General features: G+C 41.2%; 4 protein-coding genes across 7 annotated transcripts; 1 reads left to right on the top strand and 3 right to left on the bottom strand.

The window, feature by feature from the left end:
* Positions 1–25,149: 25,149 nt before the first annotated feature.
* LOC134594507 (lysozyme G-like) lies at positions 25,150–43,924 on the bottom strand. 3 transcript variants are annotated; one of them, XM_063444647.1, is made up of 5 exons: positions 43,885–43,924; positions 37,292–37,390; positions 34,233–34,429; positions 30,000–30,138; positions 25,150–25,494 (listed from the first exon to the last, which is right to left on the bottom strand). In XM_063444647.1, exons 2-5 carry the CDS (start codon positions 37,383–37,385, stop codon positions 25,361–25,363), a joined length of 564 nt encoding a protein of 187 aa, XP_063300717.1. In that variant the 5' UTR covers positions 37,386–37,390; positions 43,885–43,924; the 3' UTR covers positions 25,150–25,360. The 3 variants fall into 3 exon arrangements, with proteins under 3 accessions (XP_063300717.1, XP_063300715.1, XP_063300716.1); XM_063444645.1 differs by lacking the exon at positions 43,885–43,924 and adding an exon at positions 39,467–39,594; XM_063444646.1 differs by lacking the exon at positions 43,885–43,924 and adding an exon at positions 37,487–37,508.
* A 5,750-nt stretch (positions 43,925–49,674) lies between these two features.
* TXNDC9 (thioredoxin domain containing 9) lies at positions 49,675–75,719 on the bottom strand. The gene is made up of 5 exons (XM_063444644.1): positions 75,617–75,719; positions 64,615–64,804; positions 63,669–63,787; positions 52,669–52,923; positions 49,675–50,678 (listed from the first exon to the last, which is right to left on the bottom strand). The coding sequence occupies exons 2-5, from the start codon at positions 64,801–64,803 to the stop codon at positions 50,564–50,566; spliced, it is 678 nt and encodes a 225-aa protein (XP_063300714.1). The 5' UTR covers position 64,804; positions 75,617–75,719; the 3' UTR covers positions 49,675–50,563.
* Positions 75,720–76,367: 648 nt separating this feature from the next.
* On the top strand, positions 76,368–113,457 carry EIF5B (eukaryotic translation initiation factor 5B). 2 transcript variants are annotated; one of them, XM_063458821.1, is made up of 25 exons: positions 76,368–76,532; positions 84,389–84,505; positions 84,592–84,673; positions 86,326–86,983; positions 90,894–91,102; positions 94,088–94,238; positions 95,165–95,263; positions 95,743–95,832; positions 96,858–96,893; positions 97,741–97,800; positions 97,981–98,279; positions 100,392–100,496; positions 100,866–100,976; positions 101,067–101,134; positions 102,340–102,481; positions 102,647–102,778; positions 105,520–105,702; positions 108,182–108,343; positions 108,684–108,815; positions 110,127–110,258; positions 110,362–110,438; positions 110,532–110,696; positions 111,111–111,249; positions 111,742–111,903; positions 112,659–113,457. In XM_063458821.1, exons 1-25 carry the CDS (start codon positions 76,498–76,500, stop codon positions 112,764–112,766), a joined length of 3,654 nt encoding a protein of 1,217 aa, XP_063314891.1. In that variant the 5' UTR covers positions 76,368–76,497; the 3' UTR covers positions 112,767–113,457. The 2 variants fall into 2 exon arrangements, with proteins under 2 accessions (XP_063314891.1, XP_063314902.1); XM_063458832.1 differs by lacking the exon at positions 96,858–96,893.
* A 3,188-nt stretch (positions 113,458–116,645) lies between these two features.
* REV1 (REV1 DNA directed polymerase) lies at positions 116,646–242,715 on the bottom strand. The gene is made up of 23 exons (XM_063458810.1): positions 242,427–242,715; positions 229,367–229,433; positions 220,172–220,304; positions 209,584–209,752; positions 208,913–209,065; positions 205,801–206,483; positions 199,502–199,609; positions 194,318–194,434; positions 191,834–191,957; positions 190,562–190,690; positions 176,398–176,552; positions 165,088–165,207; positions 162,229–162,449; positions 154,416–154,588; positions 151,560–151,662; positions 149,640–149,802; positions 137,316–137,506; positions 134,881–135,117; positions 134,449–134,563; positions 134,097–134,293; positions 128,347–128,494; positions 118,771–118,873; positions 116,646–117,019 (listed from the first exon to the last, which is right to left on the bottom strand). Exons 2-23 carry the CDS (start codon positions 229,421–229,423, stop codon positions 116,911–116,913), a joined length of 3,708 nt encoding a protein of 1,235 aa, XP_063314880.1. The 5' UTR covers positions 229,424–229,433; positions 242,427–242,715; the 3' UTR covers positions 116,646–116,910.
* Between the last annotated feature and the right edge of the window lie 318 nt (positions 242,716–243,033).

The following is a 243,033-nucleotide window of genomic DNA, read 5'->3' as shown; positions in this document are numbered from 1 at the left end:
TCTTTGTCAGTGGGCAAACATTCAAAATCAGCAGGGCATCAAATTATTTTTTTCTCCTCCTGTAAACTGAGGGTGCATGGGATACTGGCCTTGGGGTAGCAAGGAGGGTAAATCTAGCCCGATTCAAATATAACATAGAACTATAAATTACAAGTATCTTTTGCACATACCAGTGGGAATCTGTTAATTGTACATGCCTCTATTTAATGTGGCGGGAACTGTTATGAAGTTGCTTAATACATTTTTAAAAACTGTCTTTATAAAGCCAAAACATGCAAGACCATCAGACTGTATCGGCTAGAAAGCAGATTGGTTAAGGGTTCACCACGTTTTATGAACTTCTCGTTCGGGCTCCTTATTCACAAGTTTGAGTTGCACAATAGCACAGAGTAATTTTTATGTTAAACAGGTTTGTGGTTTAAGAGCAGACAATCAATGTTGTATGTACTTGGTTTGGTGGCAGCAGTTTGTTGTGCCAAATATGTCTCCCAGTATGCTTCTTTTATGTAATACTACAGCTCATTAACTTTCAAATTCTTTGTTTTTGAGATATTTCATTGTGTAATTCTTTTTTTGTGGTATGTATTTTAAGCATGTAATTTAGATGTACTTACCAAATGTTCACGCAAGTCTTTAAGTTCTACCAGAGGTTTAAGCATCCTATTTGAACCATTGCAGAAGGCATGCCACCGCAGAGAACATTATAATAGACCATGGGTGTGAAATCATTTCTCAGAACCTTTGTCAGCCAAAAACACTGGAGTTGGCTGGCTATCTGGCTTCAAATGTATGTATAAATCTACAAAATCAGCAAGTAATCTGGAAATAGAGGGCAGTGTCATGCTGATACATGTTAATCTGCAAACACAAGAGACATTTAATGAAAGTGGATATGCGATATCAAAGCTCCAGTGTCCTTTATTTTTTTTTCACAGAAATCATGCTAAACCATATTCCCTTACGATTAATATTATTTTCACCACTTGGCCATTGGCATTTTTCATGGCGTTCTCACTAATCCAATTAGTTCAGCCCTGTACCAGAGTATGCATAGCTTAGGGGGGCATCTAGGTTCTCTTGCCATATGTAATGCGGACATTGGGGGCAGGGGGGTCTGGTAAGTAACAGTTCTTACTCTAGGAGTTCTCCAGGGCACTTCTGGCACCATAACCATTACAGTGAACTGTAGAGGCTCTGGTGCTTGAATTTTTTTTTAACCTTTCATCTTACACATTTTTGTATGTCACTAACTGCGTCTTTTTTATAAAGTAAATATAATCAGTTATATCACTTATGTCTAAGTAGCTTCATACAAGTTCCGGTGTTATTAGGCACATTTGAGCATTGTTTGGTGATTAAAGAATTGTGCCATCTCAAATAAATGTTGTAATTTGTTTCTAGTGGCAATGCTGATATTGCAAAATTCTGAATGCTGCCTCATATCCCTCTGTGTAAGTTCTGTATTTAACGGAATACCCGAAGCACCATAACCACTAGAGTGCTTTTAAATATTTATATCATATTGCTACTAAGCCGGCTTTGCAAAGTTACATTTTGAAATGTTTGTTCTATTTGTTATTTCTTGCTAATTTGCACCCTGACTGCACACTCCCCAATGATGTTAAGGTGGAAGAACAAGAGGGTAAAGTCTGAATGTAATTATTTTTATTAAAGCGTCACCAGCAGTAATTTTTTATTTTTTTATTTTGAGCCATATGTCCAGGCTCCATTCAGGGATATGCCAAGGTATGCAAAGTGCTTTTGTATATGAAATATAGCTTTACATACATTTATACTATGTATAGGTGCCATTGAAGCTAGATTTTTTTAGTTAAAATAAAAATAATTTCTAGCAGACTAACTTATTTTCAAATAAAAACAAAAAGTTAAATTTGTAAAGGCTTTTTTTATTTTCAAGTGTTGATGAGTGTTTCATTGCTGATATTTGCTAACAAAGGCACTTTAACCCCTTAAGGGCACATGACATGTGTGACATGTCATGATTCCCTTTTATTCCAGAAGTTTGGTCCTTAAGGGGTTAAAACAGCATACTTTTTATAGTTTGTTGATTTGTGTAAAGTTCTCTTAGATGGCAAAGATACATCCCTATTGCTAAGCAGTTAACATGATTTGTGTTTTGCTTTATATAGGTATTGCTTTTGGTATCTAATATGATAAAGTATTTTTATAGATGTATGCTCCTTATAATTCTTTATGCATCATATATGCTTTTGAATAAATGTTAATGTTTTCAATTATTTACATTGTTGATTTTACATTAATCTGTTGTCAAAATACATGACAAGCACAACAAATACGTGTTAAAGCCTTAAAAGATTACTTTAAGCACCATCTTAGGTTAAATAGTTTGACAGTCACCTGGGTCATCCGGACATCTCTCCTCAGATTGATCTACTGTGGAAGAAGAACTTCCACTTTATATCAAGTTTGTCTCTATTTGCATGGAACTCATTGGCAAAGAATGTTAGCTGAAACACTCGGCTAATAAATTCCTTTTTAAGATGGGAAAATTTCACAACTAAAAATTTCTACTTTAGTAATATCTGTAGTGGGTGTGTGAGCCATGGGACCATAGGCGTGCGCACGGGGTGTGCCGGGTGTGCCTAGGCACACCCTAATCCCCGCGGCACGCCTGTGAGTCCTGCAGGCACTCTGCCACCCCCAAATGCCCTCCGAGTTCCCCCTGTCATGGGGCGGAGGGCAAGAGGTAATGGACCTCCCCCCCGCCGGTCTCCATCTCAGCCGCGGCGAGAGAGCTGTGTGCTGTCTGCTTCCTCTTGCCGCGCGCCGTTTGCTGATGCCGGAGCCGGAATATGACGTCATATTCCGGCTCCCAGCTACAGCAGACAGCCCGCGCGGTGAGAGGGAGCAGAGAGCACACAGCTCCCTCGCCGCGGCTGAGATGGAGACCGGCACCCGACCCACTGGACCCCAGGGACAAGTCCACGCCAGCACTCCAGGTAGGGAGGCTGGGTGGACAATTTTTAATTAAAAAAATAATAATTTGTGAGTGTCTCTGTGTGTGTGTGTGTGTGTCTAAGTAAGTCTGTCTGTGTGTGTGTGTGTGTGTGTGTGTATCTAAGTATGTCTGTGTGTGTGTGTGTGTCTAAGTATGTCTGTGTGTGTATCTAAGTAAGTCTGTGTGTGTGTGTGTGTGTGTGTCTAAGTAAGTCTGTGTGTGTATCTAAGTATGTCTGTGTGTGTGTGTGTGTGTCTAAGTATGTCTGTGTGTGTGTGTGTGTCTAAGTATGTCTGTGTGTGTGTCTAAGTATGTCTGTGTGTGTGTCTAAGTATGTCTGTGTGTGTGTCTAAGTATGTCTCTGTGTGTGTGTCTAAGTATGTCTCTGTGTGTGTGTCTAAGTATGTCTGTGTGTGTGTGTGTGTGTCTAAGTATGTCTGTGTGTGTATCTAAGTATGTCTGTGTGTGTATGTCTGTGTGTGTATCTAAGTATGTCTGTGAGTGTTTGTGTGTCTAAGTATGTGTGTGTCTGAGTGTGTGTGTGTGTGTGTCTGTGAGTGTGTGTGTGTGTGTACGCGTATATATATGTGTGTGTGTGTGCACGTATATATACACAAGTGTATATTATTTTTTTGGGGGGGGTGGGAATCTTGGGAGAGTTCTTACACTTTATTCCCCAGGACTTGACCCCTGCCGGCAGTAGAGATCTCCGGATCTCCCCTGTAGGCTCATGCAGAGCCGGCACTATTTGAGTGCCGGCTCTGCTCTAAGCCTCCATGGGCTGGCGGGGAGATCAAAGATCTACCTCACCGGCCCACAGCAGCATAGAGGGAGGCAGGAGAGGACCCGGGGAGCTCTAGACAGAAGCTTCGCCAGGTTCCTCTTGCGAGATCTGAGCATTGCCGTGGCAACGCTCAGATCTCGCGAGAGTGAACTCTAGCCCCGCAGGCTAGAGTATACTCCACACTGGACTACCAGGGGTGGCACATGGCAGCAAGGATCTCCCCTCCCTATCATAAGGTAAGAAGGGAGGTGGGATATTTACTACATCACACACACAGCACACATACAGCACCGTCACACACACAACACTCTCACACACAGTACACTAACAGCACCCTCACACACACAGCACCCTCACACAAACAGCACACTCACAAATACACGACACAAACAGCACCCTCACACACACACAGCACCCACCCATACACACACACACACACATATCACACATCAGACAAACAGCACCCTCACACAGCACACTAACAGGACCCTAACACACCCTCACACACAGCACACTACCAGCACCCTCACACACAACACACTAACAACACCCTCACCCACATAGCACACTACCAGCACCCTCACACAGCGCACTAACAGCACACACACACACACACACAAACAGCAGTGTGTGTGTGTGTATGTATGTGTGTGTGTATATATATATATATATATATATATATATATATATATATATATACATACATGCGGTGTGTGTTTGTGCTTTAGGGTGCACACCCTAATGCAATAGGCTGCACACGCCTATGCATGGGACCCAGCTAAGTGTTACCATACAAAAACTGTTATAACACCTAGTGTAGAACAACGCCAGAGGAATTCTGACACCATATGCAATGCTTAGAGTCCTTCTTTAAAGGAACACTTCAGGGTTAGGAATATAAAGATGTGTTCCTAACATTAGTGTGTGTGTGTCCCTTTTCTTTTACTTGCCTGTTTCCAGCGCTGATGTCCCTGAGTGCTGGCCCGTACTCCTCCTCCTGCCAATGAGAGGGGCCTCCTGTCAGCCAATGAGAGGGGCCTAACCCGCATGCGCAGTGAGCACCGCATGCGCACTAGGCCTTCCCAATAGGAAAGCCTTGCCTCAATGCTTTCCTCTGGGGTTTTGAAGACATTGGATGCCCTCGTGCAAACCGTGGGGACGTCCACCATTGTTTCACAGAGTCCCACTGGTGAAACTGCAGGAAGTGCCTCTAGTGATTGTCTGGTACACAGCTATTAGTTTGAGCACTGCAATGTAAAATTTGCAGTTTCTTTAAACCTATGTTTTACATTACAGAACTAAAGGCGACAGGGAAACTGCACCCAGGCAACTTAATGAGATGAAGTGGTCTCATTTCAGGGCCTATTTAACATTGTACATAAGAGAGAGTTTAGAGAAGGGCTACTAAACTGGTTCATGGATTGCAGGAAAAAACTTACAAGGAAAGGTTAAAGGATCTTAACATGTATAGCTTGGAAAAAAACGAGACGGGGGGATATGATAGAAACATTTAAATACATAAAGGGAATTAACACCATAAAGGAGGACACTATATGTAAAAGAAGAAAAACTACCACAACAAGAGGACATAGTCTTAAATTAGAGGGACAAAGGTTTAAAAATAATATCAGGGGGGTGGGGCCGGACCGCCGAGCTGGATGGTCGACAGCGCGACCAGCTCCTGCAGCCTAGGTCTGAAAAGGCTTAAAATAACTTGATTCCGGGCTCAAAACCATCCGGCAACGGGGGCCCTCAGCGGGCAGAAAGCCCTGAATCTAGGGTGAGGCTGGCCGACCGGGCTCCAGTCCCCTAGAGGAGGATCCCTCACTGACACCACCGAGGCCTACTCCGGCAGGGTGCGGGGCGGACGGCCGCTGCCCTGCCACCTGCCGCTCAGCGCTCAAAGTCAGGCCCGCGGGGAACCGGCCCCATACCCCCCCCCCTATGGACCGGGGGGGGTGATCCCGGTCCTCACCCTCAAGACCCGCAAATCCAGCAAGGCAAAACAGCAAGGCCGCCAAGAGCCGCACTACAGTCACTGACGCCAAGATGGCGGAGGCCATGTGGGAAGATGCTGAGACCAGGGCCTGCACAGACTTCTTACCCGCAGCGGAAGTCCATCGAGCGGACCGCAAACACCTGCAGCACAAATTCCTTACTGCAGCCATCCATCCGCAGGTACCCTCGAACCCCAACAAGTCACCCACCTTCGCTAAAGCCACCCTCAGAAGCCTCCAGCGGGGTCCCGGTATTTCCTCCCTCCTCAGGGCAGGCAAACGAAACCTCACAAACAAGCTTCAGCAGCACGCAACCACCACTGCACTGGGGAGCTTACCTGCGCAGGGAGAAGCAAACAAGCCATCGCCCGAACCCCTCTTGGATCCTCACAGGCAGCGGGAACATAGCAGAGAACCTGCCCTGCACCCAGCATGAGAATAATACCAGCCGCACCGACTACCTCAGCCCCAACAAGGCATCGGCTGACCCCCAGGAGGAACAGGAATCAAAGCCAGGCATGGTACCCTATGTCACACAGCCATCTGTGCCCCATTTGAACTCTCACATATGTATGCTGGACTATTTAAATCTGCCTAAATTGTGGGAAAAATTTGCTTTTAAATTTCTCTAAGCAGCCTACACTAGCTAATGTTGTGTACGCGAGACTAAACGTTTGTCTAGCTTTTTCACCTATATCTCGATACAGAACGGAAATTTGCAAGACCCAAGTTTATTCTGTCTACCAGATAGAAAAGCATGTTTAGCTATATAGACCAGCAAATAATGTTTTTTCACTTATTCTTTAAGCCATGCTATATACTATGTTTATGCATGCCATATACATCAATAATCATAAGTTACTGGCTGGTTGTCAATCGACAGTATGTGCAACTTCTTAGCTTGATCAAACTAGCGATTGTATTAAAAAAAAAAATTGTGCGATTATGCATGCCACAGTCAAACTCTTATATACGCTGTTTTACGTTGATACACGCTGTTGTGGCATTTGAAATAACTCTGTACCCACCCGCACTACAAAAATAAAGAATTTAAAAAAAAAAATAATAATAATATCAGGAAGTATTACTTTACTGAGAGGGTAGTGGATGCATGGAATAGCCTTCCAGCTGAAGTGGTAGAGGTTAACACAGTGAAGGAATTTAAGCATGTGTGGGATAGGCATAAGGCTATCCTGTACAACCAAAAAAGGTAAAAGCGCACACACACACCAAGGGGAGTTGTTACCTGAAATATGACAAATAATAGGTATCTCCTCCTTATACACAATGAGTAGATTCACTTATAGAAATCCCTATACAAAAAATATAAACACAGAGAAGGACATAGTGCAACCTGTATATTATATACAATAAAAAGGGAAATTCTGAGATGGAATCACTCACACTTTGATGAGCCGTTTAAAAGTAGGCTCAGGACTTATGCAGCTTATGCAGCTTTTATGTCTTTAAATCTTCAGGCAGGTTCCCCTTGAATCTCAATAGTCTTCAAGTTTGGAGTCAGGAGCCAGGAGCCAGGAGTATCAGGATAAGTGATTTATTAAAAATAATAAATAATAAGCAATAAAAAGCAATATTGCACAACGCGTTTCAACCAACTGTTAGTGGTCTTCCTCAGGTGCTCTTCTAGGTTACAATGAAAATACCACAACTTATATAGGGGGTAGTATTGCAGGCTTAATTACTCAGTTTACAACACCTGCATAAGTAATTACCTTATATGGTCCGGACCGGATGTGGTCTGCCACCTCCAATATGGCTCCACATCCGGTTCGGAAACACACATATATGGGCGGAATTATACAAAAATAACCGAAAACATAATAATACAATAATAATAATTAATGTCCTCCCTCCATCATAGTCAACATACATGATATAGTTAGAGATGAAAAAGTCTTTATAGGTACAATGTGGTCTCTCTAACACTGTGGCATGTCCCCTTTCTTCTACACTCACTACATACACCTTCTCTCTGTCTCAGACTATATACCAGGAACTTCTGCCTGCTAGTAAGAAGGTAAGGAGGCAAGTGGACCAGCGAGTGCTAGGGGACAGTCCTTAGAAAGCATGAGTGAGCACATCATTAGACACATTTATGTCAAGCTCAGGGTGCTGCCTGCATAGTATGCCCTTAGTTGGACAGCCTGCAGGTTGGCAGGCAGCCTGACATGCATTCATGCCAGGCTGACCTTCCAATTCTTTGGACAAACATGCCCCCTTTTTGGGCATGTTCACCCCTTTTGTCAGGTCTAGTCACGTGATTCGTCAGTGGCACACCCTTTCACCCCGCCCATTGACTTCCTGCTTCACTGGACACTGCTGTTAGGGGTTATGGATTTACTTGAAAGATGAAAGCATAAATTAGAGAGAGATTAGCATAGAGTATGTGTTTTCTTATAGCTGCATCCTATGAGTTTCCCTCCAGCACCATCTCCATCAGATACATGACGCTTGGGAGGTATGACTGTTTTAATGTTTTTGGTTGATAAGATTCTGTAATTAGGCCCATCATAATTGTCAGCACCAGGCCCAGTGTGCTCTTAATCCGGCCCTGGTAAGAGACCAAACAAACCTTATATCCACAAGGTGATAAGGCATATAAACTTTTTTCAAGACACCTTAAAAAGCATGAGGCCAAGTATAATATACCCTGTATAGCTCTTTCAGATGGGGGTCGGGTCAGGTCGGGGTGGGGTGGGGGAATCTTTAATCCCACACCTATTCGGTGCATTTGCAACATAAATTATATAATTTAGGGAAAAGAGAGTTTGGTTCATCAGCCAATGGAAAATGAAATTTATTTATTTTTTTAAAGGTGAAATTTGTCCCAAATTAATTAATTAATTAAAAACTGCATCATTAGTCTCTCAAATATAAGAAAAAAATACTCATAGCAATAAAATAACTCCCAGCAAATAAAGCCCCAGGCCCTGATGGACAAATCTTTATTACATGTGTACATTTTAATTTTATTACATGACAGGAGGCTTCCTATTTTGCATAAACTTTCTTTACTTTATGCCTCCAGCAGCACAAGTCAATCAATCAAATGAAAAAAGTTTTAACCAATCAGAGTCCAGCACATACAGTATATAAGTCCCTGACAGGCTCTCCATTTCCTCTTTCTTTGCTGCTCCAGCCAAGGCACAGGTCAGAGTATTGATTCTTCTATTATTACTTTTCAACTGTTATTATTTATAAATTTTATGAAGCATAGCTTTTGTTTTTGTATTTCAATTGCTAAATTCAATGTTATTCCCTTAAACGTTCGTTTATTTTAATTTCAAACTGTTTTTCCTCTCTGCCTCTGCTCCCCCTGTCTTCCCTCTTCTCCTGCTGGACTTTCCCTGCACGACGACGGGTAGCTACCGCGATCGCGCTAGTCACTAGTGCAGAGGTTACCTCTGGGGGGGGGGGGAAGCTGTGTGGGGAGGTGGGAGCCGGGAGGACCGGAATTTTTTCTGTAGTTTCTGTAGCTGGCGGCCGCGATCGCGGCTAACACCGCAACCGCGGACCGCTCAGCATTTTGGCGCGGACGGCAGCCATCTTGGATCCCGCGGAAGACAGCGAGATCCAAGTCGGCCATCTTGGATTCTGGCAAACCGTTATTCAAACGGTCGGCCATCTACTCCCAATATACCTATCCAACCAGTTAAACTCATACTCACCTAAAGTGTTGGATTTAAAGGAACAGTCAACTCTGCTACATGTTCCATGAATCTGTGGAAATAAAATATTAACATATAATTAAATATACAATTTAAAGAGACACTCTCTGATTTTGGATTTAAAGGAACAGTCAACTCTGCTACATATTCAAACAAATCTGTGGGAATAAAATATTAAAATATAATTAAATATACAATTTAAAGAGACACTCTCTGATTTTCTCAGCATAAGTGTACTCTCCAGAGGTGACCCTCTGAGTGGGGTGACCCCCCACAAGCACACTGCTTATTGTTATTAAAGGGGTGACCCCCAGGCGTGTGCTGACACTGCACCAAGCTGTACAATTATTGGGGTGACCCCCCTATACGTAAGCTGCAAATATTAACACCGGCACCCTCCACATTACGACTCGGGTGACCTGTAGGAATCCTCCAGACAACGGAGGCAAAATCGACGATAATATATTTCCATTGGGCTATCATTATTGGGACACATCCTACAAACTTATTATTGGACGACACAGGCTGAATGAATTTCACCTGTTAATTTATGACCGCTTATACCGGTCTCACAGAGGGTGACCCCCTCACCAGCCCATGATTGCAGCCAGCGGTGCAACACATACAGGACCGGTCTACGAACCGTTTGGGTCCATTCTTATACACTGGGGAACCCCAATCGTAAGTGGAAGACCACAATATTCATTACCGCTTACTTTTCAGTATTTCGGTAACTGACTCTGTCCTATCTCCCACAGACAGACCGTGGCATTATGAGTGAATCCTCTCAACCTACACAACCCGACATTCAGTCAATGATTAACTCCGCGGTAGCGGCCTCCATGGAAAAGGCTATAGCCAAATTATGGTCCCATAATTCAGGCGAGGATCCTGAAACTAAAGACCTGGATTGGTCTGCAGGGGACCTGGTTCCTTCCAAGAGACATTGGAAAGGTAATGGCCCAGCCCCACGAAAAACGAAGGGCAAGGCTCCACTAAAAAGGAGTCGCCAGGCGGAACGCCAAGACCCTTCTACCCTTCCACTATCATCTTCTGATGAGGAAGAACATAACCCACCTCCGGCACTAGACGTTATGGATGAATGGAAGGTGGAGGATTCACCGTCCGAGGAGGAAGACTGGCTGGCACGCCAAGATGACTCTGGGTCGGACCCAGATGAAGACAGAGACACCCGTCACAGACAGAGGAAACCCCGTATCCAGACAGACGGATCGGAAGAGGGTGCGTTCCTGGATCCCCAGGGCACACCGATGTTTGACCTGCGCACAATACGCCACCCAGGGTCATCGGAGTGGGGCCTCCCAGACCTCCTGGCCCAATTCATTCATTTTTGGCTACGGTAGCCAATGGAAAGAGAAGTACGCGCAAGACTAAAGGCCGAATGTCCGAGACCCATACTTCCGGACAAGATTGCTCATACCCCAGAATTTGACGCTACAGTAGTATTGTTCATGTCACCAGTGGCGGATCCAGAGCCTGATCTCGGGAGGGGCACTTGTAGATTATTTAAAAAAAATAATCCTGGCACAATAACCACTACAGCTCAGTGTAGTAGTTATGGTGCCAGTAGTGCCAGGATCCCACCCCAGAGTAAGTAGTCATACCGTTTAAGAACAGTTTGACAACTTACCTGGGGTCTGCTGGGATATAGGGCATAGAAGAAGTGGTGTGTGTTAGGGGTGAAGTGTGTGTGAAAGGTGCAGTGTGTGTGTGAGCGGTGAAGTGAGTGTGAGTGTGTAAGGGTGACAGTGTGTGTATGGGGGTACTGTATGTATGTGTGGGGCAGTGTGTGTATGGGGGGCACTGTGTGTATGGGGGGGTCGTGTGTGTGTTTGGGGCAATGTGTGTATGGGGGCAGCAGTGTGTGTAGGGCACTGTGTGTGTATGGGTGTGCAGTGTGCGGGGCAGTATGTGTATGGGGCAGTGTTTGTGGGGCAGTGTGTGTATGGGGACAGTGTTTGTGGGACAGTGTTGTATGGGGACAGTGTTTGTGGGGCAGTGTGTGTATGGGGGCAGTGTGTGTATGGGGGCAGTGTTTGTGGGGCAGTGTTTGTATGTGGGGGCAGTGTGTGTATGGGTCAGTGTGTGTATGGGGTCAGTGTGTGTGTAGTGTGTGTATAGTGTGTGTATGGGGCAGTGTGTATGGGGGGAGGAGGGCTTTTTTAATAAAAAAAACACAAAATGTATTTAATAAAATATATGTATGCCCCCCCTCATGGGGGGGGGGGGGCGGCGGAGGGAAGGGAGGCTTTTTAATAAAAAAAAAAAACACAAAATGTATTTAATAAAATATATGTATGCCCCCCCTCATGGGGGGGGGGGGGGGCGGAGGAGGGAAGGGAGGCTTTTTAATAAAAAAAAAACAAAAAACACAAAATGTATTTAATAAAATATATGTATGCCCCCCCCTCCCTTCTTACCTTTATTGAGGAGGAGGGGGGACATTTCTGGATCCCTGGTGGTCCCAGTGGGGAATCCCTGGTGGTCCAGTGGTTCCAGTGAACTCTAGCCCGCGCTCCAGGGCTAGAGTTCACTCTCGCGAGATTTGGAGCGTTGCCGTGGTAACCGCGGCAATGCTCCAAATCTCGCGAGAGGAGGACCCGGAGGAGCTGCTGGTAACAGCTCCCGGGTCCTCTCTCCCTCCCCTGCCGGCTGTCAGCACAGTGCCTGCGGACCGGGGAGGGAGATCACTGATCACTCTCCCCGATCCGCAGGCACATTGCAGGGCTGGCGCTTGGGCAATGCCAGCCCTGCACTAGCCGGCAGGGGGGAATCTCGGGGGGGGCAATTGCCCCGTTGCCCCCCCCCTGGATCCGCCAATGCATGTCACGAGCGGGCCGTGATCCACGCAAAGGCATCGAGAAGGGCCTCCAAGCGTCACAGGATAAGCTTTTAGACATGCTAGGACCACTAGCAAAGATGTTGTATCTGGCCAATGACGCCCTCACTGGGGGTAGTACTCTAGACGCCCATGCAATCAGGGAATGGGTGTCAGGATCGGGACAGGGATCCAACACGCAGAGTACAGACAGTAGAAAGGTACGTATACCGGACCTTAGAATGGCCGGACTAACGTACGGAGAAAGATAGAATGGTCAAAGGCAAGCCGAGGTCGAGGGAACGAGAAGACAGGTAAGCGAGGAACAAGCCGAGTCAAAGGGTAACAGAGATAAGCAGAGTAATATAAACAAGCCGGGTCGGAACCAAAAGGAATAACTGGAATACAAGAGCGCTGGGTGACTAGACAGGCTAGAACCACGACAGGGCAATGAGCAAATGGAAGAAGCACTGTTAAATACCCTGGCTCAGGAGAGTAGAAACGCCTCCGACGAGTCCTGATTAGTTACCAGACAATTGAGTGACAGGTCGGTCCGGGTTGGCATCATGACGTTGACTGCTGGGCGTCGTGTTACAAAAGGAAGTGGATCCCTCGCGGCCGGCGTGTAAATGACCGGAAGGACCGCGAGGGACGGAGGAAACAGCCCTTTTGGGCGGATGAACTTCTAAGTCTCTACCTCCCTCAGAGGTAGAGACTTCAGGTACCCTGACAGTACCCCCCCCATCTCAGATACGCCCACCGGGCAGAAGGAACCGGGACTAGATGGGAAACGGGAGTGAAACGCCCTGCGGAGGCGAGGAGCATGAACATCCTCTTGAGGTACCCAACTCCTCTCCTCAGGACCATATCCTTTCCAGTCGACCAGATATTGTACTCTCCCCCGGGAGATTCGAGAATCGATGATAGAGTTGACCTCATACTCCTCCTGACCCTCCACCTGAACAGAGCGAGGAGAGGATACCGTGGAGGAAAATCTGTTGCAGACTAGCGGTTTCAGCAATGAAACATGAAAGGAGTTAGGGATGCGTAAGGCAGATGGAAGAGCTAGACGATACGCAACTGGGTTAATTCGAGTCAGAACCCTATAAGGTCCAATATAACGAGGAGCGAACTTCATGGAAGGCACTTTTAAACGAATGTTTCTAGTACTCAACCATACTCTATCGCCTGGAACAAAAACCGGAGCCGACCTTCTACGTTTATCAGCGTGTTTCTTAACCAGCATAGAATTGTGCAGAAGAATTTGTCGAGTCTGATCCCACAACTTCCTCAAATTGGCAACATGAACATCAACCGACGGTACCCCTTGGGAAGGCGAAACCGAGGGAAGAATGGATGAAAGCCATAATTCATGAAGAAGGGGCTTGAATGAGTAGAATCACAAACGAGATTGTTGTGCACGAACTCCGCCCAAGGAATCAAACCGACCCAATCGTCCTGGTGTTCGGAAACAAAACAACGTAAATATTGTTCAATCTTTTCGTTGGTGCGTTCAGAAGCTCCGTTAGACTGAGGATGATAGGCGGAAGAGAAATTCAATTTGATACCCAGTTGAGAGCAGAAGGATCTCCAAAAACGAGAAACAAATTGGGAACCTCTGTCAGATACAATTTGGGAGGGTATCCCATGTAAACGAAAAATCTCCCTTGCGAATATCTCTGCCAACTCGGGAGAAGACGGAAGTTTAGGCAGAGGAACGAAGTGAGCCATCTTGGTGAATCTGTCAACCACGGTGAGGATAACAGTCTGTTTTTTAGATATAGGTAAATCGACAATAAAGTCCATAGCCAAACAGGACCACGGCTTTTCTGGAACCTCTAAGGGATGCAGAAATCCACATGGAAGCGTATGAGGTTGCTTGGTCTTAGTACAAACCTCACACGCACCGATGAAATCTTTGATATCCCTACGTAAAGCAGGCCACCAGAAGTCTTTAGAGATCAAAGCGCACGTCTTGCGAATGCCAGGATGTCCAGCCACCTTGCTGTTGTGGAAACATTGTAGCAGTTCCAGTTGAAGAGCAGGAGGAACGAAATGTCGACCCCCGGGAGTCTGTTTAGGGGCTAGATGTTGCAGCTTTAAGATCTCGGCAAGTAACGGAGAGTGAATCCTGAGATTCGTGTTAGCGATAATATTACATTTCGGCACTATAGAGGAAAGAACAGGTTCAGATATAGTAGAAGGTTCATATTGGCGAGACAAAGCATCGGCTTTAGAGTTCTTAGAACCAGGTCTATAAGTAAGCACATAATTGAAGTGGGTCAGGAATAAGGACCAACGAGCTTGTCTGGCGGACAGTCGCTTAGCCTCCCCAATATAGGACAAGTTCTTGTGATCCGTTAAAATGGTAACAGGATGTAAGGTCCCCTCCAATAAATGTCTCCACTCCTTTAAAGCCATAATGACCGCTAATAATTCCCTGTCACCGATGTCATATCTGCTCTCAGGGCCAGACAGTTTCTTGGAAAAAAAACCACAAGGGTGTAGTGGTTTGTCCACCCCTAACCTTTGTGACAGTATAGCACCTACGCCTGTCTCAGAGGCATCGACCTCGAGTAGGAACGGCAGAGTCGTATCAGGGTGGACTAAAATTGGAGCAGAGGCAAAACGTTCCTTGAGAGTCTTGAAAGCAACGAGAGCTTCAGTAGACCAAGTCTTAGTGTCCGCCCCCTGTCTGGTCATATTGGTAATAGGCGCAATAATAGAAGAGTATCCCTTAATGAAGCGCCTATAATAATTGGAGAAACCAATAAACCTCTGAATAGCCTTGAGTCCCTTAGGCAAAGGCCAATCTAAAATAGACTGGAGTTTGTCGGGATCCATCTTAAAGCCTTCCCCAGAAATCACGTAACCAAGAAAGTCTATCTGAGACTGGTCAAAACTACATTTCTCCAATTTGCAGTATAACCCATGTTGAAGAAGTTTGTGTAATACCTTTCTGACCTGTCTGTGGTGGGTCTCAATCTCCCTAGAGTGTATAAGTATGTCGTCCAGGTACACAATAACACAATCATGTTGAAATTCCCTGAGAACTTCATTAATCAAATCCTGAAATACTGCCGGTGCGTTACAAAGACCAAAAGGCATGACCGTGTATTCATAATGCCCATAACGGGTATTGAACGCTGTCATCCACTCGTGTCCTTGCTGGATTCTCACCAAGTTATATGCCCCTCTGAGATCTAACTTGGTGAAAATTTTAGAGCCCTTTAGGTGATCAAACAGCTCGGTAATCAAAGGGATCGGATAGGCATTTCTGATGGTTATTTTATTCAACCCTCGGTAATCAATGCAAGGTCTTAGGGAACCATCCTTCTTTTTTTTTTTTTTTTTTTTTTTTTTAGTCAATCTGATTTTTATTAAGGCATATAATATGGGGTACAAAAGAGAAGACGGAGGTAACGTTAAAGCGAGTTACATTATAGGGTTGGTACAACAATACACAATGTTAACGTACATATCCAGATTATCAATGCCTAATTTTTAATTTTTGTAACGTAATAATAGTAAGGTTGCGTCAGACGGTTAAACAGTTGCAAATTTTTAAAACACATGCTAGGACTATGTTAAATTAACAGAGTTAAGTTAAGGCAAGATACACAGGCTGGCCCGTGACACAGTACAACGTCTTTTATGCAGGGCCGTCTCATGAGGTACTATGTGAGCAAACTAGATGATTATTAACAAGATCAGCTTATTTGTAGTAGTTTCAGCGGCTTTTCTGCCTAGCCCAGTTAGGGCGGCTGAGAAGTGAAGGCTATTCTGCGGTCGAATATGGCGTGTAAATGCGAGCGTAATAAGACAATAAAATAACGTACCCGTATATACCCCGCTTATATCTGTGGTGCAAGGCCTATCCAACATTATAACAGCAAACGTAAGTTAGCAGAAACAGGCGAGGGATCGCTACACAGAGTAAGGGACAATATAGGAGCAAGGGGCAGCAGAGTGGTTTACATTGCGTTAACAACTAAGGTATCACAACAAGCACTTGTTAATCAGAAACAATAGTAGGTTAAAGTGATTAGCAACCTCAGTGTGAGGTTAAGCTAACGTGAGATGCTACTGAGCAGCCTTGAAATGTGCCCCCTTGGAGGGGATATGATATGCGTCGCTTACGGCTGGTGCAGTGTACCCTGGAGAAAGTCTCATGCAAAAGTCCAAAGTTCTGTTGGTCAATCTATGTTCGCTGTGCTGCGGGTTGAAGTGATGGCTGTGGGCCGTAGTCCGCTGAATACTGGGTTGCCTCACCCGATGCCCATTCTGGCGGCCTTGTGTGCAGGGCTGTGTAGACGTGATCTGGGGGAGAAGCTCAGTCCAGGACTGCTGCTGATGAGGGGCAGTGGTCGTCGAGTGTGGGGGAGGTGTGAGGGCGGTCGGGTCTCCCCACGGCCCCAGGCTTTTAGTGGGGTCTGCATCCTGGTTCCACGAACTCGGGTGCTGCAAGAGGCCCAGTTCTTCCCTGTGAGGGCGCTTCGGAGAACCCTGGTGTTACGGCGCCGCCAGCGGCGGTTAGGCCTCCGGCGATGTGGCTGATGCTGTGGAGTTATCCTCCTGGTGACCCCCGGCCCGGGTGGGCAGTCGGCGCTCAGCTTTGGCGTTAAAGGGTGTGTAGTGCCCGTGGAGGGCCCTTTCCGCCCCTGTTTCCCCGGCCCACATGCTGTACCTCCGTGTTGTACGCGGGGTGTTGCAAAGAGTCTGTCCAGCTTGTCCATGAATTGTTGGAAGATTAGATCCAGGCTTGTGGCTTGTACGGGTACCAGTTCTGTACGGCAAGGGGCTTCTGCAGTAGTGCTAGGCCCGGAGCCCGAACCAGTGTGGGCTGATGCCGTCCGTGTAGCCATGGGTGTCGCTTCAGTGGGGACCGGGATAACCCCCGCCGGTCCGTAGGGGGGGGAACGGGGTTTCCAGCTTTGCCTTGCCGTGTTCGTCTGCAGCGGGAGAGCGGCCGCCTCTCCCACCGCCACCATGCTTGTAGGCCGCAAACCTGCGTGGGTCGGGCCCGGAACATAGGGCCACTCGCTTGGTGTCAACATGACGGGCTCGGTGTCCTCTATCACTTGGGAGCACCGGGTCATCGGTTTGCTGCCTCTACCATCCTTCTTTTTAACAAAAAAAAAAACAGCCCCGGCAGGAGAAGAAGATCTCCTAATGAATCCTTTGTCTAGATTCTCCCGAATATATTCCTCTAGAACTGAATTCTCTTTGGTGGATAGAGGATATACATTGCCCCTCTGAGGCATGGTACCAGGTAGTAGGTTAATTTTACAATCAAAAGTCCTGTGTGGAGGTAGAGTATCAGCATTCCTTTTGTCGAATACTGCTTTTAAATCCAGGTACCGAGGCGGTATCTGTAAATCTGTAGACTGGGTAGAACTACCTGGTGTGTTGATTACACCCAATGGGGAAACCCTCCGTAAACACCTCTCCTGGCAACCCTGGCCCCATGAGAGTATCTCCCCTAACTCCCAATCAATAATAGGGTTATGTCTCTTTAGCCATGGGTAACCCAGGACTATGGGAACAGAAGGGGACGAAATAAGCATAAGCGATAAGTTTTCCTCGTGTAAGATACCAACAGTTAAGTTAACGGGTATGGTTTCACGAAAGATAACAGGCTCAAGTAAAGGTCTACCATCTATGGCCTCAACGGCCAAGGGTGTATCCCTTAACTGGGATGGGATAGTGTGTAAAATTCTCAGCAGCTCCGGAATCTATCAAAGCCATGGTCTTTAGTACTCCCTTCTCCCAAGTTAAAGAAACTGGTAGCAGAAGTCTGTGATCTTTATAGTTATGAGTAGAGGACAAAATAGAAACACCCAAGGCCTGTCCTCTAGAGAAACTTAGGTGCGGGCGTTTCCCGAGCGATTAGGACAATTCAGGCGTAAGTGACCTCTGACTCCACAATACATACACAATCCCTCCCTTCTCCTGTACTGTCTCTCCTCTTCTGAGAGGCGAGTATTGCCTATCTGCATAGGTTCAGGAAACAGTGAGGTAGTGGAATCAGGACTTTGAAATGCGGGAGCTAATTTAAAGGAAGGTCTAAAGTTCCTCTCTCGAGTGTTCTGTCTCTCTCTTAAACGCTCATCAATACGAGAAATGAACGAAATTAAATCCTCCAAATTTTCAGGAAGCTCTCTAGTAGCAACCTCGTCAAGGATTACATCTGATAGCCCGTTCAAAAATACATCAATATAAGCCTGCTCATTCCACTTAACTTCTGCCGCCAAAGACCTGAACTCTAGTGCATAATCCACAAGTGTTCGGTTATCTTGTCTCAGGCGCAAAAGTAATCTAGCTGCATTGACCTTTCTACCAGGAGGGTCAAAAGTTCTTCTAAAGGCAGCTACAAAGGCATTATAATTATATACTAACGGGTTATCATTCTCCCATAATGGGTTGGCCCATCTCAGAGCTCTCTCAATGAGTAAGGTGATAATAAATCCAACCTTCGCCCTATCTGTAGGATAGGAGCGAGGTTGTAATTCAAAGTGGATACTGATCTGGTTTAAAAAACCACGACACTTCTCAGGTGAACCACCATAACGTACTGGTGGGGTAATACGGGAAGAGGCACCTACAGTGGCTACCTCTAGGCCTGAACTCACAGGGGAAATAGAAGTAGTACGCGTCTCCTCTGGTGGGTTATTAGCACGAGATAATAACGCCTGTAGTGCTAGGGCCATCTGATCCATTCTGTGTTCCATGGCTTCAAACCTAGGATCGGAAGGACCAAGCTGACTGTTTGTACCTGCAGGATCCATTGGCCCTGTCGTAATGTCAGGATCGGGACAGGGATCCAACACGCAGAGTACAGACAGTAGAAAGGTACGTATACCGGACCTTAGAATGGCCGGACTAACGTACGGAGAAAGATAGAATGGTCAAAGGCAAGCCGAGGTCGAGGGAACGAGAAGACAGGTAAGCGAGGAACAAGCCGAGTCAAAGGGTAACAGAGATAAGCAGAGTAATATAAACAAGCCGGGTCAGAACCAAAAGGAATAACTGGAATACAAGAGCGCTGCGTGACTAGACAGGCTAGAACCACGACAGGGCAATGAGCAAATGGAAGAAGCACTGTTAAATACCCTGGCTCAGGAGAGTAGACACGCCTCCGACGAGTCTTGATTAGTTACCAGACAATTGAGTGACAGGTCGGTCCGGGTTGGCGTCATGACGTCGACTGCTGGGCGTCGTGTTACAAAAGGAAGTGGATCCATCGCGGCTGGCGTGTAAATGACCGGAAGGAGATACGACGTTTTCTGCGAAGAGACACGGTCCCTCTGAGGCTCCTGGCCAGAATAGTAGGTCTGCTGTCATCCTCCATACAAGCGATCTTGCCGGGACCTCTTCACTACCGGGCCATGCAGAGGTTGAAAGCTCTCCATCTCAGACGGGGACACTCGTACTATCAGGAAATCGAATTGACTGCGGAGGTACGGACGGAACTCCGTTGGTGGCTCCTCCACATGGAAGCTTGGAACGGCAGGCCCATCTTTGGTCCGAACCCGGATTTTGTTGTGGAATCGGACGCCAGCCTATGGAGTTGGGGAGCCCACTGCGCGCACGCATCCACAGGGGGACCATGGTCGGAAGAAGAAAAACAACTTCACATCAACTGCCTGGAACTGATAACCGGTTCCTTTGCTATCCGCAGCCTAGCCAAGAACATGTCCGATTTTTGCATACTTCTACGTATGGACAACATATCGGCGGTTCAGTACGTGAATCACCTGGGGGTGAGCCAGGTCACGGGCCTTGACAGAGGCCACCAAGGACATATATCGTTTTTGCCTTCCACGCAATTTAAGCTCAGAGCGGAGTACTTACCGGGTCTCAACAATCTCACAGCGGACTGGTTTTCACGTCACTGGCGGGACAACAGCGATTGGCAGCTGAATACAACGATCTTCGACATGGTGAGAACACTCAGGGGACCGCTCCACATAGACCTTTTCGCATCACGCACGAATGCACAACTGTCAAGGTATTACAGCTGGCTACCGGATCCGCAGAGCGAGGCGGTAGACGCGTTCCTACAACGCTGGCCATCGGTAGGAGCATACGCATTCCCACCTTTTTCGATGATAGCAAGGGTACTACACAAAATACGGATGTCCAGAACATCGTTGATACTAGTAACACCACTGTGGAGAAGCCAAGCGTGGTTCCCGGACCTACTGGCATTATCACAGGACCATCCACTAGTATTACCAACTTTTCCAACGATTCTCACGAACCCGGGTGCGGAACTTCACCCATTAATAATACAGGACCGTCTAGAATTAGCAGTCTGGACTCTTTCAGGGGATCCTGGGCAGTCCCAGATCTATCGCAAACGACTAAAGACCTCCTATGGGATTCATGGGCACCGGGTACAAGACGGAGCTACATGGCAGCATGGAATGTTTGGGACCGCTGATGTTTGGGACGGTGTCTCGATCCCTTTACAGCACCTGTCTCAGCCATATTAAATTTTCTTTCACACCTTTTCTCCGACGGAAAATCATACAGATCTATTAATGTTACTCGCTCCGCTATCTCAGCAGCGCACATCCCTATCAGTGGGACAAGACGCTTTAGTGTGCAGACTGTTAAGGGGCATAAAATTAGCCAGGCCACCAGCTCCGAAATATCAACGTCTATGGGATGTAGACGTGGTTATTCGTTTCATTAAGGACTGGCCTGATAACACGGCCCTGTCACTCAGACAATTGACAGCCAAGCTCACTTTGTTGTTATGTTTAGTATAATTTTGTTGGGTTTCGGATGTTCGGGCATTCGACATAGACGGGTTCTCTATAACCCCCGTCGGTGTTACGTTTTTTATTTCACATAGGACAAAGACGGACTCCAAATCCGTGTCCTACCCCTTTTTTCCGACGGTTCCTCGTCTTTGTGTCGTCGATACACTGCTCAGGTATGTTGAGGTCACGGCGCCCCTACGGGCTTCGAGATCCGGACAATTATTAATCTCATACACCAAACCTCACAAACCGGTTACTACAACTACATTAGCCAGGTGGATAAGATGGTTACTATCGTTAGCGGGAATTGACACTAGTTTTGGGGCCCACTCAGTAAGGGGGGCAGCGGCATCTAGAGCCCTTTTGATGGGAGCCTCTTTGACTGATATTTTACATACTGCGGATTGGACACGAGAAAATACCTTCAGGGTATTTTATTTTCGCCAATCATCGCACGCGTCCTTTGCGTTTTTACCACAGCGTTAAAAATGCAAAATAGGAAGCCTCCTGTCATGTAATAAAATTGTAGATTATGCTAACGTAGTGTACAGATAATCTTAATTTTAATAATGACAGGAGGCGAGTATTTTCCCTCCACTTTCTCTCCCGCCCTATACTCTTGGGGGGATGCCAGGGTGTCCACTGGTAAGTATTACTCGAGGGACACATACTGTAGAAGACGGTAAAAACGAAACCAAAGGACATTTGGCATGACGATAACTTATTGACACAACACTCTCAGATTATAATTGTATCATACGAGAGACTCAGATTTACATTATTCAACAATAAAACGTTTTACAGTAAATTGGACAGCTTAAAGAAGATGTGGTGTATGGCCAACAGTTGTTTTCCACAACCTTTCACTTGTTTCTATGTTTTTCAGCTTGACATCACATGGTTAACATCGCACGGTAAAGCGGACACCGAGTCCAAGTGTTCACAGTTTATACCGCAAGTTATCAAGTTCTACAACACAGCTTCGGAAGTTTTTTCTCCAGACATGGATACATCAAAGAAAGGGGAAATGGAGAGCCTGTCAGGGACTTATATACTGTATGTGCTGGACTCTGATTGGTTAAAACTTTTTTCATTTGATTGATTGACTTGTGCTGCTTGAGGCATAAAGTAAAGAAAGTTTATGCAAAATACTTGCCTCCTGTCATTATTAAAATTAAGATTATCTGTACACTACGTTAGCATAATCTACAATTATAAGTTGACACTCACCCAGCTGACCCTAAAGGCACACTTGATATGAACAGAATATTTTATTATGCCTCTGTATGGTTGTTACATTTATGTAATTCTACACTTTAAAGCTTTGCTAAACTATTACCTAGGATGTACATAGCATTATTAATAATCACTATATTCCAATTGGCACTTTAATCATGACACTTTTATTAGTTTTTATTTAAAAGTATAGACCTATTTTTTCCAATAAGAAAAGAGTCATTTCACAGGTCTCACAAGAATTTCACTATTGCCCGTTATGTGGTTTATGTTTTACTATGCATAACAATATGTATTCAGTTTATTCATTACAGACTAGATAGATTAAACGTCACTTTTATATTATCACACAGGTTGACAAACATTTAAATAATTCATGCCACTCTACACGGACTTTTCATATACAAATGATACAGTATTATACTTATTACACATAACATAACATAGATGTATGTCCTACTTAGAACAGTCCTTAAGGTTCTCTATGCATAGGACAGTGTAAGCTCCTTATGCATATGGTTGTGAATGATTATGTTTATATAGTTTAATATTCAGTAACTGAACCGGGAAGGCACGATTGAGCACTTGATGCAGCGGCTTAGTTAGATCTTGTACGGTTTCTGGGCAAAGTTAGAAGCTCGTCTTGTGGCAAAGCTGGCTTTGAGCCTGAAAGCCAGCAGAGAGGAGAAAGGCATGGAGGCTCCCCTCCAGGCACTACCTCCAAAAAGGCAACTGTGGCCTACCTAGGCTGAGAGCCTCAGGGGATGTACCCACATTGCATCAACCACTGAATCCGAAGAACCCACACTGCAGGTGGCTACATATCAGGAGCTTCCCCCAATCCCGAAAAGGGAAGAACTTTGACTCAGACCAGAGTATCTGAGCCTGTGGTTCCATGATGCTGGCCCTCAAAATGGCCTGCAGCTGGAGTTAGACCAAGCCTCGCAGCACTTAAGCTGCCTCTGCTGGTTCCCAAACCAGGGCGGTGGCCGACTCCACACTCATCTACTGGGGCTAAGCACAGATGTTATCTTGCATTCATAAGCCCATGTTTCTGTAATTTGGGTTTACCTTTCCATTACACCTCAAGCAGGGCAGTTTTAAACCAGTGAGCTTACCTATAGTTTAATTTTGTGAAGCACCATAGCATGTCTGCAAGTGGCGTGGTAGTGATTTTCTTAGTATGTCTCTCTTGAAATGCAGCACCACTTCTATGCATGTTTACCTACTCTTATTGATACCACCCTGTTACTCAATGTATAGCATAACTTGAAGTCTAACTCATCTAGTAGCCTATCCCATCTAAACATCTGTACTTTACCTGCTTTTCCTTACAAACTGTTCATATAATGAGATTTCTGAATAAGAAACTGTTTGCATTGTTACTATATTCTAATCCTGTTTTCACTATGTAGTTGGCCAATATCAAAGGAAAAATAAAATAATCCCCTTTCTATGGTCTTCAAAGAAGGCATTTCCTGACCATATATTTCAAGTTTCATGTTTTAGTTTGATTCAGTAAGCACACTATCTTCCTCTACCATCTCTCCTTTCTTTCACGTTGTCTAGGATTGATTCTTACCCTGAATAGTAAAGTTAGTGGGTGGGGGGTGTGTTACAATGGGAACCTAATGACTCACTTTGAGACTTGGGTGTTGAGTGCTATTGGTTATACTCCAAAGCCTTAAAAAAAATTAAAAAAAAAAAAAAAAAAAAAAAACACAAAGATTTTTCTTGCCATCAGAGCTCATTCTTTGGCAAGTATGATTAATTTGGTTTGGAGCCAATAAGAAAGGAGACGTCTGATAAACAATCCACCACTAGCAAGCGCAGGCCAGCTACCACATAATTAACCCTCACACTGATTATTTTTTTTTAATACTTTATATTTGGCTGCTAGCGATGTCAAAGCGTTCAGATCTCTTAATACAGGCATGGATTTATATTGAGATACACAAAATCCAGACAGATAAATTCCATCAGTGTTGGGATTTTGTCCTATTCAGTACGAACCATTTCAACTTTAGTGAATAATTCTGTTTGTAACTGAAAAATGTAAATTGTTTTAGTACTAGCTTAGTCCATTCCCCTCCCCCAGACACCAAATAAATATAAAAAAAAAAAAAAAAAAAAAAAAAAAAAAACATTCACTCACAAAAATAAATGGACATGGCCTCAATTGGATCATTTGTATTTCAACAGGTAATTCAATGAATACATGGATAAAACAAAAATACAAGAACAAACAAAATGAGTCAGGTATGAATTCAAAGAAGTTCAGGCAAATATGGTGGCTGGGAGTAAATTTAGAGTTGTCTTAGTTTTTCATTTGTAGCTCATTAAACAAATCAAAGAAGTGTGCCAGTGATCAAAGCATAATCCCAGTTTATGCAAATCTGACAAAAAAAAAAAACAAAACAACACAACCAATTCAGCAGGTGACCTGGAAAAAGGCTATAATTGTAGCAGGCGAGATTCTGGTTATCAAGAGTTTCCTGGTACACACCAGTTCATTCAGCACCTCAGAACAAGCTCACTAAAGTTAATGGATTGGGAAAAAGAAAAAAAAAAAAAAGAAAAAATCCTGAAATGCCACCCTCCGAACACAATATTAATGCAGAATAGAAACTTAGGTTATGCATATTTCCACTTTCTAAAACTGACCAGTTATGTTTATATGGATTAAATTCAAGTTTGTAACAGACCCTAGAACCAAGTATATTTCCGACAATGGGGGCAGGGGTGGGAAAGAAGGGGAGTACATCCATTTTTCCAGACCAACTTTTGACATGACCTAATTTAATATGGTTTGATACACTTTCCAAATACATATTTAACATTATGAAAAAAAAGTTTAATTTTCTCTTTAATATGAAAATATCACAAATTTAGGTTTTTCATAATTTTAAGAGTGTACCCAACAATATTAAATCAGACACTATGAGAATAGGCTTTGTGGATTGTGTTCTTTCCAGTAAATCATAAAATGGTGCCATGTTTTAGTGTAAATTTATTATAAGATATTTTTGTAATAACTTCTGGGGCTCTGGATAATTTTTGGGCATTAATATCCATTCCTCTTGAAATATTGTGCACGTGCCACAACATCATTAGCATAATCTTGTCCTGTGGTGAGTCGATCCACTTCTTCAAAGCTCTTGACGCTTTGATCACCCATATTGTATGCTGCTAGAGCACCTAAAAAACAAAAAACACAAAACAAACTCCATTAATGGAACCCATAACCAAATCTACACATTCAAGTCTCTCCTCCTAAAATATAACTGATAGTTAAAAATTATCCTATAGGGCAGGTGTAGGCAACCTTTGGCACTCCACATGTGGACTACATCTCTCAGTGCTTGCAAAGCATCATGGGAGGTGTAGTCCAAAACATCTGCAGTGCAGAAGGTTGCCTATCCCTGCTACAGGGGTTCTATACAAAAATGTATGTTTACTATACATAGGCGTGAGTCCACTACTAATTTGAGAGTAAAAACAAACAAGCCAGTTGCCTATGGCAACCAGCCTATGAGTGTGTCTGGGGAATCCTGGAAAAGGGGGTAACCCTTACATACGTATTAAGGAGAAAAAGGAAAAAGAGGAAGATAAAGAAAGAGATAGGAAAACTCCTAATCTCTATTCTAGATCGACCATGTAGGAAACCCCTTCCTAGTAGTAATGATAAAACTTAACCTTTAATGGGAATGCAATAAGACAATGTGAACATAAATAATGATAGTGGTAACAAACGGATAACCAAAAAATAAATAAAAAATGAAAAAATAGAATAAGTAGTGGTTCCTAAATAACTGTGGTAATGGACAATAGCAATTATAGAAAAATAGATACGTCGTCCTTAAAAACCACCTATAGGAGGAGAATCAAAGTCCAAACTGGTACAAGCCAATGTAAAAGGGGTGGTGGAGGGAGGGAGTCAGAGTAAGGCTGAAAATGCCCTCTATAGCTCTTAGAGTGGGAAGGATCACCAATATAGAAAGGCTTTAGCACACTAGCTAATAAGTAGGCTCAATGCCAAAGTTACACTAAAGGGTACACAATGTTGCAAAAACCCTATAACCATAGGAGCTCCCCTACTGCGTATTATCAGGAGACCACCTACGTGGAACATATGAAATGAGTGTAACTTCGGTTAAACAAATTGCCAGTAAAGCTCTGAACTTGCATATACGTGGAGCATATGAAATGAGTGTAAAACCGGCTAAATAAATTGCCGGTTGAAAGCTCTAAACTTGCATATAGTGTGCATAAAGGAAATCACCCTCCTAGAGCAGAGGGAATATTAACTCTGCTAGCCGAGCAGCCAACAGGAACACCTAACCCCGATCACCCCTTGTGAACAACCTCCAATCACCCGAAAAAGAGCGACCAGTCTAGCTAGACTAAAGACTCAAACTGGAAACACTACCGACTCAACTACCTAACGCGCGTTTCAGCGCTTCTAAATGCGCCTTCGTCAGAGGTAAAAGTGACGTTCTGTCCTCCTGCCGGTTCTTTTATACCCGACGAACCGGCAACATGAGGAGGGAGTGGCTGACCTGTTCGCGCCGAAAAACGGCGTTCAAATCAGTGCCGCACATTTGATTACGTCATGGGCTGATTGACAGAATATGCAAATGCATTTAAGCACCTAAACGGTGCTTACTACGAAAAAACCCCCCTAAACTATATGCCACTAGAAAATCAATACGGGAGGAATAAACAACTCCCTATAAATACACAAGGATGCAGTGAATATATGATAAAGTCTTATTCACTTAAGACTGCATCCAAAATAATAGTAATAATGATACAATAAAACATATAGAAATGGGACTATTAATGGTCATTAGAGTGACAGCATCAGAGCCTCTTCTGTCTTAAAGGTGACAGCCACCAAGACTCCCAACTCTTAAAGGGACAGACCTATGTGATCCAAGTTACATAAAGTATAACAAAAGTATTTACAAAGTATATACAGTATAGGGCAAATACATTACTGGTGGTAAAAAGTAATGCACAGTGTAATTCATTTTTCAATGAAGGGAGTAAATGTAAACCCCTCATTTAGACCGTTAGGGGTCAGTGTATTGAAGCTGTAAATCCAGAAGGATTCTCTTCTGAGGAGAGTGCGATCCAGGTCACCCCCTCTACGACCCAGTAGGACTTTCTCAATCCCTGCAAATTTCACCCCTCTCGTGTCGCCCTGATGGTAATTCCTAATATGTCTTGCGACAGGGGTATCTTTGAGGTTTCTGACTGAGTGTATGTGTTCCATCACACGCCTCTTAAAGGGGCGTATGGTTTTCCCCACATACCTAAGTCCACATACACAGGTCAATAGGTATATAATGCCTTTCGTGTTGCAGTTAAAGAAATGTTTCACTTGACATACAGAATTATCAGATTTGGGAGTATTTTAGAATTTTTCATCATAAATGGGCAGGCTACACATTTACCGCATTGGTAGGTACCCTGCACTGACAGCCAGTTAGTGGTGGCGCATCTTGAGGATAGATGGCTGGAGACCAGAACATCTTTTAAATTTTTCCCTCTACGTGCAGCAAGAGAAACAAACTGAGTCACAACTCCCTTAAGTTGGGGGTCTTGAGAGATCAAGGGCCAAAACCTACCCAGTATTCGTTTAGACTGATCCCATCCAGCGTCAAACGTTGCTATGCAACGAATGGGTTCCTGTTTGGATGGTGCTGCCTTGTCTTTTAAGAGGTCATCCCTATTGCTCAATAAAGCCCTTTGATACGCCCTCTTAAGGCAGCGATTGGGGCCCCTCTCATTGAATCTCATTTTGAGGAGTTTGGCTTGGTTAATGAATTCCTCCTCAGCTGAGCAATTTCTCCTTAAACTGAGGTACTGTCCGACTGGAATCCCGTTTTTGAGGGGGGGTCGGGTGGTAGCTATCCCACCTCAACATGGTATTTGTTGAGGTGGGCTTCCTATAGAGGGTAGTATCAATAGCCAAGTCTTTAGAGATACTGAAGGTGCAGTCTAGAAAATTCAGTGTAGTTCCTCCAATCTCAAACGTGAATCTCAGATTGAGATCATTCAAGTTCAGATTTTCCACAAAGGACCTGAAAGAGTCCTCCGTGCCTATCCAGACGAGGACATCGATAAATCTCTTCCACAAAAAGACATTTTGTGAAATCAGCATTGGTGTCAGAGAACACCACATTTTCTTCCCACCATCCCAGGTGCAGGTTGGCATATGATGGGGCACAAGACGTGCCCATAGCAGTCCCCTGCACCTGGTGGTAGAACTGGCCATCAAAGAGGAAAAAATTGTGGGTCAAAATAAATCTCAACAAATTTACCACAAATTGCGTGTGGCCATCATGTCTCGGACCACGTGTGGCAAGATAGCATTCAGTAATTTGAGAGTAAGAGTAAGAGACAAAAAAAAAAAAAAAAAAAAAAAAAAAAAAAGGGAGAGGAGAGGTTTAATAAGAAATACATAAATTGTCTAAAAAGTGTTTGATATTTCAAAAATCACTAGAGTTTACTGTTCAAACTTTTAACATAGTAACACATTCCTTGATATATTTGTGCTGTAGCCCTAGTTTTATGAGTAAAAAGCTGATATCCAGCTTTTAATACAAGCATAAATATGGGGTAGCAGGAAATGTGCATATGTTGGTTGGTCCCTCTGCTAATCTAAGTTAAAGGGAAACAAACTAATTTTCCTGGCACTGTAGCTTCCCCTTCTGTCAAGTACCCCTCACACGGTGGTGAAGGGGTTAATAACCCAGTCACTTACTTGGGTCCAGCTCTGATGTCCCTCTGCACTGGCTCAGCCCATGCTCCTCCCCTGCCACAGACCTAATGCGCATGTGCGGCAATGACCACGCTCGCATTAGGATCTTCCCATAGGAAAGCATTATTCAATACTTTTCTGTGGGGATTCCGGCAACGCTGGAGGTCCTCATTCATAGCGAGAGTTTGTTTAGATGACCAAAAGTCTGGTAGACAGCCACTAGAGGACTTAACCCTGCAAGGTAATTATTGCAGTTTATAAAATAAAAAAAATAAACTCCAATAGTTACATGCTCTGGGTTAAGGGTGTTTGAGTTGGCACCCAGACCACTTTAATGGGCTGAGTGCCTAAAGTGTCCCTTTAAGGAACAACTAGTCCCCACATATTTGACAGCCGGCACATGGCACAGACCCAGTGACCACCAGGGAAAGGAGAATTTATTTTAAAAGTTGCCCGATGCCCAGATTTCTGCAGACCTTAGGACGCCCACTCGCAAGTTCACTAGTAAGAACTCCTGAAGCAAGGGAGCTGGATGTATCAAAGGTAAAGTCAGAGGTGAAGTCCAGGGATGCAAAGTATGCAGCTGGTGTGTGTATCACCCAGCGGCCATTGCCGTGATAATCAGAAGTGGTGGATTCAAAATACTGAATTGTTATCCTCAAACTAGCAAAGCTACTTTAGACAGTTTACTTATTTTGTATCAAACCTGTCTCTTGCTTCTTTCAGTGCCCAAACGCCCCCTAGGAGAAACTAGCCCATATTAATGAGATTAGATAAAATTGAAAACTTCTGTTATCAGATTGTAAAAGTTTGTATTTAAAGATATTTAATAACATAATTCTTTTTTGGGGGGAGGGGGAGGGGGTTTGTTGTGGGTTGCCTACCCTTGGATGGACGGACGGATGGACACACACAGTTTGTCTGTAATCTTTACCTTTTAGAATTTGATCTTTAGACCACGTTGGAAATTTCCTCTTCATGGAATTAAACTTTTCAATTATGAGATTTGTTGCTTGAGCAATATGCTCTTCACTGTCACACTCTCCTCGAGGAGTATTCCATCTTTTATCAACCTAGAAATAAAACAAGACTTCTTATATAAACAGTAGACACCGTATCAAGTTAAATCTACTTTTGTGTCAGAATGTTCTGCTGCAGCACTGTGGAATTGTTAGATTAAAGGGACTCTATAGTCACCATATAAAAGCAAGAAAGACAGGTCCCCCAGCCTTCCTTCTTGCTTTTATATGAACTTTCATTCATTAAAAAAAAAAAAATCGGTGGTTTTATATTAAAAACTTACCTCCGTTCCAGCGCCGAGCTCCCCGCTAGGCCGCGCCCCCTTTTTCGTCAAAATGACGAAATCGCGGGGCCCAATGGGACGGCTTCGCGCTGGACCAATCGCGTTCTTCATAGAGCGGCATTGAATGCCGCCCTATGAAGAACCTGAGCGCTTTACCGCGCATGTGCGCGGAATGCGCGTTCGCGAGCTGAGCTGTCTGACTGACAGCTCAGCTCGCTTTCTAAAATTATCAATAATAATTTAGGGCCCCCACCCGCCCTGTGCGGCGGGTGGGGGCCCTAAAATTATCAATGAGGGGGGGGGGACCTACTGTCCCCCCCCCGGCCCCCACCCCTGTGCGGCGGGTGGGGGCCCTAAAATTATCAATGAGGGGGGGACCTACTGTCCCCCCCCGGCCCCCACCCCTGTGCGGCGGGTGGGGGCCCTAAAATTATCAATGAGGGGGGGGACCTACTGTCCCCCCCCCGGCCCCCACCCCTGTGCGGCGGGTGGGGGCCCTAAAATGATCAGTAAGGGGGGGGGACCTACTGTCCCCCCCCCCCGGCCCCCACCCCTGAGCGGCGGGTGGGGGCCCTAAAATTATCAATGAGGGGGGGGACCTACTGTCCCCCCCCCCGGCCCCCACCCCTGAGCGGCGGGTGGGGGCCCTACAATTATCAATAAGGGGGGGGACCTACTGTCCCCCCCCGGCCCCCACCCCTGTGCGGCGGGTGGGGGCCCTAAAATTATCAATGAGGGGGGGGACCTACTGCCCCCCCCGGCCCCCACCCCTGAGCGGCGGGTGGGGGCCCTAAAATGATCAGTAAGGGGGGGGGACCTACTGTCCCCCCCCGGCCCCCACCCCTGTGCGGCGGGTGGGGGCCCTAAAATGATCAATAAGGGGGGGGACCTACTGTCCCCCCCCCGGCCCCCACCCCTGAGCGGCGGGTGGGGGCCCTAAAATTATCAATAAGGGGGGGGACCTATTGTCCCCCCCCGCCCCCACCCCTGAGCGGTGGGTGGGGGCCCTAAATACAAAGGGGGGGGGACCCTAGTTAACCCTCCCCCCCCCAAAAAAAAATATCTCCCTACCTACCCCCCTCACCCTAAAAATAATGAGGGGGGACCATTAACTAAAAACCTGTAAAAAAATGAGATAAAATCAACTTACCATTCGATGTTTTCTTTCTTCTAAAATCTTCTTTCTTCAGCCCCAAAAAAGGCCAAATAAAAATCCATAATAACCGACGCAATTAAAAAAAAAAAAAAAAAAACCGAGCGCAAAAAAAAATAATCCATCTTCACCCATGGAGGGCTCCGCGCAGACTGAGCTCCGCAGGGCGGGGGAAGGCTTATAAAGCCTTGCCCCGCCCTGCAATTAGGCTAAGAACACTCTGATTGGTGGGTTTAAGCCAATCCGAGTGCTCTTTGTCATTTTACAAGCGTGGGAAAGTTCTTTGGAATTTTCCCACGCTTGTAAAATGACACAGAGCACTGTGATTGGATGGATTTCAAGCCATCCAATCACAGTGCTCTGTGTCATTTTACAAGCGTGGGAAAGTTCTTTGGAATTTTCCCACGCTTGTAAAATGACAAAGAGCACTGTGATTGGATGGATTTCAAGCCATCCAATCACAGTGCTCTTTGTCATTTTACAAGCGTGGGAAAGTTCTTTGGAATTTTCCCACGCTTGTAAAATGACACAGAGCAATGTGATTGGATGGCTTGAAATCCATCCAATCACAGTGCTCTGTGTCATTTTACAAGCGTGGGAAAATTCCAAAGAACTTTCCCACGCTTGTAAAATGACAAAGAGCACTGTGATTGGATGGATTTCAAGCCATCCAATCACATTGCTCTGTGTCATTTTACAAGCGTGGGAAAATTCCAAAGAACTTTCCCACGCTTGTAAAATGACAAAGAGCACTCTGATTGGCTTAAACCCACCAATCAGAGTGTTCTTAGCCTAATTGCAGGGCGGGGCAAGGCTTTATAAGCCTTCCCCCGCCCTGCGGAGCTCAGTCTGCGCGGAGCCCTCCATGGGTGAAGATGGATTATTTTTTTTGCGCTCGGGTTTTTTTTTTTTTTTTTTTTATTGCGTCGGTTATTATGGATTTTTATTTGGCCTTTTTTGGGGCTGAAGAAAGAAGATTTTAGAAGAAAGAAAACATCGAATGGTAAGTTGTTTTTATCTTATTTTTTTTTTCTTTACAGGTTTTTAGTTAAAGGGTCCCCCCTCATTATTTTTAGGGTGAGGGGGGTAGGTAGGGAGATAAGTTTTTTTTTTTTTTGGGGGGGGGGGGAGAGGGTTAACTAGGGTCCCCACCCCCTTTGTATTTAGGGCCCCCACCCACCGCTCAGGGGTGGGGGCCGGGGGGGGACAATAGGTCCCCCCCTATTGATAATTTTAGGGCCCCCACCCACCGCTCAGGGGTAGGGGCCGGGGGGGGGCAGTAGGTCCCCCCCCTTATTGTGAATTTTAGGGCCCCCACCCGCCGCACAGGGGTGGGGGCCGGGGGGGGACAGTAGGTCCCCCCCCTATTGTGAATTATAGGGCCCCCACCCACCGCTCAGGGGTGGGGGCCGGGGGGGGCAGTAGGTCCCCCCCCTTATTGTGAATTTTAGGGCCCCCACCCGCCGCACAGGGGTGGGGGCCGGGGGGGGGACAGTAGGTCCCCCCCCCTATTGTGAATTTTAGGGCCCCCACCCACCGCTCAGGGGTGGGGGCCGGGGGGGGGGGCAGTAGGTCCCCCCCCCTTATTGTGAATTTTAGGGCCCCCACCCACCGCTCAGGGGTGGGGGCCGGGGGGGGGGCAGTAGGCCCCCCCCCTTATTGTGAATTTTAGGGCCCCCACCCGCCGCACAGGGGTGGGGGCCGGGGGGGACAGTAGGTCCCCCCCCTATTGTGAATTTTAGGGCCCCCACCCACCGCTCAGGGGTGGGGGCCGGGGGGGGCAGTAGGCCCCCCCCCCCTTATTGTGAATTTTAGGGCCCCCACCCGCCGCACAGGGGTGGGGGCCGGGGGGGGGCAGTATGTCCCCCCCTTATTTTTTATTTTAAGGCCCCCACCCACCGCACAGGGGTGGGGGCCGGGGGGGGACAATAGGTCCCCCCTTATTGATAATTTTAGTGCCCCCACCCGCCGCACAGGGGTGGGGGCCGGGGGGGCAGTATGTGCCACCCTTATTTTTAGGGCCCCCACTCACCGCTCAGGGGTGGGGGCCGGGGGGGGGGGGGGGGGGGGGAGGAGAGTAGGTCCGTCCCCCCCCCCCCCCGTTCAACCACTATTGTGGCCGGACAGCATCCCTGTGGGTTCGGGCTTCAGCTATCAGCTGAAGCCACGCCCACAGCAGTGCTGACAGGCTGTCAGCACACAAAGCGCGTTCACAGTGCTTTGTGTGCTGATAGCCCGTCTGATGCATTCACCCAGAATGCATCGGACGAGAGGCCTTTTTAGGGCCTCTGAACTCGGAAGTCCCTCTGGTGGCCGTCTGATTGACTGCAACAAGAGGTGTTCCAAGCTTCCAATGTAAACACTGCATTTTCTCAGAAAATACAGTGCTTACAAGAAAAAGGCTCCGGGTAGCTGTAGCACTCACCTAAACAACCTCATTAAGCTGAAGTTGTTCAGGTGACTATAGTGTCCCTTTAAGCACTAAAATAATCATGTTGCTGTCAAGTAGTTGCAGACATCCCTATCCAGCACAGTCTAGATTTACTGAGGGATCCAGTGTTTTCCCCGATGACTTGTAATTGTGTAATTTTCATAGAGAAAATCTAGCATCATCTAGTTTCTTGCTTCAATTTTTACCTTTTGGTTACCTTTTTGTATTATCGATGTTCAAATAGAACCTCTTAGCTCGACCCAGACAATTCATAACTTACCTGCATCACCCCCCAAGCAGTGCCATTGTTACCCCATCCATTCTCCAGAGTTCTTCCACCCCGAGTTTCACGTGATATTACTGCGGCAATGACAGCTGCATCCATTTCTTTTTTGTTAGCCACAGAGTCAATTTTAGTTTTTAATGTGTTAATAGTTTCTAAGTCTGCATGAGCCAAATACTCAGATGCTGTAACACCTATATAGTAAAAGAAAATAAAATTAAAATAATTTCAACCTTATGTGGGATATTTTAAACAAGAGTTTTTTTTTTTTTATTCTTTATTTTTTCGTGCAGAGAAAATACAATACGGTTCGAAGTGCCACGACAGCAGAGCCAACCAAGATATACATGCAGTTGTACAGTGTCATGTCACATAAATTAAATGCACATTTTTAAACTCACTTTCACATTGTAGTTACGTAGGCAGACTATCGATATTCCCTCTACCTAGTGCTTAATTGCCTCAGTTTAAAAATTATAACTTTAGACATGATGTTCATTTGAATTGAACACATTTAGTAGTCCTTATATAGTATCAAATGGACTAGTTCAACTCATGAGCACTTTTTCCTGTCATTACTTGGGAATTGTTCTTGTTTAACGGATGGGAGCTGGGACAGACTATTGAATAGATTACCGATCTTCTAGTCACCATATCGATACTTTCTGCCCAAGACTATATAGACTTAATCATAGTCTATACTATAAACTGACAATAGCAGTTTCCACATAGGGCTCCATGGACCACTTTTATCTAGGTGTATATTTTTGTTCTCATAATATCTAGACTATTTGATTACAGGTCCGTGTTCACACCTATTCTTAGATCACTTTTGGGTGAATGCACTTGGCACTATTTTGGGTTTTTCTGTATTATTATTATTATTAAGTGTTTAATAAAGTTTTATTATTTTCTATTTTTTTTCGTAGATTTACCTTGTTGGATAGTCTCTTATGTATATCTAGACACCCCATTGGTGCATATATTTTACATCATCTTCTAGATACACTGTCTCTTCACTTTATATTTGGGGTTGTTATCCCCCATCCTTTCAGTGTATCTGATCTGGCTCTATTTGTTCTCTCCTTTACTCAATTACATAACTACCCTGCACAATGCTAGTGATCAGCTTATTTACAAGAGAAACTTGAAGCAGGGGCAATGATTGGTTATTCAGGCTAATGTTTCAAGACGTTTCATTATAGGTTTGCTTAAGACCTAGGTTTCATTAGGCAAGTGAGTAAATTGCAGTTATACAGGCTTATGCTTATATGGAACAATAGCTTATCTTAAGGGGAGTATTCAAATAGGGAAATATTATACCACCAGGCAGGTTGTGGCTTGCTAGGTTGTTGTCTACACTAGGGCATCAAGACCATCTCTAGCTGCAGCCTCAGTTATAGTACCAGTGGTGGACATGTCCATTTGTTTGTACCCACAGCCAGGGTATAAATCTATCTCTCTATCACACTCCCAGGGGATTCCAGGCTGGTTTTGATGGTTTTTTTTCCCCCCCCATTATTAGTCGAGTTCCCTTGGAGCTATTGTGACTAGCAGCCTGCTGGCATGGCCGCCCCTTGTTTTTTTTAATAGAAGGAGGTGGGTTGGGAGGGGTAGGTGTATGTGTAGTTTCAGTGCACCATAAAGGGACACTGTAGACACCCAAACCACTTCAGCTCATTGAAGTGGTCTGGGTGCAAACTTCCATCAGCCTTAACCCCAAGCATGTAATTACTGCAGTTTTTATAAGCTGCAATAATTACATGCTAGGGTTAACTCCTCAAGTTGGTTTTACTGGCACTATAGTTTCCCTTTAATGGTTAAAGGACCACTATAGGCACCCAGACCACTATAGCTTAATTAAGTGGTCTGGGTGCCTGGTCCAGCTAGCCGCTAGAGGCGCTTGCGTGCTAAGACGCAATGAGACTGGCTGAATGCGCGCGCGGCTCCTGCCGCGCATGCGCATTCAGCCAATGATGTCGCTAGGATGGAGGAGAGGAGGAAAGCTCCCCACCCGGCGCTGGAGAAAGGTAAGATTTTAACCCCTTCCTCTTTTCAGAGCCCGGCAGGAGGGGGACCCTGAGGGTGGGAGCACCCTCAGGGCACTATAGTGGTCCTTTAAGATTTCCCGTCAGAACTTTATCACGTGCTCGGAACAGTTTTTCACGGCAGATTACTCAGACCCAAACCAAGTCCATGGGCCAAATGAGGGACCAATATTGCAATATTGGAATCTTAGGTTCTCTTTAGTCATCTAGGCATAAGCAAATTAAAGATTGGTGTCTTGTTTCACAGCCTGCGTGGACAGGAGAGGGGAATTACAGCCATGTTTCTACAAGTTAAAGGGGCTAGGGTTTTGGTTCAGTTTACCGAATTGCTTTATGGGTGAGGTATCATCCTATTTTAGATCCAGTTTAAAAAGGGGGTTTTCTATGAGAATTTTGCACTTATGAACCAACTCCCTGGCTGTCAGACAGTTTGTGAACACCTTGAGTTTATGGAAGTAGAAGGTGCTCTACTTTAGCACGACTGATCTCTCCCTCTCCGACCAGCATTTTGTCTGAACACTGTTGCAGTTTGTGACTTTAACAATGTGAGACATGTGCACACAGAGGGACAGATTCAGAAGTTTCTCAATGAAGAGTCTGATTGGTTATTTCACTGTGACGAGGCCGAATGTCTACCAGTATATGGGGGGGCTTGCAAAGGCTTCAATCATCAGAACTGAATAGATATTTTTATCTATACATGGTGACATCATGCAGCATTACCCTCCCATTTCTAATCAGAGCTCCTTTAAGGAGTAAATCAAACATTCCAGCATCCTACGTACAGAAAATGAAAGAATCGAGAAATCTAGCATGAAATGCACAACTGAAAAGTTCCCCTACCTCCCTGAGCAGCACTTATTATAGTGAGAGACCAGATTAAAAGAGCTGGCCCCACAATGTCACAATGTCTTATGAGCATTTAATGCAAGCTTCCAATTTCAATGGTGGGGGAGGGAAGAGGGAGGCTAAAAACAATAAAAAAACACAAAAAAAAAAAACACTCACCAACAAAAGTCAGCTTGTCTTGTTGGGCAGTGACCATAGAGGCTCCTGTAGTTGGAATACGACAGACATCCCCATAACGTGGATCTGAACTCATAATGCCTGGGAATGAAAACATACACGGGTAGAGTAGAGAAAAATAAATAAAGTTGCTGCCAGGGAAGGTCATAGACAGAGAAAAAGGTGAAATCACTCAACTGGTGTTAGGGCAGGGGATGAAGGGAGAGAAGGAGGACACCAAAGAGGAGACAAGTGTGATCAGAAAGTACCCCTGGTAAGGTCTCTCTTCAATGTTTGATCAGGTTGCATGGTCTGCAGTTATCCATGCAGGATTCTGCAAAATATCCCCATGCCATTAGCTACATGTGATCAAGAAGTGGCGAGAGGAAGAAAAAAAGTACAATATAGAATATCAAAAAAAAGTTACAGTTTGTAACTTCAGTATGCAGCCCTTTACTGTGCACGCTGGGGAAGCTGTCAATACCAGAAGCAGACAGAGCCGAGGGATTCCATATGCTAATGGCAGAGGTCTAGATAGGAACCACATAGGGCAAGAGTGTGCAGCACTGACGTGAAGGGTCTCCACCCTTTGCATGGAGACACTGAGGTTTCAGAGATGCTGGATTCAATGCAGCTCTATGATGAGATTATTAGCTAGGGCTGTGTTTTTCTCCACCCCCACTGCCTTAACTGAAGTCAGAATTTACAGTCTCGGCCAGCCAATCCAATGCTTTCCTATGGGAAAGCATTGTGATTGGCTGAGATAATTCTGATAATGTCAGCCAAGCACATGGATTAGGGGCAGGGCCAGACGCAAGTGCCCCATGCAGATCTGGAAATCTCCTTTATAACCTGAGGTAAGGGGGGGTCAACCACCTAAACAGTGGTTTAAAAAACTATATAGTGTAAGGCAGGGGTAGGCAACCTTTGGCACTCCAGATGTTGTGGACTACATCCCCCATAGTGCTTTTACACCTATAATGCTGACAAAGCATCATGGGAGGTGAAGTCCAAAACATCTGGAGTGCCGAAGGTTGCCTATGCCTGGTGTAAGGAATCAGTGGCGTACATACCAGGGTCGCAGCTGTGACCGGGCCCGGCCCACCAGGGGGCCCGGCCGCCCTGCAACCCAGGTATGTACCCACTGGGCCAGCCTCTTCTCCTGGGGGACTCCAAGAGCCAGCCACCTCAGGGCCCCCCGAGGCTGGCCCTGCTGTCACCAGGCTGGCGCGCGGGAGCACTGTCCCCTGGGTGCTCCCTCGCGCACCACACCGATACCGGAGCCAGAAGATGACGTCATCTTCCGGCTCCGGTATCAGTACGCGGCGCGTGAGGGAGCTGAAGAGGAAGCACTCAGGGGAGAGTGCTCCCTCGCGCGCCCGCAGGACCAGCCAGCCGGGTGACACCACTGGACCCCAGGGAATCCCCTCAGCTCTCCCACAGGTAAGGAGGCTGGGGGGGGGGGGGGGAATTAAATTAAAAAAAAAAAAAAAAAACACACGTGTTAGAGAGTGTGTTTGTATGTATGTCTGTAAGTCTGTCAGTCAGTCAATGTGTGCGTGTGTGTGTCATAAGCACTTACCTTTCTCCAGCGCCGGACTCTTGGCGATGAGGGATCTCTCCGCCCCGATCCGCCTCTCAGCTCCGAATGCGCGGCAAGAGCCACGCGCGCATTCAAACCGCCCATAGGAAAGCATTACTCAATGCTTTCCTATGGACGTTCAGCATCTTCTCACTGATTTTTAATGAGACAGCCACTAGAGGCTGGATTAACCCTCAGTGAAACATAGCAGGTTCTCTGAAACTGCTATGTTTTCAGCTGCAGGGTTAAAACGAGAGACCTGGCACCCAGACCACTTCATTGAGCTGATGTGATCTGGGTGTCTGTAGTGGTCCTTTAAGTGTATGTGTTTATGCATGCACTGGCGTACATACCGCAGTCGCAGGGGTCGCAGCCCTGGGACCAGGTGCCCGCCGTGTGTGCGGCCCCAACCCGCGCAGAGTAAGCGTGCTCGCGGGGGGGGCCACGGATCAGTTTTTGCACCGGGGCCCCATGGGTTGTGTGTACACCACTGTAAGGAATACACATGTGTTCATGACACTTCTGTAGGAAACACTGGCCAAGTTTCACTAAATGCCCTTTTCTCTAAATAGTATAAAAATGAGCTTGAGAAGTACCTGTTTTAATCTTTACTATGATCAGATTCTCTGTCCCTCCTCTGACTTCATATCACATCTCCCTGCTTCCTGGATTTCTGCCAGACTGTCCAATGGCCATGATCCAGTGATTCTCTATGAGAATCAGTAATGACACACCTTACTGGGTGTGCACAAGTTTTCACTCAGCTCAACACATGCCCACAATGCCTGCCCACGCCTCCTCAGCATTCAGACACGATTAGAACTTACAAGCATCGCACACTTCCTCACCACGTTCGGTATAGTGTCATGTGTTGGTCTGTATTTATAAAAGACATACCTATAGAGCTGTGTGGTGTGGTCTGTCAGGAAGCTGATTAACAGGGGCTAGCAGGGTAGGGGGTCAACACTACGTGGGTAGGGAGGTTGGCTTGCAAGGGGTTAACCCTGGTGGGTAGGGAGGTTGGCTGACAGGAACTGGAGGAGACTGTATTACAGGGAGGGAGGGGAGCACATGTGGGCTCTAGCTGCAGTGCAATCTGTGCAGTGAGCATTCCTCACACTAGATAAAACACATGCCTATTTGCAATTAGGAACAGGTTCAAATGTGAGACGGGGTGGCTAACGAGGTTGAGTTACACTGCTGAAAACTACACAGAATTGAAAGAGAAACAAACCACAGGTATTTTGAGCGTATTAGCTTTAATTTAAGCTTAACTTGTTTAGCTGCCTGGAGAGTCCCTTTAAATTTTAGGGGTGTTCGTGTGTCAGCTGTTTGGAGATATTTTAGGTGGCTTACTAATAATTTATGCAATTAAAATGTAATTTACAAAAGGAACAGTATCTTTTTCCCACAGACTGATGTCTTATCACAATTATTGTAGTTTAGACATTACTGTGAATATTATTTCTCAAGAGCTCTGTTATACACCAACAATAGTTCCTAGAAAATAGAATATAGTGGTAGGAAAAAAGTGTGAGAGGAATTGGCCAAAATAGGGATTATGTATACACTGCCACCCTTTAAGAACTTGTAGCGTATGTGAACTCAAAGTGAAGGCTGCATGCCTGTAGAATGCCCACAGGCTGAACACAACACTGAAGATACAACACAAGACATATTTAGTAAGGAGGATAGCTTGCCACACCGGAGGAGGCAAACATACAGCAGTACATGCCCAGTTCCATAGTTGCCTACATTTAACATTTCTGGAGACACTGAGGGAGATTTATCAAAGTGTCGCTGACACTTGTTGCATTTTCAGGGCAATAATTACAGCAATTAATATGTTTTCCCCATAACAGGTAACCAATATCTCCACATGTGCAAGTTCCCCAGTTTGCTCTAACAGCTGTCAATCTAAGGACAGCAGGCATTCTATGCCATCCTTATTGGGGCGGTCCTAGACACTGCAGGGCACCCTAGAACGTCCCCACTGTCAATACTTACAAGGTCCCCGCCAATCCCTCACTGGCGGTTGTGATCCTGGGGACTGCCTGAGAGCTCCAGCAGTCCCACTTCTTCGGATGCATTTTTCACACAAATCTGAACCCCCCCCCCCCCCCCCCCCACACCGCTGGGCTGAAGAGGTTCAAACCCCTTCAGACACTTACCTTAATCCAGCACCGGTGACCTCTCCTCCCCCTCCGACATCAGCTCCCGAGTGGATTCAAACCGCCCATAGGAGAGCATTACTCAATGTGATTTTCGCATTTAGTGCTGCAGAAGCACCTCTAGCCGCTGTCAAAGAGACAGCCACTAGAGGCTGGATTTACCCTGCAATGTAAAAGTTTCTTTGCAGGGTTAAAACCTGGGTGACTATAGTGGACAATACCCCATCTGTAGTACCTTGGGTTGTCTAATTTTGCAAATGGTATGCCATCATAGGGCAATTCTCATTCCTGGGCTACCATATGGTATCAAAGGCAACAAAGCCAGTTTGGAAAATTTCAATTTGTATAAACTGAAAATGCAACGTGCTATATTTGTGTACTTTATTGCAGTGTCAGCTAACAGTATTATGCCATTCAGTGTTTATTTGGAAACAGATTATCAGTCTCTCAAACTTTCCACCAGAACATCCCTCCAGACAGCCACATTATACTGTGTATAGTGTACAAGAGACAGGGTCAGGTCTTAAAGGGACACTCCAGGCCACTTCTGCCCACTGGAGTGGTCTGGGTGCCAACTCCCACTACTCTTAACCCTGCAAGTTTTTTTTTTTTTCACACACACACACACACACACACACACACACACACTTCCTTGTCCACAGCACAGAAAACCTGTGCTAGAGCGTTGCTGGACATCCTCACGCTGTGTGAGGACCTCCAGTGTCGCTCATTTCCCTATAGGAAAGCATTGAAATGCTTTTTCAATGCTTTCCTATGGGGAGCGCTAATGCACATATACGGCATTGCCGCACATTAGGTCTCCCCGGCCGGTGGGCGGGATCAGTCTCGCCCACCGGCCGACGCAATCAGAGGAAGGAGCGGAGGAAGAAGCAGCGACGTGGGACATAGTCGCTGCCTCTGGTAAGTTACTGAAGGGGTTTTTACCCCTTCAGCAACCAGGGATTGGGTGGTGGGAGAGGGGACCTGCAGTGCCAGGAAAAGAATCAGTTTTCCTGGCACTGCAGGTCCCCTCTCCCTCCCACCACCCAATCCCTGGTGGTGTTTCCCTTTAACTGCAACAAGTACTAGAAGAATTTCTATTTAGTGGTAGAACTAATGGAGAGGGCTTTGGTGTAAGCCATATTTGTGGCTCCCACTAAAAAGTGGTAATAGACAAAAAAAAAAAAAAAAAAAAAGAAAGAAAAAACTCAATGGCTGTACCAACACTGCAGTCCAAGCTGGTATGAAATGCCATTTCTAAAGAAAACCATTCTGCAGAAGACTAGGTGATTTAAGTCCTAGGAATTTTTTATTTTTTTTATATATATTTAGTTTTTTTTTTAATGAAACCGCTTTCAAGTGGTTTGACTAAAAACTGGAGCTGGGCTCACAGAGTCTTAGCAGAATAAGCACTCCAGTGAGCGCTAGTGGTTATAGTGCCCCTTTAACAAGCACACTCTGCATATACTTTACAGCCTAGGTTTATTGTTAAACCATTTGAGAAGAAGATTGACATATTAAACCGTTTTGTGTCTTGTATACAATCTGAAAACCTGACAAAATGTGCATGTTTCTGGGAGACTGAGAAACATTGGGGTTTATTCACTAAACAGCAAGTTGTGGTTAACTGAAAACCAGTGCAAATTCCAGACCAAAATATCCAAGTGGTGACTAGTCCCAAGCTGGGGGAAATTGTCCAAGTCAGCATTTTTTTTTGCTGACATTCAAATTTCAGAATTTAGTGACAAAAACCCCATACATTCACACAAGGTCCCCTGAGGTTTCATCAGTAGGACACAAAATAAGAAAAGTAATGTCTTTAACCCCTTAAGGACACATGACATGTGTGACATGTCATGATTCCCTTTTATTCCAGAAGTTTGGTCCTTAAGGGGTTAAAGGGACAGTGTGCAGCCAACAACGCAGATTAGGCAGGGTTATGCACTAGAGTGTGAAATGCTGCAAGTAAAGATAAGTAAAAATAACCATATTGGAAACCTTCTGCAGGTCTGTTATTTCAGAAATATCTTCTGGCCATACAACTGTTTGAAATTTCATAAGACAAGGTTTCCATAAAAATCACAATTTAGGCATAAGGTGTGTTTTTGTAGACCTGCTACAGGTTAAAATATCAAACTTTAAAGACTAAAAAAAAAGCCCAGCAATGGAGGATTCCTGGACAGTGCTGTCCTACAGTAATTAAAACACTAGGCTGTAGGAATGAAGTCAATTAGTTAAGGAAGATGGAACTCCAAACCACACAACTTTGATTAATAAAGTGATGACATTGAGACACTAGTAACGTTATAGGGCTGTGGGATTACCAAACTAGTAAGAGCCAGGCCTATTGAGTAAAGTGTAAGGAGTTAGGGATTCATAGTGTATGTCAAGTTTAATAGTTCATTATGAATGTCTGACTAGCCACACTTGATTGAATAACCATGTGAGAACACACTAATCTCAAGCAAAGTTCAAATTGCAAGACTGAGACTCAAATAGCCAGTCTGACTATTGGTGGGTTGAAATTTTTTTGTGAATTCACCAATTCAGCCTAAAATTTTGCCATTTGTATTTTGACTCGCTACAGTTACAGGTTTTGTAAAAAAAATTTTTTTTATTTTTTTTTTAAAAACCCCCTATAGGCAGATCAGCAAACACATAACCGCTCCATGAAATAACACATTGCACTGGGGGAGATGAATATATACAAAACCATGTTTAGCACCCTGAAATCTACATCTCTACAATCTACACTTGTTATTTACCTTGTGGCATTTTTAACCAGTGTATCTGTTAACAAACAGGAACAAAGAACCACTTACGTAGACGTATTCCACACTCACCTAGGAAGATGTTCACTTAGAACACAGAGTGGAGTTGTAGTATTTGAGAGCAACTAGAAGTCAGTGTGAGCAGATCAACAACTGAATGCTGCACTGAAATTTCAAGCAGTCCTAACTCCTCCCCCCTGACAGGTAGCCTATCATTGTGAAACAGCAGAGGATATTTAAAGGGACAATCTAGGCACCATAATTACTCAATCTCATTATGGTTCTATAGAGTCTACTTGCACTGTCCCACCATTTTTTTTTAAAAGTTTCCCCATTTAATAAGGACCCCAAAAGCCTACATCCTGGCCTCTCTCTGCTGTTTTTGCTAATTCTTATGCTTGATCTAGATAGCCGATAAGTGAAAAACATAGGCTGAGAGTGTCAGCTGAGCAAAGTCAGTCTAACACTGACACTCTTCCCTACTATAGTTGGTAGGGCTAATGTGGAGTTATGCTACAGCTTTGCATACCTATCGCGGGGGACCTATGGGCACCCAGGGGCCCTAATTAAGTTGTAAGCCATTCAAAAACTATTTAAACCTGAATATTGGGGGGTGGGGGGGTGGTTACATGTAGGTATCATAACCAATTCCGTGAGCTGAAGTATCTATGGTGTTTACACTGTCCCTTTAAACTCAGTAACATAGAGGAAACTTACTGCATATATAGCATTAGGCACTCTAGGCCTAGAAAACTAACATATTTTTCAGAACACATATAATGCCTAGTATTATTTAAAATGCATTTGTTGTCAGAGATGAATGAATTAAATTAAAGTGTATTTCACATTTAGACCAAAACAGACGCTCTTAAAACATGGGGAATTCTTCTTGTTTGAGAATTTTGTCCTAAACTTGTAATTCTCAACAGTTCACTATGATTAACCCTTTTGGCATCTGGAGGCACCAGAAAAAAAAGTTACGGAAACCCACAGTACAAGTATGTCATTCAATGTCCTTGCCTTGCTGGAAACAAATGCAGAACAATTCTACCCATTGTGTGGGTACTACACTGGGACAAGAATGAAGAAAGTCGGGGCAATATTTTTAAAATCATATTACTATAAGTGGTTAATTGTTTCATTTAATATATTTGCATATACTGGGCTTGGTGATTTGGAATATTGGCAACTCTGCCGTCTCAAATTCACAAAGTATGGAGTGGAGACTCCTCAGCCTTACTTACTGGGTTACTTAACCACTGTCATAGGCCGGACAGACACATGCCACTGGGTGACTGTAACAGACCCTAAGCCCCACATTTGAGGGTTTATTTCCCTTAAAAGTGCACTATGGTAAATGGAAAACCGAGTTGCAAAATTCATCTAGCGATTGATGTAGTCAAGCTTGAGTATTTTTCCAAATCATCTATTATGCCCTAATTTTTCAAATTTGATTTTCAATTCACTACGGTTTCACTATTCACTTGAATGTTAAATTTAGGATATGCTGATAATAGGCCTATATACACACATAATCTCCTCTGGTCTTTACAGGGCTTCTGTGGACTCCCAACAGTTTGTTTTCTAGTTTAGCTTCCTTTTTTTAGGGGGTGAGGGGTGTGGTGGTAGGTGATCTCTGGATTCTTGCTTTCAGTACCATTAAAGGACCACTATAGGCACCCAGACCACTTCAGCTTAAAGGACCACTCTAGTGCCAGGAAAGCATACTCGTTTTCCTGGCACTAGAGTGCCCTGAGGGTGCCCCCACCCTCAGGGACCCCCTCCTGCCCGGCTGTGGAAAGGGGAAAAGGGTTAAAACTTACCTTTTTTCCAGCGCTGGGCGGGGAGCTCTCCTCCTCCTCTCCGCCTCCGTTCCTCCCCGTCGGCTGAATGCGCACGCGCGGCAACAGCTGCGCGCACATTCAGCCGGTCACATAGGAAAGCATTCATAATGCTTTCCTATGGACGCTTGCGTGCTCTCACTGTGATTTTCACAGTGAGAATCACGCAAGCGCCTCTAGTGGCTGTCAGTGAGACAGCCACTAGAGGATTAGGGGGAAGGCTTAACTAATTGATAAACATAGCAGTTTCTCTGAAACTGCTATGTTTATAAAACAATTAGTTAACCCTAGCTGGACCTGGCACCCAGACCACTTCATTAAGCTGAAGTGGTCTGGGTGCCTAGAGTGGTCCCTTAATGAAGTGGTCTGGGTGCCAGGTCCATCTAGGATTAACCCTTTCTGCTGTAAATTTACCTATGGGTTAATCCAGCCTCTAGCGACTGTCTCATTGACAGCCGCTAGAGGTGCTTCTCACTGTGATTTTCACAGTGAGAAGATGCCAGCGTCCATAGGATAGCATTGAGAATGCTTTCCTATGGACTGGCTGAATGCGCGCGCGGCTCTTGCTGCGCATGCGCATTCAGCCGATGACAGGGAAAGGAGGCGGAGAGTCCCCACCGCTGAGGGAGCCCGGCGGTGGAGAAAAGGTGAGTGTTTAACCCCTTCCTCACCCTAGAGCCCGGCGGGAGGGGGACCTAGAGACCCTATAGTGCCAGGAAAACGAGTATGTTTTTCTGGCACTATAGTGGTCCTTTAATAATTAAGCAGCTGATAACTGCTAACCATTTAGCATGGCAGGTGAGAACATATAAGGGAAGAAATTGACCCTGTATGCTTTTCTTTTTTTCTAATTTTCTAAATACTCTCATCAGTCTCTGGCCTTATCTTATAGCTAGGATAGCTGGATCAGGCTCTGCCCACGCGCCTCCCACGCCGACGGGGGGAGACCTAATGCGCATGCGCAGCAATGGCCGCGCGCGCATTAGACCTCCCCATAGGAAAGCATTATTCTGTGCTTTCCTATGGGGATTCCGGCGACGCTGGACATCCTCATGGATAGCGTGAGGACATCCAGCGTCGTTTCAAACACTTTTCGTGTTTTAAGAAACTGGAAGACCCTCTAGTGGCTGTCTGATAGACAGCCACTAGAGAAGGACTTAACCCTGCAAGGTAATTATTGCAGTTTATAAAAACTGCAATAATTACCTTGCAGGGTTAAAGGTGATGGTAGTTGTCACCCAGACCACTCCAATGGGCTTTAGTGGTCTGGGTGCCTGGAGTGTCTTAAACTCCTTCACTATGTTAACCTATTCTCTTGTGCAATGTCACATTAAAGGGTAAAGACTGCCTCTAGTGAGTAATTAATCTTCCGTCCTCTATGGTGCTCTTAAATCGAGTGGGGATGTTCCTAAGTGTGTCTGATGTCCATGGGTGTCCACGCCCCAACATCACCTGAATGGACTATTCAAGTACTTATAGGCAGCGGTGAAAACTGAGCTGAGACCCGCGGCGCCGAGAGCCAAATCAAGCAGGATACCTGGGGGCCTGTGAGGCAAGGCTGTGTGGAAGAAGAAACACAGCAAGCAGCAGCAGATTTCAGGGTCGCTCTCTCTCTGTCACTGAGCCTTAGAGCTGCATCTGAAGTTATCTCCCATTGAGCAACAGGCTTGTTTATACCCATCTGCATGTGGTACATAGTTCTTGCCTAAATGGTAAAATATAGCTACGTTAATACTCTATTTGTCTCTTAGTATCTCCTCTCATTTCAGTGCATATGCATCTATTTGTCTCATGTCAACAACTCCAGCACTGTACTGAATTGCTTTTATCTTCAATTTACAAAAAAAAAATATATTTTTTAATTTGCGGTTCCCTCTACGACTACTAATATTTTACTCACTTTTCTTTTCCTCAAAATATGCTCATGGACATAAACACTTATTTTGTCTTGTAATTTCTTCTTTTGCAATCTTTAAAGTGTATAATATGCTACCTTTATTATTCTCAAGCATAAAAATTAATACCTTTAAAAAAAGACCACCTCTAGTGGCTGTCTACCAGTCAGCCACTAGAGGTGTTTCCTGGAGTTTCACAGTTTAACTCCATGAAACCATGCTCAGCACCCTCACACTTTGCAAGAGGACGACCGGCATGTTAAAAATACCAAAAGGAAAGCATTGAAGCCACCCATGCACATTAGGTCCCCCCCATCAGCTGATGTCCCAGCAACAGATAGGACTTTTACATTAAAGGACCACTCTAGGCACCCAGACCACTTCAGCTTAATGAAGTGGTCTGGGTGCCAGGTCCAGCTAGGGTTAACCCATTTTTTTTTATAAACATAGCAGTTTCAGAGAAACTGCTATGTTTATAAATGGGTTAATCCAGCCCTCAAAGCCTCTAGTGGCTGTCACATTGACAACCGCTAGAGGCGCTTGTGTGATTCTCACTGTGAAAATCACAGTGAGAGCACGCAAGCGTCCATAGGAAAGCATTGATAATGCTTTCCTATGAGACCGGCTGAATGCGCGCCACGCGTGCGCATTCAGCCGAATGGGAGGAGAGGAGGAGGATCGGCGGAGAAGAGCTCCCCGCCCAGCGCTGAAGAAAGGTAAGTTTTAACCCCTTTCCTCTCCCCAGAGCCCGGCGGGAGGGGGTCCCTGAGGGTGGGGGCACCCTCAGGGCACTATAGTGCCAGGAAAACTAGTATGTTTTCCTGGCACTATAGTGGTCCTTTAACCCCTTAAGGACCAAACCTCTGGAATAAAAGGGAATCATGACATGTCCTGTGTCCTTAAGGGGTTAAGCTACATATTTAGTAACATATGCAACATATTCATCATCTTGAAAATAAGGTTCTAGATAAAAACAGCAGAATTTTTTTTATTTAATCTGAAAGGCTTATACACTACATAATGTTTTTCCATAAACCACAAACTCGTTCATTGGCACATGCTTTTCACTGTAGCTATTGCCCAGTTGAACATATGCATACCCATAACCCAACTCTACCAGAATAGAGAATATTTTTTTTATTTTCATAGATTTTGCAGAATTAAATTTAGTTCACTCACTCATATTCATTCATTATAATTACCGACCTGTAGAGGAACACATTTCTCTGCTATAAGTCACTAATCATTGATATAAATTTCTGAAAAAGTGCGCTCATCCCGTATCCAAACAGTAAAGGAAATTTCAATGGGTCATATCATTCCTACGGTCAGGGGAGAGGTAGGAGTGGATTGACGAACATTTTATGTTTAGCATTACAATTGCAGTACAGAGATTGATAAAGACTGCTATATTAGTTATAAATACCTGTATTTTAGAAACATTTAAACTTTTTTCATACTGAATCTGGACATTATGTTCCTTCAGGGGCCTTACTAATATCTATAATCAAGGTATCTGACCATTTTTCTTTATTTTTGTCACACCTGCTGTATTTGAGAAACACTGCAATTTTGCTTCTATACTATAATTTCTGACCGTGTGTAAAATATTGCAAGACAAAGGACACTGCTTAAAATTTTATATTTCCCAAATTCTTTATATAGGCTGAATAAAAAAAAAAGAAAGAAAAAAAGAATAAAAATTGCATAACTTAACATCATTTTAATTTTTACACCTGTTTGCAAAGCAATCTATGCACAAAATTTCTGTTATATGTTTATATGAAGCTATGCATCCCTTGCTTAAAATACATATCATGCAAATATGTTGTCAATGAAAGTGTTTTGTTAGTGAATGAAAGTGGCACACCATCAACAGTCTAACCCCACATTGGTACATTTGGCATGTATACATAGTTCCACTTTTTATTAATATAGAATTGAATGTTATTATTACATGACAATTTACACTGGCATTTTATAAAAAAATCAAGATAATGCCTTCTAATAACTCGCCTCTCCCTAAAATAACTACACAACCCTCCCCAAACAAAAATAAATAAAAACACAAAAAACCCAACAACTTAATTTGTAAGGAAATACCAAAAATTAAAAAAGTGCACACAGGTTTCAGAGAGAATTTATTATAAGTAATTTAACCTTAAACATTAAATTTTTGTGCACACTGTAAATCCTGATTCATATACTGTAACTTCTAATTTCAAACTATTTGATCAGGATGGTGGGATAGGGCCTCATTACATGACCGTGGGACAAGAACATCAGTTCGTCCACTAGCACACGTGTCTTCTATTGCCCCTACAACAATGAAAGCACTGGAATATACCCTATAAACTTGAGGACTTTATTTAATCACAGTACAGATCATGATGGAACATTAGTAAATACATCTGTGGAAGTACAGATGTGGATTCGGTTCTTCTTGTTACGCTACTGAAGTAGCAGAGCTACCAGGTTACATTGGACTGAGGGTCAAAAGCTGCACAGCTGCACCCCAGGCCACAAAGAAGATGCAGTTTTTATGTGCAACCAAAACACACATCAACAACTCTTTGAAAAGAGGATTTGGAAAAATGTTAAAAGTTGTTCTACCTATGACCATGTTATCATTTTATCCTAGTCTATCTCCATTTGGAGTATGAGAAAAGTAATACAAAGTCTAGAAAATCCTTCCAAATAAGTAGGATATCAAGTTTACTTCTTTATTGCTTGAAATTAGCCAAGTGTTAGTAAGAGGCAACATGTCAAGCTCTACGCTGGCTTGTCTTCTTGGAAAATGGACCAAGGGATTTGTAAAGCACTAGAGAATATAATTACTCGACTTTGGTCTCCAATAACAAATCACACACTTGATTCATTTTATGAGTTACAAAAATGCTTTATAAAAAAGAAAAGAAAAACCAAAATAAGTATTATGCTTTATAAAAAGAAAAGGTAAAGAAAAACCAAAATAAGTATTATTAAGCAAACATATTTAAAGAGCTAGCTGGAGATTTAATCATCAGAATCTGAATCACAAGTCTTTCCCCGTATAGTCTTCTTATCCACCTTCGTAAAATGTGTGCCATGCTTCTTCTGATTTTGGAAAGGTGGCTCCATCAAGTTTCCACTAAACAAAACAAAAAACAATGAGGCAAAATGCAATTGATAAGTATATTTTTTCAAATACATGTATTTAAAAGGGACATAAATCGGCTAACAATATAACCTTATGTGTTAATGTAAGTTCTTGGAATAAACAATTCTTACACATTCCATTTTATTTTAGCCCCAGAAAGAAATATTCTTTAAGTTTAAAGGAGCACTATAGGGTCAGGAACACAAACATGTATTCCTGATCCTATAGGGTTAAAACCACCATCTAGGCCCCCTGGCACCCTCATGCCTCCCTAAAAATAGTAAAACTTACTTGTATTCAAGTCTGCAGCTGCACATTTTGTCCTGGTTTCCTTAAGACCTGCCCAATGCCTGCTGACATCAGCAGAAGTGGTAGCCTGATCCAATCACAATGCTTCCCCATAGGATTGGCTGAGACTGACAAAGAGGCAGATCAGGGGCAGAGCCAGCACATTTCAAACCCACCCTGGCCAATCAGCATCTCCTCATAGAGATGAATTGAATCAATGAATCTCTATGCGGAAAGTTCAGTGTCTGCATGCAGAGGGGGGGAGATATTGAATGTTTGGATGCATTTTAGGCAGCCATGACCCAGGAAGGATCTCTAACAGCCATCTAAGGAGTGGCCAGTGAAGTTATCACTAGTCTGTAAAGACTGTGTTTACAGCAAAAAGCCTGAAGGTAACGATTCTACTCACCAGAACAAATTCAATAAGCTGTAGTTGTTCTGGTGACTATAGTGTCCCTTTAAGGTAGTTAAATGGGTTAGAAAGAGTAATTTTACCAGAGGCGGCTCTAGGCCATGGCGAAACATCAGGCCCCACGAACAAAAGTGAAAAAATAGAGTTGCAATACATGCACACATATACACATTGATGCACTGTCTACCTGTGTATGTGCCTGAGAGTGTGTGTCTGACAGAGTATCCTTGTGTGTGCGAATGTATGTTTGCATTTTGTCTGGGACCGTATGTGCATGGGGTAGCTGCTTGAAGTGTGTTGTGTGTATGGGCATCTGCCTGTGGCCTTTGTGCATTGTGTTTATGGCAAAGCTATGTTTCCTGACTGTGTGTGTATGATGAATGTCTTTAGCTGGTGACTGTGACAAGGTGAGTAAAGGTGTACCAGTGGCAGAGAGCGTGACCGGGTGAAGAGGATAAATGGGACAGGGTGGGGGGGGGGGTTGTGAGAGAGAATGAGGAAGAGGGAGTATGATATGGTTTGATGAGTGAGTGTGACAGGGCGAGTGGAGGTAAGTGTCAGGGCAATTCTGACATGGTAGGAGGGACGAGTGTGACAGGATTAAGGGGGTTTAATGTGACAGGGTGAGTGTGGCAGAGTTGACAGGATTAGAGGCATTAATGTGACAGGATAGGTGAGGCAGGGTTGGGGTGGGAGAGTGTGACAGAGTGAGAGAAGGTGAGTGTGACAGAATTATGGGTGTTAATTTGACAGGGTGAGTGTGGCAGAGTGAGGGCAGGTGAGTTCGGAGGTGGTGTGATTAACAGGATTAGGAGTGGGTAATGTGAGTATGGATGCATGAAGAAGGTGACAGTATGGAGGGAGGTGACAGCCTAGGGGGGGGAGGTGACAGCTTAGGGGGGACGACGACAGTGCGAGGAGGGTGATGGTGAGAGGGAGGGGGTAATGTGTGGGAGAGGGTAATAATGTGTGGGAGGTGGGTGATGGTGTAAGGGAGGGGCGACTAAATACCTTTTGTTATTCCCTGGTGATAACCGGTCTGCACCTCCGCAATGTGCAGAGCTGCAGACCATGTATCTCGAGAAACCCGGTCAGAGCATTGCCGTGGTAACCTGCGGCAACACTCTTATTGGCCAGATCTCGCGAGACACATGGTCTGCAACTCTGCACTTTGCGGAACTGCAGACCAGCGGCAACAAGCGGGAAAAGGGTCATCCAATATATTTGGCTATAAAACCGTACAATAATTTAAAATAAATAAAATGTACTTGTTAAACTTACTTGTATTTAATAATTTCAGAGCAGCCTAATCTCCATTCCAAAGTCTCTGTGGTAAATTCATCTGTATTCCCAAGATCACTAAAACCAACAATATAATCTTTTGTTTTCCCATCTTTCACCAAGGCCAGTGTTGGGATTACTTTTATACGCAGTCTTTCACATAAGAAAGGGGCTTTCTCAACATTTAACATCAGAAACTTGGTTTCAATATGCTTCTTGGCAAGAATTGCCAGGTGTTTGTCCAATATTTTGCATCTGTATAATAAAAAGAAAGGGGGGAGGGGGGGGGGGGGGGGAATCATCATCACTTCAAGAAGCTTAAAGCATTGCAATAACCACCTTGGCTTATTGACAAAGGCTCCCAGTCACTGTAACTGCTTCATCTCGTTGAAGAGGTTATAGTGAATGAAGTCCCCTGACACTGTCGTTTCATTCTGCATTAAATATTTTTTTTAAAATAGGGAAAGGAGGTTGGCACAGAGGGAAACATACTGGATCCACGAATTGGGAACACTATCCCCAAGAGGTTTAAATACAGATGTGGATCTAGTGTGTTATCTAGGATAACCTAACATTCTGACAACTTGTTTGAATATATTTATACTTCCCCTTTTCCAAATAGCTGTCATGAGTTTTTATAATAATCTGCTATATAGAGCCATCAATATTGGAATTCATATGATTGACATACACAAAATGAATAATAAAGTATTTCAGTATTAGATTAGATTATGGACGATATGAACAAAACAGAAAGGGAGGTTATTTCAATTAAAAAGAAGAAGTATCAGAGAGATAAACAAGACTATATGGAAAACAAAGTACCGTATATACTCGAGTATAAGACGAGTTTTTCAGCACATTTTTTGTGCTGAAAAACACTCACTCGTCTTATACTCGAGTCAGTTGTCTGTATTATGGCAATTTTCATTGCCATAATACAGACAAGGACCGGGGGCTGTCAGGAAGCTGTAACTTACCTTCACCACAGCTCCTGTCAGCTCCCTTCTCTCTCCTCCGTCTGTGCAGCTCCCAGGTCAGCTCCCTCTGCAACTCTCGCGAGAGCCGCGGGGTCAGAGCGTTGCCACGGGTTACCGTGGCAACGCTCTGCGCGGCCGCGAGACTTGCAGAGGGAGCTGACCTGGGAGCTGCATGGACGGAGGAGAGAGAAGGGAGCTGACAGGAGCTGCGGTGAAGGTAAGTTACAGCTTCCTGACAGCCCCCCTCCTACAGCCCATCCACTGGACCACCAGGGAGTGAGAGCCCCCCTCCCTGGCCAGCTAACAAGCAGGGAGGGGGGACGAAAAAAAAAAAATAATAATAAAATAAAATAAAAAAAATAATAACAACATTAAAAAAATATATATTATAATAATAATTAATAAAATGCCCACCCCCACCAATGCTCTGCACACACACACACACACACACACACACACATACACACACTGCACTGCACTCATACATTATATACACACTGCACTCATACACACACTGCACTCATACACACTGCACTCATACACACACTGCACTCCATTCATTATATACACACTGCATTCATACACTGCATTCATTATATACACACTGCACTCATTATATACACACTGCATACACACTGCACTCATACACACACTGCATACACACTGCACTCATACACACACTGCACTCCATTCATTATATACACACTGCATTCATACACTGCATTCATTATATACACACTGCACTCATTATATACACACTGCATACACACTGCACTCATACACACACTGCATACACACTGCACTCATACACACACTGCACTCATTATACACACACTACACTCATATACACACACTACACTCCATTCATTATATACACACTGCATACACACACGGCATTCATATACACACTGCATTCATACACACACACACACTGCATTCATTATATACACACACTGTAAATAAATATTCAGTTAATATAACTTTTTTAGGATCTAATTTTAATTTCGAAATTTACCAGTAGCTGCTGCATTTTCCACCCTAGTCTTATACTCGAGTCAATAAGTTTTCCCAGTTTTTTGGGGTAAAATTAGGGGCCTCGGCTTATATTCGGGTCGGCTTATACTCGAGTATATACGATACATGCTTTCCATAGGGGGAATTTTGAAAATAGAAGGGGAAAGTTAGAACCCCAGAACCACATATCTAGGACAGAACACCCTGTGATAAAATATGATGATCTCAGAAAACAGCATAAACAGGGGTACAGACAATACAATGGGGATAGGTATCAATACAGAAGGAGAAGGAGGTCTTTCAGTGATAATAGACAACATCAAATATAATTCTAACCAACAGTGGAGGACAAATATTCAGGGTGATGATAGTCCGATTAGGAAACATGAGAGACAGACTATGAACAGACCTGCCAGAGACACAACTCAAAAAGGGGAAACTAAAGGGGATAAAGACCAAAAACCTAGGTCAGAATCCAATGTATGGAAACCGGTTTCCCCTGGATTAAACCGTAAGCCAATAGACTCTTTGGAGCCTAATGGATACGAGAATAGATATGCAACTCAGGGACGAGAAGGACACCCGAAAGATTTTTTTAGAATGGGAACACAAATGAAAAGAAAGAATCAAATTAAATCTTCCAAGTTCTCCACTAAAAAGAAGAATAGAAAGAGAGGAACAAGAGGTGGAAGTAAGATACAGAGAAGGAAAAAGGGGAAGGATATAGATATTAAGGGAATATACAACCTCTCTAAATCTACATTAAATACGATGCAAAATAGAGTATTGGCTAGAAGAATAAAATTCTGTCCAACAGCTAATGTGGATCATTTTTCAATCTATATAGATCTTAAAAAATTCATTAGAAAATTGTGTTTGAAACGCTTTTTTCTGGAGAAGGTAGATACCACTGATGAATTGAGAGGAGATATACAACAGAAGGAAGGGCATAACCTTACCTCACTTAAAAAGAAATCCACCTTCTTTCCAAAAAGTTGCAAGACCAACTCAATGGATGCTTTTGAGGAATTAGTGATGTGAGAGGTGGAACGAATTAAAAGAATAAATAGAAATAGGATGAATCTAAATAAGGAAGAACAACAAGTTTTGGCTGAGTTACGAGATAACACAGAGATCATTATTAACCCCTTAAGGACACATGACATGTGTGACATGTCATGATTCCCTTTTATTCCAGAAGTTTGGTCCTTAAGGGGTTAAACCAGCCGACAAGGGGGGTGGCATCGTTCTTACGGATAGGGAATATTATATAGAGGAGTCATTGAGACAACTAAATGATGGCATTACATATAAAAAACTGAAAGGTGATCCCACCAACGAGAAAAAAGATATGTTTATTGACTTTTTGGGTAGAGGTCTGTCGATGGAGGTTATCTCCAAAATAGAATATGATTACTTGGTTGTTGTATATCCCAGGATACCTGTATATTACTTTTTACCAAAGATTCAGGCCCATCATTTCTGGAATAGGTTCGGTGTCAGCCCCCTTGTCGGAATATATTGAGCTGTGTTTGCAACCTTTAGTTAAAGAAACCAAAGCATACTTAAGAGATACTAGTCAAATTCTCCAAATACTAGAGGAGGTTGAGTGGAAGGATGGGGACATCCTCGTAACTGCGGATGTGTCATCACTTTATTCAATCATTCCACATCAAAAGGGTATAGAGGCTATGCGAATCTGTTTATGTCCTATTGGGAGGAGTCCTTTATATATGGGAACCATGGCTGGGTGCAGAGCCTGGTCACCTATCGCCGCTATATTGATGATCTGTTTTTGATCTGGAGAGGTTCTGTGGAGGAGCTGGTTGCATTTTTGACGTATTTGAATTCCAACTCATGGGGAATCCAGCTTACCATGGACCATAGTGTCAACCAGGTCAATTTTTTGGATTTACGTATTTTTATTTCTAGCCATCAAATACATACAGAGACCTTCTTTAAGAAGGTAGATGTTAATAGTTTCATCTTTTATGATAGCTGTCACTACGGCCCCTGGTTGGATAATATCCCCAAAGGACAGATGCTAAGGCTTAAAAGAAACTGCACAAGTAAAGAAACTTGTGAGATCCAAATAAACAAGTTAATGGATCAATTTACAGTTAAGCATTATCCCTATCCCTATTGGATAAGGCCTATAAGGAGATAGGAAAAATCGATAGGAAGGAGCTATTTGATAAATACAACAGAAAGATGAGAAACAAAAGAAACGAGAAGAATAATGAAGTCTCTTTGATTTTTAATTATTCAGGGAAAAATAAAGAAATACAAAATATAATCAATACATATTGGTTTATTTTAAAGGAAGATCCTCTGTTGGAACAAATAGTTCCAAAGAAACCTAAGATCATCTATAGGGGGATACCGAGTATTAAGAATCACTTGGTAAAAAGTAGCCTTAAACAAGAAAATTCAAGTAAGAATTTTCTTAATCAAGATGTAGGTTTTTTCCAATGTGGATACTGCTTGGCCTGCAGAACCACAGGAGCCTCCAAGTGTGTTAAAAAGGAATTGTTAGGTGGAAATACACAACAAGTATACTGTGTCAAACAATTGATAACTTGTTATACTACCAACTGTATTTACGTTCTCACATGTCCATGCAATATGCACTATGTAGGTAAAACCACCAGACAAGTGCATATTCGCATTGAAGAACATGTACGAAACATAAAAAGGGGTTTTAAGGAACACCCCCTTTCCTCCCATTTTATTCATAAACATCAGGGAGACGTCACTAAATTACAAATTTATTGGGATAGAAAGAGTTAGTAGGAATTGGAGGACAATAAATTGGCAAAACAAGAAATGAGGTGGGTGTTTAAATTGAAATCGTTGTTCCCTAGAGGTTTAAATGGAGAATTTGAAGTCTGCCATGTTTTATGAATAATTTTCCCTATGTTTTTCTCTTTTTAATTTGCTCTGCAATCTTTTCTTCTTTTTAGCAGGTATTTTAAATGTTTATAAAAGAATAAGAAATCTATGCTGCTTGTTGAAGAATCTAGATATTATTGTAAAAGTAAATGGAGAGAAAAATATTATATGTATAGCTCGATGGTTTTTGGAGTACAAATATATGATATAATCAAATAATAAGGGATGTCCCTTTAAGAGTCCTTTTAAAATTACCATATTGGATATGTTTTATATGTATATTTGAAGTGAGAGTCTTATTAAGTCACCCATATTACTGTTTTTTTTAAAAACATGTGGAATTCAACAATTAATATTCAGGTTCATCTTATAGATTCTGTTTTTACTGTGTGTTTAAATACAATCAACCTTTTTAGGTTGATATAAGGAGTTCAGCTCATCTTAATGAATGTAAGTCTACATATGTACAATTGACTTGCTTATTGAATAAGATCGTACTAAATCACGCCCCCCAACCAATGGAGTGAGAAGGGGGGGGGGGGCACTACAGACTTAAAAGGATGGCTGGGACTCCATGACGTCGTCGGAAGAAGCCTGTGGAGGCGGGTGAAATGCGTCACACGGACGTCATTGGAGGGGCGGACCCGGAAGCGATCACGTGACTGGACTGCGATCAGGAAGTGTTTTACAGTGTACAATATCTGTTCGTGCTTTTATGTGGGTGACTCTGTTAGTCTATACCCACCGAATCCCAAGTAAGGGTTTTAATATTTTCTATATAATAAAACTGATCTGTGATATTATTCAATTGGAGGTCCTGCCCTTCTTTTTATACACAGCATAACAGAATCATCAGTGGACATATCTTCTGCAATATCTCTCGTTGTGGGGATATCCCCTCTCCAAAGGAACCTTGCAAACCCAGAGCCAGGGGTGATGGGGCTCTGGGATATGTGAGTTTTTTTCCCTCAGATTTTTCTTTATTCTATATTATTATATACTCAGATTGTCTGCACTATCATTTGTTTTTTTTATATATTTACAGATTAATTTAGCACGCTTTTTTTGGTAACTATTGTCTTTCTTTACACATTTTTTGTGCATTGTAATTCTGAGCGCTGCCATACCATCTGTATTAGATTCTATAGCGCTCACACATTGGTTTTTGTGAATAATAAAGTATTTCAGTATGAGATTAGACAAATGTAGACTATATATATTATTGAATGCATAATTAATGTATCAAGAAAAGCACAATATGGATTTGTAGTATGGTATTCACTGTACACCGTTTTTGGATAAATTAAGTTTATTTATTGTTTAATGCTTTTTTTGCATTAACTGTGAAATATATCTGATAATAAGCGTTTTAATGGAAAAAAGAAAGAATAGTGTTAACAATACAATTTTGATTATTACACATTTGGCACTTTGTCACAGTTTCACAGTAAAATTGATTGAATTAAATATTTTTCGATTATTTGATTATGTTTGTTTTTTGGATTTGCAAGAGGGATGCTGAGATAGGGAGCCCCATCTTTTTTTTATTTTTTATTTTGTATTCATACAGACCTGTGGTACCCCAACGGCAGTCCACAGGTTCGACAGTTTGCAAACAATTGAGGTACATGAGTTTATAAGCACAATTTTATAATTTTAGGTTAGCTAGACATGCGAATGAACTTGCTCACTTTAAGGTTGGCGGTATAGCATCATAGTTAACTAGGCGTTGCTTAAGCATATAAGTGGTGTGCTGAGCTCTGACATTCGAGAGGTTTGCGTTGCGCTGTTTAGTAAGTGCAAATTCAAATAATAAATCTTAGCAACTATGAGAATCTAGGCATTATATTTAAGCATTTAAGGTCGCATTAGTGAACGACAGTGTAACATGAACGTATATGGCATGCGATTAATATTTAAGCAAATTTGCATAGTAAAACCTAGCATATCATAAACATCATTAATCAGTCTCAGGGAGGTCAGGCTTGGAAATATTGCGGGACATTGTCCTCTATGACTGCATAGCTTAGGTGGCGTGACAACGGCCCAGGCCACCGTGTTGCATTGAGAGTTCGTATAGGTCAGCCTACCCCTTCAGTCGGCTCTGGCAAGGCACATACTGAAAAGTCCCATGGGGCCTTGGCATCGCGGAACATGGATGCTGCAGAGACTTCTCCAGTGCCGCTGTTGCGTGTTCGGCGTCCTTTGAGTGTCGGGCGCTTGCTGGGTTTGGGCCTCACGCCTAGGGTTTGTTTCAGCTGGGTAGAGTTTCGCCATCTTGGGGATGGGAATCCTCCCTTGCCCCGGCGCCGTGAGAGGGTTGGTGCTCGTAGGCCTCGAGCCCGGGATCTTGAGCGGCCCAGGGTCGCCCCTTTCGGGGTGGTGTGTGGAGCTTTAGTCGGTCGCTTGCGATATTTGTGAGCTGCTCTCCACCAGTGTGGCCGGCGCCTCTGGGGAATGCCCCCATTTGCTCTTTGTCCGGGAGGGCTCTGGACTTGACACTTCGGGGCTTGGAGTTGCGGGTATCCCCAGACCTCCGTCTGCTTCAGTCTCTGACCCCGGCGGGGATTCTTGGACATGGTGCATCAAACAGCACGAGAGCCTCTAGTTTGGCCCAGAAGCTGTCGAAGATGATTGCAATGGAGTCTTTGGAGCGGACATCGGCTTCTATCATGATATGGTGCGTGTGTTGCTTGTCCGGCACTCTCGTGTCGAGTTGATCCGCCATCTTGGCAGCCCCCTTCTCCGCTTTGTGTTGGGAGGTCATCGTGCCTGAAGCTTGTCGCAGGGTTCGGAGTGCTTCGTCTGGCGGGGACCGAGATGTCCCCCATCGGTCCAAAGGGGGGGGGGGGGGGGTGTGAGTGTGTTTCCTTCGCTTGCTGCGGTCGGCATCTGGCGGGAAGGCGGCCGTCCGTCCAAAGTGCCGCCGCTAGGCCTCAAGTTGCTGCCGCGGTTCCCTTTCGAGTTAGGTGCCATGGGTGGCATCAGTATATTCACAATTGCTTTCTCCCTTCAACGAGACTGGCAGTGGGTAGCTACCTGCCTCCAGATTCGCGTTAGGCTGTGTTTTTAGGCCCTCGCTGCGGGAGCTCGTGCAACGTGCGACTAGTCTCTTAGCCAGTTCGGCTCCGCCCCAATCGCCCCATCTTGTTTTATAATGATTTAGATCTTTTTGTATATATTGATTGAAAGGACGTTTTTATGTAAGTGTATCGATACTGCGTACTAATAGGTTTCTTATCTAGATGTATTGGCGATAATTTCCCTTGGCGACCAGAGGGGGAGACTGTAAGCTCTTATATACCTTTGCCGTTTGGAACGCACGGCCATATTAGATGGAACGCAAGTGGACCGGAGCGCTCATCAAGCCGGTTAACGCTCTACACATGAGAGAGAACCCATGAGCAAATAACTAAGATCCGAAGAGGAGACGCCCATCATTTTCACCAATGGACTACAAGGGACTAGCCCTATTTAAAGCAGTTTGTTAAAGTGAGATGTTAGATTGTTTTTTGATTGTTGCATTTTTATTAATTGGTCCCTGAGGAAGTTCGTATATAGAACGAAACACGTAGGACCTGTGGACTTTTATGTTTTATTTAATTATATGTTTTTAATGCATTTTTGTAATCCTCCATATCAATTAAACCGTTTTTTGGGAGCTGCTTGGTGTGGCTGGATCATTGGATCATCCTAGTAACCGGGGCACCCTGCGGTCATCATTGAAGGAGGATTCCTATTTACCCCCCATCTACATCGTGGGGAGGCACCTCTAACACGCTTTCAACATTTGGAATTTGTGAGTGTAATGGAATATCTTGTTTTATAACTGGTTCCAGACAATATTGCACTACATTTTTTGTCCTTTATTTTAGGCACATCAGTGAAATCCCTAAAACCCCTATCTTGTATATATCTGGAGTACTCTGGCATTGTCCCTTCATTCAGTTTTAAACCATTTTTAAGGAGTTAACTCTAAATAAGGATTGCTAGTCACCCACAGCTCATTTATACTGGAGATATAGCTAATGAAGAGATTACACCCTTCCATCTTGCCGTGCCAGTTCATACCAGCAATGGGTGCTGTGATAAGCCGAATGCAGTCAGCTGTCACTCTCAGCCAATCACAGCCACCCGTTGTTGCTCAGGCTTGTTTGTCTTCATTGGGCTGCTTGAGACTCATTTTGCAATAAACTATTAAAAATAATTTAATGCTGCCTTACTCTTTTTCCATATTTTATTACTTTGCTTTCCTCTCTCATTTCTATGTTTATAACGAACAGCAATTGATTGGTCACAATACGAGTAATACCTTAGAGAACACATGTAGACCAACAAGAGGTTGATCTCTTACACACTTTCATATGGTAAAATTATATGTTTATGAACTGACACTGTATTTGCAAATGCTCAACTGTAATGTTCACTACTCTAGACGCAGGCTTATGACGGGGCATGTCCATCATAGTGCTACACTTTGTGTCAAGTGTAAAGGTCCCTCCTTGGTTAGTCTTGTCTGGGAGCAGAAGATGCACTTTGATAGAGATGCAGAAACATGGCTAGAGTGTCAAATCCACTGCATCTCTGTCTGAACTGAACTAGTGTGCTGCTTCTAGCCAAGTTTCAACATGAAAATCTGAAGGGAGAGCAGCACAGAGGGGGAAAAAAAAAAAAATCACACAGATTTGCACCCCCCCCCCCCCCAACCCCACTAAAAGATCTAGGGCTACACCCCTCCGGTGATGCATCTGGTCAGAATATATTGCAAAACATGGGAAAATAATGAGATTGAAAATACTCTGTGGAAAAAAAACAACCCATATACACTCGTGCGCAGTATTTTGTATCTCTGCATTATTAAAACACACTATATGCTTCTGAGGAACTCTATAATACACGTAGATGAACACTACTATAGTGTCAGGAATACAAATACACTATAATATATAAATATATATTTTAGGTGACTGGCCCCCTGTTAGAATAGTAAAAGTTATTTTACTTACCTTTATTCCAGCGCCACAGGGTCTTGCCATGGCTGACTCTGCCCCCGTTCCGCCTCCTTGGCTGAGATCATCAACATTTACGATCCCGGCTAATCCAATACTTACCCATAGGAAAGCATTGGGCAGCTTTTGCGCATTCACTGCAAAAGGCAGCACCGAGTCAATCAGCATCTCCTCATACACATGCATTGAATCAATACATCTCTATGAGGAATGTTCAAAATCTCCATGCAGAGTGTAGAGACTCTGAACGTCAGTGCTGCACAATGTAAAGCACTGACACAGGAAGCACCTTTAGAGGCCATCTGAGTGACTGCCACTAGAGGTGTTCCTGGGCAATAATGTAAACACTGCCTTTGTTCTGTAAAGTCAGAATTTAAATTGAAAAGCCTGCAGGGACAGTATGTAGACACCAGAAGTACATTAAGTTGTAATTGTTCTGTTGACTATAGTGTCCCTTTAATCAAACTGCACAATGTTAAACACCACATACACCATGCCTTTAACCATATTTTTTCCTATACCAGTTCTCCACACTCCTCCACAATTAAGACTTCATACCTCTAATTATAAACTACATTTCCCTGCAAACTATCATCTTCTTTTCTAAAACAGATCCGCAAATTAATTCCAAGCCATTTTCAACTGTGCATCACAACTCTGCAAATACAAACCGAAATTAAAAATTGGACCTCTGTTAGCAAGTCACATGAGGCCATGGGTGGCACAGTAAAGCATCTGCTGGCATGAGTGAGCACAGTTGCATTAAATATGTGTGCTATACAGCACTGATAAGCTGTAGCTTGAGATTTCTGACATCACTTGACACAGCACAAGCCACATGCAACTAAACGGATTACTGTAGCACTCACACCCCATGCTTTTCTGCTTGGAGAGCAGACATACACTCTATACAAATATGCACACATTCAGACACCCTGCATTCACACACATAAATACAGACATTCCATACAAAAATGCCCCTGTATACATATACACCAGAAAAAAAAAAAAATCACAACATTTTGTGCCTGAGGTAACAAGTACGATTTCAATCATGGCTAGTATATCAATACATTTAAAGAATATATGTAAGTTTATAAAATACCTCATGGTTGAATCTTTGTAAAAATGGCAGACAACATTTTTACTTTCTTTCACTTCTTGAAAAAAGTCTCTCTCGCTGGAGATTTCTCGATATTCACCATGCCCTTTTGATAACCATTCCTGAATACAAATAAAATGATTTAAAAAAAATAAAATAATAATATAGCATTAGTTATGCTACAAAAATATGTTAAATGCTTACAATACTAATAAGACACCTGTTACGAGACTAACCTAATTCAGCGGGGAAAAATTATCATTGCCTCGCTGTGGCTCTTTCCTAGCAGACACTACCAGACCAAGCGCCCTGAAATCTGACCACCAAGTAACAAGCTGTAGTTGTTCTGGTGACTATAGTGTCCCTTTAAGGCACCCTGGTGCCTGGAAGTTAATTATTATCATCGCCATTTATATAGCGCCAACAGATTCCGTAGCGCTTTACAATATTATGAGAGGGGGGGAGGGAGGGGGTGGGGTGTAACTATAAAAAGGACAAGTACAAGAAAACTTACAGGAATGAGTGGAAGAGGACCCTGCTCAAATGAGCTTACAGTCCATAGGAGATGGGGTATAAAACAAATTAGGACAGGAAATAGCAATCAAATAAGGTGGGAGTGAAGCAGAGCTGGAGGAGAGAGTAAAGTGCTGCCCTTTAGGAGAGAGCAAGAGACAGGTATGTGAGGTAGAGGTTAGTCTATAATTAGATTATATATCATTATCTCCTAGATACAGATGTACATTATTAATTAATGACTCCCTACCGGGGGTCTGTGTATAAATGATTGCGCTGTGACCAAATACAGCATTTCTATTTTTACCCTTCATCAAATTTCAACTGATGTTTGGTTGGGCGGCTAAATCACTGAAAACTCTGTGAGAAAAAGGACCAAGACTTTGGCGGAGATACTCTGGTCAAGTATTGGAGCTCTGCCACAACACCTATTTACTTGTTTTTGTTGCTGGGCCTTCTTCAGGGCTTGTCGTCTTCTTTCTTTCAGGACTTCCAACTCGTCCTCATCAGGCTTATCCATCTTCTCCATTTCTGCATCCAGCTGCTCCTCCATAATTTTGGCAGTCTGGAGTAACTGAGTCTCCAGGACTTTTGAAATCGTTTCCATAGAAGTATTAGCAGCCATTCTAAGTGCACATAAATTAAGAAATGATTAATGGGACATGCATCACTTGACAATTAATTTTTCTTTTTAATCCATCAAACACTTTTAAACAAATAAACATGCTATAAACTTGGTAAGATTGCATTGTTAAACACGCCACTCAGGTGCGGGAATTTCTTCAGCGCCCTGCAAGCCCTTACCCACGATAGAAATAGGACATTGTTGTGCAGCAGGAGAGAGAAACCTGACACGGTGTTCTATCAAATTCCCCTACCTCGTGAAAATCCCCTACCCTTGTCACTTCCGGTGAGGGGAATCAGCTGGATCCTGTGCTGCACATGCGTGCTAGCACTCCTACTACTCCTCCACAGCAAGGTCCTGGAAGGTAAGTAAAACTAGTTTTACACTAGTGCATTCACTAAGCTTAGGACATGGGACATTTAGGGTTTAGTGAGGGTTCAAATGAGGGTTAGGTAAGTGATTCTAACCTCTCTCACACTCTATTCTTACCCTAACCCTTGGGGTAAGGGTTAAAATAAAGTGTGAGAAATCACTATTTAGTGATATTCCCCTATTGTGAAATATCACTAAATATGAACAAGTCTCTAATCCTAACCCTAATTTGAACCCTAACATTAACCCTAAATGTCCCGTGTGCCTAAGCTTAGTGAATGCACTAACTATAATGAAAGTGTAAAACTAGTTTTACTTACCTTCCAGGACCTTGCTGTGGAGGAGCAGCAGGAGTGCTAGCACGCATGTGCAGCACAGGATCCAGCTGATTCCGGAAGTGACGAGGGTAGGGGATTTTCACGGGTAGGGAAATTTGATAGAACAACGGCAACCTGCTCTGCATGAATCACACTGACTTCCTCCTTCCCCTGTCAGTATGTACCAATGTGGAGATATCTTCAAACTGCACATATGAAAATTTGTCAGGCATGCCCAATGCACTTTTCCAGTATTGCTAGGGATAGTGCATTGATTAGTGTCTCCCATGGAGAGGGTGTGAAAGAAAGAAGCAGGTAAGTAAGGGAAAAATAAATATTTGCCTGCTTTTTTCAACTTGCAGATTGAGGCAAATGTCTCATTCAAAATTCAAGCTTTTGCATCAGGAGACTGTCTCAAATGGATGCGTCTCCTATCTGAATTAACAAATGTAACGTTTACACCTATGTTGTGTTTTCAGCTGCCTTCTTCATTGACAATTAACACAACAATAAAATATAGCATGATGACCAGTAAGTTGAACTAATGAGCTCAGTTGTGTTGACGACATGTCAGAAAATGCCAATGCCTTTAGCATAAATTAGTCTATGTCATTAAAGTGAATGATTTACGAAATATCTTTTGACTACTAGTTCCATTAGAAGAGAATATCAACACTGTAGATTAAAAAGAAATGTCAATGAAGAGAGTGCAAGCAGTAATAATACAACTTAAAGGAACACTATAGTCACCTAAATTACTTTAGCTAAATAAAGCAGTTTTAGTGTATAGATCATTCCCCTGCAATTTCACTGCTCAATTCACTGTCATTTAGGAGTTAAATCACTTTGTTTCTGTTTATGCAGCCCTAGCCACACCTCCCCTGGCTATGATTGACAGAGCCTGCATGAAAAAGAAAAACCTGGTTTCACTTTCAAACAGATGTAATTTACCTTAAATAATTGTATCTCAATCTCTAAATTGAACTTTAATCACATACAGGAGGCTCTTGCAGGGTCTAGCAAGCTATTAACATAGCAGGGGATAAGAAAATCTTAATTAAACAGAACTTGCAATAAAGAAAGCCTAAATAGGGCTCTCTTTACAGGAAGTGTTTATGGAAGGCTGTGCAAGTCACATGCAGGGAGGTGTGACTAGGGTTCATAAACAAAGGGATTTAACTCCTAAATGGCAGAGGATTGAGCAGTGAGGCTGCAGGGGCATGTTCTATACACCAAAACTGCTTCATTAAGCTAAAGTAGTTGTTCAGGTGACTATAGTGTCCCTTTAAAGGCTATTAGCAGAAGTCTAACTAATAATTTAATGGACTGGCTTATGAGAACTAGGCTCTAAGTACATATCTCTACTCCCAATACTCCTGGAGATCCCATAGAGGTAATTATTTTATAATGTGATTTCAATGAAGGATCCGCCATCAAATTAAAAAGGAATTCACATTATCTTTCCTTTCATGCATAATACAGCGAGGGTTTTAATCTACCAGATGTGCCATTACAGTATAGTAACTATATACATTTTCTTCTGTTCTCTTTTCTAAGAGCAGGTCAAAGATAGATCATTTGCAGTCTAATAGGCAGTGGTGTATTTTGAATTTGTGCTGTCCTAGGCATGGGTAACTCTTGCAACGCCCTAATCTAAATTTGGCTCACTCATTCCCATCAAGGACGCACCTCTTCCTGTTTAAGACCAACACTCACTTTGACGGACATACACACAGATGCATGCACTGACATTCACTCACTGACAGATACACAGTCATTCGAACACATACTGTGTAACCATTGCACACTTTCTCTGAAGACACACCCACACGGACATGACTGACTCACAAGCAGACAATGACACACACACATTCATTAACATAAAGAAACTCACTCACAGACACACACACATCCTCACTGATTTGACACACACATTAACTCACTGATGCACACACTCTGACAGACACACTAACAGACACACACACTTGATATTGACACACACACACAAATGCTGACACAGGTTTATTTAAATTTTTTTAAATTTAAATCCACCAAGCCTCCCTATTTTTAGGAGAGCTGGAGTGTATTCTTCCCATAGGGTCAAAAGTGGCTGTTGGCCAGAGGGTGGGGGGAATGGGCGCTCAGTGGATGCAGTGGGGAAGGTGCTTGCTCACTGTTGCATCTCATGCGCGCCACTTAGTGATGCCTGTGTCAGAGTGACGTCAATACTAAACAACGCGAGAAGAGCATAGAGATCATCCAGTCTGCAATAAGCACAGCCAAATGCCTGTGAGGGGAAGAGCGGGAGGCTAAGGTCTGTAAAGGTAATTTCCCATTCACGTCAGCCAGCGGGAGAGACCGATTACGCATTAGACCTCCCCATAGGAAAGCATTAAAAATGCTTTCCTATGGGGATTTTTAGCAACGCTGGAGGTCCTCACAAAACCTGTGCTATAGACCAGGAAGTGCCCTCTAGTGGCTGTCTAGTAGACAGCCACTAGAGGAGGAGTTTACCCTGCAATGTAATTATTGCAGTTTATGAAAACTGCAATATTTACAGTTGCAGGATTGAGGGTAGTGGGAGTTGGCACCCTGACCACTCCAATGGGCAGAAGTGCTTGGAGTGTCCCTTTAATTCACAATGTTTTGGTAGCAAATTATCCAGAACAGTGGTCCCCAGTTCAGTCCTCATGGACACCAACAGTCCAGGATTTATGTATTTCCCTTTTTATTCAAGTGGAGATACTGACAAAACCTGGACTGCTGGTGGTCCATAACGACTGGGTTCGGGACCACTGAGCTAGAACATTAATTCCCTTGAAATCTAATTTATTGTGGTCCAATAAACCTACACTTAAAGGGGCAGGTGATCTTTGTACAATATATATGATTAGCAAGGTAGATTTTGTGCTTTTTAATTTTATTATACATTACGGAGTTATTATCTTACTATTGCAGGTCACCTACACTTTATGCCCCACAATAGGCTACCAGTGATAGGCTGAGAGCACCATCAATGAAATAGATAGCGCCAGAGGAATGAACAGAGGAAGTAGAGCTGCCGGGCCCTGAGAGACCAACTTTGTGGTAAAATGAATGGAAAACAGCAGTCACATATGTTAGCAGACTTGACAAGAAGAAGAATAGCACAGAACTCAATATGCAGATAGGTATTTTAATGATCAAAAAAAAAAAGTTCACACAAGGTCCTGTAGTAATGATGTTTAGCCACAAGATGGTGTGGTAACAACTAAAATAACAGCTCAGCATAAAGTCCTGCAATTATACTGTTTGGTCAACAGATGGTGTGCAGAAAACCATACAGGTGGCAACAGTGAAGAATCAGCAATTCCTAATTGAAGACAATATGGAAAGAACTTAAAGGGACTCTCCAGTGTCAAGAAAACATACCAGTTTTCCTGGCACTACAGAATCCTGGAGTGCCCCCCTCCCATGTCGCTGAAGGGGTTAAAACCCCTTCAGCAACTTACCTGAATCCAGCACTGATGTCCCTGGGTGCTGGGTCAGGCTCCTCTGACATCAGCAGGGGGGGACCTAATGGAATGCGTGGCAATGGCCGCGCGTGCGCACATCAGACCTCCCTCTCCCATAGGAAAGCATTATTCAATGATTTCCTATGGGGAAAATCTGATGCTGCAGGTCCTACGAGGATGTCCAGCGTCAGATAACCGACCAAATTCGTTTGGATTCCAGAAGCCCTCTAGTGGCTGTCTGACAGCCACACAGGGCAGACTTAGAGCTGCAATGTAAACATTGCAGTTCTCTGGAACTACAATGTTTTACATTGCAGCACTAAGTGCAATAGGGACACAGCACCCAGACCACTTCAGCTAATTAGTTAGCTGAAGTGGTCTGGGTGCCTGGAGTGTCCCTTTAAAGACCACTTCAGGAGTCACTGGCACTATAGTATCCTTTTAATAGCATGTACAGTATGAATTAAGGGAAATAGTAATATGTCTTACTATCTTCTGATGCAGTCCTTGTGAGAACAGCAGGATTTCAGAAACAGGATCACTAAAGTATGACAGTACACCAATTAATCTGCTGAGATCTGGAATCAAGCAGCTGAACAGCAATTGGAAACTGGAGGAGCAGGTAAGATAGATAAAAACTGTAGGCTTGCTCCAGGAACTATAATTTTAATAACAAGTAGCCACAGTTGCTTCTGAACAGGTGAGGAGGAGAACTCCATTGCTTGACTGGGGTCTCTGAGGACCTCTTCCACCATACCAGGCTGCAGCTCATTCCTTCCAGGCAGGTATTATCCCCTCTGCTTTTGACTCTTCAGTTCATCTCCCAGGCAGATATTGACACATCTGCCTACCCTGTATCCAACTGCTGCCTTTACAAAGGTACTTGTGGCTCTCAGGCCTAACGTTTCTTAACTCATCTAGGATTAGGAACCAGTGTAGCCAGCCAACAAGTCCAAAAACTCTGTAACTAGAATCCCTGAACAAAGCAGACAGGACACACAGTTCCCAATGAAACTAACACACAATACTTTTTTTTTTTTTTTTATTCAGGACTAGCTCCTATCCGCATAACATTTAACTTATAAGGACACACTCAATCCAACACATATAAACAAATCATATGGGGAATCATACAGACACTCATAATAACAATTTTATTTTTTAAAGTGTGGGGAAGACAATGACTAACAAGAAATGGGTACTCTGCCTGCACAAACCATAATATGCAAATCTACCAGAATATGCAAATTGACGAGTTTTGCTATTCAGGTAGTGCACATGACAATTGCAACCAACCGGTGGCACTCTACATTACTGTTCCCAGTATATATGGTAGGGATCGACCGATTATCGGTTTTACCGATATAATCGGCCGATATTCGGTATCTTCGGCAATATCGGTATCGGCCAGTAGAGACACCGATATTGCCGATAATACCTCCTAGGACCGCCGGGCTCATTACAAGCCCCCCCCAAAAAATAACAATTTAAATATATAAAAAAATAATTAACATAAAAAAATCCCCCCCCCCCCCATTTTACACAAATTACATCACTACACAAACACACACACACTGCATTACATACATCACTACACAAACACACACACACTGCATTACATACATCACTACACAAACACACACACTGCATTACATACATACACACTACACAAACACACACACTGCATTATACATAAATACACTACACAAATACTCACTGCATTACATACATACACACACTACACAAATACTCACTGCATTACATACATACACACACTACACAAACACACACACTGCATTACATACACACACTACACAAACACACACTGCATTACATACACACACTACACAAACACACACACTGCATTACATACACACACTACACAAACACACACACTGCATTACATACACACACTACACAAACACACACACTGCATTACATACACACACTACACAAACACACTGCATTATATACACACACACACTGCATTATATACACACACTACACAAACACACACACACTACACAAACACACACACTCTGCATTCACTTTACCCACACTACACAAACACACACACTCTGCATTCACTATACACACTACACAAACACTCACTGCATTCACTATACACACTACACAAACACTCACTGCATTCACTATACACACTACACAAACACTCACTTCATTCACTATACACACTACACAAACACTCACTGCATTCACTATACACACTACACAAACACTCACTGCATTCACTATACACACTACACAAACACTCACTGCATTCACTATACACACTACACAAACACTCACTGCATTCACTATACACACTACACAAATACACACAGCTCCCCTGTCTAAATACACTTCACCCACTACATGTGGCATGTATATTTTGTGCATTTACCGTTAGAAATAGTTTATTTTTTCAAAATGGTAAATGTACAAAATATCGTCAAGTTATCGGCCTGAAAGTTCACAGATTATCGGTATCGTATCGGCTCTAAAAAATCAATATCGGTCGATCCCTAATATATGGCTGCATAGCCAAATCCGTATAGTTGTTAGAGAGGACGGGAGAGCACATTAAACATTTAACAATAATGCACACCTTGCACCTATGATGGGCACAGGGTGACTTATACATAAGCGTAATTGCGGGACCTACATGAAGTGTCCGTCTTATGCTCACAGTGATGGTGACTACCATCACATACTGTATTCTATGTGTCAACTACTAGGTTATGAAAGTAAAATGTTGTCCATGCACTCCTGCTTCATAACAACTTCATCGAAAGAAGCTGTTATGCGAGTTCGAGTCTTCCTTATAAATTGCTTAGATGGACACGAGTCAGTAAAAAGTTAAAATACTACTGATTATTCTGTAATTAGTTGTCTGATCTTGACTTATGACATGTCTCAAAAATTATTCACGTGCAGAGAAACACTCAGGGGTGCACTTATTCAAGTATGAGTGGCCCAATACCAATTAAGGGGGAAAACTATTTGGTGTCTTACAGAGCCATTTGACCTGCAAAATATGGAGATTGTGCACAGCATTTATTATCGCCATTTATATAGCGCCAACAGATTCCATAGTGCTTTACAATATGAGAGGGAGGATTTAACTATAAATAAGACAATTACAAGAAAACGATAGGTTGAAGAGGACCCTGCTCAAACAAGCTTACAGTTTATAGGAGGTGGGGTGTAAAACACAATAGGACAGGAAATAGCAATCAAATAAAGGTGGGAGTAAAGCAGAGCTGGAGGAGAGAGTAGAATGCTGCCCTTTAGGAGAGAGCAAGTATGTAAGGTAGAGGTTACTCTGGGAGGCCATAAACTTTTCTAAAGAGATGGGTTTTAAGGCACTTCATAAATGATTGAAGTGTAGGGGAGAGTCTGATGGCAGTAAGCAGGCTATTAGGAAGGGAGCCGCCCGCAAGAAGTCCTGCAAGCGTGAGTTGGCCGTACGGGTGTGAACAATGGACAGGAGGAGAAGGTCACGGGCAGAGCGGAGAGACTGAGAAGGGGCATAACTATGGATCTGTGAAGAGATATAAGAGGGGCTAGAATTGTTCAGTGCTTTATAGGTGTGAATTAGTACCTTGAATTGATACAGTTAGCCAATTTAAGGACTGACAGAGGGGTGAGAGAACCAACTAGAGAAGAAAAATCAGTCTGGCAGCAGCGTTCATTACAGACTGTAGAGGTGCAATACGGCGTTTGGGAAGGCCATTCAGGAGAGGGTTGCACTAATCCATGCGAGAAATTACTAGCGCATGAACAAGCTCCTTGGTGGCATCTTACGTAAGAAAGGGGTGGATGCAGCTATATTTTTAAGATGGAATCTACAGGATTTGGCAACATACTGGATGATGGCGAAAGAGGAGGATCAGTATTAGGAGGAGGAAAGACAAGTAGATTCAATTTAGAGAGATTGAGTTTAAGAAAGCAGGAGGACATCCAGTCAGAGATGGAAGAAAGGCAAGCAGTGACACATTGCAGGATGGCAGGAGAGAGGTCCGGGGAGGAGAGCTACGGTATATCTGGGTGTCATCAGTGTACAGGTGGTAGTAGAATCCAAGACAGATAATAAATTTGCCAAGAGAGGCAGTATAAAGAGAAAATAGAAGGGGACCAAGGACAGAGCCTTGGGGGACTCCAACTGAGACATGACGAGGGGACTAAATGAGCGATGGGAGAGATAAGAGGAAAACCACGAAAGGACAGAGTCACAGTACAGTTTAACAGAGCGAATCTAGTTCATATTTCAGCTTGACTGAAAGCTGCCAAAGACGCACGTTAATTTGACCACGCCAGCCCCACCCATAAGTAACTGGTAAGTACCTCAATACATTCTGATTAACAAATATTTCCAGGCAAATGAAAGGTGAGCCTTGCCTGTGCATATATTGTAGCTCCCCATCTGATGGCCATAGGTGTAGTCAGAAAAGGACTTTTGCATTTTTATAAAGCCCCCAACTGCTAGGGATGGTAGTTGGTTTGAGCAAGTGCCTTCCCCTCAAGTAATTGATTGGCCCCTACCCATGAGATACCGTAAGTCCTTTCTTAGAGACTTGTCAGCAATAGTTTTTAGTTACAGTAATTAGTAGATATGTCTCCACCCACAGCCTAACAAGTAGGGGAACAAGGAAGGTTTGAAACCAATATTAATAATATTGGGGTCATGTTGACCTTTACATTTTTTTTAATGCTCTTTAAATGTGGCAAGTAGCTAGCACACACAGGTAAACCAAGCAATTTTGAGCCATTTTCTCACGGTCAGTGCCAGTAAATAATTATATGCTTGAAAAAAGCAAGTGAATGATAATTTGTAAATGTGCCTCCTACCAGATGTATTATGAATGTAATATTAGTTATGCTCAGAGTGCCTGCACCTAGTCATACCTCTCTCCAATATGCCTACATCCCTCCATACAATGCCCTCCCACATATACGGATATTCTGAGCATGAAAGTTAAAGGATGGAGTTAAAGGCACATTTCAATTACCATAACCACAACACAAAGTAGTGGTTATGGTGCCTGGAGTGTCCTGCTTACCCCAAGTAGTTTATGCAAAGCGGTGCAGGGCTTAGCTCGTTTGCTGAGAGTGATCAGCAGAAGGTAATGTCTCTCAATGAGCTGTAACAGACCCACACAAGAAGTCAAACTATTCTAAAACCGTTTTATTCCTTCCAATGGGGCAGTGTCATGGTATTCCAGACACCATAACGACTACATATCTCTGTAGTGGTTATAGTACCAGGGGCGTAGCTTTAAATTCAAGGTAGAGATTGGGAGGCCAATGGCTGTATATGAGGTGTCACTATTCTGAATTGGGGTTGGAAATCACCTGGGTACAAGCTGATGCTGAACATTGAGAGAAATTATGGGATTCATTTTGGGATGGGTAAGAATGGGCGAAAGGGATAGTAAATGGGTGTTTAAATTCAATTTGGTTAATTTGGGGATTGTGAAGCATGGAGCATACAGGGTGGCTGTTCGCACTGAATGAGATTAAACTAGACTACAAAATAGGATATTATCACCCCTTTTGTAGAAGGAAACGAGTCAATAAATGGAATGCGGTGACCGTGAGGGGGTAGATTGAGGAAGAGGGGCGAATATTGGCACTGTAGTTAGACTAATATTGGCATTGCAGGGACTAGTAGGAAAGGGGAATAATAGCAAAGGTCTAATTTAGCATGTAAAGAAGGTCCATTAAAGCAACATGCAGAGGCGTGCGCACGGTGTGTGTCTGGGCACACCCTAATCCCCGCAGCACGCCTATGGATTAAGACTGGCTCTGCTCTAAGCCGCCATGGCCTGGTGGGGAGATCAAAGATCTACCTCACCGGCCCACCGCAGCCGCTTGGAGGGAGGCAGGAGTGGACACGGGGAGCTCTAGCCAGCAGCTCTGCCGGGTTCCTCTTGCAAGGTTGGAGCGTTGCCGCGGCAACGCTCAGATCTCAAGAGAGTGAACTCTAGCCCCGCATTCTAGAGTTCACTCTCCACTGGACCACCAGGGATGGCACATGGCAGCAAGGATCCCCCCTCCCTACATACAGCACACACATCACACTAACAGCACCCTCACACAGCGAACTAACAGCACAAACACACAAACAGCAGCGTATGTATGTATGTATGTATGTATGTGTGTATATATACATACATGCGGCGTGTTTGTGCTTTAGGGTGCACACCCTAATGCAATAGGCTGCGCACGCCTATGATGTTGTGGATTTAAAAACATTTCATAGAAATGATTAACAAAGGCAGGAAGACAATAGTGAATGAGAGATCCCCCACACCGTGAGTGCTGTCCCCCTCACTGACATGTGACGGAGAGCTGGGACAGGCCAGCAGGGCGGTAGCCATCCCTGACAATGTGAGTAGTGCTATAACGGGGGCTTCTTCACCCAGCATTACAGAGCGTGTGACACACACTATATACACTGAGTAAGATTATAATAATAATAACAATGCAGGCAGCGCTCCCGGCTATTGTCCCGGTATAGAGGCCGCCTGCTGCTGCTCGGTATTGGGGTCTGTCATGGCGGCTTACACCGTGCTGTCTGCTCCCACACTGGGGTTAGCGGTAACTCACACACACCAACCGACCTACCTGCCTGTCTGTGTATGAGCCTCGCTCCGCCAACTGTCACTCAGCGTCTCCACCACCAGCGTCAGCAACGTCAGGCGACGGCAGGGGGAGACAGTGAGCGCTAATCACCAGAGACACAGACACTGCTCGCTCATTGTCGCCTGGTTACCAGGGTTACCATAGGCATAGAGTGTGAGCCAGCGGGGAGGCTGGTGATATTTAGAGTAGATTGCCGGGCAGCCCTGGTGTAGGTGTGCGCAGGGCTGTGTGTGGATCGGGATTATACTGAGAGCAGTGATGTGAGCAGCGTTTCTCACAGCCATGTCTCTGGTGTTTAACACTCTGTAGTCACATGGCCCTGGTGATATTACTTCAATATAATGCTCTAAACTCCCAGCCCGGCCGGCCCAGTGACTGTGTCCGGCACACTGTAGGACATAGCCCGGGCGGGGTGCAAGCAGTGCGCGGTGTCAGTGTTACTATAGGACACATGGCAGGGGAGGCTTTATTGGAAGCTAGACTAGGATCGGACTGTAACTCCCATCACTTATAATAAATGGGCACGCCGTGATGGGAGTCATAGTCCGTGATGGAGGCTGTGCCGCCCGTACGGTCCGCACCGAGTGTCAAAACAGTGTTTGGTCCGCTCCGCAGAGCACAGTGGGAAACACTTTACGCACAGTCTGACGTCACCGCGTTAGCTGGAAAGCGTACTGCGCTTCTGTTGGCTGGAACACAGGACGGAGGCGGTGACGCAGTGAGGTCAGGGGGTCACGCGCGTGCGTGTTGTGTAGTGGGCGGAGCCGCAGTAGCAGCAGCAGCAGCCTGTGCTCACCATATGCAGCGAGGTGTAATAGCCGGTACAGTCACAGTATACCCGCGGTGGGTGACCGACTCTCAGCATGGGCAAGAAACAGAAAAACAAGGGAGAGGACAGGTAACCACACTGTCAGCATTCCCTGCGCTCAGAGCCCGGGGGGAGGAGGGAGGGCAGCCAGGCATTCATACTGCTCGGCCTAGGCCCCCGGGCCGGACATCCACAGCGAGGCAGGCGGCTATCACCGGGACACTGGGGGAGGAGGGAGCTACACCGGGTATAGAGAGAGGGGGAGAGAGATTTTGGGTGAGGAAGGCTGCCAGGCCCGGATGGAGAGCTGTGCTCACAGAGTATGGTGTAATGATGTAGGTCAGGCATAGGTAAGCTTCGGCACTCCAGATGTTTTGGACTACACCTCCCACGATGCTTTGCCAGCATTATGGGTGTAAGAACATTATGGGGGATGTAGTCCACAACATCTGGAGTGCCGAAGGTTGCCTATCCCTGTAAATGTATTAAACAGGTCGCACGGGATGCGCTGTGTGTGGAGGGCGGTGTGCTGGGGTTCGTAGTCTTTCTAGGTCTATGATTTGCCTCGTTGTGTAAATGGAGGCCTCCAGGTTGTAATAATTAGCGATGTGTAGGTAGATATCTGCGATGCACACAGACTGCTTACACAAATCTCATAGCAATTTACAAAGCTTGTCTGTACCGAGTAAAACAAATCCTAGTGATTGGCATTTTGACTGGAAACATGCTGTAAACCAACACTTATTACCTGTATTCTTGCTGTTATGTAAGGGCCTAGTAGGGCTAAATACATCCATGCCTGCCTGAGGAATCTAGAGCCTAGCGCTGCGTCCGGAGGAGCCTAGCGCTGCGTCCGGAGGAGCCTAGCGCTGCGTCCGGAGGAGCCTAGCGCTGCGTCCGGAGGAGCCTAGCGCTGCGTCCGGAGGAGCCTAGCGCTGCGTCCGGAGGAGCCTAGCGCTGCGTCCGGAGGAGCCTAGCGCTGCGTCCGGAGGAGCCTAGCGCTGCGTCCGGAGGAGCCTAGCGCTGCGTCCGGAGGAGCCTAGCGCTCGCCCAGTGAAATGCATGGGGATCTGATTTAGCAGAGAAACCAGCACAGGGCACTGCTGAGGGCCTGGCATGACTTCTGCTTAGGCAGCGGAGTAGAATGATCACAACAAGGCACTATTGTTATTTTTATTTATAAATTGCCAACAAATTCTGCAGCGATCTACAGTGGGTGGACTAACAGACGTATACTAGCATGGGATGCTGTGTAGTGTAGACAGTGAATGGCATGGGGTGCTTTGTAGGCAAAGGCACTGAGTGTCCACCATGAGACGCTGCATTGTCAATGGCATTACATAAGAATAATTTGCGATTTTAAAAAATTGTAGTGCTTTTCTCCTGGTGAGACTCGAAGCACTTTACAAATATACAAACACAAAGACATAAAAGTTAGGAGTTTCTGATGGCCAGATGAGTGGACTGAATGCCTGATGGAAGAGGTGAGTCAAGTCTGTAAGGATGGTGGGGTAGCGTGGCTGAATGCCCTGGAACCTGAGTTTAGCTTTATTCTGGGCACTGACAGGAGGGTTTTGATGACTGACCAAAGTGAACAAGATGGAATATAGGCTGTGAGGAGCTCTTTCAAGTACTGAGGGCCGTGATTGTTTAAGGCTGTGAAGGTTAGAAGGCCAATTTTAAAATATGTTCACCATTTAATTAGAAGCCAATGCAGGAAATGGAGAACAGTTGTTATGTGACAGGAGCGAGTTTGATTGGTCAGTAATCTGGCTGCTGCATTTTGTACAGTCTGAAGGCGATGGAGTTATTTTCCTGGGAGGCTCAAGTAAAGTACATTGCAGTAATCTAGCCAAGAGGATACAAATGCATGGATTAATGTTGGCATATCATCCGGTGGAATTAAGTGTTGCATCCTGGCTATGTTTTTCAGATGAAAGTATGCAGATTTTATTATGGAGGAAATCTGCCATTTAAATGATAGTCCAGAGTTAATCAGCACTCAGGTTTCGTACCTCTGATGAACTAATGAGTACAGAGCATCCAAGCTCCAGTCCAGTTGGGTGATAATGGGATATTTTTGTTGCCTGGGGTCCCCTCACACAAGAGTAACTTCTGTTTTGTCCGGGTTCACTTTTAGCCAGCTAGCATTCATCCATTCTATGAGGTCTGCTAAACAACTGTTGATGCGGCATGGTGGGTCTGTAGTAAAGTAGAAGTAGAGTAGTGTGTCATCAGCATAGCAGTGATATCTTAGGTCATGTCGCCTGATCATGTCCCCTAGTGGTAGCAAGATAAACTGCGAATAGCATGGGAGACTAGATGGATCCTTGTGGAACTCAGCAGGCCAATTCTGTTGGTGCCGATAGGCTTGATCCTGATGTTACTTTCTGTGATCTACCAGTTAAGGACTGTGCCTCCTAGACCACAGATGTGTTGCAAGCGCTCTATTAAAATTCTATGGTCAATGGTGTCAGATGCAGCTGAGAGATCCAGAAGGATTAGGATTGAGTAGTCACCTTTGTCTCTTGCCCTAAGGAGATTATTTAGCAATCCAAATAGCACTGTTTCTGTGCTATGGCGGCGTCTGAAACCTGACTTGAAAAGATCAAGATCCCCCAGAAATGGAATAGTCTCTTTTCTCATTCTATATAGTGTGGGGAAATGTTGCATATAAATAGTACTGGTTTCTTTTGGCTCTGTTTTATTTGTATCTAATGCTGACTTATAGCTCATGCAAGTTTCACATTTGTGAATCCTCTTATCTGTGTAAGCTTGGTGGCTATGGCTATGTTTCCAAAACATATCATTTAATTTCCAGTTTCATTCAGTAAATAATGTCCACGGTTTGTATGCTAGTGCAGAGGTATGAAATTCCACTTTAGCAGAGCTGTGTCTGACAGAGCCAGGTCAAGATCAAACTGTTTTACAGTTATCCTGGGGTCGAAAAAAAACCTACAGCACTCTGTGTTCATGGTGTGCTCCTTCAAGAATAGCAGTTGCAAATGGTGCTTGCTGCTTAGGATTGTAACTACATGCAGAATCTGTCATGTACATTATAGCTTGTCTATCTCCCATTGTACAGCGCTACGTAATCTGATTGCACTATATAAATAATAAAATAATAATCTCGGTGCTAAAAAGCTTCCACATTGCCCACTATCCACTGACAAGTGAGAATCAAGATGATGCACGGTTGGCACGGTCCAGTGGTGTCTATGAAGTTGTTTTGTCTGAAAGAAGCCCCCACCTACCAAGCAGTCATATTGACAGTGCATGTTTTAAAATAATTTTCAACTGCACCTTTTGAGTGCATGGGGGTTTCCTCACTTGCAGGTACAGCCACAGTTTAACAGAGATGAGCAACAGCAGTTCATACATAGACAGAGAATATATTAAGCTGACAGTAAGCCACCATCCCTCACCGTGATCCTGGCACTGCAATGTGTAAGCAGTACTTTAAAGTCTGCAGTCAACAACAACCTGCATACCTCTTGGACAGGCAAACAGATTTGTGGATGAGCAAGATCTAGAGTAAGTTCCTCTCTACATCTACAGTTGCAAGAAAAAGTATGTGAACCCTTTGGAATGATATGGATTTCTGCACAAATTGGTCATAAAATGTGATCTGATCATCATCTAAGTCACAACAATAGACAATCACTGCTTAAACTAATAACACACAAAGAATTAAATGTTGCCATGTTTTTATTGAACACACCATGTAAACATTCAAAGTGCAGGTGGAAAAAGTATGTGAACCCTTGGATTTAATAACTGGTTGAACCTCCTTTGGCAGCAATAACTTCAACCAAACGTTTCCTGTAGTTGCAGATCAGACGTGCACAATGGTCAGGAGTAATTCTTGACCATTCATCTTTACAGAACTGTTTCAGTTCAGCAATATTCTTGGGATGTCTGGTGTGAATCGCTTTCTTGAGGTCATGCCACAGCATCTCAATTGGGTTGAGGTCAGGACTCTGACTGGGCCACTTCAGAAGGTGTATTTTCTTCTGTTTAAGCCATTGTGTTGTTGATTTACTTCTATGCTTTGGGCCATTGTCCTGTTGCAACACCCATCTTCTGTTGAGCTTCAGCTGGTAGACAGATGGCCTTAAGTTCTCCTGCATGTCTTGATAAACTTGGAAATTCATTTTTCCTTCGATGATAGCAATCCGTCCAGGCCCTGACGCAGCAAAGCAGCCCCAAACCATGATGCCCCCACCACCCTACTTCACAGTTGGGATGAGGTTTTGATCTTGGTGTGCTGTGCCTCTTTTTCACCACACATAGTGTTGTGTGTTTCTTCCAAACAACTCTACTTTGGTTTCATCTGTCCACAGAATATTTTGCCAGTACTGCTGTAGAACATCGAGGTGCTCTTGTGCAAACTGTAAACGTGCAGCAATGTTTTGTTTGGACAGCAGTGGCTTCCTCTGTGGTATGCTCCCATGAAATCCATTCTTGTTTAGCGTTTTACGTATTGTAGATTCGCTAACAGGGATGTTAGCATTTGCCAGTGACTTTTGTAAGTCTTTAGCTGACACTCTAGGATTCTTCTTCACCTCAATGAGCAGTCTGCGCTGTGCTCTTGCAGTCCTCTTTACAGGACGGCCACTCCTAGGGAGAGTAGCTGCAGTGCTGAACTTTCTCCATTTATAGACAATTTGTCTTACCGTGGACTGATGAACAAACAAGGCTTTTGGAGATACTTTTATAACCCTTTCCAGCTTTATGCAAGTCAACAATTCTTAATCGTAGGTCTTTTGAGAGCTCTTTTGTGCGAAGCATCATTCACATCAGGCAATGCTACTTGTGAAAAGCAAACCCAGAACTGTGTAACCAACACCTCCAATCTCATCTCATTGATTGGACTCCAGTTGGCTGACATCTCACTCCAATTAGCTCTTGGAGATGCCATCCCAGTCTAGGGGTTCACATACCTTTTCCACCTGCACTGTGAATATTTACACTGTGTGTTCAATAAAAACATGGCAACATTTCATTATTTGTGTGTTATTAGTTTAAGCAGACTGTGATTGTCTATTGTTGTGACTTAGATGATGATCAGATCACATTTTATGATCAATCTGTGCAGAAATCAATATCATTTCAAAGGCTTCACATACTTTTTCTTGCAACTGTAAGTGTTCCAGGAACAAAAGTGGTAATCCTTATGAAACTAATGTATTGGAGCATTAAGTTTACTGTGATCAACATTTAGATGATGATGTATGTGACTACACTTTGTTTTTCAAATAGTGGTAGCCAAATGGTGAACAATACAGCATAAAGTGCCACCTGTTAATATGAGGCTACAAGTCAGTGTTTTTTTTGTTAAAATATTGTATAGCTCTGAATTTTTTTTTTTTTTTTTATACTTTCTTGGCTGTTAATGACATGTCATTGACATAACCCTAAAGTCTATGAAATCCATGGGCACACACATTCTAGAAGTTGTTGGATACGGTGTAAATTGTTAGAGACACAGGGTGGTTGCACGTGCTGTTTCCTATCCCTTTTTTTTTAAGATTCTAAATATTTATTATGGTAGGATTGTGTAATATACCCCTCCTCCCAAAAGGAAAAAAGAACATAAGAGAAGAAAATATTGAATATTTTGTCTCAATTTAAAGGAAAACTATAGTCACCTAAATTACTTTAGCTAAATAAAGCAGTTTTAGTGTATAGATCATTTCCCTTCAATTTCACTGCTCAATTCACTGTCATTTAGGAGTTAAATCACTTTGTTTCTGTTTATGCAGCCCTAGCCACACCTCCCCTGGCTATGATTGACAGAGCCTGCATGAAAAAAAAAACTGGTTTCACTCTTAAACAGATGTAATTTACCTTAATTGTATCTCAATCTCTAAATTGAACTTTAATCACATACAGGAGGCTCTTGCAGGGTCTAGCAAGCTATTAACATAGCAGGGGATAAGAAAATCTTAATTAAACAGAACTTGCAATAAAGAAAGCCTAAATAGGGCTCTCTTTACAGGAAGTGTTTATGGAAGGCTGTGCAAGTCACATGCAGGGAGGTGTGACTAGGGTTCATAAACAAAGGGATTTAGCTCCTAAATGGCAGAGGATTGAGCAGTGAGGCCGCAGGGGCATGTTCTATACACCAAAACTGCTTCATTAAGCTAAAGTTGTTCAGGTGACTATAGTGTCCCTTTAAAGTAGAGACAGATCTATGGCAATTGCTGAATAAGCAGTATGCAGCCTTCTGGAATGGCATTTAAAACAGATAAGCAAAGTGCCTGACCTAGAATTGTTAAATTTTGCAGTCACAGGTTTTTTATGTCAGTTTAGAATATTTTCAACTCGTAACAAAGAAAATTTGTATTTTACACCTAAGTTTTCTGTTTAACCCCCTAAGGACACATGACATGTGTGACATGTCATGATTCCCTTTTATTCCAGAAGTTTGGTCCTTAAGGGGTTATGACTAAAGTAGATTTGTATATTTTGCGGTATCTGTCCGGTTATAACATTACTGCAGATGCTAAATGTAAGGTTATTTTAAAGCCGGATCAGATGAGTGTTATACCAAATTTTGGTATTAAATGTGATTTTGTAGCTTAGATTTCAAAGCTAAAAGTGGAACAATCATCATGGAAGACATTGGAGCACACAGTCACATTTCATTGGTAACTCTTTCTGTTTTAAATCTGTGCACAACTTTGATAACCAACCCCAGTGTTTTTTATTTAGTTAACTAAAATTAGTATTTTTAAATATTTGTTTGACTAAAACTTAACAATAAGTTATACTTGTGTTAAGTGAAAGCCAATCTGTCACTTCTCTGATGGTGAATTTCTCATTTCCTCACCCCATGAAATTACAGTAAAAACAAAAATGTTGCCAATAAAGCCCCCACATACATCCCCCTTTCCTTCTTTGCCTTTTTTTAACCCTACAATGAAACCCATTTCCATACCAGGACCAAATTATGTCCCCCAGCATTTTAGTGTGGTACGTTTATGGAGACTCTCACCATCTGGCGTCTTTGCATGTGTAATAGCACAACACTGAAGTCTATGCAGGATCCCGTGAGATTGTGGGATCCTGCATAGATAAAGTATTTTTCCTTTCAGCCGTCAGTAGTGATGACTGAAGGAAAGGACAAAATTTGACGGTGGTAGCTCCTCCTTTTGTCAAGTGTAGGACATATACTAAGTAGTAGCCTTGTCTCTGTATATCTCTTGACTGCTTTGGAATTTCAATGGAATACTAACACAATCAATGTATTTCAAATGCCATTTTGATGAAATATTTATTTTGGATGGGGAGAGGAGCTGACAGAGCCATTTTAATGACAGCCCCCCTTTCTTTTCTAGCACACTAGTCTACAACTTTTGCACAACAATATTTTTGGAGTGAAAAGGTAAACACTTTGGTCTGGGATGAGCAGAAAGGGTGCCAAACAATCTTGCATAAGTAATGTTCAGTTATTATCTGTAATCTAACATTCATGTTAAAACCACCGTATGGATGCCTTGAATACCCTTTTAAAGGAGAACACTTTCTAAAGAAAAAGTCTGAAAAACCAAAACATAACATAATGCAGGGGATTAAAACTCCTGCTTTTATAAAATAAAAAATGCTGAGTTTATAAATCAGGTCAGCAAACCGGCTTAGTGACCAGCACTGGTTCTCTGAAATCTCTGATAATAGTAAATGCCTTTTGTGCTTGCAGGAATAACAGGGTAGCTAGATAGTTTTGTTTTTTTTCTGGCTAACACGTGCATTTTAATGTTTATTTAATTATCTCTCAAGATCTGTATTCTTGCTAGCAGCAATAATAGCATAATATGTATGGTATTTTTTTTTTTTTGTTAATCTGCACTGTCAGGTATGTTTTCTGTGTTTGACTGATCTTTTTTAACTTTTAACCTGTGCCCATTGCGCTGTCTAATTCATCTCACTTTATTTAATTGAAGCACCAAGGATGATGTTGACCTTGATGCTCTTGCAGCAGAGATTGAGGGAGCAGGAGCCTCCAAGGACCAAAAAGCAAAAGGGAAAAAGAAAACGGCAAAGAAAAAGCAAGATTTTGAGTAAGTTTCCATATTGTTAAGGGTTTCCATTGTATTAAGTTAACATTTGTGATTTTTATATGGTAACCCTTTATGTTTATTTGCAGCGAAGATGATATCCTGAAGGAGCTGGAAGAATTATCCTTGGAAACTCATGGAGGGAAAGGAGAAACTAATCTTGTAGAAAAGGTAGGCATGACTCAAGCCTTTCACAAGAAAACAAAATTGTGACAGGTCATATAAATACAACATTGTACAAATATTTGTAGATTTTAGTTGCTAGTCAGATGTGTTTAGTAGTCACTCTTTCTTTTCTTTGGAGTCAGATAAGAGTTAGAGCCAAAATATTTACAGCCATTTAGGAGACCTATTTCTTGGAGTATGTTAAACATAATTGCAGTTTATTCCCATTAAGTTTTGCAAATGGGAATGGCCTACGTCCTCATTCACATGCTCATTAGAACTATTTGAAAGCTTACATGCAGAGAACTGCAGAACCACCAATCATGTGCAGTTGCATTCTCTTACATGATTGTGGAAGTGTAGTGTAGATGTTGCTTATTGTAGGTGTCCTAGTGTAGCATTAACGGCAGGGCTTGTGACTCAAGCACAACACTGTTGGAACCTGGAACATTTGAGAAGTATGCCAGTATCGACAGTGTAACCTGCCCACACAGCATTGATGTAATTCTCTAAAATCTCAGAACCCAGATATCTCTCATGTAAAGAAATGATCACACACAGACATATTGAGTATAAAAATATTTAAAGATAAAACAGACAAGTATCTATTAAAGGACCACTCTAGGCACCCAGACCACTTCAGCTTAATGAAGTGGTCTGGGTGCCAGGTCCAGCTAGGTTTAACCCTTTTTTTATATAAACATAGCAGTTTCAGAGAGGGTTAAGCCAGCCTCTAAATCCTCTAGTGGCTGTCTCATTGACAGCCGCTAGAGGCGCTTGCGTGATTCTCACTGTGAAAATCACAGTGAGAGCACGCAAGCGTCCATAGGAAAGCATTGATAATGCTTTCCTATGCGACCGGCTGAATGTGCGCGCAGCTCTTGCCGCGCATGCGCATTCAGCCGAAAGGGAGGATCGGAGGCGGAGAGGAGGAGGAGAGCTCCCCGCCCGGCGCTGGAAAAAAGTAAGTTTTAACCCTTTCCTCTCCCCAGAGCCGGGCAGGAGGGGTCCCTGAGGGTGGGGGCACCCTCAGGGCACTAGTGCCAGGAAAACAAGTATGTTTTCCTGGCACTATAGTAGTCCTTTAAGCAGAGGTTATGATCAGAGTAAGAAGACTGGCTTTGTTTAAAACAAAAAAAAAAAGGTCTACTTTAACCCCTTAAGGACCAAACTTCTGGAATAAAAGGGAATCTTGACATGTCACACACGTCATGTGTCCTTAAGGGGTTAAATAATATGTAAACATTAGTACTACTAATGCTTGTGGTATAGATGTTCCAACCAGCTATGTGTCTGAATTATATGCAGTGTGATTGCGGAGAGATGTCAACTGCACAATTAATACAGAGAATAAAAGGGCAGATCTGTTTGGATAACTCCTAACTTTACTGTCAGCCAGTCATCGCTGTTAAATAAAAATGCTGTTGATAATGCAAAATTAACACTTTTGCATTATCTGTACCACTTAGGTGGGCATAATCCCAAGTTTAAATTTAGCCATGAGACGACAACAGGGCACTCTAGGCAACATAACCACTACTCTAACTGTGCCCTTTTTTTTTATATGTTATATCATGTTACAATTTTTGCTCGCCGACGGTGTATACTTAGGAGTCCTTGTAAAACAATGATTTACACATCTTTAATGTTTATTGTAGACCCAGGAGCCACACGATGCGGAACCATTCTTTTCAAAGAATGATAAGAAAAAGAAAAAAAAAGTCCAAAGAACTGACGTGGATGAAGATGAAGATAGCAATGAGATAGAGAGCAAACCTGCTAAACCCAAAAAAGGAGAGAAGCCGAAAGGTGGTGATTTGTCATATAGTGAGGAGGATGGTGATGATGATGATGATTCAAATTTTAATAAGGGTTTGAAGAAAACGAAGAATAAAAATCAGGCTATTAAAAAGCCTCCGGTTACTGAGGTAGCAAAGGAACCAGCTAAAGGAAAGGAAAAAGCTGAATTTTCAGGAGACAGTGATGGTGACTCTGACGACATGAGCCAAAGTAAGAAAGGGCAGAAGAAGAATCAGAAGACAAAGCCCACTGCTCAAGTGGAAAGTGGAGATGAACATGGAGAGTTCAAAATAAAAACCGCTGCTCAAAAGAAGGCCGAAAAGAAAGAGCGAGAAAAGAAAAAACGTGAAGAAGAGAAGGCCAAACTTAAGAAGCAGAAAGAAAAAGATGAGGAAGAAGGGGATAAAAAAGAACCATCTAAATCTACAGACACTGTCAAGAAGGCAAATGAAGGGGTTGCCGCCAAGGATGAGCCAAAAACAGCAGCTGAACCAGAAGCCGATGTGGATGCAGATGGTACGTGTACTAATAGGAATTAAATTCTTTTAATTCAATTTTTGCCCTTAAATCAGTAATATACGTTCTTTCTCTAGTTTAGCATGTAGAATAAGGAACATTGTTTTATACTTACCTTAATTTTTTGTTCCCCTTATCATTATATATGGCAGCATTTACTTATGGAGTAGCTCCTTTCCTCAGAGCAGAAATTACAGAAAATAGAACTGACATTTCTTTAAATGGAGTCTCCCCATTCCCATTAGAGAGTCTTTATAACTACCTTCACAACTCTCAAAGGAGATGGGTGGGAATGTAATGCTGCCATGTATAATGATGAGGAAAATAAAATTACTGTAAGTATGAAACCATTATAGCATATGGCTTGCTATAGAGAATAATGCACACCCACTGCCATTAGAAATACAAACGGTGGTCGCGCATACAATGTGCCATACTATAGCATCTGAAAATCATTTCAATTCTTAAAAAAAACTCTTTATGGCTAACATTTTTTTTTTTTAATTCTTTATTTTTGCTGTGCATGAATAACAACCGTTTGTCAACAATGCCATAACAGCATATTCCAACGTAGTGAACATACAGATTGGTCAACTGTTGTATAGCATTTAGATGGAACATACACATTTTTATGTTAATAAGTCAGGCTAGGTACACGTAAGTCATTCGCATTAGTTATAGTAAGTTACATCGCCGCTTGGTAACAGTAGTTTAAGGTGAACGTTTCTATTGCGTATCCTCGCTTATAAGTAGTTTGTATGTTAATGTATGCTTTGCTATGCTTTAGTCTGATGTGTCAGGGAAGATTACAAATGCAGGTGTACATACAGATTGGCCTACTGACATATAATAGAATAGTAAATTAACAAGCTTAACTGAATCAAGTATTTAAAGTATTACAATGCCAAATGTGCTTTCGCTTATAAGCAACCAGTGATTACACTGCCAATCGCGTCTAAGCCAATTGCTAGATTCGTGTGCTGTCCCCTTTCATTGCAAAACGTTACACTAAGAGGAGAATTAGGCGGGTGAACATAGTACAAATGGCTAAACAGATGCTTATAGAAAACAACAACTTATGTTAAGATGAGTACTCAAGTGAGTATGGCTAACATTTTAAAGTGGCCCTGTCACTCCCCCTCCCTGCAAATTGAGTATTTAATAAAGATAACAACTTTATGAAATACTCCTATTGACTGTGTTGGAATTTCACAAGATTTACTGAGACAAAGTAGTGACTAATTCAGGACTTGACAAATTTGCATTTAATTTAGGAGCCAGCTGAAAAGGCTAGGATTTCTAGTTACAATGCTTTATTTTCAACGACAAAAATAAAATTCTTAAAGGGACACTACACTGCGTGCAGAATTATTAGGCAAATGAGTATTTTGACCACATCATCCTCTTTATGCATGTTGTCTTACTCCAAGCTGTATAGGCTTGAAAGCCTACTACCAATTAAGCATATTAGGTGATGTGCATCTCTGTAATGAGAAGGGGTGTGGTCTAATGACATCAACACCCTATATCAGGTGTGCATAATTATTAGGCAACCTCCTTTCCTTTGGCAAAATGGGTCAAAAGAAGGACTTGACAGGCTCAGAAAAGTTAAAAATAGTGAGATATCTTGCAGAGGGATGCAGCACTCTTAAAATTGCAAAGCTTCTGAAGCGTGATCATCGAACAATCAAGCGTTTCATTCAAAATAGTCAACCGGGTCGCAAGAAGCGTGTGGAGAAACCAAGGCGCAAAATAACTGCCCATGAACTGAGAAAAGTCAAGCGTGCAGCTGCCAAGATGCCACTTGCCACCAGTCTGGCCATATTTCAGAGATGCAACATCACTGGAGTGCCCGAAAGCACAAGGTGTGCAATACTCAGAGACATGGCCAAGGTAAGAAAGGCTGAAAGACGACCACCACTGAACAAGACACACAAGCTGAAACGTCAAGACTGGGCCAAGAAATATCTCAAGACTGATTTTTCTAAGGTTTTATGGACTGATGAAATGAGAGTGAGTCTTGATGGGCCAGATGGATGGATTGGTAAAGGGCAGAGAGCTCCAGTCTGACTCAGACGCCAGCAAGGTGGAGGTGGAGTACTGGTTTGGGCTGGTATCATCAAAGATGAGCTTGTGGGGCCTTTTCGGGTTGAGGATGGAGTCAAGCTCAACTCCCAGTTTCTGGAAGACACCTTCTTCAAGCAGTGGTACAGGAAGAAGTCTGCATCCTTCAAGAAAAACATGATTTTCATGCAGGACAATGCTCCATCACACGCGTCCAAGTACTCCACAGCGTGGCTGGCAAGAAAGGGTATAAAAGAAGAAAATCTAATGACATGGCCTCCTTGTTCACCTGATCTGAACCCCATTGAGAACCTGTGGTCCATCATCAAATGTGAGATTTACAAGGAGGGAAAACAGTACACCTCTCTGAACAGTGTCTGGGAGGCTGTGGTTGCTGCGGCACGCAATGTTGATGGTGAACAGATCAAAACACTGACAGAATCCATGGATGGCAGGCTTTTGAGTGTCCTTGCAAAGAAAGGTGGCTATATTGGTCACTGATTTGTTTTTGTTATGTTTTTGAATGTCAGAAGTGTATATTTGTGAATGTTGAGATGTTATATTGGTTTCACTGGTAAAAATAAATAATTGAAATGGGTATATATTTGTTTTTTGTTAAGTTGCCTAATAATTATGCACAGTAATAGTCACCTGCACACACAGATATCCCCCTAAAATAGCTAAAACAAAAAACAAACTAAAAACTACTTCCAAAAATATTCAGCTTTGATATTAATGAGTTTTTTGGGTTCATTGAGAACATGGTTGTTGTTCAATAATAAAATTAATCCTCAAAAATACAACTTGCCTAATAATTCTGCACTCCCTGTATAGTCAACAGGACCACTGCAGCTTAATGTAGTGTATCTGGTGTCTGTAGCCTGTTCCTGCAGGCCTTTTTAATGTAAACACTGCCTTTTCACAGAAATGCAGTGTTTACATTGCTGTTTAATGACGCCTCTAGTAGCAGTCACTCAGATGGCCACTTCCTATCTCAGTGCTGCACAGTGTGCAGTACCTGCATTCAGCGTCTCCACACTCTGCATGGAGGAGCAGAACGTTGTCCATATAAATGCATTGATCCAGCACCTGATTGGTGCAACATTTTGCAGCGCATGAGCAATAGCTTCACAATACTTTCCTATGGTAAAGCATTGGATTAGCTGACATCATCAAGCTTGATTATCTCAGACATAGAGGTGGGGCCAGCTTCTGGAAGATTGGTATAGCGTCACACACTGACACACACGTTCACAGACTGACTGATACACGTCCGCGCACACCCCACAATGACTGACACGCGCGCACACCCTACTCTCTCTAATGCGCAAGAGAACAGCTGTGATGTCGGCTCCTGGAGCTAAAGCACTAGCGGCACAAGAGAAAAGTCCAGAAGATGATGGTGAAGCCTGCGAGGATCAGGTTCAGGAATTTTAAACTTCCCTTTTCCTGGCTCGTAGCAGGGATGTCACCATCTAGGGTCTTTGCAAAGTCTGCAGATGGTGACAGTTCTGTTTTAAGATATATTTTATGGCATATTTATTTTTGTAAAGGTTTTAGCTTTTATTGATAATGTGCAGTTGCTGTCTTAAGTAGAATTATATAGTATTTTGTTTTTAAAATATTGTGTGATTTACATTAGCTTTTGACTTGATAAAAAAAATATTGATTAGACAAATATAATAGTAAATTAAAAAAATGATTCAGTCTATTTTGGTATATTTAAAGACAATTTCAGATGACCCCCCCATGTTAATTACATTGGGTTTCATATATTTGAGTAAGGTCTTGCTAGAATGTGTTTTTCACCAGACATTTGTGTTCCTTTAAAATATCATGTTTACAGATGATGATGGGGATAAGAAGAAAAAAGATAAAAAGAAGAAAAAAGTGGAAAAAGAAGACAAAGACAAGAAAAAGGGTCCTAGTAAAGCAACTGTAAAAGCTATGCAGGAAGCTTTGGCCAAAATGAAGGAGGAGGAGGAAAGGCTCAAAAGAGAAGAGGAAGAGCGCCTGAAACGACTGGAGGAAATGGAAGCTAAGCGTCTTGAAGAGGTAACCAGGGGCCTACTGGATTTTTATTTTATTTTAATGCATTTGATTTGATTCAATTAACCCCTTAAGACCGGAGGGCGTACAATTACGTCCTTTTTAAAGCGGCTCTAAACGCTGCAGGACGTAATTGTACGCCCTCCGGTTTTTTGTTACTTACCCGGTCGCCGGCGATCGCGGTTGCGGGGCTCCCGCGGCACCTCCATCCTCTTCAGCCCCCCCCCCGGGCCATGTGAGAGTGAGGTCCTCACAATCACATGGCCGGGATAGCTAATGACGGTTAGTCCCCCTGCTGGCTGAAATCAAATAAAAAAAGTTAAAATAAGTGTGTGTATATATGTGTATATATATATATATAAAAACAGCGATCTGGAACTGCACTCACGGTCCTTTGAAGTTTGAAAAAAATTCCTTTATTGCATCAAGTATAAAAATCAACGTTTCGGTCCACACAGGGACCTTCCTCAGGATAGACAGGGTCAGTCTATCCTGAGGAAGGTCCCTGTGTGGACCGAAACGTCGATTTTTATACTTGATGCAATAAAGGAATTTTTTTCAAACTTCAAAGGACCGTGAGTGCAGTTCCAGATCGCTGTTTATATGTTCCGCCCCTGTAAACGAGCACCCGGCAAGTAACAGTCTTTTATGGACTTTAAACTACATTTGAGCTAGAGTGCAAGGAACTTTTGTATTTTTATTTATATATATATATATATATATATATATATATATATATATATATATATATATATATATATATACACACATACATACACTGTCTAGGTGTATTTTAATATTAATATATATATAATTATATATATATATTTATATATAATCTAAAAAAAATATGTAAATACGTAAAAAAATAAAATAAAATAAAAATATTAATAAAATATTAAAAAATATATAGATGTGTTTTATTTCGTTCTAACTGTATTGTGATATTAATATATATATATATATTTATATCAAAATACACGTAGAACGAAATAATATATATATCTATATACATAAATATATACGTATATATCACTATATGTGTGTGTATATATATATATATATATATATATATATATACCTATATATAAATAAAAATATAAAAAAAAATTATATATATATCTATTTCATATATTCTACACATATATTTATGTAATAATTTTACATAATTAGGTATCCTAATTGATTACAATTAGCGGGACCTGCCTGACAACCCATGCCGAAAGTATAGGGAATTTAATTTGCTTGCACTATATTTAACCCTATAACTTTCCAAGACACCATAAAACCTGTACATGGGGGGTACTGTTTTACTCGGGAGACTTCGCTGAACACAAATATTAGTGTTTCAAAACAGTAAAAGGTATTACAACAATGATATCGCCAGTAAAAGTGACGTTTTTTGCATTTTTCACGGACAATATTATTGCTGCAATACTTTTTACTATTTTGAAACACAAATATTTGTGTTCAGCGAAGTCTCCCGAGTACAACAGTACCCCTCATGTACAGGTTTTATGGTGCTTTCAAAAATTACAGCGTCAAATATAAGGCTTGTGTTTCATTTTCTTCACATTAAAATTCGCCAGATTGCTTACGTTGCCTTTATGACCCTATGGTAGCCCAAGAATGAAAATTACCCCTATGATGGCATACTATTTGCAATAGTAGACAACCCAAGGTATTGCAAATGGGGTCCAGTCTTTTTTAGTAGCCACTTAGTCACAAACACTGGCCAAAATTGGCGTTTTTTGCATTTTTCACACACAAACAAATACTAACGCTAACTTTGGCCAGTGTTTGTGACCAAATGGCTACTAAAAAAGACTGGACATACCCCATTTGCAATACCTTGGGTCGTCTACTAGTGCAAATGGTATGCCATTATGGATGTAAATTTATTTCCTGGGCTACTATACAGTCTCAAAGGCAACGTAACCAATCTGGCGAATTTCAATTTCAAATGTAACTTCCCAAAACACCATAATACCTGTACATAGGGGGTACTGTTTTACACGTGAGACATTGCTGAATACAAATATGTGTATTTTATTGCAGTAAAAGCAAACAGTATTATGACATTGACAGTTAAAATGTCATGTAGAACTAAAAAAATAAAAATAAATCTTATTTTCTCCCATTTTTTTCATATTAAATTATGTTTCATAGCTAAATATTTGATATTAAATGAAAGCCCTGTTTCCCCTGAATAAAATGATATATAATAAGGAGGGGGTGCATTTAATATGAAAGAGGTGAATTACGGTTGGACAGACATATAGCGCAAATGCCAGGTTTTGTTTACATTTTGTTTCGTTCACAACTTGTACATTTGGCTCCGTCCTTAAGGGGTTAATTAGGTTACTGATGTTTTAGGGAAGGACGGATTGGGTTTATTTATTTATTTATTTTTAACCCAATACTTTGCATGCAATTTCAACTTTTATAATTATTATTGTTAACTCCTTTATCTGATGCAGACATCCATATTAATACATATTTGTCTTATTACACAGCTCCTCCTAAAGGTGTATACAGGTTTTAGTTTCTTTTGACCCATTCGTAGTCACTGCTGTTACAATTGTATTTATAGTTCCCCTTTTATGTATGTTATGCTGACCCAGTAGACATTGAAGCATTAAAGCCCAATTGGTGGTGATCTTTAAGGGTTCCCTTTTTTATATTTCCATTTTAGATGACTACTAGTGTGCACCTTGTTAGACTGGATACTTGTTTTACACTGTTACATTATATATCATTGCTACTATTGAAACAATTCACCTATTATTTTATCTTAGGAGAGATTAGTTCTTATAAATAGGTAGGATTGTGCCATTCATTTTACTGGGATACGTACACAACAATTTCTGTTTTGTAACTGTTAGAAATGGGCAGCATCTACATATTAAAACAAGAGGGACTTTTGATGACTTTTTGATGGATCATTTTATGCATCTAGACAATTCCTATATTCGTGTTAACCTATTTTAGGAGCGACTGGAGCAAGAACGAAAAGAGAAGAAGAAACAGAAGGAAAAAGAAAGAAAGGAGCGCTTAAAAAAAGAGGGGAAGCTTCTGACCAAAGCACAGAGAGAGGCCAGAGCACGGGCAGAGGCAACACTGAAGGTCCTTCAGGCCCAGGGTATGTAGAGCTCACCATAGGATACTAATGCTTTTGTAGCAACTTGTGCTGTTAGACCGTGTACAAACAGGCATTTGTAGACCTTTTGTAAATGATTAAAAATCTTAAGAGAACAGTACTTGCCTTGTTTTAGCTAGAATTAGGAGTTGGTATTGTCATTGGACTTGTGCATTAAACTGTGCAAGAGAAGTCTAAAAGGGTGTGTGTTTTGATTAGATATTGCTAAATGAAAGCTAAAGTCTTCCAGAGAAGCCCCGCACCATCAATAATTTAGTTGACATGTTTTTGTTATTTCATTAAACTCAAGTGAATAAAAATCACTTTATTAATCTAAGGTCTCTAATGTAAATTTGCACACACACAACCACTAAATCTCCAAATAGAAGAATTTAGCACCTATGATAATGCATTTTGATTTTGTGAATGCAATTTGTGCAAGTAAATATACATTTTCTGTGGCTTCCATTAACTAGCATACATGTTTTTCTTGAGGTTTTTTGTATACAGGGGTGCAAATATCCTCTGGTTTTGGTTGTACTGCTCACCCACAACTGGCATACATTTAAGACAATAGACTTGTATGAGTGGGACTGCTTACCAACTTTGTGTCACAAGGCTCTAAAATTCTCCCATGTTTCTGCTGAGTGTGCAGGGTCGAGGGGGAGCCAGCCAATATGTTTTTCCAATGGCCTATGGCACTTAAAGAAACATTCCGGCACCATAACAACTTGATCTGAATAAAGTTATGGTGTCGGTCAGCTCTCCCTCAAAATGTCCAACTTATCAACATCTCCACATTCACAGTACAGAGAGAAACAGCTTGCATATTTGCTAATCAGATTTTTGAGAATATGCCCAGTGTTTGTTTATTTTTTTTCCCCTCGATTTCATCTTTTAAGTTATGACTTGTATTCTTCTTTCTCCAGGAGTTGAGGTGCCCTCAAAAGATTCTGTGCCAAAGAAAAAGCCAATTTATATAGACAAGAAGAAAAAGAAGCCATCACAGCAGCTGGCAAATAAGGAAGGTAAACTCTCTTACCATTTTTTTCAAAACGGAGTACCGTATATGATAACACTAATAATAGACAAATACTTTGTAACTTGTTATTTCTTTAATCATACTCCGCTCACACATGTAAGCTCACTTCTGCCTGTGTCATTTGCATATAGATTGATACCACAAAAGCGGTCCAGAAACAAAATAATTGCAGCTCATCTTTTACATTTTTTTTTCCCTTTCACAAACATCTTCTGATATTGTATTACGAGTGTACCAGGGAAATCTCCAAGTGTGAAAGGCTTGGAAGATGAGCGTTCCATTTCAGTCTGCCCACTTTCTGACATTGGACCTTTTTTGCAAATAGCCTCTCTGTGTAGATGAGATGGCACCCACTACTTCTAGATCAATAGTGGCTATGCTGGGGTTCCCAGATATAATTCTTGAGGGTTATTGTATCACCATTGTAAACCTTAAAGCTGTATATTTTCTCTCTGATCGTTTTAGAGCCAATGGAAGTCACGTCTCCTGTGGAAGAAGTTGTAAAATCTCCAATACCAGAAAAGGAGGACACAACCATGTTAGTGGAGGCACCAGGTTTGTTTTACAGACATTTTTTGCAAATTCTCTATGCATTTATACTATATCCATTAAGCTTTTCAAATGGCACATATATAAAACACAAACTATTGACTTTAAAATCTTCTTTACCTCAACGATTTCTTCTCAAAGTGTACACATCTATTGATCTAGTGTTCTACATTTTGCCACACTTTCATAATTCAGTGTGTGAGTATCTACCCAGATGTTCCTATTTATGTTTCAATGTCCATTGTATTCACAGCAAGAAATGATTTAAAGAAGCTTCAGAGCTTTTTTTGTTTCTACCCAAATGTATAGTTATTGAGAGTTATACTGGTATAAAGCACTGCAGTTAAGTTGACAATATTGTTTGTAAAAATGGTGGTAGATTAAGGAGGGAGTGGGGCAGCAAGGGTCATAGTAAATGGCCAGGAGAAGCTAGAAATTAGCTTGAGGATGTTCAGGAGGTTGAGGCCGACAGGTTTATAGATGTCGTCCCATGCGGACCAAGATTTTTGCGAATTTCAGAAGTAAATTCAGATTGCTCTGAGACATTTCTTCGTGTAGCAAATTAAAGGGTCACTCCATTGCCCAAATACATATCACTATTTAGCAGATATACTCCCATGAAAAATGTGTATGCATTTAATAATGCATTTTTTCCCCCACTGGAGGTTATATCTAAAACCGTTTGCAAAAGCTGCAGTTCTCTCAAGTCACTGTTTTTATACACCCCTTCCCATTAAATGCATGGAACAGTTTTTATACACCTCTTTCCATTAAATGCATGGTACCAAATTGAACTGGTTTTATACACCCCATCCCATTAAATGCATGGTACCAAATGGAACTGGTTTTATACACCTCTTTCCATTAAATGCATGGTACCAAATTGAACTGGTTTTACACACCCCTTCCCATTAAATGCATGGTACCAAATTGAACTGGTTTTACACACCCCTTCCCATTAAATGCATGGTACCAAATGGAAGCCTTTTTTGTTCTTTCTTTCTTGCGATTTAACAAAAATTATTTTGCAGGAGAACTTATTTGTGATAGTGAGACAGACCAAGAAGGTAACGTTTAGTGTGATGTGACAAATTGGATGGATTTGCTGTGAGCTTTATTCACGTGAAGCAGACATAACTAGTCTTCCTCCTGTTAATTTACTAAAAATACTATAGACTTTGTATACCTTAAAAAAAAAAAACCCCAAAAAAACAATATACTGCATGGTGTTTAACAAACCTACTTCTAGACATCATTCCCTTGCTGTGGAGAAGAGTTTAAGATTTCAAATCTATTTGCACCCCTGATGTGCTAGTAAGTTTTCTCTTTTTCCTTCTCCAGGGTATAGTGCTTAGCATGGGGTTGGTGTGTCTGTTCTCTTACCAGTTTTCATTTTAAATGAAACTCTTAACCAACATTACTACTACAGATTTCTTGTAGTGGCTATGGTGCGATGAGTCTTTAGATTTCTTATTTTTTTGGCAAATCAAATTCAAGTGTTCAAATTCTATTCAAGTGTTTGAACAGCAGGAGCCTTGGTACTGCCTAAAGGATCAATGCCAATACCCCCATACTTACAGCCTCTTATTCCATAAACACTGATAGATGAAGTGAATCTTCATGATGTCGCAAGAAGCTGGGAATTCTTCCTCGTTTTCTCAAACTGTTTGGAAACAGTGCAGCAAAACCCAGTGGAACTACACTCATAGCCTCCTTCCACTGGAAACTGTTGTGCTATAAGTGTCCCTTCTAAGCTTCCTGCTTAACCTGTTTTTTCTTTTTCTTTCTCTCTCTTATTTTTTTTATTTTTTCTTAATTTGTCGAGCATGTCTTTTGGCAGCTGAATTATACGTCTGCCCTTTTCATTCAACCATTTTACTAAAATCAAAACTTTTTTTTTTATATACCTTACAGCTGCAGAGGAAGATGCAGGAGTGGATGACTGGGAAGCTATAGTTAGTGATGAAGAAAAAGGTTTGTATTCAAATATATTTGTCTGCTTCTTGTCTATTTCTATTTGGGGTTTTGAGGAGAAACTATGCCCTTTAAAAAAAACAAAAAACAATTGTTCCTGATTTGCAAGGTGCAAGGCTTAAAATTAAAGATAGAAATGTATTCAAGTTTTATAATTTTGAATGCTGCTTTTCTCCACAGAAGCAAAAACGGTCCACATAGAAGTTCAGGAAAAGAATGAAGAGGAAGAAGATGATGAGGAGGATGAAGATGATGAGGATGAGGGAGAAAGCGATGAAGATGATGATGAGGAAGGAGATAGTGATGGCAGTGATGATGGAAAGTCTTTAGATGAGAAGCCAGTGGCCACTCGGCCGGTGACCTCAAAATCTGAGGAGAAAAAGCAAAGTAAAGAACTGAGCTCAGAATCGGAGTCTGATTCTGATGATGACCGTACCAAAGAAGAAAAAGCTTATGACAGAGCAAAGAGAAGAATAGAGGTACTGATAGGAATTGTATAGCATTGAATATCGATCACCCTACTATAGATTCTGTACTGTCTTTCTGGCTGACCACCTTTCCCATGCTGAAATTTCCTTTATCCTACTATATACGTGCTGTTAATTGTACAATCATAAGTGCAACTCTCTTCTAAATTTTAACTAGCAGGATTGTATACTAAACTGAGAATTCTTGGCAATTCAAAGAGAAGTTCTATCTTGGTGCAAAAATAGCTGAAATTTAAATTGCAAACAATTCTCACTTTAGTAAATAACCCTGTAGATTTTGTAATTTAGCACTCCACATCCCGTAATTTACAGATATGATCCTAAATTACTTTCCATATATATATATGCACTCCCCCCTCCATCCAAAGTGAGGGGAAATGTCTGTGCGTCTTATGGAGTGAATATGAAGCTTTACTTACCTGTCTTGTAGCGTGGGCCGGCAGCACAGTGCGCACCGCGGTACAGGAACTTCAATTTCAGGTTCCGGTTTCCGGCGGGACTGAAAGGAAGTGCGCACTCAGTGTGCACACTTCTTTTCAGTCCCGCCGGAACCAGAAATTGAAGTTCCTGTACGAGCTGTTAAGCCGGCCCACGCTACAAGACAGGTAAGTAATTATGGGACAAGGGGAGGGGGGGTTTAAAGATCATTATGGGACAGAGGGAGGGGGGTTTAAAGATCATTATGGGACAGGAGAGGGAGGTTTAACCCCTTAAGGACACATGACATGTCATGATTCCCTTTAATTCCAGAAGTTTGGTCCTTAAGGGATTAAAGATCATTATGGGACAGGAGAAGGGACACTGGTAGGTGGTAAGGAACACTATGGGACAGGGGAGAAAAAAAAATATTCTGAACAAACTGTCCCATAGTAAGAAACACTATGGGACAGTTTGTTCAGAATATTTTTTTTTCTGGGTTTTCTCCTCTAAAAACTAGGTGCGTCTTATGGAGCGAAAAATACGCTATATATCAGTGCAAATGGCACATAAGTCTAAAGGTGTTGAACCCTTGTTTCTTGAAATAGGTTGGAAATCCCATCCTCCCCAGCACCCATAGACATCCCAATATGCTGCTGCAGCATGAATAACATGCACATTACACTTCCACAATATTGGGAACTATTTTATCAAATTGGATGGCCATAATTGGTTGAGAGTCCTAGTCTAACCCTAGTATAATCAGGCATCTAGGTTGGACAGATTCACACTTTATAATGCAGCAGTGTATAGATGCTAGGGGGAGCCCCAGGTTTTATGAAATTGCTCCAAATAAGTTTGGGGAAAATATGTGTAACACCATAACCAGTATGATGACATGTAAATGGTTATGTTGTTTAGAGTGCCCTTTTAATGGAACACTTCAAGCACCATAACCACTGCATACCACTATTTGACTACTAACCAGGGGTCTGCCAGTCGCCTCCTTCCTTGGATCTGGAAGCTCTTGTAAGAATCTTTCATTGCATAGCTCCTGTGTAGTGCTGTCTCGTTGGCTAAGTAGTCAGGTGACTACTCACAGTGCACCAAGGCGCTCCTGGCAGCGTTACCAGTAGTAATGGTGCTTGGTGTACTCATTTTAACTGTCTTTAATAAAGCTTTTAAAATATAGTTCCCTATTTTCTCTGCCAACACTTACATTTCAACAATTTATTGAATTTACATTATTCATGTAATATCTTAGAGGCCTGCAAACCACAATCCACTTTTAATGTTGGTGTACAATAGATTAATATTCTTAAAGTGCCAATCATTTTTGATTTCCGGCTATGCATGTTGTGAAGAACATATTTCTGTCTTGCCATAGTAAGTCTATTACCATATGATATTTAATTAAAACATTTAATAAGGTGTGTGTGTGTGTGTGTGTCTATATGTATGTAGTTTATGAGAAGGTTCCTGTTCCATTTTATGACCCCAAAACGATAGCATTACATATTTTACAGCTATTGTGAGTTGAAGACTACGGGCAATGCTTCTATTACTTCTTTAAAATTTGTTGTGAATTGAGGACACTTTACTACTGACATTTTCCTAATCGATTAAATGACAAATGATGCAGAAATCTCATTACTTTTTATTTATGTATTTTTTATTTTATTTTAGAAACGGCGCATTGAAAATCAGAAAACTGTGACACAAACACTCAGAGCTCCAGTTATTTGTGTGCTTGGGCATGTAGATACAGGAAAAACAAAAATCTTAGACAAGGTATAATTATCTCTTTTCTGTAGATTTTCACTTGTGGGGTTTAGCAATTCATTTATTGGGCTTTATTCACTTATGGGTTAATTTTAGTGAATTGACATAGCTAAATTGGAAATATTTTCTTGCTGGGCTATAGGTCTACACAATGCATGAAATGTAGTTCATCACTAAGAGCTCTATGTGGATTATGAGAAGAATGTAGCTCTCCCCTACCAACCTATGGAAGCACTTGGCTACAGGAGTGAAAAGCTATATAATTTTGAGTGGTTTGCATGCTTTATTGTGTGTGTATATTAAAATGTATGTGGAAATGTAAATATATTTTGCTAAGATGTACAACCATGGTCATGATTCTTTGTGGTTTCCATACAGCTTAGACATACACATGTTCAAGATGGTGAAGCTGGTGGCATCACCCAACAGATAGGAGCAACTAATGTCCCCTTAGACGCCATTAAGGAACAGATTAAAATGGTTAAAAATGTAAGTATGATTATCCTTTGTGTTGTATTGCTGCTCTACTGAGAAGGTGTTTTGAATAGTGCCCACTTCTAATTGTTCTCTTTAAAATAGTTCGACAAGGACAATATAAAGATTCCTGGTATGCTGATCATTGATACCCCTGGCCACGAGTCCTTCAGGTAATCAGCCCAGGTTTATGTTGATTTTTACTTAAAATCCTATTTATGTAAACATATTTTGTTCATTGCTCATGTGATAATTTTCACCTTGGCTGTTCTAAGATGCTGTTTTAATTGCTGTCATGTATCAGCTGTTGCTGTCTCTTACTCTTATTGTAAAATGTAGCATGATGTGCTTTTAACTGTCTGTTTTTTGGGTTTTTTTTTATATGCTACATATAAAAATTATAAAAACTAGTGAAAAAATATCAACACTAGCTCAAGCTATTAGCATTGCTTCACTTTCAAATTCCTGAAATGCTATTGAGGAAAAGTTAAAGGACCATGTCAGCCAGGGATGCAATCTAAAGTTTGAGATATAGCCTGTTTAAGTCCTCTGAGCTATTTTATTTTGTACACATGTATCTGCAATTTGTTTTGCAACTGTACATCATAATATGTTCTAATGTGGTGTACATCATATTATTATATTAGTGATAGCTGAGTGGCTAATATTCTTATTGTATGTAACTAGCCCGGCATAATGCTGCTATACATGAGAAACGTGAAGGGATAAGATTGTTAAGGAACAAAGCCTTCTCCGTTTTGTATAGTTAGCTTGTCGTTGAGCTGTATGTTTACAATCGCGTAGTATTGTTTAGGTTCACTATTACAGGTGTAGTGATTGTCAAACTGGATTCTCTGGAATGATCTAATGCATGTCTTCCTGAATTTAGTTTATGGAACCTTGATTACTTATATAGAGGATGGGTTTATTATGCTGCAACCTGTTTAAACTTTGATATTAAACCGACCTTTTTAATTTTACAAGACTGCTATCCAGTCTAGTATTTTATTATGGGTCCTATTTTGTGTGTTTACTGGGTTTTGAGAGGCTGTATTTTGATTGGCCTATTTTAACACAGCCCATTTTAAGGATTCATATTTGGGATTAGCAGAGGTGACTCTTTATTTTCCATCTTTTGGATAACCTAAGACCATTAGTATTTACTTATGTTTTTTTTTTTCTAAAGCACATTTTGAATTCTATTTCATGAATTTACAGTGTTATGGCAGTTCTGTGATCATCTAGTTGTGATCTTGTACATTACATCCACAGAAATCTGTGATCTTTTATCTTATGTTCCTATTTATAGTGCAGAAAATGCCAATTATTCTGCTAGTTTAAGCAAGTTCTTACCATATTTTTACTCTTCACTTCCTAGTAACTTGAGGAACCGTGGAAGTTCACTTTGTGACATTGCCATTCTTGTTGTGGATATTATGCATGGGTTGGAGCCACAGACTATTGAATCTTTAAATCTGTTGAAGACTAAGAAGTGTCCTTTTGTTGTGGCTCTGAACAAAGTAAGTAGCTAGTGTATTTATTTATATTTTTGATCATGTTAATTGGTAAACATATCAATTGTGTAATGGGTGTTTCTTAGAAGAATCATAATTGCAAATATTAAAGTAGCTTTTGGAGAAATGCCCCTCAATTAGCTTAGTTTACTCACTATTCATTGATTTCAGGTTGACAGGTTATATGATTGGAAGAAGAGTCCAGATACTGATGTAGCTGCAACATTGAAAAAACAAAAGAAAAATACCAAGGATGAGTTTGAGGAGCGTACCAAGTCCATCATTGTTGAATTCGCACAACAGGTAACCAAGAATCCTTTTCTACCTAGATGAAATGTATTTATTTTCAGTCCCTAGTTATTTTCAAGTCAAAATACACAACTTGACTAAACGTTAATTTATAGCGTTCTTTTATGTATCGTTTTCTTTACAGAACAAAATATATTAAACCTTTTTTTTTTTTTTCATTCTTTATTTTTCATTCAGCATGATTGTAATAAAACGTATTGGGTAAACATGACAATAAATGCACAGATAGGTACATTCTTATAAGTTATCAGACTCAAAGACATGCTAAATTAGGTATTTTGTGTTTTTGGAAAAAAGAAAAATAATAAATGATAAAGGCGAAAAATTATTAGAGTACTAGGATGGGACACAGATTGTTAACCCTTGTGGGCTTACATGCAGGTTTGTGGGGGGCTCACGGGTTTGGCAATGCTCATCAAGGGGCTCTTTTCTTTCCTATTAGCCGGCCTAGTACTCAAAAGCTTGCAATTATATGCCGGGCGGGGGGATAGTAAATATATTGGTGAGGCATGGTAGTTAAGAGTAGCAACTGGCCTATTTGACCCAGTGGCTGCGTTATCTTGGATGTCCGTGTTTTAAGTGAGAAAAAGAATAACAATTATCTGCTATACTATTATACAAATAATAGTATAACGGTAACGGAACATATAACAAGTGTAAGCATATAGTGGAGCTGCGGACCATGGTGAGAGCCAGTTTGTAGCGGTGGAAAGAGGGAGTTCTTCGAATTCCAGTGTTAGTCCCTGACCTTCTCTGTCTGTCGGGTCTTGCACAGAGGTAAGTCACTGGGATGGGCGAGGGGTGAACTTCGCTATCTTAGCAGGATTCAGGTGGGAAAGTCCTGTGCTTCTCTTGTCCAGGTGGTCAGCAAGGCCTAGCTTTTGCAGGAGGGTTTCCAGTTCCAGATAGCTGCGAGATCTGTAGGCAGTCCCCTGGTGAGTAAACCTTTGGTGTTCCCCAGTGATGGGGTATGTACCTAAGGCGCAGCTGTTGCAAGAGTGGCTGTAGGGTTATTCTCCAAATAAGAGTACTGCGTGTGAGGTCTGGGAACATTGATAGAGTAGACCCTTCGAAAGTTAAGGGGTCTTCCCTTGGGCCGCAGCTTTTTCCTGGAGGGACTGGAACCTGATAATAAGATGTGCAGTAGCTGATAAGGGTGGCAACTACAGCTTTGGGAGGTGAAACAGTCCATCAAGCCTCAGCGATTTTGCCTGTTTAGGTGGTAGGAGGACCGCTGTTAGGCATCTGGCATATTGTGGCAGGTCAGTGAGGCCGACAGACTCCGGAATTCCACGGATTTTTAAGTTGTATTTTCTCCGTTGGTCTTCCAAGGTGTCCATCCTTTCAGCCGTGGTAAGTTGTTGTTGCTTCAGTTCTTCAATCTGCCGTTCAAACGAGATAAGTCTAGTGTCATGGGTGCTTGTAGAGGCTTCCAGGAGGACAATCTTGGCCGTTGTATCCTTAAAATAGGCCATATCTGTGGCTATGTCCTTGCTCAAATCGGCCAACATAGTTTTGAGCAGATCCGCTGTCACATTGCCCCGACTGATGACTGTGTGGGAGAACACTAGGGTGACAAGCCCAGTGTCTGGCCTGGGGATAGTCCCTCTCAAAGATCCGAGGTGGTGCTGTCCGAGGAGTAGAGAGAGCTGTCGTCTTCCAGCGCCATCTTGTGCCATGCGGCCTGTTGCTAGTTTCGTAGACGTTCTCAGATATCTCAGACATTAGGGTTTAAGTTTTTTGTTCTTTCTGCTCATTGTGTTCCTTGACAAGGGAGAAGGATAGCTAGCTGGCTATGTGCCCTTTTTCCTCCAAAAATCTTAATTTTTGCCAATGTTGGCTCAGAGCTCAAAGGATTGCGACCGCTCCGTTCCGTGGCTAGCTTCGCCCCAAAAAACTACTTTTTTACATGTTATAAGAGCATAAAAAGAAGGCACATAATAAAACCCCAAATCTACTTTTGTACCCAACATTAGTTAGAAAACTACCATTTAAGCCATAACCACATGCTATTGCAGGTAAAGATAAAAAAACAATGCATGTAAAGAGAATCCATAAACATTTGCAGTCACCAAAATAAAAAAGAATTTTTTAAATAAAAGAGCATCCTAAAAATACGGAAGCATGTTCATTTAAAAGAATAATTGTCACACGAGAGTGAGGGGATATATTTTTGTATAATTGAAGCGAGCACAAGGCTTTGTATTATTTTTTATTTATTTTTTATAACATGTTAATTTACATATACCTGTTTTTCAGTCATTTATTCCCCCAACCAATAATTTATTTTTCTAAATGTGTCTTCAAGGTGTATCTGTTATATTTTTCTTGGTTCCTTTTCCACCACATACTTTTTTAGTAATTTCTTTTTAATCCTGTAATGCCAATATAATTATTGTATTTGCTATAATCCATTTATAGGTTACTTTGTGTGTGTATATGTATGTGTATATATATATATATATATATATATATATATTCTTCTATTGATTTGGGTACTATATAGTATTTTTCCAGCACACTTCTTTCTCAGTGACCCTTTTCCTTAATTAGCATTGCGAGATCATGACACATGTATCTTGGAGAAAACCCTTTCAAATAGTCATCAATGGTAAAGGTGGCACATTATGTCGGTTGACACTTGCTAAAACGAAGATGAATGTGGATATGGAGAACTTGAAATGTATGTATTTGCACTAATGTTGGTGTACCATATTTAAATTTCTGTTTTTAAGGGCTTGAATGCAGCTTTGTTCCACGAAAATAAAGATCCTCGTACATTTGTGTCCCTGGTTCCTACCTCTGCCCATACTGGAGATGGTATGGGCAATCTGATTTCCCTACTTGTGGACCTGACACAGACCATGCTCAATAAAAGACTGCTCCAGTCAGAGGAGTTGAGAGCTCAAGTCATGGAGGTAAAAAGCCAATTTAAAAAAAAATAAAAATATTAAATTGTATCTTTTAAGCTTTCCTAAAGAGATGGGCTTTAAGGCACTTCTTAAAGGATTGAAGAATAGGGGAGAGTCTGATGGCGGTAGGCAGGGTATTCCATAGGAAGAGAGCTGCCCGTGTGAAGCCCTGTAAGCGTAAGTTGGCCGCACGGGTGCGAGCAGTGGGCAGGAAAAGGTCACGGGCAGAGCGGAGAGCCAGAGAAGGGGCATACCTATGGATCTGTGAGGAGATATGAGGGGCTAGAATTATTCAGTGCTTTATAAGTATGGATTTGCACTTTGAACGGACTCCTATAGGATACAGGAAGCCAATGTAAGGACTGACAGAGGGGTGAGGTGTGAGGACCTACTAGAGAGGGAAATCAGTCTGGCATCCGCATTCATTACAGACCGTAGCGGGGCAACACTTGGAACATTCCTCTAAAATTCTTCAGTTTGTTGTAGGGATCGACCAATTGGCGGTTTTACCGATATTATCGGCCAATATTCTGTATTTTCAGCAATATCGGTATCTACCAATAGAGTTACCGATATTGCCGATAATACATACCAGGACCGCCGGGCCCATTACAAGCCCGGCAGGCCTGGGAGGGCCGTCAGCAAGCTCTTACTTCCCTTCCCTTCAGCTCCCTGTGTAAATCTCGCGAATCCCACGGCCATCAGTGTTGCCTCGAGTTACCATGGCAACGCTCCGCGCGGCACGCACACTGCGAGATTTACACGGGGAGCTGCTGGGAACGTAAGTAACAGCTTGCTTGGCCCCCCCACTGCTCAGTACCACTGGACCACCAGGGAATGCTATAGCCCCCCTCCCTGGCCAGGTAACCAGCAAGGAGACCAGAAAAATAAATAAAAACCTATAAATATTAAAATATAAAATCCCCTCCCTCCCCCCATTTTATACAAATTACATCCCTTCAGAAACACACACACACACTGCATTCATTATATACACACACTCTGCATTATATGCACACACTACACACACTCTGCATTCATTATATACACACACACTCTGCATTCATTATAAATACACACTACACAAACCCTGCATTCACTATACGCACACTACACAAGCACTGCATTCACTATCCGCACACTACACCAGCACTGCGTTCACTATACGCACACTACACAAACACTGCGTTCACTATCCGCACACTACACAAACACTGCGTTCACTATCCGCACACTACACAAACACTGCATTCACTATCCGCACACTACACAAACACTGCATTCACTATCCGCACACTACACAAACACTGCATTCACTATACGCACACTACACAAACACTGCATTCACTATACGCACACTACGCACACACTGCATTCACTATACGCACACTACACAAACACTGCATTCACTATACGCACACTACACACACACTGCATTCACTATACGCACACTACACACACACTGCATTCACTATACGCACACTACACACACACTGCATTCACTATACGCACACTACACACACACTGCATTCACTATACGCACACTGCATTCACTATACGCACACTACACACACACACTGCATTCACTATACGCACACTACACACACACACTGCATTCACTATACGCACACTACATACACTGCATTCACTATACGCACACTACATACACTGCATTCACTATACGCACACTACACACACACTGCATTCACTATACGCCCGCTGCACACACACTGCATTCACTATACGCCCGCTGCACACACACTGCATTCACTATACGCCCACTGCACACACACTGCATTCACTATACGCCCACTGCACACACACTGCATTCACTATACGCCCACTGCACACACACTGCATTCACTATACGCACACTGCACACACACACTGCATTCATTTTGCACACACTGCATTCACTATACGCACACTGCGCACACACTGAATTCACTATACGCACACTCTGCATTCACTCTACGCACACTACACACACACACTGCATTCACTATGCATTATATGCACACAAACACACACACTCTGCATTCATTATAAATACACACTACACAAACACTGCATTCACTATACGCACACTATACGCACTGCATTCACTATACACACACTATACACACACTACACAAACACTATATACACACACACGACACAAACATACACACACCGCTTCCCTGTCTAAACACACTTCATCCACTACATGTGGCATGTATATTTTGTGCATTTACCTTTAGAAATAGTTTATTTTTTCAAAACGGTAAATGTACAGAATATCGGCAAGCTATCGGCCTGAAAGTTCACAGATTATCGATATCGTTATCTGCTCTAAAAAAATCAATATCGGTCGATCCCTAGTTTGTTGTATCTTCTGAATGAATTGTATTGCTTTATACAGAATGTAAAAATCATTTTGAAGATTTCAGTGTATGAACAAACACAGCTATGGAAATTTCTCTCTGTATCTATTTTACATTACTAGGTGAAAGCTCTTCCAGGAATGGGCACAACCATTGATGTCATTTTAATTAATGGGCGTCTAAAGGAAAGTGACATAATTATAGTTCCTGGTGTGGAAGGTCCAATTGTAACACAGATTCGAGGCCTCTTGCTACCTCCTCCTATGAAAGAATTAAGAGTCAAGGTAAATAAAGTTATCTGATTATGTTCCATTTGAAGAGTCTGGCTTGTGCTTTCTATTCTTTGTCTGGCCCACCTCCCCATGCTTACCTTCTGCACTTTGGTAAAGTATTGCTTTTCGATTGCTGTAGTGTGTTGAGTATCTTCCTTTTTTTATTTTAGAAAAGTCATGATTTCAACAGGAAGTCACAATTGAACTTATCTTAAATCTGCAGCTTCTGAAAGTTGCTTCTATCTTGCCCTGACACAGACATTCTTATGCACTTTATCATGTCATATGCTGTTATTAGTTCATAGGTGGTCCTTAAACATATTGAAATTCTTGCCTTCCCTAAATGTTGCAGAATCAGTACGAAAAACACAAAGAAGTGGAAGCTGCACAGGGAGTGAAGATCCTTGGAAAGGACTTGGAGAAAGCACTGGCTGGTTTGCCCATTTTGGTTGCTCACAAGGAAGATGAGATTCCAGTCCTTAAGGTTAGTGGTGTGATTACAGCGTAATACTGCAAAAATGTTGACCATTTTACTCTTTGAAAAAAATTGTCTGCCACTTGAGTAAAAGTAAGAATTTGCTTGGGCTGATCCCAGGCACTATATCCTTGGGGATCTTTTGGCAACATATCTGGCATTATACGCTCACTACTCGGCACTGTCATCCGTCACATTTGGCAACACGAACATGTGACAGTGTTGTGTCCTTCATGAATGTACGGGTGACAGAGGCGGACGATCTTTCCAGCCTATATCCCTCGGGAATCTCCAGCAGCCTACTTTCCTGGCACACAATCTACGTCTTGCATCCATGGCAGCTGGGGCCAAGTGGCGGGCATTATCAGGTGAATATGCAAAGGATGGGGGTCTTCAATGAATTATGCAACAATTTTTGACTGATGTTGGAGTCCTGGCAGGCATCTAGAAAACAAGCATACTCCTCACAACACAATGTGCAGCAACATCATCCAGGCACAGGGCCCAAGTCTATACTAGCATAAAATAACTTCCCAAATATCCTGAAATTCATGTTGTTAACCTTTTGTGGGGGAGAACATTTCGTTTCTGAGAAATTTGCACCATTTCCACTATATGAAAGTCTACACCTGGATTGTATGGCTTTAGAAGGTACTGTGCTCATGCTCCACTTCTACACTGGTGGCTTGTTAGTGGCATCACTCGGCACTGCTTCCCTCTGTGTGACCCTGGGACCCCCAAGGATGAATGAAGAATCTATAGGGCCTAATCTCACAATTGGGAATTGGCTGATAGCCTATCTGTGTATGGGGCTAATCCTAAAGATGTGGCTAATGTCGAGTTTGCCTCCTGCTAAAAGTTGTTATATTTTGTATTTTTATGCAGATCTTGCATCTAACTTTTGATTGATGTTTTTAAGAAGTCTATTGGGTTTAGACTTGTGCTATGCTGAAATCCTAGATGCCAATTGTTTAAGCAGTATTAGGCAATACTATGAATACCAGTGTCATCTTACAATATGACAGACATTACTCATAAATGTGGTTCCAAAGTGTACTTTGTAATGCTGACTGATATATAAAATAAGATGTCTTTATCTGCCAGTCTTATTTACACCATGTGATATGTAAAATTCATTGTTGATATTCTGGCAGGATTTCAGCCATTATAATTTAGTAATAATCTCCCACTTAAACACATGTTTGTGATGTATATTGGTATTGTATGCTATCTGTATGTGGCTGCTCGTCAATAAAGTGAAGTGGATAAAAAAAAAAGCAAGACTTTGCATGTTTACACTTTTTATTTTTATTTTTTAAGGATGAATTAATTCATGAATTAAAGCAGACACTAAATGCAATTAAATTGGAAGAAAAAGGTGTTTATGTTCAAGCCTCCACCTTGGGATCCTTGGAAGCCCTGTTGGAGTTCTTGAAAACATCTGAAGTGCCAGTAAGTTTGTACTGTTTGAATTGTTTTCGTTTCTGAGAAATTTCATCTAAAAGAGCAATTCAATTATTGATATTAATCAATCTATCTTGGTTCTTTTTAACAGTATGCTGGAATAAACATTGGCCCCGTTCATAGGAAAGATGTCATGAAAGCCTCAGTGATGTTGGAACATGATCCTCAGTGAGTACATTTCTCATACAACATGCTTGAATCTGGGACAGCAGTGGGAAAGGTTGCCTAATTGATTTCTCTTTTTCCTTTTTATAATCACAGATATGCTGTTATTTTAGCCTTTGATGTCCGAATTGAAAGAGAAGCCCAGGAAATGGCAGATAGTTTAGGAGTTCGCGTTTTTAGCGCTGAGATAATTTACCATTTATTTGATGCCTTTACCAAGTACCGACAGGATTACAAAAAGCAAAAGCAGGAGGAATTCAAGTAAGTAACCCCCCTCCCCTTCCACATACACAATATTTTATTCTGCTCTAGGAGAGCATTTCCCAACCTTTTCTTAGAACAGCGACTATAATCGTAGTAGCAATTACGGTATATACAGTGCATAAATATATTTTTTATATGCTTTAATATATTTCTTCAGTTACTTCTAATTTCATATTTTTTTTATTGAACAATCATCCCTACCTGTAACATGAACACTATAGTGTTAGGAATACAAATATATATTCCTAACACCATAGTGTCCTATAGGGACAGGGGCAGTGTGTGGTGCAGGTGTCAATAGGGTCCCTTTACTTTTTTTTTTTTTCCTGTGGCCCTTATTTTCAAATATTTAAATATGGTGTCTGGTTCTCATTCTTTGTATTGTACATTTTTTCCCCCCTTCACTTTCAGACATATAGCAGTATTTCCATGCAAATTAAGAATCCTCCCTCAATTTATTTTCAACTCTCGTGATCCGATTGTCATGGGTGTAATAGTGGAAGCTGGCCAGTTGAAACAGGGGACTCTGATGTGTGTACCAACCAAAGGAGTAAGTAAATCTGGATATAGTGTGTATTACAGTGTGAGTAATACAGAACTTCAATTGTGGTTTCTTTAGAAAATCGTGACTTTTTAAAATTATTTTTTTGTGTGAAAATTGCAACCTTCCCCCCCGCCCCCTTTCTTGAAAGCATATTATACCTCGAATAATGAATTCTAGTTTCTGCAAAGGAAGCAATTGAGTTTAGAAAGGAATTTTTACAGCAGAAATTTAAGATGGATTTTGTGGTGACTAAGCCAATGAACAATTGTTATTCTGAAACACCCTTTGTTTATTGATCGCTTATTGCTTTGGGGTTGTGTATGTTGATGTTATGACTCCTGTTTACACATTTGTGATTTTGAACAATATTGTACAAGTGCATTGCAGAAACATTCTAAACCAGCCAAATACAAATGTATGTACACTCTCAAAGTGCTGGTGTTCTTGTGACTACAAATACTAATTTGCGTTTTCCTTTGGGGGTTATTTTCCATTCAGTTTGTAGAAATTGGCATAGTGACCAGTATTGAAATCAATCACAAGTCGGTGGATACAGCGAAGAAGGGCCAGGAGGTGTGTATTAAAATAGAACCCATCCCTGGGGAGTCTCCCAAGATGTTCGGAAGACATTTTGAAGCTACAGATTTCCTGGTTAGCAAGGTAAGGCATGTTTGTTTGCCATCCTGTGGTGGTAATGAAAAGCAGATTTCTTCTTCTTCACAGTTCATATTTATTATTTTAATGTTTTATTGCTATATTCTGCTCTTTGGGTTATTAAGGACATTTCCCTTTAAGCTCAGTCAATTTTAGGCTTGCTGAGCATAATCAAATATTGCTCTCAAGCATCTGCTTGTTCCAAAGGTTAATAGTTCCTGCTTTATGTTAAAGTTTATTGGGTACCATAGGACATGTAGATAGCACTACCTGATGTTGTTTAGGATGTGACATAGAGTCCTACTCTAATATGGCATCATTTTGACGTTGCGTTTTGACAACCGATGTCAAATATGCACGGAACCAACAATCTCTGTCAGCAGAGGGTTAGACTCTGTATGAAACACTACACATACAGACTCAAGGCTCCATGACGACTTCAAATCACTGATGTAGCCAATTGGGCTTTGAGTATCCCTTTAACCCCTTAAGGACACATGACGTGTGACATGTCATGATTCCCTTTTATTCCAGAAGTTTGGTCCTTAAGGGGTTAAAGCATTTTTCAAATACAGTGACACAATCTCTGTTGCACACTACCCATTTTTAACCTGTTTTTGGCAGCATCGAATGGGTAGGTTGGCACACCCTAGTCCTTGAACTGTTAACCATAAACTTAATTTTATAGCTGTTGAAGACTGGTATTATATGCGTTTGAGTGATTGGTGTAATTTTAAACTCCTTATTTTCCTTTATTTCAGATTAACCGTCAATCAATTGATGCTTTGAAAAACTGGTTTAGGGATGAGATGCAAAAATCAGATTGGCAGCTCATAGTAGAATTGAAGAAAGTGTTTGAAATCATCTGATGCTTTTCTGACGGCAATTACCAACTGAACCGTGTAGTACAAATGGAAGCATTTGCTCCCGGTAAAGGAAATAATTATATATATTAAAGAAAAAAAGGAAAAAAGAAAGCATAAGTAAACAGAGACAGGGGAGACTGAACCTGTGGTTTGGAATAAAAAGAAAAAAGTAGTTTAAAATTGTTTTCCATGAGAAACCAAGAAATTTACACTGGTTTGACAGTGCTCAATTTTACACATCCCCACAATTCCAATGTGCCTGCTCATCTTTTACCCACATGAATCTTGTACTGGCTTCTGTTTTAAACAATTAACCCAATGTTTTATTACAGGATGCTCTCTCCATTTTTTACTTGTAAGAACAGTACTGCAGGTTTTGATTTTTCCTGCAGCTTAGAAAACTTGGACATTTTTGATGTAATAATGAAATTAAATGTCATTATTTATGCATTTTTCTCTTTGCCCTGGCCCCATGAAGTTTCCAGTTTTTTTTCTCTGTGCCTACAGCTATTTGGGTTTTCTTTTTAAAAGATGGAGAATTAATTAATTGGAAACGGTGTCAGCTTCACGTGCAACAATGATGTAAAATGTATTTTGGGCAGAATTTTAATGCTTGTACAATTCATGATGCCAAATTTATTCTGTAATCTCATTGTGGCACAGAGCCAGAAATAAAGTAACTGGATAATGTAAAGTGTCTGGGTTATTTATGTGATCATATTTATTGCACTTGACGTATTAAAAATGTAAATATGGAACAGCAGCACAATTGGGCCCCATAACCACTTTAATGAAGCAATTTTGGTTCATTGCACTGCCCTTGCACTGCCACTATATATATTTTATATAGCCCTAGTAACATCCCTTTAATGTGCATGCACAGCCTTCCTAAACACTTTCTATATTTAACAGAATGTGCTATACAGAATTTCTTATCTCCTGCTCTATTAATAGCCGCCTAGACCCTGCAGGAGCCTTCTGTGTTTGATTAAATTTACAGAGCAGGTGATACTAACTTTGAAAGCAAGTTAACATCTGTTTGAAACTTAAACCTTTTTCCATGCAGGCCATGTCATAGCCAGGCGAGTTGTGGCTAGGGCTGCATAAAACAAAACAAGTGATTTAACTCTTAAATGGCAGAGATTTGATCAGTGAGACTGCAGGGGCACAATCTATACCAAAACTGCTTCATTGAGCTATAGTTGTTTTGATGCCTATAATGTCTCTTTAATGCAATGTGTTCAGCAAATCCAGATATTCTAATGAAATCTAAAATTTAATTTGTTATTAAAGGAACTCTTTAGGGTTAGAAATACAGCTTTGTATTCCTAACACTAATATTCCTTATCCTCCCCTCCCTTGTGGCACTCACCTGTTTCCCTTTTTGCTGGCTCCGCCTCCTCCGATGTAAGCACCAATGGGAATACAATGCACATGTGTTGCGAGCGCCTCGACCACACTAGGCCTTCCCCATAGGAAAACATTCAACTATTGCTTTCCTATGGGGGATTTATATATGCTGGATGAATTTCCAACATTGTTTTATGGACTCAAATTCAGTGAAACAGCAAGAAGCTCCTGTAGTTTCTCTGGAACTGCATTAAAATGTAGTGGTCAGGGTGCCTATAGTGTCCCTTTAAGGACTATTTTTAAAAAATATATCAACAGGTGGCATACTCGTGAAATGCCTTCTCTGTTTGTGAAGAACAAGCGGTCTGAAAATTTATTTTAGAATAGCCTCTTCCACACCAAAATAAATGGTAATTCCAAGTAAAGGTAAGCTGTCAGGTGTTGAGCATTCATCCCCAAGAGATGCCTAGTAGATTGTTCTTGTTTGAGAGCAGCTTAACCTGGCAGCATGTTCATTATTTTAGGATTATCCAGCAGATGGGTCTGGGCCCTCTACACTATTCCTACTGCTAGGGTCTGAATGATGCACCGATAGACCCTGTAAACATCACAAATCTTATACGCCAGGACTGTTAACCTTAGATTTTATTCTAACCTTAAAGCTGTTCGTTACACAGGCAGGGACAACCAAAGCATATGGGACTTTCAATTCAATGCAGTGGATCACAAGGTCTCCGCCTCTATGAATGCCCACATGTTTTATTTAGAGCAGCCCGCTACCTCCCTCCCAAACATCGTAGCTGAATTAAAATTTATATGGAAAACTGAAACTTGAATAAATCCGAGGTTCTCAATATCTTTGTGCCCACACACAAAACCTCCTGGGTGAAGTTCCAATTCCCTTCTCCGATGATGCAAAGAGCACCTTATGTTAATCTCTCTCCCTCTCCCCTCTCCCCTCTCTCCCTCTCCCCTCCCCCCCCCGGATCCTGCAAAGCTATACAATTTTAACGTCCTCCTGATTCGGGACTGGATTGGAGTCTATATGAGAACTTGGTCGCTGCTGTACTTTGTTTTGGCTGAAATAATCCAATCAAGATGAAATTACTTTCAAGACTACTGAATCTTTTAAACAATTTCGATACAGCTACCCCTGGCTTTTCTCCATATTGGATAAGGGTGGAGTTTGAAGAGGCAGCAGAATTGATACTCCTGAAACAAATGGGTGGTTTGGGTTTCCCCTCTTGCTTTAATCACCAGCCATCACACCTTTCTTGCATTGTAGAGTGGCATTGCATCAGCTCTTTGAAACACTGGGCCAGGCTGGAACAAATTTGGTCAAGGATAGGCAGCTGTGGCTGGAACCTAATGATTGCTGAACAACATATGCAATCACCTATTTATTGGCACTTCTGTCTGTGTCCATTTACTTCGGACCTGTGTACCCTCTTAAAGGACCACTATAGTGCCAGGAAAACTAGTTCCCTGAGGGTGCCCCCACCCTCAGGGTCCCCCTCCCGCTGTGCTGGATGTAGAGGAAGGGGTTAAACTTACCTCTTTCTCCAGCACTGGGCGGGGAGAGCTCTCCTCCTCCCCGCCTCCTCTCCGCGCACACATTCAGCCAGTCTCATAGGAAAGCATTCACAATGCTTTCCTATGGACGCTGGCGTCTTCTCACTGATTTTCACAGTGAGAATCACGCAAGCGCCTCTAGCGGCTGTCAATGAGAGAGCCACTAGAGGCTGGATTAACCCTAATATAAACATAGCAGTTTCTCTGAAACTGCTATGTTTATAGAAAAAAAGGGTTAAACCTAGCTGGACCTGGCACCCAGACCACTTCATAAGGCCGAAGTGGTCTGTGTGCCTAGAGTGGTCCTTTAACCCAACCTTTCCTGTATGGATTGATTATAGCTCTTTAGGTTTCTTCTTTTTGGAGACCGGTTTTTGATACCATGACCTATCTACTGCTGCCCTTTCTAGGTGCTTAGGGTGGTCCTGGGGGTATTGACTAGGATGGAAGGATCTGCCTCTACTCACTGAACTTCATGCTTGAGCGCTGTGTGTTAGTTATCTTGAGGTAACTTAACGCTCCACTCCAATCTTATGTCTAGATGACATAAGTAATGTAACACTTACTCTGACGCAACCCTTTCCCAAGCAGGACAATCCTCCTCTGTAATGCTGACATCAAAAGAGAGTGATACCTCTCCTGCTGGGCAAAGTAGGACTGACTTGCTGGGAGGATTGCACTATGCTGGGGCATAGGAAAACTGCTTGTAGAGATGTGAGGATTGGTTGACAGGTTAGTGGAGGGAACATAATTTTCATAGAATTTTCAGAAAATCTATCAATTTGCTAGTACAATGTATACTTTTTTTTTTTTTTTTAAGCTAAAATTTAGTACCATGACTGGTGCACTTTTAGTAAACTCTATTAAAGACACAAATGGCAATGGCATCCAGACAAAGTACAAAACATTCTTACAGTTCTTTATTAAACAACTGTGAACACTTCACTGTAAAAATCCATAAAATTTTTATAAACATTTTGTAAATAGAGCCTATTCTACAATAAAAGAATTTGAAACACATATTTACATGCAATACTGACAAATTTGGCACTTCCTGAAAATGAAAAAAAAAATGTACAAAAAGAACATTTTCTCAATGAAAAGCAATTTAAAACTATTTTGTTGTTAAAAGTTTGAGCATTGATTTCATGCAATACTTTACAAGCACTTATGGCACAGCGATTCAATTAGAGGGCACCAGGCTCTCCTCTACCTTTTATCAAGGTTAAACTTTCAATGTGCTTCCATAAGTTTGCTGTAAAACGACTTGAACATTATCGAGAATGAAATCAAATGCCATGTTCCACACAGATTCCACAGACTGCTGCATTAACCTGGAAAACATATCAGAAAGGCATGCATTAATAGTTTTATAAGACATTTGTAACATTCCATGATCAACAGTGCATTTGTCAGCTTTGGGCCTTCAGTTTAACTTTGTATGATGTGTGTGGCGTGTGGCCATAGACATATAAAAACAGAGTCCCATCCAATGTGCAGATATAAATAAAGTTGATTTGCGTTCCACAGTGGAACGCACATGGGCGGCCGACGTTGGCGTGACGGTGTCGCCGTTCATGCGCACACATCGGGAAATTACGCGACCTGGCATTTTTATTCTGTTTTTTAATCTCTTGTTATTAAAGCTTGTTTGCACTATATTTATTTTTTATTTTTATGTGAGTTCTACAAGCTCATCATCCAGTTGGTAATTATATTCACCACTGTGTTTGTGAAAGTGGCACCCTACACTGTATTTGCACTTGGTTGTTGTACAGTTTTCCGTTGCACTTGTTTTTAAGGGATATAGGGAGTGTGTCCCATTTGTAGTGGCTTACCTGCACCCAGTGTTGTGGTTATCTCACTATTTCCATTTACTTTGTATGATGTCTATATATTTTTTTTTTTTTTTTAGAACAAGGGGCAGCTGCCAAAAACACTATCCTGGGAACTCACAAGTAGAAAACAAACACAAACCTTTTGATCCACCCTTTAATACTTTTATAACTTATGTTTTACCATATATATATATATATTTTTTTTTTAACCAAAGACTTACCACCATACTGCCTGCAGATGAAACTGCTGGGATTAAAGGGACACTATAGTATAGTCACCTGAACAACTACAGCTTAATGTAGTTGTTCAGGTGAGATCTATAGCTCCCTGCAGGCAATCTAATGTAAACACTGTATTTAAAAAAACAAAAAAACAGTGTTTACATTGATAGGAATACCTCCAGTGGCTGTCACTCAGACGGCCACCAGAGGGACTTCCTATCATGCATGGCCCTAAAAAGGCCATGTACACATCAGACGTATTAAAATACGTCTGACGTGTGCAGGAGAGAAAAGGCACTATGTGCGCGCCTTCCCTCTCCTGCCTGTCAGGAGAGGGGGTGGGCAAAAACTGACAGCTCAGCTCGCGGCCGCGCGTAGTGTGCTCAGGACTTCATGCCGCCCTATAAAGTATGTTCGCCGCACAAGGGAGCAATGACTTTTCCGAATGGAAGCGTCTGATTGCTCCCTGCTCGCGCCCGCCTATTTCATCATTTTGACGAAATAGGGGGCGCTGGAACAAGGTGAGTAAAAAGGGCTGCCTGGAGTGTCCCTTTAAATACTGCAACATATGGATTTCCCTCTCAGATAGTAGGCTCGGGGGAAATTAATCCGGATTTTTCACTGGGAGCTTTTTGCAGATGGGACAGTTCCCAGGATGATAATGATAAACAGTAATTCTGTCCCTACCTTATGGTCCCATAGTGTAACCCACTATATCTCAAATTGGGTACAGGGGCACTCGTAAACATTGATTGACCAAAATATTTATATAAAATGATATATTTACATTAAAATCATATTAAGTGAAGGGTTATGTTTATGGCTGTTTTGGTTTGTAAGATCTGTCAGTGGCATTTGTTTCCAACAATGTTTTAGATAATCTCTCCATGCATGGGACTCAAGGATGCCACTAGGAATTCAAATAATTTATTTATATCACTATGAAATTGAAGGGTTTCTCTTTACAACTAGATTCTACATATTATTGCAAATATCATGTAGTAAAGGGTTTTGTGTGCACATACCTTTTCATGTATTTTATAACCAAATCAAGCTTCTCCAAATCTTTTTCTTCTATTAAATCTGTGCAGTATTTTACCACCTGGAGTATGTCTTCTTCCATGGGATCTAGTGGAAAAGAACAGATTAAGAATTATAAGTTATACAATAACAGAAGAAAAAAAAAAAAACACTTATGATAATCAATAAGTGAAGACAAGGAAGCTCAACACTAGTGTAGGTGTTCTTTTTGTGACCCACATCAAAGATGAACAAACATGCAACTAGAAGTATATTAAGTACAATACTCCAAATTATAGTGGAGTGCTATAATACAATTAGTTTACACCTATTTCTTGTTTGTGGCAAACATGAAAAAAATAAAACAAACATAGTGCAAATTGTGCAGTGTGAACCTATTTACAATGTTGCACTAAGATGCAAGTGTGTCATCTCGCAAGTATATACCAGTAGACTGTATTAGGTTTCCAAAGATCTGGCTATTTCAAAGTCTAATACGTAAATTTTTAAAAGTTTTTACAAAGTGTATTTGAGAAAGGACTAACTTCGTAGGTAGATGTTTTCAAACAGCCTACCAAAAGTTATTCTTTTAACATTCTTAAACACATTTTCAAACCGAGAAGCAAAACCACTCCCTCTTAACAGAACTTAATATTCTACGTAACATACTCATGAAAGAACAGGTAAAAGGTTGTAGTCTAGGGCAAGGAGGAGTAAAAGGGGTGAGAAGGCAAAGTCACAATAGCACTAATGGACACTAAAGGATCAATAATGTCTCGTAGAAACCTGTTCATGTATTCATATCACGAAGCTCACATATGTGCAAAAGATTCTCCTCATATTGATACATTCACTTCCAGAGATCTGATATATTCTACACTATCCATTCACTGTAATACGAGAGGCAAGAATGTTTTGAATAAAATATTGGGAAGCTGATGGCTAACATTTTTTATTTTTTTTTAATACTTTTATTATTTTCTTTATCAAGTACGATACAAATATTATTAAATTGTAATGTTGTGTTAAATTTTTTTCGATACAGTCATACGTTATAGTGATCACATTATTACTGGATATATTTTATTAGAAATATAAAGACCCCCCCCCACCCCATCTACTGTCAATCAGGGAGTACCGCTCAAACGTATCATTAAACATCTTTACATCTATACTATTAACCCCTTAAGGACACAACTTCAGAAATAAAAGGGAATAAACCGGAATATTTCCATCATGTGTCCTTAAGGGGTTAATATCTTTTGCTGTGGCCCAGTTTCTCTAAATATGAACTCAATATACTGGAATATTTTTTTTGTATCCACAAACCTCTCTCCATCCTTAATTGATGTAGCAACTGTTTCTCCACGTCCTGCCATATAGGAGTGTTGGTTCTCATCCAATGTCTGGCAATTACACTCTTAGCCGTCATAAGAATATGTATGGCAAAATCCTGATTATATTTTAACCATGAACCCATTCCTATGTACAACAAAAATAGTTCTCTGCACAAGATAACTGTATATATATCTGTATCGGTGGGCACAACCACCAGATGTTCATACAGTCCCAATTATTCAACCACATTTCCAACAATTATTTAATAGTACTGGGTATATCTTAGATAAAAGGAGATTAGTTTATCTATTTGATCTGTGTCCCCAATGTATAAAGGTTTTTGATATATCCTTTTAACCTCAAATAATAGAAAATTTCTGTGTTTGGTAAACCATATTCCTGTTGTATCTGTCGAAAGGGCTTTATTTCATTGTGGGCTATAATGTTCTTAATATTTGTTATGCCCAATTCTTTCTACTTTTATAGTTGTATATTATATTTTAAGATTTTAATATCATTTTCCGCAATCACTTTAGTCTTTAGGCCCATACTTATTCTGATCTTATTCCAACTTTCGGATATATCTAGAATAGTTTTAGGAAACAAGTATAGATTTTTTTCCCTCTTTCTTTCTGAGCTTTGTCTGACTCTGGGGTTGTCCAAAAAACTATGCTTAGATTTTGATTATTCAATATACTTTGTTCAATTTTACACCAACTTGAAGGAATGCTGTTTTTTTTTGTGGAGATTTTCTGGCGTGTGATAGTCTGCTTGCCCTATACATTTGTACAACATTGGACATCAATAAATTAGCATTTATTCGTGGGGATTTCCCCTGACATACAAATTTCCTAAATGCTGTCTGTATCATTATTAACCATGTCTCTGGGAAATTGAGTGGAATTAATCTAAAAAGATATACCATTTAAGGAGGATGTACGATTTCAAAATATTTACTCTACCCCACCATGAGATTGGAATTTTTCGCCAGTCAATTTATTAATTTTTTTACTAAAGGTTTTGTTTTGTTTTTGTTTGGACAATTTTTGTAATTTCTGTGCAGATTTGAATTCCTAGATAATTTATTGAGTTTGACTCCCTCTTAAATTCCTATTTATCGCTTAACAATTTCCTATCGCTCGCTGTAATATTACTACCTAGCGCAATTGATTATTCAATTTATATCCGGATATCTTTGCAAACTGATTTATAATATTCATTACGGCTTCCATAGAGCTGAGTGGATCTTGTAGTGTTAAAATAACATCATCTGCATTTAAATCTAACAAATTGGGTCTGATCATAATAAAATCCTCTAATTGCCACATCTTCCCTTATGGCTGCTGCCAAAGGTTCCAAAAACATTATGTATAATATGGGGGACAACGGGCAGCCCTGTCTAGTTCCATTTCCCAATGTGAACCGTTCAGAGCTGAACCAGTTGCCCACAACTTTTGCTGATAGATTTAAATATAAATGCCATGATTGCATCAAAAATGGGTCCCTCCAAGCCAAATGCTGTTAATGAATGCTGTAAATATCTCCACCCAACCCTGTCAAAAGCTTTCTCTGCGTCTAATGACAGGGTTAGGAGAGGGGTCTTGTTTTTAGGGCTATTTCTAAGATGTCTATTAGTTTCAGAATACTAGTGGTTGCGGACCTGCTTTGAACAAATCCTACCTTGTCCGGATGTATTATTTTCCCAATAATTGTATTCAGTCACGCTGCTATAATTGAGGAATACAATTTAATGTCAACAATTTGAAGCCAATAATTAGAGCCCTCCAAACTGCTTTTATCTTGTTTCAAAATTGGTATTATATTTGATTGTAGCATTTCCATTGGGATTGGATTTCTCTTACCGAAGTCATTAAAAAGTTTGCAGAGTTGAGATTTGATATTATCTTTTAAAATTTTAAAGAATTTATTTGAGAACCCATCCAGACCTGGGGACTTCCCAATTTTAAGATTCCCAATAACTTTATTTAGCTCTTCTTCCCTAAAAGGTGAATTTAATAAGAGCAGTTGCTCTTGCGTTATTTTAGGGATTTTACTCTTCTTTCGAAATTCCTTAACCCCTTAAGGAACAAAATTCTGGAATAAAAGGGAATCATGACATGTCACACATGTCATGTGTCCTTAAGGGGTTAATGTCAACCTTAGAGGGCGCCATTGGTAGATTATATAGAGTTTTATAATAATCTTGGAAAGCCCATACTATTTTCTCAGGTATCATAAGAGTTTGATCTTTATATTGTATTCTAGAAATACATTTATTTGATTTTTCCTTTTTAATTTGATTGGATAATAATTTATCTGGTTTGTTGCCCTTATAATACCATACTTTTTTTTTAATTTTTTTTTTAATTAAGCCTTTCATAATTTGCTCTTATTATTAGTGCCTTATTAATTTGTTTTTCTATTTCGATGATTTTTAGTGTATTTTCCCTGGAGGGAACCTTTTTATTTTGGAGACGAAGAGAATCTGGTTGTAAGTATAGCTCAGGTAACGCTGGTGATTTATTTTTCTTAAATGACCGTGTATCACGCTTTTATAGGCGCGCTATATTGTAGAAGATGATACCTCTTCATTATTATTTCCTTTAAAATATAAATTGGTTGTCTGTTTTAAATGCTCTGCATATTGAGGTCTCCTGTAATGCACAGATCTGAATCTGTTCTCTCTGGAGAAAATCTAGTAATATCCACCTATTTTGAGGCGCGTTAATGCCACGCGCGTTTACAGTAACTATTCTAATATCAAAAGTTCTACACACCTTTTCTCTTTATTTTGAGCATTACGGTTATCCCTGATTGACAGCAGCCTCTCCCTCCCCTTCTTATAGCATAATAATTTAAATACAACATTTTTACTAAGTTCCCCTAAAAATCCCCACTCCCTTCCTCTCCAAGGATGTACCACCCCTGGGAGGTGCCAGTGCATGGAGACAAGAGGGTAAGAGGGACCACAATCCTCTTTCTCGTATCTCCAAGTACTGGAAACCAATACGGCCGTTATCGCAGCCCAGTGCTAATTCCGAGGCTGGCAGGATTCATGCCTTTTATATTTATAATATCGGTGAATTTCCACCAGCAAAGATTTTCACCAATAAACAGAGGTAGTAAAAAAAGGAGAAAGAGAAGAAAATAAATAAATATTACATTATCACTTTACCCTCCATCTCAATATACTATTTTCCCTGTCCCATTTCTTTCTCCTACCCATTTACCCTACTATATGTGTGTTCACCCTAAATTAACACAAACTATACACCCCAAGTTACTGTACAATCTTATACTTAATCTATATTATATATTACTTATTTGTTGTATAATTTAATGTTTTATGTTTCTTTTTACCATTATGTAAACTCTATCCTCACTTCTTACTTTCTGTGTATTCACCCTCTATTTTCACTGACACTATACCATTAAGACATTCCTTATTAAGTCTTATCTTTCTCTATTAGTGATATATCTAGATTGTGTTTCTTATACGTGTCTTTCGGATTTTGCTCTTTCCCTATTGTATATTATCTCTCCCTTCTCTTTAATTGCAATATTTTACTACTTCAAGTAGTTGAAGTGAGTCTTATTGTGTACCTTATATTCAAATACTTATTTCTTTTACTTTTACACTCTTTTTCACACCTACATACTCATTTCCCATCTCCCCATGTACACAAAAAGGATAGAGAGAGAGAAAAATAGGAGAGAGGAAAAAAATAAAATTAAATAAATTTAACCTCTTCACTCCATCTTTCTAAGATATTCTTAATTATTTAAGGAAGTAATTTCATTTCTTGCATCCTCTCTCTGAGACCTTTGGCATTCGAAAATGCTTTTCTGTGATCTTCATATGTTGCCGCTATTCCTGCAGGTAAAGTCCACATATATCTTATGTCTTTAGATCTTAGAGCTATTGTGAGAGGGTCGTATTGTTTCCTTTGCAGTCTTGTGTTGATTGACAGATCTGGAAATACGCAAATATTCACATACTTCGTACCTTTTTTTGCCTTCTTCCTATATACTTGAATAATTTGATCTTTAAATCTATATGAATGTAAGCATGATACAATATCTCTTGGGAGAGAGGCTGCTATATTTGTCGGTTTGTTCAATCTATGCGCTCTTTCAATGAAGTTATTACTTAAGCCTTGATTATCTAAGAAGATAAAAAAGGTGTCCAAATATTTTCCCATCTCATGTATAGCAACATTCTCTGGTACTCCTCTGATTCTGAGATTTATCCTGTGTGCTCTATCTTCATTCTCAAATAATTTCAATTTAAGATTAACTGTCTACTGCTCCAAGGATTTTACACGATCTTCCAACTGTTTGTTTTGATAAGATAGTACTTCTAGTTTCTCATCAATTTTTTCCATCCGATTTGTCATTTTTTTTCTATATCACTTTTTACGTTCTCTGACAAAGTTTCTAGTTGTTGTTTGATTTTTTTCAAATTGATTGTCAAGACAGGATTTCAGATATTGTGGAGTGATACCCTTTACATGTAAAGGTTCTATGGTAAGCATATCTTGATTCTCCTCTCCTTGCAAATGTACCGTATATACTCGAGTATAAGCCGACCCGAATATAAGCCGAGGCCCCTAATTTTACCCCAAAAACTGGGAAAACTTATTGACTCAAGTATAAGACTAGGGTGGGAAATGCTGCAGCTACTGGGAAATTTCTAAATAAAATTAGATCCTAAAAAAATTATATTAATTGAATATTTATTTACAGTGTGTGTATATAATGAATGCAGTGTGTGTGTATGAGTGCAGTGTGTGTGTGTATGTATGTATGTATGAGTGCAGTGTGTGTGTGTATGAGTGCAGTGTATGTATGTATGTATGTATGAGTGCAGTGTGTGCGTGTATGAGTGCATTGAGTGTGTGTATGAGTGCAGTGTGTGTGAATGAGTGCAGTGTGTGTGAATGAGTGCAGTGTGTGTGAATGAGTGCAGTGTGTGTGAATGAGTGCAGTGTGTGTGAATGAGTGCAGTGTGTGTGAATGAGTGCAGTGTGTGTGAATGAGTGCAGTGTGTGTGAATGAGTGCAGTGTGTGTGAATGAGTGCAGTGTGTGTGAATGAGTGCAGTGTGTGTGTGTGTGTGTGTTGCAGAGCCTTGGTGGGGGGTGGGCATTTTTATTATTATTATTTTTTTTAATTATTTTAATTTTTTATTTATTTATTATTTTTTAAGTATTATTTATATTATTATTATGTATACATTTTCTATTTTTTTCGTCCCCCCTCCCTGCTTGCTCTCACTCCCTGGTGGTCCAGTGGCATTGGCAGTTCAGTGGAGGGGGGCTGGCAGAGCTGTTACTTACCTCTCCTGCAGCTCCTGTCAGCCCCCTCCTCCTCCACGCCGGTCCGGTCAACTCCCTCTGCAAGTCCCAGTGTAAGTCTTGCGAGAGTCGCACTATGACCCCGTGGCTCTCGCGAGACTTACACTGGGAGCTGACAGAGGTGCTGACCGGACCGGCGCGGAGGAGGGAGCTGACAGGAGCTGCAAGAGAGGTAAGTAACAGCTCCCTGCCAGCCCCCCTCCTACACAGCCCCATTGTCTGTATTATGGCAATGTAAATTGCCATAATACAGACATTGACTCGAGTATAAGTCGAGTTGGGGTTTTTCAGCACAAAAATGTGCTGAAAAACTCGACTTATACTCGAGTATATACAGTATGTGTTTCTCTTGATTTTTATTTAATTTGTCCCTTTTTTTCAGCCTGAGGAGAAAAAAATGCTTTTTTTTTTTTTTTTAGTATTCTTAGCTTCACTTATTTGTCACTATTTTGATAGGTCAACAGTTGTCTATCAGGAGGAATAGGTGTCTCTTACGTTTCTCTCTTCCTTTCCCCTTCTCTATTATTGTGCTTTGGTACAGTGGGTATCAGCAGTGGATTGTTGAGGGCCGGGAATTATATCTTTCTTCTTTGTGTATACCTGATAATACCGCTCAAAAATACCCCCGTCTATCCCGTTATCTTTTTTTTTTAAATTCACTCGGTTATGTTAACGTTTATATAGAATCGCAAGCCTTGTAGAATTAAATCAACGTCTTTACAGCACCACAAATCTAACGGTGGCATTGGTGTACCAGACACCCGCAAATATTATTTTGCCACTAATGCCGCTACAGCAGTTAGTTTTAATGTACATAACAACAAACCCAGATGGTTAGAGATGGAGGAAAATAAAGTTTTACCAGCCTCGCTAAAGGATACTCTATGGTTTAATTTGGACAGAAGGCCTAAAACAACCACTATGTTTTTATCTACTAGAACCACACTCAAGGCCTGGGATATTGTTTTTAAGAATAAAGTTCCGAGCTCAAGTTTATATAGAGCTATGCCAATCTCAATTTTAACCGACTATTTGCCTACTATAGACACAACTTTTTGGACAGCCATTCTATGACACATTTGGATGATTTCTTTCAGGGCAATTCCATTCTTTCATTTGAAAAACTACAATTTAAATTGCTTAGCCGATAAGAACAGAATACACAGCAATTAGCGAAATACTGAAGGAAAAATTTAATGTTGGAGAAGTGGATAGAAATGAAATCTCTGGAGGGCCCTAAATTAGAAAAAATATTTTTACATGACCCAGGGCGAAAAGGGCTACTGTCTACATGTTACTCACTATACAACACTGAACCCTCTTTTAAACTAGAACACATGTTGTCGTGGGAGAGGGAGCTAGGTACGCAATACAGTCTGGACTCTGGAGGAATAGTTTAACTTTTTTTCAGCTCTCAAGGGTATCATGTATAGCACAAACCATCTTTGTCAGAATCATTAAAAGATTCTTTATCGATGGTATCTGGCTCCCTCCTGCCTACACAATATGAACAACAAATACTCTGACCGGTGTAGGAGGGATTGCGGAGGTGTAGGTAACATGGCCCACAATTAGTGATTCTGCCCAAAATTTTCTAAATATTGGAAAGTAATACATAGACTAATCATGGAAGTAGACTCATCCATTTCCATTGGGATTGGATTTCATCCGAACTAGCATTATTTAAAAAAAATCCCAGAGTCTGTTGCCAAAATAGATAGAATTATCATAGGCCACATCCTAATTACTGCTAACTCATGTTTGCCACGATACTGGAAATCACCTATTACCCCATCACTCAAATACATTTTAATTTTAGTTTTGGACAATAAAATGCACGAAATGTCATATAGACAAAGTTCCAGTTTATTTGTGCAACTTCAATATAGTTTGGGTCAATTGGAAAATTGTGTTAAAGCAACCTATGGTTTATAATTGCCATCTACTATTACGATTATGTGATACAGAATAGAATGTAACTGTAATATTATGTTCACTGTTATTATGGACGGATACCCTTCTTCCCTTTCTTTCCCCAAATAGTATGTTTTGCTATTAATTATTTTTGTTGTAAAACTTTAAAACTTTAATAAAAAACAAAGGGGGCTAGGGGGATATGGCAAATTAGGCAGATTAATTAGGCAGTATGTTTCCGTATATATATATATATATATATATATATATATATACGGAGCAGATGACCTCTTGATCTTCTATCTTTTCTTCTGAGCTAATTATTAGTCTTTAATGATTAAATCTTCAGAAGGGTATTATCTTCTAAATGGTGCTTTTTCTTTTATACCCTCTAGTATTTTTAAGCTTTTTCCCTTCCCCCCTATCCTTCTCTTAATCTTATCCTGACGTTGTTGCACCTTTGTTTATGTAAGATATCCAATTAAAATCTTTTTTTTGGGATATATATGTGGACTTTCTAAATTATTTCACCATCCAAATTGGTATACATTTGCCTCCTATAATCAGGTATTGTATACACAACAAATCCAATTTCAAACAGTATCATATGGTACCTTATGGTTACTGATCCAGCCAGTTCTACATAATATACGAGTATCTTCCAATGTTTGTATCGTTATTTGTACAAATACGCCAATCTCCCAGTTCTTCAGACGTCCGTCTTTAATCCACTGCCTCCTGCCGTCTGCCGACTCTCCTACCTCCGCTCAAATTTTCCTGCATTCAGGAGCTGGTGTCTCTCCACACTTCTTCCCCACACTGCCAGCATCGGTTAGCAAGCCCGCAAAATGTGGCGTGCGTCCGTACGTCACCGCTCCTCCCCCCCCGCCCTTTAAAAGGCTAACTTATTGAAACACACATGGTGTATGGTTTTATTATTATTAAATATCAATAGGAAACACGTAGGACATACCCGAAATTGTGGTAATCCATTCTTTCAGCAATGTTTTCACATCATTAAATTCAATAGCACCAGCCAGATTGGGAGGTTTTGCTCTGAAGGAATTGGCTGCTTGATTCAGTGGTCCTGGATCATTTGATGTTGAAGCACCTAATTCAACCTAGAAAGGAACATGTAAATAAAATGCTTGAGAAAGAAAATATATAATAGAATGATTTATGTTTACATGTTACTGAACATCTTTTTACGAATGGCTTTATTTAACTTGTATGTTGGCAATACATTGACTCACATGTTTTATTTTTAACCAATATATGTTTATATGCTGTGCTTTTTACCAATATGTTGTGCATTAAAGTGAACCTGGCTTCATGACAGCACATCACCCCACTGAAAGGAGTGACGTCAGTCGTCAATCCATTCTTCCTTCCTGCTGAAAACATTGTCATGGGTTGAAGTGTGTGAGTGGGGATAGCATGCTCCCTGCTTCCTGTTTAACCTAGGGTCATATAGAGATAGAGGAGAGGGGTTGCTGCAGTACCCAAAACAATCTAAAATAACCTTAATAACTCTGCACTCCTAACCTTGCACCCTGTTGTTTAAAGCAGGGCCAAATCCAAATACTGAAAATAAAGAAATCAAGTAAGTGCAAGTAGATGCTCAATTTGCACAAAAAGTGCTACATACAATCTATCTGAACCAGATGGGCAGGTAAGTAGTATGTCTGGGGGAGCCCCTCTTGGCTGTATGTGTGGGTGCACAGCACATTTTTGTCAGATATGTAATTTGCCAGAACTTCCACACGGATTATTGGAGTGCCATGTTGATTGCACGCATACGCACAGCAACACATCGAAGCTGGGTCAGAGGACAGGAAATAGGCATGCTCTCATGGAGACAGATTATCAGCGGATGTCTGTCTGCCAGGAGGGAGAAAGAGCACAATTTTAACAATAAATCTATACATTTGCTAGTGATTTGGCTGGCACAATGTATAGATGAAATATGAGGAGGAATTAGTTTCTGCCTCATGGAAAGTGACATGACAGGTGCCTTTTAAAGCTATTGTTCAAAAGTATAAACACAATAGTTATTTACATGGAAATCTTTTCCCTTTTGCAGTGTCAGAAATGAAATAGGAGAGGCTGGTGTCTCATTGCCACATGTAAAAAATGGAAGTAACCCATAGAGCAGTGTTTCCCAATTGGTGTTCCGCCGACATTTTTAAAAATAAAATGGCCGTGGGCGGCGAGGGAGCAGTGGGCAGTGATCTCCCTGCTTAGCTCCCTCATGCGCACAGCAGTGATGCTGGAGCCGGAATATGACGTCACTCTGGCATCACTAAGAGGCGCACGAGGGAGCTGAGCAGGGAGATCACTGCTCCCTCGCCGCTCGCACGCCTGCCGCTCAGCAGCCCCACTGGATCCCAGAGGCCACACGCTCAGCCCAGCCGCCCCACTGGAACCCAGGGAACACACGCTCATCCCAGAGACATAGATACTCCATGACAGCACTCCCAAAGGTAGGGGGATAGGTTGGAGTAAATTTTTTTTTAAATAATAAACTGTATGTGTGTCTGTTAGGGAGTTTGTATGTGTTTGTGTGTCTTTCAAAGAGTATATGTGTCAGTGAGTGTGTATGTGTTTGTCAGTGACAATGTATATGTTTGTGTATGGGTGTATCTAAGTGTGTCAGTGAGTGTATATGACAATGTGTATGTGTCAATGTGTGTATCTGAGTGTGTGTGTATTTGTGAGTCAAGATGTGTGTATCTGAGTGTGTGTATCTGTGTGATAAGGTCTGTGTGTCTGTATGCCACTATGTGCCAGTGTGTGTGTGTATCTGTGTGACACACACACACACACACACACACTGGCACATAAAACCACAGATATACACACCTTGACACACACCAGCACATACAAACACAGGTACACACACTTTGACACATAGATGCACACACCTTGACACAGATACACACTGTGTGTCAAGGTGTGTGCATCTGTGTGTCAGATTCATACACACTGGCACATACAAACACAGATACACACTGAAGAAAAACCCCATCTTATGGACTTCGTTAGACTATTTTATCCAATTCCCCACTTTGTTTGCCCATTTGTTCGGTAACCGAACAGAGACCCACCTCCTAGAACACCAATTAAGTTATTAACACCATGGGCATTCGAAAACCACGTCAAAAGGATTCCGCCGAACGCTGTACTGGGTGGCCGCCATTTCGTGCAGTCAAACGCACGTGGTAAGAACAATGGATGGCGGCCATCATAACACACGAATATACTCAGCGGGACTTGGTTGTCAAGTGCCTGGAACTCTTTTCGGCCAGGCACTCTGCTGAACCCCGGATGACTTCCACACACGGCCCATTCGTGGAATATTTCGTATTCACGAACGCCGTTCGGTAAAAGTAAACTACCGAACAAGGGGAACATCATCCACGAACCAGCGTTCGCATAACTCTTATGGTGTTCAGGAAAAAGCCTCACAAACTGAGACCGGCTCTTGCTACATTTTCTCTGGAACTGTTTTCGGCTTACTCCTCGTGGCAAAGCGGTCAAAACTTCCATGCGATGGTACGGACGAACCACCGAACGGATGTGGGTGATTTTCGTATATATCGTTCACCCAGATCCCAGCTATCCATGTGACCTATGTGTGGTTTCAGAGTATTTTGGGGTGTTTTAAAAATGTTGTATTTTTCTGTCCTGGAGATAATTGAGCTTAGCCCAGCCTCTAACTCAATTATCTCCCAGGAGGAGTTTGTATACTGCATAAATACTGTTGCTGTGTGTGCCATTAAACAGATCTCTACCCAGCATTAAGCCTCGGCTCATGTGTGGGGGGGTTATGTCACACACACACACCTTGATACACAGACACATACAAAACACAGATACACACACTTACACTTTGACACACAGATACATAGACACACACACACACGCTGTGTGTCAAGGTGTGTGTATCTGTGTGCCACTATGTGCCAGTGTGTGTGTGTGTGTGTGTGTGTGTATCTGTGTGTCAGGTACACAGACACACACACAAACATACACTGGCACATACAAACACAGATACACACCTTGACACACAGACACATACAAAAACTGCACATTTTTTAAAAAAAAAATTCCAGGGGGTGTGGGAGGCTTGGGGGGTTGGGGTTCAACGATGTTGATACACTATGTCAAAGGGTTCCATGGGAAAAATTAATTGGGAACTCCTGTCCTAGAGAAACTCAAAACTAAATCTACAATGGACAATTATAAAAAACTGTCCAATTATAAAATCTCACAAAACTAATACGTGTATCCAATGCCTACAAAAAAAACCCAGAGTAAAGCCAAAAAATATAAAGTGAGAAAAGTATATATATATATATATATATATTTATTTTTTTTAAATTTATTTTGTAATTTATTTTAGTAGTGCATTGAAAATCATACATATGAATCATGCATATACATTCCTGACAGCGTTAGAGGATAGAATGTCAAAATGACTGCACTTGTTTATATATAGTAATAAACAAGATAGAGAAGCATAGAGGACAACAAGAAAATTCTTGTAGGAGCCCCCCCTGTCTTTGAGACGATAATATGTGCTGGTGCTAACAATGAGGGTTAACCAGTAAATGTGAGACAGTAATCATTAGGAAAGAGTGTGCCAAAAGCCGCAGGTAAGCCAGAAATACCACAGCTGCCCCACCAGGATACCAGCAAGAAAACAAGATGATTCACCAGGAGCCCATGCTCGCACAGTCCCAGAGCCCAAGTCAGCCTATGCCCTTTGTGGGCAGAGTCCAGTCCTGCGCCGGGTAGGTAATCCTCAGGACCCTGGGCCCGTGGAAAGGTAGGCAATGCACTGCATACACTGCAGGTGGGATTCCCCTATGTCCAGTCGCGGTCTGCGCTGACACCGGTGTCTGTGCTGCCTTGTGTCTGTGCGAGCTGCACTGCTCCCTCCTCCACCAAATTTGGGCCTGCTCTTCCGCTGAATCAGAGGACTCCCGATGAGATGACTGGGACTGCAATCGAGGTAAATGGTCGTCTGCTTGCAGTGGAGTAGGGTAGTGTAACCTGTGCTGCAGCCAGAAGTTGGCAACGGTCTTGTCCAGCCTGGACATGATATCGAGCTGTGCGTCCCTCTCTCTAGTGGAACAAGGTCTCCACCATTATAGGTGAGTTGTGGTAGGGTTTGCAATCCCCCATGCCTTCAACCCACACTCCTACTTGGTCTGGAAAGTCTCCAAGGAGTGGACCGGGATCACCCCCACCGGTCCAAGGGGGGTGTGCATAACGGGGCTCTTGTTCAAAGGCTGCTGTGTCTGGGCACTTCCGCACCGTACGATCGTCCGCTTCTCCCGCTCGGCACGCACCAGGCCGCTGCAGCCACGGTGGAGTATATACACTCCTGATGGATCTCTGACTGCTGCTCATCATAACCCGTATGTCAAGGATCAAAGATTATACAAGATGTGACCCAAGCTGGGTTAATTGAGTTTGAAGATCGCTCTGTATGGCAGAATAGTGGAGGAGCTTGGTCAAAATGCAACCATCCACCATGACAGTCACGCCACCCCCCTCTCCCCTCTCCCCTCCCCAGGATATATATTTTTTATTATTTAATATTTCTTAAAAATTATTTTAACAGTTTATCCAAAAATGTTAATTTAATATTGTTGAATAAGCCTTTCAAATTATTTAAAGGGACACTATAGTCACCAGAACAACTACAGCTTATTTAATTTGTTCTGGTGAGTATAAATATTACCTTCGGGCTTTTTGCTGTAAGCACTGCCTTTTCAGAGAAAATGCAGTGTTTACATTACAGCCTAGTGGTAACTCCACTGGCCACTCCTCAGATGGCTGTTAGAGATCCTTCCTGGGTCATGGCTGCCTAAAAGGCATCCAAACATTCAGTATCTCCTCCCTCTGCATGCAGACACTGAACTTTCCTCATAGAGATTCATTGATTCAATTCATCTCTATGAGGAGATGCTGATTGGCCATTGCTGTGTTTGAATTGTGCTGGCTCTGCCCCTGATCTGCCTCTTTGTCAGTCTCAACCAATCCTATGGGGAAGCATTGTGATTGGATCAGGCTACCACTTCTGCTGATGTCAGCAGGCAGTGGGCAGATCTAAAGGAAACCAGGACAAAATAAGCAGCTCCAGGCTTGAATACAAGTAAGAGTTTACTATATTTAGGGAGGCATGCGGGGACCAGGGTGGCTAGATAGTGGTTTTAACCCCATAGCGTCAGGAATACATGTTTGTGTCCCTGACCCTATAGTGCTCCTTTAAGACTAATGTGTCTAAGCAAGTCTGTCTAACTAAAGGATTTGAAAGTGATTTTCTAAGGACCCCTATATAGTTCTAAGCATTTGGAATACAGATTTATATTCCTAATGCTAAAGTGATCCTTTAACACTGTCACTACACCCTAATCAGACTTCAGAAATAAAAAGACACCTCTAGAAGAGGTTTGTGGACAGAAATCTAACCTGCTAGCAACCAACTCTTAATTAAAGTATGACTAGTGTCTGCCAGAGTCCTTATGTTTTACACTTAAGGTTAAACAGTACCTAGTTATACTCAGCAACTTAAAAATGGTAGCCAGGATGGAAAAAGCTCATGATAGAACATTAAAATAACATAAGTTATTATGAAGATAGACAACCATGCTTTAAAGAACTCTATTAGATACCACCTATTGCGGTTTAAGCACTCCAGACCCAATTTACCTGAGACTGTGCAGGGGGTATGGCTTCTTGTTTTAGAGGACTTCCAGTTGTTACAAAATTTTTAAGAGGGCTATTAAAGAGCTTGTTTTTCAATGGGCTCTGGATCTTTTTTGTAGGGCTTGTTTGATTTTTCTTTTTCCTCTTTTTTTTCGACTTCATAGCATGCTTTTTCAATTGCAATAAAGGGTTTTTTGAAACTGAAAGGAAACAAAATGAAGTATATAGTTACAATATTAACTTTGTTTCCCCAGTAAAAGCAAAAATAATCATCAGAAGAAAAACGAAAAGTAACCCAGACCTCTCAAATAAAATATACATCATAAGCTGCATCTACCATGCCAATTGCCCTTACCAAAAGCTGGGTTTAGATTAATACTATTTTCTGTCTGTCGGTTCCTTTGACCATAAGCAGCTCTTAGTTCTTCCTGGAGTTCAACAGGCAGTGCTGCAAATACCTCTGGGTCCACCTGAAGAAATGAGTAATAATAATAACAATAATAAAACATTGTGAGAAACATTGTTAAAAAACAAACAAGGTATGGCAGAACATGTACAATTAAGAAGACAATCATAGTTGTCACCCAAAATGTGGCAATGGATAACAAAATATAATTTCTAGCCATCTGGGTGCATCCTTGTCTTTTTTCAGTAGAATTCTTTGTTACAAAAAGAAGTCTTAAAACCCCTAACATTCACAAACATGGATTTGGTTCCAAAATATATAAAATTGATATTAGTAATAAAGTATAAAAACACAGTAATGGCAAGTTACCATGTACCTCACCTGTGAGAAGGCTGGAAGGGCTATGACATTTATGCCGGTCTCTTCTCCTTGATCTGATAGTGGTGGTATCTGTAAGAGAACAGTTGCCACTGTCTGCTGCTGGAAACCAATCGTGTTGCTCCCATTTGAGTGGTCCTTTTTGTTGTCAGAAGATGTTACCTGATTTTGGACGGTGAAGGTTTGCTCTACCTGTTCCCTGATATCAGGAGGTAATGCTTCCAAGACAGAAGGATCCACCTACCAAACACAACATGTGAAATGAGATGCTGGGACAGCATCAGATGGGTGAGATATAAATATCATACTTTATATGAGTAATTAAAAACTGATGAGGTACTATTGACTTCCTATCCTCTATCACCTGGTGTGTACTAATCTTAGCTATAATGAAAGCTGGCACTACTTGATGTCAGGGGCAAGAAGTGAGAAAGGCCCCCAACACCACAGGTGTGTGTGTGGCTGGGGCAAAGTATGATGTGTGTGGCTGGCTGAGTGCAATATTATTGTTTGTAACTTACTGAGTGTGATGTGTGTGGAGTTTAACTTTGAGTAGGATTTGAGTGAGAATGGTTTAGGGTCATATTTACATGTGGAGATTGGATAAGTCAGATGTGTGTGGAGTTGACTGTTAGAGGACATGTCCTTTACTTAACATTAAAGATATCTAGATGTTGCACACACACACAAAAAAAAAAACCTAACAAATAAAATTAACATTGTTCTACTACTCTTTTAGCTTCTGTTTCAAGACACATTGAAAATTGCATGCAAAAGAACTTCAAAAGTATATTTGTATGATTAATAAATTATAATTAAGATTTAAGCAAATACAATTCATGATGCTATTATGGGGCTCGCCAGACTTTTACCAACACACTGTCATGGAAGGTGTCCCGCCAAGGGTACATAATTCATTGTTGCACAATAGAATATTGCCATGTCATGAAATCTGTGTCGTGCATATATGAATTGGCCACTTGGTTGCAAGGTCTGATGACAGAAGGGATTGTGTGAATTGCATAGGAATGTGAAAGGAGGCAGATGGTTTACAGCATGGATTGATCCTTTGATTAATCAACAGCTCTGTAAGGTGTGAGAAGTGGCCTGGAAGTCTAGTTCCAATGTAAACTAACTGCCTTCAGCCATATGGCCTCTGCCTCTTAATTGATGAGTTATTTTTTATAATATGTTAATGATCATTAGCCTTGTGTTCAAGTATCATATCCAAAAGAAACATTAACATGTACCCACAGAATAATAATTAAGCCTAATTTTTATTATTTTTAGAATGGGACAAGCACCATCGTCTAAACAAGCCCAAATATGATTGGCATAACTTAACCATAGGGGAAGGGATTATGATGTCCGCTATATTGGGTCACAAGTAAGAAATGTAACATATCTATGGAATGGAGAAATGGTAACAAATTCATAGATGCAATTATTATTTCTGTGGCAAGTACAAAAGAGATAAAAGGAAAAGTTTCTATTTGGATTGATGTGGGTCTGGGACACAAGGGGGTGGTCACTTATTCTCTCTATAGATACGCCTTAACTCTACTTCTGGGCGAGGTGTGTCAATCCACAGGAATCCATGTGGCAATCCTTTTCGCCTGGCACTCACTCGATGAGTCCAAGTGTTGCAGGAGGTAGAGCTCTAATTCATTCACTGACAGGCAGAACTGCGAGAGAGCACCTAAAGTGCCCCCAGCAGTACTTTATTTAGTACATTGTGGAATTGGCAGTATTACAAGAAGGAGCCCCACTTTGCACTGGCTCTCCCTTAACAGATGGAACACCAAGGCCAGATCACAATAATGACCTATTCAACGCTACCAGATATAAAGAGATCAACAGGAATCAAGGGATGGCTTTATATTATGTAAATTCTAGTCTGTACAGAAAGAAGTATCAGCAGAGGTGCAAAGAGTGAAATTTGAGCAACTGAAAAATTATTATTTATGTAGTATACAATGCATAAAAGGTTAATGAATATGACATTTTATTAGTCTGGTTTATTACTCTGAAAATGTATATAATGTATATAAAAAAACTGGATTAATAAAGAAAATGTTTGTCATTGATTTTCGTACCTACCACATAAGTGTGCAGGTAAAAACAAACTGTTCACAATTCACATTACATAACGGCTATGAAGTTTTATTAATTGATTGATTGCAGAATATAGTCCAGCAGTTGCCAGTTTTCTCCACCGAAACAGAACTCAGAAATGCCTAAAACCTGGACTGTTTGTGTGATTTTAGGACAAGGCTGGGAGCCACTGCTATGGTCTCTTCATTTCTCCATTATATGCAGTAGTGCCGGGACAATAAGAAAAGGACAGATTCCTGGCTCTTTCTCTTACTCATATTGGTAGTACCAAGGATCAACAATAACAATACTTAGTACTTGAATGCATTGAATGATGCACTCACCTGTGAAGGAACTTCAATGGTAAAATTGAGCCGTGATTTCACTGGAAAGTGCAAACCATTTTTCTTACTGGGGGATTCGGCTTTTGTGGTACTTAACATATGACTGGGTGTGACTGACTTCGTACAAGAGGAAACTGAAGAACATGTCCCAAATGCAGATGACACTTCAACATCCACTGCACCAACAAACACTGTAATTGCAGAAATATAATTAAGAGACAAAAATATACCTAGTTGATGGAATTTGAAATATATAATACCATTCAAGCTCAGAACCCCATGGAAACATATAACCAATCTCTTATACAGAAACACATTATCTTAATATCTTTAAAATGGAACTGTACACACCTTACACAAAATAAGTCCCCAAAAGGAGACTTATAAAAGACAATATTCCTATCTATGGAAATATTCTATGGATCGACCGATATTGATTTTTTACAGTCGATACCGATAATCTGTGAACTTTCAGGCCGATAACCGATATTCTGTACATTTACCATTTTGAAAAAATAAACTATTTCTAAAGGTAAATGCACAAAATATACATGCCACATGTAGTGGATGCAGTGTGTTTAGACAGGGGAGCTGTGTGTGTGTAGTGGATGCAGTGTGTATTTGTGTAGTGTATGTATATAATGAATGCAAAGTGTGTTTGTGTAGTGTGTATTAGGGATTGACCGATATTGATTTTTTTTTAGAGCCAATACCGATAATCTGTGAACTTTCAGGCCGATAGCCGATAACTTGCCGATATTCTGTACATTTACCATTTTGAAAAAATAAACTACTTCTAAAGATAAATGCAGAAAATATACATGCCACATGTAGTGGATGCAGTGTGTTTAGACAGGGGAGCTGTGTGTGTGTAGTGGATGCAGTGTGTATTTGTGTAGTGTATGTATATAATGAATGCAAGGTGTGTTTGTGTAGTGTGTATTAGGGATTGACCGATATTGATTTTCTAGAGCCAATACCGATAATCTGTGAACTTTCAGGCCGATAGCCGATAACTTGCCGATATTCTGTACATTTACCATTTTGAAAAAAAAATAACTAATTCGAAAGGTAAATGCACAAAATATACATGCCACATGTAGTGGATGAAGTGTGTGTGTTTGTGTAGTGTGTATATATATATATATATAATGAATGCAGAGTGTGTGTTTGTGTAGTGTGTATAATGCAGTGTGTTTGTGTAGTGTGTGTATGTAATGCAGTGTGTGTGTTTGTGTAATGTGTGTTTGTGTAGTGTGTGTATGTTTGTAATGTAGTGTGTGTGTGTGTGTGTTTGTAATGCAGTGTGTGTATGTAATGCAGTGTGTGTTTGTGTAGTGTGTGTATGTAATGCAGTGTGTGTGTAGTGTGTGTATGTAATGCAGTGTGTGTGTATGTAATGCAGTGTGTGTTTGTGTAGTGTGTGTGTATGTAATGCAGTGTGTGTTTGTAGTGTGTGTATGTAATGCAGTGTGTAGTGTGTGTATGTAATGTAGTGTGTGTAGTGATGTAATTTAAGGGGGGGCATTTTTTTTTTATTTTAATTATTTCTTTTTTTTTTTTACATTTTTTTTTTAATTTTTTTAAATATTTAAATGCTTTTTTTGTTTAGTCCCCCCTCCCTTCTTCTTACCAGGGAGGGGGGATATGTTAATCCCTGGTGGTCCAGGGGTGTGTACTGAGCAGTGGTGGCCGGCAGCAAGCGCTGACTTACCTTGCAAGCAGCTCCTCCAGCTCCCTGTGTAAATCTCGCGGCTCCTAGTGCTGCGCGGAGCGTTGCCATGGTAACCCGTGGCAACGCTCTGCGGCCGCGGGTCTCGCGAGATTTAGACATGGAGCTGCTGGCAAGGTAAGTCAGCGCTTGCTGCCGGCCCCCACAGGACCTGTTATATATTATCGCAATATCGGTATTTGAATTGGCTGATACCGATCTTGCCGAAAATACCAAATATCGGCCGATAATATCGGCCAGACCGATAATCAGTCGATCCCTAGTGTGTATAGTGAATGCAGTGAGTGTTTGTGTATATATATATATATATATATATATATATATATATATATATATATATATATATATATATATATATATAGTGAATGCAGAGTGTGTGTGTGTGTGTGTGTGTGTGTGTGTGTGTTTGTGTAGTGTGTGTATAGTGAATGTAGTGTGTAATTTGCGTATAGTGAATGCAGTGTGCGTGTAGTGTGAGGAAAGTGAATGCAGTGTGTATAGTGAATACAGTGTGTTTGTGTAGTGTGTGTGTATATAATGAATGCAGAGTGTGTGTGTGTGTGTGTATATATATATAATGAATACAGAGTGTGTGTGTTTGTGTAGTGTGCATAGTTAATGCAGTGTGTGTATATCATGAATGCAGTGTGTATGTGTGTGTATATATAATGCAGAGTGTGTGTGTGTAGTGTGTGTTTCTGTAGGTATGTAATTTGTGTAAATGGGGGAGAGGGGTGGCATTTTTTTTCTTTTACTTGGCCAGGGAGGGGGGATATGGCATGGACTGTGCAGTGGGGGCCCGCAGCAAGCTCCTACTTACCTTCCCAGCAGCTCCCGTGTAAATCTTGCGGCTTGTGTGCCGCACGGAGTGTTGCCATGGTAACCTGTGGCAACCCTCTGAGCGCCGTGGGACTTGCGAGATTTAGACAGGGGAGCTGAAGGGAAGGTGAGTAAGCGCTTGCTGCGGGCCCTCCAGGACCGTTGGACTTGTCATGATATTGGCCTATAGAGATACTGTATTATCGGCAATATCGGTATCTCTATCGGCTGATACCGATGAAAATACAGAATATCGTCCGATAGCGATGAAAATACAGAATATTTTGCCTGTAATGAGGCTGAAGAAAAGAAGATTAAAAAAAATAAAAAATATGTGAAGGTCAGAATGAATTTTTCATGTTCCAGATGTATTATTAGGGTGAGTGGGTTACATAGTAATAGTTATGGGGGTGGCCTTTTCCACTTCTCTGGCCACCATTATTTAATTTTAAGCAACCACCCAATGCCCACAGCACAGGTCCCCCCTGGTGTTTTACAGGGCAAAATGCCTGTAAAACACTCTTTCTAAGTGACACTCTTTCTAAGTGACAAGGAAGCCATAACTGCCCAGTTGCTAGTTTTTAATTACAGTGAGCATCTGCTGGCTGTGCACTGTTTAGTAGATATGCCGTCATCCACAGGGTGATATAGGCTCCATAGGCTATTAAAATAATTAGATATTTTCAATTTGTATGGCCAAATTTTGGCCAACTCCAAATTGATTGATTGGACAAAACCAGGGCTATTTCTATTCTATTAGCCATGGTGAGATCTTACTTTGCACTGCAAACCACCTCTTCCTGCAATCAGACTGTTGGCGGAACAGACTAGCACACTCAGTCACCCAGCCAGCTTTGGAGAGCAGCACTAATATATGTTTAATTGAATATAGCTATGTATACAAGAATAGAAAAAATATGAGGGAATTAGTTGGTTCATTTAGAGATGTAGGTACTTATTTTCACTTTGCTTGAGGCCTCTATAGCTTGGTATTTATTAACAAAGAGTGAGCTATGCAACAATGAAAGAAATACCGTATATACTCGAGTATAAGCCGACCCGAATATAAGCCGAGGCCCCTAATTTTACCCCAAAAAACTGGGAAAACTTATTGACTCGAGTATAAGACTAGGGTGGGAAATGCAGCAGCTACTGGTAAATTTCTAAATAAAATTAGATCCTAAAAAAATATATTAATTGAATATTTATTTACAGTGTGTGTATAATGAATGCAGTGTGTGTGTATGAATGCAGTGTGTGTGTATGAATGCAGTGTGTGTGAATGAATGCAGTGTGAGTGTATGAATGCAGTGTGAGTGTATGAATGCAGTGTGAGTGTATGAATGTCGCGTGTGTGTATGAGTGCCGCGTGTGTGTATGAGTGCAGCGTGTGTATGAGTGCAGTGTGTGTGTGTGTGTGTATGAATGCAGTGTGTGTGTATGAATGCAGTGTGTGTGTATGAATGCAGTGTGTGTGTGTATGAATGCAGTGTGTGTGTGTATGAATGCAGTGTGTGTGTGTGTATGAATGCAGTGTGTGTGTGTATGAGTGCAGTGTGTGTGTGTATGAGTGCAGTGTGTGTGTGTATGAGTGCAGTGTGTGTATATGAGTGCAGTGTGTGTGTGCAGTGTGCAGAGCCTTGGTGGGGGGTGGGCAATTTTTTTTATTTTTTTTTATTATTTTAATTTTTTTTATTATTTATTATTATTTTTATTTAATTTAATTATTATTATTTTTATTATTTAATTTAATTATTATTATTTTTTTATTATTACTACATATTTTTTTCGTCCCCCCTCCCTGCTTGATATATGGCAGGGAGGGGGGCTCTCCTTCCCTGGTGGTCCAGCATTGGCAGTTCAGTGGGGGCTGTGAGAGAGCGTTACTTACCTCTCCTGCAGCTCCTGTCAGCTCTCTCCTCCTCCGCGCCGTCCGGTCAGCTCTTCTGTCAGCTCACACTGTAAGTCTCGCGAGAGCCGCGGCTCTCGCGAGACTTACACTGGGAGCTGACCGAGGTGCTGAACGGACGGCGCGGAGGAGGAGAGAGCTGACAGGAGCTGCAGGAGAGGTAAGTAACGCTCTCTCACAGCCCCCACAGCCCCAGTCTGTATTATGGCAATGTAAATTGCCATAATAGAGACTCTGACTCGAGTATAAGCCGAGTTGGGGTTTTTCAGCACAAAAAATGTGCTAAAAAACTCGGCTTATACTCGAGTATATACGGTATGTATTAAACAACAAGTCCTGTGTTATACACTGTGTGCAGAATTATTAGGCAAATGAGTATTTTGGCCACATCATCCTCTTTATGCATGTTGTCTTACTCCAAGCTGTATAGGCTCGAAAGCCTACTACCAATTAAGCATATTAGGTGATGTGCATCTCTGTAATGAGAAGGGGTGTGGTCTAATGACATCAACACCCTATATCAGGTGTGCATAATTATTAGGCAACTTCCTTTCCTTTGGCAAAATAGGTCAAAAGAAGGACTTGACAGGCTCAGAAAAGTCAAAAATAGTGAGATATCTTGCAGAGGGATGCAGCACTCTTAAAATTGCAAAGCTTCTGAAGCGTGATCATCGAACAATCAAGCGTTTCATTCAAAATAGTCAACAGGGTCGCAAGAAGCGTGTGGAGAAACCAAGGCGCAAAATAACTGCCCATGAACTGAGAAAAGTCAAGCGTGCAGCTGCCAAGATGCCACTTGCCACCAGTTTGGCCATATTTCAGAGCTGCAACATCACTGGAGTGCCCGAAAGCACAAGGTGTGCAATACTCAGAGACATGGCCAAGGTAAGAAAGGCTGAAAGACGACCACCACTGAACAAGACACACAAGCTGAACGTCAAGACTGGGCCAAGAAATATCTCAAGACTGATTTTTCTAAGGTTTTATGGACTGATGAAATGAGAGTGAGTCTTGATGGGCCAGATGGATGGATTGGTAAAGGGCAGAGAGCTCCAGTCCGACTCAGACGCCAGCAAGGTGGAGGTGGAGTACTGGTTTGGGCTGGTATCATCAAAGATGAGCTTGTGGGGCCTTTTCGGGTTGAGGATGGAGTCAAGCTCAACTCCCAGTTTCTGGAAGACACCTTCTTCAAGCAGTGGTACAGGAAGAAGTCTGCATCCTTCAAGAAAAACATGATTTTCATGCAGGACAATGCTCCATCACACGCGTCCAAGTACTCCACAGCGTGGCTGGCAAGAAAGGGTATAAAAGAAGAAAATCTAATGACATGGCCTCCTTGTTCACCTGATCTGAACCCCATTGAGAACCTGTGGTCCATCATCAAATGTGAGATTTACAAGGAGGGAAAACAGTACACCTCTCTGAACAGTGTCTGGGAGGCTGTGGTTGCTGCTGCACGCAATGTTGATGGTGAACAGATCAAAACACTGACAGAATCCATGGATGGCAGGCTTTTGAGTGTCCTTGCAAAGAAAGGTGGCTATATTGGTCACTGATTTGTTTTTGTTATGTTTTTGAATGTCAGAAATGTATATTTGTGAATGTTGAGATGTTATATTGGTTTCACTGGTAAAAATAAATAATTGAAATGGGTATATATTTGTTTTTTGTTAAGTTGCCTAATAATTATGCACAGTAATAGTCACCTGCACACACAGATATCCCCCTAAAATAGCTATAACTAAAAACAAACTAAAAACTACTTCCAAAAATATTCAGCTTTGATATTAATGAGTTTTTTGGGTTCATTGAGAACATGGTTGTTGTTCAATAATAAAATTAATCCTCAAAAATACAACTTGCCTAATAATTCTGCACTCCCTGTAGAGAGTTTGATATTTTTCAAATGATGTACGTACTTTTATCTGTATTTTTGTAAAACTCATGTCTTATTTCCACTAGGATTCCTCATCAAAGGGAAGCTTTCTTTCCATTTAGAATCAACATTTATCGACCTCACAACTTTGGACTATTGTTTTAACCTTTTTATGGATAGATAGGCTAAGGCAGGGATAAGCAACCTTTGGCATTCCAGATGTTGTTGACTACATCCCCCATAATGCTGGCAAAGCATCGTTTGAGGTGTACTCCAAAACATCTGGAGTGCAGAAGGTTGCCTATGGGCTAAGGTGTAGATCTAACAGCAACGACCTATTTGTAGATCTAAGGTGTAGATCTAACAGCAACGTCTTATTTCAATCAGTAGCAAACCATGACTAAAATCTGGCGAGCAACCACTAGATGTCAGCAGTATACTAGAAAATTTACAGTCTCTGCTCTAATTACCAGATAGATGTAAACATATCAGAATTTTAACATTTCTTTTTACACATGTAACAAATAGCTGTATCCATGCAACTTTGTTGGATATCACTACATTTTATATATATATTTTCTTGATTTTAACATTTTTAGCAGCATGAGAGAAAAAAAAAAAGTTTTGTTAGTATATTAAGGGAATTCCACAAATCACCTAATCTGTATGATCTTCACTATCCTTTGATTACATGTAAAACTCTGTCTATATATTTGATAGATTAAGCCCAAATCTCTCAACTCTGGTTATTGATTATATTCAAGTAAATCAAAGCCAGCCTTTTGCTACCTGCTCTATTGTTTAAACCTCACAGCACTGAAGAATCACACAGCCCCTGCCCACTCCTAGAAGCAGAAAACAGAAACTGTACTTATCATGAATTCAGTTTTCATTAGTATTAGCAACGGTAACAACAATTGGTTATTCTTCTTGAATGATGTAAAGGAACTACTCCTCTTGATGTGTCCAGATCCTAATTTCACCCCCATCCACACAACCATAACAATAATAATAATGGCAAAAAAATAAATAAAAAAAAAAGACTACTGCAGAGTAAAAGTACAATAAAAGGCGGGAAACAGAATATAAATGGGAACTGTCACTTTACCAGATTTTTTAATGCTAATTATTAAATAGAGAAATATGTAAACATATGTATTTGTGAGGTATAAAAAATAAAACTACAGGGAGTGCAGAATTATTAGGCAAGTTGTATTTTTGAGGATTAATTTTATTATTGAACAACAACCATGTTCTCAATGAACCCAAAAAAACTCATTAATATCAAAGCTGAATATTTTTGGAAGTAGTTTTTAGTTTGTTTTTAGTTATAGCTATTTTAGGGGGATATCTGTGTGTGCAGGTGACTATTACTGTGCATAATTATTAGGCAACTTAACAAAAAACAAATATATACCCATTTCAATTATTTATTTTTACCAGTGAAACCAATATAACATCTCAACATTCACAAATATACATTTCTGACATTCAAAAACAAATCAGTGACCAATATAGCCACCTTTCTTTGCAAGGACACTCAAAAGCCTGCCATTCATGGATTCTGTCAGTGTTTTGATCTGTTCACCATCAACATTGCGTGCAGCAGCAACCACAGCCTCCCAGACACTGTTCAGAGAGGTGTACTGTTTTCCCTCCTTGTAAATCTCACATTTGATGATGGACCACAGGTTCTCAATGGGGTTCAGATCAGGTGAACAAGGAGGCCATGTCATTAGATTTTCTTCTTTTATACCCTTTCTTGTCAGCCACGCTGTGGAGTACTTGGACGCGTGTGATGGAGCATTGTCCTGCATGAAAATCATGTTTTTCTTGAAGGATGCAGACTTCTTCCTGTACCACTGCTTGAAGAAGGTGTCTTCCAGAAACTGGCAGTAGGACTGGGAGTTGAGCTTGACTCCATCCTCAACCCGAAAAGGCCCCACAAGCTCATCTTTGATGATACCAGCCCAAACCAGTACTCCACCTCCACCTTGCTGGTGTCTGAGTCGGACTGGAGCTCTCTGCCCTTTACCAATCCATCCATCTGGCCCATCAAGACTCACTCTCATTTCATCAGTCCATAAAACCTTAGAAAAATCAGTCTTGAGATATTTCTTGGCCCAGTCTTGACGTTTCAGCTTGTGTGTCTTGTTCAGTGGTGGTTGTCTTTCAGCCTTTCTTACCTTGGCCATGTCTCTGAGTATTGCACACCTTGTGCTTTTGGGCACTCCAGTGATGTTGCAGCTCTGAAATATGGGCAAACTGGTGGCAAGTGGCATCTTGGCAGCTGCACGCTTGACTTTTCTCAGTTCATGGGCAGTTATTTTGCGCCTTGGTTTCTCCACACGCTTCTTGCGACCCTGTTGACTATTTTGAATGAAACGCTTGATTGTTCGATGATCACGCTTCAGAAGCTTTGCAATTTTAAGAGTGCTGCATCCCTCTGCAAGATATCTCACTATTTTTGACTTTTCTGAGCCTGTCAAGTCCTTCTTTTGACCCATTTTGCCAAAGGAAAGGAAGTTGCCTAATAATTATGCACACCTGATATAGGGTGTTGATGTCATTAGACCACACCCCTTCTCATTACAGAGATGCACATCACCTAATATGCTTAATTGGTAGTAGGCTTTCGAGCCTATACAGCTTGGAGTAAGACAACATGCATAAAGAGGACGATGTGGTCAAAATACTCATTTGCCTAATAATTCTGCACTCCCTGTAAATGTAGAAATCCTCACCTCTTTATCCTGAACTGGGCATTTCCATTCTTAGCTACTTGTCAATAATTGTTATAAACTCCCTTGTATTTTGCACGTGGCAGTCAGCATAGATAAAGAATGCTGAGAAGAGAACCGAAACAACGTCTCCGTATCTCTTCTTCATTGGCAATATTTGCCCTGGCTTTCAAGTTTGCCTAAACTGGATTATGATGCCATTTAAATCTTAAAGGGATACTATAGTGCCAGGAATACAAAACTGCGTTCCTGGCACCATAGCTCTCTTGGCCCCTCCTCCGCCACGTTAAATAACGTTAAATAAAACAGGTTGCACAAGAGTACTGAGAACAGAAAACAGCTCAAGTGGCCTGCCTTTGGTGGGTTCCCGCTCAGATCTAAAGCTGGTTTTAGCTTATCTTGTTCCATTACAAAAAGAACCAGGCCACTTGCATATCAGACTGATACCACCCAAAAGGGCAGAACAGATCCAATATGCAATTGTTTCAACCTTGTTAGACATCGTCAATGAGGTATAGCCTATATCCCTCTAGGCACCATGAACAAGGGATCAAAACCCTTTATTTACTTATCTGATCCTGGCGCCGATGTCCCTCGGTGCTGGGTTGCGGCTCTACCTACTCTGACCTAACAAGCAATGAAAGCTTTCCTATGGGGAAATAGCTGATGCTGTCAGTTACCGGAACAAAAGTCCAGTAACATTCCGAAAGCACCTCAAGTAGCTGTCTGGTAGACAGCCACTGGAGGCAGACTTAGTGCTGCTATGTAAACATTGCACTAAGTGCAATAGTGGCACTGTACCCACACCACTTCATTGAGCTGAAGAGGTCTGGGTGCCTAAAGTATCCCTCTAAATAAAATGTTAAAATGTAGCATCACCTGAAAAACAGATTAACACAAATCCTAGGTGATTTTCAATGTTTTATTCAAGGATACAAATTCCACAGAGGTTTCTCTGGGATTTTGCCAGTTTCTTAGATTCTCTATTTTTGTTAAAATGTTCTGGTTTTCCCAGTGTATAATGGTAGTACTCAAAAGTGGAATGTAGTGAGATCACAAAAAGTTGGGTCAGGTTTTATGCCTCTGCGTCCAAATGCGACATCATCCTCCAAGAAATCTGACTTGTAATGTTTTCATGAAAGTACTTAACAAGGACCATTTAGCTGCTTTACACATTTCTTCTTGTGAAGAAATATCATGGCTTCCCTTGAGGTGGCCATATCTCTAGTGGAGTGGGCTTTGAGAATTTTAGGTGGTCTCCCAGCAGCTATATATATGACAAAGAAAACAAATTGTGTAATGAAACACTATCTGTGACTATAAGGTGCTTATATACTGGGAAACCTAAAACTGCCTTCCTCAATGACAAAATGACCGTAAATTACCTAAACAGGGCACATTTAACATCCAGGCAATGTAACAGAGCTTCCTTTTCTAATGACAAGTTTTGTCAGCTAAAAGACATCCATACGAGTTTAGGGCAAAACGAATGTTGTACATGAACAATTTGTGTTGAATGATGGAGATGGATAACCACCCTAAATAATCTCCTGATGAGATAATCTCATCTCATTTATACCTCTACTTAACCTTGAACCAATAAAAGAAACAAACTTTGAGAGTAGAGGGACTCAAACCATTCGTAAAACCTAATGACAGCAACAGACGTTGACACGGGATCTGCTTTATGATTGTTAAAAAGGCTCTCTGAGTGAAATATAGTCCATAAGATTCCTGGTAAGTCAGGCTGAGAAATATCATCTTGCATTCCAATTTTGTTTGTCTCTATCAAAAGTAGCAAAGATCATTGCTAAACTATTGTTTAAATCCCTGATGTGAATTGCAGACAAAGCCTCCAGGTTTTTTTCTGACCATTCCATGATTTGGAACTCTGGTACCACTTTGCTAGTGTATGCAGGATTTGAACAGAGCAATATTCCTGCATATGTGGGAATGGAGGAGGCCATACCACATTGTGATTTAATTACTACAATCATTCTTCCAGGAACCACCAATCTTTTGGAACAAGGCCTCTAGATAGTCATAGGCTAGGGATACTTCGGCATTGTGGTAAATCTCCACCTGGAGATGATAAAAGATATCTTTATTTTGAGAAGCCTGGAACTCACCAGTCACCGTAGAGGTAAAATCGTTTCATCTTTAATCCGCATTATGTTATCTAGAAATTCTGCTGAATAACCCCAACATTTCAGAATATTCAGCTGACAAGATCTCCCCTTGCCCAGCAGATACTGGGATATAGACTTCAGACACTCTTGGCTTGGTGAATAGAACACAGCTGAAAAGAAAGATCTGTTGCTCATATAATGAGTCAATAATAGGACCTAGGAAGGAATCCTTTGAGAAGGCTTCAAATTTAAATTTTCTCAATCCCAGCTACTTTATATCTGAATGAAAATCAAAGACATTTTCTTGAAATGTGGGCTACAAAGTTCTGTAAATAGGAATCCTTTACATCCAGTGTGGCCATGATTTTTTTTTCCGAATCAAATGAGTAGAAACGATGTTTGTGACCATCTTTAGTTTGGGAATAACCCTATTATTTTTTTTAACTCAAAATCTTTCTTCTTTTGGTATATCCTCTATTATCCCCTTGACTACAAGCATCTTCACTTCTTTGTGAATAGCGAAGTAATAAAAATTCTTGGAAGCACCCAGAACAAGTGGAACATACATGCCGATGTCTGTTCCATCATAGGGTGTGAAAGATGGCAAGCTCAGTCTTTCCTTGTTCCTAACTAGCATCAGAGTTGGCTCAAACATGCATAACGACGCAATACTAGCACATGGCTAGTAAAATGTAAACCTCTGAGAATCCTCCAGGCAGCAATTTGCACTGTTCTACCAACAGGGAGAGCGGGGCTTCCACAACCAACAGCATCATGTGATATTTTTCACACAGCAGCTCTACTACACTTTGTATAATATGCATTTGATTGTGCGTCACACATTGAATGGGAGAGGTGGTGAGAACCTCACACTAGGTTTATATGTATTCTCTTTGTAATACCAAGTAAATTGCTATATTTCTTCCAACCATAAACCGATGACAGTAACAGTGATCTCCTATTCAACTGGAAAATGATGACAACCAGACAAATATTGATACAATACAATTCAGGATTATGTGACAGGCATGCATAAACACTTTCAACTATGCAGTCCTTTGAAGACTGGTACAAGTTTGTGTTTATATTCAAGCCATTTAAAATTACTGATATATTACCCCTTTTATTATCTTCATCCGCTGCAGGTTTCTTTACTTTTTGCCCTTGAAACATATCTATAACAGATCGAGACCCACCAGTCAGAAGGCCAGATTTTATGGATGAAGAGTTAAAGGAAGATGATCTATTTTCTGGAACCAGCTGGTGCATCTGAAGTCCGACCTAACAAAGTAAAAGAAGATAGACCTTTATAAAAATCAAGGAATGACAAAGGCTACAAAGCACATTTGACAATATATGGCTAGTCCTGAGACATTTATTGAGAAACAAAGCCTGATTTGATATTCTCACAGTACTAACAATTACTTTGCTTCCAGTTAACCAATATAACCAATATAATTTCTTCACTAGCCAAAGGTTCACATTCACATCACACTGAATCCATATTTTGGGTTTGAAGGTGCAGCAAAACTAGAGGTCTTTATTTTTTAATCCATTCAATCACGGAAACAAATCTTGATTTGCTTAACTGATTAATGAATTTGAGATCTGCACAGTTCTACATTTAGGAATTATGCCATAACCCATACAAAGCTCTTCCTGTTGAATCACTAGTTTGCAGTAAGTGCACATGTATCATAAGTGTGCATGTATGCCTCTGGAGACACCAGCTTGCTTTGTGGTTCTTCACCTGTTGGCTTTCTTCATGATGCCAGATTATTCTTTGGATGAAAAAAATGTTTACCCCAGTGAAACATAATCCTTTACTTACTCTCTGCCACACATCATTTTAAAGACGTCAGCTTGCTGCAGTGTTTTAGCACTTAACAGCGTGTACCATCTTCCGCACTTTATAAAAGAGACAATTGCAAAAGTGTCTAGGTTGCACTTTCCCAACTGTCAATCAAAAGGCCAGGAGGGTATTCTTTCTTACTTCCTCTCAGATATGAGAGTTTCCAATAGAGAAGCATTGCAGGTGACGTAGTGGTGGGCTTAACACAATATTGCCATGTGGTGTAACGGAATCCCCACATTTGATTGCTAATAATTAAGTGTTATACATTTAACTATTCATTGCCTATTTATTTAATCATAAACTGCTATAAAAAAAAAAAAAAAAGGTAGTGGGAAAAGGTAATTTATGTATTTTTAACAGATTTTTAGCTAGATGAATAAAAAAAAATGCAGATTTAATTTGGTTTACAAGTGGCGGTGCAATACTAGGGACTTATTTTTCTCTGCTTCCCAATACAGGAAAACCATTTCTAAATAATATTTAATTATTAATGTATTAACCCAGTCCTCTTGGACATGGGCCATCTGCTCTAGTAACAGATTAATATATATGTGCAGGATTCATAGAGGGAAAAACAACATGGAGTGAGAATCTCAGTAAATAGCATCTGTTAATCAAATCAAAAAAATTGAGTGTGGCTGCGCAAAGAAGACAAAAACTCAGAGGACACAACAAACAACTAAAAGGAGAGATTGCTGTAAACAGTGAGTACTGCTGTTTAGTGAAATACTTTCTCCTCTGTACATAAATCCAACTGTTACATAGTGGCCTCCTTGCGGTTCTATTTTATGTTTTTATCCCCCTTAGAATGTCATTACTGTTTATATACTTTATATGGAACTTTTGTATTAGCAATAGCTTACCATGGAGCTGGCCCATGCTGACTCCTGCATTTGGTCAAACCCCTCAAGCAGTTAGACCAAAAACTAGGGTATATCGCTCTCAACTAAATGGTGCCATAGCCACTAGAACAGCATGTAGTAGTTATTCTGGCTCTCTAAAGCACATATCTGCCCCCGCATGTTGACAGCCTGCAACTCCCAGAAGTTTTTGAATTGAATATGATGGATTGAAAATCATGGAAGTTGTTGCTCAGCGACATCTGGGTGGTCAGAACTTAAGATTGCTCCTTTATCTCGTTATAGAAATGTATTCACTATTAAACATGCTGTACATTACTCACCCCTCTCATATCAGCAATGTTCAGCTTCATTGAATGAAACATATTCAGTGCTTCATTTCCAATCACTTGGCCGTTATCAGTGGCTTGATCTAGGTTTACAGTCCTATTCAAATATCATTATAGTAAAGGGTGAAGAGCACAAAAGAGAAACATCAAAGTTATGGAATTTGCAAATTAATAAATACATTAAAAGACAGCAATTTATATCAACGTAAAAAAAAAAAAGAGAGAGAGACTGGGGGAATAAAAAAGGGAGACAGATAATTAATTGCAAGTGATATTTTCCATAATGCTTACCCAGTTTATATGGAAAACATAGTTCATAGTAACTGGGGGTACAGTTAGTCATCACTGCAGTATAACAACGTGAATTATTTACTTATTTACAACAAATGAGATTTTATGTATTCAATTAAAATTGCCCAGTTTGATTGTAAGTTACATTAGATCTGCCAACTCAGAACCAGTGCTTTTAGAAGTGGTCATGGTGATAGGAATCTGTATGTGCCGTGTTTCTCCTTGAAATGTTGCACATACTGGGATATCTGCACGTTTGTGCCGCTGACTAAATGTACCCCCGGCACACGTGAAAAGGGCAGTCCGTTACTCTTTACCAAGCTGTCTAATATCAATTATGTGAAAAATTACTGTCATAAGCACACAAAAAAGGCTTAGAGTAACCCTTTAGCAAAATGTAAATATTCATTAACAAACTGCTGTAACTAAGTTGTATTAATGTTGATTTTCAAAGACTAAAAAGTTTGCGTTTCTTTCAGGCACACTAAAATCATTTCACCATAAATATATTGAAATCTAAATACTGAAGTGCTGTTTGGTTTAAAAGGAGGGTTATGGGGGCGAGGCCGGACCGCCGAGCTGGCTGGTCGCATGCGAGACCAGCTCCTGCAGCATAACATAAAAAACAGCTAATTATCTACGAAATTTGGCTCAAAACCGGCCGGCAGCGGTGGCCCTAGACGGGCAAAGAGCCCTGAGATCCAAGGTGAGGCTGGCCCAACAGGCTACAGTCCCCTGGAGGAGGAATCCTGCCCGACTCTCTTAAGGCCTACTCCGGAGGCGAGCGGGGCGGACGGCCGCTGCCCTGCCGCTTACTGTTCGGGGCTTAGAGTCGGACCCGTGGGGATACCGGCCCCGTTCCCCCCCCCCCCTCTGGACCGTACTGCAGACCGCATGTCGGGCCCAAGATGGCCGCCAAGCACCAAACCCTGCAACTTCGAGAGAGTCTGGAAGCACAGGCATGGGAAACACATCATACGGCTCAATATACTAACCACGCATGGGAAGAAGGACGAAGCGACAGCTACTCAGCCCGAAAGGCACACAGCAAAGCCGCCGACGCGCCACCGACGCGCCCGCCAACGGATCCCCCGAGAAGGGAACCTGCACTGCGGTACGACGCCACATACCACGCAAGTTACCCCCTCGCATCCGCACTCCTATACAGCACTCCCACACACCTCAGAACCAACGAGAAAGTCTTGACCCAGGGGCCAGCCGATCTGGAAACTGGGTGAGCAAGAAAGGCAACCCCGCAGAGGCTGGTCCCCGCCGAAAACAGGGATCCCAATCTGGAAACATGCCACATGGACTGTCACAGGGTCCGGGCCCAAAAGGGGAGCCCCATTGAAGAGGCTACCTGCGGGGAACACTGGGTCTCTCTACCTATAGGCATTTGTTAAGTGCTATCCAACTTTCCTGCTGATTGCTTGTTGGTGATAACGGCTTACTGCTACTCCAACGTCAAAATATACAAGATTCCCACCCAGTGGTTATTCTAAGCTTATATTTACATGCTTTTTTGTTTTTATGCATTTTATTTCATTCTACCTCCTCAACCAGTGTGTAATTAATGTGTATTCCTGCCTCTCTCATTCAAACAACCACAGGCAAGATCCACTTATGCATGCTCACTGTAAAATACCTGTGCAGTTTGTCAATTTACATGTCCTTATTACCTCACAGCTGTCATTACCATTTTAACTTGGTGAACTTCAGACGTGCATAGCCTAATAATCATTATGTTACACACTCTTAGACTACAGCGTGCAACTCACTCTACACTAGTAATGAGTACTGTTATCCTGTTCATCTTATTTTATTATTACTTAACAATCTGTGTACATTCTCATGCACAAGCCATGCTTTCCTCATATGTCTCTTCTCTAACCAGGTCTCCATGACATGTGCATTATGTTACCATATTCCAAACCAAACGTGAACCTAAACTGTTGTATTAGAGATCATTTAAATATTATAAAAAATGTGCCTGAATATCAGATGCCATAACGTGTAATACCATTGTTCATCTATTCTACCGGATGTCGCTGTTGTGGCACACGCCGGCTGTTTGTTCATTCCGTGCACAACCAAAATAAAGAATAAAAAAAAAGGAGGGTTATATTAGTGGCAACACTAGTATACTACTGCTATTTGTCAAACACCAGAACACATTTTTGAATTGTAAGTAAGTGGTGCACACGCATACGTTTCAAGCGAAATCTGAGGAATGTACACCAAATAAAATGCATCACTCCAACAAAAAACAGAGGCATTGTCTATGTCGTAAACAACTATGTTCTAAAGATGGTGCACAAACACTAGGGTATAGCACTCTCAGTCTGACACCATGGCCACTAGAACAGCTTCCATAGGGCTCTCTGCCAAAATAGCTTCGATATTTTTCCACCTGGGCTACCATGGCTAAATATGTTTTTCTATTGATGCAACGTCACTCTTCAGTGAATAAAACCATTTGTGCTACGTTAAAATGCATTTAATTTACTTTCTGAGAAGCACTAGCTTAGAATGTCCCTTATTTATTATAAGCATGCTCACCTGGCAACATTGTCACAGATGCCATGGCCTCCAAATTTGGCAGGTTCTATGGGTGCTCCAGCTTTTCTGATCATAATTTTGAGTGTTAATTTCCGTCCCTTCATGCCTACTGACTGAAGCCTTCGTTGGATCTCTTCAGAAAGATTCATGAGAAATGCTTCTGCTTCGTGTGGCTGAAATAATAAACAAAACTATGTAATTAATGATAACTTAGTTCATAGATATTAACTTAGTCCACCAGGTACCATCAGTTGAAAGGTGTAGTAGCTAAGTGTCAAGAGGTTAACTGCATTGCATTTCCCCTCAACCATTAAAGAGAGTGTGTTAAGAGTAGTTACAGGTCTGTTTATATGCTGCCTGCCACATTACACCTGCTTTATTAACAACCTCTTGCACACTGTGAATAGTAAAGAAAGAAGCAGTAGTACGTAGTTCGGGCCCAGGATGTGTAACTGAATTCTGCAAATGATGGAATGCACAATCAGAAAGCATTGGCATTCCACCTCCCGTCAGTCATGTTAATGCGCATGCACGAATGGAGAGGCATTGCTGGCTTTAAAATTTTAATTGGGTCAAGCTATTTAAAACCGGTTTGACCTGTCTGACTGCAGGATGCATTTCAGAAAAGAAATAAACTTGTTCAGACGCGTTATATTGCAGATGTCTAGTGCTGTATCAGCTGAGAAGTGTTCCTACTCCTCCGCTTAAATTAAAAACAACTCGCACATCTAAGTATTTAATATGTGCTGAATGTGCTATTCCCCTACATGGTAGCTCAAAAAAGAAAATACATTTTGCAATTAATGAGTCGATTGAAAGAGTCAATGGAAAGATTCGGTCATCCATGCATAGATCTTCTTGCCACAATAAAGAACATGAACATTCACCTCTGTTCAGGACAGATTTAGCATGTGTTAATCAAATGGGAATTTCACAGAGGCTGTTTCCCCTACCCGCGGTTATACCAAAAGTGCTACAGAAAATCCGAGAAGACTAAATTCTGACCATAGCAATAATTTCATACTGGTTGAACAGAGGTTTTCAGATGAACAGAGGTTTTCAGATATCCTGAGGATGGTGAAAGTAAGACTTTGGCAGCTTCCTTTGAAAGAACAAATTCTCAAGAGCAAATCAATATCATTGAAAATACTTCAATGATAAATTTAACAGACAGGTTTCTGCAAGGCTAATCCTGAAAACTTCTTGATTTTTTTTTTCAAGTCCACCAGAAGCTCTAAATCTAGGATTTAGCTTCGTATCAGGAATAGATTTCTATTCTGGTGCAAAGTAAGAAGGTTGTCACTCTTTGAACCCTTCTATTCCTATTCATTGTGAAATTTCTTCTGAAAGGTGTTGCCTCAGGTCTCAATATTTACACTTTAAAAGTTCAAGTGTCAGCACTTTTAGCTTCCATTTTCTACTACATAACATAGCTTTAATACTCTAATTAGAAATGTTGTAAGGCTTACTGGCAATTACTTCTACCGCAGAATTTTCTGTTTCCAACCCCGGATCTTTCATTGGTACTTAATGCCTTATATGAAGAGCCTTTTGAACTATATTTCCTTAGCTATATTTCTATCAAGATTTGAGAACGGCTTTTCTTATAGCTATAACATCAGCCAAAAGAGTTGGTGAAATTTCTTCATCGCCTAAATATACAATTTTCGCTAACCAGTCAAGCTGCATCAAAACCCTTCCATTTGGCCTAAAGTCCTTAGGACAGAGAATATCAAACTATATGTTCACCATCTTTTTGTCAGAATCATTCTTCTTTTTCTCCATATATCAGTTTTATTGAAGCACACATAGTAGTATAGCACTCATGAATAATAAGCAGTTGGTAATCAGACTATTAACCATTAACAGTTGTCAGGAACTGCTTGCTAAACAGATTTCATACATTACAGAACATCTAAGATAGACCAGGTACTCTCGATTCTGGTTTCATGACTAGGTACCTCTCTGTACTATTTACAGTATGCTGCCATATCTGGCATTATGCCATAGCAAATTTCTGCAGCGCATCTGCCTGTTTCGTTGCTTATTGTTCAAACTGATAACATTTAATTATGAACTATCTTACAGGGGAGGGGCGGGGGGATACAGAAAAGAAAAAGACGGGGAAGGGTGGTATAGAGTTCTCACAGTTACCTGAACGAATTTGTGATACATTTCGTCTTACATGCACTATTACCCCATTATCCTCCGGCTTATATGCCATTCCTCAGTTTATGACCATGTTAATACTGCACTCTTGTACTCCTGTTGCCTGTTTTCTCAAGACCCATCCTAGCTATACGAGTTATCAATGTGATCTGGCCCTATGCCTATTCGACCAGCTGCTCCAGTCTCGGGCAAATTTATGCACACAGTCGTTCATCCTGCACACCATTTGTTCGTAATAACTAATGGTGTATAGTCTAGTGCTTATTTCGTCTAGCGAAGGAATCGTTCTACTTTTCCAGTTGAGCGCTATGCAGATTTTAGCCACCGTATGTTTAAAATGACCTTGCGGTGGGGATTGCTAGCCATATTAGGGATTATATAGAGTAGGTAGTACTCAGGTCATAATGGGAAATTGAGTTTAGTTGTTGTGAGAATGACATCTCAAATTTGCTCCCAGAATTTATCAAGGTGGTGGCAGTTCCAAAACATTTGCAGCATAGTGCCCGTCTGCTCTACACATCTTCAACGCAGCCCAGAGGAGCCACTTTATATACGTGACAACTTGTGCGGCACCAGCTCATAGTGATTTTGCAATAGGCTTCCCAGAGCGAGAGACTCCTTGAGGCCTGTTCATGTTAGCCATGGCTTCATGCAACTGTGGCAGTGAAAATGTGCTGCCCAGCTCCCTTTCCGACTGCCTCATGTAGGGCAATTTCTCTAGAGCCGGCCCGTGCCTGTGATCAGTGCATTATAACACAGATATAGCGGTTTAACCTGTTTTGCTACTAGTACCTGATGAAGCGACAATGAAACCGCTGTAGGTTGTTCCTGCTCATCCTGTACATACATATCCCTCATTGGTAGAGCATATTGTCTTTGTAGGTCTGAGAACGACTTAATATAATTTCCATCAAGTAGGTCCTGTATCTTGCCTATACCCTTGGTTGTCCACATTGACACTGGGAGATCTGGGGAGAGTGCTGTTAACGCCTTTGGGTGCGCTTATCGGAAAAGCAATTTTTTATCCATAATGGTTGGACTCCAGAGTAGCCATGAGTTCAACAGGAATCTTGAACACATTAGCATAGTTGTCCCAGTTGTCTGGGGAAACGTATTCGCCCAAAGTGAGTGAGCAATGTTATGAGGCTGCAGGCAAGCATTTTCTAGGGACATCCACACCGGGTGGTGAGATAGATGTGAAGTCTTAAGTATGCATAGTCCTTGCGCCAGCACCGAGGCTCTGTAGTATATTATAATATCTGGCAAGCCTAGTCCCCCCCCCCCCCTGTGTATGGAAGTCCTAAATATGCCACTCGAGGTGGTTTCCTCTTCCAGACATGCGCATTCATTGTAGACTGGAAGAGTTTGAGCAGTTTGTTTGGTAGCGCAATGGGTAGTGTTCGGAAAAGGTAGAGAATATGCGGCAACACCATTATTTTTATGGAATTTATGCGGCCTAGCCAGGACACTTACAGGTTCACCCATTTCTCTAAATCTGTTTTGATTTTGTGTAGCACAGGGTAGCGGTTTTCTTTAGGTATGTTTTGGAGAGTTTTTGGTAATTTTATACCTAGGTAGGACAGGGAGGACTTGCACCAGTCAAAAGTGTATATCTGTTCTAGCAGCAACACTACGGGGTGTGATAGGTTTATAGGCAGTGCTTGGGTTTTAGAGGTGTTATTTTTGTAGCAAGATACCCTCCCGTAATCGTTTAGAATTTCTAAGAGGCTGGGTACAGAGGCGACTGTTTTTGTCATATACACCAGAATATCATTAGCAAAGAGAGACAATTTATTTGTACCTCCTGGGGTGTGCAAACCTGTTATGTGTGTACATTGCTTTATGAGACATGTCAGAAGTTCGAGGCATAACATAAATATCAGTAGGGATAACTGGCAGCCATGCCTCGTGCCATTATAAATGGAGAGTGGTGTGGAGAGAAATCCTGTATTAAATACCCTTGCTGATGGGTGCTGATAGAGGGCCAAGATGCGAGTCATAAAGGTGGAGGGAAAACCCCATTCTAGCAAGTGTCTGTGTCATATACCCCAGTGCAAACTATCAAACGCCTTTTCGGCATCAAGTGTGAGAATCAATCCCTCCCAGTCAATTAGATTAAAAAAATATCTGGTGTTGTCACCCACCTGTTCCTCAGATATCCGTGCGGGGAATAGAGTTTTTATCTGTGTTGATAACAATTTTCATATAGCTTAATATCTGCGTTAAGCAGGGATATGGGGGGCAGGTTGGCGTACAAGGTCAGTGTTTTGTTGGGCTTTGGCAATGTCACTATAAACGCTTCAAGCATTTCCAGAGGGAGGGTGCCCAATAGTTGAAAAGAGATGTCATGTGGAAGATCAGCTGTGGTGCAAGTTTAATATAATAGCCCGTCCGGGGCAGGCAACTTGTGTTTGGGGAGATATTTTATAGCCATATTAACTTCCTCCTCCGTGAAGATGCTGTCAACGAATGTGCACTCATCTTTGGACAGGTGAGGGAGGTGTACACGATATAGGAATTGGTCTATCGTTGCTTGAGATGGCTGGTGTATTTCAGGGTTGTTTTGTAGCTCATACAGGGAAGCATAATAGCCCGCTAGCTCATCTACCACATCCTGAGGATTGTATAGCTTATCCCCCCCGTTTAGAAGTGATGTAGGGAATTTTGGATTGGAGGTATTTTTGTTTAGGTCTCCTGACCAGGAGCTTACCCGCTCTATTGCCTGCTACATAGTGGGATCAACGCAAATATCTAATTTGTTTTTCAGTAGTTTGTAGTTGTATGGTATGAAGCTCGGCTTTAAGCGACAACAGCCGTTTATGATATGCCTTGGTAAGGGTCATCTTGTATGTGGCCTCCACGGCCGAAATCTCCGTGGAGGCCACAAGCCCTTTTTTTGATAGATCCCAGCTGTATAAAGCTGCCTCGCATTACCACCTTTTGTGCTGTCCATTGAGTGACAATTGGGGTTGTGCAGTGCTTGTGGACTTCACAGTAGGTGGTAAGATGAGATTTTATTTTGAGTAGACAATCTGTGTTGTCTAGCAATGCTTCATTTAATCTCGAAGTGCCGCAGCCCCTGGCTGGGTACAGGATTGTCAGTTACTAGTAGTGGCGCATGATCTGACCATGTTATGGGACAAATATGCATGCTAGTTGCATGCGGCAACGTGCGCTTATCAAAGAGACAGAGGTCAATGATTGTGTAGGTGATATGAACCGGCAAGTAAAATGTAATCCCTTGTGCGGGGATATAAGTTGTGCCAAACATCACAGAAGTCGTGAGTATGTAGCAATTTGGCTAGGTGTTGGCTGAGAGACACAGACTTACGTTTGGGCAGCCTGTTATGGGCTTGCTGGATATCTAGCGAAGGGTCAGGGGAGCTATTGAGGTCTCCACATACTACAGTATGCCCCACCTGGTGTTGTCTTATTTTGCGGAAGGCCATGCTTAGGAAAGACTTTTGGGTATTATTTGGGACGTATAGAGATGCCACAGTCAATTTAATAGTAAAAATAGAAAATGAATCCAGGCACTCCAAATGAATTCCAAGAGAAAGGCAATTTATTGGAACCAGCAGCTACAAAGCGACGTTTCAACCCCTAAGGGTCTTTTTATCAAGCTTGATAAAGACCCTTAGGGGTTGAAACGTCGCTTTGTAGCTGCTGGTTCCAATAAATTGCCTTTCTCATGGAATTCATTTGGAGTGCCTGGATTCATTTTCTATTTTTACTATTATATTTGGTCCATTTTGGTACTGGGACATATCCAGTTAAGCACCCTGGATTCCTTGGCAAGGGGTGGAGTGCACTTCCAACAATTTTCTACAGTCAATTTAATGGCATTTAGAGAGCCCACCACTTTTAACAGTCTACCATTCAGACTTATTGAAGCGTGACCCTAAACTCCTGCAGCATAGCATACACGCCTTTCTCGGTCACCGGTGCATCCGTGTAATTGCCATTTCATGGTCTGAGTCCGGCTGGTCCTCAGACGTCTGTGAGAGCGCTCTCACTCCATGCGTCCATTCACCTCGGAACTCAGCCAGGCCCCCTCAGAATAATTCTTCTTCTAAGGAAGCCAGGCTCCATTTTCTCAATGTCAAAAGAGCTTTGAGTTTTTACTTGGACCTTACAGCCCCACTCTGAAGTCACCATAGCACGATGGATTACACAAACCATAGTTATAGCATAAGGCTACAGGTGGATCTCTTCCAGTGACGATGACCGCTCATTCCTCTTAAGCTATGTCTACCACTTTGGGATAGAGCCAGGGTCTCCTTTAAAGCAACTGACAAAGTAGCTACAAGGTCCAAGCATTTTGCAAGGTATCTCACATCCTAGCGTGAAGCATTTATTGGAGGGGATCAGGGAAGTGATGCCCCTGTAAAGGTTATTGCCAGTCAGTCTGGTGTACTTTTTGCACTCCCTTCTTCACAAACAGGTTTGCCAGTAATTCTCAGTATACTAGCACAGCACTGCCTGACTTGTAAGCTTACCTCATTCACACAGAGGGGCATCTTTCTAGTTTACTGAATGTTGGTTGAAAACAGATCGTCTCTGCTACACTCCTTGGCACAAAAATGGGAGGAGGAGCTGGGAATCCCACTGGAGGAGGCAGGCTGGAACAAAATCATGTTTCTGACATAAATATAGTGCCTCGAGTTAGCTCCAGAAGACTTAATTTAGCGTGTTCACATGCTGGAATCAAACACCTCTGTCACTACACACCAGGATGCCATATATTATCTGATTTATGTTGCACTCAAAGCATAGGCAGCATGGTACGCATATGGCGGGAGTACAAGACTTTTTGAAAGCAATTCATAGGATTATTTGCAAACCATTGGAAGACCAACCAATTTTTGCAACAGTATTCATGTTACTACCTCACACTCTCCATTTAGTCATACCAGACCTTGGTGGTGACGGAGGTCAAAACACAACGTTATATGACCCGCTGGTTATATTAGCTGCATTATCTATCCTCACCTGAGGTGCAAGACCTCCTCACATAAAGTTTAAAGTTCCTAGATGACAGGCAGAGACCCATCTATAAAAAAGATCCTGTCACTTTGTCTACGGATCCAAGAAAGGGGTGTGGGGGGGGGGGGGGAAGTACCCATCTTCTCTGCTTCTCACAAAGGCGGATTGTGTTCATGGTATTGTCTTGGTCTATTCTTGAGGAATCTGTTTAATTACCCTTTTGGCTTTCTAGGGTGTGTAAAATGGAACAACGAAAGGCTAACACCATCATGTTTACTTAATGACTGCTCTGTAATGCTCTCTCGCCTGCCGCCCACAATGCCCCCGCGGGCAGGCGGTCGGCCACCTCCATGCTCCTGCAGGCAGCTGTCTCCATGCTCCCCTCGGGCAGGAGTCCGCCTCCATGTTCTTCTGTGACGGCCACCGCCAAAGCTCCAGCGGCCACACTAACTAGAGAGCTGGCAAATCCCAGGCGCCAGGGTGAAATTTCTAGTCGCCTGGCACTTGGGATTTGTCGAGCCCTGTATTAAAGTTTAGACTTTTGCATTAAATTTCTGGTTGTGTACTTGTTATTAATAAAGAGACTGTGCAGTATTAAGGTATTTATAGGATGCAAGGGGAGGTCATACTTATTCTCTTATACCTAAACAAAAAGTACCTGCGTAAATCGGATGCCATAGTTTATTTCAGCAGACACAGATTTCCTCTCTTTTTCTTTTCGGATTGGTCTATCATCTAATCCACGGCAAAATCGGTAGAGCATTAGCCCTGTTTTCGGACCAAATTCCTTTTGGAGTTTTGACATTGCAATATTTTGTAGATCCCCACAACTTTTAATTCCCATTGACACCAATTTGTGCTCCATAGATCTGCCAACTCCTAGATAACAAGTATCAAAAGAAAAAGTTTTCATAAAACTGAGGAACAGACCAGATTTAAATAGTGTGTGAAGATGTATTAACCCCTTAAGGACTGAGGCAGTTGTACAAGTTGTGATCAAAACAAAACGTAAACAAAACCTTGAAATTGCGCTATATGTCTGTTCAGGCGTAATTCACATCTTTCACATTATGTGCACCCACACTTATCATATATCATTTTGTTCAGGAGAAACAGGGCTTTCATGTCACATCAAATATTTGTATAGTAAACATAATTCAATATGAATAAAATATTTTTTAAAAATTGAGAAATTAAGAAATGTTATTTTATTAGTTTGCCAGACTGGTTATGTTGCCTTTGAGAGCGTATGGTAGCCCAGGATGGAAAATTACCCCCATGATGGCATACCATTTGCAAAAGTAGACAAACCAAGGTATTACAAAACTAAATTAAACGCTAATTTTGGCCAGTGTTTGTGACTAAGTGGCTACTAAAAACGACAGGACATACCCCATTTGCAATACCTTGGGTTGTCTACTTTTGCAAATGGTATGCCATCATGGGGGTAATTTTCCATCCTGGGCTACCATACTGTGTCAAAAAGGCAACATAGCCAAACTGGCAAATTTCAATGAGAAGAAAGGAAATTCAAGCCTTATATTTTACTCGGTAACTTTTGAAAACACCACGAAAACCTGTACATGGGGGGTACTGTTATAATCGGGAGACTTTGCTGAACACAAATATTCATGTTTAAAAATAGTAAAACGTATCACAATAATATAGTCAGTGAAAGTACAGTTTTTTTGTGTGAAAAATTCAAAAACATTTGCGAAGCCTCCCGAGTAAAACAGTACCCCCCCCCCCCCCCCCCCCCATGTACTGGTTTGGAAAGTTACAGGGTTAAATATAGGGCTTGCGAGCCAAATTTTCTGGACTTTCTGCCTGGGTTGTCAGGTAGGTCCCTCAGAGTGTAATAAAATGACTTGATTATGTAAAAATATTCTATAAATATATATATTTTTTTTGTATTATTATTTTTATTTATATATAGCTATATTCATATGTATATATATGTGGTCAGGGAAGAACCATATCTTATAACTGTAATTTATATTATGCTTAAGTCGGTTGTGGTTTGCCAAAACCAACGTACGGGTAGGCCTGTAAATAAAGAGGGCAAAAAGAGAATTAACAATGCAATGCTTTAATACGTATAAATATACATGTATATGTTACAAGTGAGATCTTATTTAGCCAATTGTTTAAATGCCTGTCTTAACTCCTTTTCTGGTTGTGGTATGTAACGGTTGTATGCCGATGATTTCCACGGCCCCAGTCTTTTGATGATGTGTACCGGTACGTTTTGGCTAGAGGCTGAGGTTGCTGCCCCTATGCGAAACGAGTAGCCTGTGAAGGCCGCGGGATCGCACCCGGTTCCTCTGAACAATAACCTGACATACTTGATAAACTTGGAGGTAGTTAGCGTGTGACCGTGTAAGTTAAGGAGAGGAGCTTGGTTTGGTTGATCTGTCAGGGATTACATAAACGTGTTAAGTAATAGTTCAGGGCACCACTTGTTACCGGTTGGGAATAATGGTATGTCCAGGGGTGGACCCATTTGATTAGTTTTGTATTGTCGTAATGGCAGTGCGTGGTGATCTATTTTGTCTAACATGTTAGACATATCTTTGATGTTTCCTATGGTCAGTTCGTTGGGTTACAAAAACCTGTAACATGCCAGGTATATTACGGTTTTGATTGTATTGTTTGTGTGGGTTTCGAATGGTTTGGTGTCTAACATGTCTGATAGTGCTCTGAATTTTTCGGCATCTATGGGTTGACATTTGGTAGGTTTAGAGTTTTCTAAGCGTTGAATGCCTCTAAGAATATTTTTAATTGGGTGTGCCAACATGAATATTTTATTGCTAGGATATGTGTTTATTATATGATGTTGTATCCCTGTTAAATATAGTTTTATAGTGTTATGAGCAAGTTTCAGGTTGAGGTGGCAAAAAAAGGTGAATGCCACCATGGTATGTAAACGGAATGGGTTAGTGATTTGATATTCTGTAATGAATTTGTTGAATAAGGTTAGAGCTCGGTTGTATGAGCGTCTAATGTTCATTGAGAGTGCGGCTTGTGCTAGTGTTCTCCTGTGAGCCATTAGTATTTCTAGTCCAGGATGAGGTCTTTAAATGACAGTGTCTCGTGTGGTAGTTCCTCTGCTGTTGGGTGTAGCTGAAAGAAAACCTGCAAATTTGAACGAGACTGAGCGCTAGCAGCTGTATTGTGGTGGCCCGGCACGTGTATACAATTTAGAAAAATAAATAAAATATTTGTGTGGCTGCCAACCATGTGAGTCTCCTGACAAGACTCATAATGGTTAGGGAAGAAGACCTGGACAGCATGAAATACTTCCAACAAGAGATCTGTAGCTTTTGCAAGCGGTTTTTAGAAAAAACACAAATGGAAAAAAATGCATAATTAAATTCATGCATGTTTTCATTGGGGATATATCTACTAAACAAGGATATTTAGATTTTATTTTTATTTGAGCAGTTCAGTGTGTGTCTCTTTAATTACACCCACAATACCAGACCAGGATAGTTACTGCTGATCTAGAACATCTTACCTGGCAAATTATTCACTAGTTGTCCTCTGATGAAATCATCCACTTCTTCTGGCTTTAAATGGTACTGTCCATCTGGTTTTGCTCGACGGGTTGCCATCCTAGCCAAAAGAATGTTTGAACCTATAAATGCAATAAAAAGTGAAGTGATTTCTAACCAACTGTGATAATTCATACTGCACGATATGAACAGTTACCTCAGAAATTATAGGTAACTTTGTGGGCTGGAAAAAAACAAGTCAATTCATTCCTCTAGAAATCTAATCACAATAGATATAGATAGATTACATTAATGTATCAATGTTTCTTCAGGAAAAAAAAAATATGTATGAGTATTTTTCTCTACGTTCGAGTAAAACACATATTACCGTGTAGTTAAAATACAGAGGTAGAACTGTGTTCAGATTGAAAATGGTATTGATCTTTAGAGTGAAAATGGTGATTATTGCATGCATTACATTTTAAACAAAAAACACTATAGCTGTTTAAAGAAAAAAAATGCTCAGAATGCTGCTTGAGGAATAAGAAGTAACATGCCTGACATACGTTAATTAACAATTTTGAGAGACAAAGAGCTTAACTTGGGACAGAGTTTCTGTGCCCAAGGTGGACTTCCTATGACATTGACCTTTAAGATGTTTAATATCAATAAAATAATTAATTTTAATCCATGGCTGTCACACAGAAAATATTTTATCAACCAAGACCTTTATTTTGCTAAAACTTTCCGTACTCTCAAGAATCACCCACCCATGCTTAACCCCTTAAGGACCAAACTTCTGGAATAAAAGGGAATCATGACATGTCACACATGTCATGTGTCCTTAAGGGGTTAAAGATGTAATGTATGTGTTAACATCTACTTAAACCATCTTTATGTGCCCAGTCCAAATTCTTAATTATTCAACTTGGTAGTCCAATGTCAATTTCAACAACCTTTTCATTTAACCTAGCAAATTTTATATTTTTTCAGTCTTTTTGTCACAATCAAAATAAAACTCCCATATACATTTTTGGTAACCAACTCCACAGATATTATACAATTTAAGGCTGACATCAAATTCCTGTAAATTATACCAACTGATGATTCTAGGACTCTCATATATCTAGTCACCACATGTGATGTTTCGATAACACGTCAACCAGACAGGTATCTAACAAGTGATACAGAATCTGTTGGCGCTATATAAATGGCAATAATAATAAAGTTTCAGAGCAATCCTCAACTAATTCCACACAGACAATCATCCATCCCACTAAATACATGCATAAAATTGCTGACAAACACAACCAATCCAGCAGAGTGATTTAGTAGCGCATGATGCTACTGGTTAGCATTGTTGCAAATATATGCTAAAATTAGTATTTGCTATATGATGTAACTTTGCCGCAATAACAATTGCTAAAAGGTTCGGACTGGAGCGCATTTGTTTCAAAGGAAGCCATAGAAACAGCAATTCCATTTGAGATTTATTAAATGGTGATGCAAAAAGGCTTTTTTGTTTGTTTGTTTGTTTGTTTTTGGGCGTAAATGCTATGTCTAGTAAGACCAGGTGAAAGGTGACACTAGGTGAATGTGTATATACACATTACCAGGCAATTCTTGGATGAAGTGAGACTGGCCTGACAGAAAACGGTTATTGGTTGGTTTCCAAATCTATCAATCACAAAGGTGAATATTCTAGAAGGGAGAAGCCTATATAGAGGACTTCCCTGTCTTCAATGTTCATTCTGCACAGATCATCCTAAAATTCAGTTTGGAGGGTGAATATGTGATTCATTTTTTTTGACAGCTTGTTTTATTTTCCAATTGTGTTTTTTTGCAGCTCTGGGTATGAGTGGATATCTCCCGATTCATATTTTTAGGGGTTAACCCTAAATGGGCAGGAGATTGGGTATTTCCTAGCCCCGATGTAGACAACCTTCAGCCTTTGAGATGTTGTGGACTACAGCTCCCCTGATGCTTTGTCGGCATTATGAATGTAAGTGCATTATGGGAGATGTAGTCCATAACATCTGGAGTGCCCAAAGGTTGCCTCTACTCCTGTCGTAGCACAATGCATTATTTTCAGGGGTTAACCTCTAATGGAAAGTGATGGACATCTCCTGGTCAAATGCATGTCTTCAGGGGTTAACAGGCATCTCTGACTGCCTCTCTGCTATTTCTAACTGGATGGCTGCCCACTTCCTTAAACTCAACTTGACCAAAACTGAAATTCTGGTCTTTCCTCCCTCAAGTGTTGCAACTCCTGTGTCGGTCTCCCTCCAAGTCAATGGTGCTACCATCAGCTCCACCACGCAGGCTCGCTGCCTAGGTGTTCTCTTTGACTCAGACCTATCCTTCACGCCTTATGTTCAGTCTATCGCCAAATCCTGCCACTTCCATCTCAAAAAAATTGCGCGCATCTGACCCTGCTGAACGCCAGATGTGACTACGGTGCTGGTCCATTCCACTGTCCTTTCTCGCCATGACTACTGCAATCCGCTTCTCAGTGGTCTTACGTGCTCCCAACTTGCGCCGTTACACTCCATAATGAATGCGGCGGTAAGGCTTATGTTCCTGTCCGCCTGCACCTCCTGTCAGTCCTTACATTGGCTTCCTGTAAGATATAGGGCTCAATTTACAATTCTGGTTCTTGCTTTCAAATATCTACATAATGCTGCTCCCACCTATCTATCCTCCCTAATACACAAGTATGTCCCGTCTAGGCTCTTACGCTCTGCTGAAGACTTACGTCTATCTTCTGTCCGTACTCCCACCTCTGATGCTCGCCTTCAAGAATTCTCAAGGGCTAAACGGTTCCTGTGGAACGCACTTCCCTCCTCCGTTAGATGCTCACCCAGTCTCCACTCCTTCAAACAATAATTAAAAACCCACTTCTTCATAAAAGCGTATCAATTAAAATGTTAATAGCTCCTGACTGATTCCTCTCTTGCAACTGTCAGTCTAATACTATCCTTACCTTTTGTGTCACTTTATCCCACTCCCTCTAGTTTGTAAGCTCATTGAGCAGGGCCCTCAACCCCTCTGTCCCTGTGTGTCTAACTTGTCTGGTTACAACTACATGTTTGTTCGTCCACCCACTGTAAAGCGCTGCGGAATTTGTTGGAGCTATATAAATAATAACATAATAATAATAGCTAGGAGACTTGGTTCTCCTCACCGTTCTAGAGATGGAGACCAGCCAAGAGAAATCTCAATGTATCCTTCCTGATAAAATATTTTATAAATAATTAATAAATACAATTTTCAGGCTCTGGCCCTGGCTGATAATCAGAACAGAGCCAGAGTGCTAAGTACTCTCTGTCCCGTTAACCTTTACAGGGCTGGACATTTTTTGGCCTACTAACTTTAAGGGCCAAGAGATATCACTCTTCATCCAACAGCCCACTAGGTGAATTGTAACGGCCACTCACCAGGCTTTCAGGCTTTCTTGGTATTATTGGTGCCAATTATATATATATATATATATATATATATATATATATATATATATATATATATATATATATTTTAGACAGACAATTGTCTCTTGTTGTGAGTGGCTACAAGTCACAGGTTTAGGCCAGGTATTTTCTTCGTGTTGTGCAAAGGCAAAGAAAACGGCTAGGCGTGGCTGTCCCACGGGTGCCAAACAGAGGATTTGAACCTGGCTCCTTCAATGTCCTGGGCCTGCTATCCTGCCTCTGAGCCATAGCAGAACCTATTCATTTAGAGTGTTCTAGTCCTGCTATAGCCATAGCAGAACCTATTCATTTAGAGTGTTCTAGTCCTGCTATACCTTGCCTTGTTTGCAGCACTAGGGGACTGAACTTCACCTGAGGTTGCTCCTGTCACTCAATGTCCACCTGTGTCAGATTGCTCATTAACCAGGTATTTAAACCTGCCTCTCCCTGAGGGCAGGGTCAGTTCTTTGATTCTGGTAGACGTATTTGGCTCCTGTTATTTTGTCTCCTGATCATGTTTTCTCCAGACTGACCCCGGCTTCTTACCTAGGCTCCACTCCTCGATTATCCTGACCTCTGGCATCCTCTGACTACGGCTAGACCTAGACTATTCTTCAGCTTGTGTTCTTGCCTGTACTGCAAATTAGAGCACTTTTCCTGCAAAGCCCCCATGCACAGATTCACAGCCCAGGTGGCTTCTTACCTGGTCATCCTGGACTGTGTTTATCTGCAAGGGTGAGCGTACATCTCTGCACCTCGGACTCCACCAAGTTAAGACCCTGACAACCAGTTCAGATATGCTCAGAAGCCAGTCTGCCTGCCAACAGACTTTCAATCACAACTCTGTTTAGCAGCAGTACAGTTCACCATGCCATTTAGGAAGTCTAGGTGCAGAAGTCCATAAGGTACTATTTTTGTCATATTTCATTCTTAAAATGATATGCCATATTATTTCTCATCCTTTGACATCATGGCAAAATGTTCTATCAACTTTGGCCTAGATTTAATAAGCTTTCCAAATGATTGCATACTGTTAGAAACACTTTCCAAATGATTTAGCTACAGAAGTCACTATTACAGTCTATGGAAATTTGTAGATAAATCATTTGGAAAGTCTTTCGAACAGTAGTGAATTATTTGGAGCTACTTTATCTGAGGCCTTTATTTTCTAGCCATCATATGTCAATTTATCTTTTCAAATTTCCATAGAGCTATGAATCTTGTTTCCAAATTGTGATGTGCTTACACATACAGCATATATAACATAACTTAACATATTTTTTTTTACCATTCAACACTGTAATGCTTTAGACACTGCCACGTGGTTGGTAAAATACTGCAGTCAAGTAAATGGATACAGCATAATATCTTATAGCAAATTTAATTCTGGTACAGGGGGCACAGAGGATTTGAAAACTAAAAAAACAAACTCATTAAGTGAATATACATGTATACCTAATTGATAGGGGGGGAAACCCAGACGCATTTTGCATTACTGTTCTTGCTGCTTAAGTATTAACGTATTTACAGTTCACTGAAGATGGAAATGACTTATATTTAATTTGATCAATTAAAAACACTATCCTACATATTATAACAGGTTTAGGAAAAACTGTAAAATAGAGCTGCATGCAGGGTCAAAGGATCTGACTAAAACACCCATAAGTTGAAAGGTCCTAAGACTATGTGTCTAGTGTTTATAAGCCTGGTGTAGTGCAGAAAATATTGCAGGTCAGGCTGTTGTATTAGCAGACCACATATAACAAATGAATAACTGTCTGAATTTTATTTGCACAACAGAACCTGTAATTTATCATAAGCCCTTGCTATCCAGCACAAACTCTGGGAAACAACCATCTACATACAATACTTACCTGCATATATTCTCGTAGTGGTAGCTTACTAGATTTATCCATTTAAGCATCAACTACAGCACTAAAGTCATCCCTTAGGACCGCCACACAATCTAGCAAGTAGGACAAAATAAACTGTATAGGGAAGCAGAAAAAAGGAAGAGTCATGTTGGAGTGCAAGAATTTTCCAAAAGAGTTTCAAGACTCAGTTTGCAAAATGTAAAAGTTTTTCATTAGCTAAATGAATAACTATATCACTAATGTGAATTGTGTCACAACGAAGTCCTGTTATTGTGAACAAGGCTACAAGGCCCATGGATAATTGCAACCATGTTCAGCTCAGTTTTACAAGTGAGAAGAATAAAAGTGAGTACGAGACGAAAAAAAGTTCTTGGTCTCCATTGACTTCCAATATTTGATTTTCACTGATATTTTATCCACGTAATAACTGCCACCCTCAAATCTGGTGAACCAATACTTGTATAACCTTTTTACCATACATGATCTAGTAGTGCCTCACTAAGTAAGAATTTTAAGTAGGAAGATCCAAATGAATAACTTAAATTTCTCTCTCTATATATATATAAATATATTATGTATATTATTTTAAATAATAGAGAAGCCATAGTTTCAATGAGCCAAAAATTACAAGTTATGTGGAGACTGCTTAGCTGTGGCAAGCTTAGTCTGTAATAGTCAATGTCTACCAGTGCTGTTGACTATGACTGGAAAAGAGTCAAGAACCTGAGCGACTATTTTTAAAAAATATCCTTGCAAATAAACGGTTAATTTAATTAAGTCATTCATGTGCAAGAACCTGCCTGTAGGCAGCACCACATGCTGTGCTTTATATTAAATGCACAGACAGCGTTAACAAAACGCAGAATGTTGCATTTAAACAATATTGTTTAAAGGGAAACTATAGTCAACAGAACAACTACAAGTTATTGAATTTGTTCTGCTGAGTAGAATCATTACCTTCAGGCTTTTTGCAGTAAACACTGTGCTTTCAGAAAAAATGCAGTGTTTACATTACAGCCTAGAGATAACTTCACTGGCCACTCCTCAGATGGCTACTAGAGGTGCTTCCTAGGGCTGTGCTGCGCACTGTGCAGCACTGCCATTCAGTGTCTCCACCCTCTGCATGGAGACACTGAACTTTCCTCAGAGATGCATTAATTCAATGTATCTCTATGAGGAGATCCTGATTGGCAAGTGCTGGCTCTGCCCCTGATCTGCCTCCTTGACAAGTTCAGTCAAAATGAAATACAAGTTTTGTGCAATCATACTGCCATCACTGTCATCGAGTGTGAATGCACAACACTTCTATTTCGCTCCTGAAGAAGTCCATGCAAATGGAGGGAAACATGTAGGACTCATTTTTATTGATTTTATATATTGTGTTGATTTGTCTCTTAACCTTTTCCCCACTTGGAATCAGAACTGCATGAGGAACCAGTGGAGTTGGTGATATGCTTGCATACATTTTAAACTTGTAAGTGCAATGAAGTATAGAGTGTTTTTATTAATGTGTCTAATTACCGTATATACTCGAGTATAAGCCGACCCGAATATAAGCCGAGGCCCCTAATTTTACCCCAAAAAACTGGGTAAACTTTTTGACTCGAGCATAAGACTAGGGTGGGAAATGCAGCAGCTACTGGTAAATTTCTAAATAAAATTAGATCCTATAAAAATTATATTAATTGAATATTTATTTACAGTGTGTGTATATAATGAATGCAGTGTGTGTGTAAGAGTGCAGTGTGTGTGTGTGTGTGTGTGTGTGTGATGCGATGCAGTGTGTGTGTGTATGAATGCAGTGTGTGTGTGTATGAATGCAGTGTGAGTGTGTATGAATGCAGTGTGAGTGTGTATGAATGCAGTGTGATTGTGTATATGAATGCAGTGTGAGTGTGTGTATGAGTGCGTGTGTGTATGAGTGCGTGTGTGTATGAGTGCGTGTGTGTGATGCAGTGTGTGTGTGATGCAGTGTGTGTGTGATGCAGTGTGTGTGTATGAGTGCAGTGTGTGTGTATGAGTGCAGTGTGAGTGTGTGTGTGTGTGTGTGTGATGCAGTGTGTGTGTGTGTGATGCAGTGTGTGTGTGATGCAGTGTGTGTGTGTGTGTGATGCAGTGTGTGTGTGATGCAGTGTGTGTGTGATGCAGTGTGTGTGTGATGCAGTGTGTGTGTGATGCAGTGTGTGTGTGATGCAGTGTGTGTGTGATGCAGTGTGTGTGTGATGCAGTGTGTGTGTTTGTGTTGCAGAGCCTTGGTGGGGGGTGGGCATTTTTATTATTTTTTTTTAATTATTATTTTAATTTTTTTTGTTATACTATTATTATTATTATTATGTAATATTATTTTATTTATTATTTTATTTTATTATTTTTTTTCGTCCCCCCTCCCTGCTTGATACATGGCAGGGAGGGGGGCTATCCTTCCCTGGTGGTCCAGTGGCATTGGCAGTTCAGTGGGGGAGGGGGGCTGGCAGAGAGCACTTACCTCTCCTGCAGCTCCTGTCAGCTCCCTCCTCCTCTGCGCCGGTCAGTGCAGCTCCTCTGTCAGCTCCCAATGTAAGTCTCGCGAGAGCCGCACTATGACCCCACGGCTCTCGAGAGACTTACACTGGGAGCTGACAGAGGTGCTGAACAGACCGGCGCGGAGGAGAAGGGAGCTGACAGGAGCTGCAGGAGAGGTAAGTAAACACTCTGCAGCCCCCACAGCCCCCAGTCTGTATTATGGCAGTATAAATTGCCATAATACAGACAATTGACTCGAGTATAAGCCGAGTTGGGTTTTTTCAGCACAAATAATGTGCTGAAAAACTCGGCTTATACTCGAGTATATACGGTATTTCCTTTCTTTCTCATTATATGACTTGGTATGAACTGAGTATTAAGACGAGAGAATAATATATCCAGGTCTTCTATCATTATCCCGTTTGTGAGTGCAATATAAACCTATTCCCATTTAATGTAAGATTTAACTATATTACGCCAAGTTTAGCTTTTGTATAGTTGAAGATACTAGTGTACATAATTTTTTTTTTAATATACATACATATATATATATATTTTTTTTTTTATTTATTTTTTTTTAAATCAATTTAAGAAGACTGAGAGATGTTATTTTTGATACCTACATAAGGAATAATGGGATAATTTAAGTATATTTACCCTATTATTCCTATATTTTAATTATTTCTCTGTTTCTGGTGTTGCTATGTTATCTGTTGTAGAGCAGGATCTTTATCAACCTCTGGTTTTTCGGCTATAAGCTAAATTTAAGCAAGGTTCTGTTATGTTGCAAAAGCTAATATTCCCTCAATCTATCAGTCATGGGAATCGCATAAGAGTGCAGAGACAGAGAAGAACAAGTTGATGGATCCCGGATATCAAGATCCAACGCCAGGTAGGGAGAAAAAAAAAAAATATTAAAAAAGGAAAGTGATAATGAAGACTATAATCATTTTGAGACCAGGGGCACAATAGGAAAAAAACATAACACTACTTTAATACATAGCAAGTTGGAGCACAGCTAATTATTGCATCACCCTAGTTATTGGAGTCGTTTTCATCCTAATTTTTTCTAAATCAAGTGATCTTTGAATACATCACGGGGATTTGCAATAAATTTGCACAGTTACACTTTTTAGGTACATCAGCAGTCTACATATAGCATGTAAACAAGTTTATAAATGTGAACCAAAAGTGTCACTTTCAGGGGTCTTCTCTAGTTGACGACTCCAGTTAGGTTCCAGTAAAAGGTAGACTTATCTACCTGAACCTGTCCTTCGTAGCCACATCCATCTTCTACCTGCAGGCCTTCTTCAGCTACTGGCGCTTCATCTGCGAGGAGCTGCAAGAGTACAATTCTAAAGGTCTAGAAGACTTGATTTAAAACTAAATGCATTTACTGCGGTTGTGTGCTATTTACAATGTCTGCTATTGATGTAATTAATATATCCCCAGGAGTGAAATGAACGTGAATTTTATTTTTCCATTGGTTTGCCTGTCTTTTGGATAAAGGATCATGCAAACTCCTCCATAGATCACGGTCCACATTGAGCAAGGTAGATGTAATTATTGCAGTTTATAAACTGCAATAATTACCTTGCAGGGTTAAGTCCTCTAGTGGCTGTCTATCAGACAGCACCTAGAGGGACTTCTGTGTTCTGCGTCGCCAGAATCCCCGTAGGAAAGCACAGAATAATGCTTTCCTATGGGGAGGTCTAATGCGCACGCGACTATTTTCTTGCAGTGCCAGGAAAACGGATATATTTTCCTGGCACTGGAGAGTCCCTTTAAGAATAAACATTTTCTACCTCAGAGAGTGAACCACATTCCATATCACTGTTATATCATATATAATATATATATATATTTATTCTTATTTATTTTTTTTGCATGCTCAAACATTTGTAGTTTTATAAAAAAAAAAAAAAAAGCACAAGCCTTCCTACTTGGCCATACATCATAATTCCAGAAATGTCAGAGTACAGATGGTGCACAGGCACTGACAGCATTAAGACAAACAATAAGCAAATGTGCAGGGATACTAGTTTTCTGACCCTGTGCAGTTTAATTGTTGATTGAATGAAGCAGATTAATTGTATATTGCAATGACCAGATGAAAGCGGCCCCATGGGCCAAACATTATACCATGGATAGGTATATGCATAGACCACACCGTGGAAAGAAATCCTAGGACTACTGTGTTTTGCCATGCTCACTGAGGGATTGTTTTTTTAGCATAGTTAAACCTGTCATAATGTGAATTACCTGCATAAGCGTAGATTTATATTTATACAAAGTTGTTAAAGCACATTTTAACCCTCTCACTCTGTGTTTCGTGCAGTTAGCCATCCTTGGGATATAATGTCTGTCCCATGTTGCAGCTTTCCTCTGCTCAGTTTTAATACACAGTGGAGCTTCCACATTTAAGACACAGCTAAGCTGCAGACAGTCCGAAAAACAAATCTTTTGCTATATGCTACACACTGTGATACCAATGTAATGCTTCTCCTAGCAATTATTGCTCAGTAATGCCATATTTACGATACTAAAGCATAAACTAGCAAGATAACACAACAACACAGAAAACTCTACTACTAGTATAAACTTACAGGTTCATATGTGTAATAAGGAACACGAGTAACAGTTTACAAATATATTCCATCTGGAGGAGATTTATTTTCGACACTGTGCAATGTAAGGCCCCCTGCAATACCTGAGATTGATCAGAATGTACTACTTTATTTTTTTTTTTTAAAGTTTATGTAATTTTATCTTGGGAAGTGCTGCAAAATACTATTTTGCAGAAACCCATCACAGGCCACATTAAAGGAACACCATAGGCACTGTACCTGCTTCATCTCATTGAAGTGTAAAGGGTCAGGAGTCGTTGTTATATTCAGCATTAAACTTTTTTTATTTAATACCAAGTTTCCCGGGCAACACATCCTTTCTGTGCTGCCTTTAGTAATGCGGGAGCATCAGTCTGAGCATCAATGGGCAAATGTGATTGGCTAAAGTGTCAGCTGACTGTTTTTAGTGTGTCACCACACACACTGCTGGTATGAGTTGGTATGGTTAGAAATAAGTTGTAATCTCTGTCTTAGCCATGCCTCCAACAAGGGCCAGACTGTGGATTGCTTAGTGACCTTATTTAGTGTTCCACTGTTCAAAAATAAATGCAGAAGCAGTGCCAGGGAATCCATGAACTATAACCACATCAAGGAGATAAAGTGGCCAACTGACACTCTCAGCCAATTACAAATTTCAGTTACCTGAAAAAAACTGACCCAGATAAGCAATTTAAGTTACACATGAACTGCATCCAAGAAACAAAAACCTACAAAACAATACGTAAAACAACTTTAATTGAACAGCAAGTTAATTTAGTTAAAACAAACCGTAGTATTCGAGTCAAGAACACTGATGGACATTACTAGAATGACAAAGCCATCATGTAATAAAAAGAAGGTAAAACGTGTGATGTAATACTTACCCATTCCAATGGAAGCAGCACATCCTGTTTTTTCTTTAATATCACTGCGGATGGCACTGGCAACTTCATCAGGAGTCAATTTTGTTTCTGTAAGGATTTCAGTAATGTCTGCTAGAGCTTCATCACAGCTGACAGCTTCAATGTCATGGGTGTAACTAAAGGACAGAGAGATGAAACATCGGTAATACATACTGTCAAGACATTATCCATTCCTCTTCTGACTATATAGACAACATTTTGCAACAGAGGAGCAGTTATAGAAAGTCAAGGGCAGAACCTTGTATGTAATTTCACCTTTCTGTGTATAAACCTATATTCATTAAGCGGTGCCCCTGTCTGTTCTATTAAGGGCCCCCTTTCCTTCCTCCATCACAGGTCCAATCCAATACTCCTCCATATGCTTTCCAATTTCTGTGCTCAGGCCCAACAGTTCAGTGGAAGGTAAGTTTTAATTGTGGCTGCCAGCATCTCCATCCCCTAGCACAATGTATAGATGGAATTTTATGCATTTTTAAAAGAATATGAGTAATCATGGCATGGTAGGGCACTGCCCAAATACAAAATAAATACAAATCACTGTTATACCCCAAATTAAAATCTGCAAGCATTAAAATATGCATTTTTCCATTGGGTGCATATATAAAACAGCTGTCAAAGCCTGTCAATCTCTTGTTTGCGGCCTTTCCAACCCTCCCCTTCTAATCCTGCCCAGACTTTCTGTTGCTGCCCAATCACATACTTCCCAATGCAGCTCAATGAGAAGCTCAATGAGAAGTCTTTGCAAGGCAAGTGCTCTGGGATATTGCTGCCTTCTGAGCTTAGCTCCACTGAGCTAACCATGCCAGAAAGAAACTGGAATGGGTGTCTGTTTGAAAGCCAAGGTGGTGTAAACTGGTTAATTTATAAAGGTGTCAATTTCTATAAAAATCTGTATTATTTGCAAAATGAAAAAAATAGGACACTCACTTCACACACAACTTTTCAGCAAGCTAAAGTGCTTTAGGGGTCTGGAGTGACCCTTTAACTAAAGATTTGTGTAGGTGGAATCAAGTAATAAAAACACAACATTTAAGGACTGTAAGGGGATTGAGTCATGTTGAAAGCACTTGGAAATGCAAATCAATTGGATTGAGATCTGGGGAATTTGGAGGCCAAGGCAACACCTTTTTGTCAGCTTTAAATTTGTTCCTCAATCCATTCCTGAACAATTTTTGCAGAGTGGTAGGGTGCATTATCCTGATGAAAGAGGCCACTGACATCAGGAAACACATGAAGGGGTGTATGTGATCTGCAATAATCTCTAGGTAGGTGCTACATGTTAAAGTAACATTCACAAGAAAGAGTCCAAAGTTTCCCAGCAAAGCATTACCTAGAGCATAACACTGCTTCCTTCCCATAGTGCATCTTGCTGCCATGTTTCCCTCAGTTAAATGATGCATTATCATCGGGTCATCTACCTGATCCGAAACAAAATTGGATTTATTAGACCGGACAACCTTCTTCCATTGCTCCATAGTCCAATTTTGACACCCATGTCCCAATTGAAGGCGCTTTCGGTGGTGGACAGGGGTTATCATGGGCACTCCAATTGGTCTGCAGCTACGCAGTCCCATATGTAGCAAACTACGATGCACTGTGTGTTCTGACAACTTTATATCATTGCCAGAATTACGTTTTTCAGCAATTTTAGTTACAGTAGCTCTTTTGTGTGATAGGACCATATTGGCTAGCCTTCGCTCGTGCATCAATGAGCCTTGGGCGTACATGACTGATCTAGGTTCCCTGGTTGTTCTTCCTTGTGCCACTTTTGGTAGATACCAACTACTGCATACAGGGAACACTCCGCAAGACTTGTCATTTTGGAGATGCTCTAACCCAGTTGTCTAGCCATCACTATTTGGCCCTTGTCAAAGTCACTCAGATCTTTTCTCCTGCTTCCAACAGATGAAATTCAAGAACCAACTGTTCACTTGCTGTCTAATATATCCCAAGCCTTGAGAGGTGCAATTGTAACAATAAAAATAAATGTTAATATCACATGTCAGTGGTTTTAATGTTGTGGCTTATCAGTGCAGTTGATTATTAAGAACTCTGCACAGCCTTTTTAATCTGAATTTTGAAATTCAGGTTTCCGTTAATTGTTTAGTGAATACACCTCATTACTTTATCCAAAATTGCTATTTACACAAAACAATGTTGGTTGTGGCTGTAAAAGGCCCTTGTAAAAGGGGAATGTATTTTGTTTTTATATAAAATATGGTACATAACGCAGCAACAGGCACTACAATAATACTTCCAATCAAAGTAGCCAAAATTCTGTAATTTGTAATTGCAATAGATTAATTTGTGTGTGTTGGGCAATCAATACATTTCTATTTTTTGTATTGGTGTGTGGATTTATTTACAATTTGCATAAAACAGTTACAATAATCATTGTAATAAGAAAACGGAGTTACAATAATCATTTTAGTATAATTGTGTATTGTACTCTACTTATATATGGTAGGAATTAAATGAAATTCCTGGTTACTTTGCACAGGCACAATTTGCAGACAGTTAAGCTCAGACAATGAAGCTCATACATTTTGCATTTGTAAACCTTATAAGGAATACTTCCTTCCCAATTGAACAAAGCATTTCTTTGTTTCATGCTCTCTAAAGCAAAATTAGAGCGCTTTAAACTTTTTCTTAACATTAACAACTGTTTACTGACAAATCTACAATTCTTCCCAGGATTTAAAATGCACATATAAGAGTGATATTTATTCCTTCAAAATACTGAAAATGTATGTTCCCTATATTATTCAAAGTAATACTGAAAGTGAGTTAACTACATAGTGATATTGGTGATAAGAAATTTATTGCCTTTTAGAGCCTTTACCACTGAATGCAGCATTCTCAAAGGGATTTATAAAAACACTGTAGGCACCATAACCACTTACTAGATGAAGTAGCTATGATGCCTGTATTCTCAGTGTGCTGGGTTGCATATCACTACTATACAGTTTACTCACTGTTTAGTATATATTCCAAGTCCAGCATTGGACAGTAAGGGAGGAGACTATATTTAAATGAAGAAAAACTACCACAACAAGAGGACATAGTCTTAAATTAGAGGGACAAAGGTTTAAAAATGTCAGGAAGTATTACTTCACTGAGAGGGTAGTGGATGCATGGAATAGCCTTCCAGCTGAAGTGGGATATGCATAAGGCTATCCTATAAGATAAGGCCAGGGACTAATGAAAGTATTTAGAAAATTGGGCAAACTAGATGGGCCGAATGGTTCTTATCTGCCATCAAATTCTGTTTCTATGTTTACAGACAATGTCGAAATGCATGCACAAAACAAACAAAAATGACTAAGGCCCAATATTTCAGTGAAAATGTGAACAACCAATTAAACCCAAGAAACTTCTGGAAAATCATAAATAGCATATAATCCCTCACAATCAACTCTCAACCCTCCAATGTCAAAATAGACAACCAAACACTGCAACACTCCCTAGATGTAGCAAATGTCTTTAATAATTATTTTGTTGGATGTGCTACCACCCTAGTTGCAAAGATAACAAATGTGGCCCTGCCAAATCGTCAAAATCCTCATATAGAGAAATTAAATTTTAGACCTGTCTGTTAGTGTCGTTAATAAACATCTTAATAATTAAAAAATGAAAAACCGGGGGGCGGGGCCGGATCGCCAAGCTGGACGATCGCAAGCAGGATCAGCTCCTGCAATATATCAGCGTATAAGCTTTAAAATCATGATTTTAAACTTAAAAACAGACCAACAGCGATGGTCCTCAGCGCAGAAGGAACACTGGATCCAGGGAGAGGCTGGCTCCTCGAGCTTCAGTCCCCTGGAGAAGAAATCTTCTATGTCCCAGGTGGGGCCTTCTCCGGCAGTGAGTGGGGCGGACGGCCGCTGCCCCACTATCCTGCCTAACGGAGCCCAGCCAGAGACCCAAACCCGCGTGGACCTGGCCCTGTTCCCCCCCCTATGGACCGGCGGGGGTGATCCCGGTCCTCACCCTGTGGCCCCGACCACGGCAACGCAACTAAGACCCAGCAACAACACCACCTTGATCTGCGGCCAGAGCGGTGCGCCTAAAATGGCGGGCGCCATGTGCGCAGGAGCCAGAGGGAAGACCTGCTCTCTCCCCGTGCTCACAGCAACCAGCGCGGCTCCCGGGCACAAGCCTGATGGGCTCGCGGCCTTCCTACCCTGCAACACAAACAAACGGAAGAACCCTCAAATGTCTCCGCAGCAATCCAAACCAGCGGCAAGGAGGTCAGGCGATCCAACCAAGCTGCTGACAGCTGCTGCACCGAAGCAACGAAACACCACACAACGACCTTTCCCGTCAGGGACAACCGATCTTGCAGCCATGCGAGGTACTCCTGCAAAGGGGCCGACCCCATACTCACCTTACACCCTTCTTGCATTACGACGGCCCCGAAAAATTCGGCGCGAAAAACAGCGGCAAGTTTTCTCGGACAACGTTCAGCTTCCTACCTTGGCGGACATTAGCCTCCTGATTAACAAATATGGCAGGCCCAACTTACCACAGTTGCAGCCCAAGGGAGCCCAGCGAGGAGTTCAACGAAAAGCATTGCTGGACTGTGCCCAGATTCCCGCCCCGACGGACACTCGCTCCCTATTACACCGACACGCCAGAGCAGGCATCGGCTAACCCTGAGACTGCTACCTTCTGTGAGGACTCGGGCTCACCGTAGTGCCGGTCCCTATCTCCTGAACCAGCTCAAGTAACCAGGGTGATATCTTCTTCAAAGCTTCTTACCCAGATCCAGCATGATTATTTTATATTGTACTGCAATACAGTACAATATAAAAAAAACTGCTATGTTTATCAATTAGTTAAGCCTTCCCCTATTTCCTCTAGTGGCTGTCTCACTGACAGCCGCTAGAGGCGCTTGCGTGATTCTCACTGTGAAAATCACAGTGAGAGCACGCAAGCGTCCATAGGAAAGCATTATGAATGCTTTCCTATGTGACCGGCTGAATGCGCGCGCAGCTCTTGCCGCGCGTGCGCATTCAGCCGACGGGGAGGAACGGAGGCGGAGAGGAGGAGGAGAGCTCCCCGCCCAGCGCTGGAAAAGGGTAAGTTTTAACCCTTTTCCCCTTTACAGAGCCGGGCGGGAGGGGGTCCCTGAGGGTGGGTGCACCCTCAGGGCACTCTAGTGCCAGGAAAACGAGTATGCTTTCCTGGCACTAGAGTGGTCCTTTAATTTCAAAAAATGTGTGCAGTGACCCTCTATGCCTTAAACGTGTTCATATGTGTATTCTACCAATCTTGTACCTGCTGTTGGGGCATGGCAAGAGCTCGTGTTAACTATTTGCACCACAAAAAAAAAGAATAAAAAAAAAAAAAGGAAAAACCAGTATGGACCAGATCAAATCCCAGCAATGTTGCTGAAGCTCAGTGCGCCAGCAATTGCTAAATCTGTCACTGCCCTTATCAATGAATCCCTAGTGTCAGGATACATACCCAACCTTTGGTAGACTGCAAAAGTTGTACCTATTCATAAAAGTGGTGACAATACTTTGGTATCTAACCATCGCCCGATATCATTGCTCCCTGTATTGTCAATTTTTTTTTTTTAAAAATGCATCCACATGCAAATATGTGAATAGTATCAACGATCAAATTATCTGACCCCTGATCAATCAGGGTTTCGTCCAAATCACTCAACTTCAACTGCCCTCTGAAAATTTTCCAATGACATCCAAATTGGCATGGAACAAGGAGACTTAATTAGAGCTATTTACCTTAATTTGGCCAAGGCCTTTGACACAGTAGACCATGGCATTATGTTGCAAAAACGTAAACTCAGGCACTGGTGATAGTCCGCTAACCTGGTTTCGATCATATGTTTCAGACCGATTGCAATATGTGGCCATTTCTGATAGCGCTTCCCTCCCTCTTCCAGTCACGTGTGGTGTTCCCCAAGGCTCCATACTCAACCCCCTGCTATTCACATTACACCCTGTTCCAAATTATTATGCAAATTTTATTTAACCCCTTAATGACTGAGCCAAATGTACACGTTGTGAACAGAACAAAACGTAAACAAAACCAGGCATTTGCGCTATATGTCTGTCCAACCGTAATTCACCTCTTTCATATTAAATGCACCCCCCTTATTATATATCATTTTATTCAGGGGAAACAGGGCTTTCATTTAATATCAAATATTTAGCTATGAAACATAATTTAATCTGAAAAAAATGGGAGAAAATAAAAAATGTTGTTATTTTTTTAGTTCTACATGACATTTTAACTGTGAATGTCATAATACTGTTTGCTTTTACTGCAATAAAATACACATATTTGTATTCAGCAAAGTCTCACATGTAAAACAGTACCCCCTATGTACAGGTTTTATGGTGTTTTGGGAAGTTACAGGGTTAAATATAGCGAGTTACATTTGAAATTGAAATTCGCCAGATTGGTTACGTTGCCTTTGAGACTGTATAGTAGCCCAGGAAATAAATTTTGCGTTAGCGTTAGTATTCGTTTGTGTGTCTACTATTGCAAATGGTATGCCATCATAGGGGTAATTTTCATTATTGGGCTACCATAGGGTCACAAAGGCAGCGTAAGCAATCTGGCGAATATTAATGTGAAAAAAATGAAACACAAGCCTTATATTTGACGCTGTAACTTTTGAAAACACCATAAAACCTGTACATGAGGGGTACTGTTGTACTCGGGAGACTTCGCTGAACACAAATATTTGTGTTTCAAAACAGTAAAAAGTATTGCAGCAATAATATCGTCCGTGTAAGTGCTGTTTGTGCGTGAAAAATTCAAAAACCGTCACTTATACTGGCGATATCATCGTTGTAATACATTTTACTGTTTTGAAATATTTGTGTTCAGCGAAGTCTCCCGAGTAAAACAGTACCCCCCCATGTACAGGTTTTATGGTGTCTTGGAAAGTTATAGGGTTAAATATAGTGCTAGCAAATTAAATTCCCTATACTTTCGGCATGGGTTGTCAGACAGGTCCCGCTAATTGTAATTAATTAAGATACCTAATTATGTAAAAATATTACATAAATATATGTGTAGAATTAATATATGTATATATTTATACATATGTGTATATATATATATATATATATATATTTTTTTTTTTTACAAATATTTTTATTTATATATATATTATTTCGTTCTACATGTATTTTGATATAAATATATATACTAATATCACAATAAATATATACATACAATATATATATATATATATATATATATATACACTTAGATCATATATATATACAGGGGCGGACTGACCGGTCGGGCACTTCGGACATGGTCCGAGGGCCCGGCCGGGAGGGGGGCCCGCCATCAGGGGGCCCGGCCGCCCCTTTAAATGCTGCAGCCGCCTGAGCGCTCTCTTAAGAGCGCTCAGGCGGCTGCAGCTTCTCCCCTCGCCTCCCCGTAGCGTGGCCGAGCTGCTCTGCGACCGCGGTGCCGGCCGGAGTTATAGGAAGGTGCACACACACTGAGTGTGCACCTTCCTGTCAGTCCGTCCGGGTACAGGAAACAGAAACTCCTGTTCCGCGCGGAACAGGAGTTTCTGTTTCCTGTACCCGGCCGGACTGACAGGAAGGTGCACACTCAGTGTGTGTGCACCTTCCTATCAATCCGGTCGGCACCGCGGACGCAGAGCCTCTCGGCCACGCTACGGGGAGGGGGTAAAAAGAGAGAGAGAGGGAGGGGAGGGGGGGGGTTAAAAGAGAGAGGGGGGGGTTAAAAGAGAGAGGGAGGGGGGGTTAAAAGAGAGAGGGGGGTTAAAAGAGAGAGGGAGGGGGGGTTAAAAGAGAGAGGGAGGGGGGGGGGTTAAAAGAGAGAGGGAGGGGGGGTTAAAAGAGAGAGGGAGGGGGGGTTAAAAGAGAGAGGGAGGGGGGGTTAAAAGAGAGAGGGAGGGGGTAAAAAGAGAGAGGGAGGGGGTAAAAAGAGAGAGGGAGGGGGGTTAAAAGAGAGGGAGGGGGGGTTAAAAGAGAGAGGGAGGGGGGGGTTAAAAGAGAGGGGGGTAAAAAGAGAGAGGGAGATGGGTTAAAAGAGAGAGGGAGGGGGGTTAAAAGAGAGAGGGGGGTTAAAAGAGAGAGGGAGGGGGGGTTAAAAGAGGGAGGGGGGGTTAAAAGAGGGAGGGGGGGTTAAAAGAGAGAGGGAGGGGAGGTTAAAAGAGAGAGGGGAGGTTAAAAGAGAGAGGGGGGGTAAAAAGAGAGAGGGAGGGGGGTAAAAAGAGAGAGGGAGGGGGGTAAAAAGAGAGAGGGAGGGGGGTAAAAAGAGAGAGGGAGGGGGGTAAAAAGAGAGGGGAGTAGGGGGGTAAAAAGAGAGAGGGAGGGGGGTAAGAAGAGAGAGGGGGGGTAAGAAGAGGGGGGGGGGGTAAGAAGAGGGAGGGGGGGTAAGAAGAGGGAGGGGGTAAGAAGAGAGAGAGGGGGTAAGAAGGGAGGGGGGAGTAAGAAGAGGGGGAGTAAAAGAGGAAGGGGGGAGTAAGAAGAGGGGGAGGGGAGAGTAAGAAGAGGGGGAGGGGAGAGTAAGAAGAGGGGAGATTAAGAAGAGAGGGGGGGAGTAAAGGGGGTAAGAAGAGGGGAGGGGGGAGTAAAAAGAGGAAGGGGGAGTAAGAAGAGGGGGGAGGGGGGTAAGAAGAGCGGGGAGGGGTAAGAAGAGGGGGGAGGGGGTAAGAAGAGGGGGGAGTAAGAAGAGGGAGGAGTAAGAAGAGGGAGGAGTAAGAAGAGGGAGGAGTAAGAAGAGGGAGGAGTAAGAAGAGGGAGGAGTAAGAAGAGGTGGGAGTAAGAAGAGGGGGAGGGGGAGTAAGAAGACGGGGAGAGTAAGAATGGGGGTAAGAAGAGAGTGGGAGTAAGAAGGGGGTAAGAAGAGGGGGAGGGGGGGTAAGAAGAGGGGGAGGGGGGAGTAAGAGGAGGGCAATTGCCCCATCCCCTGTCCGCAGGCACCGTGCGGGCAGCCGGCAGGGGAGGGAGGAAGAGAGGACCCGGGAGCTCAGCCTGCAGCTCCTCTGGGTCCTTCTTGCGTGAGCACAGATCGTTGCCGCGGTTACCACGGCAACGTTACGGCTCTTGCAAGAGTAAACTCTAGCCCTGGAGCTACGGGCTAGAGTTCACTCTCAACACTGTGACCACCAGGTATTCCTGGTGGTCGCAGTGGTGAGAGTGAACTTTAGCCCCATAAACACACTGCCCCCACACCATACACATTCACACACTGCCCCCCATACACACACACTGCCCCCACACACACCATACACACACACTGCCCCCACACACACCATACACATTTACACACATTGCCTCACACACACACACATACACTGCCCACCCATACACACACAGCCCCCCATACTAACATTGCCACACACATACACAGCCCCCTCGTACACACATTGCCCTACACACCCTACACATTCACACACTACACCCCCTCACACACACTGAACCTTTCACACAGACTACACCCCTTACACATTGCACCACTGCTCCTATACCCTACTACAGCCTCATATCCCAGCAGACCCCAGGTAAGTTGTCAAACTGTTCTTAAACGGTTTGACTACTTACTCTGGGAGGGGGGGCCCGGCCCTCCTGGCACCATAACGACTACACAGAGTAGTAGTGGTTATTGTGCATGGATTATTTCTTTAAATAATCTACGAGTGCCCCAGTAGCCAGCAAGCCAGCCAACCCACAGGCCAGCCAGCCCACAGGCTGGCCAGTAGACAGCCAGCCAGCCTACAGGCCACCAGTTAGGCTTAAAGCCAGCAACCCCACAGCCTGCCAACCGCAGCCAGCAAGCCACAGCCTGCCAGCCAGCAAGCCCACAGCCTGCCAGCCGCAGCCAGCAAGCCCACAGCCTGCCAGCCGCAGCCAGCAAGCCCACAGCCTGCCGGCAGTAGCCAGTAAGCCCACAGCCTGCCAGCAAGCCCACAGCCTGCCAGCCGCAGCCAGCAAGCCCACAGCCTGCCGGCAGTAGCCAGCAAGGCCACAGCCTGCCAGCAAGCCCACAGCCTGCCAGCCGCAGCCAGTAAGCCCACAGCCTTCCAGCAAGCCCACAGACTGCCAGCCAGCAACAGTAATTAAGATAAGAGGAGCCAACTTGGCCTAGGTATCAGCTATGTTGTGTTGCTATATTGTGAATAGGAACCAGAGTGTTGGAGAGACCCCCCTCCAGGCCCCATTAGACTCCATTGTAGTCTCTAATGGGACCTGGAGGAAATTATTTCTAACACACTCTCTAAAGGACACTGAGATAGCCTCTGCTAGAATGCTCCCCCCCCTCCATGGCCCATTAGCCCTCAATTGTAGTCTCTACTGGGGCCAGCAGGGACACTGAGATGGCCTCTGTTAGAAAGACCCCCTTCCAAGCCTGTTAGACTCCATTGTAGTCTCTAATAGGGCCTGGAGGGGATTCTTTCTAACACACTCTCTAAAGGACACTGAGATAGCCTCTGCTAGAAAGACCCCCCTCCATGGCCCATTAGCCCTCAATTGTAGTCTCTACTGGGGCCTTGAAGGGATTATTGCACTTTTGTTCCTTGTGTCTAAAGATTGTGTAGGGTGTGGCTGGAGGCGGTGCATGGAGGCGGGACATGGGTGGCGCTTGCTGCGGAGTATGGGTGGGGCCTGTAAGGGGGCCCTTGATTTATTTTGCCCGGGGGCCCTGAGGGTTCTCAGTCCGCCCCTGTATATATATATATATATATATATATATACACAAAAAATAGAAAATTCCATGCACTCTTGCTTGAAGTTAATAAATAGTATAAATGATACAAGACCGTGAGTGCAGCCCAGTTACTGCTGTTTTGTTATATATATATATATATATATTATATATATATTATATATATATATATATATATGATCTAAGTATATAATTATTATTTTTTTACACTGATTAATTTATTTTATTTTATTTCAAGCCAGCAGGGGGACTATCTGTCATTACAGTTAGTCCCCCTGCTGGCAATGCCTGAGCCAGCTAACCTGGCCATGTGATTGTGAGGTCCTCACTCCAGGCCCCCAGGACGTCGGATGTGCCGGGGGGGGGCTCCCTGGGAGTCCCCCCAACCGGGTTAGTAAGAAAAGACCGGAGGGCCTACAATTACGCCCGGCGGCATTTAGAGCCGCTTAAAATAGGTCGTAATTGTACGCCCTCCGGTCTTAAAGGGTTAACTGTCACACAGATTAAATATTTTGTTTTTCAGTTTAACTCATGGATGGCATTGTGTCTCAGGGCTCTTTTGATCGCTGAAAACAATCTCGGACACCTGTGATAATTAGATTGCCAGGTGAACCCAATTTAAGGAAAAACTACTAAAGGAGGGTGTTCCACATTATTAAGCAGAGCACCATTTTCATGCAATATGGGGAAGAAAAAGGATCTCTCTGCCCTCCCCTCCCCCCCCATCCCCTTACTTCCAGTTCCCACCCCTTCTGGTACCCCAAACTCCCCCTGAAGGGAGCCTCACAAACATACACCGACCAACCACCAAGAAAAAAGACACATAAAGAACACAAAGACACAATATGCGAACCAAAAATAACCTCGTTATTGTTATTGTTATCACAAACCGATATTTTGCAAAACAATGTTACCCCCCTCCATAATGACGTTTTAGAACCATCCCCCTAAAAGGAACAGAGTCAAAAAGCGACAGCAAAAGAGTGCTATAGCAACAAAAAGTAAACTGCTAATGTAATTACTTTTTCTCTATAAATGTTACGGGTAATGCTAATACGAACCATGAACTCTGTGAAATTAACCCTGCTCCCAAGTTCTACTTTCTGTACCCTACCCCAAATACTACTGGAAAATTCAAAATAAAGAATTTATTAAAAAATTTTTTTTTTAAAAAATACTGTTATCATTAGGAGGTTTGTTCAATAAAATTTGAATTGTACTCTTAATAGTTGATAACATGAGAATTATGCTGACTGTTATTTACAGCAATTATTTAGGTAAATGAGAAAAATTTGCATAATACTTTGGAACAGGTATATTTATAAATTATCTGCCTAATGTCTGCAAATCCACAACTCTACACATGTATGCAGACAACACTGTCATCTACACTAGTAAATCCAAGCTACCGCAGCTTGAGGCTGTGCTCCAAAACCAATTCAGAGAGGTAGAAAAGTGGATAGCGTATAATAAACACTTACAATGATCTTTGAAACTGTACCTAAATTACCGTATATACTCGAGTATAAGACAAGTTTTTCTGCAAATTTTTTGTGCTGAAAAACCCCCACTCGTCTTATACTCGAGTCACTATCTGTATTATGGCAACTTACATTGCCATAATACAGATAAGGACCGCCGGGCTCATTACAAGCCCGGCGGTCCTGCTGGGGGCTGGCAGCGAGCTGTAACTTACCGTTCCTGTCAGCTCCCTTCTCTCTCCTCCGTTCCGGTCAGCTCCCTTCTCCTTCACTGTAAATCTCGCGAGAGCCGCGGGGTCAGAGCGTTGCCATGGGTTACCGTGGCAATGCTCCGTGCGGCAGTCAAACCGCGAGACTTACAGTGGAGGAGAAGGGAGCTGACCGGAACGGAGGAGAGAGAAGGGAGCTGACAGGAGCTGCAGGAAAGGTAAGTTACAGCTCGCTGCCATCCCCCCTCCTACACAGCCCATCCACTGGACCACCAGGGAAAAATCTAAATAAAATTTTTTATAATAATATAATAAAAAAATTACTTATATTAAAATAAAATAAAAATAATATAAAAAAACAAAATTTAATATTAAAATAATAATTTTTAAAAAATAATAAAAAAGCCCCCCCCAACAAGGTTACACACACAGCATTCATACACACACACACACAACACACACTGCATTCATATACACACACACTCTGCATTATATACACAAAGTAAATATTCAATTAATGTAATTTTTGGGGGATCTAATTTTATTTAGAAATGTACCAGAAGCTGCTGCATTTCCCACCCTAGTCTTATACTCGAGTCAATAAATTTTCCTATTTTTTGGGGGTCTCGACTTACTAGAGTATACACAGTACATAAGCTACAAAATCAACAACTGTGTATCAGAATAAATTCAAATAATACACCGACAGCAGTCTGCTCTTTTAAATATCTAGGTATGTTGCTAGACCACAATCTATCCTTTGGCCTTCACATTGAAAAAATCTCTTCAAAACTTTACCCAAAACTAGGTGCCCTGTACACAAACAAATCCTGCCTAAGCGCTACAGTAAGGAGCCGGTCATTGATTATGGGGATGTAGTGTATGCTCCCGCACCGCAAAACCACCTTAATAAACTTAATACGTTATATAATTTGTTCTGCCGCTTTGTACTAGAATGTAATTACTTTAACCACCACTGTGACATGTTCAAAGAGCTAAACTGGCTGTCGCTGGATTCCTGACTCACTCTTCATCTTTCCAGCCTTGTGCATAAGAGCATTTCTGGGAAGCTCCCACCCTACCTGAGTAGAACGCTCTCCCCGGCTGTTTCCACCTCCTATAACCTCCAATCTAGTACTAGCATGATATTTAGCATACCGCAATACAAAAATAAAGTGGCTCGATCCCCTTTTCCTACAGAGCACTGCAATTATGGAATAACCTCAGGGACACGGTCAAATCTTCATTCAATCTAAAACCTTTTAAGAGATCTATGGCAATATACCTCAGCACAGAATGCACCTGTCATGGTTGAATATATTTATTACCTGTTATGTATTAAATTTATATATATATGTGTGTGTATGTGTGTATATATATATATATATATATATATATATATATATTTATTTATTGACATTGTTGATAGAGTTGAAAAGGGGAAAAAAATATCATTCAGAAAACTAGGGGGGGGGGATTCCATTTTTAATGTCTTTAGGACACAAATGGAATCCCCCTCCCCCCCCCCCCCTAGTTTTCTGAATGATATTTTTTCCCCCTTTTTGGTGCCTTTTCAACTCTATCAACAATGTCAAGAAACAAAGAAATAAATAGTAAAACTAAAAATATTCAGAACATAGGAATGCATTTTAAAATAAAACCAGCAAGTATTGAACATCAAAGTAGTTTATCTGCCTGTATATGGAAAAAGGTGAAAGACGGGAATGAAATGACTTTTTTTACCTTGCTAATGTTTGGTACATAGTCATGGCAACCTCCTTGTATGCATCAAAATCATAAGGTACAACTTGGAGATCAGGGCAGAGTAGCTTAGCTCTGCCAAAGAACATTCCATTTTTCACACCGGCTTGTCTACATAGAATAAGGACAAATGTTCAGAATAAATTACTAAATGAAATGCTTTTGAATTAATTTCTTAGTTAACACAGTCAAGCATAATACAAACAGTTTGCAATTCATTAGTTTAAATAAACTCACGCATAATTGCATACAGTGTGCAAATAAGCGCACATTTTAATCCATTACAGGCGCTTTTCTTAGGTAAGAAAGCAAAAACGCAGGTTATACTATGGCAGTAAAGCTGCACTGTCATTTTGCAGTGTTTGTTTAAACAATTTAAATAAAAGATAGAGATAGATCTCAATCTCTCTCTCTCTATCTCGATCTATGAAAAAGTAGGGAAAACAGAGTATGATGTTTGGCAATCAGCATTAGTAAGCAAGTTCCAATACAGTTGGCAAGGTAATTTAGCCACATTCAAAAGTCCCACAAAAGGACAAACTGGAGGTATCACAGACCGTGCCGAACAAAATGGTGGAAAGAAGATAATAAATATAAATAAGGGCAAGTGGCATTGGCGAGTTGATGGGGAAGAATATAATCATGCAATAAAAGGGGCCCAAGGAAAGGGAAACAGAAAGCAATAAAAATAGCATTGCTGCTTTAAGCCAATGTTGACTAAATTTTACATAATACTGAAATCCCTTAGTTTGGTGGAGCATCATAGCAAATGCAAACCAAAACAGCTACGGTCTTAAAGCCCAGTCAAAACTGAAATATTTTTATATCTATGGGATAAATAATGTTTTATCTGGTCCACGGTAAGTAGTCAAACCATTTTTAATCAACTGGATACCTCAAGCACACCTTCCATTTCTGAGATTCCTAGAGCATATGTCCACCTTCTGCAAATAGATATATCGGTTTGTCTATATCTGGATGAATTTAATTCACTTACAGGAACACCTGTTGCTGTCAGCTAATGAATTCCACCCCAACACAGACAGAAGTCTCTATAGTCAGTATTATATGGAGGTCAGGCGTCGGACGCCTGGGGATTCCAGGTTATAGTCAGATTATGCAACATTGTTTGACTACTTATTATGGGAAACCATTGAGGGGCAAATAGAATACTTGACACGCACAGCAATATAGGAATAGTAACAATGTAGAAAACATTCTAAATTTGGCACAAATACTGTTGTCATGTTATACCTTGCTTCATAACTACAGGATGCTATTTCAGCTAAGGACAGCTGTGAGATATCCAAATCCAGTCCATTTTTTTGTGTGCCATGTGAAATTTCAGAATTAGATGGATCCTGTTTATTGGGGATTTCTGCAAGGAAAATTTCAGAATTATTATGAAGTGTCTGTAGGTAAATAACCGGTTTTAAATGAAGAAGAAGAAGAAAAAAATGAGTTGAGTAAATCATTTTGCTAAAAGCATTTATTGGGATGGGGTAGAGGAAGAGCAGTATTGGGATGGGGTAGAGGAAGAGCATTGGGGATTTCTGCAAGGAAAAGGAGCAGGGATAGTTAGAGCAAGGAAAGGAGGGGGAGAAGAAGAGCAGAGGAAAAGAGAATAAGAGATACATTTAAACTTGAAAGGACACTATAGTCACCAGAACAACTACAACATAATGTAGTGGTTGTGGTGTCTATAGCCTGTCCCTGCAGGCTTTTTAATGGAAACACTGCATACATTACGTCCTAGTAACGGCTCTATTGGCAGTCACTCTGACGTTCCCCATAGAGATGCATTGGTGCAATCTTCTCTATGAGGAGATGATGATTGGCACGGCAGTTTGCAGTGCATGCGCAATAGCCTTCCAATGCTCTTATGTTTCAGGCTCCTAGCTTCTAGAAAAAAAGTCAAAAGTATATGTATGGTAGGCAATATTCATATAAATAAAACGAGACACAGAATAACCACAGACAACGTTTAATTACTTTTCAATGGGCTTGGCCGTGGTGTTTATTCAAAGCTCAAGGGGCATACAACCATAACTTTGTAACCATAACCATATAACATATGGTTCACCAACTTTAAAAACTTTTAACTTTATTAACCACCAAATAGCCAGTCAGTCATAACTAACCTGACCATGTTTTACTTAAAACTTTCAACTTTGCCAATCCGTCATAACTAACCTTACCGCCTTTTATTTAAAACCATTTACCACCATATCCTTCCTCAGAACTTGACCCTGAGGATGACTTTTGCCCCAATGCTTCATAACACGACAATACAGTTAAATAAAAGTAAAGGGAGAGGGGGTGGGGTCCGTCCGCCCCGTTCCTGCTTCAGTCCACTCTAACAGGATTAAACCTGTGCTGCTTCTTTTTATACTTTTCCAGTTTCCCGCTCTTTTTCTGCTTGCAACTTTCAACCAATCCCATGCCAGCACCAGCCCCCAGAAACAGCTGTGTAATCAATTCTGCCCAGATACCCGTCTAACTGACCATCTACCACAAGATGTAAAATTGCTCACATTCAAATCCTAGACAAAACATATTAACTTATTCATTGCCACCATACATATATGCCACAATGCTTAGTGCCTGTGGCTTCTTAATAGCTCACAAAGCAACATACACAACAGACATACTGCCAGTCAGAACAAAAGATGCATCCTTAGCTGGCCATACGAACATGAAACAGAAAAGCTGATCCTTGCAAAGACTATCAGAGGCCTAATGTCCACGGTACCAGAGAGACCCCATGGTCTGGGAGAGCAGTGGTTTTGTTTATTTATTTTAGATTACTTACCTAGCTGTAAATGGAGGGAAAGTAGTCATTTCTCTGCACTGAGATTTAGTCTACATCAAGTACATTCTCTGAACAGTTTTCCCTATTTAGTTGGCTCTGTTTTAGTGCTCGTCGTACCAGTGCCTTTTTAAAAAAATGCTTCTAAACACTAAAAAACTAAAACAAACTCAACTATTTCGGAGAGACCATCTGTTTGTTGCAACACAGCTCTAGTGGCGCATCCGCACAAATAGTGGAATAAACCTCCACTATATCAATCAGATGGTCTCATAGAGATCATCTGATTCCCACAGAGTGTGTTTGTGTCTTACTAGTCTTCCAATACCTTCCCATGGGAAAGCATTGGATTTACTGTGATCATTGATCTCCATCAGCCAATGATGCGAGACCAGCTGCGAAGGAGAAAATGTAAGAAAAAACACGTTTTTTTTTTGTTTTTTTTTGCCTTAATGGCACCAGGGAACTATAGCGTTGAGAAAACACATCTAGATTTCTAACACTATATTGTTCATTTGAGCATTTTTGGTTCCCAGCAGAGCCCATGCAGAGAGTTAGCAGTCATCTTCAAGTCCAAACTGCCATATGCCAATGACCTGTGTCGTTAATCACAGATTAGCACCAATTACAAAAAGAGTACACGATGCCCAGAAATCATAATACACCATTCAAATTCTTATTATCCGTTTACACACAACACCATCACCACTTAAGATAAGCATTTCCTGCCCCCACTGTTTACCCAATTAAAAAAGTGTAAAATGTGCTCAGCAGAATAACAAACCCTTGGCCAAATTTTTACACAGGCAAACATATATATTACTATCTCTTTCTCAGTAATATTATTAAATAAACATGTGGATTTGAAACAATCTAATTTCAACAAATAATGCTAATAAATGTTATGTTTATATTGAAAATAAACATACCCGCTTTTCCATTCAGCGTCCTACTTTGATAATATTGGAACTCTAGTTGAGGATTAGCACCTTCACGCGATGACTGTCTCCCTGCACCTCGGTTGCTTGTAACTGCTACTGGTTTTCCTGTGGAGAAAAATTAAACACAACAAGTTTTGTTAGACCTAATATCTGTCACTGTTATGTAACCATTAAGTATACAGTGTGTGACATCCAAAAGCCCAACTAAATCTCTGGTCAAAACTCCATTGGCCTATGTACATGTTAGAGGTTTACTTTGATAACATGCACTGTATGTTGCAATGTGCATCCACATATGCTGCACACAAATTGTATGCATTATTTGTGCTACAATAAACAGATGTGATAGAATGTAATACATTACAAGAGCTACCAGGAAGTAGTGAGGCAGCTCCAGTATGTGAAGATGGAGAAGGGGAGTATTTTGGTCTAGTTACTATCACTCAGTGTTCTATCTCTTTACCCGTTAAAGCGCTAGTCTGGTCTCTAGCTCATTATAGCCACTCCTCAGATGGCCACTAGAGGTGCTTCCTGGGTCCGTGCTGCTGACGCTCAAAGTCTCTACTTTCTGCATGGAGATGCTGAACTTTTCTCATAGAGATGTATTGATTCAGTGCATCTCTGCAAAGAGATACTGATTAGCCAAACTAGCGTCTAGCCCCGCCTCCATGACAATCTCCGCCAATCCAATTATTTTCCTATTGGAACACACTGGATTGGCTGACTTCTATAGTGTTCCTTTATTCTGATATCTTTAAACTTTCCATGCAGGCTCAGGAATGAAACGCTGCCTTTTCAGAGGCAGTGTTTAAATTGCTGCCTAGTAACACTTCTAGTGGCAGTCACTCAGACTCTGCACGGAGACACTAAATGCTCCTTACAGAAGTGCATGGATTCAGCGCATATCTATGAGGAGATGCTGATTGTTGCATAGAGGCGTTTTGCCGCACATACACAAAAGACTTAGTGAGATCTGCGCAACATGGGACCTAAATAGCTACATACATGTTTGTATTCCTGACACTATAGTGTTCTTTTAAAATAAATAATGCTAACCCAGTAATTCTGTCATGTTGTAATAATAATGTGTGCGCAAATATGGATCACTTAGTGTTATTTATCACAAAGCAAGCAATACTTAAACTGTATCACAAAAAAAAAACCCACAAAAAATGTACCACTGTATTTTTAAGCATGCCTGATGTCTCTACACAAATTAACAAAATCCTAAATATTACAATAGTAAAAACAAATATATAACCCATAACATATAATTTTGAAAGACAAATGCAAGATAAGAGGATAAAATAAAGAATTTTCCTGCAGTCATGAAATTAAGCTCTTTATCACTAGCACCAATGATTGCGGTACAGATTAGTATTCTGCTCATTGACCAAGTCAGGCTACATTCGATTATTTTTTTCTCTCTTATTTTTTTAACCCTGTCTCCTTGATAAAATCATTTCAGATTATAGGCTACAGTACCAATACTCTAATCACCCTTTCTAAAAAAAAAATAGATGAACATCTACTAAAAGAACTATGTAAAAAACAAACAGCAGTAAATAAATAAATAGTAAATAGAGCTTGTGACAGGTTACTGGGTGTCAAATTTTGCAAGTCTAAATCCGGCTGAGTGCACTCACGGAGTTTTAGTACTGGTAAGTAGTTTGTACCCTAGGATATATTCCTGCTTGATTTTTTTTGAGAGCGGTGTCCATAAACGGTCCCGGTACTCCAAACAAAACAATTAACTGTGCACTATCCTAATTTATTATGCACATTTAAATAATAGAAGATTTTAGTACCACTGCAATGACCATTAAAATATACCGTAAGCTCACCTGCTGTGTCAAGGCAAAGTCCTACACTAATAATTCCCCTTGCTGCTTCCAGCTAAAAGGCAAAAAATGGCATGTAAGTTTTGTTCTATGTATTTCAGCTGATTACTACAGCCATTGTTGCCATCCAACAATGGCTCAGGGCTTTTTTCTGTGTGTCCCCTACTCATTAAGCTACCTCTTAAGGACAAGCTTCAGATGCTGGTCTTGCACTTCAGGGCACAAGCATTATTGCTTGCAGTTTCCATCTTTCTCATTTATAACACCTACACATATTATATACCACTTTCAAGGGATAAATGGTCTTTAATATGATGCAACTCATACATGCCTAAATTCTCATTTATTATATAAAAAATACAAAAATATGCAATAAAGAAACATTTTTCACACTTTTGGCAACAATAAGGTGTACATAATTAGTGTAGCTTAAAGGGACAGTATAGTCCCCAAAACTACTGCTTAACCCCTTAAGGACCAAACATCTGGAATAAAAGGGAATCATGACATGTCACACATGTCATGTGTCCTTAAGGGGTTAATATGTACATAGCCTGTCTCTGCAGACATTTTAATGTAAACCCTGTCTTTTCAGAGAAAAGGCAGTGTTTACAATACTGCCTAGGGACACCTCCAGTGGCAGTCACTTAAAAGGCCACTAGAGGTGCCTCCTAGGTCAGTGCTGAACAGCACTGGCATTCAGCGTCTCCACGCTCTACATGGAGACACTAAAAGTTTCTCATAGAGATACATTGACACAATGCATCTCTGTGAGGAGACTCTGATTGGCGCAGTCCAGCATTTTCCTGTGCATGCGGGAAAGCACTAGATTTGCTGAGATAATTAATTCAGATTATCTCAGACAAGAAGGCGGAGCCAGCACCAGCGGTGCGTTTTATACCTTTTTAAGGTGGGAAAGAGGTGGCCGGGGGCCTAACATGGCTTTTTAACACTAGAGGGTCAAAAATACATGTTTGCATTCCTGACTCTATAGTGTTTCTTTAAGAAAACCAATTCAAAATAGTCATTTTTTTGTACCTTATTAACAGAGTACATCATATGTCTAGGATTTCAGTTTATTTCTGATAGTTACAGGTCACGAAATACAAGGAGTAAAATAACAATTGAAAGTGGAACAATTTTGAATTTTGTATGTTTGCCATTGTAAGCTTAATAGCCATCACAGAAAACTAAACTAAAACACACGTTCTCATTTGTATAAAGCAGTCATAACAGGGTCTTAAAGGAATACTATAGTCACCTAAACTACTTTAGCTTAATAAGCAGTTTTAGTGTATAGATCATGCCTCTCAGGTTGCACTGCCCAATTCTCTGCCATTTGGGAGTTATATCACTTTGATTCTGTTTATGCAGCCCATGCCACACCTCCCCTGGCGCTGATTGACACAGCCTGCATGAAAAAAAACTGGTTTCACTTTCAATCAGATGTAATTTATCTTAAAAAAATGTATCTCTTGATCTGTAAATTGAACTTTAATCACATAGAAGAGGCTCTTGCAGGGCCTACCAAGCTATTAACATAGAAGGGGATAAGACAATGTAAATTAAACAGAACCATTAGCTGACTCTTTACATGAAGTGTTTAGGAAGGCTGTGCAAGTCACATGCAGGGAGGTGTGACTAGGGTTCATAAAAAAAAAAGTTATTTAACTCCTAAATGGCAGAGAATTAAGCAGTGAGACTGCAGGGGAATGATCTATACAACAAAACTGCTTCATTAAGCTAAAGTTGTTTTGGTGACTATAGTGACCCTTTAACTTAAGGTTATTTTGGCACTTTTTACATAGCCATTTAACTGCCAACTTCTACAAAATATTGTAGTAAAATGTGTTTGTTTTTTTAACATACACATACGTAACAAGGTTTTTAAATGTTCATTTTCATGTGGTGTCTGCTATTCCTGAAAAAAAAATCCAATATTGTGTTTAGCTACATCTTTTGAGTACAAAATTACCCCCCCTTTATTGATAGATGAATTTTCTAGGATCTATTCTGCATTTTGGGGCATTGTAGCAAATTGATAGTTTAAATTCCCATATAAATGCATACCATTTGTAAGAATTGACACCACTGGGTTTAGTACCATGGGGTGTTTCATGATTTATTTTGAGTTTTATTGATGTCTTTTTTTTTTTTTTTCAGCGTTTTTTGTTATTTTATCTTTTACACCACTGGGTTTAGTACCATGGAGTGTTTCATGATTTATTTAGAGTTTTATTGATGTGTCTTTTTTTTTTTTTTTCAGCGTTTTTTATGTTATTTTATCTTTTATATACAAATTGTATTTTTACTATTCTTATTAAATTCATGTTTGCCACTGTATTGTGCTACTGCATTAAATTTCCCTAAACTGTACTCTGCATCATCTACAGAGTACAACAATATGCCCTATGTATACCTCTGCTAAGTATCACTCCTAATCCTAAACCTTACACTAACTGTAACTGCAATATTAACCATAGCAATAGTGTGAGAAGGCTTCCCTTGTTGATTTCAGAGGGATATCCTAACCATAACCCTAAAATCTCCCTTTGTTAATATCAGTACTGATATCAGCAAAGGGATTTTTAAAGGGAAACTTTAGGCACCACAATAACTGTAACTTAAATGAAGCAGTTTTGGTGAGTAGATCATGCACCTGCAGGGTCACTGCTCAACTCTCTGCCATTTAGGAGTTAAAGGGACACTATAGCCACTGGAGCTACAGCTTAATAGACTTCTTAATGTAAACACTGCCTTTTACAAGAAAAGGCATTACATTACAGCCTAGGAACACCTCTAGTGGTCACACCTCTGACAGCCACTAGCGTTGATTCCAGGGTCAGTGTTGCATGGTGTGCAGCACTGCCGTTCAGCATCTCCACGCATCTCTATAAGGAAATGCTGATTGGCTAGGGCAGCCTTTGAACCCACCCACACCCCCCTTGGCTGAGATCATCTGAATTGACAAACCCAGCCAATCCTATAAATGCACTGCGATTTGCTGAGATCATCGATTCTGATGATGTTAGCCAAGGAGGTTGATTTGGGGGTAGGGGAGGGGGAGGGGAGAAGGGACCCTAAATGTGTTTTTATCACTATAAGGTCAGGAATACATGTTTGTATATTGCTTTACCTAAGAACTCCTGCAAATCTCACTCTCTCACTAACACAACTGTAACAGTCTGGTATGGCTATTCTCTGTATGAAGTTATTTACAAGCAATTCTTAAATGAATTCATACAATTACATGTTGGTGGGCACAAAATAAGCATTAACTATTAGCACAGATGGGGAAATGTATGAATTTTAGGTAAATAATCTTACTTACCTTTGAGGTCTGCTCGGTTGCGAATACCCACAGATACAAAGAAGCAGTCCATATCCACATGTATGATACAGTTCTGGCACTTGGTTAGACTGGAAACGGACATGGATCCTAATGAAGAAAAATTTACAAAATTACATTGCCTTTGCAATGCTAAACCATACACCGTTGTTTTCACTGAAGAAGGCAAATGCAAAAAAAAAAAATTCTGGCATGTTCTTTAAAAGTGATTTAATAGCACCAGATGGAGGCTCTGTATGTTTTCGTTATAGCAGAATTGATCACAATACAAAAATGCATAACAGAAATTGTTATAATTTATATATTAATCTATATAACTATATAATTAAAAGATACAATCTTTATGAAATACTTACATTGACGGTGTTGAACTTCACTGAAATTCCAACACAGTCAAAAAATATACAAAGACAAAGTAGGAAATGCTGTAGAGTTGCTTTAACCCCTTAAGGACAGATGACGGAAATATTCCGTCATGATTCCCTTTTATTCCAGAAGTTGTGTCCTTAAGGGGTTAAGAGGCAAGTCATAAATGAGAATCCCATACTGCAAGGATGGTGAAGTCATTCATGCAAATATTGCTCCTAATGAATGAGAAATAATACACAGATCGCCTTTCTGCAGACAGATGCCCCAAACCTGGGCAGACTGGGACATACAAGTGCTGGTCTGCCTGACATTTGTGGGAGTTACACTGATGAGCAATACCCAAAACCATTTTTTGGACAGCAGCTGGGAGGAGTCCAGAACTTTAACTCCCACTAATTTCAGGCCACATTGGGACATGTACAGTCAGGTCAAGAGATATTTGGACACTGGCACAATTTTCATAATTTTGGCTCTGTATGCCACCACAATGGATTTGGATACAGATAACCAAGATCCAATTGAAGTGCAGACTTCCAGTTATAATTTAATTCAATATTTAATAAGGCCTGGCAAAAACATTGTATGAAACATTTAGGAATTACTACTAGAGGAATTTTGGTATTCAGTTGTTGTTTGTTTGTGGGTCTTTCTGCCTTAAGTTTTCTTCAGTAAGTAAAATGTGCTGAATTTGGCTCAATCTGAGCAGACTTGTTACCCCATAAACACCAGAATTCACCTAGCTTCTTCTGTCTTATGTCAAATAAACAATCAGCACTAGGGACCCAGTGCCATTGGAAGCCATGTATGCCCACGCCATCACACTGCCTCCACCATGTTTACAGATGATGTAGTATGCTTTGGATGAGCCTTTCCAAGCCTTCTCCAAACTTTTTTTTTTTCTGCCTATCATTCTGGTACAGGTTGATCTTAGTTTCATCTGCCCAAAGAATGCTGTTCCAGAACTGGGCTGGCTAAGAATGGCCCTGTTTTACTTGCATTGAAAGCTTCTTCGACCACATGTTGTGGATTCACAGCAACAGTTTCCTTGTGTTACTGCCACACCAGGAATCAACTCTAGACCTTTTACCCGCTTGACTGATGAAGAAAAAAAAGCAATCGCCCACACCTGTCCATGAAACAGCGTTTGAGTCAATTGTCCAATTACTTTTGGTCACTTGAAAAAGAGAGGGATACATATTAAAGTGCTGTAATTCGTAAACCCTTCCTCCAATTTCGATGTGAATACTCAAATTAAAGCTGAGAGACTCCACTTTAAGCCCATATTCACTATTTAACTGTAACTTGAATTTATTTTGATAAACAGCTGAAATAATTTCTGGACCTACCGTATATACTCGAGTATAAGCAGAGTTTTTCAGCACATTTTTTGTGCTGAAAAACCCCAACTCGGCTTATACTCGAGTCAATGTCTGTATTATGGCAATTTGCATTGCCATAATACAGACAGGGGGCTGTGGGGGCTGCAGAGTGTTTACTTACCTCTCCTGCAGCTCCCTTCTCTTCCGCGCCGGTCCGTTCAGCACCTCGGTCAGCTCCCAGTGAGCTGACAGGAGCTGCAGGAGAGGTAAGTAAACTCTCAGCCAGCCCCCCTCCTCCCCCCACTCAACCACCAATGCCACTGGACCACCAGGGAAGGAGAGCCCCCCTCCCTGCCATGTATCAAGCAGGGAGGGGGGACGGAAAAAAAAAATATAAATAATAATAAAATATTAATAAAAAAATAATAATTAAATAAAATAAAAAATAACAATAAAAAATAATTATTAAAATAATTTTAAAATAATAATAATAATAATAAAATTGCCCACCCCCCACCAAGGCTCTGCAACACACACACACACACACTGCACTCATATACACACACTACTCATTTACACACACGCTGCACTCTTACACACGCTGCACTCATACACACACATACTGCATTCATACACACACACTGCATTCATACACACACACTGCATTCATACACACACACTGCATTCATACACACACACTGCATTCATTATATACACACACACTGTAAATAAATATTCAATTAATATAATTTTTTTAGGATCTAATTTTATTTAGAAATTTACCAGTAGCTGCTGCATTTCCCATCCTAGTCTTATACTTGAGTCAATAAGTTTTCCCAGTTTTTTGGGGTAAAATTAGGGGCCTCGGCTTATACTCGAGTATATACGGTAACAATGTACCAGTGTTGCCCTCGCAGTAAAGTCTTTTTTTTAACTCCTACACTACCATAACACTTATACTTAACAACCTGAAAATGTAACGTATTGTTAAAGGAACACTATAGGGTCAGGAACACAAACATGTATTCCTGACCCTATAGTGTGTTATGGAAGGCACCTTGACCCAAGGCTCAAGCTACGGATGACCGGATGACCAGTCTGTTTTTATTATATTCGCTAACTTAGATAATGATATGCTTTGAACTTTACCCTAGTTCAGTGTCTGATAAGTAAGCATAATTTCTTTACTTGTGACATTCTGTGGTTTCTGAGGAGACGATTGCAGCTTTACCCTTAGCCCCCCTTTTTATGTCTTAACTAACTTTACAATTTTTATATATATATATATATATATATATATATATATATATATATATATATATATATATAAAATCATTGAAATATGCTTGGTTCTGTAAATTCCTTTTATGGTACAAAGTGCCTTCAAGCATCCTGTTTTTGTCGCACAAATCACAAAGCTGTTTTACAAAGTACTATATAATCTGTAAGCTTTCGCAATAAAAGAGGAAGTAATTTTTTATTCAAGTATGCAAGTCTTGAACTAACAATTTTGTTTCCCCTGAACATATCTCTGGGTTACTTTTTATCCCTATCAAGTGTTTAAACCATCACCACCTTCAGTAGTGTCATAAGTACATCAGTAGCCAGTCTGGAACAAGATTTCATGAATGGCTAATGACAACTCTGCTCATATGCTTTGCACAGTGAGTCATTTATTGTCTAAAAGCGCTCTGCCGACACGCTCAGCCAATGAATGATCAGAGGGATCAGCATCTGGCTTCCGCAACTCTACAGAAGCCAGATACGCATCACCCAGCATCAGAGAAGGCTTGGTGCCTACGGGGGACCCATATAAGAAAGCAAACCATTGCAGTTTAAGGTTTTTGGTTTTTTTTTATATATATTGTTTGACCAGATTTTTTGGTTTTCAGTTAAAAAAAAAAAAACGATGTTGAAGCTAACAAAAGAATAAGTATGCTAGCATGCTGTAAGTTCTTCTCCAAATATGAGTGATTAAAGTGTAAATAATGCACCTTGCAACAATTTCATCATTAGCTTTGTCTTTCCAATGGTTTATAACAAAAGAAGTTATCATGTAACTGTTAAACTAAAAAGTTATTACCGTATATACTCGAGTATAAGCCGACCCGAATATAAGCCGAGGCCCCTAATTTTATCCCAAAAAACTGGGAAAACTTATTGACTCGAGTATAAGACTAGGGTGGGAAATGCAGCAGCTACTGGTAAATTTCTAAATAAAATTAGATCCTAAAAAAAATATATTAATTGAATATTTATTTACAGTGTGTGTATAATGAATGCAGTGTGTGCGTATGTGTGTGTGTATGAGTGCAGCGTGTGTGTATGAGTGCAGCGTGTGTGTATGAGTGCAGTGTGTGTATGAGTGCAGTGTGTGTGTGCATGAATGCAGTGTGTGTGTGCATGAATGCAGTGTGTGTGTGCATGAATGCAGTGTGTGAATGCAGTGTGTGCAGGGCCGGTGCAAGGATATTTGCCGCCGTAGGCAAAACATTTTTTGCCGCCCCCTCCCCCCCCCATATGTCCTGACTTCCCCTCCTCCTCCCTCAGTGGTCCTTACCTCCCCACCCCCGTGTTCCTTCACTCCCCCCCCAGTGGTCCTGACTCACCCCTCCCCTAGTGGTCCTTACCCTCCCCTCCCCTAGTGGTCCTTACTTCCCCCTCCCCTCTCATAGTGGTCCTTATCCCCCTTCTCCCTCCCATAGTGTTCCTTATCCCCCCCCATCCCTCCCATAGTGGTCCATATACCCCCCCCCCCTCCCTCCCATAATGGTCCTTATACCCCCCTCCCTCCCATAGTGGTCCTTATCCCACCCCCTCCCATAGTGGTCCTTATACCCCCCATCCCTCCCATAGTGGTCCTTATACCCCCCTCCCTCCAATAGTGGTCCTTATCCCCCCCCCTCCCATTGTGGTCCTTATCCCCCCCTCCCTCCCATAGTGGTCCTTATACCCCCCTCCCTCCCATAGTGGTCCTTATCCCCCCCCTCCCTCCCATAGTGGTCCTTATCCCCCCCCTCCCTCCCATAGTGGTCCTTATAACCCCCCTCCCTCCCATAGTGGTCCTTAACCCACCCCCACCCCCCCTCCCATAGTGGTCCTTATACCCCTTTTTTTTTATTATTATTATTTTTTTTCTTATTTAATTTATTTATTTTTTTTCGTCCCCCCTCCCTGCTTGATATATGGCAGGGAGGGGGGCTCTCCTTCCCTGGTGGTCCAGTGGCATTGGTAGTTCAGTGGGGGGGAGAGGGGGGCTGGCAGAGCTGTACTTACCTTTCCTGCAGCTCCTGTCAGCTCTCTCCTCCTCTGCGCCGTCCGTGCAGCTCCCTCTGTCAGCTCACACTGTAAGTCTCGCGAGAGCCGCGGCTCTCGCGAGACTTACACTGGGAGCTGACCGAGGTGCTGAACGGACGGCGCGGAGGAGGAGAGAGCTGACAGGAGCTGCAGGAAAGGTAAGTACAGCTCTGCCAGCCCCCTCTCCCCCCCAGTCTGTATTATGGCAATGCAAATTGCCATAATACAGACTCTGACTCGAGTATAAGCCGAGTTGGGGTTTTTCAGCCCAAAAAATGGGCTGAAAAACTCGGCTTATACTCGAGTATATACGGTACTTTAAATCTGAAATCTTCCTCTTGTTGCAAATATCAAAATTAAAGCAACCAGCAAGAACATTTAAAAGTCATGATTTAAATCAAGTCTTACTGACTAGTGGTTTAAATCAAAAACTCAAATCCAGCCTCCCATAAATTACTGCTGGACAGAGGTTTATGGAATAAACGTATCTTCCTGGTTAGGGATATATTTCAGTGCAGCTGCAGGCAGATCCACAAAACAGTACCTTCTAAGTTTCTTTTAATTTAAATTGTTTTCCAATTTTTAATACTTTAGTTACAAAATGCATTAAAAATAAGGGATATTTTTACCAGACTATTTCCCTTTCAGAGCACAATGTATAATCATAATAGAAACAGACGCATAAAACAGTACAGAACAGTATTACAATGCAAGTAACAGAGCACAGAAATCATTACAAATATTTCCTTATTAACAGTACATTATTATGATGGGGAAAATCTGCATTTAGATGCAGTATCAATTAGATTAGTGTAGATATATAAACAAGATGGGTGGAATAACCAAACAAGCTCAAAGCATTTTAAACACAGTCTGGTTTAAAGTTCTGTGACCTGTGCTGATTGCAGCAATCCCCGGAGTCATCGACCGTGTTTGTGTGTGGCTACTGCTTGGGCTCTCTCCAGAGACAGAGAAAGTGGATGGATGTCTGCCCACGTTACAGGTGCAGTATATGCTCATTGTACTCACATGTTGGCCTAACTTTGAAAGGAAAAGAGGAAGTCAAATTCCTTCTTTGGTGTCACCTACCCAGAGAATAGTATTTCACTCACAGTAATTTGTTTTTCCAAATCTCTGCAGCACTCTGTGATGTGACACAGCAAAAGCAGGGTTCTACGCAACATAACCTTTGAAATGATGTGACCATCTAAACTATCTTACTCAATACACTCAGAGAGCCAATTTCTTGGCATTGGTTACAACGTGACTTTTAAAACAGTTTTATTGAATACATACCATTCTTCATTTTTTTAAATCTCTCACGACCTGGGAGGATGCCATTACTCTGTGTCTGCAGTTTGCGTACATATTCCGTAAATTCACACTTCCAAGTAGATATGTGATGAAGTCTGGAGTGAGCATAAAAGTCTGAGATAAAATTGGAGTCCACTGTCTTGGGTAGCTGTGGGGAGACTGCCCGTGTGGGCGAAAGTACTGTAGTGCTTTTTGTGCTTGAAGGCCCCTTGAGCGAGTGGTGAGCACCATTGACTTTTGTGTTACTGTGCAAACATGACGATGAGGAAGAAGGCAAGCTTGATGCAGTTCTATGCAAATCGCAAGAAATATCTGTGTGTCTGTTTGGTTGCAACTGCTCTGAAATGCAGTCTGTAATGTCAATGCTGCCTGTGTTAGGCTTTTCCTGCTGCAATGAAATATTTCTGCTTGCTAAAGAGTTACTAGAATTCACTGAGCTATCCAGTGACTTTAAGGCACCATTAGAGCTGAAACTGTGTCCATTATACACAGCTGTATTGCCTTTGTGGTTCTGTATTCCATTAGGCATATGATCAGAAAACGCTTGCTCTAAATCCCACAGTTCAAAATCTTCATCTCCTTGCTCATGTTCCTCTTCCCATCCATATGTCCCATTTGGCTGAACAGTGCTCTCTGTTACAAAGTTATCCTTCATGGAATGATTTCTATAGTGTAATGAAAAATATGTTAAATATTTACGTTACAATATTAATATGCATACACATATATCACTAGTCACCTAAATGCCTGATTAAACATAGTAAACAAAAATAAGAAAGAAAAAAAATATATCTATATATATATATTAAACAAAATAATTGAATTCTAAACCAAATCGCCAATTAAATCTGCATGGTCACTAAAATCAGCAAGCTATAAAATGTATTAGAACATGCTATAAATACTTTAATTGCAAATGACACCCTCAATTATACAAAAGAAAAATCTAAAATAGTTTAACAGCATCTTTGTTATTTTGGCCCATGAGACAAACCCTCAGTTCCTGAAACCAAACATCCTTAGCTCTAGCCTCATTTTTGCCTGCAATTGCAGCTTTGCTGATAAAAGCAGATGCCTCAAAAAAGGACCTGCTAGATGTTTCAGCCTTTTTATCCCAGGCTTTGGATTCTTGCAACCTAAAAAGTTGCTAATACGGTTTAGAAATGAAACCCTTCTTTTGGATTTTTCCATTCTTAATTATGGTTATACCATGGGATGAATAGGAAAGTCTTTTTTAACGTAGAGACTATATCCCATACTACTTTCATGACTTCTTTAAAGGGACACTATAGTCACCTGAACAACTTTAGCTTAATGAAGCAGTTTTGGTGTATATGCCCCTGCAGCCTCACTGCTCAATCCTCTGCCATTTAGGAGTTAAATCCCTTTGTTTATGAACCCGAGTCACACCTCCCTGCATGTGACTTGTACAGCCTTCCATAAACACTTCCTGTAAAGAGAGCCCTATTTAGGCTTTCTTTATTGCAAGTTCTGTTTAATTAAGATTTTCTTATCCCCTGCTGTGTTAATAGCTTGCTAGACCTCGCAAGAGCCTCCTGTATGTGATTAAAGTTCAATTTAGAGATTGAGATACAATTATTTAAGGTAAATTACATCTGTTTGAAAGTGAAACCAGTTTTTTTTTTCATGCAGGCTCTGTCAATCATAGCCAGGGGAGGTGTGGCTAGGGCTGCATAAACAGAAACAAAGTGATTTCACTCCTAAATGACAGTGAATTGAGCAGTGAAATTGCAGGGGAATGATCTATGCACTAAAACTGCTTTATTTAGCTAAAGTAATTTAGGTGACTATAGTGTTCCTTTAAATTAATTTTCCCAGCTTCGCCATGGGAAACTAAGTTTCTTGTTTAGAACACTGGAGGAATCAGAACCAGATGAGCTCTGTGAAGTTTCTCCTGATGGCAGCTCAGGTGTAGAACCGGACCTGCACCTTTTAGTGTGCAGCCTTAACCTATTTAATGATGGCTTGTTTGAAATTAGAGAAGGCCTGAAACAAAATATTCTGAAACCACGACTGGAACGTATTCATATCCTTTTGCTTAGCTTTTTCAATGACTTTCAATATATTGCACACTCTTTTCTGGAAAGCATCAGGTAGTGGTATGGCACACTCTGTGGAAGATAAATGCTTGCTTTTATTAGATGCTTTTTTAGTTGTTGGAATGCCATGGTAGGCATCACCTCCTGGGCATGCGTTCCATTGATCGCAGGCACAAGACCTGTAACTAGATTGGCCACATCCTGGGTTGGCCCTTACTCCACCAAAACGCACATCCTGTGTGCATCGGGAAATATATGTGGGTGCTTCTGGCATTCTGTAATGCGTTACCCTCAAGCTATTGCTCACCTCCCAACCCGGGTGGGAACTCGCTGCTGGATGGCTGCCAGCAGCCTTTGCATGCCCCACTACAGCAGCCACAAAACGAGGCATAACATGTCCTTTCCAAACTGAGACTAGAAAGAACTGGGGGTGTCTAGTGCAATGTAGGTATTTACAGCAGAAGAGTGCTCAATTTGTTTAATTGTAGAAGGCTACTTCTCCCTACAGCTTTAAACATCTCTCACATACTGCAGCTGTATGCAGGAAAAATGTAAAGGTTAGCTATACTTTGTTTTTTTTACAAAAGCTAAAGTCCATCAATACATGATACAGTTTTAAAGTGCTATATGATGGCAGAAAGATTATTTCTATATAAACTTTGGACATCCCCATCATTGAAGGGGATGTGCACTCACACTAATCAGGATTGATGTGTCCATGTGCTGCCTGTAGCTAAACAGTTACTATGGAAAAACACAAGAAGCACTTGCAGATTTTAAATCAATTCCAACTGTATTGTAAAAGAGGAGACAGGGGTTTGAGTCCTATCCCTAAGGATGTTTTGTGCACGCTTATACACCAAGTAGTTGGATCCTCAATTTCTCAGAGTCTATTTGAAGATGCAGTCATCGTTGAAGTCAGTGAGTATGTTATAGGATGTGAGGTTTTTATTTACTTTTTTGGAGATTAGCATGCTAAGCAGGTGCTATGACAAACAGATCATTTTCTGCACCAATGGAAATAGTTAACTTACACTTTGTGGTTGGTTTCCCTTGTAATATTGCTGGGCCCTGGCAACTGATCATCTGATCTGCACTTGGAGGTAAAATTTAAGCTTTTCTGAACATTGGACTGCTTTGTATATAGCTGATAAGGTACATATGAAAGAAGACGTCCAGCCTTTATGCTATTAAAAACAAGAAACACAAATTAGCATGCAAATAAATATTGTCGGTTTACATTTGTTTATGCACTTATTCTAATATACTTTTGCAGCCCCAGTAAATTGAGCTCTATGTTAAATCTGCCCAAAGCAGTAGGGAAGATGAGCATTACAGTATTATCTGAATTTAGGGACCCATTCTGCTTCATTACAAGTCAACCCATCTATATCTCTCATACAATAGTAGAACTCAAATGTGTCATGTGTCACTTTCAAATCATAACAAAATTCAGTAATAGCTCTACTTTCACAGTGGTTAACTAAATAACTAATAATGCAATGTTTATTCTTATAAGGATATCTATAATATTGATTATAGAAAATCTGTCTGGGTGCATGAAGTAAAAAAATACTTATCTTCCACTTAGCTTGGCAGCTACACACTTTTATCTAGAATCAGGATTGGCAAGTCAGGGTCAGTGTGACCCAATATACAAACCACAATGCAAAAAAAAAAATAAACATTTTCAAACGCACAATACCTTTCTGTTATCCACTCAGGGCGTACAACTTTCTCATCTTTAAGCTCTTTAATCTTGCTGTTGGGGAGATTTGTTGCAATAATATGAGTTGTTTTAGACCGAGAATAGTAAACATGGTATTGGCCTCCATGCAACATCATTAGATGACGTAACTGATCTGCAGTTGGATCTGAGAAAAGCAAAACATTATAAAATAAATAAGAGTATATTTACTGGTTCTTATATAGAGCTTATTGCAGTATTTCTAATTATACTTATATTTACTCTTCAAAGACATCTATAATCAGTTGTTAAAATATTTAAAATATTTAACTAGACAACAGAGCGAACAGAGCTCCATTCTGTCAGCAAACCGCTCCATTCTGTCAGCAAATAGAGCTGACACAGGTAAAGAGAAGTTACATTTTCATTTCATTTACAGTCTGTTTCTTGTTTTTCTGTATAAATTTGTGCATGTAAGGTATTATAAAAACTGTAAAATATGTGTTAGAATGCTGTAATTTTGGGGGTGTGGAACAAATTAATCTAATTTACATTTATTTTTATGGAAAATTTTAATTCGGTTTTCAAGCAAATCGGTTCTCAAACAGACTTGTGGAGTGGGTCAAGTTCGAGTACCGTGGTTCCACTGTATTATATATAATTGTTTTTAAATCAAAGAATGTGAGATTGAGGACCTTGTTGATTAGACATGGAATGGCCATTAAACCTATTATTATACTTTAGGGATCGACCGATATTGATTTTTTTTAGAGCAGATACCGATAATCTGTGAACTTTCAGGCCGATAGCCGATAACTTACCGATACTCTGTACATTTACCATTTTTAAAAAGTAAACTATTTCTACACAAATCTACTGTTAACTGAACATGTTTATTATTTATTTTTTGCAAATTTTTTTATTAAAGGTAAATGTACAAAATATACATGCCAGTCAGAATTTTTTATGTTTTCAAGTATATAGTGTGTAGTGGATGCAGTGAGAGTATTTGATTATTGAATGCAGTGTGTGTGTGTGTGTGTGTGTGTGTGTGTAGTGGATGCAGTGTATGTTTGTGTAGTGGATGCAGTGTGTGTGTGTGTAGTATGTGTATAGTGAATGCAGTGTGTGTTTGTGTAATGTGTGTATAATAAATATATACTGAATGCAGTATGTGTGTGTGTATAGTGAATGCAGTGTTTTAGTCCCCCCTCCCTGCTTCTTACCTGGCCAAGGAAGGGGGATATGGCATTCGCTGGGGGCCCGCGGCGGTTCTGGGGCCCAGCAACACTCTCACTTACCTTCCCAGCAGCTCCCCTGTCTAACTCTTGCGGCCTGCGTGCCGCGTTGCCATGGTAACCCATGGCAACGCTCTGATGGCCGCGGGACTCGCAAGAGTTAGACAGGGGAGCTGAAGGGAGCTGCTGGGAAGGTAAGTAAGATTGTCGCTGGGCCCCCCAGGATCCTGGTCTGCATTATCGGCAATATCTGTTCTTTATTGGCCAATACCGATATTGCTGAAAATACAGAATATCGTCCGATAATATTGTCCAAACGGATAATCGGTCGATCCCTATTATACTTCTAAAGTGGCAACACATTCCGCAGACATGTAAGTTTACATGTAGCACTTTTATACAAATTGTTATGTAAGACAGCACATGAACTGACAGTTTAAAAGATGTATACACAAAATGCACAACTGGACAATGGAACGCATAAATATAAAAAAATACAGTTGATGGGTATCTAAATAAATAAATACATTTAAAAAATAAATGAATGAATTTATTACATTCATATGGAACATAATTTCTTAATAAACTATACAAATGTTAGGTGTGGCATCATTTAATCAATGTAAGTATTATGCTATGTTTTTATTTCATTGAGTAGCAATGTAAGGCTGTAGACCTTACCAAATTACATATCACTAATTGCAGGATTTAGCAAAATATAGGATGGAGATATAATTGAAATTGCGAGGCAGAAAAACATGGAATTCATATAAAATTGTACTAGTTCAATAAGGGTGGTAGAAGCATAGAATAGACTTTTGATCTCTGGCCACCTAGAACTGACATGTTTAGAAAAATACTTTTCACATGGTCGTACTCTTTGTCATTATAATAATATATGATTATAATAGTAATAACAATAATATCATACGAAGACCTGTTTGCAATTCCAATGAAGGACCTCGGCCGGGATTAAGTGCGAGACAAGGCTTCATTACCGCACAAACGCCCATGGTCGCCACTTGAACATTTCATATCGGAAGACCGATATGATGCGAGGTGAGTGACCAGAGGAGGGGAGTAGGGAGAGAGGAAGAAGCTTACAATCAATTATTTAAATGGAGAACAATCTTAGACATAACACAAGGACATATCTCACAAAAAGATGCGCTGTGCCTTTAAGGCAAATTATTGTATATGTGAATATCATAATAAGTTTTTAATATAATCCCATTGTTTGGTCCGAGGTCCATCCTGGCTGTCTCCTCACGGGAACCCTCATTTCACTGGGGCACAGACAGGACTCTGCTTGGGGCAGAGGTGCTTCTCCTCAGGTGAATTTCCCTCTATGTCCTTCCAAAGATTTTACCTCCTTTTGCAGGACTCGACAGTAATTGCCTTTTTTACGCTTGGATTTTATCCTCCAGATGGTTCAGGATTACATTATAGAGTTCCATTCTCCTCCTCGTCTAATGCACCCTCCACATCCGTTGCAGGTTTTCTAGGAACACAAGACCCTCATCAACAAGGAGAATGGAGCACGAATTTCCAAGGTGCTGTTAAGTATGCCCCAGAAGAAGGAGGTTTATCCTCACCAACATCTTTCTTTTTCGGTTGTAAGAAATTATGACCCTCTTACAGGGATATTCTTTTAGGGAATGTGTGACAAATAAGACACAAACACAAGTGTATAATAACATGTATTGTTAATATTGATTTAGGATACTGTTACAGATTTTAAAAGGATATACACATTACCCATTATAACCACACCCAGTACATAATCAAAAGATACATAATAAAATGTCAATACTTAGACATTTAAATAAAGATCTGCCCCTTGCGCCTTCATCTTGGGTAGACTGGGACAGTCTCTCTCAGTTCACCAGAGCGCACCCGGTGCTTGTTGCGCTGTCCTCTCCAAAAGAGACAAAGAGAAGAAAGGATCCCCATCTCCTTGGCTGTTGTAGTTAATGACTGCAAGAATCAGTCTTTAAAAGAACAAGTCCCAGAGTCCATTTTCCCTCCCAAAGGTGATTTATCCTGCCCCAGAGAGTTCTGTCTTTACACAAGTCTTTCCCTTTGATCTCTTCCCTCCAGCTATATTGTAACATTGTGTAAGATGTGACCAGTTAGGATTTGTTTTTGGGTAGGTTGGGAGCAGGCCTGGACTTCTTTTAGAGACAGGATAGCTTGGGAAAACACACACTTCAATGGTTACACCTATGATGTTCATTACTCTGATCTTCTGATATTAAAATTGGAATTGTGAACAGCACACTGCCATTTATATGGAAAGCCAATAAAAAAAAGGTTGGGTTACTGCATCGCTGTTTGAAGATTGGTTCTCACATTATTTTGTACCTGAAGTGAAAAAATATTGTGAAGATAAATCAATACCTTTTCAAGTTATTCTGTAGATAATGCACCCAGTCATCCACCCTCTCTTCAACATCATCATCCTAATGTCAAAATCATATTCTTGCCTCCAAATACAACTTCCATTTTGCAACCAATGGACCAAGGTGTTATCGCCACATTTAAAGCACTGTATCTTCGGCAGACATTTGAAATGTTTATTAAAGAAATGAATAACGAGACAGGTCCAAGTCTTAAAGATGTTTGGAGAAAATCATTTAATATTTTAGATGCAGAAAGAATTACAGCATATGCCTGCAACAAAATTTCAGAGACAACCATGAAATGTGTTAGGAAAAAGCTCTGCCCTCAGTTGTTTGGAACTAATGTTGAAGGGTTTGAAGAACCAGCAGAAATTGTACAGCAGAACACAGAAGCAATCGTTACTCTAGTCAACAGATTGGACCTGGACGTCTCTGCAATTGACATAAATGACCTTCTTGAAGCGCACAAGGAAGACCTCTTAGATATAGAAGAACAAGAGGAAGTTGAAGAGGTAGAAGATGTTACTGCACCTAAAACTCCTTTTCATTTTTTCACTTTGAAAGGCCTCGAGGATGCATTTCAACACATAGAAAAGGCAATTAATATTTTTGAGTCACAAGATTCTAACTTTGAGAGAAGTACCAAAGTTGCTAGAGATCTAAGAAATGCCTATTCCTGCTAGATGGAAATTTACCACTAAAAGAAAAGAATGTGTTGCAAGCAAACCACTATCACAGCTTTTGTCTACAGAAAGCTGCTGTGACTAGTTCTGTCTCAAACAAACCAGAAACAAGTGAGGTACAGCCTTCAACATAACAAACAATTGAGGGTGGACTGTGCGGTGCCTCATGTCTCTTCATTGAGGACGATGATGATTGAGGACGATTTGATGAAGAATTTAATATCTTATGTATTTCTTTAATGTTCCTACAACATATATGTATTTGTTATGCCTATATTTTGTATCTGTACTTAATAATTTAGGTTTTCTATAGTAAAATTTCTTGGTCAGGAACGGAACCTATGCTTATTACATTGCGGTCTATGGGAAATTAGTTCTCACTTTATGAACTCTCACTTTATGAACTAGGCTTAGGAACCAATTAGTTTGTAAAGTCGGGAACTACCTGTATCCTTCTGAAGATACAGTGTCCAGTACTGCGTGCAATACTCCAAGTGAGGTCTCACCAGTGTTCTGTACAATGGATGGCATGAGCACTTCCCCTCTTTCTACTGCTAATACCTCTCCCTATACAACCAAGCATTTTGCTTGCATTTTCCTGCTGCTCTATTACACTGAGCAGTGTGCTAGCATTTCCTGCTGCTCTATTACACTGAGCAGAAGTGATCAGAGACCTGCATGAAAAAGGTAAGTAATTGTTTTTTTCTCATTTTTACTGCCAACGGGAGACACACCGGAATACATCTAGGGAGAGAGACACTATAGCATTAGGAATACAGAATTGTATTTCCAATGCTGTAGTGTTTAATTTTTTTTACCCAAGGTATATAACTTAGCAAAATGGTAAAAGAAAAAAAAAGTATGTTTTTTCGTAATTTATATTTATGTGCTTACATTAATTTTTTTTTGCCTAAAAAGACAATATAAAACGAACCTATCATGACAAGTTCACGTTAAAAGTTCCTAGCCCCAAGGGCATCAAATATATGATTTATCATATATTTTTAAAGTCTAGAAGCTGTGATATCTGTACTTACATGCTGCCCTTTGCTCCAATGCCACAATCTCAGAGAATCCACAAGTGTTACTGCGCATTACAGCTGGTATAATTCATCATGTACCCACGTGGCTACTTATACCTTTGATTATTGTGACATCGTAGAATGCCCATTCCCTACATCACAAATTCAGAATATCTATAGAGATATCCCTCATGCGAAAGACCCATATGTTTGTGTAGTTGACAAACAATGGGGGCACAATTGTGACCATTGGGGGGCGGCGGGATGGAATGCCGGGCCTGCCTGGGGTTACAAACCAAAAAGTGCCTTATCTAAAGTAGATGATCATGGTAGATCCCTTCTCCAGAGAATGACTTTGAGAAAGCCTGGGGGGGGGTACACCAATGAAATTAATCCTTAATATTGAGCATCCAAGTCCTACAGATGCAGACCAATATGTAATGGGGATGTATTGGAAAAAGGGTTCATACCACAAGTTAGGGCATTTCTACCTCAAAGATATGTGCAAATCTTCTGAGTGGCAAGGGGCCACCCATATGGTCCCTAACCCATTAAAACCACACATCCAGACCTTTCAAGACATGATGGCCATTGCTAACCCCACCTTTGAAGATACCATGGCCGCTGAAACAGGTTTTAATGATGTTAACCTATGGTTGGAATGGATGAAATATAATGCTAATAAGCATAACAGAACCGCATGCTATGTGTGTGGCGGTGCCCGGCCTCACCTGGGCACTGTGCCTTTAACCCTGCCAGTAGATATAGAAGAATGTGTTTTGAGTCTTTTTGCCTATCACTACGATTTCAACAGGTCCATATGTAAAGCATGGACAGTAGAGTATCCTCTTCTAACCAAGGATGTCAAACCCCCAGATGGTATTACAGTATATAAAGGTAATTACACTTGTTATGCTAATTATGATGGAATTGGTAAATTCTTGGGTAACTTCTCTAAGGGGTGTTGTGCTACCTACAGAAATGTCTCCATGAACTTGTTGCAGTTTCATACTAGGTCATTAGGGGATATTTACTGGTTGTGTGGGGATTTACAGCTAAGATCCAGAATGGACAAAGAATGGTGGGGGGGAGTGTACTTTGGCTAAAGCCATTATGCCCATACACATTATCTCTGACACACACCTCAACACCCATGAGTCCAGTCACACTAAGGTTAAGCGCGAAGTCCCAGTGAAAGGAAGTTTTGATCCTCACGTTTATATTGATGCCATTGGGGTGCCTAGGGGGGTGCCCAATGAATTTAAAGCAAGAGATGAAGTTGCTGCAGGATTTGAATCACTTTTTACCATAGTTACCGCAAACAAGAATTTAAATTGGATAAATTACATTTATTATAACCAACAGCGCTTTGTTAATTATACCAGAGATGCCCTCCAGGGATTAGCCGAACAGCTGCAGGCCACATCCCAAATGGCCTTCCAGAATAGAATGGCCTTAGACATGATTCTAGCTGAAAAAAGAGGAGTATGTAAAATTTTGCCCGACACCATGACATGCTGTACCTACATCCCAGAAAACACAGGCCCTAATGGTAAAGTTACATTAGCCATAGAAAAATTAAATGAACTCTCTGAGGAGTTAAAACGGAATTCTGGGATAAAAGATCCCTAGGAAAGATGGTTTGGTTGGATGACGGGATGGCAAAAGGCTCTAATGCATATTGGTATAGCAATACTAATTTTTCTTTTTATCTTTGCTCTTCTCTTTTGTTGTGTCCTCCCTTGTCTGAGAAAATCCCTCATGAAGACTGTTGACCAAGCGGCACCCACTTTCACACATCTAGAAGTTGATGACCAAGATTTCCAAGATCTCAACTCACCCTGTTTACCGCTGCAAACTATCCCTTTTGTTGATAAAGTGCGAGAATTCTAGGAAGGGACCAGCTTAGGGACAGCATCTGTCAGTGAATGGTAAAGACCCCGTGTGGAGAAGTGGTGGGCAAGCCACCATGGGCCACCCATGGGAGTGAAGTGTTCGAGAGCCATACTGACGATGAGTTAGCCTATTAGGGTCAGATTTAGGGACAGACTTGCACTTTGCATTAACACCTAGCTAGCGGCCACGGGGTTTCTGTGCCTTTGGGCTAACACGTCTTCTGGTATTAACAAATAAAGTTTTATCTCTTAGAATCTAACATTTCATAGGGGGGACTGATGTAGAATTATTAAAAATCTTTATTGAACTTGTATTGAATTATTGTACTAACTCCATTTTAACCCTCACATTGAGACAAACCCTCCATTTTGTCCTCATTACCTGACTTCTCCATTTGGAGACTACATTACATGACAGAATTTCCCAGCACATTTAATACAATGAACAGAGACCGTATTCTCTATAAGGACATGACTAACTCAGAAACTGCTGAATTTCCCCTAACTCGCAACATAGTATAATTTGAAGGCCATGAGAACACTGTACTAATGAAATGTTCTATTCATAAGAGACCTTGCACCTGACCACAAGACCTGACATCACTGACTGTGTAAAATGACGCTCAAGCCCCCCTTTCCACCGAGTAAACCTCATGCTAGGGAAGATGGCGCTTGAGCCCTCTGTCCCCACCCGTGTCCAGAACAATACCACCTATCGGTGGGTGGACACTTAGCTAACCACTTAGTTTTTGAGCCAATTAATTATATTGATAGGTGGACACTAACCCAGACACTTAACAATTAATCCAATTAATGATGTTTATTTACTGATATCTTGATAATCAATGATGACGCAAAATGCCTCTTAAAAGGGCCTGCGAGCCCGCTCTTGCTTCACTTGCCAATAAATTTCCTCGAAGTTATTTTAACCTGAACTCCGTGTGTCAGTCTGAATTACTTCAGCGTATATACGCAATTCAATTTTCTTTAATTTGGACAGGAACAGATAGACATTTAAACATCTTTGTTTACTGCAAAAAAGTACCATAACAATAGTGTCCCATACTTCCCCACAGCAAGGGTGAGGAAAGCCTACTGCTGGAGTTGCAGTATGACAGTGAGCAAGTCACTCCTCTGAATTAGACACTGCTAATATGAACGACAGTTCTAACTGAAAGTCTATACATTTGCTAGCAATGGCGAGATGGAATTTAATGCTCTTTAAAATTAGATTAACTTGTGTGTACCATAACAGGTACACTGTAACTCTCACAAGAGATAAAGACAGTTCTTCCATGCAAATATTCATACGACAGCAGGGTCACTGTAACATTTTTGTTCTTCTACTGGGGTACAATACAGCAAATCTTGCTCGGCACCTGCATGCTAGATGCCAAACACCAGATAATGAAACCACTATACTTGCTTGTGCAATATTTGTAAAAATATTTTAATGTGATCTTCCTTTGTTCATTTTAACTACATTGGATCTGGCCTTGACCCAAAAGTGGAGTCTGCTGCACAAAGGGTAGTAGTCACTGTGAGATATAAACAAGGACACAGTCAAAAAGAATCACACAGAATGCTTTGCTGTGATTGTTTCTTAGCAACGTTGTTTGCTTCATGTAATGCATGTAAACTGGGGAAGAATCAAATCTCCAGCACATACATTAGTGAATGAACAATACTATTTCCTATTTAGGCCATGCACATAAAATTGGGCACTAGTCTGGTTCCTTCATTCATGGTTTAAGTTAAATAGATTACTAACAAGGCTATGAATTTTATGCCTGGGTAAATATAATGTGCACATCTTCCAGAAAAGACAAAATTAATACAATTCCTACTTAGACCATGCAAATAAAATTGTGTACCAGTCTGGTTCCTTAATTCATGGTTTAAGTTGAATATATTTTGATATTCATTAATAACAAAGCTAGGAACCTCATGAATGTGCAAATATAATGTGTACATGTTATATTTTCCAGGTATAGCAAAATTTACTTCACTGCAGGCATTGGAGGACTGATAATGGTGCACATAACATAGTCTACTGAGCCACTTGTGTTTATAGCATCTTTTTCTGCAGTAACTGACCAACAAACCAACTCCTTCTGCTGACCATGTATTCGATCAGGGAAGAGACTGTCTAGAAGTGTATACATAGCTAATATGCTTGTTGTTTATATTCTTAACAGCCTCATTAGGAGTATTCTTGTTTATTGTTAGCACTGTGGCCACAACTAACCAGCTTCTTTCACCAATGATGAATTTGCCAACTGGCAGATAACATCACACAGGTTGCTGGAGGTACAGTTGCAAAGAAAAGAAACAGAAGATTACACATTTTAGATAGATAGATATACAAGGTTTTACATTAGAACAAAATTAGTGCTACACATCAGTAATACGTTATACACAAGATTTGAGTGCTACTAGAACACAATTCACCTTCTTCAACCTCACTAAAATTACCCCCATCTATGTACAACAGTCATTAGTACTTAATAATCGGAGTACAATAGGGCAGTGTGAGCTGTAAGCATAAGAGTCAGTGCCACTTCCACATGCATATACCTGAATACGAGCAAATAAAAGCATTATTAAAAGAGAGATATAGATAATGAGGAAAGAGATAGTGGGGTACATACTGACATCCACTAGGGATGCTTCCATGAAATAGAAGGGTAAAACTCTGCTATTTCAATCAGACGGTTTCCGAGAGAACATCGGACAGGAGCAGCATGGCGTTTTACCGCGCATGCACAATTACCGACCAATGCTTTCCTATGGGATTGGCTGAGATGATGCCAAAGAGGAGCTTCACAGAGGAGCCAGGCACTACGAGTAAGAAATTAGTAAAATCACTTTTTTTTTTTAACCCCGGCAGTGCTGGTTTGGTCGTTGACTATGGTGATTATGGCGCTATGGCATTAGGAATACATATCTGTATTCCTAACACTATAGTGTTCCTTTAAGCTACAACTTCTAGTCAGTTTTTGCTTAGACTTCAGCAATTCAATTTAAACCGGGTGTACGAGAGCTCTGATCAAAGGACAAAAACTCAACTAGCTTGCCCTTCGGTCAGATCCATTTAGCTCACAAACAAGTTTTAGCTAACTTCTGCAATTACATTTGCATATGAAACTGATCCCACCCACAAAGAGAGTCCAAGAGCTTAAAAAGCAGGCGAATATGCATTATTTCTTTAAAGGTTTATCTGTATAATACTTTACAAAAACATGGAATCATTCTTACTCCATAGTGTAATATTCCAATAGCAATATATGAAGGTGAACAAAGAGGTGAGGATAAAATCAATTTGAAAAAAGTCACATGTTTAAAATATGAAATGTCAAAACATACCTGTATATCCATTTACATAAATAGCAACCCCATTAAATATTGTAGATGATGTTCCCTCTTTTTCCTGTAGCAGTGGTGCATCAGAGCGAAACTGTTCATCTAGTTTCTGTACTTTGGCTGGCATATATCCTCCCTAAGGAAAAATAAAATAAAAATCAACAACAAAAAAGTGTAAAGTAATGCATTACTATCACAAATCATGTTATCAGCTTTTGAGATAGTCTACTGCATATCATTTCAGAACGGAAGCCGGTGGGGTGCTGAAACGTTGGGGGGGAGGTTTCATGCTCTGTACTGTTTGGCTTTTGCAACAGATGGTGATCTCTATATGTTAATTATATTAGCTTTGATGCGTTGTACCTGCTCATATATTTCTGTTACTGTGTATTTATTTTTATTGGTTTATAACAAAGTGCTATATTTTAGATTATTATTATTGGAGTGTGCGTCCATAATTATTTTTGACATAAATATGTACCTACACAAAATAAAGGCAAAACTCCCAGTGAAGCGGTCAGCTATACAAAAGTTAAACAGATACAAATTCAGTGATGGAAACATGGTAGCACACTTTCAAGTGAATACCGTATCTAAGCATGTGTTAAAAGACTATTCTTCCACTTCCAATCATTTCCCTGTGTATTATAACCTTTCAAGAAGGCTTGTAAAAAAGTAAATCAGAAAAAAGGGGCAGATAAGATAATAAGTTTCTAATTGTAAGCAAACTATCCTAACAAGTACTGACCGTATCACAAAGCCAGGAAGTACTGACCCCATCACAAATATGACCTAAATCTATTCTATGTGGTATTTGCCTGACCACTAAACTAAGTGGAAGAAGTATAATTATTCATAGTGAGATAATCAAGCTTGATGATCTCAGCCAAGCCAACACTTCCCCATAGGAAAGCAATGGGAGGATATTGCGCAATGCATCTCTATGGGGAACATTCAGCGCCTCCATTATAGTATCCCTTTAATCCCCTTAAGGATGGTGGGCATTCTACGTCCTCTGTACTTAACCAGTCGACAGCAATCCCACGCCGGCGATCACGGTGTGGGGGCTCACCTGGCAGCCCAGGAAGTCCCACTCCTTCCTTCCGGCCCCCCAGGGCCATGTGATCGCGAGGTCCTTGCAATGCCAGCAGGGGTGTGCCTGTAATGACAGGTACTCCCCCTGCTGCCTGTAAATAGTAGAATAAATGTTAAAGTTACAGTTTAAAATAAAATATATACTTTGATTAAATATATATTTATTATATATATAATCCAAGTATATATATACACTAAGTTTATTTTAATATTAATATATATATATATATATATATATATATTAATATCAAAATACACATAGAATGATATTAAATATAATTATCTATATATATTTAATACCATATAAAATATGTAAATACGTAAAAAAATAAAAAATGAAAAAATATACGTGTAAATTCGTTCTAACTGTATTATAAAATTAATATATATATTGATATCAAAATACATGTAGAACGAAATAATATATATCTATATACATGTATATATATATATATATATATATATATTCACCTATATAAATAAAAATAATTGTAAATAATTATATACACGGCACACGCAGGCCAAAACCGGCCCCGCTGAATCTCTGCACCCCGTAACCCAAACTCGCCACCAGGAGCAAACAGGGACAAACACCTCCATGGATACTCAGCTGGAAAGCCCAATAAGCCTGGACAACTCAGCCGACATGACCCCCTACCACCAGGCATGAGTTTAAAATACTGCTAACGGACTTTCATAAAATCCTGGCAGCAGAACTTGCCTCCTTTAACCCCTTAAGGACACATGACATGTGTGACACGTCATGATTCCCTTTTATTCCAGAAGTTTGGTCCTTAAGGGGTTAAAAAAGACATCAAGGCAATCACAGAAAGAGTGCAGGTGTCGGAAAGAGACATTGTGAACCTACAGGAACATCAGTCCAAGCTTCAGGAATAATTACAACAAGTGTGGACTCAGCAAACAGCTATGACTGCACAGCTGACAGCACTGGAGGAAAGGCAAAGACGTACCAATATAAAAATAAGGGGCATCCCTGCAGAAACCTCGCAAGAGGAACTACCACACTACTCCAGACGTCTGCTGGCCACAATTCTACCTCCAGCCACAGCAAAGAAACTGGCCACAGTAGAGATATACCGTCTACTCGCTACAAGAGCCCTACCAAACACGGACGTAATACTCAAATGTCCAACACTTCAGGACAAAATACAGATCATGTCGGCCCTTAAAGGTAAAACACCACTGGGGCTCAAGGGGACCTCACGAAAGCCACACTCACCTGGCGCAAAACTTTCCACCCACTTACCAGCGACCTGAGATCAACGGGCATCACTTAAAGATGGGGAACTAACGGCTCCCTGGTGGTACACCAGAACGGAACCCAGCATACAGTCACCTCGATGGAGGACGCACAAAAGTTACTGGAGGCCATGGGACTGGCAACTCTGACTATTGCAAATCCACCCCAAAGATCCCCCCCCCCCCCCCCCGCAACTCTTATGGTCAGGAGTAAGCACACTTAAGGTAAAGGGTACACTCGCCACCACTATATTTCTTGACATAAGGCAGCCGGGGCTCTCTATAACCAATCAGTCTCCAATCTCCTCCTCAACACCCTAGCTTATGGGGGAATACCTTTAATGAAACAGTCTAAGCGACTCAGACAGAGACGCTCGGCACGCTAGACAGTCTAGTGAAAGCCTTCACCAACCCTTACATACCTACAAATCATTACGTCTTTAATGCCAAGCTTGACACACCCAACACGAACCCACACGTCAGACGCATAACTTTAGCTTGTACACAGCCTGCTTTAAAACCTATACAAAAAAGTGCTCTTTTAAGAATGTCAGCCAACTGATTGTGTATGCATGTATCCCATCTTACTGGCGACTATTGTTGCAGCATTGCAAGCATAATCCTGTTATTTCATGCACGCAAAAATAAAGAATACATTTTTTTTTTTTTTTTAAATGGCACTGACACAGACGATATAATTGTTGTGATACGTTTTACTGTTTTGAAACACTGATATTTGTGTTCAGCGAAGTCTCCCGAGTATAACAGTACCCTTCATGTACAGGTTTTATGGTGTTTTCAAAACTTACAGAGCCAAATATAAGGCTTGTATTTCAGTTTTTTCACATTGAAATTCGCCAGATTAGTCACGTTGCTTTTGAGACCGTATGGGAGCCCAGGAATGAAAATTACCCCCATGATGGCATACCATTTGCAATAGTAGACAACCCAAGGTATTGCAAATGGAGTATATCCAGTATTTTTAAGTAGCCACTTAGTCACAAACACTGGCCAAAATTGGCTTTCAAATTAGTTTTTTGCATTTTTCACACAAACAAATATTAACACTAGCTTTGGCCAGTGTATGTGACCAAGTGGCTACTAAAAAAGACTGGACATACCCCATTTGCAATACCTTGGGTTGTCAACTATTGCAAATGGTATGCCATCATGGGGGTAGTTCTCATTCCTGGGCTACAATACGGTCTCAAAGGCAATGTAACCAATCTGGCGAGTTTCAATGTGAAAAAACTGAAAAATGTAACATGCTATATTTGACCCTGTAACTTGCCAAAACATGGGGTACTGTTTTACACGTGAGACATCGCTGTATACAAATATGTGTATTTTATTGCAGTAAAAACAAACAGTATTATGACATTCACAGTTAAAATGTTACGTAGAACAAATTTCTTTTTTAAAAAAAAAATCTTATTTTCTCCCATTTTTTTATATTTTATTCATATTAAATTATGTTTCATACCTAAATAGTTGATGTTAAATGAAAGCCCTGTTTCCCCTGAATAAAATTTTATATAATAAGTGTGGGTGCACATAATATGAAAGAGGCGAATTACGCCTGGACATATAGCGCAAAATTAAGTTTTAGTTTACGTTTTGTTCACAACGTGTACATTTGGCTCAGTCCTGAAGGGGTTAACAACCTGGAACGTTTCTCACCGCAGTGTTCTAATTGTTCGTCTGGGTGGCCGTAATTCCTATGGACAACCACGAGGTGGCGGCCATCTTGTTTGCATGAATGCAGGAAGTGGTGTTTGGGTGTGAACCTCACGGAACCAAAATCGGATACAGAAACTCCCGAACACCGCGGAACTTCCATCATCGCCTGCGTTCGATTCTATTCAACTTAGAAGGGGACTGTTCGGTGAGATCATTCATCTAGATGAAAGAACACGCTCCAGGGTAAGACTACTGACTCTGTTATGTAGTTTGTACGTTTTCAAAACTACCGAACTAGACCGACCGCAAGCCCCGATTCTCTGGAACTGTTTTGGGCATGGGACCATGCCTGCAGTCGGTCAAATAAATGACTTCCATAGAATTCCTTAACCCCTGAACTGATCTGGGTGATTTTTTGATATGTTGGTCACCGAGATCAGGGCTACCAGGGGATGTTTGTGGGAATATCATGTGTTTTGGGGTACTTTTGGCACATTATAGAAATGTGTGTTTTGTCTGCCTGGAGATAATAGGGTTAATACAGTATCTGACTCAATTATCTCCCAGGCAGAGGGGAGGGATTGTGTGCTATGTGTGGGAGTGTCGTGCATTGGAATACTGTTCGTATTGGTCTGTGAATATTGTAACTCAGTTTCCCACAAGGTCCATGTGGGCGTACCCCTTGCATGGGGATTGTCATATAAGGCCAAGTGAGGCACCATTAAAATCAGTTCCTCTTCACCCTCAACATAGAGCCTCATCTCATGTGTGGAGGGGACAGCTACATTCACTCTGGGGATTGCTATACTCATTATCCTCCCCTGGGTTCTAATCACTAGCTCTTTTAAGAGCTGTTCCTGCTAAACTCTCTGGAGTAGGAGAGATTACCCCACTGGAAGCTGGATCCTGGTCTTGGGTCCAGGGTGGGTGGAGGACGGCGAGACCCCAACCAAGCCTGGGTGGTTTGTGGGGTCTATGGTGCTGATGGTGTCTAGTGCTTGGATTCCTCAGTGAGCACTAGGAGCATCGATTGGCGGAGGCACCCAGTTGGGGTGCTATGCGGTCCGTCACAATAATATTATGGCGAAAGATATCTGTATGGTTAGCCCTGCTAAATTCTATGCTTTAAGACGTTATAGTGGTAAATAAGGGAACCAGCTGCGGTTACAAAAGTATCAAACTTGGGGTGTTTTGACTCTTTTCATGCAACCACTTTACCACCAATCTATGCCAAATGTAAAAAAAAAATAATTGGTGATTTTTTTGACACATATAGTAATTTAAGAATACATGTACTGAGAACTTTAAAGGGACACTATAGTAACCCAGACCACTTCAGCTCAATTAAGTGGTCTGGGTGTCAAGTCCCTCTAGGGTTGTCCCTGCCTGATGTAAACACAGCAGTTTCTGAGAAACTGCTATGTTTACATCTGGGGTTAAGCCTGCCTCTAGTGGCTGCCTTCCAGACAGCCACTAGAGGCGCATCGGCAATGATTGAGGCATATAATGCCTCAATCACGCAGAGCGTCCATAGGAAAGCATTGAAAAATGCTTTCCTACGGACACTTTAAATGCGCGCGCGGCACTGCCGTGCATACGCATTCGGCGCTGCTGATGTCAGACAAGGATGCTGACGTCAGCGGGGGAGGAGAGGTAAGGGAGCCCGGCGGGGGAAAACGGTAAGTAGCTGAAGGGGTTTTAACCCCTTCAGCGGTGCGGGAGGAGGACCCCGAGAGTGGGGGCACCCTCAGGGTACTATATTGTCAGGAAAAGCGGTTTTCCTGACACTGTAGTGTCCCTTTAAGGGTTACTGCCAAAGAACATCTCCTGAGTACAGTGATACCACCCATGTATAGGTGTGTCGGGTTTTCTGGGGGCTAAAATACCTTATTTGGGGGGTGCGCGTCACAGTTTTCCAACTTGAAATTTTCACAGCTGGTCATCATGCACCCATGTCCTATTTGGGACATTTTGTATGCCTTTGTATAGTAGCCCAGGAATGAAAATTATCCACATGATGGCATACCATTTGTAAAAGTAGACAACCCACAGTATTCAAAATAGGGTATATCCAGTCTTTTTTAGTAGCCACTTAGTCACAAACCCTGGCCAAAGTTAGCATTTTTATTAGTTTTTTTGCATTTTTCACCGATAAACCGCCATTTCACAGATGATATTAACAGTATAATACATTTTACTTCTCTAAAACACTCACATTTGTGTAAAGTAATGTCTCCCAAGTATAACAATACTCCCCCATGTTTTGGTTTTATGGTGTTTTGGAAAGTTACAGCGTCAATATAGGGCTTGCCCAATTAAGTTTGCCAGATTGGTTTGTTGGGTCTGTGTTGCCTTTTGAGACCATATGGTAGCCCAGGAATGTGAAATAACCCCATCATGGCATACTATTTTCAAATGTAGACAAATGTAGACAACCAAATGTAGACAACCAAGGGTATTCAAAATGGGGTATGTCTTTTGTAGTAGCCACTTAGTCACAAACGCTGGCCAAAGTTAGCATTTTTATTTAAAAACATAGTTTTCCCCATTATATATATATATATATATATATATACACACATACATACATACATACAAAAAGGAGGGTTGTTTCTGGCACTCTTCCCATGTACACAAGCAAAATATACATCTAAATGAACCAAGGTACTTGTCCCAGCGCAATATGTATCAATCAAAAAATGAGAGCACTCACAGGATTTGATTAATCAATTCAAATGGTTTGTATTTACAATAGCATAAATTCCATCAACGTTTCGACCGTCTGGTGCCCACTGAACCACCAATGACTGACATGGAATAGCCCTATTTAAAGGACGTTGGGAATGAGGGAGATAGGCAGTTTGACACACGAAGGGTGTATTTATTTATATCACTGTATTATTTTTGTCCCTGAATAAGTCCACATATAGTGGAAGAAACGCGTTGGACCATATCTTTTATATATATTCAATTTTGGAATATTCTTTTTTAATATTCATTTGTACAAAATAAATAATTTTTTATGAAGCTGAATATTCAGATTCTCCAATTTCGTCACGCACCATATCTGCACCAGGAGGGACCTAAAGAAGGTGGTAGCCTCCCACTCTATACCAGGGGAGGCACCTTAAGGCGCAATCTTTTCCAACACAGTGTGAGTGCATTTGAAAAAAGCGCAGTTACATTGTATCCAACTGTATCACACTATGTTTTGTTTATGTTTTCCTCCTCAGATGTCTAGCTGATTCCCAAAATATCATTGTTTGTACGCTATTTAAGAAGAGTGGCTTATAGGGAATACTACATCTTGTGGGAGTTAAGTAGGGATCGACCGATTATCGGTTTTTCTTACCTTGCCAGCAGCTCCATATCTAAATCTCGCGAGACCCGCGGCCGCAGAGCGTTGCTACGGGTTACCATGGCAACGCTCGGCGCGGCACTAAGGGCCGCAAGATTTACACTGGGGAGCTGGAGGAGCTGCAGGCAAGGTAAGAAACTGCTTCCTGCCGGCCCCCCCCACAGTACTTAACAAGCCACCGGACCACCAGGGAATACTATATCCCCCGTCCCTGGTAAGAAGCATTGACGGGGGCCTAAAAAAAAATTAAAAAAAAACACCATTTGAAAAAATTAAAATAAAAAAATGCCCCCCCATTTTACACAAATTACATCACTACACAAACACACACACACACACACACACACTGCATTACATACACATACACACACTGCATTACATACACACACACACTACATTACATTACATACACACTACATTACATACACACACACTACACAAACACACAAAGTGCATTACATACACACACTACACAAACACACACACAATACACAAACACACATTCTGCATTCACTATACACACTACACAAACACACATTCTGCATTCACTATACACACTACACAAACACACATTCTGCATTCACTATACACACTATACAAACACACATTCTGCATTTAGTATACACACTACACATTCTGCATTCAGTATACACACACTACACAAACACACACTGCATTCACTATATATACACACTACACAAATAATCACTGCATTCACTATACACACTACACAAACACACTCTGCATTCACTATATATACACACTACACAAACACTCACTGAAATCACTATACACACTACACAAACACACACAGCTCCCCTGTCTAAACACACTTCATCCACTACATGTGGCATGTATATTTTGTGCATTTACCTTTAGGATTAGTTTATTTTTTCAAAATGGTAAATGTACAGAATATCGTCACGTTATCGGCTATCGGCCTGAAAGTTCACAGATTATCAGTATCGGTATCGGCTCTAAAAAAATCAATATCAGTCGATCCTTAGAGTTAAGTATTGTTTTCTGAGATATATATATATATATATATATATATATATATATATATATATATATTTTAAATATTTCTGTACCGGTGGTATAATATGATCGATCATATCACATCCTCCAGCGCAGCCGCCTGCGAGGGGGCTGTACAGGTTCTCATATAACAAATAGCTTACTCTGCCGTCCATTTACAAGGCTACTGCCTACAACCAGATAATCTTGGGAGTTATAGATAAAAACAACATCTGTAGGCCCAGAGTTTTAAATGCCCGATTTAAAGGGACATGCCAAACACCACAACAAACTACACTCATTCCATAGTCTCCCCGCAAATACAAGTGTCTTAAAACTCCAGAGATATCCAAGAAACATTGCAGTTGTAGGCTTTGAGACACGTTACTGGGGAAAAGATAGGCTCTTGTGTAAGCAGGGCATGTGCACAAACGCAAACCTGTATCTTTTCATTTTGATTAGATTTTTTGATGCTTTCCTACTGCATGTATAACATGTTGTGCAGTTTTAAACAGTAAATTGTTTGTACATAGCATTTTGCACATGTAACCTGCATGACTATTATTGTGTTAACATTTTCTATTCTGTTTTGTGTAAACCCCATTTTATTATGTAGTCTGCGTAAACCTCATCCCGGGATGTCCCTTAAATAAAATGTAAATTTAAAGAGTAGACAGGACCATAGCTTTGCAAATACAAATACAAATACAAATACAAATACAATTTAGCAGTGACCCCTGTAAAGAAACAAAAAGGGGATAATAAATAATGTTCAATTTGAGACATACCCAGGCACCCCAACCATCTCTGTCGCTGCTTCGACTCCTCCATCCTCTTCGTTGCATTGTGCAGGTTCTGGTATGAAAAGTAAAACACAATCAATGGTAAAATATTCACATTATTTATAATTCACCTAAAAGACACAAGAACCAACATTGCTGTCCAAAGATACTAAAACTTCAACAATTTGCATGTAAAATTTGAATGTAAAAAGAAAAAAGGAAAAATATCGAATATTATAGTATACATTTAGCATTGTGCCTTGAAATGGGTTCCTGGATTCTATATGAGATTGCTGAGAAGATCCTACAAGTTCTTGAGTATTGCTTCTGGTAAGCTACTCAATGGGACCAGGCCCAAATCGGCCATCGGCAAACCATGTAAATGTGAGGCGCGATGGCCATGGGTAAAGACTTGATAAGGGAGATCAAGGAATCACAAGCAGCCTCTAAATGGATACACAATCACAGGGAGCCTCTCTATATACACCTTCTCCCAGCCCTGTCCCCTCTTTTGCCCTTTGATATTCCACTTATCGGGACACCAGACACAAGTCATCAGCAAATGCAGAACAAGTGCGTGTGTCATTGGCGATGACACAGGCCCCTCTCTGACCATACCCCACCTTTATTGGGTTGCTCTGCCTTTGAATGCCTCAGACAAATTTTTGTCCTAGTCCGGCCCTGAATAGAACTCCAAAGATTGAAGATGGCACCCACCTGTTTTTCAAAACATTATGTCGTATCATTTTGCAAGACAGCATAGCATGCCTGCCTAGGGGGTTAATATTATGCAGATTCTACCCAGTTCCAAAAACCGAAAATACCATAGCAAATGCAACTACCATATTTACTGTGTGTGCTTTAAACCACACTCAGAACAGTCTTGGGTTACAGCGGTTATGTTTACTTAGAAGGCAGAATGTCATATGTTGCCTATTTGTTGTGGTGCATAAGGTAGTGCAGCTTATGTTGACTCTGCAGCATTTTCTTCCTGATGTGACATCACAACACTCAAGCAACACCCCGCCTGCACTGTCAACCTTACAGCTGCAGCAATCCCTTCCCCTCAACATGCCAGTTTCTAAAACACAACATGCCATAGGGGAAAAACTGGTGCTCATAGTAAAATAATTATCATCTAATGTTTTACAGTTCACCTGTGCACAATAATAATAATAATAATGTAACAGGTTCACCTTTCCTGTCCCAAACAATGTCTTGGAGAGAAATTATTAACAACAAGCGTGTGCTAGTACATTAAACTTCAATGTTTTGTGTGTAGTAAATTGTCCTATCCTGTTATAAAACAAGAATAAGTAACTACATTACAATATGTTCAGAAAAGGGCAGTAAGAATATTCACACAAAGTTTTAATATATTTATTAAAAAAATAAGCAAAAATTACAAACCTAAAGAGCAGGGTATTTATTAAAGGGACACTATAGTTAACAGAACAACTGTAGTTTAATGTTGTTTGTGGCAAACGTGCCTATGCCACGAGCTCCTCGAGGAGCCTGCTAGCTAGCCTCCTGCCCAAGGACTATGGGCTATATACAAAGACCCTGTTTGGGAGTTAAACCTCCCCAGCCGCCATTAGTAGCTTGCCCCTGGTTCGGCACTTTCCTTTCATGTGAATGGAACTGAAAACGGTCTCTTTGGTGGCCGTTCGTATAAACCAAACCCATGAATTGTCCTCAGAGGTACTTAGCCGCGATAGTTATGGAATTAAATTGGCCTTGGGGACTACGTGGGTTCCCAGTCACCTCAGTGGGACTTAGCTACGAATGTTATGGAACAGTTTTTGGCATGAGGTGACCGTGCGGATCCCGGACAACTTGGTTCGCAGTTCTGAACCACTTTTTTTTTTCATGCTTTTTGGAGGGAAGGTGCCTGAGACTAAGGGGAACAAATGCTACCTATGAGCCAGTTGGAGCACCCCGGATTGCGGCTGCAGGAGCTCCCGCAAGTTGACCAGCCAAAGCACCAAACGCCTTGGAACTGTTTTAGGCATAGGACCTCGTGTGCGGCCAGAACTTTAACACGGTGGCGTTACTCCTACACTGAATGGATCTGAGCGCTGTTTGGAGAACTTGGGCACTCAGATCAGGGCTATTTAAAGATGTATTATTTGTGGGGTTATTATACAGCAAATTTTTTCGATGTTTTGGGGTATTTTTATGTTTTATATTTTTAGGTTTGCCTCTCTGTTCCTTGAAAATACTGTATTTTTCGCTCCATAAGACGCACTTTTTTCCTCCTCAAAAGTAAGGGGAAATGTGCGTCTTATGGAGCGAATGTGTGTTCCCTGGAGCCGAAACGCCAAGCCCGAGTACAGGGGTGAAAAGCAGATCCCGGTCGGGAAATATATTGAGATCGTGCGGTATGGAGGAGGGAAGAATGCAGAGAGGAGGCTGCTGGGGTAACTGTGCTGGAAGAAGGAAGGGCCCTGCAAATCAACTTACCTGTTCCTGTGTTGTGTCTGTCCGGTGGCACGCTGTATTAAGGGTGAAGAACGATCCATGGTCGTCTAAACGGCATTCCCCCGCTCGTCGCCTAGCAACTGGTCTCGTCTACGAATGAAGAGGCGCACTATCACTCAAGTTTGTGAATGGGTGAAAAATTAATCATGGCACTCCGTGAAGGAGGAAATCGTTGTACAGTCATTCAAAAAATGTGGCATTAGCAATGCTTTGGATGGAACCCGAAGATGATATCTTATATGAAGATAGCGAAGAAAGTGATCTCAGTGATTGTGAGCAACTGAGCTTCACAAATTCTGAATGATGAGTTCTTGGGGTACACAGAAAACTAGAAGAGGACTCGAATCTTAAAGTCTCTCTTCATTTGTTAATGACAGTGATGATGGTTCTTAATGCCACTGTTGACTGCTGTTCAATTTACATGGTTGAAATATTATTCTGATATAGTTTATTAAATAGTTTAGTACACCATTTGATTCAGAATATTTTTTTTCTTGTTTTTCTCTTGTTTACGAAAAATACAGTAATTACCTTACCGTTCTTTAACGCAATTATCTCCCAGGCACAGAGATTTATGGGAGGGGCTTGCATTGTATTGTATGGAGACCCACTGCTGGGAGTTGTGTATATAAGCAGGCAACTTGGCCATAATAAACCAGTTCCTTTACACCCTTCACTCAGTCTGGGCAGATCAGCTATACTCTCGGAAGGAGAGCTTAAATGAACACTATAGTAGTTGTTCTGGTGTGTATAATAGTTCCTTTCAGACTTTTTTCATCTAAACACTGCATTTTCAGAGACAAAGGCAGTGTTTACATTGCCTCTAGGGACACCTCCAAGTGGCCACTCCTCAGATGGCCACTGGAGGTGATTACTTGCTCAGTGCTGCACAGTTGGCAGATCTGCCATTCAGCGTTCCCACGCTCTGCATGGAGACGCTGAATTTTACTCATTGAGATGCATTGATTCATGCATTTAGCCCCGACCCCATGCCGATTTTAGCCTTTCCCTATGGGAAAGCATTGAATTGGCTAAAAATCAGCCATTTTGATGAAGTCACAAAGGGGGCAAAGCCAGCACTTGCACACCCGCACGGTGCTGGAAATAAGGTGAGTTTTATTAACTTTTATAGGGGGCAAGCCACCTATATGGTGGGTTTAGCACTGTAGGGTCAGGAATACATGTTTGTGTTCCTGATCCTATAGTGTTCCTTTAATCAGTCAAAGCTGTACCCAGGACCCTGTTCCAGGGCAGCAAGCGACTGCTAGGGGCTGAAGCACTCCTGTGTCCCAGAGGAGAGCTAAGAAGCGAGCTTAACAGAGGTACTTTGTCGAGGTGCCAGGCGGTCTGTCACATAGTTGTTCTGGTGAGAGTAGTCAGTCCCTAAATTTTTCTCCTCTTTGAGGTCTGCGGTGATTAAATATGTTTGGCGGGGGGAACGATTCCGCCTACACCATGATTTGCTTTGTCTGCCCAGACATAAAGGGGCCTGGCTTTACTGACTTGAAAAAAATATCATCAGGCCACTGTCTTGCACAATTATTGAATTGGCATCTGCTATCCCCACAAAAATATTGGGTAACATTGGAGTAGTATGGGAGTTCCCGTGTACTCAGCTGTGTGGCTGGGTGGATCGGAGGTTATGGAGCACAGAGATAAGATGGCGCTAGTCACGCAAACGCTCCGCACGTGGCGCGAACTACCTCAGGTTTCACCTAGCCCTCTCTTGCAGGTGTCTAATAATATCAAACTTAGTGGCGGATAACCACCATCGACCTGGCTGTTTCTAGGGTAAGGCGAATATATCCCTATTCATAGAGCGTTTGGGACGGTCAGTTTCTTGCACTGGATGTGTTACTGGAGGGTAGACAGCGAACTACCTTGATCACTCTACGGTATATTCAACAACAGAACTAACGCAGAGAGATAGGCTGCATCGAAACCTCACGTGTTTTGAGGAGCTTTGCTCGCGGAGCTCGGTGATTGAGAAGGCTGTTTCGCTGCTTTATCAACATCCCCTGGTTGGAAATAGCCCCGTGAACAATAAGTTCCAAAGAAAGTGGGACGAACTAATAGGTAAATCCTTTACGTGTAAATGTAAATAGGAGTTCAAAATGCTAAACTAATAAGAAAACAAAACCTGCATCGTCAGGTAAGAAAATATTTTGGCTTCTTATAAGGCAATTCTGATTTTCAGGCACCTAGACAAGAGCTGACTGACCTTGGATTCACTAAACTACCGGTAACTGCAAATGTTTAGATACATTATTAGAACAAGTATGTGAAAGTGTTTGGCTTACATAGAACAGAAATTTGCAGAAAACGAACACAAGTATAGCTCAAATTAACCATGTTGTACACAAATGCCCAAAACAATATGTTTTTATATACAACAGTTACTGTTTACTATTTATTTGTGATCTGAGTTTTAAGGTAGGACATTGGCAAGTGCAGTACAGCACTGATTATTTTGAATGATCAAATAATATGGTTGTTTTACTTTTCACTCCACTAAAAGTCTCCCATACAAAAAAAAAAAGCAAGCTTTGGTTTCATATTACACAAAATAAATCAAGGTCTTTTTTTTACTTTTTTCACACCTTCAATTGTTACCATTGCACATCCCAATTGCAAGGGGGATAAGGGTCTAGATTGGTTTGATAGGAAACCCTGAGCTTCCACTAAAGAGAGATTGGTAGAGCTTGATTGCAGAACATCATCCACCTCATGTTTTGACAGAAGTTATTACACACTGAAAAAGTGAAACCTCCACCCACTCTGCACGGCACTCTTCATACTAACAGTGGTAAAGCATAACATTTACATTTGATAAAGCAATACAATTATGCCCGGCTTCCTATAGGGAAAACATTGGATTGGCTGAAATCGGCAAGGAGGCAAGATGGAAGCAGGGCCAAATGCCGGTTTGGCCAATCAGCACTACTTCATAGAGATGCATTGAATCAATGCATTTCTATGAGGAAAATTCTGCATTCTGAACGGCAATGCTGAACACTGTGCAGCACTGCCCCAGGAAGTACCTCCAGTGGGGAGGTGTCCCGCAATGTAAACACTGTATTTTCTCTGAAAAGGTAGTGTTTGAAAATGCCTGAAGGTAATGATTATACTCACCAGAACAACTACATCAAGCTGTGGTTGTTCTGATGACTATAGCGTCCCTTTAACTTATATTAACCCCCCCCCCCCCCCCCCCAAAAATAATAATGAGCTTGTTACTATTTTATTTTATAGCTGTACTGAAAGACATTCCAATGTGGTCTGTTGCCAGCCATTTAAGCATGGAAGAAGATGATCCAGAACAGGTCTTCCTAGCAGTTTGTTCTCTGCTGTATGGGCCTAGCAAACTAGGGGTAGCCCCATAGAATTAGTCTTGGTGTCACCCTAAGAATTTAGAGGCCTATACAATACACAGGAAACATTAGAAAGTGTTACACATTTTCTGCTAGGCTGAAGATATTACTGGCCTTTACAAGGTTGAACAACCCAAGCAGAATGTCATGTTTAGTATGAATTCCATACAAGATGACTAATGCATCCAGCTCCTAGATGGGTACTCATTTTATTCCAGCTGGCAGGTTACAAGAAGACCTTCTATATTGCTGGATAAAAACAAACACTGCAAATAACCCTAGGGATTATTTCCTGACATTTGCAGAAACACATGGCTGTACTACCATTGCAAATTCTCTTCCAAACAGCAAAAGAAGTCCTAATGGATAAGTAAAACCATGACTACAGTGTAGTATAAAATATCTTGAGAATAGTTAATTCCAATAAGGAAGTAATTGTTAGAGAGAAAAAAAAAACAAATTGTAAAAGAAAATTGCAGGAACAGTGCAGAGGGTATTTTACTGGGGGGGAGGGGGTCAGTGTGTGAATGTAGGAATGTATTTGTGTAGGTCACTTTGTACATGAATGGTGTGTATTGGTACCCACTTTCTCTCACCATGTTACCAACCCCATTTATTCACATGTCAACTACCCTTCCCTTGTCAAAAGCCCTCTCCTTTCCCTATGTCAATATCCCGCTCCCTCCCAGTCCCATGTCACTTTCTACACCCTCCGGGCCTGATGCCACTTCCCCTTTATGCATTCCCCGTAAATAAAAGAGAACACGTATGATTTTTTTTGCAAAGAAGACATATACACAGCAGGGGTTAAAATAATAAGCTTTAAAAGTTACTCAAGTTACTAACCACTGCAAGTCTGTAAGGTCAACAACATACCCACTACATGTGAATTTCTACTTGTTAAAACTAAATTTTCACTCTCCACAGGCTGTATATATATTTCAGATGTCATCTTTACAAGGAATAAATCAACAGATGGTCAATGTTTTAAATTATTCTAACTTGTGATACATTGCCGCGGTGTTGCAAGCATGTAAGCTCATTGAGCAGGGCCCTCAACCCCTCTGTTCCTGTGTGTCCAACTTGTCTGGTTACAACTACATGTCTGTTCGTCCACCCATTGTAAAGCGCTGCGGAACTTGACGGCGCTCTATAAATATCATAATAATAATAATAATAATAATAATAATAATATAAAGAGGGACATCAGGACAATTTGAGTTAAGTCTCTTATAAATACATAACACTGTGCTACAGTATCCCTGCAAGTGTTACTAAGCAGTGTTGTGTCTAGTGGAAGGCACCATGTGATGTATGCAGATGGAAAGGGAGGTCTGATGTGGGCAGACCTACACTGTACATAACTCAGACAAGACACACGAAGCAGACAGATTTCCAAGAAGATATAGTGCAAAATAATTAAATAATAAGAAACTAGTTGGGTATAATTCAGATTCCAAAAAATCTAAAAATCCAAAAAGATAAATAGTTAATAGTTAAACGTAATGATAAAAATAGTGAATTGAAAGAACAAACTTGAAAAAATAAGTAACAAAGGAAAATAATGTATTATGATATCAACAGTCTCCTAAGAAAAAAGATAACCGTAGTGTGCACCATAAAATCTGGATATGGGCATGCATGTACTATGTTTTTTTGTTTTTTTTTATATATTAATCAATTTTACACAGGAATTTTATAGGTTTATTATATTAATTAATTATGAATAGATAGCAGCTACATTATATGACAAACAACGTTTTCTTGTCTATGACATTAACCCAAGTAAACCTATCCACACTGTTAGGAAAACTGCAAGCTTCAGGCTAGCCTGATCTCAGAAACACAGAGAGACAGCTACACTATCAGTGTACCCGTGGATCGCATGCAGATGTACTGCACACACAGAGAGCCAGAATGCTGATCATACGCCTGCAGTAGTCACATTGCCTGTTCACCATTATTATTATTATTAATATTACGGTAACACAGTCCTGCAATGGCAGGAGCGGGAGGATCCACAAAGGTGATGGAAGGCTGGAAGCTCTTAAGACCCATCGGTAACCTAACTCTTGTCCTGATAGCCACATTGATCCTGCAATGGGTCATTCCAGGCCACCTACTGCAGCACAGTTAGCAAGATGCACTAGACTAGATACTTCAACAGGACAAGCAACCAATATAAACATTTACATACCAATACATATGCCCTACCAGAGCTGCAACAGACTGCCACACACAATTATAATTACACTACCAGGGCCACCAACAGTTACACACACAATACATAAATGCAGACAGAGCCACTAACATTTACACACAATACAAAAAATACAGCCAGAACTGCCAACAGTTACATACAATTCATAAACACACCCAGAGCTGTAGCAGACACACACAACGTCTACAAACAGAGTGGTAACAATAACAATACATTTAGAGCTGTAATATTCACACACAATGATAGAGACACAGAGCCAGAGCTGTAAAAGTTGCACACAAGCAGATACACAGTCAGAGACCTAACAGTTCCACACAATATATGCACATAGCTTGAACAGTAACAGTTAAATACACATACAGCCTGGGCTGGTATAATCAAACACATAATACACTGCCAGAACAGTCAGTTTCACACACAGTAACCACACAGTAACAGAGTTGTCAGTCTAACACACAAAATGCAGAACAGTCACATAATACCCATTGTACAGCGCTTTGGAATTTGTTGGTGCTTTATAAATATAAATAATAATAATACTAATACACAAATCACCCCAGGGCGTCCACAGTCACACACTGGGTACACTCACACCTTTCCAGAGCTGTCTCAGTCATTTAAAATATAAAATGCATTGCCAGAGCTGTCAGAGTTACTCACAATACAACACACAGACTGCAAGAGCTGTCACAGTCATACAAAATACAACACACACACTGCCAGAACTGTCAGTCACTCACAATATCACACACAGACTGCCAGAGCTGTCAGTCACTCACAATATCACACACAGACTGCCAGAGCTGTCACAGTCATTCACAATATGACACACACTGCCAGAGCTGTCAATCACACACAACACACACTGCCACAGCTGTCACAGTCACACACAGTACAACACAAAAACATACACTGCCACAGCTGTCACAGTCACACACAGTAAAACACGAAAACACACACTGCCAGAGCTGCCACAGTCACAACAGTCATGCACAGTACAACACACACTCACTGCTAGAGCTGTCACAGTCACACGCAATACAACACACATTGATAGAGCTGTCACATGCAATACAATACACACACACACACTGCCAGAGGGGTTACAGTCACACACAATACAACACACTGACAGAGCTGTCACAGTCACACACAATACAACACACACTGACAGAGCTGTCACAGTCACACACAATACAACATACACACAATGTCGGAGCTATCACACACAATACAACACACACTGCCAGAGCTGTCACAGTCACATGTAATACAATACACACACACACTGCCATTGCCGTCACAGTCGCAAACAATACAACATACACACACTGCCATAACTGTCACAGTCACACACTGCCAGAGCTGTCACAGTCACAGTCTCACACACACACACACACACACACACACACAATACTACGCATACTGCTAGCGCTTTCAAAGTCACATGCAATACAACACTCTCCTATATCAACAGTCTCCTAAGAAAAAAGATAACCGTAGTGTGCACCATAAAATCTGGATATGGGCATGCATGTACTATGTTTTTTGTTTTTTTTTATATATTAATCAATTTTACAGGTTTATTATATTAATTAATTAATTATGAATAGATAGCAGCTACATTATATGACAAACAACGTTTTCTTGTCTATGACATTAACCCAAGTAAACCTATCCACACTGTTAGGAAAACTGCAAGCTTCAGGCTAGCCTGATCTCAGAAACACAGAGAGACAGCTACACTATCAGTGTACCCGTGGATCGCATGCAGATGTACTGCACACACAGAGAGCCAGAATGCTGATCATACGCCTGCAGTAGTCACATTGCCTGTTCACCATTATTATTATTATTAATAATATTACGGTAACACAGTCCTGCAATGGCAGGAGCGGGAGGATCCACAAAGGTGATGGAAGGCTGGAAGCTCTTAAGACCCATCGGTAACCTAACTCTTGTCCTGATAGCCACATTGATCCTGCAATGGGTCATTCCAGGCCACCTACTGCAGCACAGTTAGCAAGATGCACTAGACTAGATACTTCAACAGGACAAGCAACCAATATAAACATTTACATACCAATACATATGCCCTACCAGAGCTGCAACAGACTGCCACACACAATTATAATTACACTACCAGGGCCACCAACAGTTACACACACAATACATAAATGCAGACAGAGCCACTAACATTTACACACAATACAAAAAATACAGCCAGAACTGCCAACAGTTACATACAATTCATAAACACACCCAGAGCTGTAGCAGACACACACAACGTCTACAAACAGAGTGGTAACAATAACAATACATTTAGAGCTGTAATATTCACACACAATGATAGAGACACAGAGCCAGAGCTGTAAAAGTTGCACACAAGCAGATACACAGTCAGAGACCTAACAGTTCCACACAATATATGCACATAGCTTGAACAGTAACAGTTAAATACACATACAGCCTGGGCTGGTATAATCAAACACATAATACACTGCCAGAACAGTCAGTTTCACACACAGTAACCACACAGTAACAGAGTTGTCAGTCTAACACACAAAATGCAGAACAGTCACATAATACCCATTGTACAGCGCTTTGGAATTTGTTGGTGCTTTATAAATAATAATAATAATAATAATACTAATACACAAATCACCCCAGGGCGTCCACAGTCACACACTGGGTACACTCACACCTTTCCAGAGCCGTCTCAGTCATTTAAAATATAAAATGCATTGCCAGAGCTGTCAGAGTTACTCACAATACAACACACAGACTGCCAGAGCTGTCACAGTCATACAAAATACAACACACACACTGCCAGAACTGTCAGTCACTCACAATATCACATACAGGCTGCCAGAGCTGTCACAGTCATTCACAATATGACACACACTGCCAGAGCTGTCAATCACACACAACACACACTGCTACAGCTGTCACAGTCACACAGTACAACACAAAAACATACACTGCCACAGCTGTCACAGTCACAACAGTCATGCACAGTACAACACACACTCACTGCTAGAGCTGTCACAGTCACACGCAATACAACACACATTGATAGAGCTGTCACATGCAATACAATACACACACACACACTGCCAGAGGGGTTACAGTCACACACAATACAACACACTGACAGAGCTGTCACAGTTACATACAATACAACACACTGACAGAGCTGTCACAGTCACACACAATACAACACACACTGACAGAGCTGTCACAGTCACACACAATACAACATACACACAATGTCAGAGCTATCACACACAATACAACACACACTCCCAGAGCTGTCACAGTCACATGCAATACAATACACACACACACTGCCATTGCTGTCACAGTCGCAAACAATACAACATACACACACTGCCATAACTGTCACAGTCACACACTGCCAGAGCTGTCACAGTCACATGCAATACAATACACACACTGCCATTGCTGTCACAGTCGCAAACAATACAACATACACACACTGCCATAACTGTCACAGTCACACACTGCCAGAGCTGTCACAGTCACATGCAATACAATATACACACTGCCATTGCTGTCACAGTCTCACACACACACACACACACACAATACTACACATACTGCTAGCGCTTTCAAAGTCACATGCAATACAACACACACACACTGCCAGTGCTCTCAGTCACACACACTGCCATAGTTGTCAGTCACACACAATACAACACACAATACCAGAGCTGCCAGTCACTCACAATACAACACACAGACTGCCAGAGCTGTCACAGTCATACAAAATACAACACACACACTGCCAGAATGGCCAGTCACTCACAATATCACATACAGACTTCCAGAGCTGTCACAGTCATTCACAATATGACACACACTGCCAGAGCTGTCAATCACACACAACACACACTGCCACAGCTGTCACAGTCACAACAGTCATGCACAGTACAACACACACTCACTGCCAGAACTGGCACAGTCACACACAATACAGCACGCACACACAACACACACTGCCAGAGCTGTCACAGTCACAACAGTCATGCACAGTACAACACACACTCACTGCCAGAACTGGCACAGTCACACGCAATACAACACACACTGCCAGAGCTGTAACAGTCACATGCAATATAATACACACACACTGCCAAAGCTGTCAGTCACACACAATACAACATACACACACTGTCCGGAGCTGTCAGTCACACACAATACAACACACACTGCCAGAGCTGTCACAGTCACACACACAATCAAACACACACACACTACCAGAGCTGTCACAGTCACACACACAATCCCAGTCTCACACACACTGCCAGAGCGGTCAGTCACACACACAATCCCAGTCTCACACACACAATACACGGTCAGTCACACACACAACACACGCTGTCAGAACGGTCAGCCACACACAATGCCAGAGCTGTCACAGTCAAACAATACAATACACACACACTGCCAGAGCTGTCACAGTCACACACAATACAACACACACACTGCCAGAGCTGTCACAGTCACACACACTGCCAGAGCTGTCACAGTCACACACAATGCCATAGCTGTCACAGTCCCACACACAATCCAACACACACACACTGCCAGAGCTGTCAGTCACACACACAATAAAACACAAACACACACTGCCAGAACTGTCCCAGTCTCACACACAATTCACGGTCAGTCACACGCTGTCAGAACTGTCAGCCACGCACAATGCCAGAGCAGTCACAGTCAAACAATACAATACACACATACACATTGCCAGAGCTGTCACATACAATACAACACTGCCACACGCGCATCTGACGCTACCACAGTTCTAACAATCACACACAAGGCGTAATCATTGTACACTTATTGCTACACTAGAAACACTAAGTAAATAGCCGTGTACACACTGCATGCAGCGCTAAGGTACTAGGTAGATGCATGATGTTGGTGCAATATGAAGACACAGAGTGCCCATTCCATTGACCCTCACCTTTCTCCCAATCTAACACCACCATTCCCAGTGTGTCAGCCCCTCTTCCTCCTCCTCTCTGGCTGTCACTGGCTGTCTCTCGCCTGATTCGCTCCCCGAGCCGTCTCTGCAACGTGACCGTGGCACTGCAGCCCGCACTCTATGTACACAATTCATTAACCGGCACGATGTGCTCAGTGCCTGGCGGTCTCTGTTTCCCTGCAGTGCTCTTTGGCGTCTCTTCCTCCAGGTCTCCCCCTTTCCCCTGTGGTCTCTCTCCCGCCTTCTGTCTGCTCCCTCCTTCCCCTCTCCTGCGCTCTCTGTTTGCCTGCCTGCTTTTTTTTTCTTTTTCATAATGCTTTATTGAACAGTTACAATATGAACAAGGACAACTACTGAATTATTTTGTTTGTTTTTTTTGTTTTGTTTTTTTCTCCACACTGCGTATTTTTTATGTCTTGTCTTATTAAATCAGAATTTTCTGTGTTCAATTTTTTACGTTAGTGTGTATATTTAATAATTGGATAAATTGAATTCATATATTAGTAACCTTGCAAAAATACTTTTAAAAATTGGGCCTCAATTTAATGTTTTTGGATAAGCTTTTCAAATTACTTAATATTTTTTG

Source organism: Pelobates fuscus, chromosome 1, assembly GCF_036172605.1.
Source record: "Pelobates fuscus isolate aPelFus1 chromosome 1, aPelFus1.pri, whole genome shotgun sequence".
Taxonomy (NCBI): Eukaryota; Metazoa; Chordata; class Amphibia; order Anura; family Pelobatidae; genus Pelobates; species Pelobates fuscus.
This window is presented reverse-complemented; position numbering and strand designations above follow the sequence as displayed.

Coding starts and splice junctions, on each gene's coding strand:
- TXNDC9 (XM_063444644.1), bottom strand. CDS start 64,803: ATGGCTGCTAATACTTCTATGGAAACGATTTCAAAAGTCCTGGAGACT. Junction 52,924..63,668: donor TACAAAGATTCAACCATGAG/GTATTTTATAAA, acceptor TTTATTATACAG/ATGCAAAATATTGGACAAAC. Junction 50,679..52,668: donor TCTGAAATTATTAAATACAA/GTAAGTTTAACA, acceptor TGTTTTGTTTAG/TGGAAACTTGATGGAGCCAC.
- REV1 (XM_063458810.1), bottom strand. CDS start 229,423: ATGCAACGAAGAGGATGGAGGAGTCGAAGCAGCGACAGAGATGGTTGG. Junction 165,208..176,397: donor TGCTGCTTCCATTGGAATGG/GTAAGTATTACA, acceptor TTGCATTTATAG/GTTCAAACATTCTTTTGGCT. Junction 134,294..134,448: donor TAATCTAAACCCAGCTTTTG/GTAAGGGCAATT, acceptor GTTTCCTTTCAG/TTTCAAAAAACCCTTTATTG.
- LOC134594507 (XM_063444647.1), bottom strand. CDS start 37,385: ATGAGTTCAGATCCACGTTATGGGGATGTCTGTCGTATTCCAACTACA. Junction 34,430..37,291: donor AGACAAGCTGACTTTTGTTG/GTGAGTGTTTTT, acceptor TTTACTATATAG/GTGTTACAGCATCTGAGTAT. Junction 25,495..29,999: donor TAAAGATCAAATTCTAAAAG/GTAAAGATTACA, acceptor TTTGTTTTTTAG/GTGCTCTAGCAGCATACAAT.
- EIF5B (XM_063458821.1), top strand. CDS start 76,498: ATGGGCAAGAAACAGAAAAACAAGGGAGAGGACAG. Junction 100,497..100,865: donor AAACAAAAATCTTAGACAAG/GTATAATTATCT, acceptor GTTTCCATACAG/CTTAGACATACACATGTTCA. Junction 102,779..105,519: donor TTGTTGAATTCGCACAACAG/GTAACCAAGAAT, acceptor TCTGTTTTTAAG/GGCTTGAATGCAGCTTTGTT.